Genomic DNA, 288,358 nt, shown 5'->3' on the forward strand with positions numbered 1-288,358 from the left:
TATGAGTCACAAGCTGAACTATCTATTGGTTGAAGAAGGATACTGTAAACACTAGACATATGGGTGTTGTCATGCGACGCAGTATGCGCAGTTGCCGGTGTTATGATGTCTGTCAATACGGATCGGTGTCTGTGCAACTGTCAAATGTCAATGAGGGTGCAGGACGGTGTCTGTGAGGGGGAAACGTGTGACGTCATCGATGCAGGATGGAACGAGTATAGTAGCGATTTAAGCGTAGAACTCCGCCCCTCGGCCCCCTTGGTACTTCACCTAACCTATCGGCCCCCTTGGTACTCCACCTAACCTATCAGCTCCCTCGGCCCCCTTCAGTCACGTGATTTTAATTAAAAAAAGTTTATAGTTATGAGATTCGAACCTGGGTCGTCCGCGCCGTAGACATTGTCCTTAGCCTCTACACCATCGTGAGATATTGAAGTTAACTGCGAATGTTGGGTATTTACAGCGTTAGTTTTGTCGGGACCGAAATTGACTCATTCATTATACTTGACAGCATTTTTATTTTTGATTTCCATAGAATGTAATTGTCATTATCATATTCAAGATAGGAAAATATACTTAGATTTGGGAAATAATTAATATTTCATGTAAAGAGGTGCATGTGTGTGTAAGAGCGAGAGGCGCGTGTGACGTAATCGATGCACAAATTTACGTGGCTTTGCGTATATTGAGAGATTCATTTGAATAATTTATCGTACAGAATTGTTTCATGTCCTGTTATCAGTAACCGCACAAAAATAAGCGCTCGATTCATCGATACAAAAGTATATGGAAAAAACAAAAGTTATAGAACACAGAGAGTCATCTATGAGTCACTAGCTGAACTATCTATTGGTTGAAGAAGGACACTGTAAACACTAGACTCATAAGACTGCATCTGTCAAATGTCAATACATGCCAGCATGGCAGGTTCGGCGTTGCCAGTTGTACAATAAATCATTGTTTATGGAGTAATGTAGCGTTGCCGGTTTTGGAATTAATCGTGAACTACTCGACGAAAATTGGAAGCGCGAAAGTGATATATTAATAATAATGAATCAGATTTAAGAAAAAACATTACAGATTAATGAGGCTGTATCGTTTCAAAGTGTGATCCCTCAATGTTACAAGGTATCTCAAAATACATCATTGAAAAAAAAAATGGCGTCGAAGTGTACAGGGTGCGTCAAAATACATCATTTAAGAAAAAACATAACAGTTCCACGAGGCTGTAAGTTTTCAACGTGCGATCCCTCAATGTGTACAAGGTATCTCAAAATACATCATTGAAAAACAAATATGACGTCGAAGTGTACAGGGTGCGTCAAAATATATCATTTAAGGAAAAAAACATGTCGATTTGAAATATGATATTAATGTGTATACAGGGCGTTTCAAAATACATCATTTAAGAAAAAAACATGTCGATTCAACAGAAGTCTAGCGTTCCAACATGTCGGAAGTCTCGTATCTTTGTTAACCAAGTTAGGAGAAAGAGGAGATCCAAAAGTGTCGAGAGGTTAAGCTTTGTGGACTCAACGTGAGGGCAATGGGAGAGCGAAGTATTCGACAATGACATTTCAAAATACGTGGTTTTCCGTGCGTTTTCGATCGTTTTTCGTGCGTTTACGATCGTTTTTCGTGCGTTTACGATCGTTTTTCGTGCGTTTTCGATCGTTTTTTGTGCGTTTTCCGTGCGTTCATTCGTTATCGTTTCATCGTTATTGTCGTAACGGTTTTTCGTGTTTCAATATGACAGTCATTTATCATTTAACGCGTTTCGCTAACCAAGTTGGCATCTTCAGGAAATGACTAAAGTCCATGCTTTGTCATATGAAGATTCATTTTGCCAATTTTCAGACTCTTGAACGGAACCTTGTGGAACACCCAACCTAACTTCTGTTACAGAGTGGTGTCGGTCAGCCAATCAGAATGAAGACATCAAATATTGCTCGATTGATTGTGCTAGATGAAATTGAACTGGAGAATGAGGGTCGAATAATAATAATAATAATAGTGATAAAACATTAAAAGCTTGAAAGTGACGTAGTCAGCGTGTGTGAGGATTTGTGGAAATAAATGAGTTATTACAAAAAATAATAGCGCAATTGTCAGAAGGGCACTGAGTTGTATATTCACTAATAATGATCGGATCGTCGCACACAGCACGTCAAATGAAAGGATAAGAAATGGAGGAAGAATTGCAAATTCAACAAACTTGTAATTAAAAAATGTTGGGTTATGAACAACTATAAGTTTATTCCAATTGCAGAAGCTTGATTCAAAACGCAGAATTTATTGACAAAGAAGGCATCATCAGGAAATGACTATCGTACATGCTTTGTCATATGAAGATTCATTTTGCCAATTTTCAGACTCTTGAACGGAACCTTGTGGAACACCCAACCTAACTTCTGTTACAGAGTGGTGTCGGTCAGCCAATCAGAATGAAGACATCAAATATTGCTCGATTGATTGTGCTAGATGAAATTGAACTGGAGAATGAGGGTCGAATAATAATAATAATAATAGTGATAAAACATTAAAAGCTTGAAAGTGACGTAGTCAGCGTGTGTGAGGATTTGTGAAAATAAATGAGTTATTAAAAAAAATAATAGCGCAATTGTCAGAAGGGCACTGAGTTGTATATTCACTAATAATGATCGGATCGTCGCACACAGCACGTCAAATGAAAGGATAAGAAATGGAGGAAGAATTGCAAATTCAACAAACTTGTAATTAAAAAATGTTGGGTTATGAACAACTATAAGTTTATCCCAATTGCAGAAGCTTGATTCGAAACGCAGAATTTATTGACAAAGAAAATGAAAAAATCATTGGGTACTGAAACATATGATATATTTGGATTCCTTAGGGTGAGAAGATTTCGAATCCATCAAAAACGACCACTTCCGGTTTCCACTTCCGGTCCTCCGATTTCGATGACTTCAACATCAATGGATTCGTTTAGATGTTATGAAACATAATTAATCATTTGTCGAAGCCAAAAGGGCCTTATAACCTATTTTCATTATACTAGCAGCAACAGACCGATGTGGGTACTCATTTCAAATGATGTCATTTTTAGATTATGAAAAGTATAATATCGAGCATCTAATGTGAAATAGCATAGAAAAAATTACACATTTGAAGAAAAACATTGAACATATTTGAAATTGAAAGTTATTGGGTTATGAACAACTACGAGTGTAATGTAATTGCAAAAGTTTGATTCAAAACACATAATTTGTTGACAAAAAAATGAAATAATCATCGTATACTGAAACATATGGTATTTTTGGATTCCTTAGGGTGAGAAGGTTTCGAATCCGTCAAAAACAGGTCACTTCCGGTTTTTACTTCCGGTCGTCCGATTCCGATGATTTTGACATCAATGGATTCCTTTAGATGTCAAAAAACATAGTTAATCATTTTACGAAGCCAAAAGGATCTCATAACCTATTTTCGCTATACTAGTCGCAACAGGTCGATGTGGGTACTCATTTCAAATGATTTAATGTGTAGACTATGAAAAATATAATATCGAGCGCCTAATGTGAAACAGCATAGAAAGAATTGCAAAGAGAATCATTGAAAAAACTTTGTATCGTTACGTACATCATGTCAAATGAAAGAAGAAAAATTGCAGAATTCATCGACAACGAAAAAACAAATATGGTGCAACATCTCAGAAGGGCACTAACCCACATCTTCATTAATGATAACTGAATCTCAACGTGCAGCAAATCAAATGAAAGGGAAACGAATGTAGAATTCATCAACAGAGAAAAAAAACGGAGACGATGCCAAGAGGGCACAAAGTTGTATCTTCACTAATAATAGTCGCATCATCACATGTAGTACTTCAAATAAAATGGGGAAAAAAAAGCAGAATTCATGTGTTTGTTGCGCTATTCAAATCCAAGGTGACATGGATCAATGTTAACGCTGAATATGCATCTAACAAAGACTCTTTGATTTTCTTTTGTTTCATTTCAGAATATGTCATCACTAATTTTTATATTCAAACCCAAAGTGACATTGATCACTGTCAATGTCGAATCTACATCCGGAGATACGCAGTTCTCAAAGCGACGAAACAAAGGCTCTTTGTTTCATTTTAAAATATGTCATCACTTATTTTACTATAAATACGTCATGCATGGCGAAATGAGTTAGTTGCATCCGTTGAAAGTGATACCAGTGACAAGTGCACCGATTTCTATTTGAAAGTAAGTGTTTTAAGTTTGACTTTTCCTCAGATGAATTTATTCAAATGTAATTGAATTGAAAGTTGTTGAGAATTGTTGAATCATTTGATTTCCAAAATTTTTCTCGATATATATATGTTGGATGATTTCAGTCAAATGTTTTACATGTCGTGGTTTGTTTGAGATAGTATTCGCATATATTGTGAATCAAAACATAAAGCTTTCATTTTTTATTTTTCACAGATGGATTTACAAAAGTTGAATGCAAGTTCGATCGTGAAGAGAAAACCAAGTATCAAAGTAGCAGATTTGCCTGTGGAGATGCCGCAGAGGATATTCACTGCCAAAATCGTGAAAGGAAAATTTGGTGAGGCGGTCTTGTTAGATTTGGGAGATAAAGTATCATTTCTGCCCCACCGAGTGACGGAGGCGTATCGTCCTCATTTAGAAGAATTTTCATCAGGAAAATACGCTATTGTGTTCAAAGGGTTAATGGACATTGGGAAACCGAATCTTGTCGTTTCATTTGAGATTGTACAAAATTAAGGTTAGTACTGTTTCCAATTTTTTCTTTGTTTTATAGGCAAAGAGTTTTTGGGTGTATACAATATTTTTCATTCGGGTCAAAAATTCTCACTGACAGATATGATCCGCATAAAGTAGTGTTTTCATACAATATTTTTCCTTTACTTAGTACGTGCAGAATATGTGTTTTAAATTCTTTATTTTGGATGACACTTGATTTTTTATTTTCATTATAAGTGTAGCAGTTACTTCATGAAAGACATTACCCTCTCTGTTGGCAAAAAAATTTTTTTTAGTGTATGTTTTTATTGAAAAATCGAATTTATTTCAGTGTATTTTTTTATTGAAAAATCGAATTTATTTCAGAATAATACATCAACGTGTGCAGTATCAGTCAGAGTCATCTCAACAACAACATTCAAAACCGTCATAGCAACCTTTCCAGAACGAGATTCAAATCTCAGCAGTTTCCATTTTTTTCAGTCTATAGTTGCACATTATGAGGCTAGAATTTGTCGATATTCAGTGATTTGTTGGACAAACTGCGTCTATTCAATATATAGGTACACAACCGTAATGAATTTGGAAGACTTTGAAGATTCATCGTGGTGTGTTCCAAAATTCAAGAAAAACACGCCGTTCTGTATGGGTCATTTCAAAGGAAATTTGTTCAGCTGCAGTCTCAATAACGTTGATATTTTATATAAATGGCTTTATAATATACTACCAAAATAAATAAAATACATATCACACACATCTTTTTTTGAAAATGAAAACTTATCTTATACAGGGAAAGTTGTCAAAAATATGCAATAACAAAAAATTATATACCAGATTTTATAGAGATGAAGAAACATCATATTGAAAGATACTAAGTTGACAAAAACAGGACATTTTAGAAATAAAGGAAATAAGTTTGTCTGTCATTTTAAATTCTGATTCGTTGGGTCGATATAACAAAAAGTGGCATTTTATATCTTGAATTTTATTCAGGACATTATTATAGATGATTGACATTTGTCATTTAATTTCAAGTGTGATATTTGGAAATTCATTTCGTATTGTAGTTTTTTCGAAATTCCCATTCAAAATAGCATCCTTTGATATAGATACCACCGGACGAGTCTATTATATGTAGATAACCTGAGTTTCAATTGTTCGGAGTTCTGAGTTCTTGTACATATAAACATAACAAAGTAACGATACAGACAAATATGAAAAATCGTCATAAAATAAATAATTCAAATCCATTCAAGTGAATACATGAATTGAAATATATTTTAACCTCAACTTCGATATTCTGAAACAAAAACACACAGTATTCACAATTCCATCTTTCGTTATTCCAAGTTCATAGTCATCAAAATTGATACGATTATAATATATATAGGAATATAAAACTATCTTCAAATACAGTTGCATGAATGCACATCAAGCATTTTGTCGTAGTACGGTGACCGGGGCAAAGTTACAACTTCAGCATAATATGAATGTTTATAAATATTAGGGAAGGTCAAGATCATCAACAGGTATTAAGAAATTCATTCGGTGTCCAAAGCTTTCGGAATACAATGCAAATAATTTTCTTTATGACTATTCGTTCGATATTGAATATTATTACCTCAAAATATATCGAAATCATAACACGTTTGCGATTCATTTTTTCAGTTACATTTGAAAAGTGAGTTTCAGTTTGCAGAAATAATAGCCCACACATGTTGGAAATTTTGCCATAGTGTGGTGAAAATCGTATTGAAAATTCTACGAAATATAAGCGCATACATACAGAGTGAATCAATATTTGAAATATGTCGTTTGGAACCCCCCATAACCCTTCTCTATCGAATTTTGGCAGAAATAATGCTGAGTCGTACTGTAGAGTTAACGGTCGAAATTGGGGAAAGTGAAGTATTCAACAGTTTTGCGTGCGACGGTTTTGCGTGCGTTTTCGAACAGTTTACGTGCATTTATTCGTTATCGTTTCGTCGTTATTGTCGTTTTTTTTTCCTATTTCAATATGACAGTCATTTAACACTTAACGCGTTTCGCTTACCAAGTAAGCATCATCAGGAGGTGAATAAAGTCGACGCTTTGTCGTATGAAGGTTCGTTTTGCGAATTTTCAGACTCCTGAACCGAACCATGAGGAACAATCAGCCTAACTTCTGGTACAGAGTGGTGTCGTAAGCCAATCAGACTGGAGAAATCAAATATCAGTAGAATGATTGTTTTAGATGAAATTGAACTGAAGAATGTGGGTCGAATAATAATAATAATAGTGATAAAACATTAAAACTCAACTTGTGTTACAGAGTGGTGTCGGTCAGCCAATCAGAATGGAGGAATCAAATATCGGTCTAATAATTGTGTTAGATGATATTGAACTGGGGAATGTGGGTCGATAAATAATAATAATAATGATAAAATATTAAAACTTTGAAAGTAACGTAGTCAGCGTAGGAGGTGGTGGCGTGGTAGAAAATGTGTGAGGATTTGTGGAAATGAATGAGTTATTAGAAAAAAAATGGAGCAACTGTCAGAAGGGCACTAAGTTGTATATTCACTGATAATAATCAAATCTTCGCTTACAGCACGTCAAATGAAAGGACAAAAAATCCAGAATTCATTGACGAGAGAATACAAAGATGGCGCAACATGTCAGAAAGACATTAAGTCACAATTTCACTCATGATATTTGGATCTTAACGTGCAGCACATCAAATGAAAGAGAAACGAATGCAAAATGTTATCGACAAAGAAAAAACAAAGATGACGCAACATGTCAGGAAGGAACGAAGCCACATCTCCGTTAATGACAATTGAATCTCAACGTGCAGTACATTGACTGAAAAAGAAAAAAAATGCAGAATTCATCGACAGAAAAAAAAACAAAGACAACGTAACATATCAGAAGGGCAATGAGCCGTATTTTCGTTAATAATGATTTGTTCTCAACGTACAGCACATTAAATGAAATGGAAACGAATGCAGAATTCATCGACAGAGAAAAAACAAAGATGGCGCAACATGTCAGAAGTGCACTAACCTGCTTCTTTGTTAATAAAAGTCGCATCGTCACGTGCAGCATATCAAAGAAAAAAACAAAAGAGGCAACGAAAAGGGTACTGAACCATATTTTCGTTAATAATAGTCGGATCGTCGCATTTGACATGATTCATTCACTCAAAACTGAAATGTTTAGAAGATACCAAAGGAGATCTTACGGTGACTATAAGTTCTGGTATGCTTTGTTAGGTATCGAATGATGCGTGCAATTTCTTTCATTCCAGCGACGTGATTATTCCAAGATATATTGGTGTCCATTTGAACCTCAATAAACTTATTGAAGCAGAAGGTGGAACCCCAAAAAAATATCAGATATAGTACAACAAGTCAGTGAAGAGCGGCTTTTTTCTGCAGAAAAATGTTTGAATTTCTTCAAATTTTCCAAATATCTGTAACAGAAAGACAAAACTCAGCTACGGAACGCTTCTATCTACTAAAGTTAAGTATGTGTCGGTAGTGTGTAACGAAGGTTTCCATTAAATTCACTGGTTGCGCCCTCTGGAGGATGTTTGTTGCGATACACCATAGATGACAATATTTATTGTTTATCATTTCGAATCCGTTGAATACAAGGGGTTTGGAAATAGAAAAAAACAACGTTTCAACGCTTTGTAGACGTGTTTGATGCTCTATGACCAACACCCGTCATCCATATTTTCATTATTATTCCTATTGTATGACCACCAAACATTCAATTTTATTGGGATTGAAGGGGGCCGATAGGTTAATTGTCATTAACGGAGATGTGGCTTCGTTCCTTCCTGACATGTTGCGTCATCTTTGTTTTTTCTTTGTCGATAACATTTTGCATTCGTTTCTCTTTCATTTGATGTGCTGCACGTTAAGATCCAAATATCATGAGTGAAATTGTGACTTAATGTCTTTCTGACATGTTGCGCCATCTTTGTATTCTCTCGTCAATGAATTCTGGATTTTTTGTCCTTTCATTTGACGTGCTGTAAGCGAAGATTTGATTATTATCAGTGAATATACAACTTAGTGCCCTTCTGACAGTTGCTCCATTTTTTTTCTAATAACTCATTCATTTCCACAAATCCTCACACATTTTCTACCACGCCACCACCTCCTACGCTGACTACGTTACTTTCAAAGTTTTAATATTTTATCATTATTATTATTATTTATCGACCCACATTCCCCAGTTCAATATCATCTAACACAATTATTAGACCGATATTTGATTCCTCCATTCTGATTGGCTGACCGACACCACTCTGTAACACAAGTTGAGTTTTAATGTTTTATCACTATTATTATTATCATTCGACCCACATTCTTCAGTTCAATTTCATCTAAAACAATCATTCTACTGATATTTGATTTCTCCAGTCTGATTGGCTTACGACACCACTCTGTACCAGAAGTTAGGCTGATTGTTCCTCATGGTTCGGTTCAGGAGTCTGAAAATTCGCAAAACGAACCTTCATACGACAAAGCGTCGACTTTATTCACCTCCTGATGATGCTTACTTGGTAAGCGAAACGCGTTAAGTGTTAAATGACTGTCATATTGAAATAGGAAAAAAAACGACAATAACGACGAAACGATAACGAATAAATGCACGTAAACTGTTCGAAAACGCACGCAAAACCGTCGCACGCAAAACTGTTGAATACTTCACTTTCCCCAATTTCGACCGTTAACTCTACAGTACGACTCAGCATTATTTCTGCCAAAATTCGATAGAGAAGGGTTATGGGGGGTTCCAAACGACATATTTCAAATATTGATTCACTCTGTATGTATGCGCTTATATTTCGTAGAATTTTCAATACGATTTTCACCACACTATGGCAAAATTTCCAACATGTGTGGGCTATTATTTCTGCAAACTGAAACTCACTTTTCAAATGTAACTGAAAAAATGAATCGCAAACGTGTTATGATTTCGATATATTTTGAGGTAATAATATTCAATATCGAACGAATAGTCATAAAGAAAATTATTTGCATTGTATTCCGAAAGCTTTGGACACCGAATGAATTTCTTAATACCTGTTGATGATCTTGACCTTCCCTAATATTTATAAACATTCATATTATGCTGAAGTTGTAACTTTGCCCCGGTCACCGTACTACGACAAAATGCTTGATGTGCATTCATGCACATCAAGCATTATAGTATCTTTCAATATGATGTTTCTTCATCTCTATAAAATCTGGTATATAATTTTTTGTTATTGCATATTTTTGACAACTTTCCCTGTATAAGATAAGTTTTCATTTTCAAAAAAAGATGTGTGTGATATGTATTTTATTTATTTTGGTAGTATATTATAAAGCCATTTATATAAAATATCAACGTTATTGAGACTGCAGCTGAACAAATTTCCTTTGAAATGACCCATACAGAACGGCGTGTTTTTCTTGAATTTTGGAACACACCACGATGAATCTTCAAAGTCTTCCAAATTCATTACGGTTGTGTACCTATATATTGAATAGACGCAGTTTGTCCAACAAATCACTGAATATCGACAAATTCTAGCCTCATAATGTGCAACTATAGACTGAAAAAAATGGAAACTGCTGAGATTTGAATCTCGTTCTGGAAAGGTTGCTATGACGGTTTTGAATGTTGTTGTTGAGATGACTCTGACTGATACTGCACACGTTGATGTATTATTCTGAAATAAATTCGATTTTTCAATAAAAAAATACACTGAAATAAATTCGATTTTTCAATAAAAACATACACTAAAAAAAATTTTTTTGCCAACAGAGAGGGTAATGTCTTTCATGAAGTAACTGCTACACTTATAATGAAAATAAAAAATCAAGTGTCATCCAAAATAAAGAATTTAAAACACATATTCTGCACGTACTAAGTAAAGGAAAAATATTGTATGAAAACACTACTTTATGCGGATCATATCTGTCAGTGAGAATTTTTGACCCGAATGAAAAATATTGTATACACCCAAAAACTCTTTGCCTATAAAACAAAGAAAAAATTGGAAACAGTACTAACCTTAATTTTGTACAATCTCAAATGAAACGACAAGATTCGGTTTCCCAATGTCCATTAACCCTTTGAACACAATAGCGTATTTTCCTGATGAAAATTCTTCTAAATGAGGACGATACGCCTCCGTCACTCGGTGGGGCAGAAATGATACTTTATCTCCCAAATCTAACAAGACCGCCTCACCAAATTTTCCTTTCACGATTTTGGCAGTGAATATCCTCTGCGGCATCTCCACAGGCAAATCTGCTACTTTGATACTTGGTTTTCTCTTCACGATCGAACTTGCATTCAACTTTTGTAAATCCATCTGTGAAAAATAAAAAATGAAAGCTTTATGTTTTGATTCACAATATATGCGAATACTATCTCAAACAAACCACGACATGTAAAACATTTGACTGAAATCATCCAACATATATATATCGAGAAAAATTTTGGAAATCAAATGATTCAACAATTCTCAACAACTTTCAATTCAATTACATTTGAATAAATTCATCTGAGGAAAAGTCAAACTTAAAACACTTACTTTCAAATAGAAATCGGTGCACTTGTCACTGGTATCACTTTCAACGGATGCAACTAACTCATTTCGCCATGCATGACGTATTTATAGTAAAATAAGTGATGACATATTTTAAAATGAAACAAAGAGCCTTTGTTTCGTCGCTTTGAGAACTGCGTATCTCCGGATGTAGATTCGACATTGACAGTGATCAATGTCACTTTGGGTTTGAATATAAAAATTAGTGATGACATATTCTGAAATGAAACAAAAGAAAATCAAAGAGTCTTTGTTAGATGCATATTCAGCGTTAACATTGATCCATGTCACCTTGGATTTGAATAGCGCAACAAACACATGAATTCTGCTTTTTTTTCCCCATTTTATTTGAAGTACTACATGTGATGATGCGACTATTATTAGTGAAGATACAACTTTGTGCCCTCTTGGCATCGTCTCCGTTTTTTTTCTCTGTTGATGAATTCTGCATTCGTTTCCCTTTCATTTGATTTGCTGCACGTTGAGATTCAGTTATCATTAATGAAGATGTGGGTTAGTGCCCTTCTGAGATGTTGCACCATATTTGTTTTTTCGTTGTCGATGAATTCTGCAATTTTTCTTCTTTCATTTGACATGATGTACGTAACGATACAAAGTTTTTTCAATGATTCTCTTTGCAATTCTTCCTATGCTGTTTCACATTAGGCGCTCGATATTATATTTTTCATAGTCTACACATTAAATCATTTGAAATGAGTACCCACATCGACCTGTTGCGACTAGTATAGCGAAAATAGGTTATGAGGTCCTTTTGGCTTCGTAAAATGATTAACTATGTTTTTTGACATCTAAAGGAATCCATTGATGTCAAAATCATCGGAATCGGACGACCGGAAGTAAAAACCGGAAGTGACCTGTTTTTGACGGATTCGAAACCTTCTCACCCTAAGGAATCCAAAAATACCATATGTTTCAGTATACGATGATTATTTCATTTTTTTGAACAAATTATGTGTTTTGAATCAAACTTTTGCAATTACATTACACTCGTAGTTGTTCATAACCCAATAACTTTCAATTTCAAATATGTTCAATGTTTTTCTTCAAATGTGTAATTTTTTCTATGCTATTTCACATTAGATGCTCGATATTATACTTTTCATAATCTAAAAATGACATCATTTGAAATGAGTACCCACATCGGTCTGTTGCTGCTAGTATAATGAAAATAGGTTATAAGGCCCTTTTGGCTTCGACAAATGATTAATTATGTTTCATAACATCTAAACGAATCCATTGATGTTGAAGTCATCGAAATCGGAGGACCGGAAGTGGAAACCGGAAGTGGTCGTTTTTTGATGGATTCGAAATCTTCTCACCCTAAGGAATCCAAATATATCATATGTTTCAGTACCCAATGATTTTTTCATTTTCTTTGTCAATAAATTCTGCGTTTCGAATCAAGCTTCTGCAATTGGGATAAACTTATAGTTGTTCATAACCCAACATTTTTTAATTACAAGTTTGTTGAATTTGCAATTCTTCCTCCATTTCTTATCCTTTCATTTGACGTGCTGTGTGCGACGATCCGATCATTATTAGTGAATATACAACTCAGTGCCCTTCTGACAATTGCGCTATTATTTTTTGTAATAACTCATTTATTTCCACAAATCCTCACACACGCTGACTACGTCACTTTCAAGCTTTTAATGTTTTATCACTATTATTATTATTATTATTCGACCCTCATTCTCCAGTTCAATTTCATCTAGCACAATCAATCGAGCAATATTTGATGTCTTCATTCTGATTGGCTGACCGACACCACTCTGTAACAGAAGTTAGGTTGGGTGTTCCACAAGGTTCCGTTCAAGAGTCTGAAAATTGGCAAAATGAATCTTCATATGACAAAGCATGTACGATAGTCATTTCCTGATGATGCCTTCTTTGTCAATAAATTCTGCGTTTTGAATCAAGCTTCTGCAATTGGAATAAACTTATAGTTGTTCATAACCCAACATTTTTTAATTACAAGTTTGTTGAATTTGCAATTCTTCCTCCATTTCTTATCCTTTCATTTGACGTGCTGTGTGCGACGATCCGATCATTATTAGTGAATATACAACTCAGTGCCCTTCTGACAATTGCGCTATTATTTTTTGTAATAACTCATTTATTTCCACAAATCCTCACACACGCTGACTACGTCACTTTCAAGCTTTTAATGTTTTATCACTATTATTATTATTATTATTCGACCCTCATTCTCCAGTTCAATTTCATCTAGCACAATCAATCGAGCAATATTTGATGTCTTCATTCTGATTGGCTGACCGACACCACTCTGTAACAGAAGTTAGGTTGGGTGTTCCACAAGGTTCCGTTCAAGAGTCTGAAAATTGGCAAAATGAATCTTCATATGACAAAGCATGGACTTTAGTCATTTCCTGAAGATGCCAACTTGGTTAGCGAAACGCGTTAAATGATAAATGACTGTCATATTGAAACACGAAAAACCGTTACGACAATAACGATGAAACGATAACGAATGAACGCACGGAAAACGCACAAAAAACGATCGAAAACGCACGAAAAACGATCGTAAACGCACGAAAAACGATCGTAAACGCACGAAAAACGATCGAAAACGCACGGAAAACCACGTATTTTGAAATGTCATTGTCGAATACTTCGCTCTCCCATTGCCCTCACGTTGAGTCCACAAAGCTTAACCTCTCGACACTTTTGGATCTCCTCTTTCTCCTAACTTGGTTAACAAAGATACGAGACTTCCGACATGTTGGAACGCTAGACTTCTGTTGAATCGACATGTTTTTTTCTTAAATGATGTATTTTGAAACGCCCTGTATACACATTAATATCATATTTCAAATCGACATGTTTTTTTCCTTAAATGATATATTTTGACGCACCCTGTACACTTCGACGTCATATTTGTTTTTCAATGATGTATTTTGAGATACCTTGTACACATTGAGGGATCGCACGTTGAAAACTTACAGCCTCGTGGAACTGTTATGTTTTTTCTTAAATGATGTATTTTGACGCACCCTGTACACTTCGACGCCATTTTTTTTTTCAATGATGTATTTTGAGATACCTTGTAACATTGAGGGATCACACTTTGAAACGATACAGCCTCATTAATCTGTAATGTTTTTTCTTAAATCTGATTCATTATTATTAATATATCACTTTCGCGCTTCCAATTTTCGTCGAGTAGTTCACGATCAATTCCAAAACCGGCAACGCTACATTACTCCATAAACAATGATTTATTGTACAACTGGCAACGCCGAACCTGCCATGCTGGCATGTATTGACATTTGACAGATGCAGTCTTATGAGTCTAGTGTTTACAGTGTCCTTCTTCAACCAATAGATAGTTCAGCTAGTGACTCATAGATGACTCTCTGTGTTCTATAACTTTTGTTTTTTCCATATACTTTTGTATCGATGAATCGAGCGCTTATTTTTGTGCGGTTACTGATAACAGGACATGAAACAATTCTGTACGATAAATTATTCAAATGAATCTCTCAATATACGCAAAGCCACGTAAATTTGTGCATCGATTACGTCACACGCGCCTCTCGCTCTTACACACACATGCACCTCTTTACATGAAATATTAATTATTTCCCAAATCTAAGTATATTTTCCTATCTTGAATATGATAATGACAATTACATTCTATGGAAATCAAAAATAAAAATGCTGTCAAGTATAATGAATGAGTCAATTTCGGTCCCGACAAAACTAACGCTGTAAATACCCAACATTCGCAGTTAACTTCAATATCTTACGATGGTGTAGAGGCTAAGGACAATGTCTACGGCGCGGACGACCCAGGTTCGAATCTCATAACTATAAACTTTTTTTAATTAAAATCACGTGACTGAAGGGGGCCGAGGGAGCTGATAGGTTAGGTGGAGTACCAAGGGGGCCGATAGGTTAGGTGAAGTACCAAGGGGGCCGAGGGGCGGAGTTCTACGCTTAAATCGCTACTATACTCGTTCCATCCTGCATCGATGACGTCACACGTTTCCCCCTCACAGACACCGTCCTGCACCCTCATTGACATTTGACAGTTGCACAGACACCGATCCGTATTGACAGACATCATAACACCGGCAACTGCGCATACTGCGTCGCATGACAACACCCATATGTCTAGTGTTTACAGTATCCTTCTTCAACCAATAGATAGTTCAGCTTGTGACTCATAGGTGGCGCTAGGATTAGTGTTCACAGTGTCCTTCTTCAACCAATAGATAGTTCAGCTAGTGACTCATAGGTGGCGCCAGTGTGGTGTACTCGCGACGATGCATCTGGGTCACGTGACAATTTGGAGCGCTCTGATTGGACTCTGCCGTACGCGTGACCTTGAAAGGAACCAAAAACGCCAGAATGGACCTCCATAAGAAAATACATGGGGTTTTGATCTAGAACTCCTATAGCCTATTTACTGCAATTCATTGATTACCTACACTTTTGATCTATTTTAGAAAGTACCTATTTAGGTAACGAGGTAATGTGTCATGACGTCATGGTAATTGATTTTGGAAATGTACCTACTCAAATCAATTTCATATAAATTGGGGATCAGATCGATATCGTAATGTTATATTTCATCGGTTGCGCATTGTGAAGTGACATATTCTTTCAAATTTGGTTTCTGCAGATAAGCTGGTGCATTCATAGACCTGACAATGGGCATTCATGATGGAATTTATACTGGAGAACGACCAAAGTGTACAACATGTTCGAAATCATTCGCACATAAAGGTGCATTGAAAGTGCACGAGAGAATTCATACCGAAGAAAAACTATTTAAATGTACATTGTGTTCAAAATCTTTCACCCGAAAAGACAATTTGAAAGTTCACGAAAGATGTCATTCTGGAGAAAAACCTTTTCAGTGTGGAACATGTTTGAAATTCTTCAGTCGCAGCGATAGTTTGAAAGTTCATGAACGGACTCATACTGGAGAACAACCGTTTCAGTGTCGAATTTGTTTCAAATCTTTCACTCAAGCTAATACTTTGAAAAATCATGAAAGGAGTCATACTGGAGAGAAGCCATTTCACTGTCCACTATGTTTGAAATCTTTCACTCATAAGAGAAATTTGAAAGTTCATGAAAGGTGTCATACTGGAGAGAAACCCTTTCGGTGCTGCATCTGTTCGAAATGTTTCAGTCGGAGTGACAAGTTGAAAATTCACGAACGGGGTCATCCTGAAGGGTATCATTTTCTAGCTTTTTAGATCTTATGTATTCCGTGTACTTTGTATTTTGATCCATATTGTGTATTCTGTATTTTGACAACTTTGAATTAACTATATTCATTCAAGTATTACTTTGTATTTTGTTTTTGAATTGTCCGAGACTGTGTCATGAGATTAATTATAGGATTTGTTATGGAACCAAATGTGACGTTCTCAAATCATTCCTTTATCGAAGACCAGGTCAGAATTACCTGTATTTCTTTATTAGCTAAACATTGTGAAGTGCGGATTCAGTTACTGCGATTAAGCTGGTGCATTCCTACCCTCTGACAATGCCAACTCTAATGGAATAACCATCGAATATGGTGATGTGGCGATGAAGTGAAACTCTAGTTCAGTGAAAGTAAAACCAGAAGAATTAAAAATGCTCAAGTGCGAAATATTGGATATTCATTTTCAATGGATTGCAAAGATGATATCATTATTGGAGAACAGAGAAAATCAGAAAGTGAACATCGGATTATGACACTTATGGACTTGATGATTCTTTTGAAGAATTTACTACATCGGTAGATATTTTAATTTTTGAATAAATAATCCGTTGCTGTATACCAGTTATTTAGTATTTTCATAGTACTGCTTTCAAAACTTCGTCGAGAAAATATATTTGTGTTTTCATAGGATGAAAACGCTTTGAGTGAGCTGTTTTATGGCGAAACACACGTTGCGATTTTGTGAATTGTCCAGTGAAAGGGTCACAGTGATAATAATAAGTTATCGATTTCTCCCACTTTCTATTTCGAAATCAAATTGAAGTTCAAAAAAGTATTTTTCATATTATGTAGGTAAATTTACAGAATTGAAAGATATTTCACTTAAATGCTATGAAATTTTCAACATAATGTTCATTATGGTGAGGGGTTGGCAGACAAAGGGTTGAATTTCATGTAAAAATGCGTCCCTTTGGAAATTAAAATTGACGAAACACACGTTGTGATTTTGTGAATTGTTCAGTGAAAGGGTCACAGTAATAATAATAAGTTATCGATTTCTCCCACTTTCTATTTCGAAATCGAGTTGCAGTTCAAAAACATATTTTTCATATTATGTAGGTAAATTTTGAAGGATAGAATGAATATTCGAAAGGTTTTTCACTTGAATATTATGAAATTTTCAACATAATGTTCATTAAGGTGAGGGGTTGACAGACAAGGGGTTGAATTTCATGTAGAAATGCGTCCCTTTGGAAATTAAAGTTGGCGTATTTTACAATGTTTTACAGTCCTAATTCAAATAACTCCCGCAGAGAGGCTCATTTCATTTGGAATGTACTGTATGATATCTTCTCTACGTAATGAAATGTGTGTGATAAACATTGACATCAGTCAAGCACACCTTCGCCATTTTGAAAAATATTTCACTAAATGGCGAAGGAGCAAATTTATATCAGACGATCAGAGAATAGAATATTTCTTCTCATACTGAGGAACATATCCCAATAATGTTATTATCTGAAAACAAATCATGAAGATGATTATTGTAGTTATGAGAAAATATCCAAATAGTACATTTGTTTGGAACAAATTTTTCAAACAATGAGAATGGAGTATTTTCAGAAAAATATTCATGTAGCTTTCTTGAATCTAGATATTTGAAAACTTCATTCTAAATATTTTTATTCGTATAATAGAAGTTTATCATTCATTGCTGCTGCAATAACTTATGATGTCTGCTTCAGTAGAAGACGAAACATTTAGTACTACACAGATTCTGGGATAGAAGTCCGGCAATTGATTAAAAATGACCACGAATCAAAACTGAGTGATGTACGATTAGAAAGTTACGTATGTGTAGCTCCCATTGGAAATTTCGAGTGAATTTGTTTTTCTGTTATTTTCTTGTTTTTTTTAGTGAGAATTCGTATATTTATTCTTCTGTTTTTTTAAATTCTATATTTTTTATATATGTTTTTATTGTAAATAAAGTTTTGAAAATCAATAAGTGTTACTTTACGTGCGGCCCGCCTAAAGATTTCAAAATTTAAATTGGCTCGTTGATTAACAAGGTTGCTCACTCTTGCCATAGATCTATACTCCCTTGACGAAAAGCTGCTGAGCAATTTCTCTAAATCGCTTTACTTCTTGGATTCGCGGCAACGTCAAATGATATCTTGGTATAGACTCATTTGTTTTTTCGTTCACCACTAGTCCCTTTTCAATTTTCAGAATATCATTATGATTTCACTCATTGTTGATTACATTTCTTCAGTACAATCGATTCATCGGAAAATTGCGTTGTTTTTTTCTTCTCTCGTTTCTAACGATATTGTTTAATTTTTTTTCCAAACCCAGAAATTTCAACATGCATTTATTTTTCTCCCTGTAGGTTTTAAATTTGTTACCACTTTTTAGAACAACAGAGATTCGAATTTTCAATATCAGATACAAACAAGCAAACGAACTGAAATTTAATGGAATCGCATACGAGAAAATATCCATCATGCGAGTTTTTCATCGCGGGAGATTGTTCATCATTCAACTGTGCTCGGTTTCGAATGAAATACTTTAACCATCAGAGAGATTCACACATTTATTTATGTAGTATGTAGAAAATATTTCGTACAATGCATTTCAATTGAAATGTGCCCCCTGACAATGTTATTTGATATTGAGACTTTCCAGGGGACATATTTATATTACGTAAAAATGCCAATCTCTCTTCATAGTGAACGTTCTGTTATTCAAGAAACACTATTGTGAGATTCTCGCTAAACAGTTTTAGAAAATTAACCATACCTTTTTCATTCATGTCTACTCTAACTAAAATCTACATATTCAATGATTTACGTATATTTTCACTTTTTTTTTTATTTGAAAAAAAAAATAAGTTGCATCAACCCCTGAGGTTATTAGCAACAATACATTTACATTTCCTGAAGTTAATACTATTTAAAACATTAAGGCTAGAAACTGTGTGACTGGTTGAGTGGAAGAGTAGCGTAAGCTAAACTCCGCCAGTATAAATAAAGACAATTTATTATTATTATTATTAAAAATAAAAATTATATCCTGTGAAGAATTCCTATTTCTGCTAAGAACGACATTTCTGAAGTTTCATTGCTCTCTAAGAACTGTCTTCAATTCTGAACTGATGCTGAACTTTTGTCGTTGCGGTACAAAACTGGGACATTCCACTATGATGTGTTTGACTGATATTGGTACCGAACACATAGGGCATATCTTTTCTTCCTTCCAGTTGAGCAAATGTTCATGTGTGTATCGAGTATGTCTCATACGTAAACGTGTTATAACAATATGGTGTCTGCTTTGTGCAGGGATTCTGTTCCATGGTGTAGTATTGGTTTTGATTCCTCTCAACTTCATATTTCTCCCCACAGGACATATTTCGGATACACCGAAATATGTCCTGTGGGGTCCAATAAAGTCATCGGTGTATCCTTTCCGAAGCTCTGGTCTATCAGATATATTCCTCACAGTAGTAAGGGACTGTGGAGAAACAAATCTTTAGAGTCGTAGGGGGCTGTAGAGAATCAATCATTCCTCAGAGCCGTAGGGGACTGTGTGGTATGGTCAGTTTGTTAGAAATTCATTCTTGAGATGTTCCATTTGGAATTCCAAAAGTTGAGAATGTTGTGTTTCATATGATGTTTGAGATCAATATGGGACAAACTCTCTTGCTCTTGCAGTGTTTCATCATACACGGCTTCACAGGCAATTTTGTCTACCCTCTCATTGCCAATGATACCAGTGTGCGAGGGGACCCACCTGAATTCCAATACGTTGGAGGCCTCATTCACTGAAAATATATTGCTTCTCTGATGGACTTTATTAACGAAGAGTTTGAGCATATTCGTTGGATACCTTACACTGAACTCAGTGAATCAGTTAAGATAAGTGTTTTGTTGATCCCTTCGTGTAAATACTGCTTATCTTGGATGTGTTGATTGTCGAGAAAGCTGATGTAGTTCCTTGCTTTGACTTTGAAGCGTCCGTGTATATGTGAGTGAAGCCATCATATTCAGTCAAAGATGAGTGAAAGTAAACTGAGCAGCAAACTGGGAAGCGTTTCGGCTTTGTTGAAATTGGAGAGATATGTATTGCAACGAGGTAGAACCAGGAGCCAAGGCGGAGGGTCGGAGTAATTGATGGGGAGAGTATTATTGAAGGCTATGTTTAATTCTGAAATGTATTGATTGATACTTTGATAGAAAGGCAACGTTATTCTTTTTCTCTTCTCGAGAAGCCTGCTAAAACAATTGGAAAACGTATAGTCGTGACAACTATTGAAGATGCGTACGCCAGACTCATGTATTTTCTTCTCATGTGTAAAGATGTTTTACCCGATCCACAGTATAGGCTTTCAGAAGGTGTCGTTCTGTTATTACATAAATTCAATTCATAAATTCAATAATAAAAAAAATTATCTATCAAAGACATTTATTTTTATAACATTAGGAATAACACTTCTGTTCTTTTTTTTTTGTGTACGGCAAGTAATGTGCTTGCTCGTAAGGGCCGTGGGTTAAATCAGACAGAAAAGTATAAATATGTACAAAAAAAAATTGATAACAAGGGCGCCAAGTAGTTTCTTGTGCACCGACTAGCCTAAACCTGAAATGAAACTACTAAACAATCCAGATACGCGAAAACAATAAGGCGGAATATAACAAAGGATCAAGAATAAAAACGTTGAATGTTGCTTCCCCAAAGTACGCCTATTCAACGGATTTATTCTTCACTTATAATACAAACTAAACGCTTATACAAAGGCGAAGACAAAACTATTCGGAAACACCTATTCAGAGAGGTTCATTGCTTTCGTAAACAATAATGTCAGAATACCACAAAAACAACACCATTAATAAAACTTCTAATCGGTACTTATCTAGCTGCTAGTGATGTGTAGATTCCTATGGCCCGCTAATACGCAAATTCGTGAAAAGCTCTTAATTCCACGTCCACACGGTCGAAATAGGAACACCACCATCCATATGATATGGGAAAATTTGCGGTTTAGTAGCTACATACCAGACAATAAAGTTCAAAAGGCGAAATTTCGATTTACCATATCAGAGAAAAACATCTAAAAAAAGGTATTCTCGTAAATAATTGATTTCGCGATACATCCGTGCCAAAACAAAATAATGAATGACAAAACTATACGCTTACCTCCCAATGCTCGACTGCCCTAACATTGCCGGAGATGTTTTTAAACGGTCCGGAAGAAATAATTCATTCGATAAAATTCATCCCAATCGATAATAAGGATATTGCAAGATCGCTCCACAGCAGAATTACCCAATCACAATATCACAACAAGGCACGGCAGGTTTATATCCGTCAAAAGACGTAATTTTATATTCGAAAACCAGAATTTGCCTGAAATCAAATCTTCCGAACGTTATCATTCAGTTTCACTCACGAATACCCTAGAGCGGTCGGACGAAAGAAAAAAACGTTCCTTTTTTTTTTCTTTCAAAAAAAACTTATCGAGTCGGCTGGAACTATATATCGGGTGTTTCACAAATAGAGTTGCCCTAATTTAATAATTAGCGTTCAACTATTTACAACTAATCGTAACACTGTATGCTCCAAGAGCTAGTCTTATTGCTGTATTGTGAACAGTACCTATAATTTTCAGGGCAGCTTTGCTTGCTTTCAATCAATCATATTCATTTGAACAATAGATCTCTTTTTTTTAATGAATCTCGGACTATTGACTGAAAAGATATTCTGAGATATAGTATAGGGTTTGTTGTGAATCCGAGTCATACTGGAGAGAAACCGTTTCAGTGTGGTATATGTTCGAAAATTTTCAGTCGAAGTGATAATTTGAAAGTTCATGAACGGACTCATACTGGAGAACAACAGTTCCAGTGTGGAATCTTTCAGTCGAAGAGAAAATTTGAATCGTCATGAGCGAGGTTATACTGGAGAGAAACCGTTTCGGTTCTGTATCTGTTCGAAAAGTTTCAGTCGGAGTGACAAGTTGAAAATTCACGAACGGGATCATACTGAAGGGTATCATTTTCTAGCTTTTCAAATCTTATGTATTCTGTGTACTTTGCATTCTGATAACTTTGAATCAACTATATTCATTCAAAAATTATTTCGTTTTTCAATTCGTCTGAGAATATGTCATAAAATAATATGAGATAAATCATAGGATTTGTTGTGGAACCAAATACTCATCAAAAGTTTGTTTGACTGCAAGTTTTTGATATGATATACAGTGCCTGTGTTCCGTTTTTCCGAAGATAATTTACAAAAAATAGGAAAATATACACATTTCAGAAAGGGCCTTCAACGGTAATGTAGTAATGTGCTCAAATCATTCCTTTTGTAGGACAGTGCGGATTTGGTTTCTGCAAATAAGCTGTTGCATTCATAGACTCTGATAATGGCCAACGTCAATGGAATAACCGCTTATCGATTTCTTCTGCTTTACAATGTTTCGCCCGGTTCCCCAAGGAGATCGTTCCCCTCACCATACTTATTTCTGTCACTGACCAGGAGTCTAACGACTCCGTCCGTAAGACCACATTAGCTTTCCGGACAGGGCCTCCAGTCCCCTGGCCGTTCCCCTAGCCGCCACCTCGGGACGCGCCCGATAGGTAGCCCAACCCACGGGAAGTATTTTTCATATTATGTAGGTAAATTTTGAAGGATGAATATTATGAGGTGAGGGGCTGGCATATAAGGGGTTGACTTTTATGTAAAAATGCGTCCCTTTGAAAATTTAAATTGACGTATTTTACGATATTTTACTGTCCCAATATCAAATAACTCCTGCAGAGTGTCCCATTTCATTTGGAAAGCACTGTACGAGATCTTCTCTACATGGTACGCAATGAAATGTGTGTGCTGAACATTGACATCAATCTGGCACACCTTCGCCATTTTGAAAATTGTTTCAGTAAATGGCGAAGGAGCAAACTTCTCATTTCAAATAATCCACAAAAATTATGAAATACCGGTTCTCACTCTATTTTTTTTTTGTTATTTTACCTTTTTTCCATTCATAATGGAATATAATTTCAATTTCATACGATGCTTGAAGATGTTCCATCCTAGGTGTCTGTATTTGTTTCTTGACTTACATTCATTATTTTACAACTTTCTTCACAAGGAAAATATAAAAGAATCCTGAACTATTGATCCTAGACAATCGTCTTTTAAACTATTCCGGGTAAATTTTATATTTGCCCTGTTATATTCTTTTTTCAAATATTCACTTTTTCTCATTCGTTCGACAAACAATTTTGAACTTTCTTTCATATCATCTAATGCCATAATCATTCAAACAATTGAACAGTGAGTAACAAAAAGTTTGCACCATATAGAAAGCTTTTTTACTTTTTTATTATCCATTTGTCAGAAAATTGTATTCCTGATAAAAATTGGTGGATTGTGGAAAACTTGGATTTGAGTTGTCAATATTCTAAATTTCCAAACGTTGTACAGGGAAGAACAACTCTACCAGTGTTCATTTTAATTATTTCAATTCGATAATTTACCTCGTAGAACGATATATGCCGCCCATCTACAGGGTGTAACTGAATAAGTGTTAAACATTTAAGAAGGTGGTTCCTCATCGAAAAAAAGATATAAGCTTTCATATAAAGAAACTTCATTGAAGAATCCCTTGTTAAGATACAGCCCATTGAAGGGGGTACATAAAATTTGTATAACAATTGTTTTCACAAGCACTGAAAAAGTTACAATATTGAAATTAACCTGACGTTTTGTACTACCAAAAAGACACTTAGCCAGTAATTTATTTGATTCACCCCATGGTTGTAAGGGGTGGAAAACGCAACCCCTAAAATTTATTTCCAATGTAACTTTTTGTCTTATTATTTGTTTACCATTTAAAAATTTATTTCCGATAGACTGTTTCATTCTAAACAAAAAGTGTCTCTTGGGTTTTTAACCCAAAATAAACCAGTTTGCAGCAAAAAATTATTTTACGAACAATTACAGACATACATCGTCATAAATGCGAACTGGATTTATTGTTATTTTGTAGTTAGTACCTGCATTAAAAGATTAAAGGGTAATAAACAAAACTAATTTATTAATAACAAAACATACAACATGTAGAAATCATAGTAAATGTTCAATATGTCTACCTTCAGACATTACGCATGCGTCTAGACGTCGGCGCATTGAGCCACGTATTCGCTCAAATATTCCTGGAGTCTCTCTGATTACCCTGCACGCATCGATGATGCGGTTTCTTAAATCCTCTACATCGCGAACAGGAGTACGATAAACCAAATGCTGTAAATGGCCCCAAATAGAGAAATCGAGAGGATTGAGATCCGGGGATCGAGCGGGCCAGTTCTAAGGTTGTAATAAGTTGGATATATTATATTTTTCTTTGAATTTTAGATACAAAAACACATGTGTTTTCGTATAAAAAGAGAACCTTATCATCTTTCAGAAATAACCTAAAGGCCAACAGAGCCAAGCCATTTAAAGGAAAAGTCGTTAAAATTAACTGCTTGATGCTAAGAAATTCGATATTTTGAAACATTCAACTTCATAATTCATTTCATTATCTTTCGTTAAGGGTCGAAAATATGTTACCCATTCTGTATACCCCATTTAGAATAAAAGTCCAAAAAGCAATTGAACGTATAATAAATATCAAAATTTATGTTCCGAGGGGTTAGAGTGTCAGCCTTAGTTTTAACGACATGATAAAATTAAAGTCTGGCATAGTCTACATACCACTATTCAAAACAGCAAAAATATCAAAATGACCCTTGCAGTGACATCAATATATCAGTAGCAGACTCACGACATTAGAAATGTCGGGAACTAGACGGTAATTCTTGCGGACTTATCCGCTGGACGTGTAGAGGACGTTAAAAGTACCAGTTCTGGAAATAGTTTCAGACTTTCTGATTGGTGGCAATTTTTATGAGATTATTTGAATTACATACCCTAATAGATTTAAGGTGGAAATTTTTGGAAGAGAATTAAGTCAGTCGTGCGCGGACCCCAGGGTCGTTTAGGGGCTCTTGCCCGGGGCAGTTTGCCCCTTTGGGGAGGTTGCTGGGAAAGATATTGAAGGGACTGAGGTGCTAGGGGTTTTGAGATACTGGGTCGCGAGGGGATTTCAGTAGTGCGATGAATATTCGCGGTTTATTTGACTAGCTGACTTGAGGTAAAATGTCAGGAGCGTACGAAGTCAGAAATAGGCCAGTTGAATTTCCTCCAGAGTTTTGGGAAATACGGTTTCGAGAAGTGATCTCGATATTTGGGAGTTATTTGCGTTTCATTTGGCTAGCTGACTTGAGGTAAAAAATCAGTTTAGTTGATTTGAGGTGAAGTCAGCTGGAAATTCTAGAGGAAATTTTGAGTGAATTGAAATAGTGAGATATTTCAAGTCACTGTTTAGAGAGTGATACTAATTGGGTTTTAGAAGTATTCGCGGGTTTATTCAATTTAGTGATTTAGAGATTTTTTCGAGTTCCTGGTAAGAGTTTTTGGGGGAATAGTGGCTTTTGTTGGAGTTTTCAGGGGAGTCCGTCTACGATAATTTTGGTGAGCGTATTTTATACAATTCTGATATATGGTGTAGATGTTATTGCATGCGTATGTGGATTATATTTTCGACTTGACACCTAGGGTATTGGTGAACATTTTCCATAATAATATAGCTACGAATCGGGTTCCCTTTTTATTTTATTAGGTTATTATAGGTCATAGTAATTTCCTATAATAACCTAATTATACAGGGAGGAGCGATTGAGTGGGTCTCTTGATAGTTTCTCAGAGTTGTATTTTAGTTGGTTTTATAGCATAGCTAGTAGAATTCAGGCAAGGCATATCTATGCCCTGAGTGAAGTTACTTCAGTTTTCAAAGGAATACTCCTGTCATTTTGTTTTAGTAGTTTACCCATAGTTTGCTCATGATTACAATTATTTTTTTTTTCTTTTATATAGTGTAAATAACGTTCAGTATTAATTTTTGTTCATTTAATTTTTTTTATTGTTAATCCGATTATTCTGCCAACTTTACTCAACAATAAAGTTGGTTTGTGAAAACTCTGCTAATATTATTTCATTCCCTCAAACCCCTAAAAGACCACGCATTTAAGCCGTGGCCGAATCCAGTCTCTGTGGATATAATTGGTGGCATAACCAAGTCATTTCTCCACGAAGTTTAGAAGGTAGGAAAAATTCAGCTGTTGACCAAGTTGCCTACTAATTATCAATCCGTGTGATCAGGACGGATTTCAAACTTTTTCTGATCTGGTGACAGTAACTCTCACGCTACCAAACTAAATAAAGAAAATAAATACCTTTGGCTGAACGATCCCATTTACAGGGGGGTGGGGTGAATTTTTCTGGTACGAGTAAACTGAAATGATTATTATATATTCATTAGTAGTACTCATATAGGGATCGCCAAATCAGACCTGACGGTCATTTATTACAAGGTCCTCCTTGACCTATCCACTGATTTGCATATGTTTCAATTAAATGCTGACGTGCTACTTGACTAAAATGGGCGGTAGCATAAATCATGCATAAAAAACATATCCCTTCTGACGCCCAAAGAAACTTCCTCCAGCAGTACTTAAAAATTGAACGTATGTCTCACCATTTAATCGAGGAAGTAGAAAATGAGGCCCAATTAAATCATCCCCAATAACTCCGAGCCACACGTTAAGAGAAAACTGTTCTTGATGGTAAGTTTCGACAATAGCGTGAGGGTTTTCATCAGCCCATATGTGGTAATTATGAAAATTAATGATCTTATCCCGAGAAAAACTACATTCGTCTGTGAATTCTATCGTCTTCAGAAAGTCACAATTTCTTCTAATCATTTCCAGCATCCAATGGCAAAATTCAGGATGGTTCGGAAAGTCTCGCGGTAACAGTGCCTGTACTCGTTGCAGAACCAGAACGTTTTCAAGCCCAATCCCAATCGAAATCTTCCCAGTCAAACACCTATGAGTGTTTCAACAAGGCAAACGTTCAACAGAAATCAACCAGCTCCCTCATTTCCTAGTAGACCTCAACAAAGGAACTTTATCTCAGAGGAACTTTTCAATACAGAAACGAATGATGTCGAATATTATTCACAAGATTATGAAGTTGAAAATCAGAGTCAGTATGAAAATTTTGAAAATACTCAATGTAATCCTGATGAAAATTTTCAATTAATAGGCTAAGACACCGGTCAAACATAGAACCAGTGATAATATCTTTAAATTCAAGTAATTCTAGTGAATTACCCTATATAATTCAACCTGAATATAATTTGAAATTTTTAGTCGATACAAGTTCGACTAAATCTTTTATTAATCCAAATCTGGTTTATAATCTATACCCCGATATAATCCAAAATGATCCATTCATAGTGTCAACCGTATTTCAAAAATCTTGTCACAAGCATAGTGCTTTCATTCCCATTTCTATTCTGGAAACATGAAATTTTATTTATTCAAATTCCACAAAACATTTCATGGATTGATAGGTACTGATAATTTGAAACTACTTCAGGCAAATGTTTTTGCAAATGATTTTTGACAACATCTCATTCACAAATCAAATTGCATTATCATAAAAAATTATTTGAACCTCATTACCATTCTTCCCCGAAACGAACAAGTAATTAAAATAAAAACATGTGTAAGCGACGGTGAAATTGTAATTCCTTATCAAAAGATACACAACTGCGAAATTCCAGAGAGTTTGTCGATCGCGAGAAACGGAGAAGCACTAACAAATATATTAAATAACAGTACGGATAAGATTACACTAGATTTCTCTGATCCTATTGTCGTTGAAAAATTTGATAGAACATTTAACTTTAAAATTTAACTTTAATAATTTTGTTGAAATGTACAAACGTAAACTGGACTTATCTAATATTAGAACTGATCATTTGAATGTCGAAGAAAAATCAATGATAGAAAAATTATGTTTAGAATTTCTCGATATTTTTTACCATGAGGTCATCCTCATGGTAAACTAGGTAGATGCCAATATTTCTCGACTTTAGATCTTACCAGAGGATTCCACCAAATTGAAATGTGTGGGGAAGACATCGAAAAAACAGCATTCAATACCGAAAACGGGCATTACGAGTTCCTCAGGATGCCATTTGGTCTCAAAATGGTCGAAATAGTTATTTATGTATCAAGGGAATTAGGAGGGCCTTAATTACCGATGGCAAAGTTTGCCTGAGGTTATTAAGGCTCATTAATTCCCGTGGTACATAGATAATTTTATTTCTGACCGATTTCAATAAAATTTTGTTCATTTTTGAAACGGAAATAAAGCATTTTATTTCTGACCGGGATATTATAAGCTTATATCGTCATAGTTACGCTATCAATAAAGAGGGTCATAACTCCCTTGGGACATTATAGATTTTATAATTCCCTCTACCTTTCACAAGTAAAAATAAATAGAAATGAAAACTGAACCATATTTTATTTATTCACGTCATTACAAATAATAAATGTACAATTTTGAAATGTAAATGAAAATATGCCAGAAATACAGTTTCAGTGACATCTTTTGGCATAATATTTTTCCGTGTCAGCCAGTCCAGATATATCTTGTATTCTTTTTGGTATACGGCTTCACTTTTCGATGGAATTAATGATTCTCTTGCTTTTTCAGCTTTTTTCAAAATATCCTCCATTATATTTGGGGTAGAAAACACGTTTTCACCGCAAACACAGCTTGATAACAAAGTTCTGTTTATAAACAAGTAACATAGCAACAACCTAGCAACAAGAAAACTCTACTATAATCAACGGTACCTGATTCAAATATACCGGGAAGGTAATGAATTGGTACATTTTTCCGTTTCAAAAATGAACAAAATTTTATTGAAATCGGTCAGAAATAAAATTATCTATGTACCACGGGAATTAATGAGCCTTAATAACCTCAGGCAATTGCTGTCCCTCGGGACGCAAACTTTGCCATCGGTAATTAAGGCCCTCCTAATTCCCTTGATATATAAATAACTATTATTTCTGACCGGGATATTATAAGCTTATATCGTCATAGTTACGCTATCAATAAAGAGGGTCATAACTCCCTTGGGACATTATAGATTTTATAATTCCCTCTACCTTTCACAAGTAAAAATAAATAGAAATGAAAACTGAACCATATTTTATTTATTCACGTCATTACAAATAATAAATGTACAATTTTGAAATGTTCCCTGAAAATTACTTCCGCCACTGGAAACAATTTCTTCTTTTGTATGGCTGCAGCTTCTGTTCACTACAGTCGAGGTACCTGCCTCTTCTGATGACAAAGTAGACAATATACGCGCCGTTTTATTTCTCAATTCGATGCTATCTTTTTAAGTTAGTCATAGTTTCTCCTGCATTGGCTAGAGCAGTAGCAGAAGTGCGACGAAGGCAATGTCCCGTATAGGAAGATGAGTTTGGTAATCCTAAATACATTGCGATTTTGCTGGGGATTTTCCCAAACATGTTTTTTCCAATTGGCTGAGATGTACATTTATTTTGTCGGAAGCTCAAAAAAAATCGTTCAATACCTTTAGGACGCAAAGACATATAAAGTCTTAATAAAGGCAAAGCGGAGAACTCTTTTTCATCCACAACTGTAAATTTCTTCGATACACCAGTTTTACTTTCCGGTACGTTCACTACCATAACGGAATCCCGGTCCTCTATATCCGATATCTTCATATTCAAAAGTTCCTGACTTCTGCATCCTCCAAAATAAACCATAATCAAAACAACCTATAACAAAAAAAGGAAATAAATACACACAAAAAGGAAAATAAGAAAAAAATTACCTTATGCAATAAATGAATATCATTAGGAGCGTCCTTTAGGAATCTGATAACATCTTTAGGAGATAAAACAGCAGACTTTTTCGGCTTATAACTCTTACTCTTCCGTTTCAAAAAAGCCTGTAATTAAGTAATAAGGCCCTCCTAATTCCCTTGATACATAAATAACTATTAGTTCATTTAGATGACATAATCGTCTTTTCGATATGCTCTCTCCAAGAGCATATCGAAAGGTTCAGAGCAGTCTTCCAAAGACTCAGAGAGTCAAACTTCAAAATTCCACTTGATAAGTCAGAATTTTTACGAAAATAGGTGACTTATCTTGGACATATTGTTACTCCAAACGGTGTCAAACCAAATCCGGATAAAATTAAATCAATAAAGAACTTCCCTATTCCAAAAACAACTGAACAAATTTAAGGATTTTTAGGACTGTTTGGATATTATAGACGATTTATCAATAATTTTGCAAAATTAACGAAACCACATACCAAATGCTTGAAGAAGGGTGCACAGATCATCCACCACGAAGAATTTTCATCGTGTTTCGAAACTTGTAAACATTTACTAATTAACGAACCAATCCTTCAGTATCCATATTTTACTAAACCGTTCAATTTAACAACGGACGCCTCAAACATAGCTTTGGGTGCGATCTTGAGCCAAGGACCTATTGGAAAAGACCTTCCAGTAGCGTACGCTACTTTACGGATGATCTATTGTCGCCAAAATGATCTGCTAAGCTATTTTCTACCACAGAAGAGAAATAGTCCCCAAATATGTTCGCAACATGATCTCTATGTGTGATTACTTTATTATTATAGTTGAGAGTAATATCTCTTTGAATTTTTTTTCTGTTCGTTTCTTTGTTGACTGTTCTATTTTTATTGTTAGAATTCTTAATTACCTTTTCGTAAAAATTCAACTTTGAAGCTTTTATTAATAATTCATAGTCTTTCTTCGCTTTTTGTATGCAGCACGAGAATCTACGTTGCCTATAGTTTTACATAACCAATGCATGGATAGCATCTTTTATAATATTCATGAAGGCCAGAAAGCTCTCATCTATATCAGTTTTGTTATATATTACTTCAAAACTGGTTTTGGACAATGTTGAGGAGAGTTGTTTCAAGTTATGCTCTGATACATCTCTATACATAACATAAGATTGTTCAACAATTTTAGATTTTACTAATGGCATATTATAAGTAACTGTGAATACTTTGTGATCACTGAAACTACCTTCATAAACATTAGATTTGCAAAACATGTTCTCAACGTTTGTTAGTATGTAATCGACTTCAGTAGATGAAGTTTTCCCTGATTGGTTGGTAAAAACTCTAGTAGGAGTCGTTGACTCCTACTAGAGTTTTTCCTACTAGTTTGAGTAGTAGTTCATCTAATTGGATCTTTTCAGTAGTATTTTCTAGGTAATTGACATTCAAGTCACCACATACAAAGATATCATCAGCTTAGCCTACACTATTCTCTAATATGCAAAATAATTTATGCAAAAATGTAACAAAGTTACCGTTTGGAGATCTATAAATATAAATATAAATTTCTTACCATTATAGACACTTTTTCGAAATACGCGCAAGCATGTCATTTGCCCTTTTTATCGGCTACCGATATAGCTGATAAACTTTTAATATTTTTTTCACATCATGGCGTACCTATCCAAATTATAGTTGACAACGGATCTGAATTTAAAAACATAGTTATTGAAGAATTTCTCAAACTGCACAAAATAAATGTACATTTCTGCTCACCCAATCATCCCCAATCAAACGGACAAATCGAAAGACTTCACTCTACTCTCATTGAACACATTAGACTTCTCAATACTAGAGGATTTCTTAAAACACCGCCTCAAACGAAAATGGTTTACGCTATACTTGCATACAATCACTCAATACATTCTGCAACAAAATTAAAACCCATCGATATAGTTAATGGACATATAACCAATGAAAATCCATTCGATATCGACATAGACAATATTCTTCTCAATGACTATACAAATGACCACCGAGAAAAAACTAAATTACTTCACGCGGAAATAAACAGAAAAATAATGAATCGAAAAGGAAAGGTTATTTCAAAATCTAATGAAACGCGCGATAACCCAGAAATGTTCAAACCTAATTCTAAAACCTACGTGAAAAAACACTTGAGACAAAAACACGCTAACAAATTTGAAAAACCGACCACTAACACAAAAGTAGAGAAACTATGAAGACAGTTTCCACAGAAAATCATGAAAAAGTACACATGGACAATTTAAAAAGACCAAGAAAGAAGTGCTATGATTTTAATAAATAGTTCACACACTGATACACTACTATGATCTGAATCAATTCATAAATGAAATCCAAAAACAGAACGACCAATGCGGACAAACTATAGAGACACTCAGTATAAACAAAGCAATATTTCTTCAGCTGAAACAGAAAATCACAAATCCCAAACAAATCAAAAGAGGATTGATTAATGGTATTGGTTCGATATTTAAATCAATTACAGGAAACCTCGATGCAGAAGACGGGGAGCGGTACGAAAAACTTATTAGGGAAACAAAATTCAGTTTCAATCAATTTGATCAATAAATTCAATGAAACTATTCAACAAATAATTTCACAATGAAAAATTTCTTCAAGAAAAAATTGTTCATATTGCTGCCATATTCCAAACAAAAAGTTATGAAGAAAATAGAGCATATGTTCACGATAGACTCAACCAAATGATTGATATGTTTGAAAAAGTCAACTCTGCCTTACAGTACATTGAAAATTCCATAGCATTCGCGAAACTCAACATTATTCATCCAAGCATAGTGAAACCCACTGACTTATACGCCGAACATCTTAAATTACATGGAATTATTGCAAAGAATCAATTTCCTATTAATATTACTTTAGAAAACATCTTGAAATTAGAGAAAATCATAAACATCGAATGTTTTATTTTGAATAATAGAATAACCTTTCTTCTTCAGGTTCCAAACACATATCCATACATTTTCGATTACTATCACTTATATTCAATCCCTACATATAGTCAAAGTCAGTTCAAGGCACTTATTCTCAAAAATTAATTTTTTGTGAAGAACTCAGAATATTTCACTTTTAAAAGCGACGATTGTGTCAAAGTTGAACCACAATTCTATGTCTGCAAGAAAATGCCGATTAGAGAAATTTCTGGAAATCTCTGTGAGCTGTAACTCCTGAAGATGGAAGACACTTCCACATGTAGACAGAGCGATGTTAGGATTACTAAGCCAATAGCTAACTAACTGGAGGACTCTACCCAATGGACAGCGATATTTCCAAATAAAATGACAATCCACCTACAATGTAATGAACAAGAGGAAGTTCAAAGAATAATTGGATCCTACTTAATCGACATACCAGTAGGAAGCCAAGTCAAGAAGAGAACCAACTACAAGTAATAAATGAAGGAACCGACCTATCCACTGTTCAACTACCCCGCTGTGCATGATAGTTGAATCTTCGGGGGGAAGAATTATCTCACCACCTAGGACAATATAGCTGATCTAACAGTAACACCACCCTGTTCCAGATGCTGACAAGACAGTTCTCACAAGAGCGCACACATCCAGAATCAGTCAGACTTCATTCCTCAAAGCAACAACACGTATAATTTTATGTATTTTGTATTTCTATTTTCAAGTTTTGTAACAATAAAGGTATTTTAAAAAAGCTTCAGTGCCTCATTTTCACTTCACTGTAGTTTAACTTTCAACAGTAATAAAATTATATTTTTGTAGGACTATTGAAAAGCGCCTGCATTGAGCTCAGATCGATAAACTTTATTCTAACGAGCCACATTTCTCTCTCGTTAAATAATATACTCTTAAATACTAAATTGGTCATTTTTTTAGTCACTCAAACCCTTTCTAAGTTTTTGTCTTTTCATTGAGCCTTTACTATTGACCAGATTCAATTATCCGGATATTTGATAATCCGGACTGGCGTCGGTTCCAATTGCAATACATTTATTCTGGCGTTGAAACGTGTTCATGATGAATCAAATCTAGCGTCAGGTTGGTTTTGAAACATAATTTCACGTTATCTCACGTCAATTGTCAGGATATGTTTTATTTTGATCGTTATAGTTTATAAACTACTGAAAACTTTTTATCAAATACGTTCTGAGGATGTACAAAATAAAACTGAGAAATTAGTGTATGCACACACCCGTTTCTAATTGAGGTTAGAGAATATTGAAGAGATTTTTTATCATCGAGTTTAACATATGACACAAACTGAATCATTCCATCTTATTACTAATGACATCACTACGAATCGTTTTTGAATACACGCTCGAATACGATTAAACGCTAGAAAACACCTTTGATGTTTATTAAAACTAAATGTTGTTTGTTAAATACTTATATTGAGAGCATATAAATTACTAAAATTAAGACATGACATTTTTATTTGCATATCACAAAAAACACATATTGCATAAAACTGATTGTAATAATGGTGTCTACAAATTATGATAACAGGAAATGAGTGTTTATTGAAAAAAATTTAAACAGTATTTTGATAAAAGAACAAACTTAGTTAATATCAAACATACTTCCATAAAAAATAATTCAGAAAAAACATTTTCTTCCAAGAATTAACGAAAACCTTCCCTGACGAAACATACATTTGATATACAGAGTCTTTCACGACGAACCTTCGTTAGGAATATATGAAGAACGATTCGAAATAAAAACTTGAAATTTTGTGGTAGGGGGTTTTACAAAATGGCCTTTTCAACTAAAATATTTTCAACTTCCGATCTCTTTCCGTTATACCGGAGGTATAACGTTGAGGACAACTTCCTTATTTCAAATATTTCAACTAATTAGTTTCGACGTGAAAAGCCTTTACACCGACGTTCCGGTCGAAGAAGCACTGCAAATCATACAGAGAAAGCTATCCGAAGACGGAAACCTGAAAGAGAGAACGAATATACCTATAGAAGTAATTATGGAATTACTAGGATGCTGTGTACGAAACTGTTATTTCCAACTGAAGGGCGAATTCTTTACACAAGATGAGGGACTGCCAATGGGATCGCCATTTTCACCAGTCATAGCCAACATATATATGGAGTGTTTTGAAACTCTGGCCATTGAAGAAGCCCACAAGAAACCTCGAGTCTGGTTGAGATATGTTGACGACACTTTCATAATATGAAACCATGGGAATACTGAACTAGACGCCTTCCTGAAACACATCAACAGCGTGAGACCTTCCATCACTTTCACAATGGAGAAGGAAATCCACAACGAATTGCCATTCTTAGACGTTTTGGTGAAGAGGACCGACACTAAGTGGGAAACATCTGTATACCGAAAACCCACTCATACGGGACAGTATCTGAACCACGAATCCAACCACCATCAATCGACAAAAAGAGGAATCATCAAGACCGTGCTTTTGGGCTCTGTAATACAAAGGAAGGTCTCGAGAAGGAACTAGACATCATCAAAAATGATCTTCAGCGGAATGGATACTCCAAAGCGATGGGTTTCTATACGAAACATATAGAAACCCATCATCAAACGAAAAATGGCCAACTCCCGCCAAAACGGTCATCTCTCACGGAATCAGTGAAGCGGAAAATGGAAAGCAAAGAAAGTGAAAGTATTTCAACGACCTATAAATAGTCATCTCTCGGAGGAATCAGTCCAGTCATCACCCGAAGACGATTGTAGATACCAACAATCGAAACGTCGTGAACTAACGTGACTTGGAATCTCTACCACTTTTTTATTTTTTTTTATTATTTTCTTTTTTCATTCCTTCAATTTTTATTTATTCAATTATTATATTTTTACTTGTAGGTTATTTCACTATCATTTCATTTCAGGTTTATTGTTGCCTAATATAATTGTTATTTTCAGCTATTCTTTTTTAATTATTCTTTTTTACTTGTTTCAGGGATTTCAAATCATTTTATATAGTAGACAATGGAAGTCCGAACTAGTGGAATTCATCACGAAACATTGTCAATCACCTTCAAACAAACCCTGTATTTTATTACATTTTTGAATTTCTCAGCAACTTTTAGGTCCACTTTGTATAACAATGCCTATACCCAATTTTGTTAGTTTTCGAGGTATTATTTTTTTTCTGAAAATTTCGACAGTTACAGCACCACTCCGAAAAAATCATAACTCATATACAGTAACAGTTGAAAATGTGAAATTCCACATAATCACACCTCAAGTATCTAGTCATGAACAGGTCCATCGAATTTTTGAAAATAATTCACAGGGTGGTCGAAATTTCCACCTAAAACATAACATCGAGAAAACTGATGAAACACGATTTTTCCAAATGGAAACCATACACTATTCTGTTATTTTTGAATAATACGAAAAAAAAAAGATATCAAATTCATGAAGAATGTCCTATACCTAAAATACATCCCTGGCAAGATATATCCGATTTTTGGAAATATTTGAAATGTAAATCATTTTTATTTTGAATCGTTCAGCATATATTCCTAACGAACGCTCGTTGTGAAAGACCTTGTATTGCGAGTTATAAACTGTACCAAACGAACCCTTAAGTGATTTGATTAAAATAAACGGGATATATTGTTAGGAGAGATTAATTTCTGAGATTGGTGCTGAAGAGGCAATAAGACAAGTGTCTTATTCCGAAATATCGGATGTCCGTTATTGAGGATGACTGTGTTCCATGTAAGTGAAATTGTACTTCTTTCAAATATATGATGCAATGAACTTTATTTCAACTTTCCGTAGAAACATTGGCCGTTTATAATAAGGAAATTCAAACTCCAAATGTGTATACAATATATAAACATGTTCAAAGATAAATTATTGTCAAAAGTCTAATAAATATTTTTCCAAAAGTACTTTAAATTTCAAAACAAATTTTATGTTTTTAACATAACGTGTTTTTTTCTTTAAAAAGGTCTTACGAATTATCTTGTAGTTGGCTTCTGTAAAGACCCCACATACGTCGTTCTTTTTCGACAGATTACCTGACGTGCTGAGAAAACGCTCTAAATGGGCAAAAGAGTGGTTTCTAAAAAGGAAACAATTCTCTCACGTTAATTTATTGCAGGAATTGCGGTTAGAACCAGGTGATTGGTTTAATTATATCAGAATGGATGAAGACACGTACCTAGAACTTCTTATGTTAGTAACGCGTTCAATCAAGACAGAGGACACTCTCATGGGACAAAGTATAACGAGAGGCTAAACCGCCCAGCCGTACCAACGTTTCCAAGTGTGCCCATTTCCTATTTCGCGGGAAATTCAAAATGTAACTCAGGAACTACGCTAATAATCACGACTTTATAAAAATACAAGTTTGCTGCCAAACAAAAAACATACATATCGAAATGGTTATAATCAACAATATTGGTGGTCACTTATAGGTTGAACTGATTTGTAAAAAAATACATTTTCAGGGGCGTGTAATAGGTTTTCTTGAATTGTTGTCAGTTTTTGTGGGAAGGCCCGTTGAAATGCTTTTTTCTGAACGCGTTTCTTTTTTGTTGATGTGAACCTAATTTGTGGATCAATGTATCTTTTAGAAGATTTATTTTTGGGTTTCAATTCATTATCCTTTTCTATCAATTTTGTGCATTTAGCCAAATTATTTATTATGGATGAATGCTGATGTATTTTATTGATGGTGTCATCATCAAGCTGATGAAAATCTAAACTTTCTAATTTCATTATCAATTCTTTTGTTTGGTCTATTCTGCGTCCTATGTTTGATTCTTGATGTTCTTTTCCCAGAACTGATGAGCATTCAGATCTTGAAATGTCTCTATCAGTCGAATTACAATGTTTTCCTGTTTTCGTAGATTTTTTTATCGTCATATGGATATGTTTGCACATAATTTTTCTTTCTGTATAGAATTTGCACTCACATGAAAACATATGAATACACACCTCACAGAACAAACATAATTATTGTTCACAGCATTTCGATAGTATATGAAATATTTTGATTTTTGGAAATGTTCCAGTTATTACCAATTTTCAAAATTGTATACTCTTCCCTATTTTCAATTGCCTCCTTATGATTCTGAGATAAAAATCTTGTTTGTTTGGTATGTTCACCCTTGCTCAATGTAATAATTCGTTCTACACTCTTGTCTTTTACATATTTCAATACCATGTTTAAACTCTTGTCAAGACGTTTTACTGTCTTTCTTTCCAAGTAAAAATACTTGATTACTTTTTGCATGGACTCCAAATGCATATTTGTTAATGCTAGCTTCTTTTCTGAAACAGTAAGCCCATTTTTTTTAAATTATGACTGTAGGTATTAGAAAAATACTCTGCAAAATGTCTTGTGACTTCATTGTTGCACATATAACTCAAAGCATTATCCAAAGCTGAAACAAAGTTCGATTCAATAGTTTTTTGTTGCAATATTTTTAGTATTTTGTAAATTTCTGAACGCTTGTCCTTAGTGGAAATTTTATTCAAATTGCTCTGCCAAGCTCTGTCAACATGTCAGGATCAAAATAAGTGTTGTGGATAAGGCGGACCCATCACCCCATACCATGCGTTAAAAAACACCTCAGCCATATCTGACATGAAAAATTTACAATGAATAACTCCTGAAATAAAACAACTATAAGTACCAACCACCACCAAAACAAACTAATGTGAAATTGTACATACACATGGTGTCCTTGATTGCTGAAAAAGTACACTCTGCACTATGGTATCTTTTCTATTTGTGAACATTTCAGCCACTGGAAAACCATGGTGATATTCATCTAAGACCATAATGGTTGTCATTTCAAAATCGTAGTCATTGAGGCCATGGGTACTACCGATGATAATTGTAGATGAAACTGTTTCATCATTTGTCTTTGAAATGTGTTCATTATTATCAAGCAAAAGTCCTCTTTTCTTGAAATACTATGATCCTTTCTTTACTCTTTATAAAACAAAATAGGATTTCCTTTGAGATTTTCACATTCCTTCACCCAAAGAGCCACAGAAAAGGCATCATTCGAATCTCGCTTTCCATCTTTCAATTCAAGACCATAGCTTATTTTTATATTCCTCAGATCCTTAGTAGTTAACAAATCTACTTTTTTCAAATGTTCACCAATATTATCACGAGTGAATTCCAAGATTCTGTGAAAAAATTGGTTAGGTTAATGCTCTGGTAGAAGATGAATAATTCAAAATTGGTAAGTGAATATTTAGATGCTATTTTATATTTAAATCACAGGATTCTGCAGACATTGGGATAAGAATTGTTTATTAATAAGTCTCTGATGATAACATAAGTATAAAATATGATTACCTTTGGGGTGCAACACCATTTGTTATCTTTGTGGCAATATTTTGTTTTTCAGTTTTTGACAATCTAATGTTGTATATCAAGCTTACGACCATAATGTACTTTTTGCCACTCTACCAGAATTTTGTTTTCTTCAACAACTTTGATTTCACTTGTGCAAGAACTATTTATCTTACAAGATCCCTGGCTCTTCAACAATATATGTCTTCGATTACTGTTGTCACTGAGGATATATAGTAACTTACGACAGAGTGTATAAAAAATTTAATCAGCCCTTTTTGAGATATAAACTGTTTAAATTTTTCATTCTATCTCACCCTTTATCAAATTGCACTTATATAGGGTTAATATTTTGATTTTTGAAATATAGGTACCCTCTCTCAGCAGTACCATATCCATGTAGCATCTCTGTACCCAATCTCTATACCTTTACACTCAATAATCAAATTAGTACTCACTTGTACTCCTGTTGCACTTGTAATAGGTACACTATTTCACCAATAGTACTAGCATTCCTACTTTTCAAAACATAAGAGCAATTGTTAATTGTTTCAGTATTTGATTTCCAAATTTCAAAATCTGATATAAACTGTAACTGAATAAGTGTTAAACATTTAAGAAGGTGGTTCCTCATCGAAAAAAAGATATAAGCTTTCATATAAAGAAACTTCATTGGAGAATCCCTTGTTAAGATACAGCCCATTGAAGGGGGTACATAAAATTTGTATAACAATTGTTTTCACAAGCACTGAAAAAGTTACAATATTGAAATTAACCTGACGTTTTGTACTACCAAAAAGACACTTAGCCAGTAATTTATTTGATTTACCCCATGGTTGTAAGGGGTGGAAAACGCAACCCCTAAAATTTATTTCCAATGTAACTTTTTGTCTTATTATTTGTTTACCATTTAAAAATTTATTTCCGATAGACTGTTTCATTCTAAACAAAAAGTGTCTCTTGGGTTTTTAACCCAAAATAAACCAGTTTGCAGCAAAAAATTATTTTACGAACAATTACAGACATACATCGTCATAAATGCGAACTGGATTTATTGTTATTTTGTAGTTAGTACCTGCATTAAAAGATTAAAGGGTAATAAACAAAACTAATTTATTAATAACAAAACACACAACATGTAGAAATCATAGTAAATGTTCAATATGTCTACCTTCAGACATTACGCATGCGTCTAGACGTCGGCGCATTGAGCCACGTATTCGCTCAAATATTCCTGGAGTCTCTCTGATTACCCTGCACGCATCGATGATGCGGTTTCTTAAATCCTCTACATCGCGAACAGGAGTACGATAAACCAAATGCTGTAAATGGCCCCAAATAGAGAAATCGAGAGGATTGAGATCCGGGGATCGAGCGGGCCAGTTCTAAGGTTGTAATAAGTTGGATATATTATATTTTTCTTTGAATTTTAGATACAAAAACACATGTGTTTTCGTATAAAAAGAGAACCTTATCATCTTTCAGAAATAACCTAAAGGCCAACAGAGCCAAGCCATTTAAAGGAAAAGTCGTTAAAATTAACTGCTTGATGCTAAGAAATTCGATATTTTGAAACATTCAACTTCATAATTCATTTCATTATCTTTCGTTAAGAGTCGAAAATATGTTACCCATTCTGTATACCCCATTTAGAATAAAAGTCCAAAAAGCAATTGAACGTATAATAAATATCAAAATTTATGTTCCGAGGGGTTAGAGTGTCAGCCTTAATTTTAACGACATGATAAAATTAAAGTCTGGCATAGTCTACATACCACTATTCAAAACAGCAAAAATATCAAAATGACCGTTGCAGTGACATCAATATATCAGTAGCAGACTCACGACATTAGAAATGTCGGGAACTAGACGGTATTTCTTGTGGACTTATCCGCTGGACATGTAGAGGACGTTAAGAGTACCAGTTCCGGAAATAATTTCAGACTTTCTGATTGGTGGCAATTTTTATGAGATTATTTGAATTACATCCCCTAATCGAGTTAAGGTGGAAATTTTTGGAAGGGAACTAAGTCAGTCGTGCGCGGACCCCAGGGTCGTTTAGGGGCTCTTGCCCGGGGCAGTTTGCCCCTTTGGGGAGGTTGCTGGGAAAGATATTGAAGGGACTGAGGTGCTAGGGGTTTTGAGATACTGGGTCGCGAGGGGATTTCAGTAGTGCGATGAATATTCGCGGTTTATTTGACTAGCTGACTTGAGGTAAAATGTCAGGAGCGTACGAAGTCAGAAATAGGCCAGTTGAATTTCCTCCAGAGTTTTGGGAAATACTCGAATAGAGTGAAATACGGTTTCGAGAAGTGATCTCGATATTTGGGAGTTATTTGCGTTTCATTTGGCTAGCTGACTTGAGGTGGAAAATCAGTTTAGTTGATTTGAGGTGAAGTCAGTGGTGCGTGGAGATTTGGTGAATCCAGTTGAATTTCCTAGAGTAGCTGGAAATTCTAGAGAAAATTTTGAGTGAATTGAAATAGTGAGATATTTCAAGTCACTGTTTAGAGAAGTGATACTAATTGGGTTTTGGAAGTATTCGCGGGTTTATTCAATTTAGTGATTTAGAGATTTTTTCGAGTTCCTGGTAAGAGTTTTTGGGGGAATAGTGGCTTTTGTTGGAGTTTTCAGGGGAGTCCGTCTACGATAATTTTGGTGAGCGTATTTTATACAATTCTGATATATAGTGTAGATGTTATTGCATGCGTATGTTGATTATATTTTCGACTTGGCACCTAGGTTATTAGTGAACATTTTCCATAATAATATAGCTACGAATCGGATTCCCTTTTTATTTTATTAGATTATTATAGGTCATAGTAATTTCCTACGTTATACAGGGAGGAGCGATTAAGTGGGTCTCTTGATAGTTTCTCAGAGTTGTATTTTAGTTGGTTTTATAGCATAGCTAGTAGAATTCAGGTAAAGCATATCTATGCCCTGAGTGAAGTTAGTTCAGTTTTCAAAGGAATACTTCTGTCATTTTGTTTTAGTAGTTTACCCATAGTTTGCTCATGATTATAATTTTTTTTTATTTTATATAGTGTAAATAACGTTCAGTATTAATTTTTGTTCATTTAATTTTTTTTATTGTTAATCCGATTATTCTGCCAACTTTACTCATCAATAAAGTTGGTTTGTGAAAACTCTGCTAATATTATTTCATTTCCTCAAACCCCTAAAAGACCACGCATTTAAGCCGTGGCCGAATCCAGTCTCTGAGGATATAATTGATGGCATAACCAAGTCATTTCTCCACGAAGTTTAGAAGGTAGGAAAAATTCAGATGTTGACCAAGTTGCCTACTAATTATCAATCCGTGTGATCAGGACGGATTTCAAACTTTTTCTGATCTGGTGGAAGCAACTCTCACGCTACCAAACTAAATTAAGAAAATAAATACCTTTGGCTGAACGATCCCATATACAGGGGTGGGTGAATTTTTCTGGTGCGAGTAAACTGAAATGATTATTATATATTCATTAGTAGTACTCATATAGGGATCGCCAAATCAGACTCGACGGTCATTTATTACAAGGTCCTCCTCGACCTATCCACTGATTTGCATATGTTTCAATTAAATGCTGACGTGCTACTTGACTAAAATGGGCGGTAGCCCCATCATGCATAAAAAACATATCCCTTCTGACGCCCAAAGAAACTTCCTCCAACAGTACTTAAAAATTGAACGTATGCCTCACCATTTAATCGAGGAGGTAGAAAATGAGGCCCAATTAAATCATTTCCAATAACTCCGAGCCACACGTTAAGAGAAAACTGTTCTTGATGGTAAGTTTCGACAATAGCGTGAGGGTTTTCATCAGCCCATATGTGGTAATTATGAAAATTAATGATCTTATCCCGAGAAAAACTACATTCGTCTGTGAATTCTATCGTCTTCAGAAAGTCACAATTTCTTCTAATCATTTCCAGCATCCAATGGCAAAATTCAGGATGGTTCGGGAAGTCTCGCGGTAACAGTGCCTGTACTCGTTGCAGAACCAGAACGTTTTCAAGCCCAATCCCAATCGAAATGTTCCCAGCCAAACACCTATGAGTGTTTCAACAAGGCAAACGTTCAACAGAAATCAACCAGCTCCCTCATTTCTTAGTAGACCTCAACAAAGGAACTTTATCTCAGAGGAACTTTTCAATACAGAAACGAATGATGTCGAATATTATTCACAAGATTATGAAGTTGAAAATCAGAGTCAGTATGAAAATTTTGAAAATACTCAATGTAATCCTGATGAAAATTTTCAATTAATAGGCTAAGACACCGGTCAAACATAGAACCAGTGATAATATCTTTAAATTCAAGTAATTCTAGTGAATTACCCTATATAATTCAACCTGAATATAATTTGAAATTTTTAGTCGATACAGGTTCGACTAAATCTTTTATTAATCCAAATCTGGTTTATAATCTATAGCCCGATATAATCCAAAATGAACCATTCATAGTATCAACCGTATTTCAAAAATCTTGTCACAAACATAATGCTTTCATTTCCATTTCAAAGGTATTTAATGTTTCTGGAAACCTGAAATTTTATTTATTCAAATTCCACAATACATTTCATGGATTGATAGGAAATGATAATTTGAAACTACTTCAGGCAAATGTTTTTGCAAAGGATTTTTGACAACATTTCATTCACAAATCAAATTGCATTATCATAAAAAATGATTTGAACCTCATTACCATTCTTCCCCGAAACGAACAAGTAATTAAAATAAAAAACATGTGTAAGCGACGGTGAAATTGTAATTCCTTATCAAAAGATACACAACTGCGAAATTCCAGAGAGTTTGTCGATCGCGAGAAACGGAGAAGCACTAACAACTATATTAAATAACAGTACGGATCAGATTACACTAGATTTCTCTGGTCCTATTGTCGTTGAAAAATTTGATAGAACATTTAACTTTATAATTTAACTTTAATAATTTTGTTGAAACGTACAAACGTAAACTGGACTTATCTAATATTAGAACTGACCATTTGAATGTCAAAGAAAAATCAATGAAAAAAAAATTATGTTTAGAATTTCCCGATATTTTTTACCATGAGGTCATCCTCATGGTAAACTAGGTAGATGCCAATATTTCTCGACTTTAGATCTTGCCAGCGGATTCCACCAAATTGAAATGTGTGAGGAAGACATCGAAAAAACAGCATTCAATACCGAAAACGGGCATTACGAGTTCCTCAGGATGCCATTTGGTCTCAAAATGGTCGAAAAATGCTTTAGTTCATTTAGATGACATAATCATCTTTTCCACATCTCTCCAAGAGCATATCGAAAGGTTCAGAGCAGTCTTCCAAAGACTCAGAGAGTCAAACTTCAAAATCCCACTTGATAAGTCAGAATTTTTACGAAAATAAGTGCTTATCTTGGGCATATTGTTACTCCAAACGGTGTCAAACCAAATCCGGATAAAATTAAATCAATAAAGAACTTCCCTATTCCAAAAACAACTGAACAAATTTAAGGATTTTTAGGACTGTTAGGATATTATAGACGATTTATCAATAACTTTGCAAAATTAACGAAACCACTTACCAAATGCTTGAAGAAGGGTGCACAGATCATCCACCACGAAGAATTTTCATCGTGTTTCGAAACTTGTAAACATTTACTAATTAACGAACCAATCCTTCAGTATCCATATTTTACTAAACCGTTCAATTTAACAACGGGCGCCTCAAACGTAGCTTTGGGTGCGATCTTGAGCCAAGGACCTATTGGAAAAGACCTTCCAGTAGCGTACGCTACTTTACGGATGATCTATTGTCACCAAAATGATCTGCTAAGCTATTTTCTACCACAGAAGAGAAATAGTCCCCAAATATGTTCGCAACATGATCTCTATGTGTGATTACTTTATTATTATAGTTGAGAGTAATATCTCTTTGAATTTTTTTTCTGTTCGTTTCTTTGTTGACTAGGTTCCAAACTGTTCTATTTTTATTGTTAGAATTCTTAATTACCTTTTCGTAAAAATTCAACTTTGAAGCTTTTATTAATGATTCATAGTCTTTCTTCGCTTTTTGTATGCAGCACGAGAATCTACGTTGCCTATATTTTTACATAACCAATGCATGGATAGCATCTTTAATAATATTCATGAAGGCCAGAAAGCTCCCATCTATATCAGTTTTGTTATATATTACATCAAAACTGGTTTTGGACAATGTTGAGGAGAGTTGTTTCAAGTTATGCTCTGATACATCTCTATACATAACATAAGATTGTTCAACAATTTTAGATTTTACTAATGGCATATTATAAGTAACTGTGAATACTTTGTGATCACTGAAACTATCTTCATAAACATTAGATTTGCAAAACATGTTCTCAACGTTTTTTAGTATGTAATCGACTTCAGTAGATGAAGTTTTCCCTGATTCAATTTGATGAACTACTACTAGTTTGAGTAGTAGTTCATCTAATTGAATCTTTTCAGTAGTATTTTCTAGGTAATTGACATTCAAGTCACCACATACAAAGATATCATCAGCTTAGCCTACACTATCCTCTAATATGCAAAATAATTTATGCAAAAATGTATCAAAGTTACCGTTTGGAGATCTATAAATATTAATATAAATTTATTACCATTATAGACACTTTTTCGAAATACGCGCAAGCATATCATTTGCCCTTTTTATCGGCTACCGATATAGCTGATAAACTTTTAATATTTTTTTCACATCATGGCGTACCTATCCAAATTATAGTTGACAACGGATCTGAATTTAAAAACATAGTTATTGAAGAATTTCTCAAACTGCACAAAATAAATGTACATTTCTGCTCACCCAATCATCCCCAATCAAATGGACAAATCGAAAGACTTCACTCTACTCTCATTGAACACATTAGACTTCTTAATACTAAAGGATTTTTCAAAACACCGCCTCAAACGAAAATGGTTTACGCTATACTTGCATACAATTACTCAATACATTCTGCAACAAAATTGAAACCCATCGATATAGTTAATGGACATATAACCAATAAAAATCCATTCGATATCGACATAGACAATATTCTTCTCAATGACTATACAAATGACCACCGAGAAAAAACTAAATTACTTCACGCGGAAATAAACCGAAAAATAATGAATCGAAAAGGAAAGGTTATTTCAAAATCTAATGAAACGCGCGATAACCCTGAAATGTTCAAATCTAATTCTAAAACCTACGTGAAAAAACACTTGAGACAAAAACACGCTAACAAATTTGAAAAACCGACCACTATCACAAAAGTAGACGAAACTATGAAGACAGTTTCCACAGAAAATCATGAAAAAGTACAGATGGACAATTTAAAAAGACCAAGAAAGAAGTGCTATGATTTTAATAAATAGTTCACACACTGATACACTACTATGATCTGAATCAATTCATAAATGAAATCCAAAAACAGAACGACCAATGCGGACAAACTATAGAGACACTCAGTATAAACAAAGCAATATTTCTTCAGCTGAAACAGAAAATCACAAATCCCAAACAAATCAAAAGAGGATTGATTAATGGTATTGGTTCGATATTTAAATCAATTACAGGAAACCTCGATGCAGAAGACGGGGAGCGGTACGAAAAACTTATTAGGGAAACAAAATTCAGTTTCAATCAATTTGATCAATAAATTCAATGAAACTATTCAACAAATAATTTCACAATGAAAAATTTCTTCAAGAAAAAATAGTTTATATTGCTGCCATATTCCAAACAAAAAGTTGTGAAGAAAATAGAGCATATGTTCACGATATACTCAACCAAATGATTGATATGTTTGACAGCACATTGAATATTTCCATAGCATTCGCGAAACTCAACATTATGCATCCAAGCATAGTGAAACCCACTGATTTATACGCCAAACTTCTTAAATTACGCGGAATTATTGCAAAGAATCAATTTCCTATTAATATTACTTTAGAAAACATCTTGAAATTAGAGAAATTCATAAACATCCAATGTTTTATTTTGAATAATAGAATAACCTTTCTTCTTCAGGTTCCAATCACATATCTATACATTTTCGATTACTATCACTTATATTCAATCCCTACATATAGTCAAAGTCAGTTCAAGGCACTTATACTCAAAAATTCATTTTTATTGAAGAACTCAGAATATTTCACATTTAAAAGCGACGATTGTGTCAAAGTCGAACCACAATTCTATGTCTGCAAGAAAATGCCGATTAGAGAAATTTCTGGAAATCTCTGTGAGCTGTAACTCCTGAAGATGGAAGACACTTCCACATGTAGGCAGATCGATGTTAGGATTACTAAGCCAATAGCTAACCAACTGGAGGACTCTACCCAATGGACAGCGATATTTCCAAATAAAATGACAATCCACCTACAATGTAATGAACAAGAGGAAGTTCAAAGAATAATTGGATCCTACTTAATCGACATACCAGTAGGAAGCCAAGTCAAGAAGAGAACCAACTACAAGTAATAAATGAAGGAACCGACCTATCCACTGTTCAACTACCCCGCTGTGCATGATAGTTGAATCTTCGGGGGGAAGAATTATCTCACCACCTAGGACAATATAGCTGATCTAACAGTAACACCACCCTGTTCCAGATGCTGACAAGACAGTTCTCACAAGAGCGCACACATCCAGAATCAGTCAGACTTCATTCCTCAAAGCAACAACACGTATAATTTTATGTATTTTGTATTTCTATTTTCAAGTTTTGTAACAATAAAGGTATTTTAAAAAAGCTTCAGTGCCTCATTTTCACTTCACTGTAGTTTAACTTTCAACAGTAATAAAATTATATTTTTGTAGGACTATTGAAAAGCGCCTGCATTGAGCTCAGATCGATAAACTTTATTCTAACGAGCCACATTTCTCTCTCGTTAAATAATATACTCTTAAATACTAAATTGGTCATTTTTTTAGTCACTCAAACCCTTTCTAAGTTTTTGTCTTTTCATTGAGCCTTTACTATTGACCAGATTCAATTATCCGGATATTTGATAATCCGGACTGGCGTCGGTTCCAATTGCAATACATTTATTCTGGCGTTGAAACGTGTTCATGATGAATCAAATCTAGCGTCAGGTTGGTTTTGAAACATAATTTCACGTTATCTCACGTCAATTGTCAGGATATGTTTTATTTTGATCGTTATAGTTTATAAACTACTGAAAACTTTTTATCAAATACGTTCTGAGGATGTACAAAATAAAACTGAGAAATTAGTGTATGCACACACCCGTTTCTAATTGAGGTTAGAGAATATTGAAGAGATTTTTTATCATCGAGTTTAACATATGACACAAACTGAATCATTCCATCTTATTACTAATGACATCACTACGAATCGTTTTTGAATACACGCTCGAATACGATTAAACGCTAGAAAACACCTTTGATGTTTATTAAAACTAAATGTTGTTTGTTAAATACTTATATTGAGAGCATATAAATTACTAAAATTAAGACATGACATTTTTATTTGCATATCACAAAAAACACATATTGCATAAAACTGATTGTAATAATGGTGTCTACAAATTATGATAACAGGAAATGAGTGTTTATTGAAAAAAATTTAAACAGTATTTTGATAAAAGAACAAACTTAGTTAATATCAAACATACTTCCATAAAAAATAATTCAGAAAAAACATTTTCTTCCAAGAATTAATGAAAACCTTCCCTGACGAAACATACATTTGATATACAGTTCGTCTTTCACGACGAACCTTCGTTAGGAATATATGGAGAACGATTCGAAATAAAAACTTGAAATTTTGTGGTAATGGGTTTTACAAAATGGCCTTTTCAACTAAAATATCTTCAACTTCCGGTCTCTTTCCGTTATACCGGAGGTATAACGTTGAGGGCAACTTCCTTATTTCAAATGGAACACCCTGTATTTTATTACATTTTTGAATTTCTCAGCAAATTTTAGGCCCACTTTGTATAACAATGCCTATACCCAATTTTGTTAGTTTTCGAGGTATTAATTTTTTTCTGAAAATTTCGACAGTTACAGCACTACTCCGAAAAAATCATAACTCATATACAGTAACAGTTGAAAATGTGAAATTCCACATAATCACACCTCAAGAATCTAGTCATGAACAGGTCCATCGAATTTTTGAAAATAATTCACAGGGTGGTCGAAATTTCCACCTAAAACATAACATCGAGAAAACTGATGAAACACGATTTTTCCAAATGGAAACCATACACTATTCTGTTATTTTTGAATAATACGAAAAAAAAGATATCAAATTCATGAAGAATGTCCTATACCTAAAATACATCCCTGGCAAGATATATCCGATTTTTGGAAATATTTGAAATGTAAATCATTTTCATTTTGAATCGTTCAGCATATATTCCTAACGAACGCTCGTTGTGAAAGACCTTGTATTGCGAGTTATAAACTGTACCAAACGAACCCTTAAGTGATTTGATTAAAATAAACGGGATATATTGTTAGGAGAGATTAATTTCTGAGATTGGTGCTGAAAAGGCAATAAGACAAGTGTCTTATTCCGAAATATCGGATGTGCGCTATTGAGGATGACTGTGTTCCATGTAAGTGAAATTGTACTTCTTTCAAATATGTGATGCAATGAACTTTATTTCAACTTTCCGTAGAAACATTGGCCGTTTATAATAAGGAAATTCAAACTCCAAATGTGTATACAATATATAAACATGTTCAAAGATAAATTATTGTCAAAAGTCTAATAAATATTTTTCCAAAAGTACTTTAAATTTCAAAACAAATTTTATGTTTTTAACATAACGTGTTTTTTTCTTCAAAAAGGTCTTACGAATTATCTTGTAGTTGGCTTCTGTAAAGACTCCACAGACGTCGTTCTTTTTCGACAGATTACCTGACGTGCAAAACTGTTCGGGCAATCACGAACCGTGGTGTCGCCCACACACTGCTCAGTTCAGATTTCCTTCAGTATTGTCATTGTCATGGAGACGACAGTGGCGTTAGCTGCGGTTTTAGCAATAAGAATTAAATATGCTAAGAGAAAACGCTCTAAATGGGCAAAAGAGTGGTTTCTAAAAAGGAAACAATTCTCTCACGATAATTTATTGCAGGAATTGCGGTTAGAACCAGGTGATTGGTTTAATTATCTGAGAATGGATGAAGACACGTACCTAGAACTTCTTATGTTAGTAACGCGTTCAATCAAGACAGAGGACACTCTCATGGGACAAAGTATAACGAGAGGCTAAACCGCCCAGCCGTACCAACGTTTCCAAGTGTGCCCAGTTCCTATTTCGCGGGAAATTCAAAATGTAACTCAGGAACTACGCTAATAAACACGACTTTATGAAAATACAAGTTTACTGCCAAACAAAAAACATACATATCGAAATTGTAATAATCAACAATATTGGTGGTCACTTATAGGTTGAACTGATTTGTAAAAAATTACATTTTCAGGGGCGTGTAATAGGTTTTCTTGAATTGTTGTCAGTTTTTGTGGGTAGGCCCGTTGAAATGCTTTTTTCTGAACGCATTTCTTTTTTGTTGATGTGAACCTAATTTGTGGATCAATGTATCTTTTAGAAGATTTATTTTTGGGTTTCAATTCATTATCCTTTTCTATCAATTTTGTGCATTTAGCCAAATTATTTATTATGGATGAATGCTGATGTATTTTATTGATAGTGACATCATCAAGCTGATGAAAATCTAAACTTTCTAATTTCATTATCAATTCTTCTGTTTGGTCTATTCTGCGTCCTATGTTTGATTCTTGATGTTCTTTTCCCAGAGCTGATGAGCATTCAGATTTTGAAATATCTCTATCAGTCGAATTAAAATGTTTTCCTGTTTTCGTAGATTTTTTTATCGTCATATGGATATGTTTGCACATAATTTTTCTTTCTGTATAGAATTTGCACTCACATGAAAACATATGAATACACATCTCACAGAACAAACATAATTATTGTTCACAGCATTTCCATAGTATATGAAATATTTTGATTTTTGGAAATTTTCCAGTTATTACCAATTTTCAAAATTGTATACTCTTCCCTATTTTCAATTGCCTCCTTGTGATTCTGAGATATCAATCTTGTTTGTTTGGTATGTTCACCCTTGCTCAATGTAATAATTCATTCTACACTCTTGTCTCTCACATATTTCAATACCATGTTTAAACTCTTGTCAAGGCGTTTTACTGTCTTTCTTTCCAAGTAAAAATACTTGATTACTTTTTGCATGGACTCCAAATGCATATTTGTTAATGCTAGCTTCTTTTCTGAAACAGTAAGCCCATTTTTTTTTAATTTATGACTGTAGGTATTAGAAAAATACTCTGCAAAATGTCTTGTGACTTCATTGTTGCACATATAACTCAAAGCATTATCCAAAGCCGAAACAAAGTTCGATTCAATAGTTTTTTGTTGCAATATTTTTAGTATTTTGTAAATTTCTGAACGCTTGTCCTTAGTGGAAATTTTATTCAAATTGCTCTGCCAAGCTCTGTCAACATGTCAGGATCAAAATAAGTGTTGTGGATAAGGCGGAGCTTCACCCCATACCATGCGTTAAAAAACACCTCAGCCATATCTGACATGAAAAATTTACAATGAATAACTCCTGAAATAAAACAACTGTAAGTACCAACCACCACCAAAGCAAACTAATGTGAAATTGTACATACACATGGTGTCCTTGATTGCTGAAAAAGTACACTCTGCACTATGGTATCTTTTCTATTTGTGAACATTTCAGCTACTGGAAAACCATGGTGATAGTCATTGAGGCCATGGGTACTATCGATGGTAATTGTAGATGGAAACTGTTTCATCATTTGTCTTTGAAATGTGTTCATTATTATCAAGCAAAAGTCCTCTTTTCTTGAAATACTATGGTCCTTTCCTTACTCTTTATAAAACAAAATAGGATTTCCTTTGAGATTTTCACATTCCTTCACCCAAAGAGCCACAGAAAAGGCATCATTCGAATCTCGCTTTCCATCTTTCAATTCAAGACCATAGCTTATTTTTATATTCCTCAGATCCTTAGTAGTTAACAAATCTACTTTTTTCAAATGTTCACAAATATTATCACGAGTGAATTCCCAGATTCTGTGAAAAAATTGGTTAGGTTATTCACAGGATTCTGGTAGAAGGTGAATAATTCAAAATTGATAAGTGAATATTTAGATGCTATTTTATATTTAAATCACAGGATTCTGCAGACATTGGGATAAGAATTGTTTATTAATAAGTCTCTGATGATAACATAAGTATAAAATATGATTACTTTTGGGGTGCAACACCATTTGTTATCTTTGTGGCAATATTATGTTTTTCAGTTTTTGACAATCTAATGTTGTATATCAAGCTTACGACCATAATGTACTTTTTGCCACTCTACCAGAATTTTGTTTTCTTCAACAACTTTGATTTCACTTGTGCAAGAACTATTTATCTTACAAGATCCCTGGCTCTTCAACAATCTATGTCTTCGATTACTGTTGTCACTGGGGATATATAGTAACCTACGACAGAGTGTATAAAAAATTCAAGCAGCCCTTTTTGAGATATAAACTGTTTAAATTTTTTATTCTATCTCACCCTTTATCAAATTGCACTTATTAAGGTTAATATTTAGATTTTTGAAATATAGGTACCCTCTCTCAGCAGTACCATATCCATGTAGCATCTCTGTACCCAATCTCTATACCTTTACACTCAATAATCAAATTAGTACTCACTTGTACTCCTGTTGCACTTGTAATAAGTACACTATTTCACCAATAGTACTAGCATTCCTACTTTTCAAAACATAAGAGCAATTGTTAATTGTTTCAGTATTTGATTTCCAAATTTCAAAATCTGATATAAATAAAAATATATTTCAAAATAGTGTTATTCTGATTTTAGAATTAACAAACCATTTATATTTTTCATAACATAACCCTGTTTCAAACTTCAGCAGACGAATTCTCTGCAAATGGTCCACTAAATTCTTATGGGTTTTGGATGCAGAATCACAATCTGCTTCAAGGCAACGACTACTGAAAATTGCACCGCATCCCTTCTGAGATGAATAAGATACAGGCTCTGGATTTTTTTGGTGCACTTCTCTGTTATGAGATGATTATGTGACATATACTTTCTCACATATACTACATATAACTGGCATTTTCTGAATTCAAATTTCTTTACAGGTAGATAAAAAAAGAAACCGCAGTATAACAAAAGCAAGTTCTAACACATAACCTGATTTTTAAAGTATATTTTGTAATTTCCCGCGAAATACAAACTGGGTACACTTGGCAACGTTGTTAAGGACTGGGTGGTTTAGCCTCTCGTCAAAGTATAACCCACCCATGAACAGCCACTTTGAGATTTATCGCTACCGGAAGAAGCTACGAAGATTTGAAATTTTCAGCGATAAATATCTCCTCAAGTTTTGGGACACTTCCTACCAGAAACCGGTAGAGATATATACCATGTTTTAAAAAAAGATGTTCCTCGAATCGAGTAAATTCTCATTTCCACTATTTCTATTGTTGCCGATGAATCAATTTCCGTTAGCTTGGTTGACATCTCCTCGTATGCCTTATTCTCTGTCAGCATACTCACTCAATTTGACTTCCAGAGACATGGAAAGTTTCTGTACATTTCAGTAAGTTCCGTCATAAATTGTTTACTACATTGCTTCAAATCACTCATTTTATATACACTGAATACGCACACTACTGATATTCAAAATCTACTTCGTGACTAACGGTCTGCATACTACATTCGGGCCGACTTGAACGATCCCGTTCATAACCGTTGTGAAAAATCAGATCAAAACAGATAATTTGGAACGCCGGCAATCACGACGGTGTTCTGCCACACACCGACCGGATTATCCAAACAATTTTGCACGTCGGGTAATCCTGTCGAAAAATAACGTCTGTGGGGACCTTAACAGAAATCTCTTCGCGGAAGTCAACTACGAGTTAACTCGCAGGCAGACACGCTTCGACCTGTCGCTTCTCTAAAGCTGAATCACAGATACGCGTCCATATTTGTCAGTAGTATCTCAGTGCACCACATTTATGTCTTTTTTGAGTGTTTTGTTTTGTAATTATTATTATAATTAAATTATCAAGAACCCAATATGGATGAGAAAAGACCACTGACTCAAAATGAAATTGAGTACAACACAAACTTAAACGATTCAGAATGTGACAGGATATTTGGCGAAGATGGTAACGACAGTAGCGATTATGAACCTAACCTGAAGTTAATCCCGAATCTGAATATAGTGAATTGCAGTGTTGCCAACAGACATCGGTCAAATTACACGCCGCCAACTGTCAAATTACACGTTTTTGCACGCAAATGTTCATGATTACACCCTCTCTGGACACCCTCTTTGACATTGAAAAGTAGAGGCAAGGAAATTTTTTTCATAAGTCTTTAACGGTAAATTAGCACAGATTGAAATATCGTGACCTCGAAACCGCCTGTTAAGAGAATGTATATAGTTGATTCTGCTAATTACACGGCTGACGGAACTGGGAATAGCTATAATGCACCCTTGACTCTCTTTCAATACTTGTGTAGCTTTTGTTCGATGCATTGCCATCTCATGTGCTATTGTGCTATCGGGAAAAATGTCCTGAAGTAGGGGAGTCAAAACATCTGTTAATGAAAATGGTAAATTATTAGTTGTCAGAAGGCCTGCTAATTTGATTTCTGCTCGTCTCGTTTTTTCAGACAATGGATTATTCAATAACTTCGATAAATCTGAAGAGATTGAAACTTGTTTCTCTAGAAATTTATGTTTTGTAGATTGTCTGTGTTTCAACAAGGTTGCCTTATGAGGTAGAATATTTACTTGGCATAATTTGCAAAAAGCCTGACATTCTTTATGTTTTCCCATATCTTTTGACTTCGTCAACCAATTTTTCAAATTTGATTCTTGCAACCAACACTCACAAAATTTATATTTTCTAGTTTTCTTCGTATTTTTCACTTCTGACTCAATAGTATCGTCAACCTTAATACTAGATGTACTTGGCGCTACTAAAAATTCTGATGAAGACATTTCACATCTATCTTCAGGTTCATTATTCATCTTCTCATTTCTCTCTAATATGAGCTACTTTAGAAATTACACGCAAAATTCCATTACACGCATATTACACGTAAGGGGTAAAAATTACACGCATTTCGTGTAATTACACGCAAATTGGCATCACTGGTGAATTGGTATAATCGTAGAACGTGATCTTTTCAAATGTTGTAAGACATCTTTATGAAAAATTCTGAAAAAAATTGGTTTTACATACAAAAAAGATTATTCACGTCGTGGTTTGATGGAGCTGCCTGCCTAGTATTGCAATGAAACGTATAAACTTTTTACATGATTACATGAAACTTAAGAAAAAGGGTTTACGCCAGTTTGTATTCTTGGATTAAACTTGGGTACTCAAAGATAGTATAGTCGAAGTAACCGATATAGTAATCTTAAAGGTCGATTCATATTAGGCGCTCAGGTCTCGGTTCGCTCACCGTTCGGTCACAATCAAGAATATGTATACTATTCACATTGAACGATCAACATCCAGTCTGGTCAGAACATTATTTTTTATCAGTTAATATCAAAAATGTTAAAAAAGATCTCAAATGCTGATTTAGCTATTATTGCTGTATGTTTGGATGATGAAGAGGACGAAAACCGAAACGAAAACAAAAAACGCAGGACAATATGGGTACACGAAATTTTAAAAAGCGAAAAACGGAAGGAGAATTTTTTACTTTGTATAGAGGTCTTGCAGATTATGAAACTAAATTTTTTCAATATTTTCGTATGACCAAATATACTTTTCAATATATTTTAAATAAAATTTCAAGTGATATAGCGAAACAAAATAGTACATTTCGTGAGTCCATTTCACCAATTAGCTGTTTGTTTAAGGTGAGTCAAAACACAAAATTATTTTTACAAAATAAACTCATGCAGTACATGCATGATTATATTTAATCATATTATGTTGATTTTGAGTCGTTTGAATCTTCTAAAAAAAATTCTGTTTAGGTAGTAATAATTTTATTAATACATCATTATTACACAAAACGAACTACATTATGAACTTAACAAAAAATAACAACTAAAAACTTGGTTTTACCTAAAGAGGTGTATTAGGTGAAAAATGTTCGTAGTAAGAGGATGCCGAGGATAGGGGTGTAGGTACAGATGTTTGCGTACATGAGGAATTTGATTGAGGACGGCTTTGATTTACATAATTACTACTGAAACCTGTTGTAGTAGACTGAAAATTTCGAAGAGGAAGAGAACTATCATAGTCCGATGCTGAATGTGTTTCAAAATGATGATATTGAGTTGAGGCCGGAAACAAATATTTTCGTTCGATTTCTGATACTACATTAAAAATGGTAGTTTTTACTGTATGAAAATCCGCTGGTGTAAAGGAGCGTACAGTGGCCTTAATACTGTCAAAAAATAAATCTATGGAGTCTTTTTCTTTTGATTCTTCAATACTTTTTTGACTTAATAAATAATTCATGAGTGTTGAACTCGCAGATTCTTTGTTCGAAGGATTTTTTCTGGATATTCTTTTCTTTTTAATGTTTTTTTGAAGGACTTCTCTGGGCGCTGCAGGAACATCATTTGTCTCAACTTCAGCCTCAGTCTGCTCTTCATCGTTACCGTCAATATTCTCCTCATCTGTTCCATCGTGTATTTGTAGTGACGATACCCGGGCCTTATCCATCATGTGCGGCAACAAAAACGTCATTTCATTCTCGTACCTCCACTTTTTCTTCTTCTTGGCGGCTTGACCAGTCGTACTTCCATTCGTCTTACATATTTTTCTAAATTGAGATCTCAGTGACTCCCATCTTTGCTTGCATTTATCAGCTGCAAATAATGAAAAAATGATATCTAATAATAAACTTTTATTATTATTATGAGAGGTAAATTTGTCGGAGTAATAAAAGTAAATTTAAATAAATTAAAAATCATTCCACCATTTTCCTAAACAACCAATAAATCAATTATTCTTATTTCGTTTCAGATATTTAGCAACAGGAGACTCACTACGAACTATTGCCTTTAGTTATCGCCTCGGCCATTCCACCGTCCACGAAATTGTAAGGGATGTTTGCAATGTAATAATATCAAATTTACTGCAAGAATGCATACCGACGCCAACCAAAAAGAAATGGAAAGCGATCGCCAATGATTTTTGGCACTTGTGGAATTTCCCTAATTGTTTAGGGGCGCTAGACGGTAAACATATCGAAATAGTGGCATCTCCAAATAGTGGATCGAATTTTTTTAATTACAAGCGCACCTTTTCGGTGGTATTGTTGGCACTATACTAAAACCAATAATGATTGAGAGTAGAAGTAAGCCCAGTTGACAGCAAATCGGGGGCGTGCTTATTAATTTTTGAGAGGGTTAAGAATGAAATAAAAATTCTTAGTACTATTAGTTAAAATATTCATACACATTTTTTATTTATTTCATTAAAACTTTGCAATATCGTAATTTACCTAATCGTTGTAGTCATTAGGTGGGCCTTATGAAAACGGAGTAATAATCGTGGTAATTATAGTAGGTACCAAATAAATTAACAATATTAATAAAAAACACAATATATATATATATATATATATATATATATATATATATATATATATATATATATATATATATATAGATATATATATATATATATATATATATATATATATATATATATATATATATATATATATATATATATATATATATATATATATATATATATATATATATATATATATATATATATATATATATCATCAAAGTGAATTATGATTGGTTCAATATTGTGTTCAATACGGTTGTCTACGTCCCACATTTTTTGCTCCTCTTTTAAAACATGCTTCATGCATTTCTTCCAGTCTTCTGCAGAAACAGTTCGAATAGCTTCTTGTAGGTGATGTTGCACGTCCACTAATTTAAATGTTCTGTTTTCTCGTGCCACATATCCTTTTACTTGCGCCCAGATTAATTCTATTGGGTTTAATTCGCAGTGGTATGGTGGTAACCTTAAAACTGTAATTCCACGACTTAACGCCATTTCATCCACTGCGAATTTTTTATATTTATCTGTGTGTAATTTTGTTAGCTGAAGTAGTTCTGCCTTTAAACGATCTTTGTTATATTGGATGTTCTTATTAATTAACCATTCTTGAATTGCTGCTTTTTTCCATGATTGTTTCGGTAATGGTTCTAAATGTCGACTATGGTATGGGGCATTGTCCATGACGATGACAGACCCAGGTTCCACAAGTTGAATGATGCTTTCAAACCATTTTTCAAACACCTCCGCATTCATCTCTTCATGATAATCGCATGTTTTCTTAGATTTAAATATTAATTCACAATTTGGTAAAAATCCACTGTCGCTTCCTATATGCGTAACTATCAGACGACTACCTTTTCCAGATGGCTGTTTTAACCCAACTGACAAACCTTCAATAAAGGCTTGTCGTGCACTTGTTATATTACCACCCTGCCTTACTTTTTTGACCGTATGTCCTTGGTTAACCCATGTCTCGTCCATGAAGTACAATTTTTTTTGAGCTTCTAAAATTCGTCAATTTTTCTTAGATAGTTTCTTCTCCATACTATTATTTCTTGACGTTCAATGAGAATGCTTTTCCTGTCAACTTTTCCGTATGTAAATTTCATTTCGTGTACAAGTTTCCTAAAAGTTTCTTTACCCATTTTTGGGACCAATTCATGATAGCTAAGTGCCTCCAGAACTGTGTGTAGTGTGGGCAGCTCATTTCTGAAAAAGAAACTGTGAATAGTTCTGCGTATACTGGTTTTGGCTTCTTCATCAACTGGGATTTTTTTTCGTCCGCTACTAGTTTTTGGCGTTTGTACGTCCCCATGAATTTCTGCTTCTCTTAGTATTTTGTAAATCGATGATTTTGGTACACCGGTATAATCAGAGCACATATCAACCAATTTATCTTTTGTAATTGTGGAACTTAATGATGTAGAAATGTCCGGTTGGTTATTCGGAGGTACACACGTAGAATTACAGCACATATGCACAAAGTCATCTTTTGGTGGCTGATGATCTCTTTCAAGACAAAGAAATACTCGCAGTACAATTTGTTTTCCTCTTACTGACCGAGACTCCGACCGTTTTACCTTTTTCGACGTGGAAGGCCCGACCATGTCTCCCATTTTTTTGAGTAGTTTGAGAACGGTGTAGAAATATAATTATGTAACGCTTAAACACTTATTAGCACTATTATTTTCACCAATTGTTATCACAACACGTCGATTGCTGACTAACTTAACTGTAAAACGTACAATTCACGCTGTATAATTCACAAACCAATGATACGCTCATGGCTGCAAGTATATTAGTGAGGACTGCAACGATGAGATGGAAGTTACGGTAAAGTGACAAAGACAGAAATATCGTTGCGTACAGCGTTGCCACTAGTTGTGATAAATATCTAACACTATACAGAAAATAATGAATTTTAACTGATCAGTAATCAGGAAATGTATAAGTATTACTCATTACAAGCTCATTACTGATTTTTGTCATAAATAATACCTTTTAATCGTACTAGTATTGTGTATTATCTATAATTTGCCACAACCTACAACTCTACTGCTTACTATATTTTGATTCTGCTATAAACTGGTAACGTAAAATTTAGATATGACAACGCGCTTTACTCTCAATCATTATTGGTTTTACTATAGTTGTCGCGCAATACAAATTTATTGCCGTTGACATAGGATCGTACGGCAAAAATAGCGATGGGGGAATATTTGCTACTTTAAAGTTAGGAAAAGCCCTAGAAAATGGAACACTAGACATTCCAGAAGACAAGGCGCTTCCTGGAACTGACATTCTGGCACCATATGTAATAATAGGGGATTCGGCATTTCCTTTGAAAAGGAATATTATGAGACCATATCCTGAACCTCAAACTATTGTCAATATGGTAAAACGTGTTTTTAATTACCGTCTCTGCCGCGCTCGCCGTAGAGTGGAAAACAGCTTTGGAATTTTAGCTCAAAAGATTCGTCTTTATTTTAGAAAATTGCATTCAAATCCAGGAAATTTCGGGAAAATTATTTTAACTACATGTATTTTACAGAATTTGTTGCGGGATTGTGCATCATTTAACTGTGGTTCAGCCTATACGTCAGATGGAAGTAGAGAAGAGCAGTCTCAGTTCTTTTCTTTGCCAAATCAAGGAGGCAATGCTGGCGAAGATGCTTTTCAATGTAGGGAAATATTTAAACAGTTTTTTCAACACGGAAGCTGGAAAAGTTCCATGGCAAATAAATAAAATATAAATTGATCTTATTATACTTGTATGGATACGTATCTACATCATAATTATTTTTGCATTAAAGAAACTCCAATATATTTACCTGTTTCATTAAATTTCTCTGCAATTTCCCTTCATATTCTCTTTTTCAGTGCTGTGTCAAAGTATAATTTGTCGCCCATATTGTATAATTCTTCATGATTCCTAACCAATTCTATTAATTTTTCATCCATTTTGCCTAACTAACTCAAAGAAACACAAGGTATTCAGAAGAAAAATGCACACTGACTGAGTGTCATTTGTACATACTAGCACAACGGTTCGCTCACGGTCCGTTCAAAATATCCGTGGAAAGAAAGACCACGATCAATGAACATGACCGTACCGTGAGCGAAGCGCCAAGTATGAATAGTCTCGTTTAAAAGCGAGTAATAATATTTGACCGCGGCTTGAGTAGAGTGTGAGCCGAGCGTGACCTGAACTATAATGTGAATAGACTGTGGTGGGCCCCTATGGTTTAATGTTTTGGAACACTTACCATAGGTGAAGAATGAACCACGTCGCCAACCTGATTTTATACCGTGGCCCAAACCGGCCGACTTTCATACTCAGAGATCGTTCAAATTCACCCTCTCAACGACAAGGGAGCTGTGTTGCCAGAGAAAGATGTTTTGGGAAAATTCAAAAACGACTTGAGTATGCCACAATAATAACTTCCTGTTTGGAATCGAGCGGCTGTTCCCAAACAGGTAGGAGGTTGCTTTGGTTAACTAGATGTTTGTTATAAACCTACTGAATGACAAACCAACGTACATTTTAAACATTTATTGAATAAGAATTAAACTGATATTATAATAGTACACACAAAAACAAAGAACATCAGGTGCATGCAATTACCTAAACACATAAACCTTGATTGATATTAATTAGAATAAAAAACGTGAACTCTAACCTCATTTTAGATAATATTTACTGTGAATAACAGGTACGCCGTCTTACTCTATTTCGATAACTCAGGGCAGAAACGATAATGATATATAATCATTGTTTTTCATAATACTGTATGCACAAAAAATAAAGTGACATGTTTACCAATCATTTACAAGGAAGTCATTAAACTTTTCTGAAACTTTAAAAATATCCAAATAGACAACAGGGAACATAATACCAAAAAATCATCAATAATCAAGTAGAACAGTAATAATAAACGAATACACAATTTCAACACAATAAAAACCATGACAAGTAGTACACGCATAACATATAGGACTTCATTATTATATTCAATACCTTGTTCACCTGTAATTTATTATACATAATCAAAACATAGAAATAACTCATAATTCAAATATTTCAAAAATTTAACTAAATAATAAACGTTTCGTATCCATAAAAATGCAAGATTTAACATCTATAGATAACAAGTTGTCAATATTATTCACATATCAAAGTACCTATTACATATACATCAACGACAAATCAAACACCATTGTATAAACATTTTCAATGAACATGGGGAAATATACGACAAACATGGATTCAGTAACTCTTCAAGTCATAATAAATAACCCACAGGTATTTACGCAAAATTTACTTCAGATGGAGGCTGTGATTATACCACAGTAAATGCGGAGTCCCTTTTCGAATGATACTCACGTAAAAATAAGAAGTAATACTTCATTTTTGTTAGTAATAAATACTCGTCCTTGGATCGGTTTATTCTAAGCTCGAAGAATTATTCGGACTTTGTTTATTTCGGGATTAACATGACACTTCGTTTCCAACTGATTAAACTTTCGATACGCATAAATTTACTGCTAGAGATTATTTCCACATTTAAACCGACTGATTAACGTTTCACGTGAACTTTTACTGACGGAGAGCACTTCAATTTCGACGATTCAAAACTAGATTGGGTTACATTTTAATAATTAACTTCGCTGGCGGAGACACATACACTTATTTAACACTTCGGATTTACTTCGCGAAAACTTTTTACTGACGGAGATGGTCTCATCTTGGCTGGTCAATCTAGACTGATTTAATGCAAATTTTGCTTCGAATTTATACTCAGAATAATAGGCGATAACAGAACACGTGCAATTTGCAGCTGTTAGATTCCCTTTGTTTTAGTGACCACCTGGCCTCATTAATTTTCTATAATAAATTACTGATGACAGTTTTATGATTATTAGAGGGATGCCGCCAACTCTTTATCTTTCGCGATGGACTGAACGCATCGGGATTTTCGCTTAATTGATATTAATTGTTCTCGCGAGTCGTCTGGCGTTAATTGATCAATTTAACAGTTCTTCGTGTCTACGTATTTTTAATTACCGACGCACGGTCATTCGGTTCGTCACAAGACCTTAAAGGTGCGGCGAGGTCAAAGGCCAAAAAAACCGATTCAAAGGAATTATGCCGCAAGGAATTAGTCCATGTGGACTGAAGAATTGGCGGTTCGTATTGGATATTTTTACTAACCGACTTTTATGATTGGCTGAAGAGTCATAAAATTAAATTTGAAGTCATGTTACAGTGACCAACAGAATGTAGCGATGAGTACCGCCGTTGTGTGTGTTATTGAAGGGGAACTGCTGAAAGGTAGGGGGCACTATATCTTTTACTTGAACTATACCATTGGGCGATCCTGGCAAAATTCCAACGTTAAAAGTGCCAAATGCTTCGTCTTCCACCGTATCACTGCATCTTTAATTCCAACGATCATATTTAACAAAAAATTTGTATAGCGATAATGTGGGAAGAGATGACACTTCAGCTGACAAATCCCAGACTATATGGAAAGAAGCTTTAAACAAAGCTACACCTGATGTACGGGCTGAAACTATTCGACAAACCAAACAAAACAAAATTACATTGGGATAGAGAAGTTGGGTTTGACAGGGAAGATGTTCAGCCTCTCATAATAAATTTCGATTCCGATGATGATGACGAGTTATAATTGAAAAATATATACAATTAAACGAATTTAAATAAAATATTTTATTTTTCATCACTCATTATGAAAAAATGGTGAAGTGACACTCTAAATGTATTACAACTAAGTAACTTAATAGTAAGTAAGGTTAATAGCAATAAAACAAATCAACAGAACAACAAAATTTGAAAAGTCGAAGTAGCGCACATGTTGGCAACGGCGTAACTTGTCATCTTCTGACGTCATTCTCTTCTTAATGTTCAGTACCTTCATAATGTGTGTAATTTAAGTATAATATAGTAAGAATAATTATTCAATTATGTTTGCCTTAGAAAGTGTTTATAATGTATTTATCAATAAAATAATTGTAAATGGTACTCAGTTAAGCAGAGTAGAATTAACACTGGACTTTGCAAGGATTAAAAAATAAAGACAGTATTATTATTTTTATATTTCGAGATAATCTATGTATTCCATCAACTTAACGATTTTCGATACCAGAAAACAAATTATCAGGAGGTAACTTTGCACTCCTAAATGTTTTTTGTGGTTTTTATGGGTTTTTGAAGACTTCATGTTGACTTTACACTGAAATGGTTTTCATCAGTATGTTCTGCATGTAAAAGCATTATGAATGAGTTTTTTTTTCATGAGCTTTCAAACTCTTGTTTTGAGTAATTGACTTTAAGCAGATTTTACACTGAAATGGCTTTTCACCAGTATGTGTCGTTTTATGTGTTTTCAAACTACTACTTTCAGTGAATGACTTCAAGCAGATTTTGCACTGAAATGGTTTTATTCCGGTATTATTTCATGAATTCTCAAAGAATTACTGCGACTAAATGACTTGGGGCAAATTGAACATTGAAATAATTTTTCGACAATGTATTTTTTCATGGGACTTCAAGGAACTACACAAAACAAATGACTTTGGGCACATTTTACATTTAAATTTAGTCCCAGTACGAGTTCTTTCATGTGCCTTCAAATTACTTTTATTGATAAATGGTTTCAAGCAGATTTTGCATTAAAATGGTTTTTCACCCGTATGTGTTCTTTCATGAATTTTCAAATAATTACTGTTAACAAATGACTTTAGACAAATTGTACACTGAAGTGATTTATCACGAGTATGCGTTCTTTCATGCGATTTTAAATTACCACTCTGAAAAAATGACTTTGAGCAGAATTTACACTGAAATGATTTTTTCCCAGTATGAATTTTTTCATGTCTTTTCAAACTACTATTTTGAATAAATGACTTTCGGCAGATTTTACACTGAAATGGCTTTTCACCAGTATGTGTCCTTTTATGTTTTTTCAAACTACTACTTTCAGTGAATGACTTCAAGCATATTGTGCACTGAAATGGTTTCATTCCAGTATGTATCCTTTCATGGATTTTCAAATTATTATTGTGAGTAAATGACTTCTGGCAGATTTTACATCGAAATGATTTTTCCTCATTATGAGTTTTTTCATGGATTCTCGAATAACTTCTTTTAGTGAATGATTTTGAGCAGATTTTGCACTGGAATGGTTTTTCACCAGTATGAATTATTTCGTGCTCTTTTAAATGACTTCTTCGACTGAATGACTTTTGACATATTTTACATTGAAATGATTTTATCCCAGTATGAATTCTTTCGTGTTCCTTCAAATGACTTTTACAAATAAACGGTTTAGAGCAGATTTTGCACTGAAATGGTTTTATTCCAGTATGTGTTCTTTCATGAATTTTCAAATAATTACTGTGAAATGACTTTTGACAAATGGTACACTCAAATGATTTTTCAACAGAACGTGTTTTTTCATGGATTTTCAAACTGGGCCTCTCTGTTGTATCTACTAACTCATGTTTCCCGATTTGATCATTTGCAGTGCCAAACTCCTTTTGACATAACACTGATGACTTCTTTTCATTGAAGCTCTCTTCTTTCTTTTCGATGACTGTTTCATCCTCTGTTTTGATAAAAACGTTTCCAGAATCTGTGAAAAAATTATTGTTGAACAAAAATTCATTTTTCTCTTTTTTACTGTTGATTTAACACCGCAAAAGGGTGTTAAATCAACAGTTCTACTATCTACAGTTCTACTATCCGAATAGTTTACAACCACTAAAAAGTTCGCGAAACAAAGTTATCTTTATATATATATATATATATATATATATATATATATATATATATATATATAAGTGTACTCTTATGACACAAGTTATTCCTATATTTCGTTAAAATTTACTATCATCTTCAAGGAAAAGCTATAAAATTTGTATGATGGTGATACAAGGTCACAACTTACTGTTAGTGAGGTTGGCCGTGTCGAAAGAATGTTACATTTAAACAATTGAAACATGTCAATACAATAAACAAGTCACTACATTAAAAGAGGTTGACTCCTCACTGGATACAAAGTAGAATATTGTCGATATAATGTCATATAATGTCGATGATAAAACTATGGAACAAAAGAGAACTATTATGGTGCAAGTGTGATCAGAGACATCTGCTGTTCTGTAAGTAACTCAATGAGAAAACTTAACTTAAGGAAAACTATTGAAGAGGTGTTGTTAAATGAAGATAAAGCCCTGCTATAGGCAGGTTGGAAGTTTGCTAAAAATGAAATATTCAAAATGTTATGATTAAATTGATGAAAAACCATAATTATTATTGGTTTGGAAAACATGCAGATTTTTGTCAATATCTAATAAAAAGACATAGATTTGACTGAGATAATCAATGTCTGATCTTTTATTAAGGCAGTTATTGGATTGTAATATAAATGACATTTCCAAAAACAATCTTTTAGATGTATTTCTTTCAGTTGATACAATTTTTGTTGAATTGTAGTCCATTTTATCACCTTCTTTAGAAACATGATTACTGAGAGCGCATCTCTCCTACTATCACTTTTATGTGAGCTGATTCTGTCTTTATGTAATCTTGACGTTTGACCAATGTATTTCCTACCACAATTTAAACATGGACTGGAATAGATTGATTGAGATTGAAAGTTAATAGGAGTTTTGTACTTCATTTGTTCGACCAAATTAATTTTCGTTGACTGCTTGTGGTATGACCAATAGGTCAAGAACCTACCAGAACTGATAGGCTCGTGATACCAATCTATGAGTAGAGTATTATCTGGTGTTCTGATAACCTTCTTGTCAAGGAAAGGAACCCATTGTTCGTTGGTCATGTTAAAATGTGTGTTAAAATAGCACATTTTTAATTTCTCTCTAAAAATGTCCGAATAAGTAAAAATTGATCAGAAAAGTTAAACTCCATGATGAGTTTGTTATGTACACATGAATTGATGACAATTAACCGAACTTGTTTTTTAAAATAAAGGGGATATCTGTCAAAAATTAGCAAAACGTTAATTTTATCCTAGTTGCATAAAATTTGGCATATGGATATAAAATTGCCGTCGACACAACTTTTTCAAGTAACTTTTTGTTAAATTCGATCTAGAAATGCAGTTTTTCAATAAAAAAAAAAAAAGTCGAATTTGACAAACACTGAACGTCAGTGGGTCGCAGTTGGCCGCATCATTTTAAGTTAAATTTAAAGCACAAACAAGTGCCGAAGTTAAACTTCATTGAAACTTTTTGAAAAAAAAGTTTCCCATATGGTACGCACTTCAATGGTGACACTGTTATATATATATATGTATATATATATATATATATATATATATATATATATATATATATATAGATATATATATATATATATATATATAGATATATATATATATATATATATATATATATTACAGTTACACCTCTCGAAGCGAAGCAGTAACTCGTCTTGATAATGCCATCTGAGATGATGGCGAAACGTCGACTATCGAATACTACACAACGGATGAACACCCGGAAAAACAACACATCATATTCTACCATCCGTGAAAACCTACATTGTAATATATATATATATATATATATATATATGTTTTTTCATTTTTGGTAACCAGTTGTTGTACATCTTTGCAATTGGCTGCACCGCGCTGATGAGGCCAATAGCCAGAAACACGTGTCCGCGGTTTGCCTCCACATTTCTTGAGTGTTCTGTCCACGAATTTCCCCCTTTTGATGTATATCATACACACTCGATAATAATCTATATCTATGTATATGTATATATATATATATATATATATATATATATATATATATATATATATATATATATATATTACAATGTAGGTTTTCACGGATGGTAGAATATGATGTGTTGTTTTTCCGGGTGTTCATCCGTTGTGTACTATTCGATAGTCGACGTTTCGCCATCATCTCAGATGGCATTATCAAGACGAGTTACTGCTTCGCTTCGAGAGGTGTACACAACGGATGAACACCCGGAAAAACAACACATCATATATATATATATATATATATATATATATATGGAACCAACAAATAATGGGGCTAAGCAGCAAATGAAAGAATACTCTTTAAAGTTTGTCCAAGCTTTCGGAAATTTAATAAATTGTTTCCATCATCAGGGATGAACTTTTTGAGGATGTTTCATACGATGGTTATGTAAAATATTGGACACAACATGATGGATGAACATTGATACAATACATTTATAAAACTGGTTAAAGGATGTCTAATATTGGATAAAATATTTGTGAAAAACGTTACAGTTTAAAATAATTTGAAGGAAGAATAATGTCAAAAAAAGCACAAAACAAAATATATTCTTGAACACTGCTTTTATTCCACAGACGAGTTTCTCGTCACAACAAAGCAACTGAGTCATGCACTCAACACATCACTTCTCTGAAATATTCCATTCTTCTATATATATATATATATATATATATATATATATATATATATATATATATATATATATATATATATATATACATATATATATATATAAATAGATAAGTACTCTTTGATCATTCCCATATTGATTTCAATTTAAGAGCCACCGGTATACAGCTGTTTCAGCCTATTGGGCATCGTCAGTACCGGGCAGGCGGTCCTCGATTGAAGACAAAATGAGAAAAAACCAAGAAAGTACTTGATAAAAATAGCTGCGTAAACGCAAGCGAAACATAAGTGGAACCACCTATTGGTGTGACACCCATATATATATATATATATATTGGATGATGCAACTAATATGTCAACAATGATGCAACAAATATGTCATTCTCAGAGTATCAGGTTGAATTGCTTTTTTTAACTGCCTCAAGAGAAATAGAGTACTTGCTAATTTGTTACAGAGCTGTTCTATGTGATTCGACCATGTGAGTTTGTCATCAATAACAATTCCGAGTAGCTTGACAGTATTTCCCATTTGTAAGTTCATATTAGAGGAGAAGGTTATTTTTTGGGATTTGCTTGCGTTCAACTTGAGTTTGTTTGCAGTAAACCAATTTTCAGCACGTTTTTCAATGTTATAAGAAGAAGAAGTGAGTTCCATAAGGTTTTTACCGGTACTCATCAAAGTAGTGTCGTCGGCGAATAGAACACTTTTATTGGGTAATAGGAAGTTGCATAGGTCATTTATATAAATTACAAATAAGAATGGCCCAAGCACTGACCCCTGTGGGAGACCAAGTTTTATAGGTAGAAAGTCCGAGTTTCTTTGATTAACAGTAACACATTGTTTTCTATTTTCTAAATATGAACTGAATAACTTCAATGCCACCCCTCTAATACCGTAATATTTGAGTTTCAAAATGAGTATTTCATGAGAGACACAGTCAAAGGCCTTCGACAAGTCACAGAGTATATTATCCGTGAGTACACCTTGTTCCAGACCCTCAACTATACCTTCCAATATATTAAGAATTGCAAGAGTTGTAGAGCGATTTTGTCGAAACCCATACTGTGCATTATTCAAAAATGGTTTTTTTTTCAAAATATTTCACTAGTCTATTTTTCAGAATTATTTCGATGATTTTAGCAAATATGGAAATAATGGATATTGGTCTATAATTGTCAATTTCTGTAATATCTCCCTTTTTATGTAAAGGAATAACTCTGGTAAATTTGAAACTATCTGGAAAAATGCCTTCACTGAAGATCAAATTGATCATTGATGTTAATGGCGCAAGAATTAGATCTGATGTTTATCTTATGATATGGCAATTTGATTTCGAATTATTTAATGCATTAATTGCATCAAGAACCTCATAGCTTGTGACTCCCGTTAGGAAAAAAGAATTGCATGGCACAGGAAAATGTTTGTATTGGATCAAGTCGTCTGGTATATTGGGTAACTGGTTTATTATATTTCCAGCAACACTTGTGAAGTGAGCGTTGAAAGAGGTTTCACATATTGGAGTTTCAGGGTTACTTTTAGTTTTCCTATTTAACTCATAGTTTATAATTTGCCAACTAGCTTTTGATTTGTTTTCTGATGTACTGATATAATGTCCATATGAATTTCTTTTCGCTTCTTTCAATTCCTTCCTGTAGCTTTTCTTAAGCGAATTGTATGCCACCTTATCAGTAGGATTTTTCTTTGAGGAGTAAGATAAAGATCTTTTCATAATTATGTTGGGTTTACATTCAGTGATTTTGTTTAAGATTATATATTGTTCAATATGGTCAGACAGACATGGATCCAATACACCTGAAGTCATGTTCTGTTTCTCTATATTTGTCAATACATTATCAATGCAGCTGGATGAATATGCTGTTATCCTGGTGAATTCAGATATGATTATAGTGAGGCCAAACGAATTTAGTAAGCATTTCATTTCAGATAAAACATTCGAATTCGACTTGAAATTAATGTTAAAATCACCCAGTATTATGATTTTATTTTTACCTCTTACGTATTTATTTAATAAATTTTTCAGGTTTACCAAGAAAATTTCAGCATTTCCCAAGCAGGATCTGTTAAGTGTTATTATTAAGACTTGGTTTGATAATTCTAAGCCACAAAATTCAGAGTTTATCTCATCATTCAAATCCTTTAGTTGTAATGGTTTAGACTTTATATTATTTTTTGTAAATATACCTACTCCTCCGTGTCTATTATGTATTCTACAGAATTCTGCTGCCAGAGAGAATCCTGAGATGTTGATACTTTCAAGATTTGTTTTTTCTTGCCAGTGTTCTGATAGACATATTATATCAAAATTGAATTTGTTCAGAAAAAGATCAATTTCTTCAGTTTTATTTGATAGGCATTGTATATTTATATGAAATATACTCACCACATCGACCCCCTTCAATTCCTTAGATAAAATTGATATCCTTTTCGTAACTTACATTAATAATATATATATATATATATATATATATATATATATATATATATATATATATATATATATATATATATATATATATATATAGTATAGTATAGTATATATAGTATAGTACTGTCATCTTTTCTGGCACTCCTCCTGTCAGTTTGAGGAGTACCAGAAGATGACAGTACTAAACTGTCGAAAGCGCTCGCAGATAATTAGAATCTTAGCGACTGGAGAAATGTATAGTAGAATGTAATAACGGGGTCTCTCAGTCAAAAAATCAAAAATCAAAAACTCTGCTTTACTTTGCCAAGCCAATTCCAACATATTTCTTTCTTGAGGTTTCTTGTAATTAATTATCATGTCACAATTTTGATTGATAGGTACAACTGGAATGTCTGGCATCAAATTAATCTAATGAAAGCCTTTTTCACACACTATAACTAGAGCACTCTCTCCGCATGCGTTTCAATAAACAAGTTAGCATCATCAGGAGACGATTAAAACTATATCTTTCAACTAAGTTAGAACCTTTTATATACAACTGGATGTACCATATATATCAAATTCTGAAATGCACTCACCGAGAAGCATCAACAGATGTACCCTCCTCACAAGAATGCATATCAGAATATTCTACTATTTTTCAATATACAATAACAAAGAAAATAGGAGGTCTGTTAAAAAAATAAGGTGAATGTTCAAGTTTCCAGGGCTAAGTATATTCGATTAGCAATTTTTTTCATGTTAGTACATTTCTTTTGAACATATGTTCATAGTTTCATCTATTTAGAATGTTTAGTTTGTTGGTGAGAGGCATAAAAGTTTGAAGTGTTTTGGGTATCTGGCGATTTTCTGCTATCGAAAAAAATTCATCAAAGAATTTGCATCAAATGTGCGAAATGTTGACAGTGGCATACTTACGGTGATAATATTCTGAGTGTTACAATCTTTTCACAGAAGGCCAAGAAGATGTGATTCTGAAGATTTTGTCAATTGAGACATAATGAAAATATCAGCTGGTAGAGAAATTAAAAAGCATGAAAATTACGGAGATGTTCATTCCGGTGAGGATATCATAGCAACAAAAACCCAGCATCGAAATTGAAACCACCTGATCATATTGAATGGGATTGGAATTTTTTTTCAAAGGACAAAACACAAGCACTACAGGAAAATCGTTAAGGCGCTCTAAGGGCGGTGCCTGTGAGGGAGTAGCGATTCGCTTTGGATTTGAATCGCTTGAGATTAAATTTCTAAATGCCAAAACACTTCATCAGACTACAGTACCTGTGGTGAAGGAAAATGTGGGTTTTGAATCATGAGTCATATCTTACCCTGTATGTCAAGGAACTTATTTTGAGTGCCTTCACTTATTTCTTCTATACATTTTTCTGATTTGGGTTCCTGGTAAACATCAATGACACTTTCACTTTTAATCTGATCTATATCATATTTTCCAGATCCACTGACCATTTCAGATTCACCTGCTTCACATTTCATGATATTTGTTTCAAAAATCACTTCATCCCCAACAGATTCAAGTTCTCTCTTAATATTTCTTCCACAATCATCAGCAACCATTATCTTTGAACAGTTTGAACAAGAAGTATTTGTTATGTCGATGGTAAGATTCCTAGAAACCGTGGTGTTCGCAACCCTTAGATTTTGTTTTGAACTCTTGAAGAAACCACCTGTTTCTTTTAACTATACTTACGAGAGTTTTCCCAAGATGGCGCTATTCTGAATTGTTCGAGTCCCCGCTGAGTCAGTCAAATTAATTATTATCTGTCATTGTCAAAAAGAATTTTCAACTTTTGGTATTTTGAAATTGGGTAAATTTTCGTTTTGTGGACACCCGGCGATTTTGAAAAAAATTTTGCGTGTACTTACGTATTTTGATGCGTAGATTACGAATCCGAAAGAAGAAAAGCGGCGCTCTCCCTTATTTACAAAGTTAGGTTAGTTACTAGTGACATTTCAGAAAAAAGCGGTTGGTATTTGCCGCTGCCTACTATTTCAAATTCGTAATACACCACCAAAAACCAATTTACGATCTGAAGAATGAAGTTAAAAAACATTTGAATTACTTTAGGAATATGGACTGCATCAGTCGTACTAACCATGCCATTAACCTTAAAACGTAAAATGAAGAGATATGTAACCAAAAAGCAGCTCCGTACATTTTTTAACATTTTTATTGGAAAAATATTGGTTATTGAAGTGAAAAGTGTCAAAGAAGGAGGAATAAGGTGTAAAGGTGACCTAGTGAATGAATGCTTGTGTTTTTAAATAGTTTATTTTGTGAAAAAGAAGGCTGAAAAGTTGCCCTTTTCAGAACTTTGAAGGGCCGTAACTTTGTAAATAAGGGAGAGCGCCGCTTTTTTCTTTCGGATTCGTAATCTACGCATCAAAATACGTAAGTACACGCAAAAATTTTTTCAAAATCGCCGGGTGTCCACAAAACGAAAATTTACCCTAAAGGTACAAAAAGAAACAAAACATTTTCTATAAAACCAAAAAATTCAAAGATACGAACCAAAAACCCAGATTCGTGGAAAAGACATGCGGCGAAACTCTGCAGAGACAAGAGACAGAGTTATATTTCAAGTAAAGGGAATATTGTAGCTCCTAAAACCATTTGCTCAGGCTGTTTATGCACTGAAAAATGCAGACTGAAATGCAGTACCAAATTCAACGCCGACAAACGGAAATCAATACTAGATGATTTTTATAATCTTGATGTAAACTCAAAAAATGCCTTATTATTTAGATGTATTACTCCTAAGGCAGTTGCTCGTGAACGTAAAAATGCTGTGAAGCATAAGTCTCATTCATATAAGTACTCACTGGTTTTGGATAATCAGCAAATTCATGTCTGTAAAAAGGCCTTCTGTGCATAATTGTAGATAATTTCGTTGGCCAATTGAAATCCACGATGAAATGCACACACTGTGGATACTCTTCAGTAATATTTGATCCTTTCTGGGATTTGTCTCTCTCCATACCACAAAGAACCGACCAATTGAGTTTGTGGCAATGCTTAGATTATTTTACAAGAGAAGAAACTTTGGATGGAATTGAAAAACCGACCTGTTCGAAATGCAAGGAAAGGAGAAAATGCATAAAGTCCCTATCAATCCACAAGTTTCCCTATATTTTAGTAATACATTTAAAAAGATTCTCTCCAACGGAAAGTAGAGGCAAATTGAATGATGTCATCGAATTTCCTCTAGCAGGATTGGATATGGACAATTTTGCAGGAGAAAATGTGGCTACTTGTTATAATCTATATGCACTTTTAAATCACAGTGGGACCACTAACAGAGGACATTATACAGCATACTGCAGACACCCGTATACTAGCGCGTGGCACAAATACAACGATTCACACGTGTCACCAATTTCACCAAAGTCGCTCGTGAGTGGCGAAGCATACGTCCTCTTTTATGTAAAGGACGGAACAAAATCGCGCCTTTAATATAACCGAGGGAAAGTTTCTTTGTGCAATTATTATTTATTTTTTGTTAATTTCTTACATAGTAGAACTTAATATTGTGATTTTTTAATAAGTCAGTTAAAACACAATAAATTGTACAGTTTTCTGTGCATTACATCAAATCAGCCGTAAAAAAGTCGACATTATCAAGAGTAAACTAAAAACTATACAATCATCTCCATCCCCAGATAAACGGGGTCGACATATGAACAGACCACACAAAATAAGTGAGGCTGTAGAGCAAGCCATTATCTCGCATATTAATAAATTTCCCACAGGACAATCACATTATTCCCGTAACAGTAATCCACATAAAAGATATTTGGCAGTAATCCACATAAAAGATATTTGGCCCCAAATATGAACATGTCACTCATGTATAGATTATACATTGAAGACTGTAAGGAACAGAACATGCCAGAAAATTTTTTGATAAAAAAATCAACATACTCACGAATTTTCTCCACTAAGTTTAATTTGTCGTTCAGCAGCCCGAAAAGTGATACATGCAGCAAATGCGACTCTGGAGAATCAACTGAAGAACACAAAGATAATGTGAAATTGGGTTTTGATTTGATGTCCAAGGACCGTGAAAGGGCATTGAAAGACGAAAATGAATGCTACATAACAGTCGATCTGCAGCAGACAATGCCTTTGCCCAAAATCACCACTTCAACGGTTTTCTACTTACGACAAATCTGGTTTTATAATTTGGGCATCCACTGCATCACCACTGAAGGCCACCAATCGATAATGCAAACCTGGACCGAAGATGTAGCCAGTAGGGGTAGTGCGGAAGTTGTAAGCAGCTTATGGAATTTTGCGCAGACTTGCGAGAATGTGAAAACAAGAAGAAAACTGACAGTGTGGTCGGACTCCTGCTCTGGTCAAAACAAGAATTTCCACATGATTTGCTTACATCAGTTGCTTTTATTGAAGGCATATATACCTTCCTACGATGAGTATATTCCCTTTAAAAAACTTTCCCTTTTTAAAAATTACCCGCTTAAAAACTATTCGCCTCCTACAGAATTTGAATTCACCAGAATCCATAACAAAACAGGAAATATTTCTGAAAAAAAAATTCAGAATATTCGGGAGCAGTTACCTTTTATCTCAGAAGAACATAGGGGGTTCTATGAAAATATTATTGGTGAAGAAATCGACACCTCAAAGCAACAAAGACGGCGTGCCAAGTGAATCTCATGATTCATTTCAACTTTCATTTTTTATGTGTTCCTATATTTTTTGAGTTTTGAAGATTTTTCATTTACGAGAACTTCGTTGAGATTCTTAGGGATTGCATGGTTATTTTGGATTATTGTTGTTATTAAAGTACTTAACACTTTCTACATTTTTTTATTTGACCTAGTCCCTTCATGCCAGGAATGGAAGAAGGGGTTATGTACGTATGGAATGAGATTTTTATCAAAAAATGGTATAATAGCAAGAAGCTTTAAATCTTAAAAAAAGAAGCACAGTGTAGTCTTTACACAAATCAAATTATAAAACTATCTCCAATTAAAAAATGCCAGAATGTTTTACTAAAGCCGATATATTTCATAAAGTCATATTTGTAACATAACTCCTTCTTTCACTTGCCCCTTCAATTGGTGATTTGAATGGTTTTATTTGCGCATTGTACTTTTTTTTTTAAATAATAATACTTTATTTCCGTGTAGACAATATACATTGTATAGGAATAGTCAATAAAAGAAATAATAAAAACAGAGTATAAGAAACATACAAGTTGAAACAACACCTTAAAACTAAAATAATACCTTACTTATCTAATCTAAAAAATTCATTCAATGAATAAAAACATTGCTCAAATAGAAAACTCTTTAAATTTCTATTAAACATCACATAATTATGTTCTTCCCTTAAATGATCGGGCAGTTTGTCGAATATTTTTATTCCAATGTATTCTGGTGCAAATGAAGTTATTCTTAGTCTTGCATATGGCACATGAAATCTATTTTTTGTTCTAGTGTCATAGTGATGAACATTTTTATTCATTTTGAAATGTGTTTTGTTTTTAAACATGTAGCTGCATATTTCAAATATATAAACAGATGTGAGTGTTATGATATGATAATTTTTGAAAATTTGTCTGGAAGATTCTCTCATTGAGACATTCGCAATACACCGTATAATGCGTTTTTGAGCAATGAATACGTTATGAGTCATGGATGACCCACCCCAGAAGCAGACACCATACCTCAGTCTTGAATCAACTTGAGCATAATAAATGCTCATTAGTTGAGTGGTAGTTAAAACTGTCCGCAGATTCATAATTAGAAATTTCATTGAATTAAGCTCAGAAATTAGATGCTGGCAATGAGCATTCCAGTTCAAGTTTTCATCAAGAAGAATACCCAGGAATTTAACACTTTTATTCGATTTTGAGTATGTCACATTATCAGCACTGAAACTGAAGTCTTCCATCCTATTTTGTCTATTATGAAAACGAATAATATTTGTTTTATCCGAATTAAAAAATAAATCATGATAATTGAAAAATTCTGATATATGTTCAACTGCAGAAGCACATTTGTCTTTCAATATTCCATCATCTGATGCCGAGATGATCATAGAAATGTCGTCGGCATAAGCTGTATAATGAACTTCAGAAACAACAGAGTCTATATTGTTTACATATAGAATAAAAAGTATTGGGCCCAGAATGGACCCTTGAGGTACTCCCATATCTACACTGAAAGGCTAAGAATTTATTCTCTGGAATTCATTTTTGACCGTACACTGGAGAGATACATATTGTCTCCTACCTTCAAGGAATGAGGATATCCAGTTGAGAGATGCACCTCTTAGTCCATATCTTTCCAATTTCAGTAAAAGTTTTTGATGATTGACGCAGTCAATCTGTCAAAATCTGTACAAATCAAAATCTGTAATTCATAGGAAGAAAAAAAGAGGAAACAGTGGATGGATGCAGTGGGGAAATATCTGCCTGGTGGTGCTTTCATTTGCTCAAAGCATTTTCCCATCCATTTCATTGGTGAGAAAAAGCTATTGAAGGGTGCCAAACCATCATGCATGTGAGTATTCAGTTTCTACAGCACTACCTATAAATCCTATCAAAGATTTGTATATTTTTTCAAGGTTCACTTATAGAGAAATACTTAATTGTAGGAATTTCAAGAAAACGTACACCATTTCCAGAATCAGTTTTCTAATAATTTCTGTAGTTGGAAAGTATCCGTTGAATAAGGTATTAAAAGCAAATGTGATCACATACAAATCAAAAGAGAACACTTGGTGTTATCAAAATGATAAATATCAAATTATTCATATATGAAATGATACAAAAAAAAGTTCTTTTCAACCGGCTGTTCTCTAACGGTGACCCTCAGAAGTTCGCAGTTGGAAACAAACACTCTCTGCCATTCATTTCTCTTGAAGATAAAAGATTATTGTTTTTGATTCAACTCGAGCATATCAATGTCCTTTTACAAATTCCATATAAGGCTCATAACGGACTTTAAAGAAAGTTATTGATAACATAATATGAGAAGAGATATTTATGTAACCATTATTTAATTGAATCATGTTGAAAAAGGGATATGAAGGTTAGAAGACCAATTAATGACGGTTAAGTAGCAATTCTGCCCTTCGTAATCACCTTTATGAAATAAAAACACTTTTTCTCTATAGATGAACGTAGGCTATAACATATTCTCAAACTCTAATTTGGAGTGGACGGTGATATGCATCTGCTGAAAAATTACTGAGAATATTGGACTTTGAATTTTAGCGAACGTAATGATTTTGACACTTATCTCATGTTTACCTCCAACAAATTATTTCCACAGACTGACAAACAGTGCTGCCGCAACGTCAATTCAAAAAGTACCGAAATTTACAAGAAAATAGTACCCAAAATGTACTGCGCAAGACTAGGCATGGCACATGCGCATAAGTCATTTCAGACCAAATGCCAGTAATGCCAAACGTGTAATAATGTTATCCATTTAAATTCGGAAAATATATGGAGTAAACAATTTGCTGGAAACTAAGAAATGTTCCTTAAGAGAAAGATCATAATCAGAACATTTGATAAAAAGGTGTCTTTTTCCTTCTTCAAATTGCTCTTTCACGATTGCAAATGTGTTTTGTTTTAATTAGGTTTCTGTCACAATAGAATGAACAATACTAAAGACGTTTTCAAGTAGCTAGATTCGAGAATTTATTTTTACCTGTCCATATTCCTCTTTATTTTGACAAAACAATAAAACCAATTTCTCAAGGTGAGGTGTGAGGTTAGAAGTTGAAACTGCTGTTCTGCTGACTGACTGACAGATGACAGAACCACAGTTCACAGGCACAATACAGAACACAGGATTAAATAATGCAGAGTTATGATGATAGCACGCAATTTTGACACAAGTACGGTATTTGCTGATCTGGAACTTGAAACACGGAATTGCATTGTTGCCACACATATTGTTGTTATTTTTTACTGTACTCGATGGGAGTCAACGTGAACATGTAAAAAATTGGGATTGTAGTAAATAGTACCGAATAGTCTACATATTGATCCGGGTAGTATCTTCGTATCAAAATCATGGAATAGTACCGAATGCGGTACAATAGTACCTTAACGGCAGCACTGCTGACAAATGTACCCTTGTCAGAAGCGAATTTCAATAAAGAACTGAATATAATAAAGCAAATAGCCGTCAACAATGATTACGATAGCGGTCTGATCAGTGGCGTAGCGTGCCTTGGCGAGGCACCGTATAAAAACTTATTTGGGGGCCCTCAGGAAGGGTAAAGATTTCCCAAAAAAAATCATAAAATTACAAGAAATATTTATTCATCATACATAATAGGCGGGTCTCCTTACCTTGAATTTAATAACATACTGACTTAAATGTGAAAATATCTTTCATAATTTGTCAAAATCATTTATTTTTATTAAAATCAAGTGTAAAATAACAAAGTTAGTTATAGCCTTACAAAGTTTACTTTTATTGGTTTTCTATCCCTTTCTGAAAAACGGATTGTGACGTCACGATCACATATCCTCATACAACATACAAAACGAAAACAATTGAAAAGTGCACAAGATTTATATGGATTTATATGATAGTGACGTCATCACTCTAATAATAGCAGTATCTTTCTAATAGTGATTTAAAACGTCTATATCGTCGTTATCTTTAAAGATATCAAAAAAATACTGTCTCATTTTAGTTATGCAAAATAGCTTTAAATTTTGGTAATGAAAAAAGTAGTCATCTAGCTTATTTTACCTATGTATCACTATTTAACAAAAACATAAGAAACAATTCAAATTAAATGTTCACTCTCCTTGTCTTTTTTCAGTAAACTGATTTATTAAATCATTTATATTTGATGATGACTTTTAAGTTTTTCTAAAGTTTCTGTCTCTATAGACAATAGTGACAGGTCTGAGAGGCGTTCCTGTCCCATTGAAGCCCTTAAGTAATTTTTTATAAGTTTTAATTTAGAAAAACTTCTTTCAGCAGTTGCTGTTGTAACCGAAAGGGTCATAAATAAAAAACAACATCGAACATACTACTCAGGTTGCGAAGGCTCTGAAATCTTTGTTTAGTTTGTGAAATTAATATATCTAAACAGCAATAGTAAACATTGACTTTGAAATAAGATTCCGAGTCTGAAATTCTCTCATCTTGTGACAACTCGTCAAAAAACCGCTTCGTTATTCTTCTTCTTTTATTTATGAAAACAGTTGACACATTCCACTCTTTTGCTAAATCTTTAGCTTTCTTAAGTAAAGTATTGAAAGAATTTTCATTACTTAAATCGCACAGTCTATTCAAAAGATTACTTAATAGAATACTAGTTTTTTGAAAGTCATTATTTTCATGCTGTAGAGCTTTAGAAACAGGGTTAATGATTTCAAATAGTAAAGAAAAAAATGTGACAAGCACTAGGAAATCATAACTCTCTGAAATGTTTATTATATATATATATATATATATATATATATATATATATATATATATATATATATATATATATATATATATATATATATATGTATATATATATACGATGGTAGGTTAGACCTGTTCTATCGATCTAAAATATTTTCAGCATTGCGGCGTTGCCACTTCTATCAAAAAGTCCTAGCAATTATATTTTTTTAATGGAACACCCCGTATATTAATACATTTTTGGAATCCCTCTAGTATTTTAATACTTTTTTGGTTGATAATGTCCTATACCTATCTCTATCTGTTTTCGAAACAAAAAATAAATTGTGCTAAATATGGTCCAAAACATAGCCTTAATTGAAATTAAGTACATCAGTACTCTCAATTCATGAAAAGTTCACGAAATATTCAAGTTACACCAAGAAATCGACTCCATATCATACAGGGCGTGCTAAAATTACTATTATTTCCATTGTGCATAAAAGTAGTCGAAAGTTCATTTTTTCGAATGAAACCCCCTGTATATTACTCGATAAATTGAAAGATGGTGAAAAATGCTTCAAGATGATATACATGTCCCTATACCTAAATCGTCAAGTTTTCTTAATAAAGCCGTTTTTGTGGAAAAATAGTTATTCACGTTTTACCTACAAGTGTTTAAAGTGACATTTCATTTCGTGAGTGGGGATTATTGCAAAACGAGCGTCAGCAAGTGGAGCAAACTCACGAGCAAAATAAAATCACTTTTAACAAATGTTTCATACAAATTTTTTTGTATAACGTTACTGCTGTTAATAAAAAAAATTATAGGGTCCATGGGATTTGAACACACGATCTTTGGATTACAAGGCATATGTTACATACAACTACATACGCCAACTCACGTTATTTTAAGGAGGATTATTGGTTAGTCACGAAGAACTTTCTACAGTTGGACTGAATACTACTTCGTCATCATCAGTAACTTCACAGGAATTTAATATTACCAATAGCACGAACTGCAAGTGTGAACTTTTCTAAATGATTTTTTTGTAGGTGTTCTGATTGAAGTGTTTCTATCAAAGAGATTTTCAATAACAGTTGTACAAAAAATAATTTTCAAAGAATTTGATTTCTAGGTAGCCGTGGAAATATCAAGCTTATGACAGTTTGGTGACTTTTATAAGTAATTTATAAATGGTTATTGACGGTGTCTCAAAAAATCGCCAAAAATGAATGCAAATATTGATTATTCAGACGAAGTTCTTATGAAATTTATTATACACTGACAATGTGATCAAATCATTGCCAGAACTTGTAGAAAATTCAACCAAATGTATCCTGAATTAACACCAATGAACGAGAGGAAGTTTGTAAGATTAAAAAATAATTTTCCTAACTATGGCTCCATGTTAAAAGCGCCTTCAACATCACCAAAACCTGTTACTTCAAATGAGGACAATACTATTAACGTTTTGGCATATTTTTATGCATATCCAGAAGCATCCATTCGCAGTGCAGAAAAAGATTTAGGTGTATCACATGCTTCAGTACAACTAATTTTGAAAAATCACGGAATGCATACGTATAAATTTATCAAAGTTCAAGCTCTAAAAGCAGAAGACTTTGAACGTAGAATGCATTTTGGTGAATCCCTTTTGATAAATACACAGGAAGATCGGGAATTTCTGTCAAAAATAATTTGGAGCGACGAATCAAAATTTACGAGGGATGGTATTTTCAATAGAAGGAATAAACATTTTTGGGTTGATCATAATCCTCATGTTACAAAAGAAATGGGTTTTCAAGAAAAATTTGACCTGAATGTTTTCTGTATTCTGAAGAACAATAAAATTAGCTTTTTTATTTATGAAGACACACTGAATGCAGAGAGATATCTCCAAATATTAAGGACAACTGTAATCGATTTTCTTGAAAATTTGCCTTTAGAGGAATATAGGAATTCGTGGTTTCAACTGGACGGAGCGCCAGCTCATTCCACCCAGGAAGTTTCCAGGAAACTTGACGGACTCTTCGACGATCGTTGGTTTAGGCGTTTAGAGCCGTGGGATTGGCCACCGAAATCACCCGATCTCACGCCACTTGACTTTCTTTATGGGGTGTTTTAAAAGGAAGGGTATACAGTACTCCAGTGCCTGCCAAAGAAGAATTGCGACGGCGAATAGTGCGGGGTATTGAAGATCTGGATCCCCAGGAAATTGAAAAAGCAACCACAAGTCGCGTACAAAAAAATATTTTAAAGTGTTTAGAATGTAATGGACAACATTTTCAGCATTTATTGTGAAAATGTGATATTTTGTTTACAATTTTGTTATTTTGAATCATCCCATTCTGTTATTGTCTGTACTTTCACATGTTTTAGCCCACAAAATCTTACTTTTTACCTAGAAATGACTGATTTTTGGTACAGTTGTTCCCTGGAAACTTTGAGCCATAGTTAAGGAAATTATTTTGTAACCTTACAAACTTCCTCTCGTTCATTGGTGTTAATTCAGGATACATTTGGTTGAATTTTTGACACGTTCTGACAATGATTTGATCATTTTGTTCATGTGTATAATAAATAATTTCATAAGAACTTCGTTTGAATAATCGATATTTGCATTCATTTTGGAAGATGATTTGAAACACCATCGATAACTCTTTGTAAATTACTTATAAAAGTAACCGAACTGCTATAAGCTTGATAATTCTACTGCTACCTAAATCCAAATTCTAAAAAAAAAATAGAAGAAGCGACTTTATTGAGAAAACTTGACGATTTAGGTATAGGGAACATGATATATCATCTTGAAGCATTTTTCACCATCTTTCAATTTACTGAGTAATATAAGGGGGTTTCATCTGAAAAAATGAACTTTTGACTACTTTTATGCATAATAGAAATAATAGTAATTTTAGCACGCCCTGTATGATATAGAGTCGATTTCTTGGTGTTATTTGAATATTTCGAGTTTGTCCAAACTATCATGAATTGTACTCAATTTCAATTGAGGCTATGTTTTGGACCATATTCAGCACAATTTATTTTTTATCTGGAAAACAGATTGAGATAGTTATAGGATATTATTAACGAAAAAGTATTAAAATACCAGAGCGATTCCAAAAATGTATTAATATACGGGGTGTTCCATTTAAAAAAATAAAGTTGCTAAGACTTTTTGATGGAAGTGGCAACGCCGCAATGCTGAAAATATTTTAGATCGATAGAACAGGTAAGGAAATGTGAGAGGTGAAATTTTCAGAAAAATCATGCTTTGCGTTTTCCAGAAACGTCTAACCTACCATCGACCGTGAGTCACGCTGTATATATATACATATATCTCACCAAAAGATATTGTCATTTCGCTCAAAACCTGCTGGCACACTACCGCTGTGCCATTTCACCACTTGTATTTGTTGTAATTTTTGATAATATTTTACATCAGTTGAGTATGTTGAATTTCTCACTTCAAAGAATGGTTGAGGTCTGAATAATTGATCGAATATATATTTTCTAGTTTTATCGCATTTGATTAAAAGCTAACCGAAAAAAAATGTATATATAAATACAGACAGAAGAAACCTCTAAGTAAATTTCAATTGAAATTATACACTATAGAAACTCAGTTCTAAATTCGTTGTCATAACTCTTCGTACTGATTTCCATTCCTTTTGTAGGCAAATTAAAAAATAGAAAGTTCAGCTCAAGTAAAATCTCCTTCGACTTTCACATTGATTTTTGAAAATGTTTAATTTCATTCACAAAACTGTTTCTCAATTGATAAAATATGGCATATGCCTTCGAAATTATAACAAAAATTTTGTTGTCTTTTTTATGTCTTTGGCATTGACTACTAAAATTATCAGTTTCTTCTGAGTAGGGTGTGTTAATAACTCTCTGAGCAACCTAGGAGCATCATGGCTATTTGTAGTTTGCTCAGCTATGTTACGAAGTAGAATCACTCCACCTTCAACTGGATATATTCTCGATAAATGGAAGCTGAAGAGAGAATCTGAAAGCGATTTTTCATTCAGTAATTAATAACGAAGCTGGACTTCGTGATAGCATGATTCGAATTATCTGTCTATACCGAGTATTAACGAAATCATATACGGTGTGCGGTCCATATGTATGGAATAAATTCATTTTTAGCGTTGTGTACTTTGTGAAAAAAAACCTGAAACAGTTCGATATTTATTCTTGAATTGACAATTTACTCGAAAACTTTACAATTAAATTAAATGTTCAAAATGACCACCAATAACTTCTTGACAATAACCGAGGCGATTTTGGAATTCTCGTACAACATTTTGTATGACCTCGGGGTTATTTTGTTAATTTCTTCCGTTATCCTAACTTTTAAATCATCAATATTGTTTGGTCTATTAAAATATACTTTAGATTTTAGATAACCCCATAAGAAGTAATCGAGAGGAGTCAGATTGGGGGATCTAGCCGGCCATTCGATCGTTCCACGTCTTCCAATTCACCTATTGGGAAAAACCTCGTTTAAATAATTTCTAACTGTACGTGCAAAATGCGGTGGAGCTCCGTCTTGTTAGTAGTGAATAGTTCGATCTATCTCATTTGGATGATTAACATCAGGAAAATGTATTTGTAATGTAGGTACTAAGAAGTTAATCAAAAAATCTAGATAAACCTCACCATTAACAGTGCCCTCAAACAAATAAAGGCCAATCATTTTATTGTTAATGATACCAGCCCAAACGTTAACTTTTTTAGGATATTAAGTGTGAGTCGCACACATCCAGTGAGAATTTTCTCTGCTCCAATATCTACAGTTCTGTCTGTTAACTGTTCCGTTTAAATGAAACGTCGCTTCATCAGAAAACACTATGTTGTTTATGAACTGCAAATCTGCGTTCAATCTGTCCATCATCAATTCACAGAATTCTTGCCATCTATCAGGATCATCTTCATTCAACTCCTGAACCAACTGAACTTTGTAAGGGTGGTATTTTTCTTTATGCAAAACTCTCAAAATAGATGATTTACTTACATCATTCTCGGCGGCAAGTTCTCGAGTTGTTTTGTGCGGATTTTCCTCAATCTCTAGAAGTACATCTAACTTTTTTTCATCTGTAAATTGAACGTTTCTACCTAGTTTTCTAATATTTTTTACATGTCCAGTTTCACGAAACTTTTTTTCAATTTTGCTAACTTAGACTGCGACACGTGTTGACCAGGGTATTTATTATCAAAAATTTCACAAACCCCCTTTTGAGTTCTTGTTTTATTACCACAACCAATCATAATTAAAATGTCTATTCTTTGAGTCTCGGACAAATGAGCCATAATTAAATTTAATACGCCCACAAAAATTATACTGACGTCTTTTAGTAACTTTAAATACCTAAATGACAGCAGCCTAATAGATTCATATCAATTGTTTATTTGTCTTTTTGTCTAATATTTTAGAATCTTCAAAGATTTTTTCCAGGATTCAAGGTTAGTAAGGAGCGTGTTACAGGGATGGTCTGTTTAATAGATCAGGTTATTGTGAAGAATAATGGTGGTCATTTTGAACATTTAATTTAATTGTAAAAATTAATTTTCTCAGTTATGATTGCACCAAACTTAAAAAACTTTATATTGCTGATCAGAGGACTAAAATCCCTTTCCAACAAAGTGCCACACGACCGCCTTGCTATTTAAAATTTTCGAGGGGTGCTTATAATTCAGAAGGGGTGCTGGAGGGGGATAATATTTTCATATTGTAAATTGTCAATTTGAGAATAAAAATCGACCTGTTTCAGGTTTTTTTTACATAGTACATAATAACGCTAAAAATGAATTTATTCCATACATATGGACCGCACTGTATATCATAAGTGCCCATTTCTGTCGAATATAGCATGACGTCACATACAGAAATATTGTCAACTCGATGTAGGATGAAACTAACGACGAAGTTTGCTTAGTTTTTGAGTAAAATTAGAAAAACTAAAATTTTTCGCTCATTTACGTACTTTTTATGAAATTTATTAAACGACATTTTTTACATCATTTATCTCGAAAATCTAAATGGAAAGTTGTATTTTTTGACTTCGAAGTGATTCTCTTATACTACAAAAAATGTCGCAGATACTAATCTGTTTATTTTTCTGTGCCAGTGAAAAAGTGAAAGGGTCAAAGCTCTCATTGTGAGATGATAACTTCTTAAAAATGACACTTTTCATTCTGACTCTGTGAAGATTTTCATGAGTTTTATTGTAAAAAATATCAGCTTCGATGAACTCCAAATTTCAAATTTCTTACTACATAAACAATTGAGTGGCGCCGTGTCACACGGCGCCGTTATCACCCGGTATAGCAACTTCACAAAATGAATCGACATACCCACTTTCTATTGAGGATTGTTTTTTGTTGAATACAGTTAATGAGATCTGTGACAGACCACAGCAATGCTTTCCGGAATTGAATCAACACTGGAACATTTTTGAGCTCTCATATCATCTAGGTCAGGGGTCTCCAAACTTTGAAGCCTTCGGGGCATAATGATTTTTTCAGTTTGTTCCAAGGGCCAATTTCTGCCCTTGACTATATTTCTAGACTAGGATAGTCGCAAAGTGCGTGACCTAAGCAAATTTAGCTTTTTTTGCATTTTAATTATTATTGTGTATTGTGACACTTAGCGACATCTAGTGGCGAGTAGAGGTACTGTGTACCATCTTTTTCAGCTACCCGCTAGGTGGCATTAGGCGTAATTAAATATTTGGAATTACCGCGTTGGTTCGAGAAAGTTCTGGTTCTAGCTAGTGTATTCCGATCACCTCGAGATGGCAGTAATAATTTCATATAAAAAGGCTAGCGGCGCAACTGCGAGTTAGTCTGCGTAGGATAGGCGAAGGAAGCGAAACTGTCTATTGTGAAATAAAGTAGCACCCGTCAATAAAAGTATTTTGATTTGACTTATTGTTTTTATGTGTGATTTGTTAGTATGAAAAAGAAGCGAAAAATCGACAGTGAATGCAGAACGTTCCAAGAAAAATGAAACTTTCAGTATTTTGTGATTGAGTCCAGTAATAAGGCGCTATGTTTAATTTGTAATGAAACCATAGCTGTTCTCAAAGACTATAACATTAAACGACACTATGAATCGAAACATCTTCAAAGTTACTCCAAGTATACAGGAAATTTGTGGAAAGAAAAATTTGAAGCTTTGAAACGCGTACTCAAATCGCAGCAATCTTTGTTTACCAAAGCGAATACTGAACAAGAGTCTGCAACTCGCGCCAGCTTTCGTGTGGCTCTTGAAATCGGAAAACGTGGCAAACCATTCACCGATGGAAAAATTATAAAAGAATGGTTGATTGCAGTAGCCGAAGAAATATGCCCCGAAAAGGTAAATTTATTTAAAAGGGTCAGTTTGTCAGCAAACACCGTTGTTCGGAGGGTGCAAGAGTGCAAGACATCGCAGAAAATATATCATCTCAACTGTCTGACAAAAATGAACATCATGAGTGGTTTTCTCTAGCATTGGATGAGTCAACGGATGTGTCAGATACTGCTCAGGTGTTGATTTTTATTCGCGGAGTAGATAAAAGCTATGAAGTGTATGAAGAACTTCTTGATATTGATAGTATTCACGGCACGACAACTGGGGCAGATATTTTTAAGGGAGTTGAAAATGCCATTAATAAAAAGAACCTTCGATGGAGAAATTTGAAATCTATAACAACTGATGGAGACAAAAATATGTATGGTGAAAATAAAGGAGTGGTTGCACTTGTGTCAAAGGCTGTAGAAAATGATGGTGGTTCAAAACCATTAATCTTACATTGTATCATTCATCAACAGTCCTTGTGCGGAAAATGTTTGGATATGTCTGAAGTTCTAAAACCAGTCATATCAGTTGTTAACTTCATCAGATCCACTGGGCTGAATCACCGACAATTCTGTGAGTTTATTCAACAGATTGGAGAAAATGATTTACCATATTATACCTACTGCCGTACGCTGGCTTAGTTGCGGAAATTCCTTAAGCGCTTTTTTGAAATTCGAGCAGAGATCAAAATTTTTTTAAATGAGAAGCAATGCCCTTTTGCCGATTTAGAAAATAGTGAATGGATGTGGAAGTTAGCCTTCTATGTCGATTTGATAAATCATATGAACGAACTGAATTTGAGATTGCAAGGAGAAAATCAGCTTCTCCCTGATTTATACACCAATATCAAATCCTTCAGGCAGAAAATAATACTATTTCAATAGCAATTACGTAAAAAATGTTTCACACATTTTGAAACATGTGAAATATTCAGCCACACTACAGAGACTGAATTTCCCGTCAATTTTGCAATCGAAACTTTGAGTGCTTTGAAGATAAATTTTGATACTCGTTTTTCAGATTTTGATGTCATTGCGAATGAAATTAAGCTTTTTCAAAATCCTTTTGATTCTGACATTGAAACCCTGGCTCCGGAAGTCCAAATGGAAATTATTGATTTACGGTGCAGTGATATGCTTAAGAATAAATATCAAAATTCATCTTTGTTGGAATTTCATAAGAGTCTTCCACTGGAACAATTTGATAATTTGCATAAATTTGCTCGTGGGTTGTTTTCTGTTTTTGGTACTACTTACTTGTGTGAGAAAACGTTTTCCAAGATGAAGTACACAAAGAATGTTTACAGATCTCAATTATCCGATGAGCATCTTAAATCTCTTTTGATGATTGGTACAAGTAAAATTGATCCACAACTACAAAGTATTGTCGGTGGAAAATCACAATTACATAAATCTCATTAGTGTTTTTGTTTTACTGTGATTCATTTCGATTATTTGTTAGTTATTAATATGCTTAAACTTAGATAATTAAGTTAAGTTTTCTTTGTCATCATTTCTGTCGTTAAGTTTTACCTTGCAAGTAAATAAAACCGAGTAATTATCATTCTGTGTTTTCTTCTTCAACTTATCACATCAATAGTAACAACAATTAGGTAATCATTGGCTGTCGCGGGCCAGATTGATGACAGTAAATTATTGGCTGTTGCGGGCCGGATTGATGACACTGGCGGGCCGGATTTGGCCCGCGGGTCGTAGTTTGAAGACCCCTGATCTAGGTGGTTGCAATAAAAGCTACATATAATTTGGCAGTTGATTTCGGAATTCTGGGTTCTATTGACTCCATAGATGAAGTCTTCAAAATGAAAATTTGTATATTCACTTCTGGGAACGTTTTCAATGAATACATTTTCACGAGTAAGGTGAAACATATTTTTTTCTTAACAATAGTTCTTTATCTCTGAATAATTATTATTGAATGATGAATTTTACATAAATAAAATTACATTTCAAACTTGATTATTGATAGTAATATTTTCATAATCAAATCAAAACTTCTGGAATGTTGACTGTTGAGAAAAAAAACAAATTCATATGATGTTAAATTATAAAGAAATCGAATTTGGCCATCTACTTCATCAACTAATAACCATTTGTGTGTGTATGTTTAAATATGTGTTACTGTTAACGAATAAAAACTCTCAGAAGTCGAAACTTGTGTGAGAAATGGATTGATATGGATTTACCTTATAACGTGCGATTTTTAGCATAATCCTAGAATATTCACACAGTGAATAATCACTTTATCTTTTCAGAAAAGAAAAAGTGGAACGTGGAAAAACAAAAGAAGTTCACAGTGTAGGTCTAAATAAATAACAAAAATGTTTGACTTTTTAATTTTATATTCAAGTGCACATTCAAAGTATTTATGCAAAAAAATATTGATTTCAAGTAGTATTTAAAGAAAATGATAAGTTTACAGGATGAGTTGGAAAATCAAATTTTATTTGTTTTTGTTATAGGTATTTACAACAAATATCTTTATTTTTTCCCAGCTCTTATTCACGAAAACACCTGGGTTGTCGTTTACCAATTGAAGGCATTCTTTCTTCTTCGGTGGAATTTTGTTTTTCAAGTGATTCTTGAAGAAAGAAAGGGCAACTTTTTTTTGGCAGTCCGTCCATGATTGGAGAATGCGTTTCTTCTTGACCTTAGAATACTTGTTAGATGAATCCAATTGTTTCTGCTAATCCAAAAACCAATATTAAATTTAGCAATAATGAAATATAATTTAACTTACAATATTTCGTGCACCTGTTGATCTATTCCCTGTACATTTATTTTTTATGGTTGATTCTTCATTTTGATCATCTTCTGAGTCGTCTTCTTCTATATCTAAATCGATATTTATCTCTTCAAGAGTCTTTCCCTTATATTTGGAAGCTTTTCCCCTTTCATTGAGGAGTAATAATTTAGATACTTTTGCCATTTGGTATACATCACTTGGCAACCTATAGTACGCTTTATGGATTTCAGAAGTATGTCCCATAAAACATGCTAATTGCTCTAAATCTTGTGGTGACAAATTGATGACCTGTGACATTGTCGCAAGGTGTTTGCGTAATCTAGTTGACGTCAAAGCAGCTGCATTTTTCACTCCAGCAAGTCTCACGTGTTTGTAAATCGCCTTCGACCCGCAAATGCTATTGGAGGATTTTGTATTGGGAAATAGGAAAATATTTTCTTCTAAAAGGAAATGATTTCGGAGACTTAATAATAAATCAGTATTTTTGACCATCTCATCTGTAAATAAAATTGGAACTCCTCTTCCCCTCTTCCCTCTTATCACAACTCTTCTGAAAGATTTCATAAGAACCTTTTCATTTTCAGTGATACAGCTGTTGAACTCATCAGAACTTTGGTTATTGATATTGGTGATATATGATGGTACAGTCATTTTTTCCAGTTCACCAATTCTTCGTCTGTTCAATAAGAGTAATTGCACGTATGTGATTTCTAACAAATTTTTGAAGGACTTTTTGTCATGTGGGTTTTGCTGTAAAACATTTCTATATCTTTCACCTTCTTTCAGTGTGTAATTTTTCAAAGTAGTGAGATCTTCCGCTAGAGGAATGAGAGGTGGTTTATTCCACTTCTTTTGTTTCAAGTCGTTATTTGCTTCTGTAGAGATTTCAAAACGCCATTCTTTGTCAATAAGTTCTCTTAGATTCTTCAATTTATTTATGTCACTATTATCTTGTCGATATTTTTTAAGTGCCATGTTGGAAGCGACATCAATACATTCTTTCAACTCAGTACCCATATGAGATGCCAATGATGGAGCTCCATAAGATTGAGTTTCCGCATTATATCTGGATATTATTTTAGTACATTCCACAAGTATATCAAAGTTCAATGGATCCAAAGCTGCAAATAAATTTGTAACCTTGATTTTCTTTTTTATTTCTATCAACAAAGCTGCCAGTTGTCTCATTTTGCGGGAAGCAATTGCACGAAAGTGTTTATCGCGATGACTTTTCAAATATCTTTTTGCTACAGCACAGATCAGCATATCTTTTTTTGCTGTTAAAGATAATTCATCTGCTCTCATGCTTGGGAATATATATTTTCGTAAAATATCGTTGTTTTTATATTTAGAAAAAAGGGATTGTCCTTCACTTTGCGCATTACTTCTCAATTTTTTATCATCGCAATTATCAGGACATTTTGCAATATGTCTATAAAGAGTCTTTCTCTTGTAAAACCCCTTGCAGAATTTACATGGAAGATATGTGTCCGTAGTTGGTTGCTCCAAATCGCTCTCTGCAGGTTTTCTCACCGGAACAATAATTTCACTGCTAGAACTTTTTAAAAAATTTCCCGTATTTCTGAGCCTAGTGAATAATTCCTTCCTTCTTCTATTACCAACACTGAATGATAATATTTCTTGAACTTCATGTTCCATTTGATGATGTCTTAAAATGTGACGTGAAAATTTCAGAACTTCATTGTTGCAAAAATAACAATAATCTTTTTTGTTCCAAACTCGTTTTTTTTTACATGTTTTGCTTCTGGTACCTAAAAAGGCATATTTATGGAGTTAAATGTGAAATTATAAAAGATATGAGTAAAACATATTTTCATTTTTAATTAATTGATGATGATAACGACAATGATAAGATAATAACTATAGTTTGAATAATAATACAAAGCAAGTTTATGAAATTTATTATTATGAATAGCCAATGAACATAAATTGAATGATTTATAGTAATAAAAGCAAAATAAATCAGTGAGAACAACACTACACTCATAAAGTTCCTAGAGAAATTATATAGTGAAATTATCTCGTAATCATCAGTGTTCTTAGTTAATACCACTACCAATTTTACCCAAGTTAACTTCCAGACATGTGAACCAGTTTACTCAAAGAAACCAATTTTTATATGGTATGAATAAACAATATAACAGTTCAAATTCTTTTCTTCTTATTTTATGAAGTAAAAATGAAGTATTTTTTATCAAATGTTAGGAAAGTGAAGATATTTCAAAATAATGAATATCACAAATCATTCAATTTCATTTATAAAATTCCCAGTAAAAAAATGTTAAATGCTTGACATACTGTAATAACCAGGGCTGTCGCCACGGGGGCGGGAGGAGCCTCCCCCCGCCTGCTTTTTCGACTTGGGAAAAAGTTGGGAAATTTTGGGCCGTGAAGATAGAAAAAAATGATAGTAAAAAAAATAATAAAAATTTAAAAAATAAAAATGAGAGAAAAGAAAGGGAGTGGTAATAAGAAAAGGGAAAGAACCGGGAGAAGGTTGGGATTTCCCAACATGCATAACTTGGAGATTCCCATACTTTGAAATTCTGAGTTGTTGGAAAATTTCAAAAAAGTTTAATTTCTCTCAAGTAAGAGAACAGTCCCGAACAGTCCACAAATTTTGAAGTGACAATTTTACAAAATTCCCAACTTTTCGCTGTTTTTTCGACATGGAAAAGTTGGGGAATTTCGGGCCGTGAGAATAAAAAAAATAATAATAGTAGAAAACAATCAGCACAATATTATACAGGTGTTGTTTCCTTTCATTTGTATTGAATATTCCTATACATGGTGGAAGACCAAGGACTTTGCCAAAGTAGAATAATTCCCATTATTTTTATAATTACCAAAATTTATTTTTGTTTGTGCATACCCTAACGGGCATAGGCATTCAGCCAATCTTTGGATAGCAAAGTAAGAAAATTAATATATTATAATAGTAACTAATCCCTCGGCTTTCATTTTTTTGAAAGTTGGGAAATTTTGCTGGTGGAGTTGGGAAAATTTGGATTCCCTCCCCCCGCCCGGTATTTCTTTTCGCTACGGCCCTGGTAATAACTTCCATTTCTGTTATAATTTCTATAATACCTAAATCAACCATATACTCAGAAACAATATAAATTATCTTGATCTCATTAGCCCATGTGTTAAGCATTTCATTATTTGTGAAATCCCTGTATATGCGTATATGATACAGTGTGAGATTTTACTTTGCCAGTTCACAAAACAGTAACACGTGTTTCTTCAAACGCTGCTGAACAGTTATTGTACAGTCAAACATCTGATACGGTTTTTGTGAACTGATTATGAAAATATCACTGTATCGTATCAATGATTTTGGGTTTTCATCAAATATCGGCCAATTTCATCATTAACCTTGTGACGGAAACCGTTCTGGAAAATAAATTAAGATTTATTTCTTATATAGAATTCTATTAGAAACTTGAAAATTCCTTCTTTAACAAAATTTAAGTTAGTATGCAAAGGTTGCCTAAAAATTCCTGTGCAAAGTATAATAATAATAATAATATATTTATAATAATATTTATTTCAACGGCAAGTTTCCATATACAAGTAAAACAATTAAGTAATTATGAATAAATATAAGAAGATTCCACGAGGGTTTCCCCTGTGTGTGGAAAAGGGTATATTTAACTTAAGCCTAGGAGTATTGAGATCATGGAGTATTACAATAAAATTAAATTTAATATTCAATAATAAAATTATATTTTCAAATTCATGATTTACATTTTATCTAGAAATAATGAGTGTTTAGAAATAATAAGTGTCTTTCAGGTCAATATATTGATGGATTTTTAAGCGTGGCAACGTATTAATCCAGGCGATTAGATGTTTTCGGAATGATTGCATTGATATGATTATTTTTAGTTCGTTGGGTATCATATTGTAACACCTGGGTGCTAGAAAGTTATAATTTCTCATTAATGTGTTTTTCTTGGTTCTTGGTAGTGTGAGTGTGTAATGTTTATTTCGCGTTTCATATGTGTGTGTTCTACTGGTCGACATGTTTTTATTCAAATGTTGTCTTATAACGATTTTTACAAAGTATAACTGTTTGACGTCCATTATTTTGGTCTCTCGATATAAAATTTCAGTCGGGTAATCATATGGTTTTTTATAGATAAATTTGAGTATCCGCTTCTGTATCATTTCCAGTGGTATTATATGGTTAGAATAGGCAGCTCCCCAGGCAATGATACCATAGTTGATATGACTTTGTACAAGTGCGTAGTATATTGTCCTCATTTGTTCTAGGTTCAAATAATTACAGTAATGTCTCATTCTATAGAGCACAAATCTGAGTTTTTTTACTGTGGCGTTTATATGATCATGCCATTTGAGATGTGGATCAATGATTATGCCCAAGTACTTAGTATTCTGTGCTGCGGACACATTGACCTCTTTGCCATTGTTCAAAATAACTCTGAGTGATTTATATTTAGGAAGGAATTTTTCATATGATGTGAAAGGTAAAAATATGGTTTTTTCAAAGTTGATTGTTAGCAGGCGACTATCAAACCATTGTATGATTTGTTTAAAGTCTTCCTCCGCAACCCTTTTCAGCTCAGACCAGGTTTCTTCCGCATAAAGCACCGCAGTGTCATCAGCGAAACTGATAATATTGCCTTCAACTAACATGGTGTATAAATCATTGAGGTAAATATTGAAGAGGATTGGACCTAGAACTGTTCCTTGGGGAACTCCATAATTGACTGTCTTAGAATCACTGTATTGATTATCTATCCTTACGCTCTGTGTTCTTGATGTTAAGTAGTCTTTCATTAATTTATGCGTGTTTCCTCTGAATCCTATCCTTTCTAGTACCTCAAGTAGTTGGCTGTGACTTACTGTGTCAAAGGCTTTTGCTAGATCCACGAAAATACATAAACTGGGTGTTTTTTTATCTATGTATTGGCTGATTTTATTAACTAGATGACTTATAGCGTCCTCCGTGGACCTGCCTTCTCTAAATCCGAATTGGCGATCAGACAATATGTTATTTTTTTTCATAAAGGTAACAATACGTTTCTTTAATATTTTTTCGAAAATTTTGGTCAAATTTGAAATGAGCGATACTGGCCTAGTAGTTGTTTACAGCTGATTCTCGGCCTCCCCCCACCACTATGACGTATTAATTGCTTTTTTTATTGGTTGTTGTTTGGTGAAGTTTTTTTGTTGTGCAGTGAAGTCAAGGCGTTGTGACCTTGAAGTGTCTGGTGCATGGATCGTTCAGATTTTTTTTTCATATGAGATTTTGTGTGTTTATGTGTGTGTGTAGGAGAATGCACGGTACAGGGTTTCATCATGTGCTTGTTTGTCTATGTACAAACATACGTCTGCATACTTCGAAGATCCTCCAAGTAATAAATGCTCCATCGGTGTTAGGGCACCAAGTTAGTAGTGGAGTGACGTCACAGCAATAACCGTTCAACGGCTAGAGAGCGACATGTTCACTCCACGACGTGTGGCAGAGTAATGCGTATTCATCGGTCTGCCCTCACCTCTCCCGAAGCGATGAAGGTTCGCTCTAGCCCCGCTATCGATGGTGACACAACGGCAGCCGAGGACCGTTTGCCTAGCGTCTACCCTCTCCGAGACCGCAACGACCATTGCTTGCTCGTACCGGCAACTGTTATCGCATCAAGTTGGGAGATGGGCTTGGCTGTGACATCAGGCATCTCTAGTGGATAGCAACTAGCAATGTGAATCTTTCACGGTTTCATGGTGGGGGTGACTCACACTGTTTAATATAAAAGAAATGCCTGGCACACTATGAAATCAGTAGACGAATATATCTGCAGCAGTTAGCAATTGGTAGAGTGTTATTCAGTTCGTAATAGAAGGAAGACGGTGAGTGTATTTGTCTGTTGGAAATTGTTTATATTTTCATATATATTTTCATCATGTCCGTTTCAAAAGTAGACTTGAATAAAATTAATAATTTGATTGTACAGGAGGTTGAAATACTAGAGCAAAAGGCCTTATCATCATTGCCAATTGATGAAGTGTACATAATTAAAAATATGTCAACTTATTCTACACGATTTGGTAAATCAATTTTATTAACTTTGCAAGATGTGAGCAATGATAAATTATTTAAAACATGGCTACCAAAACGTATTTCGTTGCAATTCAGTGATGACGATATATCTTGTATCAACTCATCAGGTGGTAAATATACGATGATGTATTTAGGACAGAGCCAACAAAGTTTTGCTGGCATGAAAACGCGATCTCTAGTCAAATTCAATATGATTGAATAATAGTAATAATTTATAGTGAATTTCTTTAGGTCATAGCTTACAAAGTTTTTTTGGTGTGAAAACGATAACTCTAGTCAAATTCAATATGATTGAATAATAATAGTAATTATAATGAATTTCTTATTGTTTTATTAATATTCATATATTAGATGATAATTATATGGAAATATAAACATTACTAACTTAGTTGAATACACTCACTTTGTAACTACAAGTAAAATGGGAATGTGAGTATTATATCACTGAAAAATTGGAGGTTGCTTATTGTTTTTTTTATTCGATTTCAGTTCCACCATTTAAAGATGTGGATGCAGTACGCAAGTCAAGATTGGGTCGATATTGTAGATCTCAAATCATCGGTTCAACATTTGTCGTCTAAATTGAAGGTGTTGGGTGATGGAGCCGAACATGCAAGCGTTTATGATATGAGTGTATGCTATGATGAAAAACAAATCGAATTATGCCTTCGTGATGCTGACAACTATTGGAGTGGTGCAGAAGTTTGCAACAAATTTTTGGATAATGAATTGGAATTGTGGCAACTTTGTGAGGTTATGATTGAACTGAACCTAAGAAGATTCCTGTATAGCCTCCAACCATACTTGCCAGAATGGATTATTCATCACTTTGAATTGAATGATGAAAATCGAGAGGAAATTGAAGATGGTCGCGAAAATGATGATTATGAGGAAGAAGTCTGTATGTTCCTGTAAATCATAAATAATGTCAAATAAAAAACTTTGTATTATTTTCATGTTTTATTTATTTAAATCTGATGAAATACAATAGAAAATGATTACAAAACAATAAATATGATATAAAATACAATACATGATATAAGTCAGTTACAAATAAAAAAAAAAAGATCATAAAACAGTACATGATAGAGTGAAAAAAAGTGTCAATATCTGCTATGAACTGAACCATCCAATGCATTGTATGTTAAAACTGTATCATGCAAAATTAATGCATATACTTTAGTGTTGTCTGGAAACTTGGTCTTCCTCGTCTCAAACTCAATCTTTATATCAATAGTTGATGATTTTGTTGCATTCGGTTGATGGGAACAATCGATGACGAATAGTGGATTCTCTCTAAATTGTCCAATGTCCATCAGAGGTTCACTCATATCTTTATCATAATAACTTCGCTGGAAACTCTCAAAAGCATAATAAGCAGGAGCATCAAGTTTTTTATCGAAATTCAAATTCCAACGCTCATATGGATAAACTTCAGAATTCAAGTATACTCGAATACTATTGATATCAGCAGTTGTGAATTTTGTAATATCTTGTGTTCTATCTTCAGATGTGGTAGTACTTTGGAATGCGATGATGACAAAACGAGGAGTTTCCAATGCGTTAGTTGTTTTGATGGCCCATATGTCTGAAGAAGTCCCACGTAATGATGGTAGTTCATAGAGGTCCCACATACGATACGCCAACTTGATTTTGGCATTCAGACCGCTTTTGTTTATTCTACTCAAAAGTTTGAGCTTGTGTTTATCATCTGGTACAATATGCCTTATTTTCCATTCGATTTTATTTATTTCCAAATCAGCATCAACCTCACCTATATATGAGTTTTTGAATGATCGAGCGATAATCAAAATCAATTCCTGTTTGGCATTCAAGATACTTTTGTTGTAATCTTCAGCAAAACCCATCAAATATTTCAGTGGTAGTTTTCCACTAAAAACATGACTGTTTGTATCCAAGATATCTTGCTTCAATTGTGAAAGTCCCCAACCAGATGTCAATAATGTGTTAGCATGAGATTGTCCAAATGATATCATGGTTTTCATTGTAGATGTTATCCCAGGTTTTCTAACAACAGCCACTTGTTCACCACCCATTTCATAACGAATTTCGTCAAAGAGAAATGCAATTGCATTATTCGAGAGATAGCATGTTTTCGCTACATCTTTGGGGGTGAATTTACCTTCTATGTAAATGAAGCTCTCGGCAATATCTAGTATAACATCTTGATTATTGATTGCAATTCTGATTTCATCCGAATTCCTGAATAGCGGTGATCCATAGGGCTTATATGTGTGCTCATGTAAACTTATGAGAGAATGATCGAGCACTGGTTCATTGAATATATTCAACTTTTCATTGTTTGTTTCGAGCACCATTGTTATTTTCTCACTTTCAATCCAATCGATTTCAAAAATTTAAGATCACTCACAGACAGAGCGTTATGTGCTAACTGTTTAGCATACACTTGTGGAATGAGCGTTTTTTATGCACACCTTTCTTTTTGATAGTGCAACTCGTTTGGGATTGTTCAATGCGATTTTGTCTATTATAAATGAAACCCATAACAACAGTTATTCGATTTTCTTCAATTCCAAAATAATGAAAATCTCTTCTTCACTTCCAAAATCGATAAGGTTATTTTTTTCATCCAAAATACGCACTGTAATGTTGTGAATCAATTGACGACCTTCTGGACTGACAGGCATATATATAATACTGTGTGGTTCTTTAGTGAGATTGTAGCCAGGTTCAACATCAATATCGAATGAGAAAAGAATGTGGGATTCTTCACCATTTATATATGAACCAGATATTATATTGCAATCTAAGCGGATAAGTCTCACAGTTGTAATGTTTATTGGTAATGATGATTCATGTATCTGATTTGGTGGAAATATTTCATGAGCGAACCCCATCATTTCTGCTATTGAATTTGGATGTGTCAGATCAATTTCATATTTGGATCGCATTTCACATTTGAATGTATTATTATTGGCGTGTAGATAGAAAATATCATCTGCAACGACATCATTTGGTTTTTTATCATGAAACAATCTGAACATGATATGTTTCTGTATGACGGCATTGATCTCTTCTATTTCATAAGCACCACATGGAATTTCAATTGTCAACTTTTGGGGTATCGATGAGTTGTCATTACTGATTCTAAAACTAACTAAGTTATTAGCTTCAGTTATATTATTGATTGTATTGCACCCATAGAATCCCAAAAGTCCTAATCCATAACGACTGTTCCTATCCAATTCAATTGGTGGAAAAAAATCCGCACTCAAGACACTTGTCCCGACAGCTTGTAGCTCGAACTTTCGTGACATGACTGATGAATATTTTGAAACACATTTCAATTTATTATTGTACACAGCAACAGCACATTTGAGACAATTTACACTTTTTGGAAGGTGTTGTATTGTAATAAGTATCATTTTTATTGATACCAATATTCACATCCTCTATATTACAAATACAACACATAGATTTCCGAGGTATAGGACCGTCATTAACATCCGATTCTGAATTTTGATCGTGGTGGTGGTGCTCATAACAATATCTATGTTTCATTATATCGATGTCATCTTGCAGATGCTTAGGCAACTTTTCCCAAACATATGCAATCTCATGTGCAACACATGCAAGTATCACTTCCTTAGGCATATTTGCAAGCATCACTTTATCCATTTTTTTCAAGGTACCATATTTTGAAAACATTCTAAGTGAAAACCCCATTCCCTTGATAGCCTCCCGATCCAGTTTTGGTGTTGAATCCATTTTTATTTGGAAAATTATTTAGAGAGAAACTGCAAGCACAAGTGACCACAGAGAACTGTATTAAATTTCTGTTGTCGATCATAGTTATATTTGATTTTTACATTCGAACATTTTCGAAAGAATCGAGTCAATTCCAATGGTGGGGGTAGATCTCCAAAACTATCGAAATATGTGACTTCTTTCCCACATTTTTTATATGCCACCCAATGTGTTCCTGGTCCACTTATTCCATCTAAATTAACAATAGCTGTCTCGTTTTGTTTTGGACCTGAAGATGGTAATCTATCACGCATAAAAACACCACGAAAATGTGGAATTTTCATTTTTTGTGCATAATAACTGAGATCGAGATCAGTAAGAGGCCTCTGAGGTAGGGGTTCAATTAGTTTTTTGTTTTGTTTGTGGCTTTGTATGGTTTTAAATATAGTCCTAAACCTTTACGGTATGGTTTGAGATATATTCCACTTCCGCGTTTGCCTAATGCTACAGCCTCCATGGTTTTATTGTGACGATTGGCTTCCATTAAAGCCGCTCTGCTGGCTTTTGCCGAATTCACGGCCTTGGTAATACCAGCAGCGGCTCCCGCCAAACTTCCTAGTGCGGATAGTCCAGCAAAAATTGGTATCAATGGTAAAAGTCCACCGATCTTGGGAACAGGAATTATGCGTGGTGTGCGGATTTTCTTCTTTCCACCGGCAGCTTTAAGGTATTTACGTGCCGCCTGCAATGCCACAGTGATAGCTTTTTTGCTATTATTCGTCACAAATTGATTCCCACCAGCTTTCTTCAATACATTTCGCACTTTATGGACTATCCCAGCACCAAATGCAACTTTTTTAATTTTATTTTTCTTCGTTTGTTTCCTCTTAAATTTTTTCTTATTGGTACTACAACCCATGCCCATATGTCTTTTCGCTTTCATAATGTTGGTGACAAGTAATGCAGCTGCTCTTTCCCCAATACTCGCGTCCTTCGATTTAACCCTATCCCAAGCGCTGTATTCAAGTTCTTTGTCGGCTAAATGTCTTGCTGCAAGATCGGATGGATGCTTAGAATATTGAATATCGTGTTTTTTGCATTCAATATCTAATTTATTGATTCCAGGGTCGTTACGAGCTAAACGTTGTTTCAATTTTGTACCCGGTCCACAGTATTGATAACCTCCGGGTAGATGTAATTCGAAAGGAAGTTTGTTTATTAAATCATTAACAAAACCACAACCTCTTTTAATTTTACGATCACTTTCAATACGTCCGTATCGTTTGATGGTACACATTGAAATGAATAAGCTAATAACATTTATATAGTCTCCAACCACGGCACGATGCGCATTGTAAAACAGAAAGAAAAGTTTGCTGTAGATAATCTAGATGAGAAATTTGGTTGTGGATTGAATGGACAAAGGGTATTCAGACATGGTCCACTACTTCCATCATCAGTTCGAGGACTCATTATAGGACCTTCAAATTGTGGAAAGACGAATGCAATGATATCACTATTAACACATCCACAAGGACTGAGATTTAGAAATGTGTATCTCTATTCGAAATCACTCAATCAACCTAAATATCAGTACTTGCGAAGTGTTTTGGAACCTATAAAAGGATTAGGTTTTTATACATTCAGCAATAATGCAGAAATAGTGGAACCCTCCGACGCTAAGCCTAATTCTGTTTTCATTTTCGATGATGTGATATGTGAAAAGCAAGATATTATTAGATCATATTTCTGTATGGGACGTCATAAGGATGTTGATTGTTTTTATCTAGCACAGACATATTCACGGGTACCCAAACAGTTAGTGCGTGACAATACCAATTTCATTATAATGTTCAAACAAGATGAGACGAATTTACATCACATTTATTCAGATCATGTTTCACCCGATGTAACATTCAAACAATTCCAATTGATGTGTGTTAAATGCTGGGAGGACCAATATGGATTTCTAGTCATTGATAAGGATAGAAAAATAGATGAAGGTAGATATCGCAAAGGATTCGATAGTTTTATATACCCATGATCTTGTTTTTGGAACTTATTCGATCACTGAATATTGTAGTGGTCACTTCACCAACGAATTAAGCTTTAATTCAAAAAAAGGGCATTATGAATACAAAAAAAGATCCTGAAAATAAAAACAATGAAATAAATTTGAAACGTCAACTAGTAGAGACAACAGAAGCTGTCAGGCAGAAATTCAACTCTATCAAGAATGATAATATTGAAAATCGTACGACACTTGAAAGATTGTATGAGCCCATAATGAAACCATTGAATGTTTTATCATCAAACGCTATTTCTAAATCACCAGTGTTATCACCAAATCATGGAACTGTTCAATCTACTTCAAATTATCCCATGAGTACTCCAATAGGAAGAAAACAATCTTTTGGTAGTGTATCATCCGTGAATAGTGACACGAGCACACTTCAAGACGATATGAGAACAACTCTATTCGAAACACCATCATCGTCCCACATCGATTCCTCGGATCCTGACATCTCACCTGTTATGAATGAAAGTGGTGAAGATGTTTTGATGAAACATTTGAATAATATAAAATCTAGAAATCCAGCATATGATGGAACATTTGGCGTACGTATGGATCCAATTACACAAAAGCTGAAAATGGGAAGTCTAGTGGTAAATTTCAAAGATGGAAACATTTCATTTTGGGATGCTAATAAAGTGAAAAAATATGAATGCGCAGGTAGTCCAGAATTGTATGATATGATTTTTTTGAAGAATCCACAAGATGTTGATAATGAAGAAACTCGTCAAGTATATTCCAAAATATTGAAAATAACGAATGCTCCATATAAACAATATCATCTGAAGAATGGTTTTAAAAATACGAATTCTAAAAAATTTCGTGAAGTTATCAAACCTCTATTAGACTCACGACAATATCCAATAAGAAGTAGAAGTAAAATTGGTGGAGCACTCAAACGAGTGAAAATGGAGAAAATATATAATTCTAAACCTGTGAATTATGTGTACTGGAATTCACCGAAAGAGTTAGTTGCTCGCCTACGACTATTGGTAGCTTCAAAGTCAGCCGGACATACCGGACATGATAATGAAATAATTTCAATAATTGAAGAATTACGTGAAGAAGGTATAATATATTAACATATTCACATGTAATGATCACTGTCACATCATCATTCAATGCAGTAACATTATCACCTTTTCTCTTTAATCATATTGAAATAGAATGACTAATGAAATAAGTGATGTCAAACGACAAGTTGTTAATGAATTACATAAACCTGCAAGACGTAATTTTCGTAGAAGAATAACCACCATCAAAGGTTTTGCAGATCTATGGCAAATAGATTTAGCTGAACTGCAACCTTATGCAAAAAGTAATGAAGGATACCGATATATACTTGTAGTGATAGATTGTTACTCCAAATATCTGTGGACTGTAGCAGTTAAAGATAAAACAGGTAGTACAGTAACTAATGCAATGAAACATGTACTGAAAGAAGCCAAATACTCCCCCAAACACATACAAAGCGATCAAGGGAAAGAATTTTTCAATAAAATCTTCTCATCTCTCATGCGAGAATATAATATCAATCATTATTCAACATTTAGCACAAAGAAGGCAGCTATAGCAGAAAGAGTGATTCGTACAATAAAGGCATGGCTCTACAAGGAATTTTCGATGAGAGGTCACCACAAATGGCTTGATATTCTTCCAATTATAACTAGTAGATATAATAATAAAGTTCATCGTACAATAGGTATGGCACCCATCAATGTTGATTCAACAACAAAATTAAAATTCAAGGGTATCAATGGAATTGGAGGAAGACAAAGTAAACCCAAATTCCAATTAAATGATATTGTACGTATAAGTAAATACAAACATATTTTTGAAAAGTCTTACACTGCGAATTTTACTACGGAGCTATTCAAGATTGTTAAAATTAATAAAACCATCCCAACGACTTATAATCTTGAAGATATGAATGAACAGCCGATTAGAGGATGTTTTTACGAAGAAGAGTTATTACGAACCGAGAATCCTGACGTATATCTGATTGAGAAGGTGTTGAAGAGAAGAAAAAATAAAGTATATGTAAAGTGGTTAGGCCTTCCTAGCGAACAAAATTCTTGGATTGATGAATCAAATATGGTTTAAATGTATATAATAGTGACTTTTATGAATAAAGTAATATTAAAGTTCATTATTGTTTTCATTTCAATTATAAGTATGTGAACTGAAAAATATTGCAGCGGTAAACATTGCCCCAGCCATTCGCAATGTTCTGTGTATACCAAACCAAATTAATTGTATACTCCATTCCCGCTTATATTTTTCAACTCACGATATTGAAAACACATTATCATTCCCAAAACTAATCGCCGTCACTTTGAAATGCAGTATCCAACTCTTTTTGCCAATTATCTCTCACTGATAATGCTGTCTCATAAAGCTTAGTCGACTCCTCAAGCTCAGCCTGAGCTTGCATTCTCGAACGTTGATGGAATTGCTTATCTTTACCAATTTTTGAACGGAGTTCATCAGCATCTTTAGACATTCTAGCCAATTCAACCTTCGCTAATGCAATCTTGGCATCTAATGCTTCAAGAGTTTCATTATTAGCATTAATAGCTCGCTCACTCTTTTCAAGTTCAGCAATAGTCATCTGTGCCTTTACAAGACGGCATTTTGCTTTCCTTTTCATTTCCCCAAACCGATGGAGGGGGCTGAAAGAAGATAGCGGTTCAGCTTTCAAATCACTCTTCATTTCTTTAGGAGTACCTTTTGGCTTCCTCTTCGATCTGTCACTTTTCGTTGCGGGTTTTTTCTGTCGCACAACACTTTTGGATTCTTTCTTTTCTTTAAAGTCAGTGACAATCGATGAAGATGCCTTAGTAACCTTCCTCTTGATTGTTCTAGATTTCTTATCAACACCAAGAGGAAGGGTAGATGAAGAGTGTTTGAGTGATGATAATTGCGAAACGATCGGATTTTCAATAATAATTTGCTCATTTGGTTCTGGCACATCTGCAAAGTTAACGAAGTCGTTAATATCAAAATCATTTATCGAATCTTGACTCGATAAATGTAATACTGGAATATTTTCAAAATCAGTCTGATCGATATCAACAAGTGGTGAACCATCTTCAGCAATCAATAGCGGCATAGAGCTCATGATTATTAAGGTCTGAGGAATGATATGTGATAGCAATAGAATGTGGATAGGAAAGGTGATGATGTTACTGAGACCTCACCATTTATAGAAGAAAATAAACTAGCGCATGCGCTCTTTCATCAACTGGCACATGCGCTCTCTCACTAAACTATTCACGCATGTAACAATCTTTGTCATTTAAGAGGAAAACTTTGTGTTGCATGCATGTATTTTTAAATGTTAGAAAATAATACAAATAAATTCAAAATATATATATTTATTAATAATAGAGGACAATAACGATAATAAAAAATGAAAAATGTTAATATGTCTCTGTGGATGTGGAACGTTCTTTGACTCTATTCCTCAATAGTTGTTGCTCGTGCGTCAAACACCAACATTGAAAAAAATGGATTCTCCTATTGGGGTAGAGTTGACCAACCTTCTCACACAGATCCCAAGTACTTCTACATGCATTGCATACATGATTCCAACAATTCATGGAATATGTATCACAACGCAAACAACGTTGCAGTGGAGTTGGAACGGCAGCACAGGTACCACAAATATTTCTACAGATACCTATATTGTTAAATATTATAGGTTCGGAACACTTCAGACACTGTAACTGTTGTTGACGATAATCCGATTTTGTTCGCTTCGGTGGATGAGAAGGAGGCGATAGTTGAATCCGCAACACGCAATCACTACACATACCAGTACATGGATTGATTGAATCCTTAGGTCTACTTATTTGACAAAAGTAGCACACAATAGCCCCTGCAATCATCATTGGGTAGACACACACTTTTGGTTTTTCATTCCACTCTTTTGGAAACGGCATTTTACTAATTCGATTAGAAATATTAAGAGATGACTTACAGAAACTCTGAATGCTCTCTCCTATACCTACGATCTCTATTTATACAAATCAACATCATGTGGAAGTATAGTGGGATAACTTCTCCTACTATTCCACTCTAAACGAGTCAAGTGGGAGTCGCATCACCTCCTATATAAGTTGACTTGCAAACCTAGAGTTCATTCATTCACTCTCTACAACTGTGAGCAAACAACAACAAGATGAATTCTGCAAAAATAAATGCTGCATTAAATAGAATAGCTGCTGTTGATGAAAACAATTGGATAGACGAATCAGATGATGAGGATGTCAATGTTCCGCTAGAGGAAGTAATAGTTGAAGCAGAAGATGTTGGAGTCGATGAAGATGAGATAGACGAAGTTGAAAACGAGGCCAACCAAAGCGACGAAGATGATGACGTGATGGAGTTTGAGAGGGTCATGGATGAAGAAGGAGATGATGAAGGGATAGAAGCTGACACAACTGAAGGTGATGGTGCTATGAGGATCGGTATGCGAACACTCAATGTCAGTGAGACACTGGAAGATCCCTTGGATTTGTATTGTGCATTGGATGCATACGTATTGATCAGCACAATAGATGGAGAGAACAAAAAACTATGTTGGTGCTGCTTTCGGTTTTATTCGCATAGAAACAATAATGGAGGGTGGTATGCCCATGTCAACACCCACAACACTGTCTCAATTATGGAAATGGGACAGAATTGGTGTGAAGCTTGCGAGAGGCCACTAACAAACTTCACCCGAGTATCTACATGTATTATATGTAATAATGTCCAACCTGTGGCACAATAACCGTGGACCTACTGGTCAAAAAAAAAACAACAGCCCTTTTCAGGGCTACATTATTCACACAAACAGTAGTTAGTTGTATTAGTATTCATAGATTATGTGACAAATGAATACTTTGACTAATAAAAGTCTAAGTTGGAAATTTGTTAGTCTTTGAATATCTATACATTATATGACAAATAAATTACTATTTGTTAGTCTTTGAATATCTATACATTATATGACAAATAAATTACTACTTTGACTGAAAAGTCGAAATTTGGAATTTGATAGTCATTGAATGTCTATGCATATGATGAGTACTACTTTAAATGAAAGTTGAAGTTGGCATTTGTCAATCATTCATATGCATATAATGATGAATACTTTCACATACATATATTTCGTTTGAGATTATAATGTTAACATAATGTTAACAATGGTATGAATCTGTTTCTGTTTGAAAGTATAATGGTAGCTCTGAAAAGAGCTATTTTTTTTATTGTTTCAGTCTTTAATTGTAGCCCTGAAAAGGGCTGTTATTTTTTTATTAATCCATGCAATGATATGGACTAACGCTCCTCATCATCAGAAACAATAATTATGGTATCGTCATCTGAATCAGATGATATACTAATGATATTATCCTCATAGTAGTCATCTGAATCAGATGATATACTCATGATGTCGTCGTCGTCATAATCAGCTGAATCAGATGATATACTAATCACATCATCCGCATTATTATCGTCAACAGCATCTATGTCGTCCTGAATACCTTGTTCCACTCGTTCTGCGAAATCATCAGGAAGATCATAGATTCGCTGCAGAAATTGAGCGAAGGTTGTACTCAAATGATCAGACGTTGAATCTATTTCATGTACTTGGATGGGTCCTGTACTCGACATTGTGGAAGAATGATATAGAACTGGGATTGTTGCTATATTTATATTGGAAGAAATGAAATGGAGGGGGTGAAATGTAGAACAGTGTTTGAGATTCGAAAACATCAAGAATGAAACTCTGAGCGATTATTAGGAGAAATTCTAGTGATTATTATGGAAAAAAAACTAATAAGAGGGAGAGGAAGGGAGGAAGACACTGCCCCAGCCTCGCAGTGCCTCGTGTACACCAACCAAAAAGTGTGTACTCCGTGGAAGGAAAGGAAAGGAAATGATGGACGAGTAGATGATTATATGTCATCATCGGAATTGAGGACATCATCATCGATTAGGATTGGGGATGGCGGAGGACTATCCTCGATGAGGATAGGGGATGGTGGAGGACGTCTAACGTCAAGCTCGTCATCAGCATCATCACCAGAGTCGTCGTCGTCATCATCGTCGTCGTCGCTACTCATTGGGACAATGTCATCATAAGCAGGGTCCCACCATCCGTAAGGATCTGGATATTCCGAGTCATCCAAGTGTCCTTCGTCACTGCCAGTGACATGTTGAACTTGCATCCTGATGTCGTGATCCCGGTATTCGTATGGCGGACTGTGGGGTTCCGTGGTGGAAGAGACTACCTGTACCTGGCTGTTATCCCAGTAATTGAAGTTGTACCCCTGATCCGGGCAGCTATGGGGTTCGGAGGTTGAATCGGGTTCCATCTCGATGCTAGCTGATCAACTGAATGTTTCATCAGATGATTTCTACTTTTATACTTTCGAGAGGGAGTGGGAGAGGAGTGGAACATTGAGTAGGGGTAAATTGTAGTGTGACATAAGACATATTCAATGAGTAGGGGTAAATTGCAAAGTGACATAAGACATATTCAATGAAAGAGATACTTGAATGGATAAAATACAAATGAAATATACTTGTCGATTTCACTATGAAACATGTCTATTTTTTATTTTTTAAATTTTCTTCACATGAAATTATTTACAAGTGATTAGAGGACACAAAAATTGATGTGAGGTATTTGTCTAGAAGAACTTGGAATTGAAATAAAAAAAAAAATAATAATAATAAGAGGAAATGAAGAAAAATGCTCCAACCATCGCATTGTTCAATGTGTACCAAACCAAAAAACAGTGTACACCCTTTATTTCACTTCCTTTTCCTTTATTCAATATAAACTTAACAAATATAAACTTAAAACTACCATAATTAAATACTCCTAACTAACCTAAAACTAATCTTATATTTACACTTCATCTACAAAAAGAGTGTCCATAACTGTCACTATTTTTTGTACAGCTTTATCGAAGAGGTCTCTGCTTTACACCTTTCCTGCAGAGATGCATAATTCCGATCTATTTCGGCCATTTCCTTTTGGATTTCCCTCCGTCGGTTATCCATTTCAGCCATTTGTCGCTTCATGGTAACCAACGCGGCCTCGCTAGATCGGGCAGCTCGTTCTGCTTTCTTGCATCTCTGCAGAAAAACACTCATCTTTTCACTAACCTCTCCGATAGGCTGTGGCACCAACACCTCAGGATCCGCCGGTGTCGCTGGCAGCGGTGGTAGTCGCGTCACCAACGGCGACAATATCACCAACTCCGGAGAAGGACTCCTCGGAATTTCCACTGCTGCTGGTGCTGCTGCTGGTGTGGAGGCCCTCTTACGAGAGGTCGAAAAACTACCTGCATAAGGATTAGTCCTATTGCAAGTAGCTCGGTACTTTGAAATAGGACCAACCTTTGCTGCAGGTCGTTGGCAAACCTTCTTCACAGCCCTGACTTCCTCCTCCTCCTCGAATAAGTCAGGGCTAGAAGATCTGCACCTAACTCGCGAACGCGAAGTGGTTGGCTGGTCAACCGTCACCGCTCTCGAAGATGCTGCCTCCTCCTGGTCAGCGGACACCGGCAGAATAGACGCCACAGCATTATTCACCTCCTGTGTATTGGTTGCCATTCTGAAAAAGAAGAAATAATACAAAGTTAGTTGATATAAAAAATAACATTCCTAATTTACTTACTCAAATATCAAGTTGGTCGTTGGAACGTACTGCCTTGTTGTGGAGTGGACTGCTCTCGATGAGATGACTTCTCGAACTGAATGTTGTGGAGTGCTCTCCGGAGGGTATCGACTTCGATGCGTGAGCGGTGGGAAAATGGTGGGAGCGCACATGCGCGATGAGGGTAGGGGTGTACATGCGCAAATGTTGGGAGTCGGGGGGCGGGGCTTCGGGGAGGGGAGGGGCTTCGGAAAGGGGGCGGGGCTTCGGAAAGGGGGCGGGGCTTCGGAAAGGGGCGGGGTATCCGAAAAGTTGGTGGCGACGGGGGGCGTGGCCCTAACGGGCCACGCCCACTGCCTGGGCTCCGCCCAGGTGGGTGGGGCCTCCGGCCCCAGGTAGGCGGGACATCTGGAGAGACATCTACGCCCTCTTCGCGCGCGCGTTCGTAACATAATATGCAACCGAACACCTAACCTAACGTATTAACGTAACCTAACCTAGTACGCTAACCTACCGCTATGCAACCGAACACCTAACCTAACCTAACCTAACCTAACCTAACCTACAGTAACTATTAACCTAACCTAACGAGGGAATACTAACCTAACACCTAACCTAACGTAAGTATGCAGCTAACCTAACGTAGCTATTAACCTAACCTAACGAGGGAATACATTCACCATGTTGGTTCCATTAATACATCATCAGTTGGTTTTGGTTGTATTATTCTATGATTTGGATTAATGTTCAGTCCTGGATATCCCAGTCCACCTGATGATGATGGCCTGACTTTATAGTTTCTCTCCAAAACTTCTTTATGGTTTTTCTCCAATACTTCAACTCTCTGTTCCAGTACATCATACTTTTTCATTGTAGTCCCTGTTATGTTTGACATAGCATCAAATTTTTTATTTGTAGACGCTGTTATGTCAGACATTTTTATGTCTACATCACTTGTAAGTTTGTCAAATTTACGAGTGAAAGTTATCCGAGCCTCTGCAATTTTATCGTCAAATGCTTGCCGGGCGTCCCGAGCAATATTGCCTATTGTGGATTGTATTGCAGCTTGTAGGGCTAGAAGTATAACTTCCTTTGCTCCATTAATTTCCCCCTCAAGATATGATACAGTTACACAATCACTCTTGTCAATTGGTTCACTTGTATTTTTCAATATTTTCCTTTGCATGTCATAATGACCATCTTTTGTTAATTTAAAACCATTCCCAGGAGGACCTCGAATGACATTACCACCCCATTTTCTTTTTCTACCAAACTTATCGATTGTTTTAGACATTGTGCACTCTACGATGATTCTCTTCAAACTGATATTTCTGTCATTTACATTATACTATATATTGCAGTAATTGATTAGGGAAATAGAAATAATACAAATAAAATTTTAATCATTTTATATTCATTACAGTAATACATATACATACATACATAATACATTAATATCACATTACTTCTATCATATATTATTAATTATAAATGGCTACATAAATATCAATATTGAATTTTCCGGTTTTGAAGATATTGAATGATATTTCAATCATTGATCTCGGCAGATAATAAATTAATCAATTGATCCAATGGAGTCTCCTGAGATTGTGATTGTTGAATAATATTACTTATCCAACGAATATTCTCATTTGGATCGTTTTCATAAAATTCAATATCATTATGACCCCAAGGAAGAGTGTGGGTAGTATTCGGAATGATAAATCGTTTATCATCGTGATATGATAATGCAACTTTATTTTTTAATTCAGTATACATATCATGTAACACGCTTCTAAATGAATTCATCTTTCTGAATATCATACCACCTTGTTCGACGATTTTTTGATAATCTTCGCATGTCAATTCATTCTTTATTACAGATCGTTTAACCCCTTTGGCTTTCTTAAATTCACCATCAACAGATTTCACATAATATGCTTTAGCACCTGTACCATAAAAACTCATGATTGGATCATTTGGAAATTCATCTTTGAAGTTACCCAAGACTGAACTTGTTACTGGAATATTGAATTGGTTAACTATACTGTAATTGGATGTATCAAATCTACTTATGTTAGTTTTTATGAATTCATAAAAAATTTCTGTGTTTACTTTAAGAATGAGCGAGTCGGTATCTGTGTAAAGTAAAGAGACATTTTCATCAAAGTGTTGTTTGATGCATCCATAGAAAAAGTCATACATGACTGTTTTAGATAATTCTAATATGGAAAATCCCAAATATAATGGTTTATCGTAATGAACCTTCACTCTACCCAATTGAATGGCAACGAAATTATCAGTGAAAATTGAACAATTTTTGAAATTTGGTTTGGCTATGAGAGTGCTGGCACCTATATTTTTCTTTATATTTTCCCAATGTGTAACGAGTCTAACATCAATTCGATTATCTACATTCTCCATTGTCTTTCCATACACCGCATTATTCATTAGTTTATAGAAATCTTTAACAGATTTGTTGTTAGACCTATTACGCATTTCAGTATTAAGATCTATATAGGGTTTCATCCAGCATGATTGTTTGAATTTCAATACTCTATGTGTATTCATTACAATCAATCCATTTTTGACAGCTTGCTGTAGATTCCTATAATGAACAATATATTTTCTTTTATCATTCAAATTTGGAATTAATTTGGGAATTTTCGATTGTGTACGAGGTGGTATTATTTTTTCGACTAAAAATGGAAGGTCAGAATGTTTATCATGCAACTCTTGTGGATAATGAATGTCCACTTCAAATACATACCCATACGGACTATCAGTACTCACATCCATCACATCGAGATTAAGAATTTCATTTGGTGTCAACCATGTAAATTCACTTGTTGGTAGAGGTTGTGACATACTGTGACCGTATAGATTTGTTGCACTAAATATGTAATGAATGTGGAAGGTTCGTTGGGATTATAATTGGGTAAAAATCTATTATTTGCTATATGTTTCCTCTCGCTACATTGACTAATTCCACCTCGTATACCTTTTTGAAAAAAGTGAATCATATATCAATGTCAGTTAGTAATTCCAATTCAACATTAGTGAACTTCAACATGGCATCCCATGATAATCCAGGTGCAGTGTAATATTGTGCCGGATCTAAGTTATATATCTCTAAACTTGTGGTGCGGAAGTTTTCAAAAATATCACATAGTAGCAATACATCCGACTTCAAATACAAATCAGAGTATTCCCCCAAATTCTGACACTCGAATAAATTCCAAACTTTTCTAGCCCTATCATAATCAGTTTCCGATATATGTTCACAATTGAGTGTGTCATAAAACTGATTTTTTGTCGGAAGTAATGGATAATTCAATTTGTCAATGTCATCAACAAAACTATATGGAAATACACCTTTCTGTCTCATCAAATTGAATTTCTCAATTTGTGGGAAATGTTTGTGCATCTCCAAACATTGATCGGAGGTCAAGTTTGCACCCAACTTCTCCAACGAATTAGTCATAAATTTATAACTATCGATAAATCTCATTTTGAGATAATTCTTCCTAACCACACCATCTTTATCGGTATAGCTGTGTGTAAAGAGATGCTTCGTGAAAGATATATATTTCTCTTTAGTTTGCGGGATAACATCAACTTTCTCTTTATTCCTATACAATTCTTTTATGAATAAATGACAATCATAACCACTTAAATTATGAAAAATGATAGGTATGAAGTTTGGTATTTTGAAATTTAAATTACATTTCGAGTGACCGGCATGTGATCTTTTCTTTCCTGTGACATGACAATGATCTCTTACTTTGACTTCACCATCAGTAAATGCTTTATTACATATACCACAAGTTCTGGCTGCAACAAACTGTTCTTCTTCTTCGACAGTTTGTGTATCCATTGGTTTAGGGTTTCTGAGATGATTTTCATGTATCTCTTTCAAATCATCTTCAATGCTACTCACAAATTTCTGAGCTGCATCTACACCCCTATATGTAACAAATTTTGTCAAATCATCATTATATGAACACTTTATCAAATAAGCAAATGAATATGGGGCATGTTTGAATGTTTTAATCGTGTATGAACTTCCAGGATTTGGCTCATTCACATGAATCGGTTTAAGCACTGATTCAAAATCAGCATACACTACAAATGGCACCCTCATTTGCCTCTCAAAGTTTTCAAACATTAGTTTATTTTCCGCAACCATTCTACCATATTTATTGATCTTTAAATTAGTAGTTGGTGTTGTGGTACTAATGTGATTACAATCATACATATTATGACGTAAAAGCAATCTCTCATCAGAAAAATATATCAAACATCCGTCACAAAAATATTTTTTCTGTCTATGAGCTGATAGTTGATTAGAAACTAATCTTGAAAGATCTTTGATCCAACAATAGTGACCATTACCGGAGTCATCAGTTATAAACAACAAATTGACATGTCTCCGGAGTCTTCTCTGTGAGTATCGCAATGGACCAATCAAATGTACTCTCTAAACCGTAAACATTAATTGAAATATCATTCCTATCTTCGAATATTTCGATACTCTTATTATTAACTTTAACCGGAAAATCCATACCTGTGACATCTAAAACAGTGGAAAAATGTGGATATGACGTAAGTTCGGACACTCGACTATCTGCAGGATATAATGCTGATGTTATAGCCCAAGCAAAACAATATTGATCTTCATTACGAACATTCACAACAGCTTTCTTCCATTGAATACATTGAGGCAGCTTCACATATGAACGTCCATCCAGTGGACTGTATTTATTAATGTTGACCTCGAGAAACAATATTTTTTCACAAGTCCAACCTGAATTATAAAAAAAAAATATTACTATTCAATCTTATTGAAATTTTTAAAAAATAAATACCTGAGTCACGATCCTGGAACTCAGTCGTTTGAGCCACAATTACATCACGGAATCCATCAAAAACAGCATTCAAATCTAAAGATTGGTCCACTATTTTATTTTGGGAATTAAATGACTTCGTGTCCCTCGAATCATCAGTCTGAAGAATATAATTCCCAAAAACTTCCATATTCACCTTGATGCTTTTATGGATCCTGATGGCTGATTCCAGTAATTCAATGACCTTCTGCCTAATCTTATTGAAAAATGACATGTAGTCACTGGTTACAATCGAACTCTCCACCCTGTATGTAGCAATGCGGCAATTGAATGCATTCGTTATAATTTGAACACCGTCAGACAATTGAACACATGCATTATTTTTATGACTCATGGTTCTTCGGTGAGAATTCACTTGGGTCATAGGAATTGTCACATTACAACAATTGCACGTATACATAGGTGTTGCATTATCCACTCTCACCCGTTTCACTGCAGGCCCTCCTTGGCAACTCTGGAGCTGATGCCGACGAAGATTATCACTACGAGTGAAAGATTTACCACAGTCACAGGAATACATTTTATATAATAGTTCTCACTAACTCACTTGATGTAAACTGACATAGCCAACACTCGTACGCTTCTTAAATACACTCTGATAGGACCCGTCAAGACGTCATAGCCAACCCCACTTCTCAACTACATGCGCCAAGATTACCTCCCAACTGAATGCGATAACAGATGTCGATATACGAGCAAGCAGTGGTCGTTGCGGTCTCGGAGAGGGTAGACGCTAGGCAAACGGTCCTCGGCTGCCGTTGTGTCACCATCGATAGCGGGGCTAGAGCGAACCTTCATCGCTTCGGGAGAGGTGAGGGCAGACCGATGAATACGCATTACTCTGCCACACGTCGTGGAGTGAACATGTCGCTCTCTAGCCGTTGAACGGTTATTGCTGTGACGTCACTCCACTACTAACTTGGTGCCCTAACACCTATGGAGCATTTATTACTTGGAGGATCTTCGAAGTATGCAGACGTATGTTTGTACATAGACAAACAAGCACATGATGAAACCCTGTACCGTGCATTCTCCTACACACACACATAAACACACAAAATCTCATATGAAAAAAAAATCTGAACGATCCATGCACCAGACACTTCAAGGTCACAACGCCTTGACTTCACTGCACAACAAAAAAACTTCACCAAACAACAACCAATAAAAAAAGCAATTAATACGTCATAGTGGTGGGGGGAGGCCGAGAATCAGCTGTAAACAACTACTTGGCCTATAATTTGACACGTCAGTTTTATCTCCTTTTTTGAATATAGGGTTGATAATGGCCGTTTTTAATGCTATTGGGCACTGTCCTGTTGAGAACATTGTATTGATTATATAAGTGAGGGGTTTTGCGATTTCATGTGCTATCGTCTTTAAGGTTTCAGCTCTGATACAGTCGATTCCGGGGGATTTTTTATTTTTTAATTCAAATATTGTTTTGAGAACTTCATCTTCAGTTGTTTCTTATAGGAAAAATGACTTACATAAGATCTTTTTTGGAAAGTTACGGAGTTGCGTTTTATCTATTTTATCAGCCAATGATTTACCAACGTCGGTAAAATAAACAAGGAACTCATTCGCTATTTCTTTTTTGTTTTCCAGTATGTATCCTGTTTTATTTACTATCTTATCAATTTCTCTTCCTTTACTTCTTGTAGATATTTCATTTATTGTTTTCCACATAGCGTTAGAGTCATTCCCATTTTTTTAATCTGTTTTTGGTAACACTCTCTTTTGGCGTTATCTATTATTTTTTCAAGATCATTTTTCATTTTATTGTATCTTGTTTTGTTTTCCATAGTCGGGTCAGCTTTAAATTTTCCGTACAAACAGTTTTTCTCATTTGTTAACTTTATTTGTTATCCATGGGCTACGTTTAATAGTTTCTTTCTTTATCTTAATTTTATTTGTGCTTCTTTCGACTACAGTTTGTATTTTTCTAATAAATAGTTCTGTTGATAGTTCTAGATTCTCGGCTGTGTATACAGGATGTCCCTGGACTTCCTCTTTTCCTCTCGGGAACGTATACTTTGTATTATTCATACTTTGTATTATTCCTGTTATAAATGTTGTTGAATTAACGTTATCATTATTATTTCTGCTTTGATAATTATTCATTTCAAATAATGGTGGACGAGCGGGTTTGATGTCGTCGAGTGAAACTACATTTTTATCAAGACTCGTTGCTCCGATCGACTTTCCACACGAGTACTTTTATTCATAAAATTGTCCAAGTAATCTTAATTTGTTGAAAAATATTGAAAAATATCTGTCATTTCAAAGTTTTGGGGTGTGGACCATCGGGGGTAGTCCGTTCCTGACTTTGTAGCAAAACAACTGACTCCTGCATGAAAGCTCATCGAAGGAATTCATTTGTTTAGTCAATTACCAAAATTTGGATGATTTTGAATATTCACTTGAAAAGTTATCAAAGAAAAACATTTTTCATTTTGTAACTTCGAGGGCCCGTTACTTGGTAACGAAGGATTTTAGGAAAAAAAGTTATATGAAGTACTGGTGATATTTTGACCCCATCTATACATTCCCGAGAGGAAAAGAGGAAGTCCAGGGACACCCTGTATATGGTGCCAGTTTTCTTTTCGGATATTTTTTTATTAGTTTACTATGATCCAGATAACTTTTTGTTCTTCTTGAACTGGTATTGACCTTCTTATTCTGTGATATAAGCTGTAGAATGATAGGGTAGTGATCAGTTATATGCTCCTCTAATATATAAGGTATGTATGTGAAGGTTTCCTCCTATCCTTCACAAAAAAATGGTCTATGCACGTTTTCGTTTCACCTTGTATACGTGTGTAATTATTAATATAGGAAAGGAATCCAAATGAGTTCATGATGTTTAAATAATTGTGGGTTACTTCGCTTTGGTTGTCCAATATATTGATGTTTATATCGTCAACTATCAGATGAATATCTGATTTAGTATTTTTTGGTGATTGTAAGTATTTTATAAGACTACTACAAAACTCATTGACGCATGTGGATGGAGATCTATATATAGAGGTTATTCTGATACTTCTTTTTGCAAATACAATATGAAGTTCAATAAATTTGTTTTCATTCATTTGAGAACATGATATGTGATAGTTTAAACCTTCTTCAATATAAAGTATGATACCATCATTCTGGTTTATAGTGCTTGAATTATAAAATATATCGTATCCATTGATGTTAAAGATACTTTCGTCTTCGATTTTCCACGTTTCTGTGAGTATTATTACATCGAATTCATGTTTGACCTGAGCTAATAATATTTTAAGCTGATCGATATTTTTTCTTATAATTCTAATATTAACATGAAATAATTTGAGATTTTCATTATTAGATTCTAGTGTTTCAAAAGATTGCTTTTTAAGTGAGTTTCGATGTTTTTGATTTCAAAATTTTTTATGTAATAGTCCATGATTATTTAGGGTAGATTCAGGTAAATATAGATACTAAAATTAAGTGGTTGTAATATAAAGCATGTAAATATACAGTAGACAATTATATAATAATAAAATATAGGAACTTTTGTTTATGAATATAAATATAGATATATGTAAGATGTTGTTTCAATATAGTTTTTTTAAAGTGTTTTTATTATAATAACAAGGAGAATTTCTCTTAGGTGTTTCTCCTGCTTTTTCGGGTGCTGATAATTTTCGAGTGTCGTAGCGTCTGGGTTTTTCCTCACTGATTTTTTGTTTCTCTTCTGCTTTTTTCCGTTTTCCTTATAATGGGACTGGTGCCTTGATTTCTGCTATTTCTTTATTTTCTCCTGGAATATTCTCAAATGTAAAACTTTCGTTGGGGATGGGTGTAGTGGGCTCACTGTGGATCTTTCTTGCAGGTGGTGATGTGGATTGAATTTCGTCATCTACTTCCTGGTTCTGTTTTGTCAAATCGGAGGCTGTGTATTCTATACCGTCTACTATTAGTTTTTTACCTTTCAATTTCGCATCTCTTTTCTCACTTCTTGCTAGTTTAAGGTGGTGCACTAGTAACTTTCTGTTTTCAAGATCAACCGGTATAAGGTCTTCAGATATATATATATATATATATATATTTGTATATATATATATATATATATATATATATATATATATATATATATATATATATACCAGTATCTTTGAGTTTTGAAGAGTTTATCAATATTTCTTTCTTTTTCAGCTGGGAATGCAGTGTTACTAGCACAGGTCTTTTCCTATCTTGCAACTTTCCTATTCTGAAGACGTTCATTATGTCAAAATTTTCTAATTCCACCTGAAGAACGTTAGTGATAAGTTTTTGAATTTCTTCTTTCTCGTTGATATTCTCTTGTATTCCATAAAATATGATATTAGTGCTTCTTATTTTTCTTTCAAGTCGTTGGAGGCTTTCTTTCAGCTCGTTGTTTTCAATTTCTAGTCTATCCACTTTTCCATTTAAGACCCTTACTTCTTCCTTAATGTCTTTGATAAACGTTTTCAAGTCTTGGTTGACATTATCTATTTTCGACGAGAGATTTGTATTCACTTTTTCCAGTAGATTGTATATAGCTTCTATTGTTATTGATTCTTTTATATCGCCCATAGCCCGTTAGTACCCGCCACTGTGTGTGAGAAATGGTACTTTATCAGTTCACGTTTTTTTATTTAATTTATCTTTTTGTCACAGGATGTGGACCATTCCATTGTGAATTTTGCCAAAGAATGTCGCTCAAATATATAAAATTTTACTTTAACTCACGTGATTTTTATATGGGCTAGAAGAGGATCCTTTTCTGAATGCACTGATATAATTTTTCACTCTCAAGTCAACGTTTTTATCATTCAATTTGAATTTATTGCAGGACAAACAATCGCACACACCCGCACAATGAACATGGAATGTTAATAATAATATGTTAATAATAATTAGTTAACATAAAAACAACAATAAAAATTAATTGGCGCATTTCATTGATTCCAGTGGCGCATTTGCTTTTTCAGCTGCAGGAAAACCCGGAAACACCTGCAGCACCACATCATCTGAAGATCTTGATCTGCCAATGCCCTCTCTTTCACAAAACGAAATGTAGGGTGTCTCCAAAGGTACCAATAAATTCAAATATCGTCAGAACACTTAATGACACGACTATCTTCAAACTTAAACCAGTCCGTTTCTTCTTTGACCAAGGCGTAATAATGACCAAATTCAACGCCAGAACCACAGTGAACAATGACTGCATGAATATTATAATAGTGGTCTGCTGGTCTGAAATGTTCATCTATTTCGAACCTTCCAAAGAGTTTCTTGCTTCCGTTAGAGGTTGAGTCTTGTTTGAAAATCATCAGTGTTATTATTAGATTGACTGGTGCCTCAGCTATACTTGTTTCCTTATAACAGTCAGTTAGTTTGGCGCATGTTTGACAATACAGTAGATCATCACCTGTTAAAAATTCCATTTTCAGATGATTTAACAATAAGAGAATTCGGAACAATCCTCTTGTTGTCCTAACGAGTATCTAGTGGACTTCAAATACTTCAGGAAATCGGTTGGAAGGAAAGATGATATCTTCTTACGAAACTGCAGCTGCATGAACAGGTGTTTGAGTTTGATGAATAAGCAGGAAACATTCCCGTTCATCATTAAAACTTCGTTCTTGAAATTCTTCGTCATTAACAACACTTGTAAAATGCTATTCATGTAGGAAGTGTTTCCTAAATTATCCAATCCAATTTTCTTCTCTAGATTTTCAGGACAACTATCTACTGATTCGTAAGGAAGAACATGTTTCACATAATCTCTATAAGAACCATTTCTCATTTGTTGTTGCATATCTCTTTTTGGTAGAGGATATTTCTTCTATTTGTATTTGACTGACAGGATCAGGTGAAAGTAAACAATTTTTGCTCTCATTGAGTAAAATATAGTGTCCTGAAATAAAATAGTTCGATGGGGCATAATATTTTCTAAAAAGATAATATAGTTATGTGAAAAGAGCATCATTAGAATATCGTTTATATCTGACAAATTCAAAATTGATGGATTCAAAATCCAATAGTCAACTCTCAACCTAGTTTATCGGAAAGACATGTTTTGTGTAGGTAAAATGGGAATACCAAAAATCCCCAACACCTGTAATTGAAGGTTTTCAGAGAAACACAATTTTGAATATCAGTTTAACATATTGATAAATGATTTCGGTCTTTTCAAACAGAATATTGATCCAAAGCAGTTACAAATAGGTATGTTTTAGATCTGAAAAAAAAAATCATAGACACTGGTTTCATTAATAATAAAGAACGTAAATATTTCATTCACAGATATCAGAAGTGGGGTTTTCAAATTGCTGTTTTAGTCTAGTTCACATGCACTTTTTTTGTAACATTTTTCAGCCCTGTTCAAAAATTACGACCAAGGTGTCATTCGATTCGTATTTTTGCCTAGAAAGTTTAAGGAAAGGTCCGAAAACGCGCCGATAAAAATTACAAAAGTTACAAACAATTAAGTTAAAAAAAAATGGGGCTTTAGTTTTTTCTTAATATCTCGGAAAATTTTCTAAATTTTGGAAATTTGAAAAAAGATTTGAAAAGATCAATGAATTTGCGTAAAAAAAGTCCCGACTCCCGAAACTGTATCTCGATTATTTATTTATTCATTAACTAATTAATAATATATTTTTTTAATTTTTTACAGCTATTGTTAATAAATTTATTATAAACAAATATATTGTTTATAAGCAATTCGAAAATTTTTTTTTGCATTATGTTAAGTGAAAATAATCATGATTTTTAGAAGAAAAATGGCTTTTTAAAAAAATGTCTTTCTTGCTAAAAAATGCGTTTGTTAATCAACAATCGTTTTTTGCAACTAAATATTGAAATTAAGGAACCGTTTTTTTTAAATCATGAATTCTATTGTTCTTTAAGGTTTTGAAAAAACTTTTTTTTATTCTTTTTTTAATTGTTTATTTAAAAAAAACTGTTATAGACAAATCATTTTTTTATTTTTTTTCAATACTTTGTTCTATAATAAAAGTAACTGTGTTTTTTTTAATTTATCCTATTTTTTTATAAAACTTTTAATATTGTGATACCTTGATATTTGTCTTTTTCATTCGCTCCTTCGCTTTTATAATTATAATAACTTTCAAACTATTGCAGTTATGATAAATATGCTTCAAGTGTTTTTTGTTCATTATGAATTTATTAACAATTCAAGCCTTTTACTAAAGTTGTAGTCCTATTATTTATTTAATTATTGATCGTCATTTTTTAAAAAAAGGAAAATTTTTAAGTCTTTTCAACATAAACTTCGGGTCATGTAACAATAAATCATAAGGATTGAAAAAAATAAATGAAAGAAAGTAATTTGTTTATAATTTTTTTTTAAATAAACAATTAAAAATAGAATGAAAAAACACGTTTTTTCAAAACCTTAAAAAACAATAGAATTGATGATTTAAAAAAAACGGTTCGTTAATTTTAATATTTAGTTGCAAAAAACGATTGTTAATTAACAAACGCATATTTTAGCAACAAAGAAATTTTTTTGAGAAACCATTTTTTTTAAATCATGATTTTGTTTCAATTAACATGATGCAAAAAAAAATTTCGAATTGCTTATAAACAATGTATTTGTTTATAATAAATTTATTAACAATGGCTGTAAAAAAATAAAAAAAAATATTATTAATTAGTTTTTAGCCATGAGACATTGAAACAATAAAAAATTCAAAAAAAAATTGTAATGTATTTTTTATAAAATTATAATTTTCAATTGTTAATAAAAAAATAGAAAATAACAATTTTTTTATTTTGGCAACAGTAATCTATTTTTTGCCTATTAAGGATAACTTCACCAAAGGAAAAAAATGCCAGGGTTTTAGTTTAATAATTATAGGGATTGTTATATTAACTTTCGATTCAGAAAAAGTTATTAATTAACAAATTTATAGTTGATGTTAAAATTGGGATAAACATTTTTTGACTGAGGATTATTGTTTATTGATGTATCCCAACATTACATGAATTTTTTCATTTCTTAATATTTACATTTAATATGTTTAAATATTTTTTTTGTTTTTATGTCAGAGTGACGAAAGGCGCGCGGAAGCCAGACTACCCGCTTTTGGCTCTATTTTCAGGGCTCTGTAAAAATTATAAATAATCGAGGTACAGTTTCGGAAGTCGGGACTTATTTTACGCAAATTCATTGATCTTTTCAAATCTTTTTTCAAATTTCCAAAATTTAGGAAATTTTCCGAGATATTGAGAAAAAACTAAAGCCCCATTTTTTTTTCACCTAATTGTTTATAACTTTTGTAATTTTTATCGGCGCGTTTTCGAACCTTCCCTTAAACTTTCTAGGCAAAAATACGAATCGAATGACACCTTGGTCGTAATTGTTGGACAGGGTTGAAAAATTTCACCAAAAAGAGCTAAATCGAGTACATGTGAACCAGACTATTTTAGAAAACGTAGCTGTAAACAAATACCAGTCATTACCAACAGGTGAACACCGGATTTTGTATTGATTAAAATTACATTTTTGAGTTGAATATTTTACAGAATTTTCGAAATTTAACCCAAAAAACTCAAACAATACAATACAAAAAATATAACTCTGCTCAGTTTTTCATATTGTCTACATAAACTATCATCTACAATACTTATGTACTCTTTTTATGAAATAGAAAACGTTGAATAGTAAAATCGTTCAACACCTAAAGAAAATACAATCAGAAATTTTTCCCTGAAAACAGAAATCAATAAACACGAAAGATATTTTAAAAATATCAGTTATGAGAAACCGACCTTCTTTTTTTTTCATTGTCACATCATTCCTCTCTACAGATGGTATGAATACCTCTATGTCCATTCATTTCCATTGAAAAAATGAATGAAAAAATTTCAGGTATTCACTAAAAAATCGATCCATCGTACATAAAAATTTTCAAAAAATTAAATTAACCATTGAACAATATAAGTTTTGTTTTTTTTATTATAAATTTTTATACGGACGTCGCTGGTTGAAACCCCAAAAGAAGCTTTTCATAAAAAATGCCATAAAAGAATTGGGATTATAAAACTAGTTTTTATTATACATTTAGATACGGACGCCTCTGGTTAAAACCTCAAAAAATCTTCTAGATATGAAAATGACTGCAAATTCTCAGAGGTCGTGTACTAAATTTTTATCTTAACTAGGAAGTTACTAAAATTATGATGACTTTTTTAAAAGATTTTAATATCCTTGGGAAGATAAGGACGAAGGTTTATTTGGCATTCTTTTCTCAAAATCAATTGATTATTCACTCACTTAAAGATCAGCGTTTTATTCTGAAACACTCTGCATATTACATATCAATGTAAGTTGTGAGTGGAATAAGTAGATATAATCTTCATATTACCTTATATTAGGAAAAAGTATTTGCAAGCGTTTGCTACCCTTAACAGTTTATTGATCTAATTAATATTTTTTATTAAAAGACAATATCACTGTAACTCACTTGAAAGAAGTACATTGATCTCATTCCTGCCAAGTCTCTTGGTACTTTCATATTTTGGAATCAACAACTGGTCCAAAACCTCGTCATTATTTTTTACCATATTCAATATTTTTGTTTTCCTGTCCGTCCTGAAAAATGTGTTTGTGGAACTGAAGTACTCAAAACATAAACAATATGTGTTTATTAGTTTATTTTGATCAAAACTAACCTTAATTACACAGTAGTTTCCACAAAATATTCACGAAGCCCCATATGACGCAACAATCAAAAATTTATGAATCTTCGCTAGTTCACAAAAAATCTCTTCCACCATAAACCTAACTGTTTCACATGCGCAAAACTAGTCAACGTTTTAGTCAACGTTTGTTGAAGGAGATACACAAGAATGTTTCATACAAAAGTTTTAGGAGTTCATGAGAGCTATATTTTGATATAATTTTTAAATATACAGGGTGTTTGGTGTAGGTGCTAGAGACCAAAATTCCATTTTTTAAAATAGAACGCCCTGTATATCATTACATAGTCAGATGCTACGTTAAATTCTGATATCATTTCATGTTTGTTTTTTGAAATTCGGTTACGGCGTTGTTGAGTTATAAAATGTAAAGTCTTGAGAACGACTATTATTTTAAAAAATATCTCATACAATTATTCTCTCTGCATCAAATCACATGAAAATTAGTCAAAATTTTGGGTGTTCGAAGTAATGGTTTCAATTTTGAGTTGTGGAATTCAGTCAGGAATCATTTTGAATATGAAACAATTGCGAAATTGAAAGAGGTGTATTCGAAAACAAATCTTTAATTAATAATAATGTAAATAATATAACTTGATAAATCATAATAATATAACTTGATAAATCATTTCATAAGAATGGTAGGTACCTAGAAATAAGTCATAAAAATTGTTCAAAGTGATGCCCATTAGATATTATACAGGCTTCGAAACGTCGAATCACTTCTCTTGTACAAGTCGCTCTTATAATATCAGGCGTAATATCACTGCACGCTAGTCGCCACATTCAAAGGGGAAGTAGTGAAAACAATATCTTTTAAATAACCCAATAGGAAAAAATCAAGCGGTGATAAATCTGGGGATCGAGCCGGCCACCGAATTGGACCCTTATTACCAATCCATCTATTTGGGTACGTTCTATCCAGATATTCAGTAACAACCTGTGAATTGTGAGGAGGAGCACCATCTTGTTGCCACCAAATTCCTTGTCGTTCTGCTATGGGAATATCTTCCATCAACTGGATCAAATCATTTTCTAGAAATGAACAAAGAACACAGTTACTGTTTTGCAAAGAATCACTGAATCGAACTGACAAGTAGATACAATTCAACAACATTTGTTACTATGGCATCAACAAGCATAAGCTACTTGATGAAATTGTGCAATATAAAGCAATTCACCCTCAATTTAGTCACATTCTCAAGAATTTCAATATTATATTCAACTGATATCGATATCGTATCGTAGAGGTGAGAATAATGGTTTTTATTCAGTAGTAGTCTGGTTCACTTCAATAAAAGATATAGACTGGATTCGTGTACGAGTAAATAAGTTTTTTTGAAACTTTATATTTAAGGAAAAGTGCAATAACTCAACAACGCCGTAACCGAATTTCAAAAACCAAACATGAAATGATATCAGACTTTAACGTAGCATCTGAATATGTAATGATATACAGGGCGTTCTATTTTAAAAAATGGAATTTTGGTCTGTGGCACCTACACCAAACACCCTGTATATTTAAAAATTATATCAAAATATAGCTCTCATGAACTCCTAAAACTTTTGTATGAAACATTTTTGTGTATCTCCTTCAACAAACCAGATATTGCCTGTCACATAAAATGTGGGACACCCGGTATATATATATATATATATATATATATATATATATATATATATATATATATATATATATATATATAGGGCTATTCAAATTCGTTTCTGTACATGGGGATCTCGTACGATAAGAGATAGAGTGTCGGTTAAATTGTGGCAAAGTTGTGTATTTTAGTGACCTATTCAATGATGTAAAGAAATCGAATTTAGCTCTTTTGGTTCTGGAGATATACAGGAAAAACAAAAAAATCCCAAACAATTTTTTTGCCTATATCTTCTTTATTCGCAGACATATTGAAAATCTGTCCACATTTTGCTATTGGTACTTGATATGGGCTCTAAGAATATATCCATGTATCTTTTATACAGGGTGTCATATGACTTGAGCCACCTACATCTTTGAATTTTTAAATACGGACCTGTATTTTTTGTTGTAGTTTTTGGATCGTAGACATTCACTTCATACTGAAAAAGTGAATTTAATTTTATATTTCGGAATGTTTCGGTAATATTCGATTATAATTGTGTGAATTATTCCCTTTCAAATTACGGCCCTGGAAATTGGTTGACTGAGTTGAATAAAAACATAATAGCAACTTTCACGTCTCCCTATGTATCGTAGAGTTTTTCGAGAGTTTTTTCATTTTTAGGTACCTATTCATATTTTTTCCATTGCTCTGAGCGTTTTCTACAATGAACTTCGAATAAGAAAACCTTTTATGATTGAATATTACTGCAGTTTTTTCCCAACACCAAATCGTTATTTTTAACACCTTCACAAGTGTTTCCATCACCAAGTGATCATCAGATTAAAACTGTTTTAATCTTCCTCTTGAAGATGATCACATGGTGATCGAAACACGTGTCGAGGTGTAAAAATAACGATTTGGTGTTGGGAAAAAATTCCAGTAATATTCAATACTACACCAAAGGTTCCAAACAGTACATCATAAGGAAACCATGTCATTTTCGGTTTGAAACAGTTTATCTCGAAAACGGTTCAAAATAGAAATAGTATTATCTGAACAAAGTTAATCTAAAATTTGATGTAGAGCTCAAAAATGTTGAAATATACAGGGTGTTCCATTTGAAAAAAATTAGTTCCACTCATTTTTTCATGAGATCAAAGTATCTGCATTTTTTGAAGACCCTGTATGAGGCAAATGAAAATATGACACGAAGTGAAGATCCTCATAGTATCACTCCACTCCATTTCAAATTTGATTGTTTTAGTGCAAGAGAGTTCAGGATTATCAGCATTTATAAAAGTTCATGTTTGGTAAAAAAATATCGAAATTAATTTATATCTTCTAAACGGTAATAGATAGGTATAGGGAAATAGTATATGAATTTGTTGACAAAGTGATAATGAATCATAATATGATATTATATACGGGGTGTTCCATTTGAAAAATCAAAGAAGCCGCTACTTTATAGTAGAAGCAACAACGCCGCTTCGTCTAAAATATTTTAGGTGTGTAGGTCATATTGACTTATGCATACTGTGGAATTTTCAGGTTGATCCGTTGAATAGTTTGCCAGAAACGGCTAATTAACGCTCATCATGAAAAGCCCTGTATAAATTACTTACTTTATTTCAATTTTCATTATAATTATAGTGTTCGTTTCGGATGTTATTATTGCTACCATTTTTTTCTGCTCATCAAAACACATATAATATTTTTTTGTTGTAGATATGTTTCAGATAATCATGAAAGGTTTTCTTATTCGAAGTTCATTGTAGAAAACACTCAAGATCAATGGAAAAAATATGAATAAGTACCTAAAAATGATGATACGTCTCCCTATGATACATAGGGAGACGTAAAAGTTGCTATTGTGTTTTTATTCAACTCAGTCAACCAATTTCCAGAGCCGTAATTTAAAAGGGAATAATTCAAACAATTATAATCGAATATTACCGAAAAATCCCAAAATATAAAATTTAATTTAATTTCTCAGAATGAAGTGAACGTCTACGATCCAAAAACTACAACAAAAAATACAGGTCCGTATTTGAAAATTCAAAGATGGGGGTGGCCCAAGTCATATGACACCCTGTATAAAAGATTCATGGATATATTCTGAGAGCCCACATCAAGTACCAATAGCAAAATGTGGACAGATTTTCAATATGTCTGCGAATAAAAAAGATATAGGCAAAAAATAATTTGGGATTTTTTGGTTTTTCCTGTATATCTCCAGAACCAAAAGAGCTATATTCGACTTCTTTACATCATTGAATAGGTCTCTAAAATACGCAACTTTGCCATGATTTAACCGACACTCTATCTCGTATCGTTTACGAGATCCCCATGTACGGAAACGAATTTGAATAGCCCTGTATGTATGTATTAATATTCCGGAGAGGTGCATGATGCTGTCAGTTTGTGAATTTTCGAAATTGAATTAATACTAATTGTGTGTTGTTGTTCTGTTCCTAATTTGTTACTTTAATAATTCACTTGTTATTAAAATGGCATACACAAATGAGGAAATGGCTGATATGCATTACGTTTACGGTCTGTCGCAGGGGAATGGGTTAGAAGCTTCTAGAAGATATGCTGAAATGTATCCTCAACGGCAGCATCCTTCACATAGAATATTTGTTCGACTTCATCAACGATTACGAGAATATGGTTCATTCGACAAAAGAACGCAGGATTGTGGTCGCCATCGAGAAGTAAGAACACCACAGCTTGAGGAAGCAGTACTTAATTTGATTGAAGAACAACCTACAACCAGTACTAGAAAGATTGCTTTCCAGCTAAATGTTGATGATATGATGGTTTTTCGAATTTTGAAGGAACAACTCTTATACCCTTACCATCTGCAACGAGTACAGGCACTATTACCGCGAGACTTTCCGAACCGTCTTGAATTTTGCAATTGGATGCTGGAAATGATTAGAAGAAATTGTGACTTTCTGAACACGATAGAATTCACAGACGAATGTAGTTTTTCTCGGGATAAGATTATTAATTTTCATAATTACCACATATGGGGTGATGAAAACCCTCACGCTATTGTCGAAATTAACCATCAAGAACAGTTTTCTCTTAACGTGTGGCTCGGGGTTATTGGGGATGATTCAATTGGGCCTCATTTTCTACCTTCTTGATTAAATGGTGAGGCATACGTTCAATTTTTAAGAGAAGTGCATCCAGTACTGCTGGAGGAAGTTCCTTTGGGCATCAGAAGGTATATGTTTTTTATGCATGATGAAACGTCATCGAAAAGAAAGAAGAGAGCTTCAATGAAAAGAAGTCATCAGCGTTATGTCAAAAGGGGTTTGGCCCCCTTTAAGGGGCTGTATCTTAACAAGGGATGCTCCAATGAAGTTTCTTTATATGAAAGATTCTATCCTTTTTTCGGCGAGGAATCACCTTAAATGTTTTACACTTATTCAGTTACACCCTTTATATATATATATATATATATATATATATATATATATATATGTCACGCAGGTTGCTATAGCTGCCTCCGTGGTGATTTTGATAGTTTTCTTGTAAACACAAGATCTATTAAGTGAAACCACAAATGTGCGGCTGGCTCCTGCTGGTGGCTCCGTGCATTTGTATTTATTTCTTCTGGTAACCAAGTGTTGCCCATCCTTACACTTGGCTGCACCATACTGATGATGGGCCAAAAGCCCGAAACACGTGTCTATGGTTTGCCACTTTCTTGAGTGCTATGTCCGATATTACCTTCTGTTTCTATTTCAAGACACTCAATAATTTTCATATTCGTATATATATATATATATATATATATATATATATATATATATATATATATATATATATATATATATATATATATAAATAAGAACACTGTATAAAATAATTGTAAAAAGTTCATAAAAAAAAATTGTCAAGAGATTGAATTTAAATTGACATAATAGTTGTCAAAATATAATAGTAGCATAACTACTCACAGTCGCTGAAATTTATTCCTATATATATATGCGTACATGCATGTACATGCACCTATGGTGGAGAGATCAACTTTAAAAAAATAACGGGGGTTTACTGAAGTGGCAGACAAGAGCCAAGTAGAATCTCTTAATGCAGATAACTGCATCCTGCGGGGTAGACTTCAAAGAGATCAGTAAGTAAATCCGTCAACCTACTTTTATGAAAGCTGAACTAATCCCTGCACTAATTCCTTTGCACAAAAATTTGATCAAAAATGTACTTTGCATGCACTTTTTTAAAGCAAAGTCCTTTTCACAACCATTGTAGACATAGTTGATCTTAGGTATTTAATTTTGAAAAACTTTCACAACTTATATTGCTAATGACAGAGGTTAAAAAATTCGCAACATTATGACTATGTTGGATTTAGATTGAATAATGTATTATAATTAGCCCAGGGAGCCAGACTTAATGAATTCCTGGGTCTGTTCCTACGAATGTTCGTAGACGTACACGCTCAAGTCGAAACTATTCTGTATTTAGGAAGTGAGGAGCATGATTGAGGTTGAGATCTTCCGAGCCCACCATCACTGCAGACATTGGAAAGGCATATTTTTGCGCTTGATTTTGCAGCTGTTAAAAGCGATCACGAATTTCAGCAATCATTCTGTCTACTGAAGTGAACATTGTTCGCCTCAGTTAATTCTCATACGATAACCCAGCGCCTACATCGCCGTCACCAAAAATATGCTTTCTCTTGATTCGTCTTAGGGGTTCGAAAGAAATTCCAAGTTGTTCGCATAAGATTTTAGAATATTGGAGAGCTACCCTTTTGCTTGGAACGTAAGCTACGCAACTGGTTTCTCGATTTAAAAGCATTATGAGTTTTTTCATGAGCTACCAAATTATTGCTTCGATTAAATGACTTCAAGCAGATTTTATACTGAAATGGCTTTTCACGAGTATGTGTCCTTTCATGTGTTTTCAAACTACTACTTTGTGTGAATGAGTTCAAGCAGATTTTGCACTGATATGGTTTTATTCCAGTATGTATCCTTTCATGAATTTTCAAATAGTTATTGCGAGTAAATGACTTTTGGCAGATTTTACATCGAAATGGTTTTCCCTCACTATGAGTTTTTTCATGGAATTTCAAATAACTACTTCGAGTGAATGACTTCAAGCATATTTTGCACTGATATGGTTTTATTCCAGTATGTGTTCTTTCATGAATTTTCAAAGTATTATTTTGAATAAATGACTTTTCGCAAATTGTACATTTAAATGCTTTTTCGACAGAATGTGTTTTTTCATGGGTCTTTAAATACCTACACAAAACAAATGACTTTGGACACATTTTACATTGAAATGATTTTATCCCAGTATGAATTCTTTCATGTTCATTCAAATGACTTTTATCAATAAACAGTTTCCAGCAGATTTTGCACTGAAATGGTTTTTCACCAGTATGAATTCTTTCGTGGACTTTTAAATTACTTCTGCTACAGAATGACTTTAGACATATTTTACATTGAAATGATTTCTTTCCTGCATGAATATGTTCATTGGGTCTCTCTGTTGTATGCACCATCTCAAGTTTCCCAATATGGTCATTTGCAATGCCAAACCCCTTTTGACATAACGCTGATGACTTCTTTTCATTGAAGCTCTCTTCTTTCTTTTCGATGATTGTTTCATCTTCTGTTTTGATAAAAACGTTCCCAGAATCTGTGAAAAAATTACTGATGAACAAACAAACAAAATTATTTGTTTGAAAAACTACTAACAGTTTCTTGTACTGGTACAGATACGTAGTGGATATCTTAGTATGTTTTACTTGTACAGGTAGGCAATTAGGTAAGTTTGTTGAATATGTCAATTTCATCCACCCGTCAATAAAATTCACCATTGAAAGAGAGGTAAATAATTCAATAAATTACCTCGACTTAACAATAAACATGAATTTGCAATTTTTCACAAACCATCTTACACGGACATTATCATACATAATTCCTCAACACTGCCTCACCAGCATAAAGTTGCCGCATTTAATAGTATTCTTTGTAGACTACTAAATATTTCAGTGTCTGAGAGTAATTTCCAGAGAGAGCTGAGTTTGATCAAACAAATCGCGGTTAACAACGGTTATAAGGTAGATATTATAGACTCCATTCTTTCCAAAACCCAGAAAAGCAATTCATGGACCAGGTTTACCAAAATTCATTATGTGATAAACGTCAGTTGTAGGACATTGTCATATTTGGGTGACTCAACCGATAATATTGTCAGTTTTTTGGAAGAAGGCGCAAACGTAGCTTACAGAACGAATAATAGTCTAAGTAAATTTATTTAAAACAATGAGACAAAACTTCGGTATCGGATAGATCAGGAGTGTATAAGCTGACTGTGGCTCTTGCCCAAAACTGTATATTGGCCAAACAGGGAGAACATTTTCCAAAAGAATTAAAAACAAAAGAAGTAGTTTTGTAAATAGAAAGACCACTTCCACATTTGCAAGCCACCTTTAAGCAGAAGGACATTGAAACTCAATCTTCTAGAATGTTTAGATTCAGGAATTCGGTTAATTTACTGAATGATCAATTAGAATTGAATAACTCTCCGTTACTGAACATTTTTTCAAATGTGGAAACTGGGACATAAGCTTAATTCGTTACAAAATTAGGTTAAAATCAGGTACTTGAAATGCAAATACTTCAAATTGTAAAATTAGGTATATTAAGCATTCAATATGTAGAATATAGTTATTAAAGAAACGCCCGAAGAAGCCATTGTATGGCGAAACACATGTTGCGTTTTTGTGAAACCGTCTAGTGAAAATCTCACAATAAACTGTTTCTTGAATTCGTTAGTTATGGAATGAATGAATGAATGAATGAATGAATGAATGAATGATTTATTGGTAGGAAGATCCTAATACACAAACATAATATACATAATATTTCATGTTATATAGACACACATAGTAAGGATATAATACATATATACATATAGGTACACATAAATACATAATATATACTGAGTCACTTACTATCTATTCTATTGTGATACCTTTCATATAATCAGTCAAATCTTTTTTGAATTGAAACAGGTTTTTATTATTCTTCACATTTTGGGGAAGTTTGTTATATTCAATGAGGCCTTTATATAATAAAATTTTCATGGAGTTTGATAAACTACATCATGGCAGGTGAAAATTGTCATTTTGTCTAGTAGTGTAATTGTGAGTGGAATTTCTATAAATGATAAATTCTTCGAAAGAAGAAGGTAGCATATGATTGGTTATCTTAAAAATAAATATCATTGCTGACCTGTAATATCTTTCACGAATAGACATCCACTGTAATGCACTGAGCATAAAGCATATACTTGCATAACGATTACATCCAAGAACCACCCTCATTTCTCTGTTCTCTAACTTTTGCAGAGACATAATTTTATTTTGGTCAAAACTGTATAACAGCGTACTGCAATAATCAAAATGGGGCTGTATTATTATATTATATACGGTTATTTTCGCATTTGTAGAAAGGTGTTTCGAAATTCTAGTGAAGAAATATAGTTTTTTTGAAATCTTTTTAGTCATATAGTTATAGTGTGCACCAAAAGACAAACTGTTGTCCAACATAAAACCTAAATATTTGAATTCTTTCACAAATTCAAGTTTCTCACCATCAGCATACAGGGAAAGAGTATTTATATTTATTTGTTTATATTTGTAAGAGGTTGTTAGAATCATAGCTTTCGTTTTTGAAGTATTTAATTTCATTTTATTTGGCGAAAAATAATTCTCAATTTGATTCAGAGATGAGTTCATCTTTTCTATAGCTACTTTCAGGTCTTTATGTGCTATAGATAGTAACGTGTCGTCAGCAAATAAGTTGATAAAGTCACTAGTGTGGTATGTGTTTATGTCGTTTATGTAAATCAAAAACAACAAGGGCCCCAGTACACTTCCCTGGGGCACTCCGAACTTTGTAGTGACTGGAATGGATAATTCACTTTCAATCTTTGTGACTTGTTGTCGATCATTTAAATAATCTTTAAACCAATTTAGCACAACCCCTTTAATCCCAATTAATTCTAATTTTTTTAAAAGGATATTCCTATCAATTGTCTCGAATGCTCTTCGTAAATCAAGAAAAACTGCAACAACGTATTCTCCCTTATCAATTGATTGTATCCACTTGGTAACAGTCAGTTGTAGAGCGGTTTCACAGGAGAAATTCTTTCGAAATCCAGATTGGTTTGTTATTAGGATATTGTTCTTGTTAATATATTTCATTAGTTGATCGTATACAGCCATTTACAACAATTTTTCCATTCCCGGCAGAGTATTAATGGGACGATATTCACTTGATTTATTTGTGTTTGGAATTTTAGGTATCGGAACAACAGTACTGACTTTTAATGCATTAGGAAATTGTCCATATTGTAGGGAAATATTTACAAACTGCAATAGTACATGCCCGATAACACCAAAAGTATATTTTATAAATTTAATATCGACAATTTCTGCCCCAGATTTGTTTTCCAAGTTGTTGATTATTTTAGCAAGGTCTGCTATCTTTAGCTGCTGAAATTCTGAAAAAGTAGACACTGCCTCATCACCCGCTTGCCAAACTGTATTAGCATTTATAGAGTCAACTATGGATTCGATACTAGTTTCGAAATAAAGATTGAAATTTTCAGCAATTTCACGAGTTTCCGTGCAAATTTTTACTTGACCGTTTATTTCAAACTGGATGCCGTTACTGAAACTAGAGTTATTCGTTGTGTTTATCAGCGATTTTATGCTTTTCCACATGCCTCGTGGATTTCTCGTGTTCAAATCAATTTTATTATAATAGTACTTCTGTTTTTTTGTTTTGAGTAAATTTACTACATCATTACTCAATTTTTTGTACCATTGCCAATCATTATCATTTTTGCTATTCTTAAAGGTCTTATATGCATCATCTCTTGCTTTAGCACAATTATGCACATCTTGGTCATACCATGGTAAACTATTTTTATGACAACGGTATGTTTTGAGAGGAGCTATGATATTAACAGTATTTTCTGTTTGGAAAATAAAATCACTATGAAATCGATTTACATCAACACAGTTTAATAAATAATTGTTGCTTATTAGTTCTTTGGTTATTGTATCCATATTTGTTCTGCCCAAATTTCGGTAGAAAATCAGTTTTTCAGTTACTCTTTATTCTATTAGACAAATTGACTGAAATCAAGGAATGATTAGGTAACTTTGGCACATGATGTACAATGGTTTGATTATCGAAATTACTAAGAACAAAATTAATCAAAGAGGTACTATTATTTGTAATTCTGGTACATTCATTTACGTGCTGACAAACTCCATGACTGTTTATTATATTTCGAAAACGAGTTGAATATGTGTCATTTTTGAGTAGATTTATGTTAAAATCGCCGGCTAAGATAAATTTTTTGTTAGATGTACATAAATCTTCACAGATGTTTTCGAAATCATCAAGAAATATTGAGTGACTTGAACTGGGTGAATGGTACAAAACACCGACTATCATGTTTGTTTGATTATACTTAATTTTTAATGCTATACACCAGTAATTGTTGTTGAGAATATATCGTTTATAGATCGAATAATGTATACTACGGTTAACATAAATCACAACACCTCCCGTATGTCTTGATAATGAATCACATCTAATTATGTTATAGTTTGGGAGCAAAATCTCAGAATCTTGAATGTCTTCAGTAGTACGACTTTCGCTGAATAATAAGATATCCGGCTTATAGGGAAGGATTCTGGCGATTACTTCGTCTTTATGTGCGGTAAGACTTTCAATGTTACCATAGATAATATTTGTTTTTAAGGGTATATTAGGATGAAGTGCTAGTTTTTTTCATTTTTGTCCATGTTAACAATAGTAGGTATATTGTTAATGTATCTAATGGTTTTTGAGTTATCGCCTTTTGCAATTATTTCTTTTATTTTCATCAAGTATCGGTCAATTCCATCATATATATTATTCAAATGAAAATGAAAAATGGTAATAACATATTGGATAATCCATCAATTATCGCAAATAAATTCAATGGCTTTTTTATAAAAACGCCTAAAAACATCATAAACGACATATTTAATCAAGTTATTCCTGTTCAATATCCTAAAAACAAATTTCAAACGAATAGCATGTTTATTGTTCACGTAGATGAAAACGATGATCTTCAAATAATGAAAAATAAACCATCCAGTGTCATTGATGGAATCTGTGGAACCATATAGACTGAAAACGTCTATAATTACTCCAATATTGAAGAAAGGAATCGAAGACCACTGACCACTATCAGTACCCTCTGTAATACATGTATTGTCAACTTGATTCTGAAATCTGGTGTATTTCCATCAAAACTAAAAATTGCAAAGATAATTCCGGTCTTTAAAACTGTTGATATCAATCTTCCCTCAAACTACAGACAAATTGCACTACTTCCAGTAATTGCAAAAATTGTAGAAAAAATAATAGCAATAAGAATGATAAACTATTTAGAGTACACAAATATCTTAACAGACAGACAGTTTGGATACAGGAACGGAAGAAGCACTTCGAAAGCAGTGCTCGAATTAGTCGACTTCATAACTGAAGGTTTCGAAAACAAAGAACCGACACTTGGCATATTCCTCGATCTGAGCAAGGCGTTCGACTGCGTCTCTACTGACATTTTATTAGAAAAACTGAGATACTATGGATTTGTAGGCATAGCACACAAACTGCTAGCATCATATCTAAGTGAGAGAAAGCAATGTGTATCATATAATGAAGAACTCAGTAGCTTACAAACTATATTGAATGGTGTTCCACAAGGTAGTGTGCTTGGGCCACTACTTTTCTTGATTTACATTAATGACCTGCCAAATTCAATGACAAAGTTTACAAAGCTATTCGCCGATGACACTTCCTTCGCCATTCGGAAAAAAAATATTGAAGAGTCATCAGAATTAGAAAAGCGAGTTATTCAAGATGCTGCAGACTGGTTTAATGCGAATAGCCTATGTGTGAATAAAAGCAAGACACAAACAGTTATGTTCTCGCTGTCCCATAACCTCTCAAATAATGAGAAATATCTTGGTATAACCATTGATTCAAAGTTAACTTGGAAACCCCTTATTGATAAACTAGCAAAAAATCTATCATGTAAGGTCTATGCAATCAGGCAGATAAAAAATAAAGTCGGTAATTAAGCTGCCCATACTGCTTATCATGCAATGTTTCATAGTTCCTTAATTTATGGATTGATAAACTGGGGCACATCTGTTCATATCTCGAGGACATTTGAAATTCAAAGAAAAAGCAATTAGAGCTTTAGCTGGAATAGGTCAAATGGAGAGCTGTAAGAATTGGTTTATTAAGTTTAATATTTTAACTCTGCCATCATGTGTAATATACTGCAATTTGATACACATTCAAGAAAATTTACAAAAGTCCAGTGTCAGATGGAAAGGGCAGCGTTCATTGGTGAATTCGCCTTCTTGGTACGAGTTCGGTACCAGCACAGGGTTGTAATCAGTCGTTTGCGTGTTTGTGTGGCGTGTGTTATAGTATGTTGTTTGAAATTGTTTTCCAAGATGTCCAGTACAGACACTGCTGATAACACTGTGAGCTATCCTCTGAGTCCAGCCAGGAAACGATCCAAAAAAAGACATTTGAGTGTTGAGATGAAAGTAGTGATTTTAAATGTGTTCAAGAAAGAGATGGAAGAAATTGAGACATCGACTGTCGACGAAGTCGTATCGAAAGTTTCCGATAAAATTGGAGTGTGTTGCGCTTCGATTTACAATGTTTTACGGGAATATAAACAAAATCATACATTTTCCAAACCGAATACAAATCAGAATCGTCAAACCACTATAAAATCAATAGATGATGCTGATAAACATGCAATCAGGAGGAAAGTGCATGAGTACTTTTTCATAAATGAAATACCCACGATAGACAAAGTACTCACCGAAATAAATGAAGATGTTTTATTGCCAAGTTTTAAGCGGTCAACATTCCATATAGTATTGAAACATTTGAATTTTGTATAGAAAAAACGAGGGCGCAATAGTTTATTATTGGATAGAGAGGAAATTGTGTTATGGAGGAGAGATTTGACCAAAATTAAATATTATAGGGAACAACAGAGAACAATTTATTATATGGATGAAATCTGGGTTAATGCTGGTCATACTACCCCTAAAGTATGGGTCGATGAAACTGTGACCTCATCTAGGAGGGCCTTTCTAGATGGACTATCCACCGGATTAACAAATCCATCAGGTAAACTTATATTTATATTAAGACCTACCTCAATCTCAATATATAAAAAGTAACTCTCGTATTTGTTTTATTTACTTACATACCTCTCCATAATTTCAGGTAAAGGAAAACGGCTTATTATTTGTCACATCGACAATGAGATTGGGTTTGTTGCTGAAGGGCTGTGGTGTTTCGTGTCGGAGAAAACTGGAGATTATCACGAAGAAATGAACGGTGAATCTTTAGAATAGTGGTTGTCCAAAGTTCTACCCCATCTGGAGGATAATGCTGTGATTGTAATGGACAATGCACCTTATCATTCGCGACGGTTAGAGAAGATTCCGACAACGTCTTCAAAGGAGGTTGAAATCCAAAATTGGCTGTGACCAAAGAATATCAGCTTTGAAGACTCAATGCTAAGAGTACAGCTACTAAAAATTGTCAAGGAGCGCAAGCTTGAATACCAAAAATATATAGTTGATGAGATGGCAGCAGGCCAAAACAAAATTGTCCTTCGCCTGCCTCCATACCACTGCGAGCTCAATGCCAACGAGTTAATATGGGCGGATGTGAAGAATTTTGTAGCTCAGCATAACACCACGTTCAAATTTGCAGATCTCAAAATACTTTTTGATGAGGCTTTGAAAAGAGTCACAGCGGAGAAATGCTTGATAACATAATATTGGTTTGAAATATTTTTTAATTTTGTATTTCCATTTTCAATCATTCAATTTTTAATTTTAGGTTTTTGCTTATTTCTATTTTATTGTAATTTCATATTGCTTTATTGCTTAATATAATTGATATTTTTGGCTATTCATTTTAATTTTATTTGTACTTTCAGAAGTTTCAAATCATATCAATATCATATGAATAGACAATGGAAGCCAAACTAATAAATTTCACCATGAAATCGTGTCAACCACTTTCAAACAAACGTTGAACACCTGGTACAGCGTCTTATTTCGAGGATATGAAAAGACTATGATCAAGCTTAGCAAGGAAAAAGCTCATCCCAGTTTTTTGTGCGAAGCAACATTATCTCCAAAGGTTTTCCACTGGAATCACCTTTCCCAGGAGAAAGAGCCAAACACATTTTGGAACGCGCAAGCCGAGCACTAATTATGTCTCAAATTAACTACCACCATTATGAAAGGTCAACTCTAATGCAGGATGCCACAAAATGATTTGAAGAAATAAGAAAAGAGCCCATGAAAGAGGAACATGGACCAATCTTTTCCAAAATTGAAAGCACATGCTTAAAGATCTGCCAAGACATGGAGAATACCCACAAGAGGAAGTGGCAAAATTAGGTGAGGAAACAATGCCCAAATGCAGACCGAAAACAGTATAACTGTGAAGCCGCCAACGTCATCAACATGAGTTCCCACCCGATCACGGACATACAGGAATCCTTGTTGAGAAAAGGTCTAAACTTCGCCATTGCCCCAACATCTGTGCCCACTTTGAAGATAATTACTGCAGTGGAATCCACCAGTTCCCCTTATTTGTCAGACCAAGGCAGCAGAATTTAGATGGAAAATCAGAAAACATCTGGATCGAGAACCAGTTCCAACGTCTAACATCAGTGATGAAGAACGAAGAGCTCTGAACAGCCTAAGGAGAGACAACACCATAAAGTCATTATTTCTCAAAGAGACTGTAAATTACTCCAAATAGATATTGACTGTTTAGCTTCTTGGTGTAAAAGTAAAACAAATAAATTACCCCTAAATATACAGAAATGTCAGTAAACTAAGAATCGAAAAATTGTGAAGTAACTTGATTTGAAATATTTTTCAATTATTTAATTTCATTTTCAGTTGTTCAATTTTTGAATTCAATTCTTTGCTCATTTTTATTTTATTGTAATTTCATTTAATGTTTTATTACTTGATATAATTGATATTTTTAGTTATTCATTTTAATTTTATTTGTTCTTTCACAGATTTCAAATCATATTGTATGTGGTAACATCAATGTAAATTTTTTAACTGAAAATAAAGACACTCACAAAGTAATTAATGTATTCAAGGAATTTGACAGGATAAACCACATTGACAAACCAACTGGCATTTCTACTACTGTTTCAAATGGTATAGATTAATATACTCTAATCTATCCATTATGTCAAAGAATATTCAATACTCATACTTATCAGACCATGCATTTCAGACTTGTGAATTTGTATTTTCATTAAATGATTATGAGTCAGATGAAATTATATTGTATCATGAATTTTCATAATCTAACAACTTTCAGAAACTTAGTAATAAATGAAAAATGGACTGAGGTACTTAATTTGAAAACTGTAGATGAGACATACAATTGTTTTCACCCCACTTTTCAATAATACTTCAATATTGCTTTCACATTAAAAAAGAAAAAAAATGGACAACAAAAACTCAACAACAACTCAGAAATAAAGAACCTTCATCAGATGTTATGTGAACTGTCGAAAATAGTCAAACTTACACAAAATGATTGCATCAAAGAATGTTATAAATGTCTAAAAGTTCAGTTGAGAAAAAATCAAGAAGGCTAAATTAGAACATAATGATAATGAGATAAACAATGCCAATAACATATCAAGGGAATGTTGGAAGATAATCAATGAAGCAATAAATAAATCATCAACTCCACTACCATCATAACCAACAATAAATAATATTCAGGAAAAAGATAAAGCTAAGATTTGTAATCACTTCAATGAATTCTTAACGAATGTGGGAGCTACTAAACCAAACTTGGAGAACTGCTATATGAAACTACAAAAGTGAAACCTATAATCGAGAGACTACCACTAGACATGGGAAACCGCTTTGCAAAAAATGAATTTATATAAACCAAAAATTTTAAACCTTCCATGAAATGAGGAAATGTATATTTATACACATACTATTCACTGGCCATAAAGAGTCCAGTATATAGTTAAACAAACTATTTTGATTCGTACCAACCAAACAGATTAATAATGAATCAAAGTATATTTATCCATATATTCAAAATTTGATAAGGAAATTGAAACTAAACTATAAAAATTCAAGGGGTAATGAATGCTTACTGCTGAGGAGATTTTTTGTAATTGATTATCATGTCACTATTTTAATTGATGGGTGGAATTGGAATGTCTGGCATAAAATTAATCTGATGAAAAGCCTTTTCCATACCCTATAATTAAAGCACTTTCTCTCAGTGTGCTTTTCTTTCGCTAAACAAGTTCACATCATCAGCAGATGATTAAAACTGAATCTTTCGACTATGTTAGAGCCTTTTATATACAACCAGATGTACCATATACTTTAAATTCAAAACTGGGCACACTGAGAAGGATCAACAGTTGTACCCTCCTCACAGGAATGCAAATCATAATATTCTTCTATTTTTCAATATACAATAACAAAAAGAATACAAGGTCTTTTGGAACTTACTTTGAGGGCCTTCAGTTATTTCTCCTATAGATTTTTCAGATTTGGGTTCATGGTAAACATCAATAACATGTTCGCTTTTAATCTGATCCATATCAACTTTTTCTTCGAAGTTATGGGTAACCATTTCACTACCAATCATATATTTTCCAGATTCACTGACCATTTCAGTTTCACTTATTTCAAATTTCATAATATTTCTTTCAAAAACCTCTTCATCACCAACAGATTCAAGCTCTCTCTTAATGAATATTCCACAATCCTCAATAGCCATTATCTTTGAATAAAGTGGAATTGTTTTCTACAACGATTTCTTTATTTTTTATTCAACTTTGTCAACACTTTTTTGAAGAGAAATAATGTAATTCTACTTCTTCTTTTCTTGTTTACTTGGTCACAGCATAGGTAACAATCAGCAATGTCACTTCGCTTGGCGGGAAAAGTTCGCGCGTATCAGTCGCGTTGATGAGTCCGCCATTTTAGGAAGTGATAGACTTTCTAATTCTGCTTTTGGCTTTGCTCTTGTTAGGACAAATTGTGAATTAAATAATTAATCTCTGTACTGTTATTTCAGAGAATTTCAGAACGGAACTCTTGACACATTCGGTATCTTAAGGATGCCCAAAAATGAATTTGTTTATTTTATTTTTTCTTTGGAAGTAAACTTCCAAAACAATTTTGAGAATCTTATTGTAGGAATAAATGCCATTGCAGGATTTGTATTGTAATGGATCTGAAGCCGGCCCTGAACGATATCTCAGTCAGTAAACACATGACTCATCGCGAAAGGAATGATCTCGACAAGTCGCTGCGAACAGTCTCGGCCACTACCGAAATAACTAGAGGAATCTAGAACGGTCGTTGCCAATATATAAACCGGCCTCTCGTCCCGAGACGGGAGTCTGTACCTAGAAAGTGAATCGTACGTTTAAAGAAAGAATTCGAACACTGTGAAGATAAATTAAGCGTTAGTTGCTAAGTGTTGTATATAAATTAGTTGTGATAGTGAAATATTGTTAAAAATAAATTTGTTTAAGACAGTTAATTCTTTAATTCGTTACAATTGGTGTCAGAAGTAGGATTTTTCAAAATAAATTTGTGAGCGCTTGGTGGACAATCCTTGTATTACGGTGATAGACCTTTCTCGCGAAAATAAACTTGTGAAAATAAATAAGTGTTTCGTTCTCGATTAAAATATGTGGACGTATTCAGTTTTGTGGAAAATAGACAATAAGACACAAAATGTGTTCGAGGGAAGTGCACCTAGTGGACTTGAAAGTCTCCGAATTGAAGTAAGATTTGAGGGGAAAGAGAGCTAGATTTTTCCGGAAAGAAATCAGTACTCCAGAAGAGGCTATGGGATAACTTGATTGAATCAGGAGAAGATCCCGAAACATATTTATTCTAAGTTTCTGGGGGTGATTTGAGTTCAATAATGAGCAAACTCGAGGAGAATACCAAATCGCTGAAAGATGAACTTCAACAAAATCCGAAGAGTTTAAAAGATGAACTTCTGAAAAACTCAAAGAGTTTGGAAGACAAACTTCTGGAAAATTCGAAAAGTTTGGAAGATAAATTTCTAGAGAATTCAAATAGCGTGAAGGAAGAACTCCTAGAGAATGCAGAAGGCTTGAAGAAAGAGCTTTGGATAGGATAGGAACCATCGAGACAGAGATAGATAAAATCAGGAAGGAAATTAACAACAGAAGTAGAGAAAATCAAAGGCGGAGTTCAGGCAGGAATCAGCGAGATAAAGGAAACAATTAGCAAGTTGCAAAACCAAATCGTTAATTTTGCCCATCCCACAGAAACAGTTTCCGAAAACTCCATTCTGGAACTGGAAGAGTTCAAAGCTAGTTCTGAACCAGGAAAGCTCTCCGCCCCAGTTCGACGGAAAAACTCCTTGGGCAAATTACCGCTGACAATTTTAAGCTGCGGCCAGAGCGAATGGATGGAATCCAGAAGAAAAGGCGGTAGCATTAACATTGGCGTTGCGTGGAGAAGCAACTAATATTTTGCAAACACTCACAGCCCAAGAACAGAAAGACTATGACCAACTTATAAAACATCTTGCGAGCTACGGTATGGACAGGCACACCTAGAGCACGTTTAACATTCACAGCTGAAGAACCGCTGCCAGAAATCGGAAGAATCCCTTCAGGAATTTGAAGCCGACATTGCTCGATTGGTTCGTCTGGCATATCCTGCCACACCGGAAAATGTAATGGAGTGGTTAGCAGTTCAGGCATTCTTGGACGGACTTCGCACCCAAGAAACGAGGCAGGCCTTGACACTAGCTCATTCCAAACATTTCGTGGATGCACTGACAAGCGCTCTGGAGTTTGAGGCTGCAAAACAATCCTGCAAGAGCCAGAGCAAAGTTTGAGCTATCGAGGAAGATGAACAAGTGCCTGCTGATATTGAGGCCACCATTAGAAAAGTAATGAAAGAAGTGTTGCCTTAGAGGAAACAAATAAGATGCTGGAACTGTGGGAAAATTGGACATGTACGTAGTAAATGTCCAGCTTTCAAAGAATCGACATTAAATCAAGTTTCCATAATTTGCTTTTCATATTTTCTCGTACCTTCCTGCTGCTCCAATTTTTCGATGTCACTATCAATATTTGTTTCATGCAGAACTGGGTGCGTTTTTTTTATTGTTTCTGTTGATTGGCCTCTTACGTACTTTTTCATTTTTGTTATGTTTGCTTGTAGTTATTTTGTGGCATCTTCTCCTCTTTCCAATTTCTCTTCGTTTTTTTTGTCGAGCCATTACATGTTTCCCTGCAAAATCCTCAATATCTACGCCACTGGAAATAGTTGAGTGTGGTTGAGTTAGTCATTGTGGATTGATAAATATAATTTAGTGGGGAGATCAAGTCTGGCCATGAGAGTTATAATAAATTTTCCTCCTAATACACTGATATGGACTATTTATTCGTTTTCTCTGCTCAACTTCTTTTGTAGATTGCGAAACAATCAGTCGACTTCTGTTCTGGTTTAATAAGTAACTCTGTACTGCCCTGAACTGTCAACGCATCCTGTTGTGTGCAGTTTCTCGGATGTAGGAAGCAGAACGAACCTATAGTTTGAATATGGATTTCCCGCGAAAAAATGATTCTAACCCCAGTAACAAAACAAACTTCGAAATGAATTTGTCTGCTTATCATCAAATATTATTTCAAGATGATGAAAGAAATAAGCACAAATCTGCGGAAGTCAAAAGGAAATGTATTGTACAAATGTTGAAAGGTTCTTGCTCCAGGTCTGAAAATTCATTCCAATATTATTCCTAATTTGATAAAACAAAAACTATTTTTTTTAGCCTGGGCAATTCTGATAGTTGTTACTTATTGGATACTAAATTGAAGGAATTATCAGAAATATTGGGAGATCAGCCCAGTATTTACGAAACGGAACTAAATAGTTTACTTACTGTTGATCACTTTGGACCAAATCAGTTTAAATCAGGTTTAGGTGAATTGAATACTAATACTTTATTGAAATGTCTCCCATGTTCAAAAGATACAAATTACTGTAAGGCTTCTGAAACATTTGATTGTTATGAATATCAAGAATTTTTTGAAGAATTCAAAATTAAACCTAAAATTGTTACGTCGCCCCAAACCAGCATACCAAAGTCTTGGAAGTCTTTGCAAGAAAATCAGGATGCTCTGGGAGAATCACAAATTAAAAATTCCAGCTGTTCCACAAATCCAAAAACAAATAAATTTAGTACTTCATTCAAAACAGCTAGAGATGAACTCCACCTACAAAATGCTAAAAAATATGGAAGTTCTCATCAGCAACAAAGTGTTTTGCAAGGGAATGCTGTGCAGTTGAAAAGGAAGTTGGGGACTAGGAGGAATATTAACAGCAAATTTGTTTCACCACTACTCTCAAATAATGGAAGGTAAGATTGTTAGATAATAATTTCAGGGCTGGATTCACAATTGAAGTAAACAAATCCAGGCTTGTAAGCCCTGGTAAAATAGAACCTGAAGTACCAAACTTCGAGATATAACTTTCATCCTTGCAGTAAACGCACATAATAATGACGAAAAGTTTCATTTGACTCTGGCCTACTAATCGCAATTTTATGTTTTTTGAATGTATTTATTGAATTAGGATTCCCTAATATACAGGTGTGCTAACTTGAAATGGTGGTAACGAAAGTCCTTATTGAAAGTTTTTAATGATAGCAAGTATGATGGGGTCATTTTATTTAATATTCTATAAATGAAAACCATGAAAAAACAGAATGATCTTTTGGATACTGAGAGCCATTGTAGAGCAGATAGCATGGTAGAAATTGGTGTATACCTATTACATTTTAAAATTATTCTCATTCCTCGATTTTGTAGTCAAAATGGGGTTGGATTATTGATTTATATACCATAATTTTTGTATCTGTTGATGAGTTATTGGCGATTCTTGAGAAAAAATTAGAATTTTTTTGCAATCTTTTTTTCAATATACTTGAAGTGGTTGTCAAATGATAAGCAATTATCAAGTTGAAATCCCAACTACTTCACTGATGTTATTATTTCTGTATGTTCATCTTCAATTTGTATATTTATGTTGTTTGTATTTATTTGATTATTTTTGAATTTAGTAAAGTGATTATCATTGCTTTAGTTTTTTTCAACGTTGAGTTTCATTTTATTGGTTTTCATATACTTTTCTACTTTCTCTAAAAACTTATTCATTCTGCCAACAGTTTCTTCTGAGTTTACTCCACTACAGGCCATTGAACTCACAGTCTGTAAATAATTGTATATCATTCAGATACAGAATGAATAATAGGGACCAAGTACACTACCTTGTGGCACTCCTTTGTGATTTGTTATATATGATGAGAAATAATCGTTCACACGTACTCTCTGTTTCCTATTTGATAAATAATTACCTATCCATTGATAAACCATCCCCTCAATCCCATATCTTCTCAGCTTCTGAAGCAAAATACTTCTATCAATTGTTTCAAAGGCCCTTTTGAAATCTAAAAAGACAGCTACAACATATTTACCTTAATCTATTTCATTAGTAAATTTAGTTAATGATAACTGCAGTGATGTTTCACAAGAATGTTTTTTTTGAAAACAAGATTGATTGATAAACATGATTTGATTTTTGTCAATAAACTCTAATAATTGATTAGGTATATACTGCTATTTCTAAAACCCTCTCTATTAGCGGTAAGGTATTGATAGGTCTAAATCCACTTGCTTTTATAGTGTTTGTAACTTTGAGTATGGGTATAATGGTACTTATTCTTAATAATATATAATGATATAATATAATAATATTCATTCACTGCAGATTACAAAACAGTAACAATTTCAGATACTTAGAAATATACATACTTAGAAAATGATTCTGGGTAAAACCAAATTTGTAAATAAACATTGAAACCCATAAAGGCTAAGCAGCTTGGAGATGGGTAATAATTGATTATCAGGAACTCTTAAAATAAATATAGACTGCAGTAAGGTAAAGAAAGAAATTATCAAAGTTCTGTGTGCGATTAAACCATACAAAATACAGTATTTTTGCAATCTGATTATGTATCTCAGCGTAATAAGTATTCTTATTATCAGTTTTGGTTACACTTCTGATAATTCAAGAAAAAATAGGATTCAGAAGTTTGAAATGGCTGGGAATAGTATTAGACATATTGGTAGTCGTCCAATGAAATACATATCTAATTAAGTTTATACCTGGTATGAATTGAAAAGGGAATATTTTGAGAAAAGATCAGTTTTTTGAGAAAAAAAGTTTTTGACCTCCCACTTGTTCGTCATTAAACAAAACATGTTTTTTGTTAATGAAGAAGTAGAAAGCCAAAAACTTTTACACTTACCTGGTGTTGTAATCATCTTTCACTAATTAATTTTTACGCTGATTTATAATCAGAGTGAATGCAAATTCATTGTAGAGTAAATGCAGTAGGTCACTTGAGAAAAATGTTTGGGATAACTGTAATGTAAATTACCTTTTTGTACAACTGAAATCAAAAGTGACATTTTTAATGGTTTTCAAGAGTATTGAAAGATGAAGTTTACGAAGTAGTGTGTTAAAAATATTTTTAATATTAGTGTTAAAAGTATTTTTAACACGTTTTTTTCGACCAAATAGCAATAAACAAAACATGATTATTCAATTATCAAGAAAGTTTTATTATGAACAATACATATAGATACAATCAATTTCTGTTACAAATGTATTATATACATTAAACGCCAGCAAAAACTTTAAATAAAACGTGTGAGCTGTAAACAATACTGTTTGTTGGTAACCACGTGATTCGGAGTCACCTGACACGGCCACTTCACAGCAATTGCGATAACATGAAAATAGTTAATTGACAAGAGATGTCAAAATATGTTTTCATAGAAATATTAAATTTATCTCATTTCATTAGTTGGGACTTCCATTGTTTAATATGATATAAATTGATTTGAAATCCCTGAAAAAATCTATTGAAATTAAAAAGATTAGCTGAAAGAAAAATTATACTAAGCAAAAAAACTGAAATTACAAAGAAATAAAATACAAACAACGATAAAAAAATTGAACTATTAACACGAGTACGACATCGCATATTCTAATTTTCTTAGCTGGTATAGACTTGAAAACTTCCAAGGAAATTTCAGCTGAACCGTCTTCTCAGCGTATCTAGAAGAGAAATAAAAAATATGGAACTCGTCAACTTAGTGAAGCAAGTTTTCAATGATAAAGTCGAGTGCGCTCGTTAAAAATGGTGTTAATACAAGCAAATATTTCAAGGTAATAGCATTCTTATAGCGGAAAAATGAAAGTTATTGTCCCAGAAAATCAAAAACTCTTACGTTTGAACAAGTCCAAAGGTTTATAAATGAGGCGCCAGATGAAAAATATTTGATAATAAAGGTTACTACTATTTTCGGAACATTAAATCAATGGATGAATCATTGATTGTTCAAATTCCAAATACAAAAACGAAAATAGGTCATTGGAATAGGTTGTTGGAAAAAACATTGACTATTTTAATAAATGCATTGCATTACGCCCTTCTGTTTTCAATCATCAACGTTTTTTTATTGAAATACTGAAATTATAAATGCAGTGCCAACCCAGTTGCTATAAACACGTTTCGGAAAATGCCCTCTACCATTGCTGAGTTTCTGAACCTCTCGGAACCAAAGGAATATACAGGTCAATGTTTCAAAAGGTCTACTGCTCCTTTGCAGAATCAGGAGCAGAAATAACGGATATTAAGAAGCACGGAGGATGGAAGTCTACAACAGCAGCTGAGGGTTACATTGATCAATCTATTTCTTATAAAAAGGCTATTGCTGAAAGAATAATCCCAACAGCTAGTTCCAGCGTTACAGCATCGTCCTCTTCACTTCAAGAATTAAATGGTAATGCCCATGAAATTGTCAACTCAGTTCAAATATATTACAAGGCTCTTCAACATCGCAAGGTAATAATATCAGAAGTTATTCTAATTGTACTTTTCATATTGATGTTCATAAATAATAATAATAATAATAATGGGCAGCCAACAGGCCTTTCACGCCCGCAGTGCGGCGAATAGCCGCCAATCTACGACGTATCCATCACACTTTGAGCCAAGGCGTGCTGCTGACCACCAAACAGCACTGCCTTGATAGGATACGAATGCTAGTGGCTGCTAAGAAGTCACTAGTGAGGCGAGCGAGAAGTATAGCGAAAAACCTTAGGTTCCGCGAGAAACCTTCTCGCTTATTCCAAGAGCCTCCACGTGTTGTGGATAATCCGCCGACCGCTGATCATGTGGAATCCTTCTGGAAGGATATCTATGAACACCCGCAGCCACTCAACTTAGACACTCCAGCCCTAGCGCAGTTCGAAGCTTTCAACAGAGAGCTTCGACAGCCTGAGCCCAATGAACTGCGCAACCCGATAACCCCGGATGACGTTCGAAGGGCCCTCGTTGGTTCCAAGAACTTTGGTGCTTCAGGCCCAGATGGGCTGAACACTTATTGGTGGAAAAAACTACCAAGTACCCACCACCATCTGGCCAGAGTTTTCAACTCATGGCTCGATGGAGAGCAGCCGATTCCGGATTGGTTTGTCGAGGGGCGGACCGTTCTTATCCCCAAAAGAATTACAGACCGATAACATGCTTGAATTCGTGTTATAAGTTGTTTACAAGCATCTTATACACACGAATACTCACCGCAGTTGACCGAGTGTTCGAACGGATATATGAGCAGAGAGGATCGAAGAGAGGAGTCGCTGGATGTAAAGAGAACCTGCTCATCGATAGATGTGTAACGCAGGACTCGATACAATATAAGCGTAACCTCTCTATGGCCTGGATCGATTACCGTAAGGCATTTGATACAATTTCGCATGAGCTCATCTTGCATTTGCTCAGATGCCTTGCGGTGCCCGACAACATAGTGAGATTCATTGAACAACTGACACCACTTTGGCGAACTCGCTTCACCATAACATCTGGTCAAGCAAGAGTTCAAACAGGGTGGGTCACTTTCAGAAGGGGTGTATTTCAGGGTGATTCCCTCAGCCCCCTTCTATTCTGCATCTCACTATTGCCATTATCCGTTGCGCTCAGAAAGACTCGAGGGTATAACTGTGGCACCCCCGGAAACCGGAGGCACAAGGTCACCCATCTGTTTTATATGGATGATCTTAAACTTTATGCCTCTGGAGAGAAGGATCTCCATCAGTCCTTGAGGATGGTGGAAGAGTACACGCATGCTATCGGTATGAAATTCGGGATAGACAAATGTGCAATGGTTCATCTCAAAAGAGGACGATGCGGGGACTACGGAGAGGATGTACAGCTCGTAGATGGAAGCATCCTACATCATCTGGATGCCGGAGAGACGTATACTACCTCGGGGTGGAACAACGCCACTCACAAGAGGTAACTGCAGTGAAAAACTCTCTCCGCGGCAAGTATCAGCACAAACTTCGACAGATCTGGTCATCGGAACTGTCGGGGAAGAACAAAGTAGCTGCAACAAATATGCTTGCCGTTCCAATCTTACTCTACTCGTTTGGAGTAGTGAAGTGGACTCGGGAAGAGCTGTATCAACTCGACGTAAGGACCCGAAAAATGATGCATCTCTATAGGAGTTTGCATCCCAAATCGTCCGTTCCACGGTTGTACTTCCCCCGACAACAGGGAGGCCGTGGACTTTTGAGTTTGGAGTGTCTACATGACAAAATGGTACTGGATACAGCCTGTAAAATCGTCAGGAGTTCGGATCCCCTTCTCTGCAGGGTCCGTGACCATGAGATAGCAGGAATTGGAGCATTTCTCCTTAGGGCAGCTTCCCGAGCAGCTGATGAACTCGGTATAGTTTTCGACTCTGAACGAGGTGACTACAACTCTGTCACCGAGTTGGAACCCGTTCAGCAAAAAGCTCAGATAAAAGCCGCAGAGATCACCTTACTTCTGCGGAGACACAGGGATAAGCCGATGCATGGGGTCTTCTTCAATAATATTGAAGACCTTGGCTTATCAAAGCGCCTGACGTTCGCTTTTCTCAGGTCGAGTGGGCTGAAGTCGGAAACTGAGGGGTTCATCATGGCTTGCCAGGATGGTGTCTTCAACACCTTAGTCTACCGCAGTCGCGTGATGGGTATAGAGGTTCCTGACACAAGGTGCAGGGCCTGCCGCGAGGCGCCCGAGACCCTAATGCACTTGCTATCAGCATGTCCAGCATATGCGGTCTCGGCCTATATACATCGACATAACGCGGCCCTAAGAGTGCTATATTACCATCTACGGCACTCTTACGGTATTGACGAGACACCGGTGTTGCCCTACGCTCCGGGGGATATTGAATCCGTTGTGGGGAACGAGAAGTGCCGAATTTATTGGAACTATTCGTTCCCCACCCTCAGGCTCATACAAGCTAATAAGCCTGATGTAGTCCTTCTCGACCATCAGACCAAAACGATATTTGTCGTGGAGTTTTCAGCTCCTGGCGAGACGAATATCGTCAGAAAAGAGGAGGAAAAACGGATAAAATATCGAGATTTTCTCTTCGAACTCCGCAGACTCTATCCAGATCACTCTGTCAAGATGGTCGTTCTGATTATTGGAGTCCTTGGTGGAATGATGTCTTCTCTACTCTCGAATCTCAAAATCATACCGGCTTGCCGCACTAAGGCAGAAATCTTAGCCGCACAGATGCAGAAGGCTGTCATTCTCGGCTCACTGCGTTTGCTCAGGGCACATGATTCTCGGACCCAATGATCACTTACCCCACGGTGTGGGGAGTGGTCATTGGTTGATTATGCTGGCGCGCCCTCCCGAATGTATCGGGGCTTCGGGGGATAGGGCCTGACCAGCGCACACTACGTGAAAAAAAAAAATGTAATTATTGTATATAATACATTTGTAACAGAATTCAATTGTATCTATATCTATTGTTCTTAATAAAACTTTCTTGAAAATTGAATAATTATGTCTTGTTTATTGCTATTTGGTAGAAAAAATCGTGTTAAAAAAAAACACTAGTGTTGAAAATATTTTTAACACACTACTTTGTAAACATCATCTTTCAATACTCTTGAAAACCATTAAACATATTAGTTTTATTGACAGTTGTGCAAAAAATTGTGTATGATATTTGTGTTAAAAGTAAGTTGTTCGTGAAATTGCTCAACTCGCTACTCTCTTTTCGCAAACGTTTTCACTCACAAAATAAAACCTTACTTTCAACACTCATATCATAAATAGCTAATTTGTTACAGCTTTTCACATTTCTGATATGTCATATACACATTTATGACGGCTTCAACTATTGTAGATACAAACTCACAGTGAAAGCAGGAAATATTAAAAAAATCAAATGTCCCAATCAAACCAATTGTCAAAATAATTTTTTGATGACATATTACACTTTCCAGTGTTTTTACTTCATCAAAACAAGGGGTCATTATATGAAGAATTTGATAAGGAGAATGAAAAAAGCCTTCAATATAGAATTTATACTGAATATACAAAATTAAAACATATTGGTATAACAAAAATTATATTACATCGGATAAGGCTTATTTAGAGAAAGATTTTCACTAGAAACAGCTCCATATCGTGAACAAGGCCTCAAAAGGGAAAGAAACATCCCATGTGTCAATATTCTAACATAGATCAAACCGTGTCTCAAGATTGTGTTGAGGAGAGATACATATTCAATGGAAGTAACTTTTTATGGAGAAAGATCGGTTTTTTATTGACTTTTTTGGGTATTTTTACCTTCCGCAATCTGAAAAATATGAAAATTATGGTGGAGAACTTTATACAAGTGTAGAAATGGCAAACTTTTTAGTTTACCCCGATAAGTTACTGTGTAAAAACAAAGTATTTTCCACAAAGAAAAATGTTCTATTTATCAGTAACTTGTCGTATTCAACAATTTTGCTCATAAAAAAATAATACAATACTTATCTTTACGTTTTGGAGGCCAAAATCTGCCTCCGTCTTCAGAAATGGACAAAAAATTCTAAGATATTTTCAGTTATTCCTTTATTCAATTCAATTTAGAAATAGGTAACTCTATACATGGATGTGTAGTTCATGCAAAGAAGCAATTTTCAGACACAAACTGGAAGAAAGCCCTCCTGAAACAGCTACTTTCATTTAAACATTGAATTACATGAGAGAAAAAAAATTCTTTGGAAACAAATACTTCTATATGAACACTGAATTATACAGAAGATATTTTTCTCTACTCAGTTTGTCATCCAGAGAGGATGACACTGTTCCATGTAAGTGCAATTTGTTACCATTTATTTAAAGTAGAACTCCTGTGAATTATATCTGATTTTTTTTCCATAACGAATGTTTGGAATACAAACTGAGTAGAGAAAAGTATCTTCTGTATAATTCAGTGTTCATATAAAAGTATTTGTTTCGATAGAATATGTTTTCTTTCGTATAATTCAATGTTTATATGGAAGTAGCTGTTTCAGGACGGCTTTCTTCCAGTTTGTGTCTGAAAGTTGCTTCTTTGCATGATCTACACATCCATGTATAGAGTTACCTATTTCTAAATTGAATACTTCCTTCCTTTCTTTGGAAGATTTCCACAATTTTTTTGTATCAAGATGGAGTAGTAGAAAGCCAAAAACTTTCTTTCCCAAAAATTAATCACTCCTAAAGACATAACCCCTTTAATTCAAATGTCTAAGAAGTACTAGAAAATGTGGAAATTCATGTTCACTGAGGATACACTATAAAAACACACTTTTGTCTATTTTCCACGATAGTTTTATATTTGTTGACTAGTTTCGGTCATTACACATAGAGAATAATCTCATTTTAAATAACTCTCTTTCCCATAAACATATTGCGTTCTGGTTTAGATATAGACTAATCAGATTTTTTGTAGTATGCACCCCCTAAGAGGGGTGCGTCCGACGACCCTTATTTAGATGGGAAAGTAGTTCGAGTGGCACCTTGTTTTAAAGGTCTTTCGAATACCTTTACAACTCTGTTAATAAAACATTTTGGTAATGATAAGTTTTCGAGATAATTTGAAGTTAAAATTGCCATGTTATTAATACATTAGACAGACCACTCAGTAACTTGTATGCCTAAATGAAAAATTTTTCGAGCAGTTCTTATCAGTTTTTTGTTTAATAAAATCCCTTTTTTAAAATCAATATCCACTCCTCTTCTTCCAGTTTTCATTAGTACATCGTTCGATTGTTTTGTTTAAACGGGTCGTGTATTGTTATTTGTTTAAAAATGCCTTACACTACTGCTGAAAGGGTTTCAGTTATTGCTTTATTTTTTGGCAACGACCAAAATGCTAATAGAACATCAATTTTATTTAACGAGCAAAACCCTGGTAAACACCTAAGCAGAAATCACATTCTGGATTTGGTCACAAAATTCAGGGAGACAGGTTCGGTTTTGAATAAGAAAATAAATGTTCAGAGAAGGGTAGAGAATGACGATAATGCGATTGGAGTGATTGGTCAAGTCATCGCCAATCCCAGGTTAAGTACCAGAGGTTTATCAACAATGGCCGGAATAAGCCATATAAGCGCATGGAGAATTCTTGAAAACCACAAATTGCATCCTTACAAAATTAAACTTGTTCATGAACTCAATGAGGATGATTCTGACTGAAGACAGGAGTTTTGTGAGGGCATGAGTGAGAGATGAATGCAACAATCCCGAGCTGCTTTATAACATCTGTTTTTCGGACGAAAGCTCATTTTATTTGAATGGTTGCGTGAACCGTCACAATTGCCGTTATTGGTCGGATGAAAACCCAAGACAATACGCAGAAATACATACCCAACATTCCCAAAAGTTGAATGTCTGGGCCGGAATATTAGGCAATCATATTATAGGTCCATTTTTCATTGATGGAAATTTAACTTCAACTTCTTGAAGAGGCAATACAACCTCGTATAGTTGAAATAATTGAACAGGATCCAAGATGTCAAGATGAATTTATCCATTTTCAACAAGACGGTGCACCACCCCATTATGCCCAGAAGGTTCGAAATTTTTTGAATAATCATTTTGAATTTATTCAAATTCAAATTTTTTATTTGGTTCATAACAAAGCTACAGCTTTAGAACATGTCACAAAATACCATCAAATTAACATATGCCAAAAGTAAAATATAAAATCTTCAGAAGATACAGTGCAATAAAAATAATAATACAGTACATACATACAATCGTGAAAGGCATCTTTGCTCTATGGTCCCGGGAGTGAATGGAAAAAGTCATTAATACCATATAGGGGATTTTCCGTAAGTAATGTTTTTTAAATTTACTATAGTTCAGAGAACGTACTGTAAGAGGTAGGGCATTGTACATTTTAATATCAATAGTATCGTCCATTCTTTGTAACCGGGTTTGAGGTAAAATCAAATTATCTTTATTTCTAGTATTGTGACCGTGTATATCGGACACAACAGAGTAACTATTAATGTTTTGTTTGACATATAGTAACTTTACAAAAATTATCAGAGAGTAAAGTGTCATTATTTTCAACGTTTTAAAGATTGGTTTGCAGGAGTCTTCAAAATTAGCTCCTATGATACATCTTACAGCCCTCTTCTGAATGACGAATATAGCATTTAAATGAAACTGAGCTGCCGAGCTCCAGACAGACAAGCCATATCTAATAATGGATTCGAACAGTGCATAATAAGTAGTAGGAAAATGGATTGGCAGAAAAGGTCCAACTGAATGGCCAGCACGATCACCAGATTTAACACCACTGGACTACTTTTTGTGGGGATATTTAAAGTCTTGAGTTTATGCTACACACCCAGCCAATTTGGATGAATTACGTCGTAGAATTATTGATGAATGCCGAGTTATAACTCCTGAGATGTTGAATAATGTAAGAGGAAAATTCGAACAAAATCTTTATTGTTGCATAGAGCAAAATGGCGCACATTTTGAACATTTACTCTAAACTTCCTATGTGAGTTACCCTTATTAGGTGTTACTTTTTTTGTGTGTGCTTTAAAAACAATTATTGGGATTATTTATCAACCCTAAAACAGTTTTTTAAACATTTCTGTGTCATCAGCATTCAAAGAAATTAGCAGGTTGTATTCGTTGTGTAGGTAAGTTTTTAGTATGATTCACTTTTTTAACAGAAGCATAAAATATTCACGTCAAAAGGCAACCTTCATAAGGAGGTGCCACTCAATTTACCTCGTAATAAACAAATAATTCTTACTTTTTTACGAAATCAAATGGACACGTATTGGCAGTTTGTCATAAAAAGCAAAAATTAATTTTTTTTATGAAAGTTCTGAACGTAAATTGTACCTTAAACACAATTTGATTTATTTTAAAAAGAGTTGAACTCAATAAAAATACCTTTGAATCTTCAAATTATCTCAAAAACTAATCGTTACAAAAATTATCTTTTAACAGAGTTGTAAAGGTATTCGAAAGACCTTTAAAACAAGGTGCCACTCGACCTACTTTCCCTATGTAAATAAGGGTCGTGGGACGCATACCTCCGAAGGGGTGCGTACTACAAAAAATCTGATTAGTCTGAAAGGTGTCCCCCTTTAATTAGAAATCGACGTGTCCGAGCCTTTTTTAAAAATCTTACTTTTTATATTCTAAAACGGCTCTGTTAAGTTTTGGTTGTTACACACTGTATACAGGCCAAACTGGTAGAAATTTCGATACAAGGTACCATGAACATGTCACTTTGGATAAAAAATCGTTAATGTATGAACATCTTGAAAATTCGAAACATAAAATAGATAAAGATAAAATAAAAATCCTCCACACATGCGAAAAAGGAGAAATATTGAATTTGTTGGAATCTATGGATAGAAACAAGTCAAAAAAAAAATCCCATTAATCCCCAGGTATAGAAAATGTAGGTACCAAATTATTTATGATAGGTATAGGCAATATAGGTATAAATTATTCAGATTTGAATGTAATATAGTTAGTTTTGAAAATGTTGTAATGACCGAAACTAGTTAACAAATATAAAACTATCATGGAAAATAGACAAAAGTATGTTCTTGTAGTGTATCCTCAGTAAAATCTTGAAATATTCATCTCTACCAACTTCTGGTAAATTCCTGATGGAAAACAACTACTTTCACGGCTAAAGCAACGAGGGATATTGAATTATATTCGACTGACATTTATAATAATAATAATATAGCATTTATATACCGCAAGATACCCCACAGACTGGTTTCGATGTATTACCTCTCATTAGTTCAGGAAAAATCCGACCTAAACAGCAAAGTACCTGGGGCTTGATCAATTGCAACATGGTCCAACATTATGCATGAAACCTTCTTTTAAGAGAAAGATTTAAGAATATTACTGGAGTTTTTTCCCAACACCAAACCGTTATTTTAACACCTCGACAAGTGTTTCGATCATCAAGTGATTATTTTCGACAGGAAGATCACACTTTTTCAATTTCGTCCACAGTGAAAGAAAAATACACTTTAGTATCATCGTATATAAATGATGAGTATAGTTTGATCTTCCTCTTGAAGATGATCACCTGGTGATCGAAACACGTAGCGAAGTGTTAAAATAACGGTTTGGTGTTGGGAAAAACTCCTGTAATATTCATTACTACACCAAAGGTTCCAAACAGTGCATCAAAAGTAAGAGAAAGATCGTTAACTAGTAACAGCTCTATCACTTTTTGATAATATGTTGACACATTTGTACTCTCCATGATAATAATTATATAATTTTCACAATATAAATTTTCAGATATTCCAGCTGGTTTGAGGTCCATATTGAAATCATGGTTGTTCTCTAAAATAATAATAATAAATTGTTTATTGCTTTCCGGTAAAATAATTACAGAACTGTAAAACTTGATGTAAAAAAGACAGCAAAACGAAAAGAGTAGTGTTAGGTCAGTTGATAAATTCTTCCACACTCTCCTAAAAAAATTGTATACAATAAATCATTGATGGAAAATCTACCTACTTATAATAAGGTATGTACTTACCCATAACCTATATAAATAATTAATACTTATATTGTCTGTTCAGAAATGAGAGAGACTACAGCAGTATATATATATATATATATATATATATATATATATATATATATATATATATATATATATATATATATATATATATATATATATATATATATATATATATATATATATATGTAAACGGTCATTTGTCAGCCCGTAGAATATACGATGTGAACTCTGGTCAGCCGTCGGAAACGTCGGTCGTCCCGGTTTCGGGCTCACCAACGTTTCCCACTGTATATAGTGTTTTTTGGACATGTTATCATGTGAAATGACGTTTAGCAAATTTTCGGTTGGGCCGACCATTACACCATATACACATAGCTGATACACCACCTACTTTCACAAAACTTCGCCAGGAGGCGTGGCTGTGTAATTGTATACACCTGATGTGAATAGTGTCTTTGTGAGCCCAGGTTTATACGAACACTTTCAATGGATAGCATGTTGGTCAGCCCACAATCGGGCAACGCTGCACTTGCATTTCATGATTCTAACTAGATTGTCGTGGTGCAGAAATTTGATAATAGAAATGGAAAATTTTTTGAGAGATGTAGAATTTTATGAAAAAGTTCCTGTTTTGTATGTTTTTTCTACAAGCGTTCGTGTGCGTGCATCACCCTATATCTATACAAGCAATTTAGATCAGGAATTGTTTCGCATATAAAAGTTTTATCAGAGCTTCGTAACATATTCACTTGTAGAAAAATGCTTGATCTGAACTCATACTTTCCCACATTCGACTACTTAGCCGAAATCAGCTTTTTCGGATAACGGTGTCGAGTACGGAAATGTACTGTTTCCGTTCTAGTTAGGAAAATAATAATATAATTACTAACAGTGCGTTATTCCATTTAGCTTGTCGAAGCAATTTTAACCTCTGCACTATCTTAGATACAAAAATTTGAATATGTTATAAGTTGAAAATATCAATATAGTGTTCGGAATCACACGTTAAAATGTAAGACCTCGTTAATCTATAGCTAGTACAAGTTTATACTTATGAGGGTTGTCGTTCGTAGGGGTGCGACAGACATATTTTAAACCGTTTCCTGTTTGTATTTTCAAATGTAGATTTTCAAATTCTAATTATTTGGCATGGGCGCCTCAACAGAAATCGCGTTGTGTAAATCAATTTTAGACATTAAGCAGGAAACTTTGGATTTGACTTTGAAATTGTAGATTTGAAAACCTGACTGCACAAAAATAATCGAAGTGTGACTGAGTAGAAATGAGTAGATGAAAAATGACATTTTTTTCACAAACGAAAAATCTAAAATGTGATGAATGATCTGGTAATGAATTTATTGAGAAATGAATAGTGAATATCCAGAATGTCTACAGTTTCAATAAATTCTATATAAAAATCCGCAGCAGCACTACGGATTTCCGATATATAATTTAGTTCAAAAATTAGGTAAAAATCGCACTAAGTATGTTTTCTATGACGAAACAAAATTCTGAGTGACTAGCATAAGGTAAGATATAATTTGTGAAACAGATATTAGTAATAAGTTTCAATTCTCTTTTTCTTAGCAATAGTTTTTTCGAAAACTCCCTTTCAGTTTTTGGAGGTATGATGTTGTTCAGGTTGAACATAATGAAATGGAGATTAAACCAATGTTTTTTTATTATGTTGACTGTTCATGACGATGAATACGTCATATCATCATCGATTATAACCTGCAGCAGACATTTCAATCAAAATAAAAAAGACTTGGAATATTTCAGCACAAAAAAAATTTGATCAGGTTGAATAAACATTTATTTGAATGGAGTACTATTCTTCAATTTAAGAACTGCTGACAAAAATTGTTCGGTAAACTAATAAACACGTAGTATGAAAAAATAACATAATTTCTAATGAAATGAAACTACAACATGGGTAAAAAAATATCAAATGGAAAATATTAATATTATTTTTTCTTTCTATAACAACAGTAAACGTATTCTTTGATTGCAGCCCAGTTTCTATTTTTTAATAATGATAAATATTTCTTTTCCTTATATTTTAGATACAAACAAGAACTCAATTCAATTCTAGCACTTCTTTTTTTTTCGGAGCGAAAAACTTTTTGACTATATTTCGTTTTGCTCCTTAGACCAAGTTTGTTTTTGAGAAGGTTTTATTGTTTTCAAAACTGTGCGTGTCTGATGATCTGAAATGAGATCAGTGTGTTGAAAAACTCTATCAAGATATCAAACGGGTTGAAAATGGATCCAAAAATGAATGATTAAAATAAAAAATGGAAGGACGATACTGAAAAGTGATTTGACTCATTTCCAACCTATATTCAGAGATACGGATGATTCCAAAACAGCTCAAAATATAAATAATTGATTGCTTATAGGGATTTTTTTTCAAAAGGAGCCACGTTCAATATCTCCATAAATAAGACAGTAATGTAAATTTCCCAAAACACCTAATTTTTGTGAAATAATATAAGGTATCGCTAAGATGCGTACACACTCCTCTTCAAAATATCAAACAAAATAACCCCATATATGCCATCTATTGGATAAGTGATTTTATCAGGAATTCAACGATGATTTTTCAGGGTTGATTTCTAATTTACTGTGAAGAAGGACCTTGAAGTATAAGTGAACGACTTTTTAGATTAATTGACACAATCTCTCACAAAAACGTATACAACAATTATTTCTATTGTCAAGTTCCTAACAGAAAACAACTTTTGTCGCGTTGAATTATATCTGTCGGATTTTTGGCAAAGTTTCTCACACAAAACACTTCAAAATACTTTCTAAAACTCACAGCCAAAACTGTTCCACTAAACAGTTTTATAAAAACACGACACGTGTTTCGCCATACTGGCTTCTTCAGGCGTATCTTTATCTACTATATTTTACAAATTTAATGCTTGGTATACCTAATTTTAAAATTTAAAGTACCTACATTTCAAGTACTTGAGTTTGTAATGGATTAAATGACCTGAGCTTATGTCCCAGTCCCCACATTTGAAAAATATTCAATAACGGTTATTCAATTCTAATTGATCATTTAGTTAGTTACCCGAATTCTTGAATCTATTGATTGCTTGACATTTTAGAAGATTGAATTTCAAACTCTTCTCTTCTAAATATAACATGTCATATTCATGACTGAACTCATGTACTTCTGCTAAAAGGTGGTTTGCAAATGTGAAATTGGTCTTTCTATTCACAAAATTACATATAAGCTTTTAATTCTTTGGAAAATAATCGCCCTGTTTGTCCATTATACAGTTTTGGGCAAGAGCCACATCTCAGCTGATATACTCCTGATCTATCCGATACCGAAGGTTTGTCTTTATTGTTTTTAATAAATGCACTTACACTATTATTCGGACTATTACTATTTCTGTGAGCTAAGTTTACGCAGTCTTTCTTCAAAAAAATATTATTTCTTGGTTCAGCCAAAAATGACAATGTCTCATAACTGACGTTATCGCATCTTGAATTTGGGTAGATATGGTCCATGGCTTGCTTTTGTAGTTTTTGTTTGATTTGTTTGATCAAACTCAGCTCTCTCTGGAAATTATTCAATAGTCTATGAAGAATATTATTGAATGCAGCAACTTTATGCTGGTAAGAGTGCGTAGAGGAATTATGTATGATAATGTCCGTGTAAGATGGTTTGTGGAAAATTGCAAATTCATGTTCATTGTTATTTTTTGTAAAGGTTGAGTCAAGGTAATTTAATGAATTATTTACCTTTCTCTCAGTGGTAAATTTTATTGACGGGTGGATGGAATTGACATATTCAACGAACTTGCCTACTTGCTTTTCTGTAATGATTTCATTATCCACTAGTGATAAATGGATATCGTAATGCTTGAAAAAATACATGCATAATGAATATTTAATACAACAGTACTGAACAAACTGTAAAGTCTATTTGATAAAAAAAAATTGATGAGCTTCCGTGAAGTATCATATTTATTCTAATACTTGCTACTTTCTACACACATTCATATCAAATCGATATACCAAATTTGGAACATCCATTCGAACTAAAAATGAAAACACAGGAAAATAATATTTCATTTGAGTTAGGAATTGGAAAACAGTGAATTACTTAAAATTAAGTAGATTCTATGATATTTATTTGTAATCGTCATATTCCTATATATTCTCTAATTATTCTCTAAGTATACCAAAATTTTGGCAAGCCAATTAACAAAATAGCATTAGGACCATTGCAAAGATCGTAACGGCTCTCAAAGAGTTTCGCGCCAAAATAGTTAACGCGTGTCAAACAATTGCAGATTTCGTAGGAATAGTGAAACTTTAATGAAATGAATAAAAACACTTTTGTCTAATTACCTATATTTGATTTTATTTATATGACCGTTTTCGGGTTTGACCCCATTACCAAGTATTACCTTACCTATAAATTTCGTCGCCGCTGATATATACCATTATTTTTTGAAGAGAAATTTTGATGATCATAATATCCTCCATTTCATAAATTTATTATCGGATGAAAAGTGCAATTTTCTATACTTCACTGAATTTGACTTCGATACTAAATTTTCCCATTTTCATGATGTTTTTCTTCAAGCTTTTGATATATCCTTTCCTAAACAGTTTCAAAAAATTGAACAAAATCAAAATTCGAGTAGACACAAACCATGGAATACTAAGGATATCGTTGAAGAAGGTATATTACTCAGAGATATTTATAATTTGAACAAGAGCCAAACCAATGTACATTTATTGGGTCAATATAAGCAACTCTTAAAAAATCATAGACAAAAAATTGTGCTCTCAAACATTGTGCTCTAAGACATTGGCGATGGTGTACTTGTTGACGATGGTCCCGGTATATCTCAAGCATTTAGTAGTTATTTTGTCGATTCAGTGGAGTCATTAGTAAAAAATACTGCACCTGGTGGCATTGAAAATCGTTGTGTAAAAACTGAGAGTCTTTTCCTCTATCCAATAGATGAAACTGAACTCGTGGAAATAATTAAATTCGCATGTTCGAAAAATTCCAGTGGGGTTGATGAATTGCCAGGCAATGTTTTAATGAAGGCTGCTTTGAAAATAATGAAACCTCTGATTTATCTAATCAATTTATCTTTCTCTGAAAGTATTTTTCCTTCCCGACTTAAGCAAGCAATGGTCGTCCCAGTCTATAAAAAAAGCGATAAGCATGTAATGTCGAACTACAGAGGTATTGCTTTACTATCTCCATTTTCGAAAATATTTGAAGAATCATATCAAAACTTGTGTCCTTTTTAAATAAATACAATATCGTATCTGACAACCAATATGGGTTTCAAGTGGGCTTGTCAACCCAGGATGCCATCCTTTCTCTACATAATCATGTATTATCAAACTTCGACAACGATGAAAAATCACTTAGTGTTCTTTTCGACTTGGCACGAGCGTTTGATATCAGTCATCATGGTCTTCTTCTTGATGAACTGTTTGGCATGGGGGTTCGTGGTCCAAGTCTGAAATGGATTGAAACCTATTCAACTGGTCGTACACAGGTTGTTAAAGTTAGGCTTCAGACTGGGTCATTTTTCTCTGAATTTCGAAACGTTGTTACAGGTGTGCCCCAAGGTAGTGTTTTGGGGCCTACACTATTTATTTTATTTGTTAATGACCTTTCAAAAATTAATCATCCACAGTGCTCTATACAATTTGCTGATGACACATCTTTTACTGTCAGTGGTTCGGAATGTGAAACATTGTCAGTAAGAGCAAATGATGCTGTATTCAACATGCAAAATTATTGTTCTAAGAATGGCTTGATTCTAAATAATCTTAAAACCAACACCATTTTCTTTACAATTCAGGAAACTGATTGTAGTGTATTGGTTAGGTCTGAGATTAAAAATATTGAACAGGTAAACTATAAAAAATTTTTAGGAGTTTCTATCGATTCCCAACTCAATTGGAATCATCATGTTGATTTCATACTGAAGAAATTAGCGACACATTGTTTCGTTATATGGAATCTGCGTAATTTTGTGTCTATTGAAATTCTTAAAAGTTACTATTATGCATATATTTACTCTGCCCTCAATTACTGTATTATTTGTTTTGGCAACTGCAATAGAATCAGTGTCTTATTAATTTTCCAGAAAAAAAATTTTAGAACAATTTGTTTTGAAAAAAAACTCGATTCCTGTAAACCACTATTTGCAAAGTTGAATATATTAACTCTTACTTGCATGTATATTTTTAATTGCGTAATCTACGTTAAATCAAATTGCTCCAAGTTTTAGAACAGAGATGATACATGTCTTCTTTCGGGCTTCACCCTGAGAAATAACTATAACATTTTAATTCCTAGTCATAAGTTAGCCAAGGTGACTAATGGACCTCATATCATGTCAAAAAAACTGTACAACAAGCTCCCAATATCCATTAAAAAATAACTAGTGTAAAGCTCTCTAAACAAATAGTTCGGAAAGTATTATGTGAAAAGGTATTTTATTCGCTTGATGAATTTTTTCAGTCTGATTTGGAATTTTAAATTTTAATTTTTGTACCCCTTTTATGGTCTGAATGTTATGTAATATATCATATAATTATGTTGTTTTATGATTGTGACCTCATTGTAATTGTACTGAATTATGTGACTTTTTCCATGCCGTCCCTAGGTCTACGGAAATAAAGATTTTTGATTTGATTTGAAGTATTGAAAAAAAACCTAATAATGCGGGGTCAAACCCGAAACTGGTCGTATACATAAAATCAACTAGTGGTACTTAGACAAAAGTGTTTTTATTCATTTCATTAAAGTGATCATGAATTACCACAAAATAAACAAGTAATCAATCATACATAATACAGAAACTATATGAAACATAAATAGTCAATAGTAACGGCATCTTTTTCTTTTCCTAATATATTTTTTCCGGTAAACTAACACATAGTTTACCTCTGAAAAACTGGATTTGCCAGGATTTTAAAAACACTTGATACCCTCACGATGAAATCCAATGATACACTGAAATGGATCGCGTTCCTGGTCAGCCCTTCGATGTGGCAGCATTGTAGGGCTGACCAAGATGCTCTTCATATAGCGATTTGTATAACTATGGGCTGACCAACAGCATGGGGCTGACAAAGGTTTAAAGGATATGTAAAATTTTTATTTTCAGAAAAAATCTACCCCTCTGATGGGCCTATTGATAAAATCATACCACTGAAGAGTATTCCGAAAAGTATATACCTAAATATATACGGGAAGTGCTGGGTGGACCAACGCCCCGTTCATATACCGGGCTCACCGATATGCAATAAACAAATATATATATATATATATATATTAGTGCCATGGGGGTACTGCATTCAAATTATTTACTCTCAACGAATTGAATAAATGAATTTATATGACGAAAATACAATATTTATTCTTGAAAAATATCATTCATATCAAACAAAATAATAAATCTACTATGACAAATGTTGAAATATGTCCAGTAGTAATCAAGACATTTTCCAACCAATAGGTATTTAGTTGAAGGGGATTGAAAAAACATTGATTTTTCGAAGGCGGTATAAATAGATATTCCTTTGAATTATACTGTAAACAGACAGACACATCGCATCCATCAATAAGACCGACTTGGCCTTTTAGCGGGGTTATTCGTGATATTCTTCAGTTTACTTCGAAAGCGCGTTGAATAAACAGCTATACAACATGGAAGCTAGTTGTTCGGGAATCGTGAAGCGTCCGAAATTGTCACCATTAAATATAAATGAAAAAACAATTGTTATGAATGTATATTATTCTTTAAGAATACAATATCCGCCCGAAATAAAAAGTAAGGAGGAAGTAATGCAAAAATGCGCGACTATGACCGTTGTCAACAGATCGACAATTTTTAGAATTCTCAAGGAACTCAAGGAAAACAATAACTTTTTCGAGCCGAAAGTATCCACTGGTAGAAAGTGTATGGTTATCGATGAAGAAGTCAAGAATTCTTTGAGGAGAACAGTACACTCTTTTTACATAAAAAATGAAATACCTACATTAAATAAAGTTTTGTCAGTTATTCGTGAAGACAGTTTGTTTCCTGATATAAGAAGAACTCGATTATAGAAGATATTGGTCGCCGTGGTAGTGCGTCCGACTCACGATCGGAAGGTCGTGTGTTCGATTCCCGCTTCGACCAGATATTTTTCTGATTAACGGAAAAACAGATTTTAAACAGATAAACAGATTGCATGAGCTGAATTTCACTTTTGGAAAGCAAGATATTAAGAGCATGTTAATAGAAAAATCAGAGATTGAAGAATGGAGAAGAAACTATTTAAGAGAAATAAAGAAAGCCAGAGTACGGGGTAAATCTATTTTTTATTTGGATGAAAGAAACATGGGTCAATGAGGGTCATACCGTCTCGAAGGTTTGGCAAGATCAGAACATCAAAAGTGGAAGACAAGCCTTTATGGAAGGTTGGTCCACTGGTTTGAAAATTCCCGTTGGAAAAGGTCGTCGTCTTCTCATCACTCACATAGGCAGCAGTTAAGGATTTGTAAAAGATGGATTGATGGTGTTTGAATCGAAGAAAAATGGGGATTATCATCAAGAAATGGATGCCACAGTATTCGAAGAATGGTTTAAAAACAACGCAAGTTACCACTTGCGTTGGATAACGCAAGTTACCACAGTAGACGAGTCGAGAAGCTGCCGACGTCGTGTTGGAAGAAAGCAGATATTACTGAGTGATTACAAATGAAAGCTATTCCTTTTGAATTGACCATGTTAAAAGCTCCTCAACTTGGCTAAACGTCATAAGTCAAAATTCGTCAGGTATGTCACCGATGAGATGGCGAAGACTAAAGAAATGTCGGTTCTTCGGTTGCCGCCTTATCACTGTGAATTGAATCCAATAGAGTTGGTTTGGGCTCGAGTTAAAGGAATAATAAGGCCTTCAAGCTGTGTTAACCCATTAACCGCCAAAGGTGCGTCAACGCAACTTTTCTATACACTTTTTTTTGTTTCGTTTGGATCAATATTATTTATGTTTATTCTGATGAATATTCATAATAATAATCCAGAAAATGTAAAAATATTTTTATTCAATCCAAAACAGGATTTTTTCAATTTCTGAAATGAATTTGAAAATGTTATAAATTGACCGTTCTGGTAATTCTCCAATAAAATCACTTTTTTTCGATACTGAATATGAACTGATAAATTCATTTTGTGCTGAACAGTAACGATAAATATGCTCAATGATAACGTGTATTCTCATTTACGTAAATATTTTCGGATGTCGTACATTTTTGCATGTATTTGTGTTGGTTGCGTATACGCACCTTTGGCCGATAATGGTAAACATTTTCATGCACTAGTATGCGAGTTTTGACAAGTTTAGGAATATCAGGATACAATGGTATCCTGATGATTAGCCTTGATTGAGTTTATTTCAGTGCGAATCAGTATCAGCAGGGAAGATGTCTTGTATTTTTTATAAAAAATTGTCAAAATGAGGTAAGAATCATAACTCGAGCGTAGATTTTGGTATTTCATCATCATTATTTATTCTTATAGTGCGTTTTCGAAATGGAAAATGAAGAGAGCACTGAAGACGCAAGAGTTGAGTGCTTTATTAGAGGAAGAGTTGGATTATCAAAATTATGATTCGATTGATGTCGTTTATGTGCCGGCGGAATTATTTTTGTGAGCTTGAGAGAAAAAAGGATTTTTCGCAACAGGAACAGAGAGGGAAAATCGCACTGCTAAATGCCCCGTTGAAGATCGTAAAAAAATGGTTTGAAAGAAAAGAGGTTTTTACACTTATGCTTTCGATCCCATCCTCGGAGTTCTAGTTGTGCGATGGAATGACAATTCTGTTGTAACTGTGGTGACCAATACGTATGAAGTTCTCCCTCTTGTTCAAGCTAAACACTACAATCGAAAAGAACATAAAGAGATTCTTATACCCCAGCCAAATGTTATACACCAGTATAATAAATATTTGGGTGGAGTAGACCTCCATGACAATAGCATTGCCAACTATCGAATTAGGATAAGAGGAAAAAAGTGGTAGTGGCCATTGTTCACTAATATGATCGACAGTATGGTTGTGAATAGTTGGAAAATTTATAGAATTGCGAATGAATCCAGAATATCACAATTGGAGTTTCGTTCTCAACTGCTAATAAGTCTACTAAAATGTAGTGGGCAATTAAGTAATACCAATGAAACCTCGAATGATGCCGAATCCAACCTATTGTACGTAAGACCATCTAAATCAGTTCTACGGACATGTGATAATTAGACATACCAACAGTGCAAGAAAAAAATGTTGATTTTGTAAAAGTACCACCATATATTCATGTAGGAAATGCAAAGTGCATGTGCACCCAGATTGTTTCGAAAATTATCATTTGAAGAAATAGGACACCTACTCTTTTTTTTCATTCGATAATTTTAACCATTTTTGGCCAAAGGTGCACTTACGCACCCGCTTGTTTTTTTCAATACTGTGAGTTTATATTTTTTTTAATGACGAATTGTTCTTTTTTTGAGTATTCTAAACGTGCCACAATAAATATTTTTTCTAAATTACGAATTTCTAATGTCTTGGCCGTTAATGGGTTTTAAGTAAAGAAATACCTATACAGTGCTCTGGAAACAATCGACCAAAAAACTTGGGAAAAATATATCCACCAAACAATCAGAATCGAAGCAGATATGTGGGATCTGGATGATCGCATAGACTCATTTTCAGAAAAAATTATTCCAGTTGTCATCAATCCTAATGAAACTGATTCATCCAGTGAAGAACCACTCAACGAATCCCTGTAGACTTTTTTCAGATTATAATGTTTTGATTTAAATAGGTTGGATAAAGAAAATGGATAGAGTCTTTAAAACGTCACCAGATGATACATATTTCTTTTAATATGCAAAATTTTTTAAATTCAAGTTAATGACAAATTTGATTTTTTTTCCAAAAAGCTAATTTATCAAATGCAGTAACTTTTTGCCCTTTCTACATTTGTATTTATTTGTAAATTTAATATTCTGATTATTTTATAGATCTGTAGAAGGTAACAATTATAAATAATAAAAAAAACTATTACAAATATAAAATATTTAAACAAAATTAGTTTTCACCATATTTTAATTATTTTCTCATCATACAGAATATATCAATGGAAATGTATATTAATACCCCCAGTCCGACGCCTATTAATATTATCTTAAACGTAATCTCAGAAAAAACATCGAGCGGTTCTTTTGGTGATATTTTCGCATTCTTTGTCGGTGTTTTCGCGTTCTTTGTCGCATATCCCTATTTTAATGGCTCGTTAGCGGCGTCCTCAAGGATATAGAGGGTACACATATCTCAATGATTTTGTGGGTGAATTGCAGTGATATTTGCTTGAGACGACTATGTTTTCTTTGATGTAGCGACATGTTTGCATTCTTGAAATTCTTTTAGTCTCAGACAATACTGAACGAACTATAATATATCACCGGCAAACAAATATGAAGTATAATTCACTAGGTTATATCATTGGTGGGTTAACATATTTTTTTTGTTTTTTTTTTGAAGGAATTCAAAGACAATGCAAAATTGGAAATATCCAGTAAAGAGGCAGTTATAGCAATCTTTTTTATGCATTGGAGTATCAATAAGATTATTTTTCCTCAAATTAAGATTATGAATATCTGTCCTGTATGTGACTCTCCTGCACAGATATTCAGGTGTATTAGTTTTGAGGATTTTATAAAAAAAAAAACCCACGCGAATGTAGTAAACGAAGATTAGACCTATTTAACCAGCCCGTTTCCTTAAGCTTATGTGAAATCCTATCTCTTCTTTTGAGTTTGAGAATTAGACGTAGACATGAATTTTGAACGTTGTAGATACGAAAGGCATCAGATTTCCGAATTAAAGGACCATAAACTATGTCACAATGGTTGAAATGTGATGAAACTATCGACTCGGATAACATTTTTTTCTGTTTTATGATTCATTTCATTTCGATGAGAATATAACAATCTCAGAGCTGCTTATGCCGTTTTCAGTTTAGAAGTGACATGTTTGTCGAATCGCAGTTTTGAGTCCAGATGTAAACCAAGATTTTTTACATGATTGCTGAAATTGATAACATGATCGCTGAAATTGATGATCGCTGAATTTCATTTCCGAATAAAATGGTGCAAGTTTTCGAAGAATTGATTTTTAGAAAATGTTTTTCTAATAATGTTACGAATCGCGATAAGTTTGCATTAAATATTACAGCTTTATCAATTTCATTGAAAGAAAAATACACTTGAGTATCATCGGATATAAATGATAATTACAATGGGAAAAATTATGATGAAAGTTTGAAGTATACAATGTTTATTTAAAAAAGAACTCAAAATATGTTTATTGGACAAAGTTTTTTATACTGTGACCGAATTTTTGTGTATGTAATTTACTTATTCGTAATACACACTCATTAGTTTGTAAGTTTTATAGTTGTGTAGTATCTGTGACTATCCCTATACAATGTATGTTGTCAATTATGGGAAATAAATGATTGATTGATTGATGTAAAGGAGGACCAAGAATGCTACCTTGTTATAGTCTATCCATTAACAATTGGAACGGCAATAAAAATAAGAGCACTACGAGGGGTGTTCATAATCACTACCCGGCAAATGGAAATGTATATACTACCAGTGCTTTTATGTTCAAAGCGTCCCTGGTACAGTCATAAATATTTCTTGCCTGTGGCAATAGATTAAAAAGCGGACAAATTAATTTGCAGGTAGTGGTTCCACTAGTTAATTACCGAAAAATCAATTAGGATAATCATCATTTAACAAACAAAGTCCACATCGGACCAAAAAACTTTAGGTATATGAACAGCTAACCCTTGTCTTTAGATTCAGTATCAATTTGCTTCTCCTGAAGATGCTAACCTTGTTAGCGAAACGCGCTCGAGTGCAAAAATATCAGTTTGGTGTTGGGGTAATTGATCTCTAGAAAAAGTTTTCGACTTTTACACCAAAGGTTCCAATCTCATCATTTAAACCGATTTTTGTGAAAATCTTAGTGTTTTTGGGTACTTTCATCAATATGGCTTTCTGGAGACCTTTTGAAACAAATGATAACATTACGTGTGAGGAATCTGTGTCAATCGACAGGGATCCGGAATTTGAAAATAAGGATTTACATGTTCAAGTTCAGCGAGTAATTTTGAATATTCATGAATGCTTGAAGAAGGAAAACTGTCACACTTCACAGAATGCTATTATGAATAGAATATGCGAGTTAACGAAACTATCTCGTTCTACAGTTCTTCGAGTCATTAAAATAGGGGATGTCATTGACCATGCAATGAAACGAAACAAAGGAATAAAAAATTCGCAAATGTTGATGGTGCTACAAAAGATGTGATTCGGCGAATAATTTATGGTATATACCAAAAAAATGAAGTACCAACCTTGGAAATGATTTGGTATAAATTACTCGACTATCCCGATTACAATTACAAATCTTTAGAAACTCTACGAGGTGTCTTATTGTCTTGTGGTTTCAAATATAAAAAATTGAACAATCGGATGGTCATAATGGAATCGACACGCATTGTTCAACTCCGACAAGAATATTTGAGGCGAATAAAAAGCTACCGAGAATCCAGCAGACAAATAATCTACCTCGACGAAACTTGGTTTGACACTCATGGTGTTGTCAAATATGGCTGGGTAGACGAAACCAAGTATTGTGCTTTGAACACACCTTCTTCAAGGAAAAAACGGGTTATAATTTTGCATGCCGGGAATGAAAGTGGTTTCGTAACTAACGCTTTGCTTCTGTCGGGCAAAAATATAAAAGATTCGTCTGCTGATTATCATGAAGATATGACTGCGGTTTTATTCGAAACCTGGTTCACTGAGCAGCTTCTTCAAAATATTCCTCCAAACTCGGTTATTGTTATGGATAACGCGTCGTATCATTCTCGGTTTTTGACTACAATATCAAACAATAACAAAAAAAAGCAGATATTGTTGATTTCATGCGGAGTCATGAATGGAAATACCCGAAAAAATTCCAACGAAAAATGTATTACTGGCGACCATAAAACAACGTAATTTCAAAAAAGAGTATATTATTAATTCGATGTGTGAAACACGTGGTCATATTCTCTTACGTTTGCTTCCATACTATTGTGTGTTCAATCCAATTGAAATGGTTTGGGTCTCAATGAAAGAAAGCTTGCGGAAATGTAATCATCCACCGACTTTGAATGCTGTGGTGCTTGAGAATGTAAGGCGAGTGGTGAATGAAGTAGCTAATAGTTATGTGTGGAAGAACTGTGTGGCCCACGTTATAAAAGAAGAGAACAAATATTATGTGCAAAGTTCCATAAATCCGATCGTTATTCAACCCAATGATGATTCCACCTTATCCAAATATAGCGAAGAAGAATTTTGATTTTTCTAGCAATTTTGTTGGCCTCTATTATTTTGTAAATGTATGTTTGACGAGAATTCGGTGCGATTATTTATGTTTTCATTGTATTTTAGAGTTTTCGACTCGGAAATCAACTACCTCAAATTTCGAAGTTTTTCATACTTACCCATGGTGGAAAAATTCAGTTGAGATAACTTTTTCATGGGGTGATCAATTATTATGATTGTAAGAATAAGTAACTGAAAAACTACCACTGAAAAATAATATGCCGACGCCTATGTCGCCTATGAAATTCAAGTATATATTTGTCATTAATTTCAAATTGATGCAAATTGTGATGTGCCTCAAACTGTATTTGCCCTTATACTTTGTATGTATAATAACTACTCTTATCTTTCGTGATTTGATTGAAGTGTTCCTTCTCCCTTCTCTCAAATTATTTATAAATTTAATATCTAAGTATTTAACAGTTTTCGAGGATTTTTAACTGAATATACAGCGTGACTCACGGTCGATGGTAGGTTAGACGTTTCTGGAAAACGCAAAGCATGATTTTTCTGAAAATTTCAACTCTCACATTTCCTTACCTGTTCTATCGATCTAAAATATTTTCAGCATTGCGGCGTTGCCACTTCCATCAAAAAGTCCTAGCAACTTTATTTTTTTAAATGGAACACCCCGTATATTACAAAATAATTTCTATGGCTCAAAGTTTCCAGGGAACAACTGTACCAAAAATCAGTCATTTCTAGGTAAAAAGTACATGTGAAAGTACAGACAATAACAGAATAGGATCATTCAAAATAACAAAATTGTAAACAAAATATCACATTTTCACAATAAATGATGAAAATGCTGTCCATTACATTCTAAACACTTTAAAATGTTTTTTTGTACGCGACTTGTGGTTGCTTTTTCAATTTCCTGGGGATCCAGATCTTCAATACTCCGCACTATTCGCCGTCGCAATTCTTATTTGGTAGGCACTGGAGTACTGTATACCCTTTCTTTTAAAACACCCATAAAAAAAGTCAAGTGACGTGAGATCGGGTGATCTCGGTGGCCAATTCCACGGCCCTAAACGCTCAAACCAACGATCGCCGAAGAGTTCAAGTTTCCTGGAAACTTCCTGTTGAAACCACGAATTCCTATATTCCTCTAAAGGCAAATTTTCAAGAAAATCGGTTACAGTCGTCCTTAATATTTGGAGATATCTCTCTGCATTCAGTGTGTCTTCATAAATTAAAAAGCTAATTTTATTGTTCTTCAGAATACAGAAAACATTCTGGTCAAATTTTTCTTGAAAACCCATTTCTTTTGTAACATGAGAATTATGATCAGTCCAAAAATGTTTATTCCTTCTATTGAAAATACCATCCCTCGTAAATTTTGATTCGTCGCTCCAAATTATTTTTGACAAAAATTCCCCATCTTCCTGTGTATGAATCAAAAGGGATTCACAAAAATGCATTCTACGTTCGAAGTCTTCTGCTTTTAGAGCTTGAACTTTGGTAAATTTATACAGATGCATTCCGTGATTTTTCAAAATTCGTTGTACTGAAGCATGTGATACACCTAAATCTTTTTCTGCACTGCGAATGGAAGCTTCTGGATATGCATAAAAATATGCCAAAATGTTAACAGTATTGTCCTCATTTGAAGTAACAGGTTTTGGTAATGTTGAAGGCGCTTTTAACATGGAGCCATAGTTAAGGAAATTATTTTGTAATCTTACAAACTTCCTCTCGTTCATTGGTGTTAATTCAGGATACATTTGGTTGTATTTTCTACTGGTTCTGGCAATGATTTGATCACACTGTCCGTGTATAATAAATAATTTCATGAGAACTTCGTTTGAATAATCAATATTTGCATTCAGTTTTGGCGATTTTCTGAAACACCGTCAATGACCATTTATCAATTACTTATAAAAGTCACCAAACTGTCATAAGCTTGATATTTCCACGGCTACCTAGAAATCAAATTCTTTAAAAATTATTTTTTGTACAACTGTTATTGAAAATCTCTTTGATAGAAACACTTCAATCAGAACACCTACCAAAAAATCATTTAGAAAAGTTCACACATGCAGTTCGTGCTATTGGTAATATTAAATCCCTGTGAAGTTACTGACGATGACGAAGTAGTATTCAGTCCAACTGTAGAAAGTCCTTCATGACTAACCAATAATCCTCCTTAAAATAACGTGAGTTGGCGTATGTAGTTGTAACATATGCCTTGTAATCCAAAGGTCGTGTGTTCAAATCGCATGGGCCCTATACTTTTTTTTATTATCAGCAGTAACGTTATACATCGTAATTTGGGGGATGATTCTCGTAGCTAGAAAATGAAAAACACTTTTTTCCAGTTCTACCTCGATGAAATTTGATTATTTTTTTATTTTCTCATTCAACAAAAACTTCATTTTCAGCAATGAAGAAGTCAAAAGCGATGAATGGCCTTCAGACACTGATGAGCGTTTGAAAAACATTGAACCCAAAATGGTTGAGTTGATAAAATCTGAAATTATGGATTGTGGTCCAAACATACACTGGGATGATATTGCAGGATTGGCATTTGCAAAGGTAGCCATTCAGGAAGCTGTTGTCTGGCCGCTGCTCAGACCAGACATATTCACAGGACTCCGGAGACCTCCTAAAGGAATTTTGTTATTCGGGCCTCCAGGAACAGGAAAGACTCTGATAGGTTAGCTATCTCAAAAGAATATCAGTGGTAGGACATCCATTAATGTTTGATTATTTTAGGGAAATGCGTTGCTTCTCAAAGTAAATCAACCTTTTTTAGTATTAGTGCATCTTCCTTGACATCTAAATGGGTAGGTGATGGAGAAAAAATGGTGAGAGCCTTGTTCACAGTGGCTCGTGTACACCAACCTGCTGTAAGTTTATTACCCATGATTTTGTTTTGTTTAAAATCTTGTTTAGTTTAATACCTATTGATTGATGCTACGAAAAATTATGAAATAAGTCATTCATTTCATCAGTTCGGGCTTCCATTGTCTAATATGATATAAATTGATTTGAAATCCCTGAAATAATCTGTAAAAAATTAAAATGATTAGCTGAAAAATAACAATTACCTATATTAAGCAAAAAACTGAAATTACAATGAAAAACATACAAGTAACAACCAAAAAATCAAAAAAATTGAACTATTAACACGAGCTGAAAATTAAAAAATCATCAACAAGAAATGAAAATTAAAAATTGAAAGATTAAACCAAGTTACTTTACGACGTTTCGATTGATAGTATCCACAATCGTCTTCGAGTTTCAACTGGACTTCCTCCGAGATCTGACTATTTATATGTCATTCGAGTGCTTTTACCTGTCCATTCCATCACTCCAAAGTGATGATGGTACAGGCTTCAGCTAGAAGACAGCAAGAGCTCCACAAAGAAGAGAAGCCGCCACAACCAGTACTTGCACTTCCTTACATCAGAGGATTGTTGGAAAGGATAAGGATTGGGTACAAGTAAAACATCAGAACCTGCTTCAGATCTGGGAGCACTATCCGTAGCAACCTCACGAAAACCAGGCCACCAAACGCGGACTGCGATTTCAAGAATTGCTTTTACCGGATACCATGCGAGTGCGGAGAATCATACATCGGTGAAACTAAGAGGCCATTGAAAGTTCGCATTTCAGAGCACAAAAAACACACACAGCGAGAAGAAACTAGCAAATCCGGAATAGCAGAGCATGTTTGGTCTCATCAACATAAAATCAAGTGTGCTCAAGCTGAAATCATCCACAAGGAGAAAATTCAAAGAAGCCGCTTATATGTTCTCTAACAACGCATTTAGCCAAGCTATCGTAGAGATACGTAACATATGGAAACCTCTAATCAAGTGGAACACGACCAACTCCTGCCAAACGGTCAGTTCCCGCTAAAACCGATGAAGCGGATGGGTGAAAGCACTCGAATGATCTATAAATAGTCAGATCTCGGAGGAATAAGTCCAGTTATCACTCGAAGACGATTGTGGATACTAACAATCGAAATGTCGTGAAGTAACTTGATTTGGAATCTTTTAATTTTAATTTCTTGTTATTAATTTTTTTTAATTTTCAGCTCGTGTCAATAGTTCAATTTTTTTTATTTTTTGGTTGTTGCTTGTACGTTTTTTCATTGTAATTTTAGTTTTTTGCTCAATATAATTGTTATTTTTCAGCTAATCTTTTTAATTTTTTACAGATTCTTTCAGGGATTTCAAATCAATTTATATCATTTTACACAATGGAAGTTCGAACTAATGAAATGCACCACGAAACATTGTCAACTACCTTCAAACAAACAAGTCATTATTATTATTTATTATTATCGAATATTTATGATGCACTGTTTGGAACCTTTGGTATAGTAATGAATATTATTGGAGTTTTTTTCCAACACCAAATCGTTATTTTTTAACACCTCGACACGTGTTTCGATCACCAAGTGATCATCTTCAAAGAGGAAGATCAAAACTAAGAACTAGTGCGAGCTAATCCTATTTATGCTATAAAGGTAACCCATACAGGTAAACCATCCAGGCGTACCAACCATACAGGTATACCAACCTAAATTAATTTTACAATTTTGCCTTATCTATTATTTTACAACATATGTTTATATAAAACAATTTTCAACTATATAAAAATTATTTCACAATATTGCCTATCCAAATTTATTTTTGCAATGTGTCCTTATGTAGTAATCAGTAAACCCAACAACATTATTTTATTTTAACAAGCTATATAGTATGCTCTTTGGTATAGGTCCGTCATCGTTATTCATATATTATTGTGTTTACTTATTTCTACACTCTCATAGGCATCTAGTTGCCTGTTGTTGTTAACTTGTTTAACTAATCTTAATGAACTGAAGTCTATGGAATGGTTTTGTTGCAAAATATGATGGGCGACTGCTGATTTTTCAGGTCTTCCATATTTTAAGTGTGCTATGTGTTCATTATATCTCACTTTAATAGATCTTTTTGTCTGTCCATAATATTTTGCATCGCAGTCCTTATTCAATTTCGTGAATTCCAGACTTTTCCGAATTCTCGACTTTGTCTTTTGGACTTCCCAAAGGGCTCTGTAGTGTATGACTTGTTTTAAAAACCACCTCCATACCTAGTTCCTTGAAAATCTTTCCAAAGTTCCTCGTATATTGATGGTATGGAACTGAGATGTATTTATCTTGGTTTTTGTCCTTTTTGAAAGTCGAGATTTCGTTCATTCTTAACCTAAACTTCTTTTTCCTGGTTTTTGTCCTTTCTGAAAGTCGAGATTTCGTTCATTCTTAACCAGTAATATTCCAGTAATATTCATTATCGAATATATCAAAATTCATCTAGGAAAACTTTTGTTTTCAATAAATATTGGAAACATTTTATGGCAACAGGTTTCCTCCTTCATTTAGCCTGTTTCAAACCAGTTTTGAATCATCTTCTTTTTTTTGCTTTCTCTCATCTCATCCGTGGTCCATAGGTTTAGTCTTGTGGGATCCAACGTCATGGTTAGCTGTTTGACAAATTTATTTTTGGTGCAAACTTTGTGTCACTACTTTCATTACCGGAATTCATTTTGAAAATTATGGAAATCGGTAACAAACAGCCCATGGCGACCAAATTGACTACCCCATATACCTGCAAACTCTCTTTCTCTTTTTGGTATTGGTCTAAAAAACTCCAGAGTTTCTATAATGCTCGTTTAACCATTTTGGCAGATTTCAAGAATATTATGCAGTTTTTCCAGTTGTCTAGTAGTGTTAAATCTAGTGTAGTGCCTGCCTCGGGGCCTGATCCGGTGGATTGAGTTTTTCCTGAAAGACAGAACATTTCAGGTTAGAGTAGAGAGCTCTCTGTCTGACAACAGAGAGATCCTCGCTGGAGTACAGGGGGTTGTGCTCTCTCTTAAGCTGCACTTCCTTTACACCAGCGACTTTCCGAGGCCAGAGCGTGTGAATATATCACTATACGCCGATGACAAAGCTCTCATCTCCTCTTCCATGGGACGACAGCTCGGCGTCGTCTACATGCAACGTGCATTGGACGACCTCGAGTGCTGGCACATCGAATGGAAGATCCGAGTGAACCCGGAAAAAACTCAGACGATAACCATGGGAAGAATGTTATCTTCTCCCGCCAGAAAAGTGAGAATCTCTGGAAAGGAGATCAACTGGCAAGCGCGGGTAAAGTATCTCAGTTTTCTAATAGACCGTAGGCTCACCTGGAACCCGCACATCACAACCGTGAAGGCAAAGATCGAGGATCGGATCAAAAGTCGGTACCCTCTGATCAATAGACGATCCAAACTAAGCCCAAAGAACAAAATTACGATCTATAAAACGATGTTCAAGCCTGTCATCATGTATGCTTTAGGCATCTGGGGATAAGCGGCTCCGTCTAACAGCTCCATAAAATAAACTAATACGGATGATTGTGAATGCTCCATGGTTCGTACGGAATGAAGCCATCCGCAGAGATTTGCAACTGCCTTCCATTCAGCAGTCCATTCAGTCGAGGAATCGGAAGTCTTTGATTGCTCAGAAAGCCACGATAATCCGTTAGTTGGGGAAGCTATAGATTATGCTCTAGACGACCCCTCTCGATATAGAAGGCCCAGACACTCTGTCGAATGAGGTCCTCATGGCCCCCGTTAAAAGATGAACAATATCTTCATCCAAATACCCCAGCCAGGCAGGGGTCTACCGTGAGGTACGAATCTTCATCTCGTGTTAATAGTTCAATTTTTTGATCGTTGCTTGTATTTTATTTCATTGTAATTTCAGATTTTTTGCTTGATATAATTTTTCTTTCAGCTAATCTTTTTAATTTCAATAGATTTTTTCAGGGATTTCAAATCAATTTATATCATATTAAACAATGGAAGTCCCAACTAATGAAATGAGATTAAATTAATATTTCTATGAAAACATATTTTGACATCTCTTGTCTATTAACTATTTTCATGTTATCGCATTTGCTGTGAAGTGGCCGTGTCAGGTGACGCCGAATCACCTGGTTACAACAAACAGTATTATTTACAGCTCATGCGTAAGTCACATTCAAAGTTCTTGCTGGTGTTTAATGTCTTGCATAATAAAGAACAATAGTGGGGAATTGTGAGTTTCAGACGATATTGAAGAGGCTGCAAAAAAGAGCTTCAATTGAATTCTTACCAAAAAAATCGGTTCAGCAGTACGACATGGCATATTCTAATTTTCTTAGCTGGTGTAGACTTAGAAACGTCGAAGGAAATTTTAGCGAAACCGTCTACTTAGCCTATCTAGAAGAGAAATCAAAAGTATAGAACTCGTCAACTTTGGGGAGCAAGTTTTCAGTGATAAAGTCGAGTGCGCTCGTTAAAAATGGTGTTAATACAAACAAATATTTCAAGGTAATAGCTTTCTCAAAGCGAAAAAATGAAAGTTATAGGCCCAAAAAATCAAAAACTCTTACGTTTGAACAAGTCCAAAGGTTGAGGCGCCAGATGTTTATAAATGAGATGTTTATAGATGAGATGTTTATTTGATGATAAAAGTTGTTATTATTTTCGGAATATATGGAGCCTTCCGGCGTGAAGAGCTGCGCCATTTATCAATAGAAGACATCATTGATTGTTCAAATTCCATATACAAAAACGAAAATAGGTCGTTCATTTTGCATTGTTGGAATAAACATTGACTATTCTAATAAATACGTTGCATTACGCCCTTTTGTTACCAATCATCAACATTTTTTTCTGAAACACTCAAATTATAAATGCAGTGCCAACCCAGTTGTTATTAACACGTTTGGGAAAATGCCCTCTACCATTGCTGAGTTTCTGAACCTCCCGGAACCAAAGGAATATACAGGTAACTGTTTCAGAGGGTCTTCTGCTTCTTTGCTAGCAGAATCAGGAGCAAATATAACAGATATTACGCAGCACTGAGGATGGTAGTCTACAACAGTAGCTGAGGGTTACATCAATCAATATATTTGTTATAAAAAGGTTATTGCTGAAAGAATAAACCCAACAGCTAGTTCCAGCGTTACAGCATCGTCCTCTTCACTTCAAAAATTAAATGTCAATGCCCATGAAATTGTCAACTTGGATAGTTCAAATATAGGTAATACAAGGCTCTCCCAACGATTATACCACCCGGTATAATCACATCTGCTCGGTGTTACGTCACATCTGCTCGGCGCTTGTTTAACGTAGCGATATATGTAAGTAAGCAATCCTGTATGTCTACCGGGTGTCAACGAATCTATTAGACAAGTCACAACTTCTAGACTATTAGGTGTATCAAAACGAGATTTGGTACAGATAAATGGTATGTGGAGAGGAGAGTTTTCACATATTTTTCACTTTCCGGTCACTTCCGGTTTCAACGGAAATGGCTCCGGTTCTGAATTTTTAAATGGAACACCCTGTATATTGTAACATTTTTGGATTTCTGAGACAATTCTGGATCAGAAACTGACATTTCCGGAAGTTTTTCAGCCTACTTGATTTTTTCAGAGTCACTTTTAAAATTGCATCTAGGTGGCCATGATCGGACGTAAACTAATCTATGGACCTCAGGTGATATCAGAAAATTGCAATAGCGGAGTTTCAGTGACTAGTGTGTTGAATATGAATGAGACAAGTTTACAAAATAACATTTTCGTGTCTAACTATTATTTTTCAAATGGCGACCATTTTTTGACAAGCACTTTCCGAAAAAAGGATTTTTTGACAAATCTAACGATACTAATTTATTTGCGATTGGATTACAAATAAGAACATAAATTAAATATTACTGAGGAAAATACTCGATACAAATTCATTTACTTTTGTCAAGGGTGCCATGGATAGGAATGATGCATAATATTTTGCGGTTATTTCCATCAAGTCCACTTTGGAGAACAAAACGCTCACCTAGGTTATGACAGTGACATAAGCTTTATGAGCAGAAAGTAGAAGTTTCTCTTGATTTTCGTTAATTTTAGTTTAATTTTTCGTCGAAATAATGTATACTCAAAGTGAAAAAGTGGATATGTTGTTATTGTTTGGAGAATGCCACAGAAATTCAAGGAAAGCTGCTGAGTTGTATGCTCAGAGATATCCCAATCGGCAACACCCATCTCATCAGTATTTTCCCTATGTTGAGAGTCGTTTTAGGCAAGAGGGAAATCGAGACGCAGAACAGAGGTTTGTCATAAATGAGGAGACTGAGATTAACGTTCTTGCTATGGTAGAAGTTGACAAAACGGTTTCTTTAAGAGAAATTAGTAGAGAAATGCAGATAAGTCACGAATCAGCAAAAAAAATACTGAAAAAGCACGGATATCGAGCATTTAAATATCAGTTACATCAACATTTGTATGCTGACGACGGCAATAGAAGAGTAGTATTTTGTGATTGGTTGCTTCAAAATCATAGAGTTAACCCAAATTTTATCAACTTCATTCTATTTTCCGACGAATCACGGTTTACAAATAATGGCATGTTTAATAAGCAGAATTGTCGGTACTGTGCCCAACAAAATCAACATGCAATGAGAGAGGGCAATTTTCAAGAAAGGTTTGGCGTCAATGTCTGGGCTGGTATCGTTGGAAACAGAATAATTGGTCCAATATTGTTTCAAGGTCAGTTAACAGGGGTTAGATACTTGGGTTTTCTTCAAAATGAAATCGAGGATCATCTTAATGATATGCCTTTAGAAGTTTTACGGCAAATTTACTTCCAGCAAGATGGAGCACCACCCCATAATAGCAGAGACGTACTTGATTTTTTAATAGAGCATTTTAATAATAGAGTTATTGCAACCAACGGTCCAGTACGGTGGCCTGCCCGCTCACCGGATCTGACTGTGTTAGATTTCTTCATTTGGGGATATGTAAAAGAAAGGGTCTATTATGCAACAGCCCCAGCCACTCTCGAAATCTTAGAAGAAAGGATTCAACAGGCATTTAGAAGTATATCGCCTCAAATGTTACAAAACGTGTTGAGAGAAACAATTGAACGAGCTGAAATGTGTCTTGAACAAGGAGGGATGCACTTTGAAAATTTACTATAGTGGAATTTTCAAGAACTTAGGATATTGCAAAAAATCTAAGTGCATCGCTGAAATTATTAGTTAAATTTGTTAAATTTGTTGATCCAATCGCAAATAAATTAGTAACGTTAGATTCGTCAAAAAATCCTTTTTTCGGAAATTGCTTGTCAAAAAATGGTCGCCATTTGAAAAATAATAGTTAGACACGAAAATGTTATTTTGTAAACTTGTCTCATTCATATTCAACACACTAGTCACTAAAACTCCGCTATTGCAATTTTCTGATATCACCTGAGGTCCATAGATTAGTTTACGTCCGATCATGGCCACCTAGATGCAATTTTAAAAGTGACTCTGAAAAAATCAAGTAGGCTGAAAAACTTCCGGAAATGTCAGTTTCTGATCCAGAATTGTCTCAGAAATCCAAAAATGTTACAATATACAGGGTGTTCCATTTAAAAATTCAGAACCGGAGCCATTTCCGCTGAAATCGGAAGTGACCGGAAAGTGAAAAATATGTGAAAACATTCCTCTCCACATACCATTCAACTATACCGAATCTCATTTCAATTCTCCTAATAGTCTAGAAATTATGACTTGTCTAATAGATTCGTTGACACCCGGTAGACATACAGGATTGCTTACTTACATATATCGCTACGTTAAACAAGCGCCGAGCAGATGTGACGTAACACTGGTGACACTTTTAGTAGTTGCCATAAGACAGTGTGTTATTTTAACATTTTTTGAGGATTATTTTCGGACAGTATTACATTGTTTTTGTATATTTTGATTAAATTTTTATTTAACTATACCAATTAGGTTTATGAAACATTAAGTTTGTTATTGTGAAAGTCGTATTTTTTTGTGCTTTTGGACATTTTTTAAACTGGTGTAACGAGTAGACGCCATATTATTGTTATTTTCTTCCGTTTTGAGGTTTGTTTTTCGCCATTGTGGACTTTTTTTGTTTTTTGAACATTTTTAAATTAAATTAAGGTAAAAATTGGAAATATTCATCTTTTTGTAAGTTATGGCAATAATTGTCTAACCATTAAATAACCTTCTGTAATTTTTAGTTAAAATGTCTGGTCGTATTTGTGCAGTGTCAACTTGCAAAAACAATCAGTTGACTTTAAAGAAAAGTGGTGTTACTGATGTAATATTTGACTCTTTTCCTATTGCTAAGGATATGATTTCTACAACTTTGCAAAAAGAATGGATTCGTCGTTGCAAAAGAGGGGATAAATTCACTCTCAAAAATGAATTTGTTTGTTCTAAACATTTTTCAGAAAATGATTATGAACGAGACCTTGAAAATGAATTATTGTTAGGTAAAAACTTATTCTATTAATTTACTGCTTAAAATAAATATGGCGACGCAAATCGCCTTTGCGTCGTAAAAAAAACTGCAAAAAGAGAAGATTTTCCTTTAAATATTTTTTTTGAATTTTGCGAACTGACAACAATTATCAAAAGAAATATAATACTTTAAAGGCTGACAAAAATAGGTCACTTAAAAAAATTTAAACAATTCTGATAATAGAAAAAAAAATCGAATATTAAATAAAGTAATACATTAGTCATTTAAATTTATTTTTCTAGATTTATGCAAAAAAAATCAATCCAAATATATTTAGTGGATAAAGTAGTTCCTTTTTGCTCTTTTAGTAGTATTATATTAGTATTATAATATAGTAATATATTAGTAATATAATATATTAAATTGAAGATTTATCAATTTCATCATTTATGGAACAAAGTTAGAGTTAAATTATTCTATCTAAATTTCTCATTTTCTTAAATAAAAATAAAAACCGTATCATTTATTCTGTCAGATAAATAAAAAAAGTTGTTACAACTATAAACAATTTATTACTTATATATATTTTTGATTATTAAGCGTTTATTATGAAAGATGGAGCAAAAAGTTATGAAAAAATTTTTTAGATGATATTATTATCTAAAACGAAGTTCATTACATAATTTTTCTGGGAGTTACAGTTTTCACGAAAATAATAAAAACTGATGAAACCCCTTATTTTTAAAAAGAGCAAAATATCTCGCCCTATCACTCACAAAAGAATTTTTTTTACTTAGTATTAATCCATTTTTATTAAGTATTTAATCCTATATAAAAATAATATTTTAATAAGGGATTTAACTGAAATTTGTTTATTTTAATTCGAAAGTGCAGTACCGAATCAATCCAGTCACCACTGTTACGTCACGAGACCACGTGACGTGTCTAACAAAATGGCAAAAGTAAGCAATCCTGTATGTTCATAATCGTTGAGGCTCTCCAACATCGCAAGGTATTAATATCAGCAGTTCTAATTTTACTTTTCATTTTAATGTTCATAAATCATAATAATAATGTATATAATACATTAGTAACAATATTTAATTGTATCTATATCTATTGTTCATGATAAAACGTCCTTGAAAATTGAATAACTATGTTTTGTTTATTGCTATTTGGTCGATACTTTTACTAATTCATAAACATAATTTTTTAATACCTTTGACAACCAATAAAATGTCACTTTTAATGACAGTTGTACAAAATAGCTATATTTGCGCCACAGAGCAACAAAAGACAATAGAGAGACATTTTGCATCCTTACATTGAAGGCAGCATAACTTTGTTTACGGGAAGTAAGTTGGACTATGAAATAGTGGCGGTTGGTTTAGTTGATAAAATGAATCATTTCAGGTGAAAATGTTTCTGTTTAAATAGTTCCTACAGGAAACCTGATTTATTATTAATGATTATGGAAATGAGGCCAGTTTTTCTACCACCTACTAGATTTTTATTTATATATGGCTTATTTATAATAAAGCGAGTGGTTTACTGAGTTATTAATTATTATTAAATTATTTCAAATGAATTAATCCATAACAATGATAAATGTTAATTTCAAAAGTAATGAACTTTGCTTCATAAAATCAGATGAAAAAATTTGTGATTTATTCTCAGATTTGATAAACAAGCGGTACGGTTTGTGAGGTCCGATATAAAGAATTTTCGATTAGAAATCATGAACATTCATAATTACGATTGAAGTTTGATATTATTATGTGATTTCATTCAAAACTGGTATCTAGGGCTCTTTGTGGACCGACATTATGAAAGGGGACATTTTTGATGTTTTTAATGATCTTTTTTTTTATCTTATTCTTATAAATAAAGTTTTTGAAACTAGGTTTATATTATTTTATTTGACATTTCCCAACCAAAAAAGGGTTAAAATATGACAACTGTCATTTCTTATTGAATATTGTTTGTATGCAACGCAAGAGCCTCGTGCAGAGAAAAAAAATCAAAACGGAGTCATATTCTTTGTGTGACGTAAGTTAGTTGTTAAGTGAGCAATAACAGATTTAACACCGGTTGTACAAGAATAACTATTTAGTATACAAACTGAATATTGAGTAGGAAGCTTTTTAATCTGTTGATCACAGAATGAATATGACCTATGGCACACATATGAAAAACATATTTTTCATTTTTGAATAGTTTTTTTCATTTACATGAATTATTTTTCGTAATTATAGAATTCGTCAGCATGAATTATTGAAAAAAAACATGTCGGTCCACAAAGACCTCTAGATACCAATTTTGAATGAAATCACATAATAATATGAAACCTCAAATCGTAATTATAAATATTCATGATTTCTAATCAAAAATTCTTTATATCGGATCTCACAAGCCGTACCGCTTGTTTATTAAATCTGAGAATAAATCACAAATTTCTTCATCTGATTATATGAACCAAAGTTCATTACTTTTGAAATTAACATTTATCATTGTTATGAATTAGTTCCTTTGAAATAATTTAATTTTAACCCAGTAAACCACGCGCTTTATTATAAAGCTATACATGAATAATAATCTAGTAGATGGTAGAAAAACTGGCCTCATTTCCGTAATCATTAATAATGAATCAGATTTCCTGTAGGAACTATTTGAACAGAATACATTTTCACCTGGAATGATTTATTTTATAAATATATAATATCCCCCTTATTATCAACTAAACCAACCGCCACTGTTTTATGGTCCAACTTATTTCAAATGTAAACAAACTCTCTAGGTTCGTTCCAACCAGCGTCAGAAACAGTTTCTGACAGTCAGGATTGTGCGCAGTAATGTGATTGCGTTCCAACGTGAGTTTCCAACCATTAGTAAACTATCAGTTTTCTGTTCCACCCAAGATTCAAACCTGTTCGAAATCTATCAGAATGGTTTGAGGATTATCTTCTAACCATTAATCTGACGCATGCGTATTCCGTATTACTGTATCTGTTGTATGTTCATGCAACTTGCAAACAACATAACCTGCAAAAATTGTAATAAAATAATTTACGTATTTGCTGGCGCAGAAAAAATTAGGAATTCTTTAAGTGAACCTAAAATATGAACATATTTAATTACACAAATTAATTATTGCGGTGACCTACTTTTACCTCTCAGTTCCATGTTGATTAGTAAATGGAATAGAGATATAAAATATTGCAACCTTCTTTTACTCTTATTTGCTGATGATACCCTTGTATATACGGAAAACTCTGATTTAAAAGAAGCCGTACAAAATATCAATATATCTTTAAAGATCATTGAATTATATCTACAAGTGAATAAACTCAAATTGAATATCAATAAATCTGAGGCAATGATGGTTACAACAAATTCGAATCAAAGAAAGATTGATACTAACGACGTTAATATCAGCATATTCATTAATCAACTCACAATAATTATAAATGAAATTAAGTACCTAGGATTCACTATAGACCATAAATTAAATTTGAATAAGCATGCCGAATATTCCATTAGAAAGCTATGCAAGAAAAAGTATTTTTTCTCTAGAATTTCAAAATCTTTATCAACCTTTGCTAGACTAACATGTAAAACTGCATAATGAGGCCACACTTTGACTACTGTGCCACACTGATGTATCTATTCAATCAAAATCAAATGGGACAGTTGCAGAAACTACAAAATCGAGGTATGAGAATCATTTCGAGATGCAACCAGTATACCCCTATTGAATCTATGTTGAATACTCTACAGTGGCAGCCGGTACATAAAAGAATGTAGTATTTGAGCATGATTTTTATTTTCAAAATTTTGAGTGGGATACAACCAGCCTATCTTAGCAGATATTTAGTTCGAAATTGTGACATTCATTCATATAACACATGAACATGTAATACATTTTATAGATCCCGAACAAGAGTGGAATGAATTCATTGTTCTTTAAAGGTCTTGATAGTTTCAATAAGTTACCTGATGAAATAAAACATGTAAATTCCTTAAAAGTATTCAAAAAGTTATTATTAGAATATATCAAATTGTAATACATGACGTACTGTAAAATTATATACGTATATAAATAATTCATATATGCATAACTATATATTGTATATTAGGATTCCTAAAATAAAGTCTACTACTACTACTCCCCAGAAATACACTTGATTAGATTTATATTTAAAGGTTATGTTGAAATTCCATGCCAAACTTCAGTTGAACTATCAGCTGTCAGCTGTTGCAATCAGAAATTTCAAATTAATCAGAAACCAATATCTACCAGACATGCGCGTTGACAACGATTTACAAACTGTTGGAAATCTGTTGGTGACTCAAGGTTGGAACGAACCTTCTATAACTTCCCATTACCCGCCACCCCCCACGCCCATAAGTTGTACAGAAAAGGATAGTACGATACCCGTTTCAATATACATGTATTGGTATAGGTGAGGGTATAGGCATGGCAACTCTAGGTCTTATTATTGCTCTGAGATTTGCGCATTTAACTATGTCACAGCATAGATAACAATCAGCAATGTCACTTCGCTTGGCGGGAGAAGTTCGCCTATATCCGTCGCGTTGATGAGTCCGCCATTTTGGGAAGTGACAGACTTTCTCATTCTGCTTTTGACTTTGCTCTTGTTAAGACGTATATGTTACCTGTGTTCTGTGCGTATTGTGAATTTTATTTTATAACATAATGGAAAAACTAATAGGTGGTGGACACGTTTGTGCTGTTAATACTTGTAAAAGTAACAGTTCAAAATTTAAAATGAGTTTTTTCATGTTTCCGAAGGACCAAGAAAGGGAAGAACATTCTCCACTAAGTTATTATCTGTTTTCATAGAGCCTACATATTATTTTTGTAAACAGCAACATTGCTATTGTAGAAATACTTAATGTTAATGTTTTCACAACAGAATTTCTTCATTGTCTTAATTCCTTCAGGATATAATCTCTCAAATAATGCTTTTCACAGGAGGTGCTGTGAGAGAAATATATTTTTCATTAGAAGAAGTAAATCAAATCTCACTTTTTCGAATCAGTTATCCGCCTCTCAATTATACCCAGAAAATTATTTTAATGTACTTTTCATGAAAAATGTAATTTGTTAGTAAGTTCAGTGTATGAACTATTCACATGGTGTGGTATCTGTGACAGTTTCAGTGTTTGACATTTCATGTATAGCTTTTTTTTATTCATATTATCAATGTTTTTAACCCTGAAACCACAATGTTACTGTTTCCTTCATAATAATTTAACTGTACTGAGGATGACCAAATAAAAGGTCGAAACGTCGACATAAACAGAATTTTATATTCTGTTTCACTGACTTATTTCAGTGATGATTGTTATTGGAAAGTACATGTCAGAAGTACCTGTCAGAAGGGGGTCCGTAGGGGTGGCATTTTAACTTTGAAGAATGTCAAATTTTAATTTACATTTGATGTGTTTCGGGATTTTTTTTAAATATTGACAGTAACGGAAATAAATAATTTATTCTATTTGGGTTTTACACACTGTATATATGTTATGCCATTGAAAATCAATCTGTGCACTCATTTTCTTTCGTGACAGTTTTTTGTATGTATTTTCTGAAGTCATTTTTTTTAAATTCAATAGTTACATATCACTATTCCTGAAATTAGAATGTCTGCACAAGAATTATTATATCAATTGAATTTGGGTCCATTCCGTAAGGTATATCAAAATTATATGAGCATTTTGGATTTAAAAAAGTTTGAGTGCGAACCTGTCCAAAACCATTTCACGAGTCCTGCCCTCTTATCGTCACTTCCCAAAATGGCGTCTAGATACTTTTCCACATCAAAGGCGGCATGGCCAAGTGTCCATGCTGATTGTTACATATACTGTGACTGTGATTAAAAGCCGAGAGATCGGTCTCATAGTCACTCCGCTCTTCGCATTATACCAATCATAGTTTGAGGTTACATTTGTTACTTGAGTTACGAATTGTTATATATTTATTGAAAATGATTCGAATGTCTAGAAAATCAGTACATATATTTGGCAGAATTTTCAAACAAATAGTTATTGATGAAAACAGCTGCCGAGCAATTGTTAAAATACCTTATAACTTCACAAGAAACATTGAATTTTCTACTGAACCTAAAAGTAAATCACCTCTTGGAAATCTGATAGCAAAAGATGTAGCAGAAAAAGTTAAGGATTCATCTGAAGAAGAATCCAAGCAGCAAAGAGAAAAGGCATGGAAAAATATGAAACTAACTTTAACAATTTTTGGGGTATCTATCACCTGTCTGGGTGGGTACCTCATATTAACATTGGGCAGCCCCGAAAAAGACTTAGAAGGTAATCTTCTGAAGGACGACCTAGCAGACAAAAATATTATCCTTCAATATATAATCAGAACCTATCGAGGATTAGATTATTACAAAAAACTGATTAGAGAACCTTCAAGAGAAAAGTTGTTACCAGACCCCTTAGATTACCCGTATTTACAACCAAAATATACTCTAGTTTTAGAGTTAACAGATGTGCTTGTGCACCCTGATTGGACTTATAATACAGGATGGAGATTCAAGAAAAGGCCATTATTGGATTACTTTTTAGAATCACTACATGGATCATATGAAATTGTAATTTACACAGCTGAACAAGGGATGACGGTGTTTCCACTTATTGATGCAATTGATCCAAAAAATATAATAGCTTATAAGTTAGTAAGAGATGCAACTCATTTCACTGAGGGGAATCATGTCAAAAGTTTGAACAACCTAAACAGGGACTTATCAAAAGTTATTTGTGTGGACTGGAATGCAAAAAATGTCAAATTCAACCCAGAAAACTTGCTGCATGTGAAAAAGTGGGATGGAAATGACAATGATACTGCTTTAATAGATTTAGCAGCGTTGCTCAAAGCTATCGTGGATAACGATATCGAAGATGTGAGAGAGGTGCTGAAATATTATAGTAAATACGATGATCCGGTGGCAGAATTTAGAGAAAAACAGAAGAGGCTTCTTGAAGACCTTGAAGCGCAAGCAGCTGCAAAAAGAGAACATGAAACTTCCAAAGCTTCTAATTGGACACCAAATATTTTTAGTAGAAAGTCATTTTAAAGTGTTGGATTTTTCGTATTAAAATCATTAAGCTATTTTGTGTTTGTTCACAAAACCACCTCCTGAAAATACCAATAAAAATGATAGTATTTAGTGGTATTTAATAATAAAAAAAATAAGGGAGACTGGTGTCTTTGATTTTCTGAAACAGTTTTAACTTACTTCAACTCGGAAGTAGATTTAATAATTATAGTGTGATGAAAAGTTTTTGAAAGTGTAGTAAATAAATATATATATAACAATAACAAAAAAATCCCTGGCATAAATTGTAATCTGAAGTCTTATTTTTAATTTTCGGTAAGTCTTATTTTAAACCAAAATGCACTGATAATTATGAGATACTTTGTAATGAAGCAGCATTTACTAGTGTAGGTTCATTCGATCAGAATTTTTTTTCTAGAATCTACACTGGAATCTGAAGAATGTATACAGCTTGGTTTTGCAACGGACTGCCTTAAGGAGTCTCTTTTATCATTGATATTCATTGAATGAGTCGTCTGTCGATTGCAATAATTACCTCTACATAAAGGAAAATCTCCATTGCCTTTTCTTACTTAGGCTTGTCCTTTAAGGATAGTTGAGAATCAAGCTATGTTTGATTATGAATGCTCTGTTTTTGGACTCTAGTTTTGAAAATAAACTTGATGGTCTATAAGACGTATCAGGAAAGCAAAAAGGGTACTATTTTTCAAAGTTTGGTGACCACCATAGAAGGTCTTTAAAAATAATTTCACTCTGCATTCTTACCATATCTACATGTAGTAGACATCAACTTTTGAGATTTTATATGGAATATGAATATCATGTATTCATTTGAAGAATTGACAAACAAATCAAAAGTAGATACCTCAATACTTTTGAAATCTTTGAGAAAAAATAATTTGAATGCTCAATTATCTACAGCAAAATAATAGACATGTATATATTTTTAGTATTCACAGAGCCACAGCATGAGATATCACAACCTAATTTTAGCACAACTATTTTTCTGATCTTGAATCTGTGCATAGTCAAGAACTTATGAGTTTGTTGTCTTCTTCCAAAATACAAATGCATATTGAAGATTTGACCTGCATTTCATTGTATTCTGCAACTACTATTGATTATTGTATTACCTTGAGCAGATTTCTTTTGAGTTACTATCGTCAGGGTTGTCTGATTTTACGAAGCAATAGGTGGTACTTTATATCTTAATAATGCAGCTTCAAAACCCAAGTCTAAATGAGGTTGAGTATTCAGCTCAAATAATTACCAATTATTCAAAGAGCTTTGTTATCGGTCAATGTGGTATGACGTTTTTAATTTCCCTGACCAGTTCTCATCATTTTACAATCTTCATTTTAAAAACTTAAACGATTTTTACTGAACAAAAAGGCCAAAGATGAAAAGGAAACAGTGGCTCACTAAAGGCATTGCAAGAAACATGAGACTTTTGCTCACAAGAAAATCCAAGAGTGAACCATTACAACAAGTATCGAAGCATTGATGGCAAAGTCATCAAAGTCCCGAAATAAAATCACTTTAAGACTAGAATAGATAAAGCTGTCAATAATCCCAAAGAAAGCTGGAAAATTATGAACAATGATGAACCAAAATGTAGATTTTATATCTTCGAAAGCAATTTGTACAGGTAAAAACGGGAACTTTACTCTTGAACGAACTTTATATTTTTTGGCCTATCCTGTATGGTGTTTGTCATAAAGCCATTACAGGTACACTTGGTTATAGTTTTGGAACATGCACCAACTTTTGTCAAGAATACAATTTTCTGAGAAATCGATAATAAAAAGTTTCCCATTTGTTGCACACTTAGTGGACCACACTTTATATTAATCGATTATAATTAAACCGAAAAGTAATGAAATGCAATTTTCGAAAGGGATCTGCTCAAGAGTATTACGGTAAATAAAAAAAAAATATGGGAAGTTGTAGTGTTTCCAACTCTATAAACGTTAAGACATTAACTTCAAAAGTTAGTAAAATTAATTATTTTTACATGAACGTGTTAATTGATAGACTTAAAAACGTGTCAAATTTGTTAATTATTTTCCTATCTGATAAATATATTTTTATACCGTACAAACATAAATGATTAATGTCAGATAAGATTTAACGTGACGAAATCCAGTTTAATATTTTCAGGTGGGAGTGAAGCAAAGCAAAAAATATTTTTACACTCCAATCTAAATTGATATTTTTTACGGTCAGGCAGGTGTTGAACCGCGGGACTCCTCAAGTCGCGGGGCCCGTAGTATTTGCTACTTGGCTAATCCAGCACTGGATGCAAGTATTATTAGCGAAAATACAACTTAGTACCACCCTCTTGGCCCCATCTTTGTTTTTTTTAGGAATGAATTCTGCATTCGTTTTCCATTAATTTGACGATCCAACTATTATTAACGAAGATACGGTTTAGTGCCCTTGAGGTATGTCACCATCTTTCATTTTTCTCTACTCCACACTGACGTCATCACCTTCTCTCCTATACACACATACATATTGTCTCAATCTTACACACATTACACCTACCCAGATGGAGTGTTCCACAAGGTTCCGATCGGAGGTCTGAAAATGACCATAATGAAGCGCCATGAGAAAAAGCATGGGATCATGAGCTGAAACGAATAAACGCACGCGAAACGGTCGAAATGACGCTAGACTCCTGTTAAACCAACATTGAGGGATTGCACGTTGAAATGTTACAGCCTCGTTGAACTGTCATGTTTTTTTTTTCTAAACGTTTTACCACACCTTGTATGGACGCCATGTTTTTTTGACGCACCTTGTAGACTTTACTAAATGCCCGTTACATTGCCGCCATGTTTTTTCTTCAATTTGATTTTTCATTCGTCACTCTGAATCGCCGATGACTTCCGACAAAACTGCCATTACTATCAACAATTCGCAATTACTTCCAATATCTCACGTTGGTGTCGAGGCTAAAGACAAAGCCTACCACGTCGGCTCAAGGGTGAAGTCCTAAGAAGGCACGAGCGGTGAGGCGAAGTCCCAAGGGGATGCAAGTCCATGCTCTTATCTTTGAATCTCTCCGATACTAATTGTATCCTTCTTTGCATCAATTGAATCACATGTTTCTCTCTCCCACTCACTAAATTCTCTCTCTCTCTCTCTGAAACACTTACCAACAACGCGCTATCTTGAAATGTACATACATTATTCCCCTACTAGTCCAGTAACTTTATACATCACAGCATGCGTCAAATCTGGTAGTTCTGATTTTTTGCAGTCTTGTTTATGATGTTGGCCTAATGAATAATCCAAGTTTGTGACCTTGACCGAACGCAACTTTGTCAAAAATCGAAAAACCGCGAAAAAAATCGTGTTTTTTTCAAATTTTGGCAATTAAAATCTTGAAGGACTAGTTTTTGAAAAAAACTCGCTAGGTAAGAGTTCAAAGTAGACTAAATTTGCTACTATATGATACTAGAAATGTCTCTGTATACCCAATAGTTTCCGAAATTAAGCCTTCAAAGTTCAATCATTTTTTTCAAACTTCGCAGTATTTTGCATTTGTGTCTTTCTGATTAGTTTAATTTTGACCCTGATCATACTGTAATGTATTCCGTCATGCGTCGGCCCTGACCGACGCATGACGGAATACCGCGAAAGAGCGGGAAGGATGCGGATGAGTCCCGAAATCCGCAGATGGATCCGGAACGTTCGTTGACAATATAAAAACGTCGCTCTCCGTCCCGAAGAGTAGTCTGTACCAAGAAAGCGATTCGAGCGGTTAATAAACGGTGAAGATAAATTAAGCGTTAGTTACTGAGTGGTGTAAATAAATTAGTTGTGATAGTGAAGTATTGTTAAAATAAATTTGTTTAAGACAGTTAATTCTTTAATTCGTTACAATTGGTGATCAGAAGTGGATTTTTAAAATAAATTTGTGAGTGCTTGGTGGACAATTTTTGTGTTACGGTGAAATTGACTATAAAACTTTCGCACTTTCGCGCAGATAGACTGGTGATTCATTGTGTTCCGCGAAGCAGACAGTATCGTACGACGGAAATATAAACTGATAGACCTTTCTCGCGAAAAATAGACTTGTGAAAATAAATAAGTGTTTTGGACTCCATTAAATAAGTGGACATATTCAGTTTTGAGTAAAATAGATAGTAAGAGATAAAATGTGTTCAAGGAAAGTGCGCCTAGTGGACTTGAAAGTTGCCGAATTGAAGCAAAAATTGGAGGAGAGAGAACTGGATTCTTCCGGAAAAAAATCAGTACTCCAAAAGAGACTATGGGACAACTTGATTGAATCAGGAGAAGATCCCGAAACGTATTTATTCGAAGTTTCTGGGGGTGATTGGAGTTCAATAATGAACAAACTCGAGGAGAACACCAAATCGCTGAAAGATGAACTTCAACAAAATTCGAAGTGCCTGGAGGAGAAGCTTCTGGAAAATTCTAAAAGTTTGGAAGATAAATTTCTTGAGAATGCAGAAGGCTTGAAGAAAGACCTTTGTAGTGTGGCGAGCCTACTCGAAGAAAGAATAGGAACCATTGAGACAGAGATAGACAAAATAAGGAAGGAAATGAACACAGAAGTAGAAGAAATCAAAGGCGGAGTTCAGGCAGAAATCAGCGAGATAAAGAAAACAATTAGCAGGTTGCAAAACAAAATTGTTAATTCTGCCCACCCCACAGAAACGGTTACTGACAACTCAATTCCGGAACTGAAAGATGTCAAACTCAGTTCTGAACCAGGAAAGCTCTCCATGAAGCCGCCCCAGTTCGACGGAAAAACTCCTTGGGCAAATTACCGCCGACAATTTGAAGCTGCGGCCAGAGCGAATGGATGGAATGCAGGAGAAAAGGCGGTAGCATTAACATTGGCGTTGCGTGGAGAAGCAACGAATATACTGCAAACCCTCACGGCCCAGGAACAGGAAGACTATGACCAACTTGTAAAGCATCTTGAACTGCGGTATGGACAGGCCCACCTAGAGCACGTTTACCATTCACAGCTCAAGAACCGCTGCCAGAAATCAGGAGAATTCCTACAGGAGTTTGAAGCCGACATAGCTCGATTGGTCCGTCTGGCGTATCCTGCTACACCCGAAAATGTAATGGAGCGGTTAGCAGTTCAAGCATTCTTGGAGGGACTTCGCGACCAAGAAACGAGACAGGCTTTGACGCTAGCTCATCCCAAACATCTCGTGGATGCACTGGCAAGCGCTCTGGAGTTTGAGGCTGCAAAACAATCCTGCAAGAGCCAGAGCAAAGTTCGAGCTATCGAGGAGGATGGACAAGTGCCTGCAGATATTGAGGCCACCATCAGAAAAGTAATGAAAGAAGTTTTGCCTGAGAGGAAAAATATAAGATGCTGGAACTGTGGGAAAATTGGACATGTGCGTAGCAAATGTCCAAGAATCGACACCAAATCAGGAAAACTAGAGGGGGTCGATGAGAAGGGGCAATCGTCGACCTGTACCCAGCAAGCCCCCGTAAAAACGCATATGTTGCCGTTCTCCAACGACAAGACAAAGGTGTTTTCGTAGACGGCCTCATCAACAACGAGCCTTGCACCATGCTGCTAGATACAGGTGCGACGAGAACTATTCTTGGGCCAACCTTTGCCAAAACACCGGCAAGAATTGAACCGTCAAGCTGGAAGTTACGCACTGCAACAGGGGAGCCAGCCAATGTACTTGGAGAACTACCCATTGAATTGGTGTTGGGCAGCACAAAATTGAAACATCGTGCATTGGTGGCGGACATCGAGGACGATGCGATCATTGGAATGGACATAATGAATTCCAGAGGGTTCGAGCTGAATTTTCAAGACGGCATCCTACGTGTCGACGGAGAAGAGCTGGTGCTTCATGGAAGAAGCGAAGAGATGATTAGAGTCTTGTTGGCCGAAGACGTGTGCGTACCGGAAAGGGCTGAAACCATCCTGGAGGCTCGCTTGGACGGAAGTGCGAGCAGCGGCAAGGTGGTAATGTTCGAGCCCAAGCTACACGATGAGAAAATTGGACGAGGAATCGCACTGGGGAAGACCCTGTTGCGTGTTGATAAAGTTGTGCCAGTCAGGGTCATGAATGTTAACTACTTTCCCGTGACCTTGAAGAAAGGAACCATGCTGGGGCACTGTTCGTCCATTTCCTCTGTCATACGGAGTGTACGCAGTTCAGTTAGCCAAGCCAACAACTTGCCTAAAGAGTTGGAGAAGTTAATTGACATTTCCTCCAAAGACATACCATCAACTCACCGATCTAAATTGAGGGAGTTATTCAAGAGGTACCAAGAAATCTTCGATACTGGAGAAGGAAAAGGCGGCAGAACGAATGTGGTTCAGCATAGAATCGACACTGGGAATGCCCGACCAATCCGGCAATCGGCTAGAAGACTCCCTCTTGCCAAGAGAGAAGAGGCAGACAAGATAGTCAGCGATATAATAATAATAATAATAAGACATTTATTAATCCGAATTCACAATTACATGACCAGTATAATAATACATATATTTTGTGATATACAGATTAATTGGCCTATTGTCAGCTTTCTGATACGAGTTCAGGTGCTGTTGAGGCCCAGAGGGAGAATGTATATACTGAGACTAAGATTGAGATTATTATATTTCGAATATTATGAAAACTGTCAGGTGAGTACTAAATATCTTAATGTTGAGATAGCTTCTCTTTTACCATTCTTTTGAATGACGCCATCGATTTTGTGAAGTCAGTGATCCGAAATTTGTTCAGAAGATTTGCCGTGCAGTATGTGAAGGAACGTTTGAATATCTCTTTCTTATGGGAGGGTATAGTTATAATTCCTCTTCTACGAATATTTACATTATGAACATGGCTTCTAAAGATGATTTTTTTGTGTAAATAAGGAGGTTTTTCGTATTTTAAGATTTTATAGAAGAAACAGGTTGTATGAAGTAGTCTTCGATTATACATATTCATCCAACGTATTTCCTTCATTTTATGCGACACTCTATGTCTTCGCCTTATACCAAATATCAACCTTACACAAGAATTTTGTAATTTCTGAATGCGCCCGGAATCTCTATTATCTAAACACGGCCCATATATGCTATCACAGAAGTTCATGTGTGAGAGAACAATTGAATCACATAGTTCTTTCTTTGTGCTTTGATTTAGAAATTTTCTCTGGGGGTAGATCATTTTCAAATTAGCATAGCCAATTCTCAACTTTGACGTGACATGCTCCGTGAATTTGAGTTTATTGTCAATTATCAAACCCAGATTTCTAGCGGATGTTCTGAAAGAAATAATCTCATTATCTATACTAATGTTGAAAGATGCCTGCAATTCTTCTCTGATTCTATCATTACAAAAAAGTAGAGCCATGGATTTTTTTGGATTGATTTTCAATAAATGTTCATTTGATATTTCAAAAAGTTTTTGCAGATCATAGTTGAGGGAGTATTCTGCTGCTGCAGTATCTGATGGGTTGAAGGAAAAGTATAGCTGCGTGTCGTCTGCATATAGATGATACTTGCAAAAAGTTAATGACTTTACGAACTGTGCAGTATAAATCGCATAAAATAATGGACCCAAAATACTTCCTTGAGGTACACCAGTTGTGACAGCAATCGCCGTTGATGTCTGATTTTTATACACTACTCGCTGCAATCTGTTCGTTAGGAATGATTTTATCAAATCGCAAGCTCGCACAGAAAAGCCGATATGATTTAGAATTGCAAATAGAATTCTATGATTCAACATATCGAACGCTTTTGTGTAGTCCAGGAGTACCAGGATCGTTGCCTTACTTTCGTCCATTCCCCTCAGAACATCATCTGACACATCAGTCAATGCAGAGCTACAGCTGTAACCTGGCCGAAAACCTGATTGTTTCGCTGATAAATAATTTATCGAGTTGATAAATGGTACTATTTGAGACTCAATGGCTCTTTCGAGCACTTTCGAAAGAACAGGTAGAACCGAAACTGAACGTAAGTGTGAAAACTCTGATGGTGAACTTATTTTTGGCAGAGGATTGACGAGAGCTCCCTTCCATAACTGTGGAAAATAGGAGTTTTTTATACAAGAGTTAATTATATACGTTATATGTGGCACAATAAAGGGGCAACATAGTATTATGAGAGTAATATTAAGGTTATCACACCCAAATGCTTTAGACTTAATACCTTTCAAAGTTTGAAAAACAAATTCTTCATTAACCTCCACGAATGTAAAAAAATGTGGTAATTTTTCAGCAGTATATTCATCTAGTAAACTAGTGCTTGGCTGGCGAGAGTTTTTACATGAGTCAACAAAGTACCGATTGAGTGCCTCAACGTCCTGTAGTTTTTCTGGTAATGAAGCATTGTTTTTCTTTTTAATGTTTAGTTTTTTCAGTTCTTGCCATTTTTGTTTTTGATTGAGTTTTTTGAATTTATAGTTCAGATACGCTTTTTTTTCGGCCCTTACAGCAGCAGTGACAAAATTTCTCATAGTTTTATAATGTTCCCTATGTTCCACCATTTTTGTTAAGCGATAACGATTGAGTGATTCATTCCTTAATTTTTGCATTCTGCGTATATTATCTGTAATCCATGGACTATATGGTTTTCTTTTGTTTTTTACGTGTCGAACAGGTGCATGATGGTTGAAAAGTTGCAGTAAGTTATCTGTTAAAAAAATAATTTTCTGTTCTATGTTTTCAATCGAGTACAAAATGTCCCATGCTATGTTTTCGAGGTCCCTCTGAAAACAGAGCATATCTACGTTACCTAGAGACCTAAAACTGAATGAATAATTATGACAGGCTTTTAGTTCTACATTCATGGAACAGTAAACGAGCATGTGATCAGATATATCAAGATCCCGAACGCCAGAATCACAAACATCTTGAGAATTGGTGAAAATCAAATCAATCAATGTTGAAGAATTGCCAGCTATTCTAGTGGGTTGGTTGATAATTTGTAATAAACCAAATGTGTCCACTAGATTCTTAAGAGTAACCACATAGTTATCATTATTCATGAACATATTGACATTGAAGTCACCTAATATTATAATGTCATCAGTTTCACTGAATAATTCAGTTAAAGTGTCTTCGAAGTGATTTATGAATTGTGCAAAGTTCGAATTGGGAGGGCGATATATATTTCCTATGATAATTTTTCTATTTGGAATTGTAGTTTCAATCCATATCTCTTCCAAAAAGTCTTTGGAATCCTGATACAATATCTTACATTTCAAATGATTTTTTATATAAATTCCAACACCCCCACCTCTCCCATTCCGATCCTGCCTGATGAAATCATAATCTTTTATTTGTACCATTTCTCCACTTATACCTTCATGCAACCAGCTTTCAGAAATTCCCAGTATGTCATATTTGAAATTTTCTAAATGATCTCTAACAATATCGAAATCATTGAGAAGCGATCTCACATTAATATGTCCGCAATCAAACATTGTCAATGAAATTTCAATCAGCAAATCAAGAGATAACAAAGTTTATTGATATATTAGATGAATTAAAGAATACAAGAAAATAGATTTTATAAAGTGCTATCCAGATCGAGACGTACAATCAAAAGTTTGTTTTCACTTTTCTTTATTATTACGAGTCACGATTCTTTTTTCTGTTTGTTTTTTAATAGATTTTCTGTTCGAAGTCGCTTCTTCTTTTTCTTCTTGTGTTGATTTTTCTTCTTCCTCGTCGTTCTCAAAATTCAAAGCTTCTTCGAGAGAAAACTTTTTTCCATCGATTACTAATTTGTTTCCTTTGATAACGCAGCTATTGTACTTTCCTGACTTTTCCAATTTCAATCGATAATCTCTGAGATTTTTGTATTCGTTTCGCTGTGCTGGGGTTAAATCCTCAGAAATTGCAATTGGACTTCCTTTTAGTTTATTTCCGTTGCCAAGAATTTCTCTTTTTTTGGCATACGAGATTAGTTCTATTTTCAATGGTGCTGTTCTTGATTTTCCGAGAAGATGGAAATCAGAAATGTCTGTTTTTTCTATATTCACCTCAACCCGCTTTCCAATTTCCGAACAGATGAAGTCTGCAGAGATCTCTGTTGAAGGTTTATTTATTCCGAAGATGACTATATTTCGTTTGCGTGATGTTCTGTCCAGATTTTCAATTTCAGTCTTAAGCTTTTTATTCTCTTCTTCGAGCTGTTCAATTTTCAAAGTCTGCTCATTAATCTTATTCAATAATTTCTTCTCGGTGGAATCTATAGCACCCTTGAGATCATTTCTGGCTCCTTGAATTTCTTCCAGTATTCGTCTAGAACTCTCCTCTATAGCCTTTTTTATTGCTTCATTCATCATTGACATTCGATGTTAATTTTTACCGTGTGAGATCTCCTTAACTGAAGTAACTTTTTACTGGCGAATGAGTGACAAAAAATTATTGTTTTCAGTGTACCTGTCCAATTTATCAGCAAGCCCAGATGATTCAAACTCTAATTACTACTGAATAATCGAATGTAATACATACAGTTTTTATCTCAGGGTGCACTTTGTGTTCGTATACAGTTGTGCTATAACTTTCAAATAGGTTGTTGCACTTGTTTCACCGAATTTCTACACTTTTTTCAGGAGCACACATAAAACAGTTCGTTCTGCTTCCTATCATGGGAAAAGAAGGAGTTATCGAACCTTCTGACAGCCCCTGGTCTTCCCCAGTCGTGTTAGTGAAGAAGAAGGACGGCTCGACAAGGTTCTGCGTGGATTATCGCCAACTAAATCACGTGACAAAGAAAGACAGCTACCCTCTTCCAAGAATCGACGACACCCTAGACACGCTAGCCGGCTCCACAATTTTCTCGACCTTGGATTTGAAGAGTGGATATTGGCAAGTTGAATTGGCCCCAGAAGATCGAGAAAAGACAGCTTTCACCATCGGCTCAGGATTGTGGTAGTTCACGGTTATGCCATTCGGGCTTTGTAATGCTCCAGCGACCTTCGAGAGATTGATGGAGACGGTTCTCAAAGGTCTCTCATGGAAGACGTGTCTAGTGTATCTCGACGGTATAATCGTGGTCGGAAAATCGTTCAACGATCATTTGAAAAATCTGGAGGAGGTGTTCATGCGTCTGAGGAGTTCTGGATTAAAACTGAGTCCCAAGAAATGCCATCTGTTCCAGAAAGAAGTCCATTACCTTGGCCACGTTGTCTCTGGGGAAGGAGTGGCGGTAGACGAACAAAAGATCAAAGCAGTTAAGGACTGGCCCATTCCAAAAGACATACATCAGCTTCGGAGCTTCCTTGGTTTATGCACTTACTACCGCCGATATGTGCTGGGGTTTGCCAACATCGCCAAACCATTGACTCGCCTCACAGAAGGGCAGATCCAGTTCCAGTGGTCTGAGGAATGCCAAGACTCATTCAAGAAGCTGAAAAGAGCTTTGATCAACGCTCCCGTTTTGAGCTATCCCTTACCCGACGGAAAGTTCATTTTGGATATGGACGCCAGCAACGTGGGACTTGGAGCAGTCCTTTCTCAAATCCAGGATGGACAGGAGAAAGTTATTGGCTACTTCAGCAAAACGCTCAGTAAACCAGAGCGTTATTACTGTGTCACCAGGCGGGAACTGTTGGCCGTAGTCAAAGGTGTAGAGCATTTCTACAAATACGTGTATGGAAGACGATTTCTGTTGAGAACGGACCATGCAGCTCTCAAATGGCTTCTGTAGTTCAAAAATCCCGAGGGCCAAGTAGCGCGCTGGATTGAGAGATTACAAGAATTTGACTTCGAAATAGAACATCGAGCTGGGACTAGCCATAAAAACGCAGATGCCCTATCACGGAGACCTTGCCCCGATGACTGCTCACATTGTCGACGAGCAGTCGACACAATGGAACTCCCTTACTTTGGAAAACGGAGTTCTGAAGCGGGTGTTGGAGTCTGAAGACGGTGCAGAAGAAAGGCACCAGACAGTGGTACCCAGGAGCAGACGACGGGAGGTGCTCAAAGAAATCCATGATGGAGTCACTGGAGGACATCTGGGAGTAACGAAGACCCTCCAGAAAGTAAGACAACGGTTTTACTGGGTTAATTGTCAAGCCGACGTCAAGGACTGGTGCAGAAAGTGTGCTATATGCGCTGCCAGTAACGGACCTAGGATACGACCAAAAGCTCCAATGCGCCAGTATAACGTGGGTAGTCCTTTCGAGAGAATCGCCATCGATATCGCCGGCCCGTTCCCAGAGTCCCACCATGGGAACAAATACATCCTGGTAGCCATGGACTACTTCAGCAAGTGGGCAGAAGCCTATGCCCTGCCTAACCAGGAAGCCTTTACCGTCGCTGACGTCCTGGTAAAGGAATGGATATGTCGATTCGGTGTCCCATTGGAGCTGCATTCGGACCAGGGCAGAAATTTTGAGTCCAACCTGTTCCAAGAAATATGTAAACTGTTGGACATTCGAAAGACCAGAACCACAGCCTTACATCCACAGTCCGATGGAATGGTGGAACGAATGAATAGGACTATAAACCGCCACTTGTCCAAGGTAGTCTCTGACCATCAAAGAGACTGGGACCAATACCTCCACCTGTTCCTGCTGGCTTATCGTTCGGCAGTGCACGAGTCAACCGGCCAAACCCCTGCCAGTATTATAATGGTACGAGACCTGCGGCTTCCTTGCGACCTAAAATTTGGGATGCCTCCAGAACAAGACACTGCGGGGGAAGATTATGTCAGCAAGCTTCGGCAGAGAATGGACGACATTCATGAACGAGTCCGTCTGAACATCCGGAGTGCCAGCGATAGGATGAAGGAGGCCTATGACATCAAGGCGAATGCTGGAGGATTCGAAATCGGCGACCTAGTTTGGCTGTACAATCCTAAGCGCCGCCGTGGTTTATCACCGAAGTTGCGGAACTCGTGGGAAGGTCCGTACAAAATTATGAAAAAGATTAATGACCTCGTCTACCGAATCCATAAGCCACCTCGAGGAAAGCCTAGGGTCGTCCATTTTAATAGACTGGCTCCTTATGCTGGAAATCACGACCAAGTTCGCGCCCTCAGACCACCAGAGGATGAAATGACGTTCCAGCAATTCATGTCCTTATACTCGAACGGACAGAAGGTCGTACATGGGGTAACTCGAGAAGAGCCACGAGACCTTTTCAAGGTTCCAGTTGATTACGCCCTAGCTCACTGCGTAGCAGAGGATCTCCAAATGTCCAAGGGCATCGCTGTGGTATTCAACAAGAAATTCGGTCAGCTTCAAACATTACGAGAACAGAATCCAGAAGTCGGAGGAGTGCTACAGTTGAAGAAGGGTCAGAGAAACATCTTCTACTTGGTGACCAAAAAGCATTCTCGAGACAAACCATCCTATGAAGATGTCTGGAGGAGTCTTACTAGACTGAAGGAGACGATGCTCGACCAAAATCTCGTGGAGTTGGCGATCCCGAAATTAGCCTCTGGGCTCGACAGGCTGGACTGGAGAATTGTGAGAAGCATGTTGGAAACGATCTTCAGATCCAGCGGCATCCAGATTCTGGTGTGTGGTAACCATCTTCCACGACCGAGCATAAAGACTGTGGAGTGTTACTTCCATCGAACTTCACAGTGCAAATATGGAGAGTTCTGCAGGTATCGACACACGCCAAGGATGACATTCTGAAGCCGGCCCTGACCGACGCATGACGGAATACCGCGAAAGAGCGGGAAGGATGCGGATGAGTCCCGAAATCCGCAGAGGGATCCGGAACGTTCGTTGACAATATAAAAACGTCGCTCTCCGTCCCGAAGAGTAGTCTGTACCAAGAAAGCGATTCGAGCGGTTAACAAACGGTGAAGATAAATTAAGCGTTAGTTACTGAGTGGTGTAAATAAATTAGTTGTGATAGTGAAGTATTGTTAAAATAAATTTGTTTAAGACAGTTAATTCTTTAATTCGTTACAATACCATCGACTCTTTTAATTAATGATTGTATGTTAAAAAAGAAAATGAGAAGTGTGAACGAAAATCCAAAGGTGAAGAATGAAATAGGAAGACATTGAAACAAACAACTCAAAGAGTTTTGAAAATAAAAGTCAGTTTTGAAATAAAACAATTTCATCTTTGATTTCGTCTATTATTTATTAAGCTTCTAATAATGAAGTAAAAAAGATAAGTACCATAAAAGTTAATAAGTTTATTTGTAGGAAATTGAGTAATATTAAAAATAAATCAAATTGAGTAATAAATCAAATTAGTAGTAAATCAATAGAGTAAATCGCTTGAGTAATAAATCAAAAAATTAAATCAATTTAGTGTGTGAATTGTGTTGTATCGTACATTTGCGACCGTATATCCTCTCGTATGACTTCATCAGCTGCTTTCACCACGCGTAGTCTTTCTGCTCGAGTATCTGAGCTTTTATTGTCATATCATGTACTGGTGAGAATTTTGTGACCTGTATTTTGAAACAAACAGTCGTGTGTTTGAAGGGTCTTTCAACGATCAAAATATTCTCCCCATACTTTGCGAACAAGCAAGTTTTTACTTTTCGTAGTTGAGGTCATTCTCCTTCTATCTGGTCAATGAGTTCATCTAGAGAGAACTGACACTCCTCAGCGTTCTCTTCCAGAAATGAATAAATCTTATCCATGGTCTTATCAACTGTGGTATTCTGACGATTTTCCCTGGACTTTCCTGTTGGTGGTGCCTGGTAGAGCTTTGTTTGGCAAAACCGATAATATCTGGCATCAAGGGCTACCAAATCTGTGTTCTCAGATATACGCTCTTTTATTTTAAGAGCCTATTCATCACCACGTTTCTCAGCTGCTTTCAAGATTGTGGCACTGAGAGACAATTTTTCCGCAGTAATGACACTGTTCCATTTTTCTGGCTTCTTCTTCCTTTCTGCCACAAGGAACTCTTCAGTTATTTTGTCTCCACATAGACAACAGTGTTCTCTGAAATTGAACTGTTCAGAGACTGATCTCGTGGCCCTTGATGGCGTAATATTTGATTTTCCACTGCTAACAGCTGCTTTGATCAACTTCGGATTGTTGTATTTTATCTGGCAAGCACTGTGCACATATATCTTATTTACGCCCTTCAATAAACGCTGATTTTCTATGTTCTTAAGGGAAATACTTGACACAAGAAAGATTTTACAACTCTTTCCTTCACAAGGCGCACTTGACCTTCACTTAAAGTCTCACTTAAAGTCTCTGCAATAGAATGACACCTATACATAATATGCTTCGTAGTTTAAGGTGGCTTAATGTTTCTCAACGATTGTACTATCAAACTCTGATATTTATATTTAAAATAATAAATAAATCGCAACCAACATACTTAGTAAATTTGAAGGTGATTGACAATGTTTCGTAATGACTTTTACTAGTTCGGACTTCCATTGTCTACTATATAAAATGAAACAACTAAAAAGAAGAATTAAAAATGAATAGCTGAAAATTACAATTATATTAAGCAAAATAAACCTGAAATGAAATAATAGTGAAATAAAATACAAGTAAAAATAGAACAATTTAATAAATAAAAATAAAGAAATGAAAAAAGAAAATAAAAATAAAAAGTGGAGAGATTCCAAGTCACGTTAGTTCACGACGTTTCGATTGTTAGTATCTACAATCGTCTTCGGGTGATGACTGGACTGATTCCTCCGAGAGATGACTATTTATAGGTCGTTCGAGTACTTTCACTTATCCCCGCTTTCCATTTTCAGCTTCACTGGTTCCGTGGGAGATGATCGTTTGGCGGGAGTTGGCCATTTTTCTCTTGATGATGGGTTTCCATATGTTGCGTATTTCTATGTTGGCTTGGCTGAATACGTTGTTGGACAACATGTATGCGGCTTCCTTGAATTTTCTCCTAAACCAATGTTCCTCTCAGCTTGGGACCACTCGATGTTTTGTTGATGGGTCCGAACATGGTCTGCTATTCCTGATTTGCTGGTTTCCCCTCGATGTGTGTGTTTCTTGCGCTCGGCAATGCGAACATTCAATGGCCTCTTAGTTTCACCAATAAAGGATATCCGCACAGGGTATCCGGTAAATGCAATTCTTGGAATCGCAGTCCGCGTTTGGTGGCCTGGTTTTCGTGAGGCTGCTACGGATAGTGTTACCGGATCTGAAGCAGGTTCTGATGTTGTACTTGGAACCAATTCTTCTTATCCTCTCCGATAATCCTCTGATGTAGGGAAGTGCAAGCACTGGTTGTGAACGCTTCTCTTCCTTGCGAGGCTCCTGCTGTCTTTTAGCCAAAGTCTTTTCTACCATCGCTTTGGAGTAGCCATTCCGTTGAAGATCATTTTTGATGATGTCTACTTCCTTTTCAGAGACCTTCCTTCATATTACAGAGCCCAAAAGCACGGTCTAATAGAGTCTTGATGATTCCCCTTTTAGTTGATTGATGGTGGTTGGATTCGTGGTTCAGGTACTGTCCCGTATGAGTGGGTTTTCGGTATACAGATAATTTCCAGTTAGTGTCGGTCCTCTTCACCAAAACGTCTAAGAATGGTAATTCCTTGTGGATTTCCTTCTCCATTGTCGTCTACTTGACATTTGAAAAACAATTATTAAAATCGATTTACAATTTCAAATTTTAGGGGGATGTTTCCATTAAAAATGGGTCACACTGTAGAATACGTGCAATATAGTTTTTTTTCTTTTTTGTGATTTTCTGTTATTTGGTTATAATAGATTAATTTATTTTGATTTTTATATATTATATTTTATACATTAATTTATTATATTAGGCTTGCCTATCTGGAAATAAAGTTCTACTTTTTCTTCTTCTTACATATAAAACACAAACCCAGGCTGGGAATTGGATCAGACATTCTGTAGATTTTAAGTTCAAACGAATTCATAAAAACTTTATATTTTCAAACGAGAATGTCAGTTCAATGATTAAGCTTGACATTTTAGAATAATTTTGCAATAGGTAAATTCTCAACAATTTGCAAATGAAAACAATTTAAACATAATTGTACAATTATGAATTTGCTTATCTGTGATTGGCCCCAAGATAATGAGTTATGATTTTTCTCTGTTCCACACTGACGTCATCACCTTCTCTCCTATATAGACATACATATCGTCTCACTCTTACACACATCACACGTACCCAGATGGGGCGTTCCACAGGGTTCCGATCGGAGGTCTGAAAATGACCAGAATGAAGCGCCATGAGAAAAAGCATGGGATTTTGAGCTGAAACGAATAAACGCACGCGAATGTCAGTTCAATGATTAAGTTTGACATTTTAGAATAATTTTGCAATAGGTAAATTCTCAAGAATTCGCAAATGAAAACAATTTAAACTTAATTGTACAATTATGAATTTGCTTATCTGTGATTGGCCTCAAGATAATGAGTTATGAACCTGATCAACTGTCATTGGTTCAAACGTGTGAGTTATGCTTATTTTGTCTGCTAACTCAACGGTCACATAATTGTTGTTTTTTCAATAGTCAGAGAAAATAATATTTTGTTGATCAAACCTTCAATTTTTGTTTTGTTTTCAGGTTATATTCATCGACGAAGTTGACTCTCTTCTTTCTCAAAGAAACGACTCTGAACATGAAAGCTCCAGAAGAATAAAAACAGAGTTTCTGGTGCAATTAGATGGTGCTACCACTGACATTGATGAAAGAATACTTGTCGTTGGTGCTACGAACAGACCCCATGAATTAGACGAGGCAGCCCGTAGACGTTTCGTCAAGAGATTATACATTCCTCTACCTGAATATGAGGTAGATTAATCTGTAATAGTTTGAGTAGTGAACTAATTTTTTTTTAATCTCAGGCTCGATTACAACTCGTTAAGAAACTCATTTCAAATGAAAACCACCGTTTGCTAGAAGAAGACTTTCAGACAATTGCTACACTTTCGGAGGGATATTCTGGTGCTGATATTCGAAACTTGTGTTCAGAAGCTTCTTTGGGACCCATCAGATCTATAGATATGAAACTCATTGAAGAGATCCAAGCTGCCGAAGTACGACCTCTGCTCAAAGAGGATTTTGATAAAGCATTGATGAGGGTAAAGTCAAGTGTTTCCCCCAAAGATTTGGAACAGTACACAACATGGGATAAAACTTATGGATCAGGTTTTTAGATAACTTTAAAACTGAAGCCATCTCGATAATTGGGATTTATTTTTTTCATGAATTTCGTAGAATATTTTCCTTCAGTATTCTGTAACTTGTTTTCAAGAAAAACTTTAATAGATATTATTTAAAAAAAAAACATAAATAATTATTTTTTCCCGAAAAATAAAAATATACTTTATAAAATTCAATTTAAAAATGTAATTAGAACGTCACTTCAAAATTGTTTTGATTCAAGAGGTGAATAATTAATCAAGGTGCAGATTCGTATTCTGGGATTTTCCGTCCCAGAATACGAATCATCACAACAATCCAATGGATTTATGTGATGATTGATCACTTATGGTGCAATGGGGAATGTTCCTCAATTTGGTTTATTACAGCAAATGCAAGTTTGAACAAAATAAAGTTGAGTTTAATTCATGAGTTTTTCAAATTCACTTCGAAAAGTATTCAAATTGATGTTTCAAATGTTGGGTTTTAATTTTTGAAGGGATTTATTTCTAATTCACATATTGGCAACAGCGCCTATATTAAGTTGAAATAATTTATATGTGCCTAGATATTCTACTTTAAAAAAGGAAAATTATCAGCTATAATTATCCCAAGGACATTGATAACTAACGAAATAATTTTATCACAGTTTTCGAAAGCACGTTATTTGATCCCGACGCCGAAGGCGGAGGGATGTTACCTAAAATAACGTGCTTGAGGAAGTTGTGATAAAATTATGAGTTATTTATCAATGTTCGAGTGATATTCGGTGAGAAAATTTTTTGCAATTCGAACAAAATTATTTATTGAACACACAGTTATTAAAAGAACAATTCGTATAATGATATTCCGTTGATCTTGCTGTATTTGCCTCGGTTACTGCGTAGATGTTTCCACGCATACTATTGATTAATTGGTTATGATGTTCCTGATCAATATTCAAATGAGGTTTTATGGAATTTCCATTATTGTGCCCTGTAATTTTCAACAATTGCTGTTCTTGAACTCCACTCTTAGCTAGTTGACTGACTGCAGTTGCTCTATTAGAGTGATAGGTTATTTTCCTCTGTTTCGTATCCAAGCCAATTGCTTCAGCAGAAGATTTCGTCCATCCGTTGATTATATTTCTACACAGAGGCATATTGTCATACCAGTTATCGCTTCCTGTCTTCCAGTGACGATTTGGCCTTAAAAATAGTCTATTTGTCTTGATATTTGTGCCTCGTTTTGATAATAATTTAATGAATAATCTGACAGGACAAGCATTGTTATCACTATTTTGAACTAACCATTTGCTAGAGGCGCAGTTCTTTGAACCCCCTTGGCAGGTTTTACTGAAAATTGGATTATATTCTATCCTATTAGTTGGAGATCCATTGTTGTCCTTTTCAATATGAAAATAATCAACTAAGCAAGCAGCACCTTCATCACCTCTCCAAGCCAATTCCACCGCTGCTATGTGATAAAATTTGCGTAGGAGTCCTATAGGGGTATTTTCATCCCAAAAGTTTATAATTTTACTCATTTCATTTGAAGTTAATGGTACTGAGCTTGTTTTGCGTTTAGTGGGATCTGTTTGTAAATTTCTTCGTGCTGCGTCGCGTGCATTCCGCGCTTGTTTGAATGCAACACTTTTAAAGGGGTCTTGCATGATATTATACTCCTTGTAATACTTTTCTTGTAATAATTTGCTTGTTATATTCAATACGGTTTTAACAGTAGCCTCCTTAAACTCTGTGCTATCCTTTTTTCTCATATTAATCGCCCAATCCTTGAGTATTAATGCAAGCTCTTCGAGAGTACGATTTCCATCCAATTCATATTTTCTGGCGTCACAAAACTCCATAAATATTTTCCAAGTGTATTTTTTACTATTGACAGTATTTTTTGGTGTATTTTCTTCAATGATTTTGTCAATTGCCGCATCATTTTGAACACCAAAGCGAGGAAGTGACATTTTCGAAATAAATTGAATTACTGAAATGTCAAACAACTTTATTGTGTTGGTTGCTTAGCAATGTCATGACATAAGTGATAACTACCCGTGAAAACTATCCATGGGTAGTTATCAGTGTAATGATGGTTTCATTGGTTATTTCGACACACATGACTAGAAATAGACAAATTTGATAGGATAATTTTTTTGGCAAAAAATTTTCAGTGTAATGATGGTTTCATTGGTTATTTCGACACACATGACTAGAAATAGACAAATTTGATAGGATAATTTTTTTGGCAAAAAATTTTCTTTATAAATCAACAAGGCAAATTATAAATTAAAGTTCAATACCACCTCCACAAGCCACATAAACAACAGTTGTTTTGTTATTTACTTATATAGAGGAAGATAGGTTAGGTGCATAAAATGTCATATGTCACAGAATGTCTCGGAACTCTGAAAATAAGTAAACAGAACAGCACGCCTCTGAAATATGTCATCTTTGTTTGTCTCATACAGGTAACAGATTCATTGTCCTTTATTGGCTATAACTGAAGTTGCCAAATGGTGAAATAGAAACGAATCCCTTTAAATGTTGGATGCATTATTTCATTCCTCTTTTTTAAGTATTTAAATCATTTTTTGAAGAAAAAGGTTGAAATGATAAGTTTAAAATGCGTTGTTTTAGAGATCTTTTATAAAAACTACTAGATTTTCGTCAGGAGGAACATTCCCCATTACCTGGGGACCAAAGGCTTTACAGCAAACGGCCCAGACGAAGCTCTTTGGCTTACAGAGACAGGCTTGTCTAACCATCAGTGGTGCCACCAGAACCACACTGACCATGGAGCTTCTTGTAGATCTACCTCCTCTCCACATATTTCTGGAGAGAGAGGGGCCAGATGGACTGCATATAGACTTGTGCACATTGCCAATTGCACAAATCAATTTAATGCAGGGTACAACAGACTGTTGGTTGACACTGGAAGTCACAGCATTCTGAAAATGACCTCTGACTTTATGTCTTCAACTGTCAACTGCGAACTGCCTTATAAAGTACTGTTCCCGAGTAGAGAGGACTGGATCCTCCAAGAGAAGGAAATATTAAGAGCAGATAGTTGTTGGTTCACAGATGGATCAAAAACCCCTCTAGGTTCAGGTACAGGTGTTTTCGGTCGCAGAGCTAGGGCAGATATATCAACATGCCACTCTGGCAAAAAATTATAAAGGTTCAAATTTAAACTGTTTCGAGATGAAGTCTCTAATCTAAATCTTTTGTTTAGAAGGAAAGAACCATGCCTAGTATTATATGTATGGTTTGTGTCACTTCTAGGATATGTATGGCAATTTTTGTGAGTATCCAGTAAACTCAAATGAATATAAGTAGAAGGAACTGTTAATATGTTGAGTTTTTGAAAGTAATTTCGGGAAGAATCCCGAAGACCTAAACCGGCGACTATTATTACAGCACGTTTCTATAATGTCATGATTCGATGAGCATGTGTAGAGTTGCCCCATAACACAGTTTCATTAGATACAAGAGAATGTAATAATGAGAAATATGAGATCAGAAGCACATCCGGACTAACTGATTTTTTGAGTCTCCTTAGCAAAAATAGTTGACTAGAAAGTTTTTTTGCTAGGCAGTCAATATGTTCTGTTCACTTGAGGGACTGGTCTAAGGTTATACCTAAAAGTTTTACGGAGTCATGCTGATTCAATTTACTGCTCATAGTGAAGGTAATTTCCTGAGTTTTTGTCCCATTTTGTGTTAGTTTATTTGGTATCAGCCACTTATTTATATTTGACAAAATTGACAAGTTTTTTTCTTTCAAATTTATTAAATTCGAATCGGAATAATAAAATGTAGCATCATCTGCGAATAAAATACCATTAATGTAATGAAGATGTTCAAATATATCTTTAATGTAAATAATGAAAAGAAGTGGCCCCAGAACTGAACCTTGAGGTACACCACAAGTAATTTCCTTACTAGAGGATAATGTTGAACCATGAAAAACCGCGTGAACTCGTTGAGTTAAATATGATTCGAAAAATTTGTAAGCAATTCCTCTGACACCATAATATTCCAATTTCTGTAATAATATCTGTTGCGAGATGCAGTCAAAAGCTTTACTTAGGTCACATAGAGTACATATAGTGTGTTCAACTCTCTCAAAAGCATCGACCACATCGCTCACCAGTTTCGTTACGGCGTGGGTGGTAGATCGGTTCTGCCTAAAACCATACTGATTTTCATTCAGAAATTTATTTTCCCCAAAATATTTCGCCAGTTTTCTTGACGATAATCTCTATAATTTTTCCAATTATAGGAATAATTGATATAGGACGATAGTTTTCAGGTGAGTTTACATTCCCGTTCTTGTGAATTGGGATAATTTTGGATTTTTTAAAGATGTCAGGAGAAATTCCGTTAATGAAACATAGATTGCAGAATGTTGAAATAGGTTCTGCAATACACATACGTCATAACTATAAGATCTTTTCATGTCGGATATGGCATCAATAACTTCATTAGATGTAGTGGGGAAGAGAAAAAATGAATTAGAATATGATGAACGTGATTTTAAAAAGTGAGTTGCTGAAACAAAATCATCTGCTGATAAATTGCAGGGTATTGAGACATTACTAATCCTGCCTCTCTAGAGATTAATCAGCCTCCATGTATCCTTGGACTTATTTTCCGAATTTATAAGATGGGTATTATATGCGGATTTTTTGGCTTCTTCAAGTTTGAAATTATAGAAACGTTTGAATATTTAAAGTTTTCCTTATCTTTGTTCAAATTTGAGACATCACTAATTGTTTTTAATGTTATTGAGGTATTTCTAATTTCTTTGAGTTCATCATTAAAAAAATTTACTGGTTGTTTTCTTTGATTATTTGAGACAATTTCCAATGGAAAATAAGTTTCAACAAGTTTTTTTATTGAGTCTGTAATAAAAAATGCGAGATTTTCAATATCAACTGAATGATGGAAAACACTCCAGTCCAATTCTTCAATCTGTTTTTTAAATTTCGCCACCTTATACTTTGTTATTTTTCGAATACAAGTCTTGCCGGTTCTATGGTTAAAGGACGAACCCAGTTTGATGAACTGACCTCGATGATCTGACAAACCTGTTTCTAAAATTCCGGCTTCATATTCTCCCTTATCGAGATTGGTCAATATATTATCGATGCACGATTTAGTCCCAGTTCTAGGGTCAATTCTAGTTGGATGATTTATATCTATTTCAAGCCCAAAAGATGTTATAATACTCCCAAATTCTCTACATATACTGTTATATAACTCAAAATTGATATTGAAATCACCCAAAACAATGATTTGGGTAAAATTATCTGATAGATATAAACCAATTTTTACACTTTTATATACTTTTTAGAGTAATCACTAAACATATACAACTGTATGCACAATACTACCATATCGTTCAAATTTGCGAACCAATTTTTTGCCTGAAAACAGAAACTTTTTACAACAGAAGTAGCAAGAAGGGAATATGATAAAAGCGAAAGGAAAAATAAATTAAGGGCGATCTGAGTTCGGGAAGTGGGAGGGGTGAGTTTTTAAGGGTAAAAAATTGTTTATCTCGATTTCCGGCAAAACTCTAAATCCTATGGAAAAAAGTTAAATGGCAAAGTTGTAGGTAATGAAAAGATCTACAACTTTTTTATTCATAATTTTTTCACATAACCACAAAATTTATGTGAAAAATTCAAATAACCAAGTTTTTGGTTTTTTTATTTTTCTTAAAAAAAATAATAAAAACTACAAAATTTGGTGCAAACTTACCTTTTTATGTTCCAAATACACTGTAATTTACTTGATTTGAAATATTTATTTTCTCACCTTACTTTGACTTAATATCAAAAAAGCACCCTAATTTTTGCCTCAAAATATCAGCTTTGTTCAAAAAGTCGGTGTGCTTTTTGGTCGTTGAAATCTCTACTTTCCGATGGTGTAGTAAAAAAATATACGTTACTATAGTAAATGTTCTCAGAAAATGCAAAAAATCGAAAAAAACTCGAACGCGAATTTTTTTAAATAATTATGTACAATTTATTTTTTTGTATCAAGATGGAGTAGTAAAAAGCCAAAAACTTTCTTTCCTAAAATTTACACTTTACTCAAAAAACGTAAGAGATAGGCGAAATTGGATTTGTGAAATTGAAACGTTTTGAAAACAAAAATTCCGATGGATTGAAAACAGTTCAGATAGAAGATGTTTTAGATGTTACGGACAACTATGAAGTTTCTTCAGCATGCTGATCATGGTCTTATTCCATATTTGCAAACAATAAATAGTCCAGTCATTATAGTAAGTTCACCTCGGAATTCGAGATACCCAGCTGTAAGTCTGTAAATACTTGTATATTGACACCCTAAAAGTTGTCTCAAACCCTACATATGGTAGGGTGTAAGCAACTATTAAATTTCAAGGTCAAAGGTCACAAAAATCGGTTTTTTGCGCTTTTTTTGGAAATATATCATTTACTATGGGTTTTTTGCTATTTGTATTTATTATCAATATTGTAGAATATAAAATTCTCTGCAAATTTTGTTTGAAAAATTTTTCATACGGTGAACCGTTTTCGAGATAGATGGCGGAGAGCACGCGGTCACAGGATCACTTCAGTTCAACCGATTTAATCAAAACAAAAATAAGTCAAGATCATTCGAATATGGGACGATTATGCCAAAATAGACAAAATATATTAAAGGCGCAATGTAGCCAAATGATAAGTGTTAAATATTTATTTAGTTGTGTTAATGTTTTATCTTAGATGTTTTTTGAACACTTTGTATTTGAAAAAATAAAAGTTTTTGACAGTTGGTATAAATAATAACAAGAAAAAAAGTTCAATTCATGATTCTGAAGAGAGTTTCTTAGTCGGAAAATCTGGTTGCTCCATAAAAATACAACAGAAAAGGGTTTATTCAAATGTTCTTCCCTTGAGTGGCCAGAACAAGACTAATTTCTTCTATGGCAGAGGTTACAGTTTTCTTTTATTGACAGCTTCATATAAATGAACTAGAAGCCCTACAGAGGCGCTTCCTAAAATATATGTCTTTTTAAATTGAAGGCACGTATCCTATTGTAGAAATACCCTATTATGAATTGCTTGAAACTCACAATTTTTGTAGTCTCGAGGTAAGGCGTAAATATTATTCATTTCTTTTTTTTTATTCAAGGTCATAAACAATATCATCACCTGCTCTCAATTGTTACATATATGTTGAATTTTTAGGTTCCTAGACGGTCATCTAGGAATAGTGTCACATTTTATCTCAACACTCCGCTTTCAAATATAATGAAAAAAATCTCCAATTTATACAATGTGCTGTAACGGGTTAAATTTACGGTAAATGTTTTCTCCTTGAAACTTTGAGTGTAAATAATACCGTATTCTGAAATCACGCTTCAATTATCAATTCGACCATATCATCTCACCCAGTAAGTATTCGAAGAAACCAATTCTTAGTATAGCTAACCTATAATACTTGAGGATATATGATACCCTGATTTGTTAAAAACATTTCCTAATTTATATTGAACATGGTTTCGAATGTTTTCTTTTGGACTAATTTACCTGGACTATGGTAGTTCGTTGAAATGATGAATTTTTGATTTTCGATCTCGGATTGGCCAACGGGCTACTTGAGTGTCAGAGGGGCATGCGCGCTTATCACTAGACTTTTTCAAAATAGGCAAGAACGCAATTCCTTCTCCCGGTCGAGGTCAAAATTCCTTGTTCTCGAAGATCGTAGCTGGCAGCCATTGAAAATAATTTTGAAGGGCTCGTGGAATGAAGAAGTTTGTGATAACAACTCCGTTGGAGGATTATATTCCTGGGCCCGAGATTAGTGGAAATTATGCCCTATATTGAACATATGATATTGTTAGTTGTGGCATTCCACTCTCTTATTGAGGATTAGAAAATTTTCATAGTTCGGAATTCATTCTTGAAATTCCATCGAATTTTTGCTGGAACGATTCCAAATTAGAGAAAAATTAGTTGTTCAGTGGTTTTTTGGGAGATCGAAGGAAAGCAAAAAGGGAAAATTTGTGTCAAACCTACGATTCCTGTCGCCAACCATGTTGCAGAGGAGAAAAAAAAACCCTTCCAACTCAGAAGGTACGTTGAACTATGAAAAATAAACCATTTCGTTGTTGTGCCGATTTAATCATATAATTTCTTTTGGCTATTATCAATGACTTCTAAATAACATCTATATACAGGGTGTCCCTGGACTTCCTCTTTTCCTCTCGGGAATGTATAGATGGGGTCAAAATATCACCAGTACTTCATATAACTTTTTTTCCTAAAAGTCTTCGTAACCAAGTTACGGGCCCTCGAAGTTACAAAATGAAAAATAATTTTCTTTGATAACTTTTCAAGTGAATATTCAAAATCATCCAAATTTTGGTAATTGACTAAACAAATGAATTCCGTCGATGAGCTTTCATGCAGGAGTCAGTTGTTTTGCTACAAAGTCAGGAACGGACTACCCCCGATGGTCCACACCCCAAAACTTTGAAATGACAGATATTTTTCAATATTTTTCAACAAAATAAGGTTACTTGGACAATTTTATGAATAAAAGTACTCGTGTGGAAAGTCGATCGGAGCAACGAGTCTTGATAAAAATGTAGTTCTACTCGACGACATCAAACCCGCTCGTCCACCATTATTTGAAATGAATAATTATCAAAGCAAAAATAATAATGATAACGTTAATTCAACAACATTTATAACAGGAATAATACAAAGTATGCTAAAATGAAGTCGTAAACAAAAAGTACAGTACCTATATGGAAGTTTAAGTCACAATTGTGATAGCAGATATTTTTTCAAAAGAAATATCAAGTTCTGTAGATTCGTGGTGTTTTTAAACTAACAAGCTACTCTACTATGAAATATCGAATTCATTCCATATTTTGTATGTACATAATACGTGTGGAATAATCACGTTTCGTGTTGATCAGTTATCTGAATCTCATGAAATTCAACATTCGAATGTTTCAAATTCTTCTTCACAGCTAAACTGTTGAGGAGTTTCACTGATAATTATAATTTTATGGGAGAAATTCTTTAACACGAATCTAAATTAAGCTGAAAAAACGCACATCGGAAAAAATATTTACTATACTAATAAAAAGCAAACGAATGAACTACAAAAACGGCTGCACATGATCAGGTGAAAAATATCCAGGGAATAATTATGTTCCATTTCTTTTCCACCTTTTAGAAAGTTTTGATAAAAAATGAGAAACTGGAATGCGATTTTGTTTTGTTGAGTGGTGCGTTGTCATATGACTATCATTGTATTGTCAATATTCTATAGGATATTTTGACTTTTTTTAATATGGCCGAACAGTTTACATTCAATGAATATGCAGATATGCATGTATTTTATAGACGAGCATTTTGTAATGCTGCAGAAGCTCGTCGTCTGTATTCCGAGCATTATCCCAATCGAACGGTACCGTCAAGAGAAACATTCGAGCGTGTTGATCGCAGCTTGAGGGAGACAGGTATGTAATAATTGATAATTAATTTGAGCACGTTGTTTTATTTCGATATTATTGTAGGTACAGTTTTGCCAAAACGAGGTGGTGAGGGCGCTCCTAGGACTGTACGTACCGTTGTATTGGAGGAAAATATTTTGGAAGCCGTCGCTGATGATCCTTCAATGAGCATCAGAAATCTATCAGAACAGTTCCATACATCCAAGTCCACTATTCATAGAATAATTAGGGAACAACTGCTCCACCCATTTCACATCCAGAAGGTACATGCCATGACACCTCAAGATTTTCCAGCACGACTGGAATATGCCGATTGGTTCATGGATAGGCAAAGAGAGGATGTGACTTTTATTAATCGAGTTTTATTCACTGATGAAGCAGGTTTCAGTAGAGATGGAGTTATCAACTCTCATAATCTCCATATATGGGCCGAAGAAAATCCTCATGGGATATTGCAAACCAAACACCAACGGAAATTCAACGTGAATGTTTGGGCTGGTATCATCGGAAACCATCTTATAGGACCATTCGTACTACAGGACCGATTGAATGGAGAACGTTATTTGGAGTTCATTCAGAACGATTTGAATGGACTTTTGGAACATGTTCCATTGCAAACCCGAAGAGATATGTGGTTTATGCATGATGGCCCTCCTCCTCATTTTAGTTTGATTGTGCGTGACCATCTGAACCATATTTTCCACAATAGATGGATTGGTAGAGGTGGGCCATATTCATGGCCATCGCGGTCTCCGGATTTAAATCCATTGGATTTCTTTCTGTGGGGGGCATCTAAAAAGCCTTGTTTACGCTACACCTATTCACACAAGAGATGCATTGTTGAATAGAATAACATTACATTGTGAAGCCATACGAAACGACCCTGGAATGCTATTTCAAGTACAGAGAGGGTGTCTTCGCAGACTAAGAAAATGTATAGAGAGAGAAGGTGGTCATATCGAGCAGTTTCTGTAGCGGATTTTTCATTTCTGTTTGCTCTTGAGGCTCTTGAGTTTCGTTAGTTAAACGTGTTTGCATTATAAAAATTCGTTATGAACATTTTACCTATCATTTCCATTTTCCTTAAAAACTAATATTTTCGAATAATGGTAGACATCTCAGGATAAATGTTGTTGAATTAACGTTATCATTATTATTTTTGCTTTGATAATTATTCATTTCAAATAATGGTGGACGAGCGGGTTTGATGTCGTCGAGTGAAACTACATTTTTATCAAGACTCGTTGCTCCGATCGACTTTCCACACGAGTACTTTTATTCATAAAATTGTCCAAGTAACCTTAATTTGTTGAAAAATATTGAAAAATATCTGTCATTTCAAAGTTTTGGGGTGTGGACCATCGGGGGTAGTCCGTTCCTGACTTTGTAGCAAAACAACTGACTCCTGCATGAAAGCTCATCGAAGGAATTCATTTGTTTAGTCAATTACCAAAATTTGGATGATTTTGAATATTCACTTGAAAAGTTATCAAAGAAAAACATTTTTCATTTTGTAACTTCGAGGGCCCGTTACTTGGTAATGAAGGATTTTAGGAAAAAAAGTTATATGAAGTACTGGTGATATTTTGACCCCATCTATACATTACCGAAAGGAAAAGAGGAAGTCCAGGGACACCCTGTATACAGTACGATGCAAATGTATGGAATAAATTCGATATTTACAAAATGAGCGTCTTTCGGAAGAAATCCAAAAACAGGTCAACTTTAATTTTTGACGGCCCATCTCATGATATTCATATGAAAAACGTTTCGTCACCGGTGTTGGCGTGATGACGTAATCGACAATTTTTTTAAATGTAAACAGGGGTCATGTGGCACCTCATTCAAAAGGTCTGCTAATCATCTATTCAACGGTATAACCATGCCAATATTCATTTATACAAGATGAACCAAAACATGTTATTTATTGAAGTACAATAAAATTATAATAAATGTTCAAATTGATGACCTTCAGCTATGATGCAATGTGAAAGCCGGGCACTGAATTCATTTCTAACGTTTCTGAGAACTTCGGGGGTTATTTGTGCAATCTCCGCTCTGATGCGTTCCTTCAACTCTTCTAAATCATTTGGTCGATCAAGTATCCCCATAAAAAAAGTCTAACGGGGTCAAATCCGGAGACCTTGGTGGCCATTCGATCGGCCCTCTTCTTCCTATCCACTTTCCTCAAAAAACAGTATCCAGGTAGGTTCGTACATCAACGGCGTAGTGTGGGGCGCCCCATCCTGCTGGAACCACAAATCATTTCTATTTGGAAATAGCTGATTCTGTTGTGGCATCAGATAATCTTGAAGAAAGTGTAGATACCGAGCACCGGTTACGCTTTCCTCAAAAAAGTATGGTCCTATTATCTGGTTGTTCAAAATTCCGGCCCAAACATTCACATTTTGTGGATATTGTGTGCTATGCTCCTCCATCCAATGTGGATTTTCTCTTGCCCAGTATTGATAAGTCTGACGGTTTACGTGACCGTTGAGCATAAAAGTAGCTTCATCTAAAAATATTATATTTTGTATGAAACTCCGATCTCTGTGCGAGCGCTCCATCATGATTTCGCAAAATTCGACTCTTCTGTCAAAGTCATCTTCCAACAGTTCTTGGACCAGCTGAACTTTATACGGATGCCACTTTTCTTTTTTCAACACTCTAACAACAGTCGATTTTGGTGTAAATTATTATCCAGTGCGACTTGCCTCATGCTGGTATGGGGGTTTTCTTGGAACGCAAGTACCACATCAAGTTTTTGGACTTCTGAAATTGATTTTCTACCACTTTTAGGGAGATCTTTAACATGGCCCCTTTCTCGAAACTTTTTCTCAATTTTACTTATTGTTGATTGAGAAACGGGTTCTCGGTTGGGGTATTTCGCATTGAATAAATCACGAACTTCTGCCTGAGTCCTTACTTTATCTCCACAGCCAATCATAATTAAAATTTCGATTCTTTGGGTTTATGTTAGTTTCATTGCCAGATTATAAGTGATTTAAATATTTTTCTAGAAATAAAGTCAACCGCTTCAATGATACTTCACTTCAATGACATTGACTAATCTCAAGTAGAGTGTAGGACTTTTATCACCATTTCTTTTTTCTAATCAACAAAAACAATAGAAGACAGTACGATACTTTATTCTCAGTGGCGGTGCATAGCATTATTTGTTTCAACGAATTACTATTATTTGTAATTCCAGTCTTCTGAATACATAATTTCGGTTGACCCTGTATTAATACATATTGAAACCATTATACCGTTGAATAGACGACTAGTAGACCTTTTGAATGGGGTGCCACATGACCCCTGTTTGCATTTAAAAAAATTGTCGATTACGTCATCACGCCAACACTGGTGACGAAACGTCTTTCATATGAATATCATGAGATGTGCCGTCAAAAATTAAAGTTGATCTGTTTTTGGATTTCTTTCGAAAGACGCTCCTTTTGTGAATATCGAATTTATTCCATACATTTGCATCGTACTGTATGTGTGGAGACACTAGAAAAGTCCGTCATGAGATTTGATTTTTCAGAAACAAAATATAGCAAATGTCACGTAATGTTTTTGTGGCGTATTTTTATGTTTTACTTCTTCGTTATGTTTTATTCCAGTCAAAATACTGAATTTCGACTCGAAAGAAATTAATTCAAACGAGTTGGCTCTATAATTTCTTGGATCTCTGGAATGTTCTCATGGATAATTTTTTATTGTAATATTGTAGATAGTTTTTTTAATTCTTCTAATTAGGAAGCAAGGAAAACTGAACGTGATACTGAAAATCAAAGAGAATGGTGGTTTCTTTTTCAAATAATGTATCAAGTATTGGTGCCACGTTCTGAGAGGAAAAAAATTAAAACATTTATGTAACTACAGGGTGAATTAGCTTTAAAAAACGTTTAGAAAGGATAGAAACTTTTCTTATTTCTTTCAATTGGGCTAATCGTCTCATAGTTTTTTGTCCTTCTATAATAGGATGGTACATACGGGTTGTCCCACCTTAAAGTAAACTGTTGATGATTTTGTTGTACATATTTTACAATGAAGATAGCTGAAATTAGTTCATTCATGTGCTACCTATAGCTATCCATACGGGGATTAAATAGTAAACAATATCGGAATATCGTCCAAGTTTTGTTCTTGACAGATGATTATTTTCCTAGGGTTTTTTATGTACGGAACTTCAATCCAGAGTTTTCGACGTTTTGGTAATCGAAGATCAATCCATATACGCGGTTATCGAAGAGTTAATCTCACCTTCATACGAAACGGTTCATGATCATCAGCACGAAAGGAAAGAAGCTACTCGGAGACTTCGATATTATCATTAGTACACTTACAATTCAAGAACATTTTGCTCATCTACAACCACCGTGGGAATTAGTTATGTACCGGGTGTCCCACATTTTATGTGACAGGCAATATCTGGTTTGTTGAAGGAGATACACAAAAATGTTTCATACAAAAGTTTTAGGAGTTCATGAGAGCTATATTTTGATATAATTTTTAAATATATAGGGTGTTTGGTGTAGGTGCTACAGACCAAAATTCCATTTTTTAAAATAGAACGCCCTGTATATCATTACATATTCAGATGCTACGTTAAATTCTGATATCATTTCATGTTTGGTTTTTGAAATTCGGTTACGGCGTTGTTGAGTTATTGCACTTTTCCTTAAATATAAAGTTTCAAAAAAACTTATTTACTCGTACACGAATCCTGTCTATATCTTTTGTTAAATTGAACTAGACTACTACTGAATACAAACCATTATTCTCACCTCTACGATACGATATCAATATCAGTTGAATATAATATTGAAATTCTTGAGAATGTGACTAACTTGAGGGTGAATTGCTTTATATTGCACAATTTCATCAAGTAGCTTATGCTTGTTGATGCCATAGTAACAAATGTTGTTGAATTGTATCTACTTGTCAGTTCGATTCAGTGATTCTTTGCAAAACAATAACTGTGTTCTTTGTGCGAAAACTCCAGTATGCCTTTCGCGTTTAGTCCAAGTGATTGCATTGATATGTTATTAATTTTTGGGGAATGTCAGAAAAACTGCCGTCAAGCATAACGTCTATACCAAGAACGTTTTCCAGACAGACCCATTCCGTCACGAATGACTTTTTCAAGAGTTGTAGAAAAATTGCGAACTGGGTCATTTCCTTCTACTATAAAGCATCGTCATCATACGAGATCTGTTAGAACTGAAGATTTAGAGATCAATGTGTTGGCTTATATTATTATTCATCCACATGTTTCTATCCGTACTCTTGCAGAAGAAGTCGGTGTGAGTAAATCTAATGTACAGAGAATTCTGAAAGAAAATAAATACCACCCATTCAAAATTCAGTTGGTACAAGGTTTGAAACCCACGGACTTTGAACGACGACTTGAATTCATTGCTTGTATTCAGGTAATATTACATGAAAGTCCTAACATATTCAGTCAAATTTTGTGGAGCGATGAATCGCGATTCCACAATAATGGAGTTGTGAATCGACATAACAGTCACTATTGGTCTCAAGAAAATCCCCACTGGGTCCGCGAAAGTAATTTTCAAACTACTTGGGGTATTAATGTATGGTGTGGATTGTTCAATGGCCGCATCATAGGACCTTATTTTTTCAATGAAAATCTCAATGGATTGCGATATTTACATTTTCTAGAAAATGATGTGATCCAGTTGATAGAAGATATTCCCCTAGCAGAACGACAAGGAATTTGGTGGCAACAAGATGGTGCTCCTCCTCACAATTCACAGGTTGTTACTGAATATCTGGATAGAATGTACCCAAATAGATGGATTGGTTCCCCAGTTTATCACCGCTTGATTTTTCCCTATGGGGTTATTTAAAAGATATTGTTTTCACTACTCCCCCTTTGAATGTGGATGATCTGAAAATGAAAATTCGACTAGCGTGCAGTGATATTACGCCTGATATTATGTGAGCGACTTGTACGAGAGAAGTGATTCGACGTTTCGAAGCCTGTATAATATCTAATGGGCATCACTTTGAACAATTTTTATGACTTATTTCTAGGTACCTACCATTCTTATGAAATGATTTATCAAGTTATATTATTTACATTGTTATTAATTAAAGATTTGTTTTCGAATACACCTCTTTCAATTTCGCAATTGTTTCATATTCAAAATGATTCCTGACTGAATTCCACAACTCAAAATTGAAACCATTACTTCGAACACCCAAAATTTTGACTGATTTTCATGTGATCTGATGCAAAGAGAATAATTGTATGAGATATTTTTTAAAATAATAGTCGTTCTCAAGACTTTACATTTTAAGCAATAACTCAACAACGCCGTAACCGAATTTCAAAAACCAAACATGAAATGATATCAGAATTTAACGTAGCATCTGAATATGTAATGATATACAGGGCGTTCTATTTAAAAAAATGGAATTTTGGTCTGTAGCACCTACACCAAACACCCTGTATATTTAAAAATTATATCAAAATATAGCTCTCATGAACTCCTAAAACTTTTGTATGAAACATTTTTGTGTATCTCCTTCAACAAACCAGATATTGTCTTTCACATAAAATGTGGGACACCCGGTATATAAAACCGTCCTTTATGCTTATTTAACAAATGCTGACTAAGTTATAATAAACTTAAAAAAGCTACCTATCTTGAAGGAAGAGTCAGTTCTGTTAGTACGATTGTTAGAGTAACTTCTGTACAATAAAGTCTGTAAATCTAAATAAAGTCTTTTTAAAAAGTGGTTCCCGTGGCCCGAAACTATAATTCGCAAGTTATTGCTTCTTTCTGTTGATTTATTTTAGTGCTTTCGTTTTTTTTATTGTAAGGCGGAAATTTAATGTTTTTTTTATGATTTTTGAATTGCGCATACGCTTGAGCTCTCGCGACGCATTACAACTTGTTGTCGACATTTGAATTTCTGCATCAAATTCGGGTTGGTGTGTTATTTTGAATGCCTTTTTTTTGCTGAATCGATATTCATTTACCAATCGTTTCTAACCTTGGTACCTACTGTTTGGTGCTTATATGTATATATGTTCTTGTCTATTTGTAGAAATATCATCCAAGAACCCACCCATCTTCACCGAGACTAGTCACAAATACCCACCTGTCTCGGGTTAAGTTGACAGGTGACTTGTACTCTATCATCGATTGGTACGGTTACAGTGCGATACCTCTAATTCTGTTAGTCATGTCCTAGATATATTCAAGTGCCAGATTATACAAATCGAAAGACATTTCTTAGGTAACTGACAGTTTTGTTTTTAATTTTGTTTCTATATAGATTCACAAATTATATTATGTAAATGCCACTGTTCCTCCCTATTCTTTAATTGGGTTCATCCTGTAGAATAGTGTATGAAATAAATAAATAAATAAATGAAACTCAAAGTATATGGTAATTATTAAATATAATATTTATTGTTTCACTCAAAATAACATTATTCAACTTCACTGTCATTCCCATTTTCTCTCTTTTTTGTTCTCATAATATTGTATAATTGCATATAATAATATTAACATGTATCTCTATTCGAATTGGACAGTTAAAAGATGCCACTTATTTTTCACAGAGTTAGGAAAACAGTAACCTTATTATTTGTGAGAATATTCCTGATTGCTTAAAAATTATTGCAGTTATCTAGTGAAAATCCGCCGAACTTGTGTTGTCAAGACATATCAACTATTTTATTTTATGTATTTCATGCTGTTACTGAAATTTCATTAGAAAATAGTGCAAACAATATAACAAGTTTTTTCTGGAAATGTATCTTTTAATTAATAAAGGAAGAGTAATAGAAGGCTGAACAAAAAAATCACAGAAACAATTAAGGTTTTAAATAATTTCGTAAATTATTTCAGTAGGTACTAAGGGAAGTGATGTGTTATCCAAAATTTGGCATGTGTTTTAACAGTCCAATTTTTTGCCGGTATACAAAGTTTATGGAAAGTTCTAGAGGTGAAACAATATAAAACTTAAACTTTAAAAATACACAATGTATATGAATACTCTGAAAAATATATTTATATATAATATTTATCTACTCTAACATAACTAAACGATAAAAACTCAAATGAAAGACTAAGAGGTAATAACATAGTGAATCCAATCTATATAAAAGTAATTCCTGATAATTTTATTTCTAGAAACGTGACCTTATTGAAACATGCGACATAACCATTTGTTTTCTTCAGATATGAGATGTATGTTTCTGCTCAATGGTGGAATTTCAAAATGCTGAAGGCACATACTTCTTTCTATTTCGTAGTACAAAAAAACTGATACTTATTTTCTGCAACGTTGATAGTTGATTTTTCATTTGGAGCTAAAGAACACAAACCGTTTCCAGAAGAGTTTTGTAGTATTTTTAAAGTACCTTTCAAAACGACGGGGCACTTTTCCTTCACCAGAACAAAAATGAATTCTCTCGACGCGCGTTTCGGCAACCAAGTTATCATCATCAGGAGATGACTAAGTCTTAATCACCACGAGATGACTAAATCTTAGTCATCAGGAGATGATTAGCTTTCAGTTATCAGGAGATGACTATCTTAACAATCTCCTGATGATGCTAACTTGGTTAGCGAAACGCGCGCCGACATTTTTTTTGGCGAGGGAAAAGTGTTCTTTCTCAATAGATTCGTTCACGCTAGAGGTTCCATATTCTACATACATTATTGAGACAAGGTTCAAAATATTGCTGAGGTAGAACAGGAGAAAATTGAAAACACAACGGTAGAATTAAAATCAATGAAGTTAATAGAAATCAATAAAAACAAATTAAGAAAAGGGGTTAGAAAAAATTACGATAACCTACCAGTATGCAAACAAGTTTATAAAAGACGTGAAATAATCAAAACGACTCTTTTTGATTCGCATATCCGAACATTTGGTAACATTGGATCAAATACTGTTATAGTGACAACATTCCTCAATAAAATGAGCACTAAGTTGATGTTTAATTCACATAAATACATTTTAATAAATACTGGGACCTGCTAAAAAAAACAATAGAGAAAATACCCATTATATAACTTGTCCATGACTCATTTCTGTTTTCTTACTTTCTCCGAAGCTCGTTATATCTGAAATAACGATTGTGATTTCCAAATCAGTAAATTGACAAACAAAAAAATGTTGCTATTCTGGGTAATTCATTAGTTTTGATTTGTTGAAGTTGTATTATAATTTGATATAGTCTCAGTTGCTGGGATTGTTGTCCTACTGAATCACTTTCATTTTCCTCATATACACTACATACTTGAGCGAGGTAAAAATGTGATCGGTTTGCTCCAAGATCGTTAAGATTAGACAAGTTTTCTAGTTGCCACTTGTCATGTTAACATTTCAGATAGAAACGAGCGTTTGTTAAATATATTTCGCTTCGTTGATTCTATGATCACATGGTACAAATCTGCTCATTTGGCTCCAGATTTTCAAAACCGAACACACACCGAGCACACTAGAGTTTTCTGCTTGTCATAATTTGAACAATTCAAAGTTTACAGAGTTGATTATTATTTTGAGACATGAGTTACATTTCACATTATTAAAGTTGAAAAATTGACAACACTGTATTGTAGAATGAATTGCCAAAGAGATGGAATCTTACATTATTTTCGGGAAGCTTTAAGTTGAGTCAAAATGAGATTATGTAGGTCATATTGCATCCAAATTCTTATTTATCATAGAAGGGACAATTCGAGTACTGATGACTACCTGAACAAAGTATTGTTATATATATTTCTTCACGAGTTCCCTACTGCTAGAAACAAATACATCCACATTGCTTCCTCTCAAAGAAATAAAATATTTGTAAGTTAAATTGAATGTTTTTTATCCAACAATCATCAACAACTATCTTCAATGTAATTAAAAAAGGACAAATTACAGAAAATCTACTCAAATTTTGAAAACTCATATCCAAATATAATTTCATACTCCTACCTTCTTCAGTAGGTTTCATTGTTGGGCGGCACAGCTCCAACATATCAAATTAGGAACAAAAAGTCCAAAACAATAAAAAAGCTTATGAAGCTAAGATTTTATAATTTCAATAAAAGTGTTTATTGAATTATCTGTATCAAACTACAAGCTCCGGCAGGTTGTTTGAAACAGCGAGTTTGTTTGGAAGAACGGAACGAATAGTCATCAATACAATGTAAAAGTTGACTGGATGTTTTTTTATTACTTCTCATCAGCAATATACTGTGAAATATTTCAAACGAATCTACACTGTAACCATACTTTGATAAGTTTGTGAAATTACAATAGATATCGCACGAAGTAAGTCAATCAATTATTTGATACAAAACTGGCGAGAAATCTTATTGTCTTGAAACAATAATATTATTCAATTGCCTAGAAAACAGTTGTTTCCACTGATGACCAAATTCAAATTAAATGAAGCATCCATCTAGAAGATAGTTGAGAATGATGTTTGTGAAGGTTACTGAAACAGGGAGATTGTGAAGTTATGTTTCTCAAGTTGATTCAAGTGAGCTAGAACAGAAAACTCTGAATAATAGGTTTGTTCAAACATACATTATGTCATGAATGTGTCGGCACAATCTTGCATTCCTTTTACGGGTTACACATAGGAGTAGCTGGTTGGTGGTAACAATAATTTAAAAAAAAATGATAGGTCAGGAATAGTAGTCAGAATCACAAACTGAAGTCAGTGTATGTATCAGGTTAGGGTAGTATATACTTTATATCTTCTCTTATGATTGATTTTCAGGGATATGTCATTTGGGGTACATATTTTGAAATGAATGAATTCAAAATAATCATTTTCCGAAATGTACCTTCGGCATTTTTGAATGTTTATAATGTTTTTTAACATACAAACACATCTTAGGCAACAATTACAATCAATACACAATATATGAACAAACACACCATTTAGGTAATAATATTTTCTTAATTCTAATAATAACTGCCTTATTATTCTACTAATTATAAATAAAAATGATTGCTTCGTTTTGGATAGGAATCCAAAATAGTGTTGAGAATTTACTCAGTTGCAATTTTTCCCGGTTTATTTGCAGTCAGTGGACAATAGTCAAGTCTATAAATATATTTCTAAAAGCTGATAATATCCCAGCAAATACATCTGTGAAAATAGCAAGATGATTACTTCGAACCACTATGACAGTTTATATAGATGGCGCTGCTGTTTTCATTGTTACAAGGAATGTTAATAAAAAATATTCATCATATTTGATTCAGTAAATTTAACTGTTTCCAATTTTGTTATTTATAAGTGATGTTGTTTTGGTGTCCATCCGGAATTGGTAAAATATCTAGAAAGAACATCATTGGCAGTATTAACAATTTTGACAAATATTTGATTTTGCGTTTCCTACTATTCTATTCCAAAGTCGTTGATTGAGATGAAATAGAAATTATCAACTGGACGAAGAATAAATGAACATTGAAACAACTGGGATGTCATAATCATAGCAAAAAAAAGATGCAGATTATGTGACATTTTTCAAAATTTCTGTCTCTGGCACATGAATAATGATGATCTTTGGCTATGGCATTGAAACTGTGATTCATTTTTGAAAAAAAAGTTATAAACATAATGGCTAGTACTCAATATTGTATATTGCAATTATCACAGGGGTAGGCACAGGTGTTTGCTGGGATAATTATCAAAGTGGTACTTTGGTAGAGATCTACAAAAAGGAAGGCAACTGATATTTTGCACAGTCTGAGGAATAACTTAATGTTTTTTGATAACCCTTCAATGATATACATCACAATTCAGCTCCTGTTTCTTTGAATAGTTCTTCAATTGATGAAATCATAAAATGATATTTGTGAGCTGGAAGTTGTGCTTGAATACATCAAACTCAAGAATATATTTCTTTGTTTTTGGGGAATGAAATTTTTGGCTTTCTACTACTCCATCTTGATACAAAAAATGTGGGAATCTTCCAAAGAAAAGAAGGAAGTAATCAGTTTTGAAATAAGTAGATCATGCAAAGAAGTAACTTTTAGACACAAACTGGAAGAGAAAGCCCTCCTGAAACAGCTACTTTCATATAAACATTGAATTACACAAAAGAAATATTCTTTTGAAACAAATACTTGTATATGAACACTGAATTATACAAAAATAGTTTTCTCTACTCAGTTTCTATTCCAAACATTTGTTATGGAATTAAATCAGATATATTTCTACACAATATACTAAATGAAAGGTAGATTTTTTTCACTTACATATATCAAGATGTAGTAGTAGAAAGCCAAAAACTTTCTTTCCCCAAAAATTTATCACTCCTAAAAATATAACCCTTTCAACTCATATTTCTATGTATTTTAAATTTAACATTTCAACTAAGTATAACATCAATCTCACACTGAGGAGACTTTCTATCTGTATTCTTGATTCGAAAGAGGTTTTTTTCAGTTAGTTGATATTATGATACACGTCAGTTCGAATGGATAACACACAGGTTTTCGTGCCAGATTTTCGTTGAATTGGTTGAAAAGTTTTTGAATCAAGAAAGAATTGAAGAATATGGGCAACTAAAATTTGAAAAACCCAAGTTCTATTACTTTTTAACAATTGGGCTATCTCCTATTTTTTTTACATTGGTCACATGTGATAACGCAGACACTAGACGTTACCTATTTGTTACTGAGTGCTGATGGTTAGAAACATTATCAGGTGTTGGAGCTTAAAGCAAGCCTAGCTGGATGAGAATGATAATATTTCTATCACTGAGTTATTTCTAACAAGCCACCGATACTTGCAGACGCAGATGTGATAGACGCACCATAATTAAATTGACCATTAGTTGATTGTTATAAATGTACTGAATATAAATTATTTGGTTGTGCCCATTTTCTTCAGACCTTTCTTGAAGCTTACTTATTTTATGTATTTGTATCCAATTTGAGGAAATTTCAATTTGTGGAAGTTAATTGATAAAACTCTACCAAGTTAAGCACTCGAAGAGCTACAATGTCCATCAATTTGATACGTTAGGTACCTTTTTACAGAACACAGTATTAGCTTGAGTAACAGATCTGCCATAATTAAGAAAACGTCATGAATTGTACTTTCATCAAGTGGTTTGAGATCAAGGTAGTTCGCACCTTTTTTGTCCCAGTCAGAACACCTATTTTTGATCACTAGTTTTAGCGCATTCGCCGAACCTGACGCACGCCTTCTTCCATTTGCATTGGGTGCACCACTGATCTTTATGGTCCATTCCGTAAATTTTACGGCACTTTTTGTTTTCGCCTCTGACTCTTCTGGGTGAAACCGGTGTTTTAGGACTATTCGGACGAGGTGAAAGCTTAATTTGCTTGTTTGGTGATTGAGGTAAGGGGAGATTGTTCAAGAGGCTTTGACGCATACTTCCAACCAATTGCCTCTGATAGTCCGGATCTTCGTGGAAGGGTCTGGCCATGTCCTGATGAGAGAGAGTAGGTGGTGGGCTGGTCTGGCCTATTTCGATTTCTGTGTAATAAAACTCCTCCTCAGAATCTTCACAAACTTTTCCTCTGAAAAAATCGAAGTATTAGTGGGAATAGTGGGTAGGTTGAAGCTGTAGAAATTGGAATGTTCTTAATGAAGTTTATCATAATGAGGTTGTTGTAAATAGTGCACCAGGGAATAACATAAACATACATTCGTTTGAAGGTGGTTGACAATGTTTCGTGGTGTATTTCAGCAGTCCGGACTTCCATTTATTAAACAAAAAAAACTGAAATTACAAAGAAATAATATACAAGCAACAAACAAAAAAATAAAAAATTGAAATAATAATAAAAGCTGAAAATTTTAAGATATTAATAACAAAAAATGAAAAATTAAAATTGAAAGATTCCAAACCAAGTTACGTCACGACGTTTCGATTGTTAGTATCCACAATCGTCTTCGGGTGATAACTGGACTTACTCCTCCGAGAAACGTCTATTTATAGGTCATTCGAGTGCTTTCACCACTCTTCCCTCTCTCCACTTCACTGGTTTTAGCGGGAAAAACACCAAGTCTATTGTTCGAAAAAAGAGATCATCGCTAACACCGCACCACAGTAAGCCCTCTCACTTGAATGGACTACCCAAAATCCACAAAAAGGATGTTCCGCTCAGACCAATCATTAGCTCCAGAGATTCAGCCACTCACAACTTGTCCAGATTTTTACAACCAATAATTGAACCATTGCAAGGTAAAACATCATCTTTTGTGAAAAATTCAAGGCATTTCGTTGAACTACTAGGGGAAATCGAAGTCGAAGAGCAGGATCAACTAATCAGTTTCGACGTGGACAGCCTCTACACCAACGTTCCTGTCGAAGAAGCACTTCAAATCATTCAGAAGAAGCTATCCGAAGATGAGGACCTGAAAGATAGAACAAACTTACCGATACAAGTAACCATGGAATTACTAGGACGCTGTGTATGAAACTGCTACTTCCAACTGAAGGGCGGATTTTTTATGCAAGATGAGGGACTGCCAATGGGATCGCCACTTTCACCGGTTATAGCTAATATATATATGGAGTGGTTTGAAACTCTGGCCATTGAACAAGCCCACAAGAAGCACCGAAATTGGTTGAGATACGTAGACGACACTTTCATAATATGGAACCATGGGGATGCAGAACTAGACACTTTCCTGAAGCACATCAACAAAGTAAGTCCTTCCATCACTTTCACAATGGATGAGAAAGTCCACAACGAATTGCCTTTCTAAGGCGTTTGGTGAAGACGACCGACACTAAATAGGAAACATCTGTATATCGAAAACCCACTCACACAGGACTGTATCTGGACCAGAAATCCAACCACCATCAATCGACTAAGAGAGGAATCATCAAGACTCTATTTGACCTTGCCTTCGGGCTCTGTAATACAAAGGAAGGTCTCGAAAAGGAACTAGGCATCATCAAAAATGACCTTCAACGGAATGGTTACTCCAGAGTGATGGTAGAACAGGCTTTAGCTAGAAGACAGCAAGAGCTCCACAAGGAAGAGAAGCCGCCACAACCAGTATTTGTACTTCCCTACATCAGAGGATTATCGGAAAGAATAAGAAGGATTGGGTCCAAGTATAACATCAGGACCGCTTCAGATCTGGGAACACTATCCGTAGCAGCCTCACGAAAACCAGGCCACCAAACGCGGACTGCGATTCCAAGAATTGCATTTACCGAATACCCTGCGAGTGTGGAGAATCATACATCGGTGAAACTAAGAGGTCATTGAAAGTTCGCATTGCTGAGCACAAGAAATACACACAGCGAGGAGAAACCAGCAAATCCGGAATATCAGAGCATGTTTGGACTCATCAACATAATATCAAGTGGGCTCAAGCTGAAATCATCCACAAAGAGGAACACTGGTTTAGGAGAAAATTCAAAGAAGCCGCGTATATGTTGTCCAACAACGCATTTGGTCAAACTAGCGTAGAGATACGTAACATATGGAAACCTCTAATCAAGCGAAAAACGACTAACTCCCGCCAAACGGTCATCTCCCGTTAAAACCAATGAAGCGGTGAGAAGGAAGAGGGGGTAGGTTAAAGCACTCGAATGACCTATAAATAGTCGGATCTCGGAGAAATAAGTCCAGTTATCATTCGAAGACGATTGTGGATACTAACAATCGAAACTTCGTGACGTAACCTGGTTTGGAATCTTTTAATTTTAATTTTTCATTTTTTGTTAATAATATTTTTATATTTATTATTTGATTTTCTGCTTTTATTATTATTTCAATTTTTCATTTTTTTGGTTGTGCTTGTATGTTATTTCTTTTTAATTACAGTTTTTGTTTTAATAAAATTGTTATTTTCGGTTAATCTTTTTAATTTTTTTCAGGGATTTCAAATCCATTTATATTATATTAGACAATGGAAGTCCGAACTGATGAAATACATAAACATACATATTACAAGAATAACTGAAAGGTAACACTGGAACCTGACGTAGAATAAATTCAAAACAAGCGCTGCCCACACATACAAGAACTGCAACGCCCTTCTCGACGTGCGTTTTACCAATCAAGCTGGCAAATTCAAGTAACACCTGTACAGTAGCTTCCTCAAGCGTTTTCAAGAAATGAAGTAGACTGAGGATGCCAATGATGCCATAATGATTGAATGAATGATTGACAGAGACAAAATTTCACCTAGCAAAGGACTCAAAAGAATTTCCCATCATTAATTAACACATCTCTGCCTAAATACAATTTGTCAATAAATTGAAAACAATTTTGAGATGAACAAATTGTACCTGATTGACGAATTTCCTGTTTTACTTCAGGATTAACATGGTTTCTGTCTGAGCAATTCTCAAACAGGTCAATTGTTTCAACTGAAGGAATACTGAAATAAGTATACATTTTTTTGTGAAACCACCAAGTAAAACGGCGTGGCACGCCGTTTTACTTTCTATTGGTATGTTGTAAAAATGAATTGTATTGATTGTTGCTTTTAGGTGATACATGAATTTAATTGATTGTTAATAATTTTTATTCGGCGCTGCGGTCGGACGGAATATTGTGTTACTATCACTAAACTATCATGTTGCCAGATTTAAAAATTCAGCTTCTGCAAGAATCCGTTCGACACTAGCGCCGAATTAAAATTATCAACAATCGTTATAACTATAATTTTCAACAAACAATTTTCTTCATGTTTCACAGAAATTGTAGTAAATTATTCGATAGTTACAAAAAAAGTATATATGACAAACATTTACTTCCAAAAATTTCAAACAATGAATCTATATTATAACTGTTCGCAACTTTTCATCAAACAAATTAAGTCATGTAACATTTCAAATCAAGTGTCATTTAAAATAGAACAAATTTTGTGAACAATCGTTTTTAATGTGTCGAACAAATGCATGAATCAATTAAATTCAAACAAATAAATTGTTAGTTGAATAAATTGAGGAATGAATATTTGTGACAATAAAAAGTGAAACAACGTTGCATAGATGTAAGAAATGGATACATGCTTCGAGGAGAGTGGATTTAACAGTGCAAAAAATAAATAAATATTCATATGTATGCTCTAAACATGAAATGAATAGTAAATTTATCATAGTTAATTACCATTGATTAGAATGAGATATAACCTCAATCGTTTATTGAATTATATTCATTTATTATATTTAATTAAATTTATTTCATTACCATCTATATTTGATTTATATTTCACTCGGAAATAAGTATGAAATTCATAATTATTTTAATTTTCTTTTATTACAGTTTGACAAATGACATATGTAGTAATCACAATACGTAAAAATTATCCAAGGTGGTTACGTATTTTGGTTACTATATATGTCATTTGTCAAACTGAATATGTTCTATAATTGATGATGATCTTATGTCTATGTCAAATTTTCACTTCCTTTTTCTCCTCGTTCTCGTCATTGAGAACGCTATAAATAGTTTATTATTTTTTTAAACAAAATACTAATATGTTAAACCCAAAAGGGTATTTATTGTAATGTTCACGTCTACTCATAGTAGTGTTGTACTAAAGTTTTGTTTCTACAGGATCTTCTTGTATATGCTTGACGAGTAAGTAATAAAAAAAGAATTCAAAGTTTAACTTCAAACAAATTTCACGAATATCACTTACTTGCAGGCATCGCACTGATGATGGCGTAAAAGCCGAGAGTGCTTTGCAATTTACAAATAAATTATTTACACGAAATACGACTGCATTCCAGATTTATCAGCTTTGACAAATGTCAGCTTCTCATTATTACTGTAATTTAATGTAGATGAGCATACGAAAACCTTGAATTTAATTCAAGTTATTTTCAATATTGTCCTAACGAAGCCCAGTTGGTTGGTGAAATGTAGGTAATTTAATTTGATCTTTTTTAAATGTGGTAAAAGTTATTGCCATTAGATAGTGGAGTGTACATTAGAATCAATCAAACCACCATCAATGTTTGCAATTAACAAAAATATCACATCAAATTGACATTTAAAATCCATCTGTATTTCGTAAAAGTGTGTCACCACTTCAATCGAAATCATAATACAACGGTGTTTCATGCTTGTAAGTCATGTCATGGCCACAGCCCAAACATCCACAGCAAAGCAAGCATACTTGTAACGGTCCAAGGTTATTCATTAGCTTCCATTAGCATTAGACTTGCCACTAATTTTTATTTTTCGAAACTAACAATGCAGAAGCAGGAAGTCGTCCGTATCGCAGCTTTATGCATTTTACTGGTTACCTTGAAACCAGTTGAAATGCCAACTACAACTTCATTGGTATTGAAATTTTTATCAAGCGGAAATGAATTTTTGATGGGTGGAATACCTTAGATTATTTCTGTGAGCATTTTTGTTTCACGTAAAAAATTGCAACAACATATTTATTAGGCACGTGTAGTTTTTTTTTATGAAAGTGAAGGTCTAACGTTGGCGCATCCTTTAAAATGCGCAGCACATTTATTCAAATGTAAAATGAAAACAAAACAATAAATTGTTTATGTGGAAAGTATAAATAAATTCCGTTGTAATGTTTATGAATTTCTGGAAACTCAATCACCAAACAAAACTGTTTCAAATATATATTAAATGTCTATCATTTTATTGGCAGGGAGAGAATTTTTTTTTATATTATATATTTGAAATATCAGCAGTTGAGAAAACTTTTTGAGGAGAGATAAATACACCATATAGAAACTATTTTTTAGGTAACACCTCAACACAATATTGAAATACATCTGATTGACAGCTGTTCAAGTTTTTTTTTAAGGACAAAACACAAGCACTACAGGAAAATCCTTAAGGCGCTCTCAGAGCGGTGCCTGTGCGAAAGTAGCGATTCACATTGGATTTGAATCGCTGGAGATTAAATCCATTCGGAAAAACGTTCTCAGAAAGTTAATTCCCCATAAACGCAATTCTCCAGATGAAATAATAACTCTTAAACAGTGAAGTTAGAGGTGTACTGAGTTGAACATCAAAACGATGAGCAGCCACAGTCTATCGCATATTTCTGATATGTACCGCTCTTGGTGGAATCAAATGTGCGAAGTCACTTGAACACCGCCCGTGAAAGTATCTATAGAAGAGAGACAAATCTCTAACCTTTCTTCGATGTTCTAGGCCAGGGGTCTCCAAACTTTGAAGCCTTCGGGCCATGATGATTTTTTCAGTTTGTTCCAAGGGTCAATTTCTGCCCTTAACTATATTTCAAGACTAGGATAGTCGCAAAGTGCGTGACCTAAGCAAACTTACGCTTTTTTTACATTTCAATTATTATTGTGTATTGTGACACTTAACGACATCTAGTGGCGAGTAGTGGTACTATGTACTATCTTTTTCAGCTACCCGCTAGGTGGCATTAGGGGTAATTGAATATTTGGAATTACCGCGTTGGTTCGAGAAAGTTCTGGTTCTAGCTAGTGTATTCCGATCACCTCGAGATGGCAGTAATAATTGCATATAAAAAGGCTAGCGGCGCAACTGCGAGTTAGTCTGCGTAGGAAAGGCGAAGGAAGCGAAACTGTCTATTGTGAAATAAAGTAACACCCGTCAATAGAAATATTTGGATTTGACTTATTGTTTTTATGTGTGATTTGTTAGTATGGAAAAGAAGCGAAAATCGACAGTGAATGCAGAACGTTCCAAGAAAAATGGAACTGTCAGTATTTTGTGATTGAGTCCAGTAATAAGGCGCTATGTTTAATTTGTAATGAAACCATAGCTGTTCTCAAATACTATAACATTAAACGACACTATGAATCGAAACATCTTCAAAGTTACTCCAAGTATACAGGAAGTTTGCGGAAGGATAACTTTGAAGCTTTGAAACGCGGACTCAAATCGCAGCAATCTTTGTTTACCAAAGCGAATACTGAACAAGAGTCTGCAACTCGCGCCAGCTTTCGTGTGGCTCTTGAAATCGGAAAACGTGGCAAACCATTCACCGATGGAGAAATGATAAAAAAATGCTTGATTGCAGTAACCGAAGAAATATGCCCCGAAAAGGTAAATTTATTTAAAAGTGTCAGTTTGTCAGCAAACACCGTGGCTCGGAGGGTGCAAGACATCGCAGAAAATATATCATCTCAACTGTCTGACAAAAATGGACATCATGAGTGGTTTTCTCTAGCATTGGATGAGTCAACGGATGTGTCAGATACTGTTTAGGTGTTGATTTTTATTCACGGAGTAGATAAAAGCTATGAAGTGTATGAAGAACTTCTTGATATTGATAGTATTCACCGCACGACAACTGGGGCAGATATTTTTAAGAGAGTTGATAATGACATTAATAAAAAGAATCTTCGATGGAGAAATTTGAAATCTATAACTGATGGGTGCAAAAATATGTATGGTAAAAATAAAGGAGTGGTTGCACTTGTGTCAAAGGCTGTAGAAAATGATGCTGGTTCAAAACCATTAGTCTTACATTGTATCATTCATCAACAGTCCTTGTGCGGAATATGTTTGGCTATGTCTGAAGTTCCAAAACCAGTCAAATCAGTTGTTAACTTCATCAGATCCACTGGGCTGAATCACCGACAATTCCGCGAGTTTATCCAACAGATTGTAGAAAATGATTTACCATATCATACTGCCGTACGCTGCGCTGGCTTGGTTGCGGAAAAGTCCTCAAGCGCTTTTTTGAACTTCTAGCAGAGATCGAAATTTTTTTAAATGAGAAGCAGCGCCCTTTTGCCGATTTAGAAAATAGTGAATGGATGTGGAAGTTAGCCTTCTATGTCGATTTGACAAATCATATGAACGAACTGAATTTGAGATTGCAAGGAGAAAATCAGCTTCTCCCTGATTTATACACCAATATCAAATCCTTCAGGCAGAAAATAATACTATTTCAATCGCAATTACGTAAAAAATGTTTCACACATTTTGAAACATGTGAAATATTCAGCCACACTACAGAGACTGAATTTCCCGTCAATTTTGCAATCGAAACTTTGAGTGCTTTGAAGATGCATTTTGATACTCGTTTTTCAGATTTTGATGTCATTGCGAATGAAATTAAGTTTTTTCAAAATCCTTTCGATTCTGACATTGAAACCCTGGCTCCGGAAGTCCAAATGGAAATTATTGATTTACGGTGCAGTGATATGCTTAAGAACAAATATCAAAATTCATCTTTGTTGGAATTTTATAAGAGTCTTCCACTGGAACAATTTGATAATTTGCATAAATTTGCTCGTGGGTTGTTTTCTGTTTTTGGTACTACTCACTTGTGTGAGAAAACGTTTTCCAAGATGAAGTACTCAAAGAATGTTTACAGATCTCAATTTACCGATGAGCATCTTAAATCTCTTTTGATGATTGGTATAAGTAAAATTGATCCACAACTACAAAGTATTGTCGGTGGAAAATCACAATTACATAAATTTCATTAGTGTTTTTGTTTTACTGTGATTCATTTCAATTATTTGTTAGTTATTAATATGCTTAAACTTAGATACTTAAGTTAAGTTTTCTTTGTCATCATTTCTGTCGTTAAGTTTTACCTTGCAAGTAAATAAAATGAGTAATTATCATTCTGTGTTTTCTTCTTCAACTTATTGATGACAGTAAATCATTGGCTGTCGCGGGCCGGATTGATGACACTGGCGGGCCGGATTTGGCCCGCGGGCCGTAGTTTGGAGACCCCTGTTCTAAGCTATCAAGATTGCACGTGACGTTTGCGTCTCGAATCAGATAATGTTTGGTGGCAGAGTTCCATACACGAGAACAATACTCCAAAGAATGTCTGATCTGAGCTTTATCAAGCATCAAAAGTGTTTTGGCTCGGAACAGTGTTCCAAGCTTTTGAGAAGCAGCCTTTGCAATTCCAGCGACATGATTGAGCCAAGACATAGTGGTGTCCATTTTAACCCCCAACAAACTTATCGAGACAGAAAGCGGAATTGTCTGACCTAACATTAAGTTTGTTCCGGTTCAAACATCCGAAACTGTTTGGAAACTGCGCAAGACATGATGCATACAAGCAAAAAATCTTAAACAGTCCGAAATAGTCGGACACTTGTTTAAACCAGAACGCTTTTGAGGAGACTACTCTGCCACCTATCGTATATATGAAGAGATTAAGACGAAAAAATATTATTGATCATGTTCGTTTTGTTACGTTTGTTCTTAGTTAGTTCAAATATTATCTACCCTCAATTATCAATTATTCAAATCAAATAAATAAAAAAAACATCCTAGCAAATAGCCCAAACAAATTTCCACATGAATGCGCATGAGCAACGGAAACAGTTCTCAACAGTTCAGCCTCGAGATCAAGAAAGATTCGGGACGGTTGAAAACAGTTTAGGATCATTTCGCAGTCGAAACCAGAACAGTGGATTCATCAGTCCGAAATTATCATCAATAAACCAGAACGCTCTATATCAACTGCGCATGATCCTGACGTCCTAGAACCTGAATCTCGTTGAACCAGAACAAACCTATCATATCCGGTTCGGAGACATTTATGTTCTTGGAGAAAACCGATGCCTGGGTTTTTGTGACATTGAATTGAACTTGGTTACTTTTACCCCAATTCGAAATCACTTCTAGATCCTCATTAAGATATGCAACCTCCTGCCGGGAATAATGTGCCTCCGTAGCCAATGTCCTGGAATTCAAATGGAACGACGAAACAAGTGTGCCGTCCTTAGCAAAGCAATATATTGGATTCTTGGTTTTTTCCAAAAAGTCGTCGATATACAATAAAAAGAGGTGTATTCGAGGGATATCCATCGACAGCCACTTGCAGGGAATGTTCTTTCAGGAAGCTGAAGAGCCATGCACAAAAATGATCCGTGTGTGGCAAATATTCATGCCACATACGGTCAAAGGACATAGAGTACACAAGATTGTTCATTAAAGACAGCTGAGCCCAATAATGCATTCGTGAATCAGCCTAACACTACTGATGACACCTAAGACAGGTCAAAACAGGTGTTGGATCACAAATGCTTTCTTTCAATGATCTGGTTTCATTTAGTGGGATTTCAGTAATAACATCAGAGGACAGCCGTCGATGCCAAAGTTTGGTTTTGCAATAGATCGCCGTGAGTCCCCTTATTTATCTTGGATAAGATATGTTGGCTATGCTTACTTATTATATATTATTCATGTCGTCCAGCAACACGAGTTCGCTGAATGAGAAAATTTGCTTTTTTTATGAATGCATAATAATTTAAGCATATTGAAACAAAAATCAGAATTAAAAATAAAAGATGCTATTTTCAAGATTCCTTCCCTATACATATATAGGTATGTTTCAACGATGAGTGACATGACGTCATTTCAGTGTATCGAGGACGAATGAAAATATCTACAAAATAGCGAACAGAGTATTCAACCCTAATCCCTAAACAATCATCTAATTTGTTTTTGTTGAATGCATAAACCCTTCCTAGGAATGTGTCAAGATTGGATATGTGACAATTGAAACTGAAAATACAGCGTGTCTCACGGTCGATAGTAGGTTAGACGTTTCTGGAAAACGCAAAGCATGATTTTTCTGAAAATTTCACCTCTCATATTTCCTTACCTATTCTATCGATCTAAAATATTTTCAGCATTGCGGCGTTGCCACTTCCATCAAAAAGTCCTAGCAACTTTATTTTTTTAAATGGAACACCCCGTATATTAATACATTTTTGGAATCGTTCTGGTATTTTAATACTTTTTTGTTAATAATGTCCTATACCTATCTCTATCTGTTTTCGAGATAAAAAATAAATTCTGCTAAATATGGTCCAAAACATAGCCTTAATTGAAATTAAGTACATCAATACTCTCAATTCATGAAAAGTTGATATTTTGATGATAGTTTGGACAAACTTGAAATATTCAAATAACACCAAGAAATCGACTCCATATCATACAGGGCGTGCTAAAATTACTATTATTTCCATTGTGCATAAAAGTAGTCAAAAGTTCATTTTTTCAAATGAAACCCCCTGTATATTACTCGCCAAATTGAAAGATGGTGAAAAATGCTTCAAGATGATATATTATGTCCCTATACCTAAATCGTCAAGTTTTATCAATAAAGTCGCTTCTTCTAGAAAATTTTTTTTTTTAGAATTTGGATTTAGGTAGCAGTGGAATTATCAAGCTTACTTTACTTACTTTATAAGTAAGTTTTATAAGTAATTTACAAAGAGTTATCGACGGTGTTTCGAATCATCTTCCAAAATGAATGCAAATATCGATTATTCAAATGAAGTTCTTATGAAATTATTTATTATACACATGAACAAAGTGATAAAATCATTGTCAGAACGTGTAAAAAATTCAACCAAATATATCCTGAATTAACAACAATGAACGAGAGGAAGTTTGTAAGGTTACAAAATAATTTCCTTAACTATGGCTCAAAGTTTCCAGGGAACAACTGTACCAAAAATCAGTAATTTCTAGGTAAAAAGTAAGATTTTGTGGGCTGAAACATGGGAAAATACAGACAATAACAGAACAGGATGATTCAAAATAAAAAAATTGTAAACAAAATATCACATTTTCACAATAAATGCTGAAAATGTTGTCCATTACATTCTAAACACTTTAAAATGTTTTTTTGTACGCGACTTGTGGTTGCTTTTTCAATTTCCTGGGGATCCAGATCTTCAATACTCCGCACTATTCGCTGTCGCAATTCTTCTTTGGTGGGCACTGGAGTAATGTATGCCCTTTCTTTTAAAACACCCCATAAAAAAAGTCAAGTGGCGTGAGATCGGGTGATCTCGGTGGCCAATCCCACGACCCTAAACGCCTAACCAACGATCGTCGAAGAGTTCGTCAAGTTTCCTGGAAACTTCCTGGGTGGAATGAGCTGGCGCTCCGTCCACTTGAAACCACGAATTCCTATATTCCTCTAAAGGCAAATTTTCAAGAAAATCGGTTACAGTAGTCCTTAATATTTGTGGAGATATCTCTCTGCATTCAGTGTGTCTTCATAAATAAAAACGCTAATTTTATTATTCTTCAGAATACAGAAAATATTCAGGTCTAATTTTTCTTAAAAACCCATTTCTTTTGTTTAACATGAGGATTATGATCAGCCCAAAAATGTTTATTCCTTCTATTGAAAATACCATCCCTCGTTGATTCGTCGCTCCAAATTATTTTTGACAAAAATTCCCGATCTTCCTGTGTATGAATCAAAAGGGATTAACAAAAATGCATTCTACGTTCGAAGTCTTCTGCTTTTAGAGCTTGAACTTTGGTAAATTCATACGGATGCATTCCGTGATTTTTCAAAATTCGTTGTACTGAAAGCATGTGATACACCTAAATCTTTTTTTGCACTGCGAATGGAAGCTTCTGGATATGCATAAAAATATGCCAAAACGTTAACAGTATTGTCCTCATTTGAAGTAATAGGTTTTGGTAATGTTGAAGGCGCTTTTAACATGGAGCCATAGTTAAGGAAATTATTTTGTAATCTTACAAATTTCCTCTCGTTCATTGGTGTTAATTCAGGATACATTTGGTTGAATTTTCTACAAGTTCTGGCAATGATTTGATCACACTGTCCGTGTATAATGAATAATTTCATAAGAACTTCGTTTGAATAATCAATATTTGCATTCATTTTTGGCGATTTTTTGAAACACCGTTATCAATTACTTATAAAAGTCAACAAACTGTCATAAGCTTGATATTTCCACGACTACCTAGAAATCAAATTCTTTAAAAATTATTTTTTGTACAACTGTTATTGAAAATCTTTTTGATAGAAACACTTCAATCAGAACATCTACCAAAACATCATTTAGAAAAGTTCACACATGCAGTTCGTGCTATTGGTAATATTAAATCCCTGTGAAGTTACTGACGATGACGAAGTAGTATTCAGTCCAACTGTAGAAAGTCCTTCATGACTTACCAATAATCCTCCTTAAAATAACGTAAGTTGGCATATGTAGTTGTAACATATGCCTTGTATTCCAAAGATCGTGAGTTCAAATACCATGGACCCTATAATTTTTTTTATTATCAGCAGTTTTGCAATAATCCCCACTCACAAAATAAAATGCCACTTTCAACACTTGTAGGTAAAACGTGAATAACTATTTTTCCACAAAAACGGCTTTATTAAGAAAACTTGACGATTTAGGTATAGGGACATGATATATCATCTTGAAGCATTTTTCACCATCTTTCAATTTATCGAGTAATGTATAGGAGGTTTCATTTGAAAAAATGAACTTTCGACTACTTTTATGCACAATGGAAATAATAGCAATTTTAGCACGCCCTGTATGATATGGAGTCGATTTCTTGGTGTTATTTGAATATTTCGAGTTTGTCCAAACTATCGTCAAAATATCAACTTTTCATGAATTGAGAGTACTGATGTACTTAATTTCAATTAAGGCCATGTTTTGGACCATATTTAGCACAATTTATTTTTTATCTCGAAAACAGATAGAGATAGGTATAGGACATTATTAACAAAAAAGTAATAAAATACTAGAGCGATTCCAAAAATGTATTAATATACGGGGTGTTCCATTTAAAAAAATATAATTGCTAGGACTTTTTGATGAAGTGGCAACGCCGCAATGCTGAAAATATTTTAGATGGATAGAACAGGTAAGGAAATGTGAGAGGTGAAATTTTCAGAAAAATCATGCTTGGCGTTTTCCAGAAACGTCTAACGTACCATCGACCGTGAGTCACGTTGTATAGGATACATAGGAAATTGCACATCCCAAATCAACGTTCGTGATAGCTGTTATCTAAATAATTCTAGACTTATTACTTGGTGTTAATGCATAGCATCTTTCCGCACCGATAATTCGAAAAATAAAATTCAAAGTAGAAAAAAAAACACAAATTCTTGTCAGTGGGGTCGTCTCCACTTAATGGAAAAGCTATAATTCCTTTTTCTAAAACATGTTTCGTTTTATATTTCTCCAATTTTGTATTCGGCAAAATATTCTCAATAAATAGATTCTCCATTTTTTTTTCAATAGATTTGATAAATTCTGGCTTAGTAGCAGTAGTTATATTTTGAAAGATACTTTCTGTATCCTACTGTTTCAATAGATTCAATATTTATTGAAACAAAAATTACTCTAACCATTTACCTAATCACACCGTGATGAAACAAAATAAAAAAAATCATTATTCATCGTATTTTGATAACAAAATCAAGTCTGAAGTTCAGTAAATTTTGGCAAATACATAAGGACTTTCAAAGGAGACCACTAATGATTCACAGGAATCTTGTTTGCCAAGTCGTGTGTGTATAATAGAACCCCACGAAAATATTTTATTTTTGACCGGCCCAGAAATAGTAAAACATAAAACGTCATAACATGTTTAATATATCTAATATTCGTGTGTAAGGATTGTGACATCAGTGAACGAATATAAATATGACGTCAGATACATTCATTTTGTTACAACTTCTTTGGCCAACTGAATTTGTATGTATCAGGTACTAGGGCATATTTCGGTGATTTTTTCGATTTATGCTTGCATCACAATTTTGAAATTTTGGATCACAATGTAGAGATTCAATTTCACGAAAAAAGACTGTTTAACGTGTTGGTTTGCAGCTTATATCATCCACTAGTGCGGATCATTCATAAAAAAATCTATTGACAAATTACTCACTTCAAATGTTCTTGTCTAATGTGAGCCTCGATGGCTTCACAGGTATCTGTGCTCATCATACAGCTTGGCCATGTGCACTGAAAAACTATCCGAGTGAAATTCTGAAACAAGGAAAAATATATTTTCTCTCTGGAAAGTGACTCATTATATTCAAACATGCAAAATACACTTCGGTATTTTTTTTACAGATAGTGTATTACGAGACATATACACATATAACTGGAGACATATACAATGCATTAGATAAAGATTAGATTCCATCAATAGCTGTATTTATAGATCTCACGAAGGCTTTCGATACCGTTGACCATTCCATTCTTCTACGAAAACTTGAGGACATAGGTATAAGAGGTTCATCATATGAATTATTAAAGAATTATCTAACAGACTGAGGGCAAATATTGAAATTCAAAGGGAAAACGAGTCGGAAAAAAATCCATTACATGTGGAGTACCCCAAGGAACGGTACTGGGACCAATATTATTCACAATATACCTCAACGATCTACTATGTGCGGAAAAAAGTGGAAAAATCACAAGCTTTGCTGATGATACTGTCCTTTTTTATACAGACAACTGGTATGATCTGAAAAATAAAATTCAAACAGATCTCAATAAATTGAAAATGTGGTTCGACTATAACCTCTTATCAATAAATTTCGAAAAGACACACTACCTACCATTTAACTGTCAAGATGCATTTCTTCCTAGGTTTGATATTACTCTAACAAAATGTGCAATAAAACCAAAAGAAAAAATTAAATATTTAGGTATCATCATAGATTCACATCTTCGGTGGGATCAGCATATTAGCTATCTATTGAAAAAATTGCGATGCATTTTATATAGATTCAAGTATGTGACGGAGTACTTGGACCAAGATCAGAAAATCATTTTGTACAAAAGTCTTGTCGAACAGCACTTGAAATACGGCATTCTCGGATGGGGCGGGGTGTCAAGAACACACCTTGAGGCATTGGAAGTATCCCAAAGAAGATTCTTGAAAATCATCCTGAATAAAAATAGTAGATACTCCAGTGATCAAGTATATAAAGAGACAAAAACGTTTGATCTGAGACAAATATACTTTGAACAGCTGAATATTGCAGTATTCCAAAAAAAATTGACCTTCTCAGTCTGGATCATACGTATCTTACCAGAGGAAAAAATAAATTTGTCCAACCGATAATGAGCAAGTCAGTAGGCCAGAAAAGTCATCAATTTTTGGGTCCAAGGGCTTTCAACACTCTTCCTGATGAAATAAAAATTCAACAATCGATATCAAAATTCAAAAGAGAGTTGAAAACATATGTATATCAGAGGAACCGGAAAGCGATCCACCAAATAATTGAAAAAATTTAAAAATAACATCTTACAGCAAAATTAGTACACAAATATATAGAATATTTTCTATGTACCCCGGTTTCATTCGTTTTGTTCGACTGTTGATTCTTTTGTAAAAGTTTCAGTTTGGATCTAATTACACCTTCTCCATCAAATTTGATTATTAAAAACTGATTAATAGATATTTCAATACATTTTATTTTATGATTGAGATGTTTCAATGTCATTGTGAAAATGTAATATTTCAATTATTATTATTATTTATGTGTTATTTATATTGTTATTATCTGTCATATTTATGATATCACGCACAAGTCACTTCTGTGACTTTTGTGGTATTGTCTGTTTGTTCAACTAAATATTGACAGTTTGAAAAGACTAAATTCGGGATAATAAATAACTCCAAATTTTTAAATACTTCATAGTGAGGATATCAATAATATTGTTAATTATATAACTATATACAGTGTGACCCATTTTTAATGGAAACACCCCCTAAAATTTGAAGTTGTAAACCGATTTTAATATTTTTTTTTGAAATGTCAAGTAGTCTACCTTGGGACAAAATTTGAAATGTTTATTAAAGTTTCAGGACATACTACGATATTTTTTATTGAAAAAATCACTACGCCACTGGATTCAGAGTGCCTCTAAACAGGTGTGATCAAAATTTCATGAAAAAATATTCATTATTAACAAAGTTATGACAACTCAAAAATTCGAAAACTCACACAGCTAACAGTTACAAAAAACACCCTATATCAACAGATATAGCCATGAGAATATTTTTTTATGATTTCAACAATAAGGTGCCGCCAATGAAAAAAAAAAAACAAATAGAGTAAATATTTTTAATGAAATTAACGGAATTACATTCAAGTTTTCATGCAAATTAACTAAAATTAAGACCTAAATATTTCAATTCAAATCTTAGTGCTGCATGTTTTTTCGGGTTTTCCTGCAGCTGAAAAAGCAAATGCGCCACAGGAATCAATGAAGTCGCCCCGGAGCGCCAATTAATTTTTATTGTTGTTTTTATTAATCTTAGTTGCCATGGAAATGATATTACAGTTTGACACTTGTGAAAGATTTGAGTGTACTATTGTCAACAATATTTCACCTTACAGTTCTTCGAATTATTTTGTGTGATGGCTGCAAGATTGAGCGTAAGAGAGAAAATTGAAATTGTACGCCTTTCGGGAGATGGCGTTAGAAGTGCTAGAGAGGTTTGTAGAGTATTTAATGAGAGACATCCAGATCGTCCTCGTATTAGCTGCGGTACGGTAAATAAAATAAATAAAATATTCAATGAAACTGGTGCAGTATCAAAAATGATGTTAAAAAGTGATCCTGTACAAAGACGTAACAGGAATGACAGGAATGATCAAATCATTTTAGATTATTTCGGAAATAATCCTAATGCCAGTATGAGGAATGACACTTTAGATTTGAATATTCCACGAGAAACTATTCGGAGATGTCTCAAGGCGAAGAATATTAAACCTTTCAAGCCAACATTTTTACACACACTTCAAGAAGGCGACGAAGCAAGACGCCTGGAATATTATTTATGGGTCCAAGGGGAATATTTAAACAATAGAAATTTCCTAAAAAATATTTTATATACCGACGAAGCCACTTTCACTACAAATGGAGTAGTGTCATCACAGAATTGTCGCTATTGGGCAGCGGATAATCCTAACTGGGTAATAAACTAAAAGGCAGTATTTCCAAAAAATCAACGTCTGGTGTGGGATATTGAACGAACGAATTATTGGTCCTTTCTTTTTTGAGGAAAATATTAATGCGCAGAGGTTTCTAGAATTTTCAAACACAGAGTTTTAGGATGCTACTGACGAGCTGCCAATCAATAAACAATCAAACTTAATTGTTCAGTTAGATGGGTGTTCAGTTCATTATGCCAGAGCTGTGAGACAATGGCTTAACGAACATTTTCCAAACCGATGGATAGGCCGTGGTAGTCCGTTTATATAGTGGCCACCCAGATCTCCAGACCTCACAGTTTTGAACTTTTTTCTCTGGGGACTTCTCACACAAAAGGTTTACAAAAAACCTCTCAAAAGATAGAAATGAACTTCGGTCGAAGTTGTATCGAAATACGTGGTGGATTAGTAGAGGCTACTAGAATATGAGTTAGAATTAATTGTTGCACTGAATCGAAACATTTCAATAATTAGTTATTAGTTACGTTTATTAAAATGTTTTGCTTCATTGTTAATTGAATTGTGTGAATGTTATTTTCATTAAAAATATTTACGCTATTTGTTTTTTTTTTCATCTGGCGGCACTTCATTGTTGAAATCATTAAAAAAATGATATATTGTGACTGTTAGCTGTGTGAGTTTTCGAATTTTTGAGTTGTCATAACTTTGTTAATAATGAATATTTTATCATGAAATTTTGGTCACACCTATTTAGAGGCACTCTGAATCCAGTGGCGTAGTGATTTTTTCAATAAAAAAATCGCTAATGAAAAAATCCCGATTTTCGACTAAGAAAAAGTATTGTAGTATGCCCTGAAACTTTAATAAACATTTCAAATTTTGTCCCAAGGTAGGACCTTTTAGTACTTGACATTAAAAAAAGTTATTAAAATCGATTTACAACTTCCAATTTTAGGGGGGTGTTTCCATTAAAAATGGGTCACACTATATAACTATAACTACAATGCAATTCTATAAGTCGTTTGGTGACTGATAATGGTGTATGTTTTATTATTTTCAATATATACTATATCAAATTTCTTTTATCTATCGCCATAATTTTTTTGTTGAAAGTCAATGTCAAGAACTGTAATATAATATTGAGAGAGAAACTTCATATGAATTAATCATGAAATCGAACAAAATTGATATGCCGTGATAACAAGTTGCCGAACTCTCAGAAGGATTAGATACTTTGTGAAATCAAGTGTTCACTTCACACTTCGATGTTATTTATATCGTTAAAATAAATTTTCGCCTTCTCAAAACCGTTACGAAGATTTACGTTTTGCAGGTGAGTAAATGATGAAAGAAATAACAACGAACAACAAAATTGTTCGGTAATAAGAGTCCAATATTTATATTTAGTAGGCAATTATTCTTTCACAATCGATAGGATTTGTACAGATATGACTACCAGCAACTAACAACGCGTTATCACTGGCGGTGCAAGAAAAAGCTAAATATTGGTTTCAGGCTAACAAGCTACAAGTAAATGGGTGAAACCAAGAATATCATATTTTCTACAAACAATTCTCTCGTGGAGGACAATATTGTCAAATTATTGGGCATAACTATCGATAACAAACTTGACTGGATTTGTCATATCGAACAACTCAAACATAAACTATCTAGTACTTTATTTTTACTTCGACAAATGAAGAGATATGTTAACCATGATACACAGAAGAGTGTCTACTTTAGCATGACAATGTCATGCACAAATTGTAAATGAAAAATAATATTGTAAGCATTACAAAATATTTATTATACAAAGATAAACACAAGTAACTATAACTATTTCATTGTGAAGAACGAAATTTTTTCACATATTTTCTTATAATAGTATCAAAATTAGGCTTAATGTCTGACAACTTAATAGTAGGATCCGGAGCTGCATCCATTTCGGAACTTGTTTTTGGTATAGGCGTAAGCTGAAAAACCAGTCTCGCATCGGTAAGTCCTCACAAAAGGAAGTAGAACCATGATAGTTCTTTCAACTATTGCGGGGTACTCATCTTCAAGTGCAATTCCAATTCCAATTTTTGTTTTAGAAGGGATGAACACTTACTGTCGATCAAATTCTTGGTTAGCATCGATGGCTTGGTATGTTTTGTGAATGAATTCTGAACCCAGTCGATGTCCTGTAACTTCTCCGGGAAATGATCTTTCAAGGATTTTTCGAGGTTAATTAAATGTTCAATTATGTTTCTTTCCACATCTGAGGTTACTCGTAACTCATTCTCTTCCAGGAAGTTATTTAAAAGAGTAAAACATTGGTAATTTTTTTTGTCCCCCACAGAAGCAAATTTTGTTTTCAAGAGACGATATTTTGTCTTTTACTGTAAATGTGGTTACCGTTCTTCCTTGTAGGGACTGGCAGATTACGTTGAGTTTATCGAATATATCAGCTAAGTAAGCCAATTTCATCAACCATTGCTCATCATGCAACAGTTCAACAAGCGTACTAACAGATACATAAATGGGTTGTTCAGCAAAGAATATCGTAAGCTCCTTGCCCAATTCAAATAATCTTGATAAAACTTTTCCTTTTGAAAACCATCTTACTTCCGTGTGTAGCAAAAGTGATTGTTGCTGACTTCCAACCTCTTCATAAGCTTTTTTAAAAAGCCTGGACTAGAGTGGACGTGATTTGACATAATCAACAATTTGTACGGCGTGGCGATGCAGAACGCAGTGACTGCTACTACAATTGGGTGCAATATTCTTTATTCTTGTTACAGTTCCATTTATTTTGCCGACCACAGCTGCAGCTCCGTCGCTGCCCACATCAATACATTGGTTCCAGTCAAAATGGTGTTTAGTCATATAATTATCAATGACTTTAAAAAAGTTCTTCTCCTGTTGTGTTGGTCTTCAAGGAGGTACAGAGAAACAAATTTTCTTCAATTGATCCTTCGAAGGGGTATCTCCCGAAAACAAGAAGTATTGATAACCCGGCGACATCTGTACTTTCGTCTAGTTGTAAAGCGAACATATCACTGTCTTTCAACCTACAAATTAATTCATCTTCAATGTGGTCTGAAATTTTATGAATTCGATCAGATATGAAGTTATTGGAACACTGAACTGCTGCAACTTTTTTTGCTGCATCTTCTTTGAGTATGTTTGACGATGTCTGCAATACATGGTTTGATTAAATTCTCTGCAATCGACTGTGTTTCACCATCACGAGCAATTTTGTAACTTAGCAGGAATTATGCTTGTGTTGCGTTTTCATTATTTGTTTTAACATATCTCTGTAAAGCAGCTATACCGGTTTTATGTACTTCTTTGTGACTCAAAAAAGCTTGCACTTTTATCTTTCAGTTGCGGATGGTTGGTGTCAAGATGCCGTTTAAGCTTTGCAGGTTCAAGAGAGCTATTGCACATAATTTTACTGCAAATAACGCATTGTCCATCTGGATTCTCAGCAATTCCCACATGAATAAATCCGAAGGACAAGTAGGATTCATCATATTTTCTCTTTTTTGAAATAGTTCTTTCTCTCATTAGATTCAGCTTTTTTTTTGGGTCGGTGTATTTTGTCGGTCTTGTCCAGCACCAGGGTCTTCCGTATTTACTTCCGTACTCTGTAATAATTTGTTAATAATCAGCAAACAACATTGATAAATTCCCAGCAACAACAATGAATAACCTTTATGAATAAAAAACAACAAAAATACTCAATGAAAATTAAAAGTGGTCATTGGTAACACTGTATTAAATAGGGCAGGTAAATAAAACTTCCTCATAGAACAACCAGCAACGACTTCTTCTGAAATATTTTCTGTAGATTCTGCTGGTAAATGTTGTTGAACACTTTTGCTACTTGCAAGACGTTCCGTTTTGAGCCAATTATTCATTATTATGAACAGAAATAACAAGAAAACCTTAATTTAATAAAATATCTAGTGTTCGACCGAAACTGGTTTTGACGACCGAAACCGAAAACAAATTTCAGCAACAATCTCAGTTTCGGCCGAAACTTCCTCAAAAGAATTATGTTTTGGGGAAAAAATAAAGAAAACGCTATTATAATCAGTCAGTCTTTGTTGTTTTATCTTTAAATCACAACGTTATGGAGTCTTCGACATTTTTACTTATTGATAATCAACATAATAAACCCTCATTTAAGAAAAAATATTAATTGCACCTTAAAAATACTTAAAATAGGTGATGTGTTCATTTTAGTGGGTGTAGATCTTTCTTTTGAATATTATTGATGGTTTTTTAAAAATATTAAACATGAAATTATTTCTAATCTAAAGAAATTAACTTTAAATGTTCAAGCCCGTTTTGTATATACCTACAAAGTAACTACAAAGTAAAGTATTGCAACTGGCAATACAACTGAAAAAGTCCACCTTCAATTTTGGAACGGGCACACTTGCAGACCGTTTCGAGCTCCTTAACCACTCGTCAGTACAATATAGTGACTATCATCGACCTAAAGTCAATGATATTCCATAAAATTTTCTCAGAGTATTTCATTCCTCTTCTTAAGTTGAGGCGAACAACAAAAATGTCACTCCATCTAGTGAACGAGGTACTAACCAACTGCATATCCGAAATTTGCCCGATTCCTCTGAACAAGGAAGAAAAACTTTCTTATTTAAGTTGTTACCTAATAACACAATAGGTACTTAATAATTATGTAATAAACAAAGTAAATCACAAAGTAAGTCACAAGTCACGACATGATTAGGCACCTGGACGCGGCAAAATGTCTTCATCGCTTGTATGAAATTCAACGTGCCGAACATGACCGATCACAGCGTGGGAACTCCCGAATGAAGTTTCGGTTTCGGTTGTAGTTTCGGCAGGTTTGCCGCCGAAACCGAAACGCGTTTTTTTTGCTGAAACTCGACCGAAACCGAACTTTCGGTCGGACACTAAAAATATCACGATGCACACGACAGTTATTTCAATCGGTTCCTAAATCTTGATTAGTTACAAAATCTATACATTCGGTACTTGATAAAATAAGTAAGAACATCAATTAAATCATTTGCATTTGATTTCGAACAGTGTGCTTAAAAATATTTACGAATAGGAAAAACATACCTGCGAAGATCGAAAATTCAAGATTGAAACAAGAAGAATAAATATCACTGTTATCTCTTTTCTTTACATTACACCAATTAAGGGCCCTGTAAACGATCAAATTATTTGTCAAATATTCGTTTGACAAACGTGTTTGTCAAATTTTTTGAAAGTGTGCGAGCTTGTTTGACGTGTTTGTCAAACAATGTAAATGTTTGACCTGTTTGATGGAAATTTTGATTGACGGTGTGTTTGGCAAACCTGTTTGATAGTGTGCAATGGTGTTTGTCAAATAAGATCTCAGTTATTGCCTTGATACCATGGAGAACACAACTGCGACAATCAATAACGGCAACATGTCAGAAAAAGAATGTCTTTTGGAATTTATCTCCGTATATCGCGACATGCCGATGCTGTGGAGAATAAAATCAAAAGACTATATGGATAAACACAAGAGAATGAATGCGATCAAAAAAATGACGGAGTTATTGAAAGTGTCTCGCGGGAACATCACTGAAGAAGATGTTAAAAAAAAAATTAATATTTTACGAACAACTTTCAAGCGTGAAAATAATAAGGTGAAGAAATCTATGCTTTCTGGATCTGGTACTGATGAACTCTATGTACCTTCATTATGGTACTACAAAGAGCTTGAATTTCTACAAGACCAAGTGGAGGAAGAATCGGGGATCAGTTCAATAACAGGACAAACGGTAAATAGTAACAATGTTTATTTTATTTTAATTCTACAAGTACAACATATACAGTTACCCACTCTAAACATTTGAAATTTTTTCATTTTCAAATAAGAATTCATTTTCAAAAGAATATTTTTATAAACAACTTGTTACAAATAGGTACAACATAATATTTTAACCTAACCAATAATAATATTTTAACTTAACCAATTAATAAATATTTTTTATTTTCACAAGTACAGCAAATACGATTAGGTACCTATTCTAAACATTTGTTTTGCCATGGAATAGCACCCGTTGAATTAAAATATTCACAAAAATCATCTCTCACTTCTTTTGCTAATGTAGCGCTATTTCCAGCCCGTGCACGTTCGATATTCAACAATTGATTTGACTCATTTCTCCAAGATCCTTGTATGACAGTCCCTGTAACACAATCTTCCATGTCTAATTCTCCATTCCTAATGTAGTTTTTTTGTTTCATTAGTAAATTGTGTAAATGACAACACGCCATTACTACAATTTTAGCTTTTGTAGGACATAATTTGATGGGTTTTTGGAGAATCTTAAAACGACTCGCAAGAATGCCGAATACATTTTCAATTATTCGCCGAGCACGGGATAAACGATAATTGAAAATCCTTCTGTTGTCATTTAAAACCTGCTTATTGTAGGGCTTCATAAAATTTGGAAGAAGCTGGAAAGCTTCATCGCCTACAAATACAAATGGCATTTTTTTATTAAAGTTTGGCAATTCCTGTGGCTCTGGAATCTGCAACTGGTTGTTCTCAAACATATTCCAAAATTTTGTATTTTTAAGTACTCCTCCATCTGACACTCTACCATTTGTACCGACATCAATCATGATAAATTCATAATTTGCATTAGCTATGGCCATAAGCACTATGCTGTGTGTTCCCTTATAATTATAATAATAGGAACCGGAATGCTCAGGTTTTTGTAACGTGATATGCTTTCCGTCTACAGCTCCGATGCAATTATCAAAGTTCCATGAATTTCCAAATTGTCGTGCCAATATTTTCCAACTTTCTTGTGTTTTGGGTATCTGAAACATAAAAATACTTATTATTATTATGTAATATGTTTATTATTATGTATTATTATTATTATGTAATATGTTTATATTTATTGTTTTGGTTTCTAGGAATCGTCAAAACTATCAACATCAACATCAACACAATCACCTTTGCCACCTTCAGCATCTATTAGTCCTGTACAAATAAAAAAGAAGAAAAAGGAGGACTTGCAACAGGACTTATTGACATTAGCCAGGGATCATTTCAAAAAACCTGAAAATGAATATCAGGTGATGGCAAGAAACTGGGCCTTTAAGCTAGAGCGCATGTCTGGAGAACAAAGAAGACTGGCAGAAAAATTTATAAACGAAATACTCTTTGAAGGAGAAGAAGGAAACCTTCATCGACATTCGGTAGTTATTAATCCGTCTCAGCCAGCACTCGCTTGGAACACTCCATCACCTACTCCGTACAGCCCATCTCCTATTTCACAACAATCATATCTGTCCAATACGGAGCAACCTGTGGTGATTCATATTTCAGACTCGCAAACAAATGAAACTAATACAGAAACTGAAGATGATACAGCAGCCAAATTTATAAACAATTTTTATTCTCTTTAAATTATATATTTTGTAATTTTGAAATAAAAATCTTACCTGAATATTGCTTAATTTTTCATTTATTGCCTCACAAGTTTCAATGATAATGCCGCTGAGTGTACGAGGTGCAATGCAGGCTTGAAATTTTAGGTCTTCAAAATCGGCGCCACTAGCCAGGTACCTCAAGGTTATAGATAATCTTTGAGAAGCTGGTATAGATTTACGCATAACGGTATCTTGTTTTGCTATGCAAGGACTTAGCAATGTTAATAAATCTTCAAATGTTTTATGGTCCATGCGCAGGAAGTTTGCATAGTCATTTGGTTCTGTGAGCACTATTTCCCGTAACAAATTTTCGTGCGTATATTTATCCCGTAATTTCAACCATTCTCTAGACCATCGACGACCTTTTTTCTTTTTCTTCATACATAGTGCTAGTGTCAATGCCAAAAACGCCTTATCTGTATTATCACTCATTGTTATATACGACAGAAGATGATAACAACACACGAACGTCAAGGAGAAAACTGAAATATGGGCAAATTTATTTGATCTATTGGTTTGATCGTATGCGCTTTTGTTTGATGAAAACATGAAGTTTGACAAACAAATTCGACAAACAAATTTGACCGTCTACAGGACCCTTTACGTGTGCACGGGAAGTTTTGTCGCGGTCACTGACTCGCTCGACTGGCGCGGGCTGGTGGTTCTGCGCACCGCGCACCGTTGCGCTTGCGCGACAAGAGCGCTCATGTGCCGCAGCGCCGCACTTCTCGGGGGCGGGTAGCGGGGTATGGCGGTAATACACGTTTGTGCCTACTCTCACCAATCAACCAAAAGGTTGAAGATGTTTGCCACGCACCGTACCGGTATTTAAGCTAAGTCGTATTATATGTAGTTATGAGTCTTTTCTACGAATGTTGTATTCAACTGTCAGACGGTCGCGGAACCCATGCGCCCTTGCAACGGAGCCCAGGGTTCCGCAGATCATCATTTAGGAACCGCAGCAATGCAGATTTTCCATAAGAAACCAAGGAACGATAAACTGATAATTTCATAAGAAGTTACTTCAAGCTGCGTCTGCACTGGATTCGGTATTGAGGTTGAGCATCTGTTGTTATCGAAAGCACAGACGATAGTTCGGTTCCCATATGAGAATCATTAGTCTCTGATATTGAAATTTAATCATTCAACGCTACTGAATTTTTGAATCGGGACTTTAAACCATTTTAAGGTTAATGTTTCCTCTCATTGTCGCAGATGAAAAAAATATAACTGAGCACGCACAAGTTTTTGGAAGACTGACGAGGATTGCTCAATTGAGAGCAGTTGGTGAATTTTTAAATACGGACCTGTATTTTTTGTTGTAGTTTTTGGATCGTAGACGTTCACTTCATACTGAGAAATTAAATTCAATTTTATATTTCGGGATTTTTCGGTAATATTCGATTATAATTGTGTGAATTATTCCCTTTTAAATTACTGCCCTGGAAATTGGTCGACTCGAGTTGAATAAAAACACAATAGCAACATTTTTAGGTACCTATTCATATTTTTTCCATTGCTCTGAGCGTTTTCTACAATGAACTTCGAATAAGGAAACCTTTTTTATCTGAAACATATCTACAACAAAAATATATTGTGTTTTGATGAGCAGATAAAAAAAATGGTAGCAATAATAACATCTGAAACGAACACTATAATTATAATGAAAATTGAAATGAAGTAAGTAATTTATATGCACAAAAAAATTACTTGTGTAATAAATGTTCGAATTGGAGTCCTTCCATTTCGAGACAAATAATGGGACAATAAGATGGTCTACAAGATCACCAGATCTTACTGTTTTAGACTATTTTCTATGGGGGACATTGAAAAATAGGATTTACGCTGACAGAGAGATAGAAAATGTGGAAGACTCGAGATTGAGGATTTTGAATGATTTCGCAACAATGCAGCAAATAAGTGTATTAAGGGCAATAAATAATATAAAAAACCAATTTTGAAAATGTCTCGAAATGGAAGGACTCCAATTCGAACATTTATTGCGCCAATAATTTTTTTGGGTACCTATATAAATTACTTCATTTCAATTTTCATTACAGTTATAGTGTTCGTTTCGAATGTTATTATTGCTATCATTTCTTTTTCTGCTTATTAAAGCACATTATATTTTTGATGTAGATATGTTTCAAATAATCATAAAAGGTTTTCTTATTCGAAGTTCATTGTAGAAAACGCTCAAAGCAATGGAAAAAAAATGAATAGAGGTACTTAAAAGTGAAAAAAAACTCTCGACAAACTCTACGATACATAGGGAGACGAGAAAGTTGCTATTATGTTTTTATTCAACTCAGTCAGCCAATTTCCAGGGCCGTCATTTAAAAGGGAATAATTCACACAATAATAATCGAATATTACCGAAACATCCCGACATATAAAATTTAATTTAATTTCTCAGTATGAAGTGAACGTCTACGACCCAAAAACTACAACAAAAAATAAAGGTCCGTATTTAAAAATTCAAGAAAAACTTGGGGTGGCCCAAGTCAGATGAGACCCTGTATAAAAGATTCGTGGATATATTCTGATAGCCCACATCAAGTGCCAATAGCAAAATGTGGACAGATTTTCAATATGTCTGCGAATAAAGAAGATATAGGCAAAAAAATAATTTGTGATTTTTTGGTTTTTCCTGTATATCTCCAGAACCAAAAGAGCTATATTCGATTTCTTCACATCATTGAATAGGTCTCTGAAATACGCAACTTTGCCAAGATTTAACCGACACTCTATCTCTTAGCAAGCAAATAGCAAGTGCCAATGGCAGAATGTGGACATATTTTCAATATGTCTGCGAATAAAGAAGATATAGGCAAAAAAATTATTTGGGATTTTTTGTTTTTTCTGTATATCCCCAGAACCAAAAGAGCTATATTCGATTTCTTCACATCATTGAATGTGTCTTTAAAATACACAACTTTGCCACAATTTAACTGACACTCTGAGATCCCCATGTACAGAAACGAATTTGAATAGCTCTGTATATGTGAGTAAGTAGTATTCAGAAGTATTTTCAATTCTCACCCTGTTATGTGAATCTCCACTTTCCCACTCAACTATACAGGGTGTCCCTGGACTTCCTCTTTTCCTCTCGGGAATGTATAGATGGGGTCAAAATATCACCAGTACTTCATATAACTTTTTTTCCTAAAATCCTTCGTTACCAAGTAACGGGCCCTCGAAGTTACAAAATGAAAAATGTTTTTCTTTGATAACTTTTCAAGTGAATATTCAAAATCATCCAAATTTTGGTAATTGACTGAACAAATGAATTCCGTCGATGAGCTTTCATGCAGGAGTCAGATGTTTTGCTACAAAGTCAGGAACGGACTACCCCCGATGGTCCACACCCCAAAACTTTGAAATGACAGATATTTTTCAATATTTTTCAACAAAATAAGGTTACTTGGACAATTTTATGAATAAAAGTACTCGTGTGGAAAGTCGATCGGAGCAACGAGTCTTGATAAAAATGTAGTTCTACTCGACGACATCAAACCCGCTCGTCCACCATTATTTGAAATGAATAATTATCAAAGCAGAAATAATAATGATAACGTTAATTCAACAACATTTATAACAGGAATAATACAAAGTATGCTAAAATGAAGTCGTAAACAAAAAGTACAGTACCTATATGGAAGTTTAAGTCACAATTGTGATAGCAGATATTTTTTCAAAAGAAATATCAAGTTCGGTAGATTCGTGGTGTTTTAAAACTAACAAGCTACTCTACTATGAAATATCGAATTCATTCCATATTTTGTATGTACATAATACGTGTGGAATAATCACGTTTCGTGTTGATCAGTTACCTGAATCTCATGAAACTCAACATTCGAATGTTTCAAATTCTTCTTCACAGCTAAACTGTTGAGGAGTATCACTGATAATTATAATTTTATGGGAGAAATTCTTTAACACGAATCTAAATTTAGCTGAAAAAACGCACATCGGAAAAAATATTTACTACAAAACTACAAAAACGGCTGCACATGATCAGGTGAAAAATATCCAGGGAATAATATTTCTTTCACAGATGTTGACAAAAAAACCTTTTAGAAAGTTTTGATAAAAAATGAGAAACTGGAATGCGATTTTGTTTTGTTGAGTGGTGCGTTGTCATATGACTATCATTGTATTGTCAATATTCTATAGGATATTTTGAATTTTTTTGATATGGCCGAACAGTTTACATTCAATGAATATGCAGATATGCATGTATTTTATGGACGAGCATTTTGTAATGCTGCAGAAGCTCGTCGTCTGTATTCCGAGCATTTTCCCAATCGAACGGTACCGTCAAGAGAAACATTCGAGCGTGTCGATCGCAGCTTGAGGGAGACAGGTATGTAATAATTGATAATTAATTTGAGCACGTTGTTTTATTTCGACTTTTATTAATCGAGTTTTATTCACTGATGAAGCAGGTTTCAGTAGAGATGGAGTTATCAACTCTCATAATCTCCATATATGGGCCGAAGAAAATCCCCATGGGATATTGCAAACCAAACACCAACGGAAATTCAACGTGAATGTTTGGGCTGGTATCATAGGAAACCATCTTATAGGACCATTCGTTCTACAGGACCGATTGAATGGAGAACGTTATTTGGAGTTCATTCAGAACGATTTGAATGGACTTTTGGAACATGTTCCATTGCAAACACGAAGAGATATATGGTTTATGCATGATGGCGCTCCTCCTCATTTTAGTTTGATTGTGCGTGACCATCTGAACCATATTTTCCACAATAGATGGATTGGTAGAGGTGGGCCATATTCATGGCCATCGCGGTCTCCGGATTTAAATCCATTGGATTTCTTTCTGTGGGGGCATCTAAAAAGCCTTGTTTACGCTACACCTATTCACACAAGAGATGCATTGTTGAATAGAATAACATTACATTGTGAAGCCATACGAAACGACCCTCTAATGCTATTTCAAGTACAGAGAGGGTGTCTTCGCAGACTAAGAAAATGTATAGAGAGAGAAGGTGGTCATATCGAGCAGTTTCTGTAGCGGATTTTTCATTTCTGTTTGCTCTTGAGGCTCTTGAGTTTCGTTAGTTAAACGTGTTTGCATTATAAAAATTCGTTATGAACATTTTACCTATCATTTCCATTTTCCTTAAAAACTAATATTTTCGAATAATGGTAAACATCTCAGGATAAATGTTGTTGAATTAACGTTATCATTATTATTTCTGCTTTGATAATTATTCATTTCAAATAATGGTGGACGAGCGGGTTTGATGTCGTCGAGTGAAACTACATTTTTATCAAGACTCGTTGCTCCGATCGACTTTCCACACGAGTACTTTTATTCATAAAATTGTCCAAGTAACCTTATTTTGTTGAAAAATATCTGTCATTTCAAAGTTTTGGGGTGTGTACCATCGGGGGTAGTCCGTTCCTGACTTTGTAGCAAAACAACTGACTCCTGCATGAAAGCTCATCGAAGGAATTCATTTGTTTAGTCAATTACCAAAATTTGGATGATTTTGAATATTCACTTGAAAAGTTATCAAAGAAAAACATTTTTCATTTTGTAACTTCGAGGGCCCGTTACTTGGTAACGAAGGATTTTAGGAAAAAAAGTTATAGGAAGTACTGGTGATATTTTGACCCCATCTATACATTCCCGAGAAGAAAAGAGGAAGTCCAAGGACACCCTGTATATAAATGAAATATTTATTATATATTACCATATATATTTTAATTATATGTGTAAAGGCTTTTTAAATGACTACTCGTCCGTTTTAAAAACCTTTCGAATTCTATTTAATAAATTTGCCGGTGGCTTTTGAAACAAAGAAAAATTCATGTGTGGGACGAATAGGGCATATCTAGACAACCCGGTCGATTTGACCTTTCTGTCTGTCCCGTCCTCTGCAACCGTTTTGCACGTGGCTCTGTCTACAAACATATCGACCGTCCCCACCATGTTGTAAACGTCATCGAGTTTTCTATCTAAAGCGAGACACCACCAACACAATGAACCCTATCGTCCTTTCTTTGGGGAATTCAGAGTTTCTTTGTTCTGAAAGCATTGAAATTTGCTATACCAATCAATGATGATATTCGTGTCCCACATTAAATAGAAATTTGAAATAAATTCAAAAAGTGTTGTGTGAGGACAATTTACAAAATTTTCAGAAGGTATTTTCGAAAGAAACACATAGGTATATCAACAAATTCAATATTTCCAGTACCCATTTGTTTTTGTTCTGGTGGCGATTGATCCCAGTTAATTCAAAAACAAACATATCGTAAATTGTACTAGAAATTAATTTTTCATGAACAATAACCGTATTTTGTGATCGCGAACAAAGGCTTTTGACAAAGTCAAGGTGTTACCAACAGAATCTGAAAAATATTGAGGAAACATGATATCCGGACTATCTATAAACCACATCAACGATATCGCAACTAATACGGACAATGCGATGACTGTGGTCAATAATACTGGTATATCAGGCTCTCAGAAGAATAACTGCATGGTACAAGAGCAAAAAACCTTCAAAACAATCGAATATGTTCTGCTCTTTTCTAGCATCATAAAGGAGATGAACAGCTATTTCTATCCGATCAAGTAGATAGCCTGAATACAGCATTCGAGAATCAGGAAAATTAGATGAGCCATCAGAGGTAACAGATTTTTTCAATAACAATACAATAACAATAATAATAATAATAGTTTTATTTCCCACCATATATTACAGTTAAAAACATGTCCTTTAATGAAGATATGATTAACAAAAACAAAAAAGAAACATTTTTCGACATATATAATGGAGTATGAGAACAGCAGTGAGATAAGGGCACATTGATTCAGATAGCAGCAGAGACAGGCTTGAACGTTTGAAGTTCCATTTGCTTTAGATTTGTTTATTGCCAGTCTTCAAGCATAGCCCATTGACTAATAAAAAAGTTTTTATTCCTTATTTAGAGGAATCGGGCAAATTACGGATGTGCAGTTGGTTAGTTCCTCGTCCACTAGATGGAGTGACATTTTTGATGTTCGCTCCAACTTCGGAAGAGGAATGAAATACTCTGAAAGAATTCCGATTTTCAATTGTGGAATATCATTGACTATAGGTCGATGATGGTCACTATCTTGCACTGATGAGTGGCTAATAAGCCCAAAACCGGTCTGCAAGTGTGCCCGTTCCATAATTGAAGGTCGACTCTTTCAGTTGTATTGCCAATTGCATATGCAGGACATTTTCTGTGAAGATTCCTGCACTGACGCCTGTCTGATATAATCCAACGCCCTTCGTGGTATTAGCCAGGGGAGTAGTTGTTTTCTGATAGGCGTCAGTCCATTAAACCTACTGTGTAGGTATATAGAGACTGGCTTGAACGTTTGAAGTTCCATTTGCTTTAGATTTGTTCATTGCCAGTCTTCAAGCATAGCCCATTGACTAATAAGAAAAATATCCCAAAACTGTTATACCATTATCATCATCATCCACTTTAGTCTTCTTACGAGTGATTTTTGGACGGAAGTTTCCATTCAACCTACAGTTTTCTAGTAGTCGATTTATCACATTATTATTCGGCTTCGGAAGTTGTGGATATCTTTCATGAAATACTCGGCATGTTCTACTTGTAATTCTATTGCACTCACCATAAATTATTAATACATTCAAGAAATCTTCATTACTGTAACCTAATCTTGACATTATTCTATTATAATTGGTAGCTATCACAATCAGTCAAAACCACCAACGAAAGTCTGACGTTAAATAATTGGTTTATTTATTTTTCCAAAGCACACTATTAAAAAATATTAATGTGTACTGTTGTAAGTTAGAGACCAATACCTCAATGTATACAAATTGTAACTTTTTCTAAGGTAGGTACATACCAATTTCGAATTGACTGATCTGAGACAGTTAAAAAACTGGACCAAAAAGAAATATTACTAAGTATAAAAAAAATGTTGAATATCCAGAATAAGTGATGAATTCAAAAAAACGAGCAAGAAAACCACGTCAGTTTCCGTTTGAAACAGTTTATCTCGAAAACGGTTCAAAATAGAAATAGTATTATCTGAACAAAGTTAATCTAAAATTGGATGTAGATCTCAAAAATGTTGAAATATACAGGGTGTTCCGTTTGAAAAAATTGAGTTCCACTCAATTTTTCATGAGATCAAAGTATCTGTATTTTTTGAAGACCCTGTATGAGGCAAATGAAAATATGACTCGGAGTGAAGATTCTAATAGTATCACTCCACTCCATTTCAAATTTGGTCGTTTTAGTGCAAGAGAGTTCAAGATTATCAGCATTTATACAAGTTCATGTTTGGTAAAAAAAAATATCGAAATTAATTTATATCTTCTAAACGGTAATAGATAGGTATAGGAAAATAGTATACGAATTTGTTGAGAAAGTGATAATGAGTCATAATATGATATTATATACGGGGTGTTCCATTTGAAACATCAAAGAAGCCGCTATTTTATAGTAGAAGCGATAACGCCGCTTCGTCTGAAGTATTTTAGGCGTGTAGGTCATATTGATTTATGCATACTGTGAAATTTTCAGGTTGATCCGTTAAATAGTTTGTCAGAAACGGCTAATTAACGCTCATCATGAAAAGCCCTGTTTAAGTCGAACACATGAATTTTGCATTTTCTGTATTCGTCGGGCATCTACTCCATTGAAGCAAGGACTGTATCACATCGAAGTAGTTAAAGTGTGAGAGTACCAAGGAGTCACAGATCATTTTTTTTTACCTCCACTGACATATACTGTATTTGCGTATAAATCAGCTTAAGAGATGAATATGCATTCATCAGTTTATTCGTAGTATGTTCTGTGAGACGAATAGATGTATCTATTATTAGTCCCGAATTTTTATGAGAAGATTTGATAGGTATTTTCGTATCACCTATTTTCAAGACGACTTGATTATTTAATGAGTGTGATATATTTTTTTTTGCCAAATACCATGGCAACAGAAATGTTTCACTCTATTTTTTGGCCACTTGGTACGATTTACAAAATCACTTTCAGGTAACACACAAGGGTATACAAGGCGAAAATATATGTCCGATATAGCTGCTAAGAGTTCGTATAGACCATAAAAATCTTCAGCTTGTATTTTTGTATCTGGTGTTTCTGAATCCAGCTTCAGGAACATTAACTCATTGTCCCAATTGCCTCTTCTACCTTATAGTTAGTGTTTGTCTATATTTTTGCACACCTTATAATATATTTAAAGTATCTTCCTCGCCTTCCCATCGCAAAATGAAGTTATTGTATATAATGTGCGGCAAACCATCTACTTTCAATTTTAGACTTCAGATATGACAGTTTAATTTTATCTTCTTGTCGTTGGTCTTCACAGTGATTATGGAAACCCAATAAAGAAGCTCTGCATTGCAAGGGTAATCTTTAATCAAGCCGTAAAACTGTTTATGGGCCTTAGATTTGATTGTGGAGGACCTTGCAAGAAATATATTAGGATAAATGTTCATTTTTATCATCGTGAAATTAGCATAGCAATTAAGCGATTACTCAGCAAACTGGAAAATGGAAATGATAAGAAGAGACTCTTTCTACAATATAATGGGTTAAAAAGTGATGATTTCATGTTTTAATCTCTGAAGTGAAATAATTACAAATATTTATATTGAGTAAAGATTATTGTATTTTTGTTGCCATTTTAGTTCGTTAGAAGATGTGCCACTATCATTCACATTTATCACAAATTGTTGAATTTGTTGCTCTATAATATTGCCAAATTTCCACATTTTTTGCTACGCTACACTTTTTTCGCCACTTCTGACGTGTTAGTTATCGCATTATGAAAGATAGTTTTCATGTCAGCAAATTTGAATGTAGTATAACGGTCCGCAACAATGGGATTAAGTTCGCAGTGATATACTAGTAGCCTTAATTTCATCAATAATTCAATTATCATATTTTTCCGTGCTCATTAACTTTTGCTAAAACTTCCACTTTAAGTAATGTTCTTTTGGATTCAAAAACTCAAGCTATTTCGTCCTCGTTTTTGATATTTAAAATTTAATGTTTTAAATAATCAATACAATGTAGTGCCTTTGAAACTTGTCAAGTCTGGAGCTTCATTTAAGTGTATAAGAACCTGGTCAGTAATAGGAAGTTCCGTTTCTAAAAAAATATTGATGCACTATTCTTCTGATTTCATTTCTATAAAAGTCATTCACCAAACCTACAATTTTATTACGATTTTGGACCACACAATTCTGTTTTATTTGCCACTTTGTTTACAATTTCATCTTTAAGTAATATTGTATTTTTTTGAGTATCATGCTTATACACGAAATGAGACTTTTTCGACCTTTGCCTAGGAGGAAACAAACAAATTTATGTAGACTCATGAGCTGTATCTGTGCTAGATATGTTCAAGAGTTCTGGATATATTATGTAATATACCAAAAAAGTGTTTAAACAATACACTGAAAGTTTCAGTATATGCTCGATGATCAAAGTCACTGTTATTCATTATACTTCGAAAGTATTTAAACAAAATAAAATATTCAAACTCAAGGTATGTCAATAAGACATAATGTTCTTTGGGCAATAAAGCATATTATTATTATTATTATTGATATTCAGAAAGATACAATTTAAACAACACAAATAAACTCAATGTTTATGCGCTGATCATTGTTTATATGCTCTGAATCTCGGATTGGGATATACTTTAATATATTTATAATATATTTATATCAGTTAATTTGTGGTCGTTCAGGATGTGAAATAAAAAAAAGGCAAGTTTTGCAAATGTGTACACACCTGTTTGTGTTTCAAATCACTATTTTGAAGATAACTATTCCGAATCTAACATTCGAAATAATCCATTAACCTTCCGTACACCAGGCTCTTTGTTCAAATTACAACACGACATGTTTCTTTTGATGAATAACAGCAGGTGTTTAGATTTTCCGAGGTATAAAAATAGAACCCCTCCGAATCGAACCGGGAGATGAGTACAACGAACTGGTTTAACTTTCAACAGGTAGTAGTCTGTAACACTGAATCACCCTCAGCAAGTTATGCTATTCGCCCTTATGTTCCTACCTACTCCATAACATATTTGGTAAGGCATGTTTACTAAAATTTCATTCGTATTAGAAGAAGAAATCACGCATTCAAAACATGGAAAAAGTTTTAAATTATTCATTAAGCCATAGGTTGGAAAAATTTTTCGAACAATTTGAAATTCCAGTTTTACATGACCTTGAACCGAAAAAATATTGTTATGAAAAGTGACGTTTAGTATCGATTTATTCGATAATGAATATATTTTCGAGTCAATAGTCCCTCCTGATGAATATTCGTTGACTTTAGAAACCAAATAAGTAATCTAATCTTATGTTATTGTTATTGAACTTTCGTGAATATATCAAGAAAAGCATGAAAAGGTAAATATGTTTTATATTTTGTGGTTCACAAACCAACATATTTCACAAAATAAACATGATATCCATTTGAAAATATCGACGAGGTGAATAACCTTTGAATTATGTATTATGATGTGGTTCCATAATAGCAGGCATTAAATTTTCAGAAATATTGCATTAACACGAAAATATTGTTGTCAGGTTTTGATTCTATAAATTTCATCATCTCATAAAATATATAGAATGATAAAATATATAGAATCACTACTTGACAACAATGTTTTCGTTTTAATGCCATATTTCTGAGAATTTAGTGCCTACTATTATGGAATTATAGTATAGTAAAAACAAAATTGAAAGAAATAAGGAAATTAAGTTGAACTAAACATTACCAATTTCGATTGACTCAAATACTAAAATAGAAAAATGTAAGTTAAGCCGGTGTCCGTCAAGACAAATAGTCATAGGTTCTGAATACATTTTTTCTTCGTCTTTTGACAATAAATTATGTGTAACTATTTCGTACAATGGGGAATGTTCCTCGTGACGAAAATTAAGTAGTTTTCATGAAAGAGCTCTAAAACAACGCATTTAAAACTTATCATTTCAACCTTTTTCTTTGAAAAATTATTTAAATACTAAAAAAGAAGAATGAAATAATGCATTGAAGAGATTCGTTTCTATTTCACCATTTGGCAACATCCGTTATAGCTAACAAAGGACAATGAATCTGCAACCTGTATGAGACAAACAAAGATGACATATTTCAGCGGCGTGCTGTTCTGTTTACTTATGTTCAGAGTTCCTAGACATGCTGTGACATATGACATTTTGTGCACCTAACCTATTATTTATTTATTTGCCACTGAGGTACAGTATGTACATATGGTATGTTAATAACTTAAAATATATATAGAACATAATAACAGTGTGATACGAATAAAATAGGTAGGTATTTCATTTATCATATATGTGTATACACATGTTAATCGATATGTTAATCGAAGGTTTTCAGACAGGAATATGTTGAAATTATTCTTCGGGTTTGTTCCGTGTGGTGTATTGTCATCCCCGATGGGAATGAATTTCGCAACGTTTCGACAAAATCTTCTTCTTCTCGATATGACCTCGTCTCCCCGTAAAGGTTTGAAATGTTAATCGATTAACATTTCAAAAATTTGAAATTTCATTTGAAAAATGACATTTATGTGAAGGTATGACATTTGTCAAAACCAAAAAAAATCTTATACATGTTCAACCTTCTCCGTCAGTTTATATGTTCAATTTATTGTTTTTAACTCATTTTTACTGTAAGTATGAATTGTAATGTTTTTTTATGTAAAAAAAACCAACAACTCAATAAATTATAGGCCCTGAAGAAGCTTCCCATTAGAAGCGAAAGCTTGGCAAAGTAGAACAGAGATTTGATTTTTGATTTTTTGACTGAGAGACCCCGTTAATCCATTTTGCTGTATATATATATATATATATATATATATATATATATATATATATATATATATATATATTGCAGTCAAGCTGCATAAGGTGGTTCCACTTATGTTTCGCTTGCGTTCACGCAGCTATTTTTATCAAGTACTTTCTTGGTTTGTCTCATTTTTTCTTCAACCGAAGACCGCCTGCCTGCTACTGACGATGCCCAATAGGCTGAAACAGCTGTCTACCAGTGGCTTTCAAATTGGAATCAATATGGGAATGAAAAAGTACTTATCTATTTATTTTATATATATATATATATATATATATATATATATATATATATATATATATATATATATATATATATATATATATATATATATAGAAGATAAGACTAAATAATAGTAAGGAGAAAAAAAAAATAAGTAAAATCAGTGCTCATCGGAAATCATCACAACTATAGTAACATTTCTGCAGCAGCAATTGCTTTGCTCTACCATGAAACACTTTATCAGAGGTAATTTGTTTGATCTGGTCTGGTAATTTATTATACAGATTTATGGCATTATACAAAGGGGACTTCTTATATTTCGTTGACTTATGACTTGGAATACGCAAAACATCACCATGACGTGTGTTATAACTGTGCACCGTTGCGTTTGTTTCTAGTTCATGAATGTTATATCTGGAAAATCCTATACATTTAAGAATGTATACGGAGGGAGCCGATGATTTTTTCCTAACGAATACTGGTTTACATCTGTCTCGGTGTTCAATGCTGAAAATTAGTCTAACTATGCGCTTTTGTGCTACGAATACTCTGATAAATTCATTACTGCAACCCAATTCTATGATATTGAGGCGATATATGTGATTATGCCATAGCAAAATAGATTTCTAGTACCTGCTGTGTCCATGCATGATTTCATTTGCCTTAAAGCAAAGAATATCTTGTTTAGTTTGTTGCAGACATCTTTTATTTGCAGATCCCATGTTAAGCTTTCATCCAAGTAAGTTCCTAAAAATTTTACTTCGCTACTAATCTTTATTTCGCCAATAATTTGTAACATCTGTTTCGCTGACACCAGTAGCTAAAACCATCGATTATGCATTTTACTTTACTGAGCAGTACATCAATATTTCTCCCTGTAACTGTGATAGTGGTATCATCCGCAAACATGGTAAAGTGGCAATATTTCAGATATTCTGACAAATCATTTGCATACAACAAAAAAAGCAATGGTCCAAGCACTGACCCCTGTGGCACTCCAAGCTTAACGTCGTTGCACCTTGATCCAACATTTTCACATTTTACAGTCATGGTACGCCCTTTGAGGTAAAATTCAATCCTTTGCAACAAGTTATTCGGGAAACTAAGTTGGGTCAGTTTTGCAATTAGAAATTAAAGAGACACTGTGTCAAACGCTTTTGTTAGATCAAAAAATAAAGACATTACAAAATTATTCGAATCCACTTCTTTGTAGATTTATTTATTTGGTCGAGTGTGAATAGGTGTGAGCCACAAAAAACCCTTGCGGGTTGCGGTGGAGGGTCGAATAGACCCACTCACTTTGGACCTAACCTGACCACTTCGAGTCACTGTTCTACTACAATTGCGAACTATTTCAGAAATTGACAGAGTATTTTCTATTAGAGAAAGTAGCGTCTTGATTTGTGGTTTGTTTCTGTCAGAAAATGTCTGTTGAGACAATATTCAACAGCCTGATGATCTGATGAAATAAAATCTTGGTTCTGAATAGAAAATGTTGATTGAAAAGAAGCTGAAGTTTTCCTATTTTGATTCCTGAGGTTTTTTGAATGTAGGACTTCAGCTTATATATTAATTGACAAAATCATCAACAGAAAACCGCTAGATGGAGACAGAAGATATGTTGCTTCAATACAGAAAACTTATATGAGGATCTGAATTACTCGCGAAACTACATCATCGCTTGTTTTGGGATATGAACTTGGATGTTTTTTATGATCGATTTTCCACTTGAAAGTAAAATGATGTGTTTCATTTCGAAATGATTCCTTAGGAAATATCATATCTAATACTAATAATTATCACATAAACTCTTCAACTTCACAGGAGATTTCAAAAATTTTCCGTTTTGCTTGAAAGAATTCAAGGTCGCATTACTGACAAGTTAGAAGGAAGTGTCCATGAGAAAAAAAAAAGAACCATCATTCGTAGTGATCGCAAGGAAATTTCAAAAAATACTAGCGTCTTCCCAACTAAATGAATTCGTATAACCTGATATCACAATTGTACAACTGTGATCAACTCAATGATTAAATGCGATATATTTCAATATAATCAATAATCTTTATCTTTTCTATTTTCAAGTTCACCTTCAAGTTTCAAGTTACTACTAGTTAGCATTCCGTGTTCCTCAAGGTTTCCATCCTGGACCGTTGTTTACAACATTCACTATTTTCGACAGCAATTAGAGACTAATTTTCTCAGAATTTTGTTGGTTCACGAAAATCGGTTGACAAATATTTACTAGCTTGAGAGATTGAGAAAAGCTCCTTCTGTAGCGAATTGTTCGCAACATAACCTTGTAGAATCGAAATTTCTTACAAACATATTTTGAAAGCTACTTGTTACTACTTTTTGTTAAGTTTCAAATAATTTATTTTCAGTTTCATGTACGGAACTATTGAAAGCTCCATTAGATCTGTCATCTTATAGTTACTACTATAACTGTTCGTATGCGGACTTTTCTAGAGGTCAGTGAGACTGTTGAAATTTAAAATGATTCACGATTGACCCTCTGAACAATGATAATAAATACTGGTGTTTGACAATGAGTTACACCTAGCAGGTACATCTCTGCGAAAAATATTTCTATCTACAGCATCCCATCGTTTCTTCTCGGTCGGCAATCGCGGCAATTGAAGTTCTTCGGCCCCTTTGCAGCGATGTAAACATTGGGATCAATGCCCTCATGTCACTTTCTGCGTCTGCCTGCCCCTCTACTGCCGAACAGAAAAGGACTGCTCCCATGATCCCCAAGAGAGTATCAAAATACCAGTTGCTTAATACAGGGTGGGTAGTTGAAAAGAAGACTGGTCCCTGTTCGTACCTGCAGACTTTTATTTGATTGATTGTAGTATTAATTTCTTGTCTTGGTATCTTTTGTCACATTTCACTATGAAGTGAATGATGTTAAAAATCACCGAATATTGTTATTGTAAACCTTTACAGACACACAAAATTTTCCACTGAATGATTATTGTTCAAGAATAAATATTTTTTCCATCTTGAATCCCGTAGAAAACCTACTGAAACAACGGTGGGTCAAAATGTTAATTTTATCAAACTATCAAGTTTTTCTGAAATGCAATTTTTTTTCGACTAATTCGATACCTAGTGAAAGTGTCAATTTTTCAACCAATAAACCCACGTTTTCAGACGGTACTATTATAAAAAAACAGAAGAAAGTTGGATTTTAACGTTTGTTTGAAGGTGATTGACAATGTTTCATGATGAATTTCATTCGTTCGGACTTCCATTATCTGGATTTGAAATCCCTGAAAGAACTAAAATAACATAAGATGAGAGACTGCCAATATGATCGTCACTTTCACCAGTCATAGACAACATATATATGGAGTGGTTTGAAACTATGGCCCAGAAGCCCACAAGAAACCTCGTGTCTGGTTGAGATACGTTGACGACACCTTCATAATATGGAACCATGGGAATACTGAACTAGACGCCTTCCTGGAACACATCAATAGCGTAAGACTTTCATCACTTTCACAATGGAGAAGGAAATCCACAACAAATTGCCATTCTTATACGTATTGGTGAAGAGGACCGACACTAAGTGGGAAATATCTGTATACCGAAAACCCACTCACACGGGACAGTATCTGAACCACGAATCCTATCACCATAAATCGTCAAAAAGAGGAGCCATCAAGACTCTATTAGACCGTGCTTTCGGGCTCTGTAATACAAAGGAAGGTCTCGAGAAGGAACTAGACATCATCAAAAGTGATCTTCAACGGAATGGCTACTCCAAAGCGATGGTAGAACAGACTTTGGCTAAAAGACAGCAGGAGACTCGCAAGGAAGAGAAGCCGTCAAAACCAGTGCTTGCACTTCCCTACATACGAGGATTTTCGGAAAGGATAAGAAGAATTGGTTCCAAGTACATCAGAACCTGCCTCAGACCCGGAAACAATATCCGTAGCAGCCTCACGAAAACCAGGCCACCAAACGCGGACCGCGATTCCAAGAATTGCATTTACCGGATACCCTGTGAGTGCGGAAAATCTTATATTGGTGAAATTAAGAGGCCATGAATGTTCGTATTGCCGAGCACAAGAAACATACATAGCGAGAGGAAACCAGCAAATCAGGAATAGCAGAGCATGTTTGGAGTGGTCCCAAGCTGAGATCATACACAGAGAGGAACATTGGTTTAAGAGGAAATTCAAAGAAGCCACATATATGTTATCCAACAACGTATTCAGGCAAGCTAGCGTAGAGATACGCAACATATGGAAACCCATCATCAAGCAAAAAATGGCCAACTGTGAAGCGGAAAATGGAAAGCGGGGATGAGTGAAAGCACTCGAATGACTTATAAATAGTCAGATCTCGGAGGAATAAGTCCAGTCATCACCCGAAGACGATTGTGGATACTAATAATCGAAACGTCGTGAAGCAATTTGGATTGCCGATTTCTTACCTTTTTATTTGTATTTTTTGTTCAATTGTTCTATTTTTACTTGTATTCTATTCCACCATTATTACATTTTAGGTTTTTTTTTGCTTAATATAATTGTTATTTCAGCTATTAATTTTTAATTCTTCTTTTTTTAGTTTTTCAGGGATCTCAAATCATTTTATATAATATCAGACAATGGAAGTCCGAACTAATGAAATTCAATGGTGTATTTTCTAGTATCTGTAGAACCAATACAAACGGAGTAATATCATTCGTCTTATGCCAAAATTGAAACTTTCAACATGAAGTGATTAAAAAAAAATGCATTTTTTGGGAAAACTCATAAAACCTTTTTTGAAATGCTTGAAAAACATTCATTCTTATTTTTCATGAAAACCAAAGCGAGCTGTGGCGAAAATAATTTTACTTTCTATTTTTTTTTATCGACAAAATCATGTTAAAATACCCCCTTATTAAAACTAAAATTAAAAATGATCTATATAATAATAGTCTCAAAAGAAAACATCGAGAGGAGTCAAAACCGGTGCACGAGCAGGCCATTACAATGGACCGCGCCTTCCAATATACATTCCTGGATATGTCTGATCCAACCACACCCTTACAAGTCTAAAAAATGTGGGGGTCCACTATCTTGTTAGAAACTAACTAGATTTTCGAATGAATGGATTGTTAACCAATAAACCCACGTTTTCAGATGGTTCTATTATAAAAAAAATCAGAAGAATGGTGGATTTTCTAGTGTCTGTAGACCCAATACAAACGCAGTAATATCCTTATTCGTGTAATGCCAAAATTGAAAGTTTCAACATGAAGTGACTAAAAAAACAATCAATTTTTTTGGGGAAACTCATAACCTTTTTTGAAATTCTTGAAAAAACATGCATTCATATTTTTAATGAAAAACAAAGCGACTATGATGAAAATAATTTCGATTTATATTTTTTCATCGACAAATCATGTTAAAATATTTCTTTATACAAACCAAAATTAAAAATTATCTATATAATGATAGCCCCGTGGAAACCAACTAGATTTTCGAATGTATTTTGATTGTTAGCCACAATTTTTTAAATCTGTGGGTGAATGAGATTTTGAAAAATTCGTAAACAAAAATCATCAGTTAGATTTTCCCCTAGATATATGGGACCAACAATATGATTTTATGATATTCCTGATGAGACCAATGGTGGGTAGAAACAGCGCTTTCTGGTGTTGGATCTGCTCTGGTTTCTGGAATAGCCAGTTGGCTATTCAACTCATGTAGTATTTTGTTAATATCACGGTTCCATACAAAAACTTCAGGAAAATCGGACATTGATTAAGTTGGGAGTAATTTTCATACGTGAACCAAAATTATTTGTTATATAGAAATCTCATCTCATTCATCTGAGTTTGAGCGTTTTTACTGTGGCTCCTGAGTACTTTTTGAAATTGTAACTGTAGATGAACATTAAAAAAACTGCACACTGATGACAAAATTTGGATTAACCTTTATACTGACATTATCTTATCAGTGCATACGTTGCAAACTGCAATATTTTTATACATTGTTTAAATACTTGATCACTTTATTCGTGACTTTACCCTAGGTCATAATTGAAGATTTGTTACAGTCTGATTTTAGAGCTAAATTGATCATTTTTGTTGATTAAACACTTTGAGACTAAATTTTGTAAATGAAATATCAAGTGAATCAGCAGTGTCACGAATAAATTCATTTATTTTGATTTCGAATCGAAGAATCAGTTTTTGAAATGAAATAAATACCGTACGAGCGGTCTATATTATGAAGTAATCAAGTACACATACACTTTTTTGAATAAACAAATCTCAACTCTTTTCTCTGACACATATAGTCAGTGGGCATACTTGAAGACTGGTTATAAATAAAATTATCTAAGAACAATTCGTTCAGGCCAGTCCCAACTCCCTACATAGTAGGTTAATGGACTGACACCTATCAGAAAACAACTACTCCCCTGGCTAATACCACGAAGGGCGTTAGATTATATCCGACAGGTGTCAGTGCAGGATTCTTCACAGAACTTATTCCTGCATATCGGAAATCATCGACTTTATGTTGATGATGTACACTACCTTGCACTGACGAGTGGCCAAACAGCCCGAAACCGGTCTGCAAGTGTGTTCCAATAATTGAAAATCTATTGCGGCAGTTGTATCGCCAACAGCATATGCAGGAATAACTTCTGTGAAGAATCCTGCACTGACACCTGTCGGATATAATCCAACGCCCTTCATGGTATTAGCCAGGGGAGTAGTTGTTTTCTGATAGGTGTCAGTCCATTAACCTACTGTGTAGGGAGTTTGAGACTGGCCTGAACGAATTGTTCTTAGATAATTTTTTTTCTCTGAGTTTGATATACATCCCCTAGTCTCATTCAGTGCTATACTTCAGTAAACTTTTAAATTTTTGTAAACTCAGAAAAATAAGGGCTTTATGACTTGAGCAAATTCTGTGTTGAAATGGACACCAAAAAAGAAATTCTAATAATTTCACATAAACCTTCCTATGCGATATTCTTCTTAGTATTCATGAATATTATTTCAACAGATAATGAAAAGTTATATCTTGGAATCAATTCACATAATTAAAAAATGATAACTATAATAATTTGACTATTTATGACCTGTATTGAAGAGATTGATTCTTTTGGAAACCACGAATTTGAATAAATTTTTATTATCAAAGAAGTTGATGTGCCAAAAAATGTCAATTGTTAGTTCAAGAATACTGTGAACCGATACTTGAAGAAGTCGAAGAGGAGGAGGTTCAAGGAACATCACGACAAGAAAATACAGAAAAAACCACAGATGATGAGCCACCGCCACTAAAACGATCTGAAAGATTACAAAAAAAATAATAAAAATTATAAAAAAAACTTTAACTGTAGTAAACATGATTTAATAAATTTAAAAAAAAACTTTCAGTATGTTTTAGATTTAGTAAATTCCCTGAAAATTTGTTTTTTTTTTTTTGGATAAATAACGATCAATAATCAAATAAATAATAGGACTACAACTTTAGTAAAAGGCTTAAATTGTTAATAAATTCATAATGAACAAAAAAGACTTGAAGCATATTTGTCATAACTGCAATAGTTTAAAAGTTATTATATTTATATAATTATAAAAGCGAAGGAGCGAATGAAAAAGACAAGTATTAAGGTATCACAATATTGAAAGTTTTATAAAAAATAGAATAAATTAAAAAAAAAACACATAGTTACTTTTATTATAGAACAAGGTATTGAAAACAATAAAAAATAAAAAAAAAATTTTATAAACATTTTTTTTAAATACACAATTAAAAAAAGAAAAAAAAAGTTTTTCCAAAACCTTAAAAGAATAATAGAATTTATGATTTGAAAAAAAAAGGTTCCTTAATTTTAATATTTAGTTGCAAAAAACGATTGTTAATTAACAAACGCATTTTTTAGCAACAAAGAAATTTTTTTAAGAAACCATTTTTTTTCTAAAAATCATGATTTTTTTCCATTAACATAATGCAACAAAAAAATTTCGAATTGCTTATAAACAATGTACTTGTTTATAATAAATTTATTAACAATAGCTGTAAAAAATTTAAAAAAATATTAATTAGTTTTCAGCCATGAGACATTGAAACAATAAAAAATTTTGTAATGTATTTTTTATAAAATTATAATTTTCAATTGTCAATAAAAAAATAGAAAATAACAATTTTTTTATTTTGGCAACGGTAATCTATTTTTTGCCTAATAAGAATAACTTCACCAAAGGAAAAAAATGCCAGGGTTTTAGTTTAATAATTATAGGGATTTTTATATTAACTTTCAATTCAGAAAAAGTTATTAATTAACACATTTATAATTAACGTCAAAATTGAAATAATTTTTTTTACTGCGGATTATTGTTTATTGATGTATCCCAACATTACATGAATTTTTTCATTCCTTAATATTTACATTTAATATGTTTAAATAATTTTTTTTTGTTTTTATGTCAGACTGACGAAAGGCGCGCGGAAGCCAGACTACCCGCTTTTGGCTCTATTTTCAGGGCTGTGTAAAAATTATAAATAATCGAGATACAGTTTCGGGAGTCGGGACTTATTTTACGCAAATTCATTGATCTTTTCAAATCTTTTTTCAAATTTCCAAAATTTTCCGAGTTATTAAGAAAAAACTAAAGCCCCATTTTTTTCACTCAATTGTTTATAACTTTTGTAATTTTTATCGGCGCGTTTTCGGACCTTCCCTTAAACTTTCTAGGCAAAAATACGAATCGAATGACACCTTGGTCAACTAATAGTTGAAAATAAAATAAAATGCACTTTTGATAAGTTAATGAAATACCAACATGGTTTTTCTAAAAACTTAGCTTATCTTATTTGAGGGGATGTCAATTTTACCTGATCAATATACACTCAATTTCCTAACTCATCAGATATTTGATTTTATTTGACGAAAATATTATACTTTTAATTTTATGTTCCAGGGAAAGCTTCTCGAGATTGTTATTATTGTAATTGATTTCAACGTTTGAGGTGTTATAACGGTTTACACCATCTTCATTTTGATATAAAAATTCAGCAATCAACGTAATGGGAGACTTGTGGTTTAAAAACCTTTTTCATGGGAATTTAAGTTTTCTATGTGATTTTTACACAAACTAATCACAAAAAAATCTATGCCTGTAGAAATTAATTTCAAGCAATTGCCAACACACCTATGCACGTTTCAAATCTGAAAATTGCTGCATTTCCATAAACTAAACTGCTCCTGGAAATAATATGAAATAAAAGATAACAGAAATAATTAATGAAATGACCATGTATGAAATTTATTATTCCGCATTAACTTCGTATCAAAAACGTTCGCCAATTTGTTTATTATTATTGTTTATCAACAGCAGCAAGTCAACATCAAATTTTTCAAATGTATTCATATACATTCAAACTTTTAAGATTTAAGAATAGATTACTTGCGTTTTTTTCCATGTCACTTGAAGCAGTTTTTATATTACTATTATCTATTAGTTGACTACCTTTTGACTTCAAGTAAATCCAGAAGAACTATGGAACAAAATTGTTGGAATGAGTGTCATGAAAAGATCGGAAAAAGCTACATTGGAAGAAAAGGAAATTTAGAATATGAAAAAAGCAACACCGGTTAGAAATGATCTTTAGTGTCCCCCCTTTTATTTCTTGAACGGGTCAATTAAAAAAATTGAAATTTCGGATGATGAAAATAATGTATGAATACTTCATTTTGAAGTAAAATTGACAGATGAAACTTTCAAGATGGCGACTGGGCGCCATCTGGGGAAAAAATTAAATGGAAAGGGGGGGTCTTGTGTCACATCATTTTGAAGCTTCTAACAAATGCTTCACAACCCTATATTCAATATTGAAGCAGGTTCAGTTCCGTACACCTTTTGCTTCAAATAGCCCCATAAAAAATGTTCCGCCATTTTGTAGTAGGTGAAGATATTGACTTCATATTTTAGGGTTGTGAAGTATTCGTCAGGAGCTTCAAAATGATGTGTCACAAGACCCCCCCTTTCCATTCAATTTTTTCTTCATGCTCTTCCAACAAAAAAATACTACATATGATTACAGTCCCCTCATAAGAATCGATCATAAATCTATAGAGCAGGTCAGTCATATTAAATACTTAGGACTTACAATTGACCAAAAACTGACTTGGGAACTACATGCAGAAAATCTTACCTCAAAAATGAGTAGCTTGTGTTTTGTAATGAGACAGTTACGGGGAACTGTTTCATTGCAGGTACTCAAACTGACATATTTTGCACTCATACAGTCTGCAATGTCTTATGGGCTGGCCTTTTGGGGAAATTCCGCCCATATGACAAAAGTATTCACTATGCAAAAAAGGATAATAAGATGTATGGCAGATCTACGTCACAGAGAATCCTGTAGAAATACCTTCACTGAACTGGCACTCTTAACATTGCCTTCACTGTATATATTAATCATAACAATGAATATCAAGAAAAATGAATCGAGCTACATTAAAAATAACATGATACATAAACATCACACTCGGAATGGTAATGAACTGCGACTACCCTACTCTCGACTGGCTCTTGGTCAGGGATCCTCAAGTTATCAAGGTATCATCTGCTATAATAAAGCACTTCAGCTATTTGGAAACATGCAATTTCACTGAATTTCAAAGTTCTTTACTTGATTACCTTACCAAAAATGCATTTTATAGTACTGAAGAATTTCTTCAACACTAGCTATTATTGTGTAGTTACTTTATTTTACTTGTACAAATAATAATAAAAAAAAAAAATTAGATTTCACAATTTTAACTAATTTAGGCTACTTGCATATATTATCTGTCACTGTTCTTGAATCTTTTTATTATGTCTACTTAACTTATAATAACATGTATATATACACAAACTATAGATAAGCACAGTTGCTTTATGTTCGGTTCTGACTAGTCTGATAAAGTTTTATACTGTATGTACCACATGTATAAAATCTTTTAATGTTGAATAAATTTCTATTCTATTCTATTCTATTCTATTCTATTCTATTCTAATATTCATATATATATTTTCATTTTTAGTTAAACTGGATATATCATTAAATCATTAATCATCAATAATCGGAATCATTGAAAATCGCCAGGGTAAATTCCATTTTAAAAAAGGAGACCCCTCGATCCAGGGCAACTATCGACCAATATCATTAATTCCGATTATTGGGAAAGTTTTTGAAATCTTGATTAAAAATCGCTTGATAGTTTTCTTTGAAAAATACTCCCTTATACACAAATTCCAGTTCGGGTTCAGAACAAATCGGAGCACACTTGATGCAGTTTACACTGTGGTAAAAAATGTAGTCCAGAGTTTTGAAGAAGGTACTTATACTTCAATCACCTTAGTAGATCTCAGCAAGGCCTTTGACTGCGTTTCCCATGATCTACTGATTAAAAAGCTGGAACACAATGGTATAAGAGGGCTACCACTGAAACTATTGAAATCTTACCTAACGGACAGATATATATGCGTCTCAGATGGCACGAGACGTTCCCAAGTGGAAAAAATTAATCATGGCGTTCCGCAAGGGTCGGTTTTGTGGCCCCTTCTTTTTATAATCTATATAAATGATCTTTTCTATCAATTTTCGTCTAATAAAATAGTTATGTATGCTGATGACGCTACCATACTTAACACCGACCGTGTTCTACACAATCTCACAAATATAGAGGATGAGGTGTTGGACTCAGCTGAACACTGGTATTCTGCTGACTCTGAATATAGATACGCAGAAATTAAACTTCTTCAGCAATCATACGTCGAGTAAAGGTGATACCGTTAACCTTCTGGGAATAACACTGGATGACAGTCTAGCCTGGGGTCCACATATTGACATTCAGCTATAATATCCCAAGGACATTGATAACTAACGAAATAATTTTATGTTTTCGAAAGCACGTTATTTGGTAACATCCCGACGCCGAAGGCGGAGGGATGTTACCTAAAATAACGTGCTTGAGGAAGTTGTGATACAATTATGAGTTATTTATCAATGTTCGAGGGATATTCGGTGAGAAAATTTTTTGCAATTCGAACAAAATTATTTATTGAACACACAGTTATTAAAAGAACAATTTGTATAATGATATTCCGTTGATCTTGCTGTATTTGCCTCGGTTACTGCATAGGTGTTTCCACGCATACTATTGATTATTTGGTTGATGTTCCTGATCAATATTCAAATAAGGTTTTATGGAATTTCCATTATTGTGCCCAGTAATTTTCAACAATTGCTGTTCTTGAACTCCACTCTTAGCTAGTTGACTGACTGCAGTTGCTCTATTAGAGTGATTGGTTATTTTCCTCTGTTTCGTATCTAAGCCAATTGCTTCAGCAGAAGATTTCGTCCATCCGTTGATTATATTTCTACCCAGAGGCATATTGTCATACCAGTTATCGCTTCCTGTCTTCCAGTGACGATTTGGCCTTAAAAATAGTCTATTTGTCTTGATATTTGTGCCTCGTTTTGATAATAATTTAATGAATAATCTGACAGGACAAGCATTGTTATCACTATTTTGAACTAACCATTTGCTAGAGGCGCAGTTCTTTGAACCCCCTTGGCAGGTTCTACTGAAAATTGGATTATATTCTATCCTATTAGTTGGAGATCCATTGTTGTCCTTTTCGATATGAAAATAATCAACTAAGCAAGCAACACCTTCACCACCTCTCCAAGCCAATTCCACCGCTGCTATGTGATAAAATTTGCGTAGGAGTCCTATAGGGGTATTTTCATCCCAAAAGTTTATAATTTTACTCATTTCATTTGAAGTTAATGGTACTGAGCTTGTTTTGCGTTTAGTGGGATCTGTTTGTAAATTTCTTCGTGCTGCGTCGCGTGCATTCCGCGCTTGTTTGAATGCAACACTTTTAAAGGGGTCTAGCATATTATACTCCTTGTAATACTTTTCTTGTAATAATTTGTTTGTTATATTCCATACGGTTTTAACAGTAGCCTCCTTAAACTCTGTGCTATCCTTTTTTCTCATATTAATCGCCCAATCCTTGAGTATTAATGCAAGCTCTTCGAGAGTACGATTTCCATCCAATTCATATTTTCTGGCGTCACAAAACTCCATAAATATTTTCCAAGTGTATTTTTTTACTATTGACAGTATTTTTTGGTGTATTTTCTTCAATTGCCGCATCATTTTGAACACCAAAGCGAGGAAGTGACATTTTCGAAATAAATTGAATTACTGAAATGTCAAACAACTTTATTGTGTTGGTTGCTTAGCAATGTCATGACATAAGTGATAACTACCCGTGAAAACTATCCATGGGTAGTTATCAGTGTAATGATGGTTTCATTGGTTATTTCGACACACATGACTAGAAATAGACAAATTTGATAAGATAATTTTTTTGGCAAAAAATTTTCTGTGTAAGAAAATCTCCACCTATATCTTTGTTCTCCGCAAACTAAAAACATTTACAAATCGAGAAACTCTACTCAGTACTTTTCACGCCCTCATTCAATCACATCTGAATTACGGTGTCCTATTGTGGGGAAATTCAACGCACGCCAGTAAAGTATTTATTATACAGAAAAGAGCGCTGAGAGTTATGGTTAATGCTGAATACAGAGATCATTGCCGTCAGCTATTTGTCAGGTATGGTATTATGAGAGTGCCTTCATTATATGTCTATCATACTCTTCATCACATTCATAAACATAAAGACATATTCACAACCAATTCGAATTTCTATACTTACAATACAAGAACAAAAGACATTTTACTTGAGCCTCGATATCGTCTAGATAAATCGGCTAAGAATTCTCCCAATATTAAACTTTATAATAAATTGACTGAGAAGACAAGAAATCTTGACAGGTTTTTACTCTATTAAGGAATATTTGATTAATGATTACTCTATATAGTCTAGACATTAAGGTCAAACCCTCTCATTTATTTATATATAATGTATATGTGTAAATTTTGTGTGTTGTAATGTTATACAAATCGCTGAATTTATGCCACCTTTGTTTGAAGTAAATGTTGCGCTACAGCACAGCTTCGTCTGCCACTGAAATTATCACCAACATTACGTAAGCGCATACCTAACTGAGATCAGAATAGGTGCATGGTGGACCGGCATAATACGTTAATGAACGCCTCGTATATACAGTGATTACGGAGAGGAATAAACAGCCAACCGCTTGCCAAGGTCGCACACGCTATTTACGTACCAATAGCCAAGGTTTTTTCAATTTTTTTGACAGCGACTACTGCGCTGGGTGCTATCAAATGTTTTTGAAGAGCTCCTCTGATCTGTTGGTTATCAATATTCACCGGTATAACTTGACTTTTGACTTATTCCAGGAAATAAGAATGTTTTGAATTAAAATATGATGAAGATTGCATTACACGGGGAGTGGATAAATAAATGAAGCCCGACTGATTGAGAATCTTCTGGATAACGTAATATTAAACATATATTACATTGAGTGCCTTCATTTTAAACTGAGAAGCAATTAGATGAAAACATTATTAAATCAGGTATTTGATGTTTACAAATAGATTTATGACAAGTCAGACGCAACGCAGAAATAGGTAAACACGTAAATAAGTTGATAACAACACTTCTCACATGCAGCAACAAACTAATAACGAAAACATATTAATCAAAAGATCTTCAAGTTGATTTGAATAGATGAATGTCGTGAGCTGTAAACTAGTGTTGTTATTACGACACTTGTGAGGTGTATAGTTCAACTAAACGATATAGTGCAACCTACCTTAAAAATATAAATGATAACATTTATAATATTATATAGGTTTATATAGGTCGTTTATATAGGTGAGTGGGATTCAAATAACAAGGTGATAATTGAAAATACTTCTGAATACTACTTACTCACACACACACACACACATATATATATATATATATATATATATATATATATATATATATATATATATATATACAATAGATCGCTTCAAAAACACTTCACCAACTTTCTTCGAAAGCTTCTGATGATTCCTTTTCCATATTATCTGTTTCACTATTCATTATTGATTTAAATGACTGTCGTCGTTTAAATCAATAATGATTTTTTTACCACCATATGGAGTTGTTCAATCTCCACATAGTCTTTTCCAACCAAAATAACTTTTTTGATCCTTTTCTGCCAGTCTTCTTCGATAATATTAGATACTTCTCCTTTAATTAGCTCTATTACCTTCTTATCACATTTTGGAAAATTATTTTTACGCCTGATGTTTTGTTTCAATTTTCCCCAAATGATTTCGATGGGATTGAAAACACAAAAATAGGGGGGAAGTCTCAATATGGTGTATCCATACTTTTCAGCGATACTCTCAAGGGAATACACTTTTTCAAATGTTTTTGTCTGAAAAACTTCAAGTAATTGGTTTTTGGTATAGTAATCTTCAAAATACTAATTGTTATCCATTAAAAAACTTTGTATTTTACCTTTCCTCGAATTTTTATTCGGTACTTTGATGAGCTGTCGCGAATGATAAGTAGTGTTGTCAAGAACTATTACACTATTCGTATCCAAACTTGTGATCAATGTGTTTTCAAACCATTCCTCGAAAATATTAGCTTCCATGTTCTTATGATAGTCAACATAGCAGTCCTTTTTTTTCCACATAATTTCGAATAATTCTGAACCCATCTTTAACTTCCTCCCCAATAATGCACTATGATTAGTAGCGATCCCTTGTTTGCAGGCATGTTAGGCGTACACATTCTCGAACCATCAGTCCACCCTTTCGTAACTGTGTCGTGAGTGTCATACTAAGTTTCGTTCAAATAGAAAATTTGCCATTGTTCTTGTCTATATTTAGTTATTTGTTCAAAGTATTTGTTACGCAATTCCACTTTTCTTCTGCTTTCCATAACCGCTTGACATTTATTATTATTAATAATCTAAATCCTAGTTTTTTTTTATCGAAATTTGAAGAGTTTTGTCACAGCAGCTCACGCTATGGCCGGAAGTATTCAATTTCTTCCTTATGATTTCAGTTGTAGGAATCTCATTGCTTTTGTAACAGTCGTATATTGGTTTCATTAATGATTTTATCATATGAACATCTAAAGGTTTTACGTACAGTTGAGAAAGGAATTTCGGTCAAATCTGATGTCGCTTGTAATAGTTCGTTTCCCTCGAAACCTAACTTGAGATGTAGATTCTTATATACATTGAAACATAGGTACTCTGTGTTTCAATATTCAAATGCATCCGAATCTTATTCACTGGTATCTCTTTTTCGTATTGTTCACCATTGCTATTGGAATCACTACACTGGAAAAAGTCTGCGTTGTTATCACACTTGTTATTACTGGTATTACTTGTCCAAAGACGCCACATTTCAAACAGATAACAAAAATTTTAAGTAATCATAACTGTTCAACACTCAAATCGCGATCAGTTCACGAACTGAACACGACGGCGATAACCATCACCGCATTCCCGATTTCAATTAGTCATCGTAACATGACTTTAAATTTAATTTTATGACTCTTCAGCCAATTATAAAACGCCAATTCTTCAGTCCACGTGGACTATTTCGCAGCCAGTTCATTTCTATGTATTGGTTTTTTTGCCCTTGAGGGGCACAGTTTTCGGAATTGAATTCTGCTAGCTTGTAAATCAGCTCTGGAAATTCCAGTTTTTTGCCTAATCAAACCACGAGTTGCCCGGTTTCCTACCCTCTTTAGAGGTCAGTCTTTTAGAATTTCACAGAAATTTGATAATCCTCTAGATAGCTCTTTTTGTGTTAGGTTTGTTTTTGATTAAAATTCATGTGCAGAGTTAGAGTTGAAGGAGAACATCAGACGAATAGGTATTTTATTTTGAGAAAAATGGAACTAATCATCCCACTATCGAAACTCGGCTAGAACTACAATCCTTTTCTTTTATTCAATTGTGAATAAAGGTCCTTGGTGGTGTCCAACTGGATAGTATACTACAGCAATGGTACTTCCATGCGGAGAGAACCAATAAGGCCAGAACTCATAATTTCAGCTAATGTTATTTTGAAACGCGATACTTTATTTCCATTATTTTTCTGAAAAAAACCTATAGGTAGAGTTTGAGTTTGGGGAGAATTTTCGATTCAATGGATCTCAAAATGTTCTCGATTTGGCCTATTTTCTATAAAGCCCCTGAGTTAGTCGGTGAAATTGTATTATTCAATTATTGAATTTTCTTAGTGTATCTGAATCCCATAACAAGAAACAAGTTCACATTATACTTCTTATATTCAGAATATACCCTTTTTTAAAATTCATTTATACTGTTTGGTTCCGACTCACCAACAAATTTGTAACTATGAATTATTTATTCCTATTTACCATCGATGTATCTGTCACTCACACCGACATGAAAATGGCGAAATGTTAATATTGATATCCCCATCATCACTATCTGAAGTAACAGAGATAATATACCGCTTGTATTGGCTTATAGAACGCGTTTACAGCTCATCTCGTTTGCGGTGTAACTTGGCACGTGTATAATAAGTTTGTCAAGGTCGTTCATGAACTGTTTACAATTTTAGAAAACGAAATAGAGATTATCGCAAGCATGACAGTGGCTTCATTAATATGATAGTATCACACAGAAACATTTATTTGTGAGGGTTTTCATCAATCTCATACTTCGGACTGTCTAGAGAAAACAGCCGTTCAAATTGAATCTCAACTGAAACGGGATCTGAATTTCAATAATTGCCTTTTAAGATCTTGATTCAGTAGATATATTAAAAAAAATATAGATATGCTCATCCCAAAAAATAAAATCTGTTTGTTATTAATTGAGGTCTAGGGGCAATTAGCAGTTTTAATATGTTGAACAACAAGGAATTTCGAACACAATATTTTATGCAAGACATTTTGGTGAAAGTTGCTGAATTATGTGAT

The 288,358-nt window shown here is 34.2% G+C and overlaps 7 protein-coding genes and 2 long non-coding RNA genes across 13 annotated transcripts in view; 4 read left to right on the forward strand and 5 right to left on the reverse strand.

Annotated features, from left to right (window-relative positions):
* Nucleotides 1-3,791: 3,791 nt before the first annotated feature.
* Nucleotides 3,792-5,487, forward strand: LOC141487127 (uncharacterized). Its single transcript, XR_012468215.1, has 2 exons — nucleotides 3,792-4,755; nucleotides 5,100-5,487. It is a non-coding gene; the product is annotated as an uncharacterized lncRNA (long non-coding RNA).
* A 4,571-nt stretch (nucleotides 5,488-10,058) lies between these two features.
* Nucleotides 10,059-12,252, reverse strand: LOC141487130 (uncharacterized). The gene is made up of 2 exons (XR_012468217.1): nucleotides 10,791-12,252; nucleotides 10,059-10,446 (listed from the first exon to the last, which is right to left on the reverse strand). It is a non-coding gene; the product is annotated as an uncharacterized lncRNA (long non-coding RNA).
* Nucleotides 12,253-29,907: 17,655 nt separating this feature from the next.
* Nucleotides 29,908-30,496, reverse strand: LOC141487123 (uncharacterized). Its single transcript, XM_074185920.1, has 2 exons — nucleotides 30,378-30,496; nucleotides 29,908-30,321 (listed from the first exon to the last, which is right to left on the reverse strand). Exon 2 carries the CDS (start codon nucleotides 30,307-30,309, stop codon nucleotides 29,908-29,910), a length of 402 nt encoding a protein of 133 aa, XP_074042021.1. The 5' UTR covers nucleotides 30,310-30,321; nucleotides 30,378-30,496.
* A 26,331-nt stretch (nucleotides 30,497-56,827) lies between these two features.
* Nucleotides 56,828-73,104, reverse strand: LOC111511734 (uncharacterized). Of its 2 annotated transcripts, none has more exons than XM_074185926.1 (2): nucleotides 72,584-73,104; nucleotides 56,828-57,632 (listed from the first exon to the last, which is right to left on the reverse strand). In XM_074185926.1, the coding sequence occupies exons 1-2, from the start codon at nucleotides 72,828-72,830 to the stop codon at nucleotides 56,881-56,883; spliced, it is 999 nt and encodes a 332-aa protein (XP_074042027.1). In that variant the 5' UTR covers nucleotides 72,831-73,104; the 3' UTR covers nucleotides 56,828-56,880. The 2 variants fall into 2 exon arrangements, with proteins under 2 accessions (XP_074042027.1, XP_023023534.2); XM_023167766.2 differs by lacking the exon at nucleotides 56,828-57,632 and adding an exon at nucleotides 64,059-66,002 and having other exon boundaries at nucleotides 72,584-72,941.
* Nucleotides 73,105-90,088: 16,984 nt separating this feature from the next.
* LOC111511735 (uncharacterized) lies at nucleotides 90,089-142,624 on the reverse strand. 4 transcript variants are annotated; one of them, XM_074185923.1, is made up of 4 exons: nucleotides 129,593-130,367; nucleotides 124,743-124,870; nucleotides 90,779-92,556; nucleotides 90,089-90,724 (listed from the first exon to the last, which is right to left on the reverse strand). In XM_074185923.1, the coding sequence occupies exons 1-4, from the start codon at nucleotides 129,595-129,597 to the stop codon at nucleotides 90,482-90,484; spliced, it is 2,154 nt and encodes a 717-aa protein (XP_074042024.1). In that variant the 5' UTR covers nucleotides 129,598-130,367; the 3' UTR covers nucleotides 90,089-90,481. The 4 variants fall into 4 exon arrangements, with proteins under 4 accessions (XP_074042024.1, XP_074042026.1, XP_074042023.1 ...); XM_074185925.1 differs by lacking the exon at nucleotides 129,593-130,367 and having other exon boundaries at nucleotides 90,090-90,724; nucleotides 124,743-125,153; XM_074185922.1 differs by lacking the exons at nucleotides 124,743-124,870; nucleotides 129,593-130,367 and adding an exon at nucleotides 142,252-142,624 and having other exon boundaries at nucleotides 90,096-90,721.
* Nucleotides 142,625-145,125: 2,501 nt separating this feature from the next.
* On the forward strand, nucleotides 145,126-209,704 carry LOC111503302 (fidgetin-like protein 1). Its single transcript, XM_023157575.2, has 6 exons — nucleotides 145,126-145,513; nucleotides 145,574-146,161; nucleotides 175,609-175,883; nucleotides 175,943-176,076; nucleotides 209,094-209,321; nucleotides 209,375-209,704. Exons 1-6 carry the CDS (start codon nucleotides 145,344-145,346, stop codon nucleotides 209,684-209,686), a joined length of 1,707 nt encoding a protein of 568 aa, XP_023013343.2. The 5' UTR covers nucleotides 145,126-145,343; the 3' UTR covers nucleotides 209,687-209,704.
* On the forward strand, nucleotides 190,432-191,672 carry LOC111503304 (mitochondrial import inner membrane translocase subunit TIM50-C). The gene has a single exon (XM_023157576.2). The coding sequence runs from the start codon at nucleotides 190,527-190,529 to the stop codon at nucleotides 191,634-191,636; it is 1,110 nt and encodes a 369-aa protein (XP_023013344.1). The 5' UTR covers nucleotides 190,432-190,526; the 3' UTR covers nucleotides 191,637-191,672.
* A 16,890-nt stretch (nucleotides 209,705-226,594) lies between the features above and the next one.
* Glut4EF (Glucose transporter 4 enhancer factor) overlaps nucleotides 226,595-288,358 on the reverse strand; it is a 183,370-nt gene continuing 121,606 nt past the window's right edge. Inside the window, exons 5-6 of the mRNA XM_074185883.1 lie at nucleotides 246,816-246,916; nucleotides 226,595-232,724 (exon numbers count right to left, since the gene is read on the reverse strand). Of these exons, the coding sequence (XP_074041984.1) occupies nucleotides 232,337-232,724; nucleotides 246,816-246,916 (489 nt within the window). The 3' untranslated portion in view covers nucleotides 226,595-232,336. The remainder of the gene's footprint in view (nucleotides 232,725-246,815; nucleotides 246,917-288,358) is intronic.
* Nucleotides 255,036-257,327, forward strand: LOC141487083 (uncharacterized). Its single transcript, XM_074185884.1, has 2 exons — nucleotides 255,036-255,641; nucleotides 256,792-257,327. Exons 1-2 carry the CDS (start codon nucleotides 255,249-255,251, stop codon nucleotides 257,284-257,286), a joined length of 888 nt encoding a protein of 295 aa, XP_074041985.1. The 5' UTR covers nucleotides 255,036-255,248; the 3' UTR covers nucleotides 257,287-257,327.

This window comes from Leptinotarsa decemlineata, unplaced genomic scaffold, assembly GCF_025532065.1.
Source record: "Leptinotarsa decemlineata unplaced genomic scaffold, Ldec_3_MD MMD2_tig00078363_RagTag_RagTag, whole genome shotgun sequence".
NCBI classification, from domain to species: domain Eukaryota; kingdom Metazoa; phylum Arthropoda; class Insecta; order Coleoptera; family Chrysomelidae; genus Leptinotarsa; species Leptinotarsa decemlineata.

What these genes read in the sequence shown, in the direction of transcription:
- LOC111511735 (XM_074185921.1), bottom strand. Translation starts at nt 142,522, where the DNA reads ATGGCTATTGAGGATTGTGGAATATTCATTAAGAGAGAGCTTGAATCT. An exon ending in AATAACTGAAGGCCCTCAAA is followed by an intron (nt 92,557 to 142,251) that starts GTAAGTTCCAAA and finishes ATGCCTTTTTAG; the next exon opens with GTACCAGAAGCAAAACATGT. An exon ending in CAACAGGTGCACGAAATATT is followed by an intron (nt 90,725 to 90,778) that starts GTAAGTTAAATT and finishes TTTTTGGATTAG; the next exon opens with CAGAAACAATTGGATTCATC.
- LOC111511734 (XM_023167766.2), bottom strand. Translation starts at nt 72,830, where the DNA reads ATGGTTGCTGATGATTGTGGAAGAAATATTAAGAGAGAACTTGAATCT. An exon ending in TAAGTTCCTTGACATACAGG is followed by an intron (nt 66,003 to 72,583) that starts GTAAGATATGAC and finishes ATTTTTTCACAG; the next exon opens with ATTCTGGAAACGTTTTTATC.
- LOC111503304 (XM_023157576.2), top strand. Translation starts at nt 190,527, where the DNA reads ATGATTCGAATGTCTAGAAAATCAGTACATATATTTGGCAGAATTTTC.
- LOC141487123 (XM_074185920.1), bottom strand. Translation starts at nt 30,309, where the DNA reads ATGGTTTATTTTGGAGGATGCAGAAGTCAGGAACTTTTGAATATGAAG.
- LOC141487083 (XM_074185884.1), top strand. Translation starts at nt 255,249, where the DNA reads ATGGAGAACACAACTGCGACAATCAATAACGGCAACATGTCAGAAAAA. An exon ending in GTTCAATAACAGGACAAACG is followed by an intron (nt 255,642 to 256,791) that starts GTAAATAGTAAC and finishes TTTGGTTTCTAG; the next exon opens with GAATCGTCAAAACTATCAAC.
- LOC111503302 (XM_023157575.2), top strand. Translation starts at nt 145,344, where the DNA reads ATGGATTTCCCGCGAAAAAATGATTCTAACCCCAGTAACAAAACAAAC. An exon ending in AACAGGAAAGACTCTGATAG is followed by an intron (nt 175,884 to 175,942) that starts GTTAGCTATCTC and finishes TGATTATTTTAG; the next exon opens with GGAAATGCGTTGCTTCTCAA. An exon ending in TTCCTCTACCTGAATATGAG is followed by an intron (nt 209,322 to 209,374) that starts GTAGATTAATCT and finishes TTTTAATCTCAG; the next exon opens with GCTCGATTACAACTCGTTAA.